Source organism: Cygnus olor, chromosome 10 (assembly GCF_009769625.2).
Source record: "Cygnus olor isolate bCygOlo1 chromosome 10, bCygOlo1.pri.v2, whole genome shotgun sequence".
In the NCBI taxonomy this organism is placed as follows: domain Eukaryota; kingdom Metazoa; phylum Chordata; class Aves; order Anseriformes; family Anatidae; genus Cygnus; species Cygnus olor.
The window spans coordinates 12,135,891-12,424,248 of NC_049178.1; the positions used below are offsets into that span (position 1 = coordinate 12,135,891).

Consider the following 288,358-nt stretch of genomic DNA (forward strand, 5'->3'; position numbering starts at 1 on the left):
AAATAATTATTGGGTTGGGCTTTTACTGCCATTTCATATGAGGGCTCAAAGTGCATGTTTCTGTTTATTTTAGAATGGGAGCCCTTACCCACTGTTTCTGCTGATGTATGCATATTTAGGAATATGTTTTAGGATTAGCAGTAAAGTTAACATGGGTATTTTCCCCAATTTTTTATAAGCTGTATGCTTGGCTTTTGTACTCTTAGGGGAGAAAATGAGGGTATTTTGCATTTCATCCGTGACTGCAGCAGCTGCCAGGGAGGCTCACTGAAGCAGTCGGTGAGAGGACGGTGTGAGAAGGCACTGTGTGCCTGGCTGCTGTGCTTGGACTGGAGGAGTAACGGTCTGGGCCTGTCTGTTTCTAGTTTCCCCCTGTGCATCAGCATCAGAGGGGTTTCCCTGCAAGATGAAAAGAGAGAAACTTCTTTTTTTTTTTTTAATAAAACCCCAAACACAGATCAGGAAGTGGTCATTCAGTGTGGCACAGATTGGAAGCAGGGGGTAGGGTGGAGACCCCAGAGCTGCAGAAGCATTTCTAGGCCTCTTCTAGGCAGAAGGGCTTTTGAAGTCACCTTGGGCTGTCCTCATCCCTGCTAAAGAGGAGCACTAAAATATCCTCATATTCACAGGGGTATTGGACCCGGCCCTGGAGAACAGCAGCAGAGGCAAACACGGCACACATTACAAATGATTGCATTTGAGACTCAGGCCCCGTGCAGCGTTACGGCAGGGATGAGTGTGGGTACGGGAGCTGTTTTCAACCTGTCCTGTTTTTCTCTTCAGCATGGATTAAGGATGCACCTTGCCTTCCCCAGAGGTGGAAGCTCCTGTCAGCTCATTGTCACCTCCTCAAAAAAGGGATTCATTTCCATTTGTGCGCATGGAAGCCCCACAAGCACACTTCTACTGGTAACCCCCACACTGACCACCCCCCTATGCAGCCTTTCTTCCCCAGCCCATTGCCGTTTTCTCAGCTGAAGTCCCCTGGGCCACGAAGACCAGGATTACGTGCAGGTCAGTCCTCAGTCTGCAGGAGCAGAGGGCTCGGCGGGCGGTGTCGTGATGCTCATTTCGCAATGTCTGCGCGCTCCGCATGCGAACCACCAGACCCTCGCAAGCAAACCAAGCCCGTTCTCAGACACAGTTGGCTCCCAGAGAAGGGATAATTTATAATGGTGACATTTCCAAGGTTTCTCTCTTTTCCTTCTCCCCCTTTCCTCTCCAAGTGCTCCCCCTCCTCCCAAATGGTAAAAATGGGCCAGACCATCCCAGCTTTTATAGGGGGAGGTTGTTTTTCTCATTTCTTTGCAGACTGCTGTCTCATCCTGAAACTGCACATTTGATGTGCTTTTATAATGAACTCATTTACACTGTGACAGATGTTTTTGATATGATAAGAAACGTGGCCCAGGGGCCAGTGGCGCTGTGGAGCCACTCATGTTTCTCACCTGAATTGCAAATGAGGTATCGCTTTCTTATCAGTTAAAAAACATGAGCAACTGCACGTATAAATAATATGCCACCAACTGCCAGCTGTTTGTGCCAATGACATTCTTCTGAAAAGAATAGATCCCCTCATCATCTGTTCTTTCCCGCTTGCAGAAAATCTGGAGCTCTTCTGCAAGTGCAGCAGAAGAGATTTGTCTTTTAGCTTCAGATACAGCAGTGAAAATGTCTCTAAAATAATTCTGTATTAGCAAAAATAACTTCCATATTTGACACAGGTAATAGCTGATTTTTTTTTTTTTGTGCTTCCTTGTCCTCTTTCTGCATATCTCTAGGCAAGAAAGAGTGCTGCTTTTTGTTTCTTAGGGATTCCTTTTTAAAGAATTCACAGTCTTTCAGTAGTTTCAGGGCTTCCATTCTGAATGCTGTGGAAGAGTGTTACTCTGTTTACAAATACACTTTTTTTTTTTTTAATTAATGTGAAAGATAACACTAAGTCACTTTTGTCTTGTCGACAGGTTGGGCTTTTTGCTTCCCTGAATTCAGGGTGAAGTTAAAATGCGCCTGGAATCTCGGACACGGAAGCAAGCAGGTCTGCTTGCTCAGTAATCTTTATTAGTAAGTTTTGCAGTGAACAGAACTTAAAAATACTGCAAGGTGAAATTGTTCGGGTAATTGATCAGCTTGATGTTTTATTTGAGTAAAGTTGAAAAACGCTTTTCAGCATTTTGCCAGCTACAGGCAGAGATGTATTTCTGTTGCAAATGACCTTCTGGGAGAGCTTGACTGCAGGGACATGATTCATTGGCAGCCTGCTGGTGACAGGCATGTTCCTATTGTTCTAAAACTCTGGTTTCACATTTCTCCTGTTAGATAAGCTGCAACCATTAACTACACAGTGAGCTACAAATAAAGTGTGATGTAAGAATTAAGCTTATTATCTGATTGGCAGCATGGGGCCACTCTTCCAGGTTAAGGGTTTGAAAAGATTTTTTTAACAAAACGATGCCTTTTCTTACAATTTGGAAAGCATTGTCCTCCCAAAAGATAAAATATGCTTTTGGAAGCTGCAGTGTATATATATAGTGTGAGCTATAAATAGTCTGGAGCTAGTTCTGCACAGTACCATGTGCAGAAATATTAAGGACAGATTCTGATCTTCAGGGCTACGCAGGAGGCTACTGAGAAACACCATGTTAACGCTGTGGCTTTTGAATTTAATTTGGTGTTCAGATTCATATCAAGATCAAAATCTGGTCAGGGATTTTAAGTGTGTTTTGAAGAACAAAGGAGTTTGGTGGCCTCTGCTTAAACTTAGTTTTAGTTGGAGATTACATATCAATTTCTAGAGCTATTATTTGGGTCAAATACCAATGCAAATGGATTCACTCTTAAATGAGGAATGGCTTGATTATCATGCTAGCTGAAAAATAGGTCTATCCACTCCCACTGTTCAGCTGCTGTAAATGGATGTATGTAAGGATTTAGAAATGGTTGCTATTCAGATCCTTATGAGGGTAAGAAGACTCAGCAATTGAATGATTTATGATAATGTTGATATTCACACAGGCTATTCATCTGGCAGGATAAAAGACCACAGTGGCTGATCGGTCTCTTTCCTTGGGCACAGGCTGGTTACAAGCTGATGCTGGAAACAAGCTCGCTGGCGGGAGTGTTATCTTCCCTGCTACAAAGGGGTGAGGGCCCAGAGGAGGGGGAGTGGAAAAATACCTGCTTGTATTAGCCTTGTGTTCTCCCTTCTGCTGTACAATCATAGTGGGACAAAGCATGGTAGTTCTACTGAGGGTATATGAGGCAGGGTCAATGCCACGGTATTAACCTTACTTAGCAAATTAGTGATAAACATAACAGATCTCGTTTCCACAGGAATTTTACAACAGCTTCTGGTCATGCATTACAATCTGCTGCCCTCCCTTGTATCCTCACATTTTGACAGGGAGGAGAAGGGCTGTTTGCACCACTTGTTTGTGCCCCTTAATTTCAGTGCAGTTTGGAGGCCTAATTCTGGGTACCTAAATCCTCCCTAACGTCAGGAGAGTAGGTGCACCTAGGAGAATGAAGCAGGCCATTTGTGCTATAAGGCCTGAGGTGGAGGAGATGATCCAAAGCTCCTGAGATTTGGTGGTACATGGCCAATGGCCCTGCTGAAGCATTTTGGGGTTCAGTTCTATGCATCTTGCCACGCAGGGGGTTGCAGGGTTCAGCGGAGTAGCTTATACCTGAAGGCATGCAGTTGACTCCCAAGGATGGTGTTTCCTGTAAGATTCACACCCCTTTTAAAGGGAACAAACACATCAGCCTTTCCAGTCACCTTTCCAGTCACTGCCAGAGCAGGCAGTTTATTTAACAAAGCTCTTAGTCACTCCTGGGGCAGGACTTGACTCCTAATTGCATTTAGTATCTGATATGCTGTCCCGACAGCTCTCAGGGGCTGTAGAAAAGGGGCAGAAGAGGCAAGAACAACTCATTTTGTACACTCATCACAGCTCATGAAGCACTGTAGAGGCATCCTGCAAACGGGCAGCACTGAGATGCATTGTGGTTGGGCCCATCGTTGGCACTGGGGATCAAAGCACACCTCAGAGTTGCCTTCAAGGTCCTCTAATTCATGCCTGACAAAAAGAAGGGACCTACATGGATCCAAAAATCACTTTGTCCCTCTAAAACTGCAATGCCCCCCTTTCCATCCTTGTCATGCATATGCAGGTAGGACTGCTGGGAACAGGGTGCTGCCTTTCCACAGGTACACTAACGCTTCCAGACCAGTGGCGTGTTATTAATTTCTGGTAATAAGCACAAGATCTGAAAGCAAACCAGTACAGCTCACTCAAATCCCATGCTGTGAGCTCCTTCCACAGCCACCAGGCATCAGCCAGGGGCAATGATAGTCCCTGTTGCTCTTTCCTGCAAGGTGACTGAGCCCATCCAGTCTGTGCCACCCTCTTGGCTTTCACTCTGGCTGTCTGTGCCTGTGGGACGTGGCCTTACCCCTGCCCATCTCTGTTGCCTCTTCTGCAGAGATGCATTTCTTGAAACAGTAGGAGCTGATCACATACAATCCCAGCACTTCCTTCCACTTGTAAATGTTTTACATGGTCAGTGGATTGAAACAAGTTGTTCAGGCTGTTCTGCTCCTTAGCTGTAGCCCTCAAGTTCGAGCTTACAGGTGAGCACCTTTCCCTACTCAGTGGTAGCTCTGGTGCTGACTGTGGAAACATCTCCCCCTGTCTTCAGTTTGTTCCAGGCAGAGAAGGGAGCTTCGGTGACAGACATAGCTCTGTTATTTATCTAGACATGCCTCAGTATTTTCCCAGAGACCTTATGAAATGAATCTCTGAATGATCAGTGGCATAAGCATGTGACTCCAAGTCACTGGACAGCAAACAATTTAAAAAAAGCACCCACTAAAGAAGCAAGTCTGAAAGATTATGTGGTATTAGAAAGCACTCAATTTAGAGAAGTGCCTAGCTCATGAGTAAATATCATGTCATAAGGCAATATTGCAGCATTCCTCAAGGGTAATGGACAGAAATAGATTCTGCCTTTGTTTGTGACAAATATTGATGATGCTGTGCTGAATGTTGGGATGCAGGTTCAAATACCCATGCCCTGTTTTCTTTTTTCCCTGGCTGCTTTACCCCATTATCAGTTGGCTATCTTGATTCATCCTCTTGTACACTTCTACTTTCGGGTTCCCTGGTCTTATTTTGACATTCATGCCTGTCAGCACCTTCACTGAAAATTGTCTCAATTCAGGCATCAGCATCCAAGTTTGCAGGATCATTGTCATTTCCCAGAGGTAGATAAAATGTTTCTATCTTTGAGACTGAAATCTTTGAGACTGAAAATTTGGTGTCTCAAAATTGATCTGCTACATTCATATAACTAAGTTTGTTTTGACAAATCCTGGAATAAGACTTGCTCTCATGTTGATATCTAGTAGCACTTGTTTACCATCTCTCTGTTTTCTGCTGAGCTGGTTTAGGGCATAATGTGCCACTGAAGGTCAAAAGGTAACAAACTGTGGTAAATTATTCCTTTTGTATCCTTCCTTTTTTTTTTTTTTTTTTAAAGAGTTCATTCCCACCTTTCAATGACTACATGTATTTTTCAGTTTTCACCAGTGGGATCTAGATCCTTTCTCTTTGGTGGGTACAAGATCCCATAGGAGACTCCTTGAACTTTGTTAACCATTCTTAATCAGAATTACAGCTTTTCAGTGAATTCTCTTTGATACTTTGCCAGATTCTCTCACCAGCTGTTTCCCTCCCACCACTGTACAACTTATACCACTATACAGCTTATAGTTTGTGGGCACAGATTCAGAACAGATATGAGTAAAATGAGCAAAGATGGTTATCTTTCCTGTAATAAATTGAACAGAATAGGTCCCTTTTATGGGACTTAGTGTCATTTTATATACAGTCCTTGGCATTGGGAGCCTTACCAAGAAATGCCAGCTCAATTCTCATTTCTTCGGAAGAGCAGTCAGAGTAGCCAGCAGAATTCACTTTTAGACTTCCTCTTCATTCCTTGCTTTGCTGCTGTTACATGATTGCACGGAAGATTTGTATGGTTTATAATTTTTTTCAAAAGCACTCTAATCTTTCCCATGCTGCTAAAATGAAATCCTGAATGTCTTTGGCAAGATGAAATCTACCACCTTCTAAAACTTCTATGTACTGTTTGGTTTCTTTGGACCAGTAGAAAGACCCCAAATATTAGCTGAATTGTCTTGTAAACTTTGAGAGAAGACCCTCTATTCTAAGCTAGGAGAGTCTTTCTCATAACAGTACAGGTTTTCCTTTATGCAGAGCGTTATTCACAAAGGTGCCTGTTTTATGACCATGAGGTAGAATTAGTATCTGCAGATTCAGGATCTGTCTGATGCTCCATCCTCTCTGGCAAAAAATAAAATTAAAAAAAATGGAAATTCCATCCCAGCTGAACTAAATCCAAATATATTTAATAAATAATAATAAAAAGGGCAAAACTAACCACAACCAGACAAATCTCACAAACCTGAAATCTCCTGTCTGTCTGAACCCTCCCTGGCTGAAATTGGATGAGTTTCTGGCAGAGACTTTCCAGAGTAGGCTCAGCTCTGCAGCAGTAATCACACCAGCTTCTTCAGCCTGATTCCTTTGACATCTCCGCTAGTTTTCCATTTCATAAACGCACAGAGGAAGCCAAACCTGACCTTGATGCGCTCTTATAAGCAGCATGTCAACAAAACAAAGGAAGAAAGAGAAAAACATTCCCAATTCAGTAGAGATCTGCAACCCTTCTGTGAAAGTGCTGTGCATTAGCAGAGGAGTGATGGTCTCATGCAAATCACTGCAGGCTCCAACAGGAACTTGCTGCTGTTGTGTTCTGGCTCTCAACAAGTTTAATCCTAACAAAGCAGGAGTTGGTTTTCATCGTTTGCTGACCTTCACTACTAGGCTGTGGGACTCTGCCCTCATATTTGAGGGAAAGAAGCCCTAATGTTGGCTTCAGTGGTTGTCTTTCATGATGAAACATTTTCAGCCCAATATCTTTTATTGGCAGCAACTGAAGTCAGATGCTTAAATCTTATATGGAGGCTGAATATTTGCAGGAAGGGGTTCTGTCCAACTGCCTCGTATATTCAGACGTGCTTGAGTGACCCCAAACATATTTCTCCTCTGTCTTCTCTACTGGTCTTCGGCAACTAGATCCCCCTCAGCTGCATGGACGGTGGTAGGTCCTTTCAGATGCTCATATTAACTGGTCCCCATTGGACGTGAGAGTTATTTTGTGTTTTTTCAAGGCAGGTATGAAGGCTAGCTGCTCCCAGGTGCTGTCGGTACTCTAGCTCCCACTTTACATTCCTCACATTCCATCCTGGTATGTCTAGGCAGATACCTCTTGGCTGTTTAAATTGAAAAATAGTAACATTGAAGTAAGTACACTGGGGTCAAACAGAAAGTCAAGCAACTGCTTTGAGCTTAGACTAAGAGAACCAAGTGAGAGATTCTACGGACAGCAAAGCAAAGGAACTGGCCTTTAATGCAGTAGTGCAGGAGCAGAATGAGCCCTACAGGGAGACAAATAGACTGAGCACAGACATGATGTGAAAATATGAGAAACAGCTAGTTGAAAAGTTCCCAATAATTTTAACCTCGAGGAATTCCGAAGCAGGATTAGCTGTAGTACATCCAAACTGCAAATGCTCTGAAAGTTTAGCATTTTTGGTAGTGTTTTAAAAATCCTTGTCTGCTTTGCCATTGTGTTTTCCCACCCTTTTACCAGTGAGCAAAGATGACAGAGCAGAGCTAGAAATCTGAACATTAAATTCTTCACTAACCACACATTCTCCATGACCATAAAGAGAGGCAAACTGATGTGAAGAGAAGAGGCCATTAGAGTTCATCCAATAGCATGCATTTGTGAGGCAGTCAGGAGACACGGTGTAGTAAATGAAACCATGTTACTGTATAAGGAAAGATTTGGGTATAGTAACCATTACATCCGAATGGTCATGACATGCAAGTATAGAAAACAAGGATCCTTCTAGACTTCGCAGAGAAGCAAAATCCCTGCTTCATCTAGGCATAGCTGAACTGTGCAGCCAAGTGCATTAATGCCACACCAGGTCAGTTGGGCTATAATTGTCTCTAACCAGAACAGTCAAAAGTTACAGAGTTCACTTTCTGCTGAGTGAGTGACACCCAGAAATTCTTTCCAGACTTACAAACAAGCAAAGAGACAAGTTTGAACCTGAACTTCAGTGTAATCACGCCACTCAGCAGCATAAACAAACATGGCATCGATTGGAAAATTATTCTTCAGGCGTCAGTTTTGACTGATCCAGATGAGAAGTTTCCAAAGTTAGGGTCGTGCCCCGTGGAGTGCTGATGGAAGAGAGGTCACAAGCCCGGAAATGAGGTTGCGAGCTGAAAAGCTTGGGAACCGCTGATCTAGACAGATGAATGGTCATGTCAAGGGGGTCCCTTAGAATATCCTTTTTCCTCTCTCCTGCTTCACAGGCAGTGACTGGAGTGAGTTTTAAATCTGACAAGACCGGCCTGTTCATAGCATGCTGCTGTATTTTTAAAAGTAGATCTCTGGAAATGAGTCCAAGATGACCAGGGAGATGGGAGCAAGGGAGGCTCTTGAGGGGAGGATGTGGGACAAAGAAGTGGAGTAGAGGCAGGTCTGTGGGAAACAGAATCTGCCAAGAAAATCAAGATTCAACAGTGTCAAGTAGAAGAGATGGAAGCTTTTTAAGGTTGTAAGAAAGATTGAGAGTCTAACTTGGAAGGTCAAATTCATCTCCTGAGAGGTTTGAGGGACATAGCTTTACTCCTCTGTGAGGAGTCTGGGCTGCTGAACTGTATTCCTTACTGTGAAAACAAACCTAATTTTTGGTGCAATTAATGTTTGCCTAGAATAAGGTACGTACAGCTGATGCATATACAGAAATAAGGTGGTACATCTTTGAGTCTCTGAATGGCCTTCTTTACTGTCCTTGTGTTTCAAAAACTACCAAAGCCAGGCCCTGAATTTATGTATGTTAAAAGAAAACCACTGTTACTGGGAACTTCTGCAGGCTACTTTATAATATTCATAGTATGAAAAAGGTGGAAAATATGAGTAGACCAGATAATTAGCATTGCTTATGCTACTAACTCTGTTTTGTCATTGTTAAACATTAAAAAAAAAAATACAGCTTTAGCAGTGTTTGGTAAAAGTCTGTGAACATTGAACATTGGTGATTCTTTGTGCCAGAAGCAGTAAGTGGTTGTTTGTGGTGTAGGTGCTCAGCCCAGGGACTCAGAGAACCACCCGGTGAGCATCGGTTTGCTGTCGAAACTCCAACATTGGAGTCTCAGCAGTCCGCGTCCTCTTGCAGCCATGCCTCTGAGGTTTGTGGGAACCTGCTGAACTCTCTCCTGAGCATCACAGAAAACAAACAGAGCACCTGCAAGTCATGTGGGCTTTTATAATACTGAATTAGCGTCAGTAGAAGAGGAGTGTCAGCACCATGCAATGGATATCTTGAACAATGTCTATAGCACCCTATTTGCTATCCAAGGGCATGGAGGAGGAAAGCAGTAGATTTGGGGCAATTAGGAGGGAGTATAGTGACAGTGCAGGTTCAAGTCAGGGACGTGAAATGGGCCTGGAGGTTAATAAGACAACGCAGGTCATCATCATAAAGCAAATATCAGGTCTGTGTGGTGCAATACCTAGCTGTGGCTACGTGCTAGGAACAATGCAGAGGTAAAGTCAGTAATGTTGTGTGGTATTTATTTAGTAGCATTTATGCTGAGAGGAGTTAATGGCCAGGGAGGTCTTTGCATCCAACTGCAGCGGGGGGGTTTCCTGCCTGCTGTGTTTCAGGCTCTAGGACGGAGCTGGTGGGTCCCATTCCAGCACTGATCACAGCGCTGTGAGCCAGCGCTGGAGGTACTAGGCCGCAGGGCAAGGCGGAGCCAAGTTGCCCGGTTATCCCAATTCCTGTTACAGGGACTAAAATATTGACCTGGAGCCATAGGTGCTGGAGAGAGAGAAAGACAGGAGAAGGTATTGTGTCCAAGACCCTGAGAGAAAGCAAAGGCAGGTCTTCTAGAGCCTTAACCCCACCGGTGGGGTGGGCTTAGGGATTTCCGAGCAAGGAAACTCTCTGCTGCTGATTGTTTCTAGCAAGATAAAGACTCCGTGAGCCTTTTTGGGACTAAACGAACTTATGCCAAGCCTGTACCTGTTTTGAACCACTAATCCTGTACAACGTCAAATAGCAGCTAATTGGTCAAGCGAGTGACGCCTAATCTTCAGGCCTCCGTGTCAAGGGCCATGGAAGCTTTGCTCTTGAAGGTACCTCATTTTTCAGGATGCTCCAGACTGAATTTGTAGGTAAGACCCAATTAAGACATATATGCATATCTCTCAAGTGCAGGAATAGTTTTACTGAAGCCATAGAGATCATTCATATATAAAGTTACAGGCGTGTTTCAGACATGACCAGATTGGTGCAGAACCAGCCCTTATCTCCTGTTCTGGTGATCCAGTCTGGACTGGTCTCTACAAGTTTCTCTTCAGAGTTTAAACCAAGCCTTTGGTTTGAGAAATGTGAGGTTTTATTTTCATAATTACCTTTAGTTTTGGAGCTGCCCTTGAGGCTATTTGGAATCCATTGAAACACGTTGAACTCTAAATCAGAGGTTTCTGTATTTCATGTCAAATGCACAAATGCCAAATATGAGATTTTTTGCCCCAGTTGTGTGGATGTTTAACTTCCAAAGCATAGTGTTTTCTTGTAAGAAACTGATAACTGGCATTTAATGCTGTACTCAGAATTTATCATTTCAGCTTGGCTGATTTTACATATGAAAGCATATGACTTTAGTTTCCCAAGTATTTCCCCATATACCTTTTCCAGTCTGCAAAATAACTTCTAGGGAAAATTATGCTATCCATAAACATCTCAAGATACGCGGCATCCTCTTTGCAGGGGAAGTTTTCTAGAGGACTGGCAGGAATTTTTGATTCTCATATACAGTTTAAATATTCCCATTCTTAATTTTTTCTATTACTGTAGATTATAGAGTTCATCTCTGTAGTGCCACCCTTAAAATAAACTGTTCACAGGTTCACATGTCATTTGTCGATAAATAACATAAGGGCTCATTCCTACCTTTCTAATGGAGCTCCTTGATACTGAAGGGAACTTTTCTTTGACAAAATATGTGTTCAGCCTATCCAAAATCTGTAAGTCTTTGGAATAAGTCCTTTACGTGAAATGTAATGCTCCCATGTGAAAGCCAGGTATGATAAAAATAAGAGATTAAAAAACATGGGAAAAAGAAAATAAACAGGAGGCTCTTCTTGCTGCAGGCTATTAGGGAGTATAGCTGTAGAAACAGACAGATGATTTCATCTAATGAAGCACCTTCGGAGTATGTGTTCTACCTGTAAACAGAAGACTTTTTTTTAATTTATTTCAGTATTAACAGGGCGTCTTCTAAGGAGCTGTGACCTTTAATCTCATTATGTATGGATTTGTGTATGTGAATGTGACATATGAATTTGTTACCAAGGTACTATTTGAAGCAAACATCCTAGGGCCTTCCAAGTTGGCAAGTTGATGCAAATTTCTGAGTCACCTCAGCTGAAAACATTATTTTTTATTTCTACAACATTTTGGGATGCAAAGGGAACATCAGCCATCTTATCTGACTGATGCTATCAGGTGCTTTCCGTTAAATTTCCTAATATATATCTTAGAGACAGCCAGACACACACATAAGTCTGGATATGAATGGCACTGAAATAAAGCAGGATTTATTCTAATTTATCAGAAAGGTGGAGCAGCTCAGCTAACTACAGCAATTGATCTATAGCAGGATAAGGTCTCAACAAGTTCTTTCAGGCTTCAATTAGTTTGCATCGTCTCATTCATTGCATTCCTGATCTCTCTTCCTTCCTCTTCTCTTATGTTGTCATCTATTCTTAGTTTATACAAGCACGTACTGCTGCATATAGACTTTTCTGCCACAGCTGGACCAGTGGTGGAACCAGGCAGACTCCTGGCAGATCCAAGCATGGACAGGAATCTCAACACAGAGACCATTTACAAAATGGTCTGGGTGGGGTCTAACATTATAGTTTCTCTTGAATTGTTTTTCCCTTATTTCTAATCCTATATAACAGTGACTATTAATTAACAATCTGTTAGCTATTTCTGAGAGTTATTCTGGAACATGGTCTTTAATAATAGGGAATTGAAAAACGGCAGGGGAGTGACTTCCAGCCCTGCATTCCTTCAAAGAATCCTTTAACAATGCACAGTATTTCTCGGTGCTGCACAATATCTATTTCTGAATTCCAGCTGCAGCTAAGGCTTTCTTTTTGTTCCTGGTGGAGTTGCCGGCATTGTTTCATCTAATGGGTGAGTATATTCCAAGAAGAAAAGACCCACAAAAGTGTGTTTAAAGTATTTTCACCTAATCTGAAGCACGATTTTTCAAGATCTTTCAGAGTGCCTGTAGCATAGACAGCTACACTATTAATGACACTTTACTAACAACATACCAGATCTCTGTAGCTCTAATATAATAAATGGATTGTAGATCCCACTCTCAGCACGGATATAATTAGCAGGATTTATTTCATTCTCCTTATAAAGACTGAGTCAGTTCCCCCATGCTCTGAGCACGCTGAAATTCTCAGAGAAAATGCAGCTGAATGCATTTATTATCACTGGAGTTAAGTAATTTTTTGTTGTTGATGACAATGTCATCATAAATAATGAAACTTAAGAAATTTCATACCTTCGTGCCAGTGCATCCAAGCTTTATAAAGGCTGTCAGTGGCCAAGAAGTGCATTTTTAAAATTTAGCATAAATTAAGGATTATTTACATGAACACCAGTTTTTATAGGCCAAAAATTTACCAAGAAGCACCTCACATATATTTTCAAGCAATCAGAAAGTGAAATTTTTGTACATGTTTACAAGAAGGGGAAACTGAACTTCAGGAAGTCACATGATTTCCAGTAAGAGCCCATATATAGACATGTAGATGATGAAAGCATTAAAAAAAACTTGCTGTTACCAGTCTCCTGGAGCTGACAGGTATTATCTCTGTGTAGCCATGCTCCCATATGTATGGCATAAGGCTCCTTCCCACCGTGTTCCAAGAATTTACATCACTAGATATTTCGGAGAATTCACAGTTCCAAACTGAATGTGCGGTGGGTGATACAGCTTCTCTGGAAGCTCACAATGACAGTGTCCAGCAGAAAGAATAGTACAACCCCTTGAGTACCTGACTGTCAATAGCTAAGTAAATAAATCCCAGGCAAATAATAGTGTACTAGAGGGAAGAATTTTTTCCGAATCAGAAAGCAGAAGCCAAAAAAGGAGGGGTCTACTGTTAGCTAATAACACATAGGTGGGCATTTTCTACCAACTCTTCCCAAATGACTACAAGCTCTGCTTTTTCCATCTCCCATAGAGAATGTTATGGTTAAGAAGAGAGATATTGAAGTGATGTGACACGACCATGTCATCGGATAAATAATGTAAAAATAAACTTCTTGTTAATTTTGCTTGCACGGGTTGAGGTCCTTGTTCACCTCCAATAAAACAAGCTAATTCCCCAGGCCTGGGGTATTCCTGGTGCCTCATCTGACTCTTCCAAGCTCTGAGTCAGATCTTTCTTTCCCGTCCTTGTTCCTCAGATGTGTGTGCTCTCTATCCCTCTGGATACCCGTGAATGCAGTATAGAAAATGTGTTTGCACAGCTCAGGGTAACTTATCCCTTTGCTGACTCCCTGGGCTATGGTTAAAGGAGAGTTCAGAAATTGGGAACAGAATCATTACATTAGATACAGTCCAAAAGCTTCATGTATTTTTCCTTCAGAGAAGGAAGCTGAGCTAAGTTGCAATAAAAGAAATTGTGGGATATTCGGAAGAGAGTAGATGGCATAAGGAGAAAGCAATGTGTTGCAAATGGGTAGATCCATCCCATGGGTACCATATGTTTTGAAATCCTTGCGGTTTGGATAGTGACCAGTTAGTTTCTTAGCCAGAGGCTGCCAGCTCCACCCCAGTGAGCAGGGAGTTCCTGCTGCCACAGAGTCCTAAAAGTACCTTAGCACCCTGGAAGCCCCTCTGTTGCTTATCAACATGGATAACAAACAAGGACCTCTGCAACAGGATGTTTGCAAAGAGAACTGGAGCTCACTGCTTGATGTCCATACCCTGCTTTTCTGCAGGCAGCTGCTTTGATATATTTCTGCATCATCAAACTCGACCAAAATTCATGTTTGAAGTGCAGATTTCCTCCAGACAAACCTTGTGCTGCTGAACTCTGTGGAGGAGGGAGCCTGGCCTGTGTAGAGGTGTCAGCACTGACTGCAGGATGCAGAATAGGATCTGAAATACAGGGGTCTGGAAGATAGAAACTTTGTGTGATGAGGCCTTTCTGTTCCTATAATTAAGATATTTGCACGGTTGAGCTCCTGCTTTCATAATACACCCCTGTGATGACTACCAAAACCACTCCTTCAGAGAAGGTCTGCAGCCAGTTATTCAGATAATGAAGAAGGGCGGGGAGAGGGAGGGGGAAGATTAGCCACAGTTAATAGAAAACATATGTCAGTAAGCCTGTGACTATTCAGTGTGTTCATCTTTTAAAATGTGGTAAGTGCATTTCCTTAGAGCACAGGGATAACCTTAGGCACCAGGAAACAGCTCGCAGTTGTGTTGTGAGATCCTGTGTCATAGCTGCAGTGCAGTCGAGGCTGTAAGGGGAAGGCCAGTGGGTTGATCCAGTACCCAGATAATCCATCTGTGGATAATCAACCACTGACTATGTTCAAGATGTGATTTTGCTCTTTTCTTCATTAAAGGATCTGTTGTCAACAGGCATAATTAAAAGTGCTGCCACATTGATGTTCTTGCATATTCTAATTCTGAACTGGACTAGGAGGCGGTCTTAAGATCAGTTAAGGTATATAATGTAACATAGTGTAGGTTTTTTTTTTTTTTTTAATATAAAATGCAAGGATAATGTTGACCGGGAAGTGGAGAGACTGTACAAAATTCTGTACAGTGCATGGAAATACAGCTCATAGTCATCTTTTGAAGATTACTCGACTTCAGTGGAAAACACTTAGCTTCCTATAACTAGAGGCACTACTCTGCTGCAACCAAATCTCACTTTTTGTATTGTCTCTATTATTCTTTCTAGAGAGAATATATAGAGAAGGAGAAAATACCCTATAGTGGCCCCTACATCTCAAGAGTCCTTAATGCTATGAGTCTTTCATGATAGGTAACTTTCTAAGAAGTGTTTCTGGAGGAGCTTCACAGTTCTCTTTACAACTGCATGTTGTCTTTAGGACTTTAGTCCACAAGTTGAAGTCTCTCACACTTGAAGATGCAGACCCTTCAAGAAGCACTCAGCAGTACCTTCAGGATCAGTTCCTTCCTGCCTGACACCAGTGGAAGTTTCACCCTTGATTTCAAAAGGCTCCTAATTAGGCCTGAGGACTGTGGTCCTTTCTTTCCTTCATCCCTTTGTACAGTTAATGCGCTTATACTTACGTAAGGTGTGCCAAGCCTGTGCGAGGGGGGATTCATGCCACACATGACAGGAGCTTTATCCCAAAGTGCTGACTTCCTAAGTTTAGATTTGGTATAATGAGAGCAAGTAATAAAGAAAACATATAACGGCAGTGAGATCAAGGGTTACTCTGGTTTAGTAGATGAATGTCCTGATGGCCACGCTGATTGGAGTGACTCACCAGCTGCAAGCTGGAAGGAAGAAGTGGGGCATCAGAAGGATGTGGCTGCGTGGAGACCTGGTGAGCAGAGATTAGGAGGACAGTTCATGCCCAGAGAATAGCTTGTCCACTGATTTCATTGTTTTAAGCATTTAAGGCAGACAGGGCTAATCACTAACAAAGATGCCCAAGGGAGTAATGTTGTATCAGCTATCTTCCTGAGAGTTTGACTGTTTTGGTTCTATTTATTCTAGACAAAAGAGCTTATTTGTGATGTTTCATCTTTAGTCTGAATGTCTCTAATTTGGACATCCATTTAATTTGGAAGGTTTCCACCCGACACCAGTGAGACTGATTAAAGTCATGACTTATAACCAAACGTCTTTCTCGCTCCATGTTGCTGACCGCAGCTTTGGTTATGAATTGTGAAAGAATGTTAAAATCCAGTGTATTTTTCTCTTTGTGGGCTCTGTTTATTTTTATTTTTAACATTTTGATTGGGCAATGAAAAATGTCAGTGATGCCAGTTGCAAGTCTTTAGGTACAAATTTGCCTTTCAGCCATTGCATGGGAGTGATTATTTGCTTTTAAAAACTGACATCTGGGGATTTTTAGTTCCTTAAGTCTCTGGAAAAATATGGCATTGCACAAAAGCCTGCAGTATGAAAGGTAGAAGCAGGGCCAATAAGAGGACAGCAACATTTTTTTCATGTCTCTAACTTCCAGAGAGCAGTAGCAACAAGCTGAGCAGAGGTTGAAAGAAGCAGCATTATTGCTGCTGTTTCCCCTTGAATTCCTTTCATCAGTCCGGTGACTACATGTGTCCTGATGACACATTTCTGGGTCACATGTCCCCGAAAGATGGGCTATATGGAGACGCATAGCATGGAAAGTATGCTAACTAGAGACTAGTTATGTTGACAGGTTCCACGTGTGACGTAAATTTCTATATTCCTCACATGGACTTTATTAATAGCACAGGACTGAGTCAGGGAGAGCCAGTTATTATTCTTTATGTAAATAAATCAACAGAAATAAATACTCTCTTGTTCCTTATCGTATTAAACCTGCAAATAGCTTATTACCCTACAAGGCAGCTTAGGCTAGCACACGAAACCACTGGGAAATGCAGAGCAAGTGCAAGTCAGCGCTGAGATTTCCCCAAGCCAGGCTGCGTGGCCATAGGAGAGGAGTGAAGGCACAAGGCTGCAGCTCACAGAGTCCAGAACTGGAGAAAGGAGACCCAGATAATTATTTTAAAAGTCAGTCTCAAGCGTAACCAAACTGAATTCTTGTTTTCTTTTTGGTCCAGTGGAAACTTTGCAATGGAAAAGTTAGATAGATTTTTTTTCCTTGGCTCTGTCATCAGAGATGTCACTGTTTTTCCCAGTCAACTTTCTCCAGTTTTTCCCAGACAACCTTTCTCAGTGGGATCTGGATTACCCTTTCTGCAGGATACTGCTCTGGTTAGGAGGTCGGAGGGAGAAAATTCCGTAAGTGTAGGGTGTTCTTACTCAGATTCTTCTCAGACTCATCAGCCACTTCCATGAGGGAGTAATTCTTTCTAGTAGCAGTAGCAAACTGTTGCCCTGGTGTATGAGTTAAATATAGCTGGAGGCACAAAGCAAAGCATTAGAGATTGCATATCCAGTCCTCTGTGTTCCCACTAACAGAAAAAACAGAAATGCATCTAGAGAGGCCCAATCCAAGTATTAGTATCTCCTTCCAAACACTGAATAAAAACACCTGGATGGAAAGGACTTTTATTAGTTGGGACTCTTCTATATTAATCACAACCAATTCATTTTATCTTCAGCAGCATGGAGAAGTATGGAAAAGTTGTTGCAGTTTGACAGAGAATGAAGGTGTTGCTCACCTGTGATGAGTATGAACTAAACTCAGAATTCTCAAATATTCAGAGCCTGGGCCATGCTCTGAGCTCACCTTTGATATATTTAAAAAAGGGATGCATTTTTACAGGTTCACTCTAAGAAAGAAAGATTTGTCATGTGTAAAATTCAGAATATTCATCTGTGCTCTTTCATTCATATGATGGAAATAAATTAGAAAAATGGTGTTTATGTATTGAGCAGGATATGGCAACAGGACTATTGCATTTATATCTGCACTGTCAGCAAGGAATTCATCATAAATGCATGAGGCTAATGTGGTTTTCAACCGTGCTTATGAGGATGATTTACCTCCTGTGCAATCAAAATAAAGACACATTAGTGGCTAGGAATATTTACAAAGTCTTCCAAGCTGACAAGTTTTAGTTGTAAGGGAGGAATGAATTTTAAATTCCACTGATTTCTTTTCCTCTATGTCTCAGTTAAACACTTCACAATAAATTCCTGAAAATTTTCCTGCTGCTGTTACTTGTAACAGTCCAGAAATTTCAGGGTATCCTTGAAGTGGCACAGTCTTCTCCAAGGCACTTTACATGGCTTAATTAGCACAGCTATTTCTTTCCCCATGCGTTCTCTGAGGGATTTCTTTATGCCAGATGCTTCCTAGGTATTGAGAATCAGAGCCAGAGGTCAACTGATGAGCTGCTGATTGCTCAGGCTGAATGTGATTTAATGCAACAGTTTGTATGAGCAGTTTGCAAAACCCCTCTGGGTAGCGTACGTGCAGGGGCGTTCTTGCACGCATGCATCCAAGTCTCTGTTCAGTGTCACAGATGTGCATTAAAGGACTTGGCGTGGCTGAAGGTCGTCATCACAAGACCTCTGCAGCTATCTTTATAACATTTTCTTCACTCTGCTGTAACAGGCAAGAAGCTTTAAAAGTGATAAAAATTAGCCTTTTTTTTTTTTTTCCTAAGCAGCAATGAAGGATGTCCCTAGTGTTTTCAACCAGCTTTATTGTCTTGAATCCCAAACCTCGGCTGTATAATTGTTACAGTTGGGCAGTGTAGCAAATGTTAATCATTTTAAGGCCTGGAGCCAGTTCATGTCTCGAAACCACTGGTTGAATGTTTTTTTGTCCTAAGTAGAACTAGTTCTGATTCTGGCTAGTGATATGTCATTAATATGAATCCTCTAAAATGTTTACCCATGAAAAGTGAGACTTAACCCTGAGATACCAGAAATCATTCAAACTAGACTAAAAATAAAAGTTCACATAGTTCAGAATATGCTAACATCTCTTACCAGATCTTTTCTGAACATAGCCATTATGTGAATGTCAGCTGCAGGACTGCATTTCGTGCTGGGATTTTCCACTTGGCCTTTATTCTTTACCAGTCTGATAATGGGATGAAAAGTGGACTTGAGGAATGTGGTTCAAAGGATTTGCACTATTGATCTTGTGTCCCAAGCCTGGCTATGTAATGCATAGTAAGGACTTCTGAAGATACCGTAAAATGGAGACAGCCCATGCAGGGCCATGAAACAAGATACAGAGCTTAAATGTGGGACAACTGTGGAGGAGGATGCAGGCAAAAGGCAGTTAAGGGGTGGAAGACAGTCAAAGGATGCTGTAAGAAACAACAACAGTCCTGACAACACTGCTATGGGCTTTCTTCCTCTGTCTGCCTGTGGTGGTCTTGCCAAGTTAAAATTTTTAAGGGGGGTTATTTCTGTCCCTGAAAAGATGGGGATGCCTTTTTAAAATCTGGATGACAATTCTGAACCCTAAAGGAGTAAGAAGTCACTCAAGTAAAAATAAATAAATAAATCTGTCTACATTGCTGCATCTTATTTTATGAGAAAGGACGGGAAGATGTAGATAGTATCTGAGTGCTACTGCAGTAACGTGCACTGAAATTCAGGATCATGTAGCTGAACATGTTTGGTCCATGTTTATTGCTGTGTTTGGTACAGACACTGAAATACAGAAGCTCTGTGAAGAACAGACACATCTTGGGTGCTGTTAGTTGGTGTATTTTACACTGCACCTAACAATGCAGTAAAACATTGTTACTGGCAAACATCATATTCAGAAAATGTCCCCTTTCAAAGAAACTTAATCTCTCTTACAGGGGTGCTGTAGACTACCCCTTTTTACCAAAGGAAACCTGATAGCCATGTGTTTCAATTTAGATTCAAGATACCACACAGTCTCTCCATCTGCCTGCATTGTCTGTTCACAGCAGCTTTCCCTTTATCAGATCCCACATATACATGCTGTAGGACCCCAAGAGTTGCAGTGCTTTTGAATCCTTTCTATTTAGTCTGCTTCCTAGCTGTGTTCTACACGTGTTCCTGTTGAGCTGCCTTGAACAGCTCATGGCACTTTCAGCTGCTGTGCATTTAGGGATTTCAAAGGCCTTCCTGGACCTAGTGAAGGAGAGAGACGTTTCGTGGCTTCTTCATCAGGTCAAACTCTGGAGGAAAAAGCAGGGAAGAACTTGTTCTACTGCCTTCATTGTATATATTGACAAATTGAGGTTTACACATGGCAACGTTTTGACCCAGTAATAAGGAAGTAACCTAGAAAATACCCAGGAAATTCTCCAAGTGCAATAAAATGATAAAGTTCAAGTCTGAGTCTTCATACTATGAGCTGTCTGCAGGACCTCCCCACACTTGTTGGGTGTACGCAGAGCTGGATTTGTCACTTAATGCTATTTGGAAAGATCAATTTTAAAAATAGCCCTTTGGGTGAGTTTATGAGAAAAGGCAATTGCTCCTGTGCCGGGAGTTTTGTTTCGGACGGGCTCTGGGTTGCTGTCTGACGTGGCGCGTGGCGTTACGTGCAGCACGGGTGAAAGGGGGTGCGGCTGCGGCCTGTGGTGCCTGGGCCCTGCCGTGGCTTGTCAGGAGGCTTGTTGCCATTCCTACCCGCTTCTTTCTGTGGTCTGTTTCTGACACAACACCAGCTGTAAGCAGTGGTTCTGTTATGTAATTCATTTAAGAGGGAAAACTCGCTCGTAAAGTTTATGGTCCCGCTCTCCCTGAGACAACACAAGCGATGGGGCCGGATGGCGGGGAGAAGGAAAATTTCCCCAGGCAAAGGGAATACTTATCTGCCGGAGCCTGCTATTGAAAAACGGATCTCTGCGCACATAAGCAGGAAAAAGACATTGAGGCTTATTTGTATTTCTGCCCCTGAGCACAAAGGGGCTAGAAAGCAGGCGTCTCCCACCGATTGCGTGTTCCTCCTGTTTGGAGATGTAATCGGAGTCCACATACTGTGCCACAGCCTTTCCTCAGATCCAGGGGTTGGGGCCGGGAAGGGTGTGCAGGGGTAGAGGACCTTCAGCATCGGGACAGGGGTAGAGCTGACCCCGGCAAAGCATCTCTCCCCCATCTGACGCGCAACTTGGTGCTAGCAGCAATGTTCCTGGGGGAGGGAAGAAAACAGAGTCACCCTGTTCACTCAATCCCAACCCACCAACTAGAGAAACAGGCTGTCTGTAAACAGTACAAATGAAACGGATGTTTCACTCTGCTACTGATAAGTTTATCAGCAAAGCCAACGTGCACTTCAGACCCCTAGGAAAATATAGAAGTTGAGGGTCCTCAGCTAACCCCCAGCTTACCACACCCTGGGTGTCAGTGTTTATGCTTTGGGACATGCAGTCATTGCTCCAGTCACAGTGACACCAAGGCTGGGACGTTGGCGCTATAACCACAAGGCCCAATCTTACCTGGGCTGTAGCTGTCATAAGTGCTATCACAGCATATGGAAAGGGACTGCAAAGGTGCTAGGGAAGATGAGAGCAGTTGCTGGTGGGGAGCACCATGGCAAGGCCGTGCTGGACTTGGGGTGTGATGTGAGGCAGCGACCTCTCCAGCTGGTATTGTCCGTGAATAGACCATTGTCCTTTGCAAGGAAGGAAAGAAAACCCTGCCTCATCTGCAGGGGCATGGAGCCAGTATTGCCTCACTCAGGGCTCAGCCTCCAGCTTGGAGGTCTCACAGATCCCAAATGCCTCACCCACACTGCCTCAAGCTCCTGCTCTAGCATCCTGTTACACACAGGGCGTTTTTACCAGCTGGATTTTGTTCCCTGCAAGTGAGTGGCTGGGAAGTAGGTGTGTTCCACAGAGCTTATAATAGAAAGCTTGCTTTGACCTCCATGATAGAGAGATTAGCACCATTCCAGAATGATATAGTACGTGTTTTTTTTTTAAGGGTCCAAAGGTAATTCCTGTTTACAGAACTACTATCTGCAGGACTGAAAGAGCCTCGTAGCATTCACGCTAGGGCAGCGGCTGTCAGGCCACGGAGATTCCTTCCCCATTGCTTCTTTTTCAGGTGGACTTTTGCCCTGCTGAGGGAGAACTTGAAACGCCCTATGGTTGGCTGAGCTGGGCTGTTGTGGTTGTGCAAAATCACACTGCTCGTCTCTGAGATGAGAGAATGAGGAAATTCTTACAATAACCCCTGCTCTCCACCATGTGCCATCTCCTCTAGCTTATGAGGATGCCAGTGTTACCAAAGCTCATTTGGAAACCGCACCAGAGCCTCTCTGAGGTGATTCTTCACGTCTTGGAATTTTTGAAGTTTCTTTTAGAAACTCTTCGGCTGAGATCCACATGAAGTTTGCTAATCCTTATGAAAAAAAAAAGTCATTGAGAGTAAAGTTCTATTTGCAACAATCTCTGACTTCCTTTGGTTATTCAGCTCTGCAGATGCGGTCTCAAATGCTTTGATCCACAGTGGTCCAGCCTGCTAATCCTGTTTGTATTCTCATGCCCAGCACTGTTACCATTATCAGTGTACAGACACCAAGAACTGGGCCTGTGGTTCTGCTCCCACCAAGCCTGCTTTTTCAAGTATGAAAGACCAAAAGCACACTGAACAAGGACCACATCAATCTGCTAATAGCATCAGCCTTTGCATTTTTAGTCTTTCTGGAAACCAGAAAGTACAAGATCTACCTTTCTGTGTAGATATATTCTTGCATCTATGAGGAGTCTCATGTAAGTCAGTCATCCGAACCTTGGTAAGCCTGTGGAAAGTCAGAAGTGGCATCACCCTGGAGTCCCCTGTCCAGCACATTTACTGGTGAGGTCCTAGAGAGAAAACATGCAAAGGTCATAAACTCAATGGAGTAAATTCATCATTTCACCAGTGGTTGGATTTACCCGACTCTGCTGTATTATTACTCGCCTTCCACACATTCCTCTGAATTTTATTCACTACTTCTTGACTGATACCCTATTGAAAATGTTTGTGTTTCTCCAAACAGAAACACCTGATCAGAGTTACATGCCTTTAGTGAAAAAGGTACATCATGATGTATGAAAATGTAAGTTTCTTTTTGGAAAAGTAGCCTTTAATAAACTCTTGTGTTTTCTTATATAGTTACATAGTCTGACACTCAATGGCCCGTGGTTGCCCCTCTACGTTGGCACATATTTAGCTCATTATTAGCTATTACCTTCTAGAAAGATATTCGCATTCATATATGAGAAGGTATATGACCATGGAAATCCAGCACCTAGTATATTAACAGCAGATAATAATTCTAACTAATTCTTAATTCCTAATGAATTTCCTTCAGCTCTCCCTGAAGGAAAGAGAGGGACACACTTAGCATACACAAAACTGTTTTATTTACTCCAGAAAGATCGTGAGATCATGCTGCTAGTTGATGAGACACCTTCCTTCCCCTCTTTACTTCTTGTTTTCTCTCTGTATCTAGGCCCTCTGATCTCGGAAATGATTTACATGTCCTTTGCAAACTACAACTATCCTTTTCTTTCTGTCATGCTCTTTTTTGCACAATCCTTCTGCTGCGCTTCGTCCTGTTGACTTCAACACTCTCCCACCAACGCACAAAACTGATGATGGTGCAAATCACCAGTGCTTTTGTTGGTACCTACAATAATACGATACAGCTGCTGTCTGCTGTCCTGGGATTTTCCAAGGGCTCCTGCAGCTGAGCAGGTTGCAGACTGATTGAGACATGTTTGGTGGTTCAGCCAGGTTTGCCACAAGGGGGGGTGAAGAACAGAAACCAGCTGTGGAAATTTACTGACTCTCTGAAGATCTCATGACTTCTTGCTAAATCTGAAAATTCCCAGTAAAACAAGACCAATTTTGTTTCTAAACCTCCTGTGCTGCCTTTCATCATTCTGTGATTACCTGAATATTGCACGGTCAGTGGCATTTTTTGTCAGTTATAGAAAACAGTCCATCATTTGCTGAAAGGGCAGAAGATAAGGGATTCATTGGTGAAAACACTAGTTGCTGATACAAAGAACTTCCACACAGATGGTGAATTAAATATATATATATTCAACAAATTAGCAAACAGTGTGCCAGCTTTTCTGAAATATATGCACATTAGGAGTATGAGTGGGAGCAAATAAGGTTGTGAAGAATCTTTCTGCAGCTTCTGTTTTCAAACAGTGATCTTGCAAAGAAGTCTTTCTCTTGCTTATTTTTCAAAGGTAAATATGTGTGAATCTCTTTAAATCATCTGAAGTGGATCATGGTTATGACTAAGAGATAAGGAGGGATTTGTCTGTCTGACAAACTTCCCCTCTGTTTTCAGAGAAGACTGGTATTTTCAGAAGCAGTGAAATACCGCTCAGTGCAAAAAGCAGGGCATATTGTAAATTGGAGATCTGCCAGCTCATGGGCTGAGCAAAAACTGTTGAAATGCAAGATGCTTCAAGGCTCCACTCTGTTTCCTGCACTAGAACAGCCCCTGGTGATGTCTCTAAGTAAAGGTTTCAGTCTCCAGTCCACAGGAGATCAATGTAATGCCTACTACAAAGTCAATAGGAATTTTCCATTAGTACAGTCAATTGTTCTTAGTCATCTTTATACTAGACCATATCATCTGCCCATCAGAATTAATCGTGTTTATTTAAAAAATTGAGGGAGGGAGAGTGGAAGAAGCCAGGAGCATTAAAACCAGAGAAAAATGCCTTGAGTCTGGCTTATGCCTCTGGGCGAGGCATAAAATGAATCTGAAATAATGTAATTTCTAAACAAGCCATGGCTAGAAGTAGAAACAGCAATGGTGGCAAGAGATGACCAACGCAGTCACTGGCACCACTGGAGGTGACACCCAGCAGAGCCACAAAGCTCATTCTGGGCATGGTGCAAGGCCCCGATACCGCCAGTAATGCTGTGCAGTCCCGTTTTGCTTTAATATTACTAATAAGGCTTCATAAAGAAAAGCAACTAGCTCACACAGCTGTACTGAAGACATGCAGACCAGGAGATCTGCCTACTTAGGACTGCTTTTAGACTTGGGGATGAGCGGGGAAAGCAGCTGTATGTATTCCATGTGGCACCTACTATAGTGAGGCCCTTTTTCTCAGCCTTTATTGAAATATCGACGTATTGGAATACCAAGTCAAATACTAAAAAAAAATTTGTAGCAATTTAAGGTGGAAGCAGAACATTTGCAGGTAGATAATTAACTAATTAGATAATGAAAATCTCTTGCTATGCATAGCCAAAAACTTTGTACAGTACAGCATTTAGGTCAAGATACAACGTATTGAAAATTGACATATTGAAATTTCTCTGGATCTGTCTAGGAAAGGGTAAAGATTATGATCCCAAAGACTCCAAGAAAAATTATTTAAAAAAATTAAGATCAGAAAATGAAACCCATAGAGAAAAGCAGACACACTGAAGGCAGCAAGACTGCAGCCCTGTACGTCATATAAAATGAATGCAATTCACCATGCTGAATTGTTCATGCTCAGACCATATATGTTCAGTTCTTGACAAAGTAATCTCTTTGCAAAGCTACATAATGCAGCAGAGTCAGCTATGAATGAGTTATAAACAAAGAAGCTATTCAGCTGTCAAAGCAATTTTCAGCTATATTAAAACAGAATAGGATGGGATGGATTCTGCAGAGCTCTCTGCTGCTTGCTGTCCCATGAAGGCAGTGGCATCGCATGTGTGTAAACCACGCAGGGAGAGGGAGTGCGTGCGTGCACGGGCGGCTGCCCACGCAAACACATGTACACACACGTGTGCAGGATAATCGCCTGTTGCCTTTCTGAGCTCACGTTATACATTGCAAAATGCTTATTTAAATTGCATTTTCACTCTGCACTTAGGGATGTCACCAAGTTCTGGCTGTGGCGATGATGTGCTTGGTTTCCATAGAAACCAATGTACTTTGGAGGGGGAAAAGCAGAAGGAGACTGAGAAAAGCAGAAAAATTGAGCAGAAAAATTGAGCAGAAAAAGGGAAGTGTGTGGTGTGAACAGATCATTTGGGTACTGGAGCTGCTAACAAAGTGACTTACCTTGTCAGCTGGGAGACGCCTTATTCGTGGGTATGTCACTTCAGAATATTCACAGCAATTCAAATTTATGCCAATTAAATGAACACCCCATCCTATCGCTCCATATATACTAACCACCATTAGGTGGACTGAATCTGGATTAGAGAGGCCAGGCTTCCAGTGTGATTTCTGCTGACACACGACTTTTGCTGTTTGCTCTGTCTCTGGTGTCATTAGCAGGTGTTTCCTATCTTCATCCCCAGACTGGGGAAGGAGGCAGGGCCTGGGAAACTACAGATTTCAACTAAGGTTCAATGAAATACCTGTCAAGTCTTCCATAAAAAAGCTGTGTATGATCTGTACCTCCCAAGGGGTAGGCGGGGCAGGGAGAGGCATGCTGGAGCTATTTTATCATTTTTTTCCTTCTTAAAACAGCCAACTTGCCATTGAATCATTTAATCACTAATTAAAAATCCTGGATAAAACAAGCTGTCTACAGCTTTCTGGCAAACATCCCACTGACTTTGGTAGGGCCAAGATTTTACCCTTTCCTTGACTGCAGAGCTTGTTTGTTGTCACTTCTTTTTCTTTAGCTGTTCTATGTGTTTTATGCCAGATTTTTTTCTCTTAGCTACTTAATTTCTTTTCTTTTTCTCAAATATTATCTCATTTTAGCTCCAGAAAATAGGGCTTTAACACGATCACCCCAACAAGTAGTCCATGACCAGGCTAGCTGTGTTTTGCCCACATCCTTTATGCTGTGGTCTAGGAGAGGACAAGGAGTATATGCGAGGGCAGTAAGAATTCCTGCAGCTATAGACTTCATCAAGCACCTCAGTGGTCAGGCACCTAGATTTGCAGGTTCTTGTTGCCAGAGCTATTTGCTGCTTCTGGGAGTCCCTCACCTGGTATCTGACCTGCTGGAAAAACAATGGACCGCTGCAGCCTGGAGCACCCAGCCATTTCATCTACCAGGGCTGAATGCTGGGAGGAGAAACAGTCTTATATATAAGAATGCTGTTAGTTACCAAGTGAAATTCCTGTTCTGTCTGTGAACATACTTTGGTACGTATTTTTCCTGTCTTACCTCTTTGTATTTACCAATCCTATTTTCTGTAATTTTGCTTTCAGAGCCTGCATTAGAAGAGACCTATTCCATTTCTGCCCGGAGCTGAATAACTCTAAGATGCACCCCTGCTGTCACCCCTGCTGGCTGCGTGCTTTAAGGTAGGGAGGTGCCAACAAACCCTGGTTCCAGGAGGCTTTCTGGCAGAGTCCAATTGAGTTTCTGCTGTGTTCTTCATGAGAAGCTACTGTTGGTCACACAGGGCTCATGTACAAGGGACTTGAGCCAATTCAAGTTGCCAGGACCTACTACTGCATTCTTCAAAGCTTAGGGCACCAGAGTACAAAAAGACAGCCAACACCCTAATCCCTTACCAACACATTGGGTGACAAAACCCACAGCAGTTACCTGTTATGTTGATGCGATTCAAGCCCATACTCGTCAATTTATCTTTATTCACCCAAATCCATATCTAACCCCCAGTGCTGACAGGTAAGAGTCTTGTTTGATGGCTCATCAGCAAATTATACAAGTAAAATAAAATTAAGTGAAGGAAGATACCACTTTGCTGATTAGTTCTTACCTTGGTTGTTTTCCTTAGCTCTGAATTTTGAATTTTACAAGTTATATGTTAAATGCTCTGATTCACTTTCTGGTACGCGGACAGAAAGAATCAGTTTGTAAAACGTGCTTTGGAGGTAATATAGAATTTTTTCCTCTGGGGAATCCATCAGTGTGGATGCTTACTATGTATTTATGAGACCCCTCGCAGATCTTTAGGGTAGGCTCTCAAAGGTTCATTCTCTTGGATTTCTTATTGTTAACATTTATTATTCTTTTAATGGAAAGCTCTTATAACTATGCAAAGGGCTTAGTTCAAACTTCAGGCAAGTCTCACATCACTTTATTTGCTACTGGGCTTCATGCAGGACTCAGCAAGATTTCATTCAGCCCTTTCTATAGTGTTGGTTGCAATGCTGGGGAGGTGGGGGCAAGCGGGGAAAATTGCTTTTGGCTTTAGTGTTCTGTATTAGTTAGTCAGTGTTGTGTTTTGCTTGTTCCAGAGGCTGGGTATTATCTATGATAGTATGTCATTCTGTGCAGCAATGCTGAGCACAAGAGAGACAGAGCATCTCTTACATGTGCTACCGCTGATTCACTGCATGTATTTCCTGTGAGAATACCTCAGTCACGTCAAAACTGCTCATTTACAGATAGCAACCAATATGTAAACACTAGATATCATGTGACAAGTTTGAAGGCCAGATCAAGAAGGTAATGTTCAAGGGTGATGTCTGCACAAAAAAATAAACTTCTGGAAGCCACTGTAACTTCATGCATGAGTGAGGAGGATTTGCATGACTGTAAGCTCAGGACTGGGTTTTTCCTGTTATTCAAGTACCAGGATGAACAAGAAAGGTTAAAAACAAAGCAAGCAAGCAAACAAACAAACAAACAAAAAATAATAAGTCTGTGCAACCTAAATGTACTGCTTATCATCGTGTCATACCAAAACAAAACTTGTAATGTGCTTTGCCTTGAACAAACAATGGGATTTTCCAGAGTTATCAGTGTAGTGTTGGTTTTCATCCTCTTCAGTATTGCTGTTTCCTTACTTACCTTCCCAGGCTTTGGAATTTTCATCCTAATTTTCCTCTTTTGCTTTTAATGAAATAGCAAACTTAGCTTTATTATCTCAGAGTATTCTCCCACACCAGAGGATTTAAAATTCCTAAATGAAAGTCAGCAGGAGATGATAGTTGATCTAATTTCCTTAGAAATTTTGTAGCTGAAGTATTAATAATAATAAGGCTTTGTTGCTGGAACCTTTGAATGCCAAGAGTCTGAAAGAGGTATCTGAACCAGCAGGTTCTGAGAATGTTTCCTAGATAGAAACCCAGGAGGAAGAAGAGGAGTAGGGGAACAAAAGCCATGTAATTGTATAACTGAGCATGTAATTTTCAGCAAAAGAATTTCTTTTTCAGTTTAGTTTTTTTTTTTTTTGATAAATTGTTTGTGTAGAAAGTGAAGTTTTTCAGTCTCTGTACTGTTCCAAATTTTAGGCTTTTGGTTTTCTTGATGTGGTTATTTTTTTTTGACATCACTTAGTGGTGATGAGTTTGTGTTCACGTCGTGTGATTGGATGGCTTGGTCATGCTTAATGACTTCAGCCTTATAAGCTACATTTGACTCAGAAAAGTATCGTTTGGTTGTTGGAAGGAGAGTCTGCCTCATTAATCAGTCAGTGAAATTTACTTCTCATCAAAAGGTTTTGTCATGGTAGGATTCAACAAGACTTAAATGGTACATGATACTTCTTCATATCTGCTTTACAGGGCTGAATCCCACACATAGCATGTCTTTTTTGAGTATGACATCTATGAGCAAATTTTCAGTCACACAGTGGTTCTCAAAAATAACTGAAATTGGATGCAAGGGAAGATCTGTCTGATGATGATCCAACATAGTCATAAATATTTTCTCATTTTTTCTTTAGTGTTTGTCAGCCCTCCCTACTTATACTCTGTTCTCTTTTATATCTTCTTGGCTTTGTGTTTTGGTTATGCCTGTTCTTGTTCTCAAAACTAATTTTTGAATTTATGGGAGATGGTCTTGAGTATTGATGAATCCATGTAAACTAATACAGACATACAAAGTGTTAGCTTTTTTTACAGGGGTTGTTTTCTCCTACTAAGTAAGAGAGAAGATCTGGATAGACTGGAGGTATGCTTTATGATCAGTCAATCTGTATAGTTGAGCCAAGCCACCTTATAGTATGCTTAATGCTGTGATGTGCCACTTGAGACTTGGCCTGAGTTCTTGCTGGATGATGGTTGCCTTTACATTATGATGGTGAGATGTTTCCCTACTCCTAATATAATCTGAGGTATATTCATTGATTTTTTTTGTTGTTGTTGTTGTTATTGAAAAGTTAGAGTTTTCCATAAAAAGTTAGAGTTTCCAGCCAGGTAGCTCCTTCTTCAAAATCTTTGTGCCATCTCCCACAGTATTACCTCACAAGTATCTGGCAGTTAGATTAAAATCAGGTTGCAGTACAGTTTGTTTTGTATGAACATTTGTAAGTCAGCTGTTTACAGGAGTTTCCCTGAACATACAAAACCTGTGAGTTACATATCATTTGTCATCAGGAGTTTGTTGTTGTTAAAGAATTGCCAGACAGAGCCTTGTTCTCTTTCCGTAATACTAAAATTAATCTTGGTTTTAATGGAATCCTGGTACAAAATGCATCCTTTTGCATTGGCAAATCAAGTGCTTGGCATCAGCAGTATTTACATTTACATTGTTTTTGAATTGCAGTGTGTGCTGGAAGGTAGAGTGAACTATTTCCTAGATGGCTAGATTATTTCTAAGAAAAGATGTATCCTGGTGCAGAAATTCAGAAACCTTCTGTTTCAGAGGAGGCTTCATGGTCAACACAATTACAGTGGGGTTTTACTAGATGTCCATGGCCCTTCTTGCATTGCCTTCACATAGGTTACACCTTGATTTCAGAGCTTTCCAATTTTCTATTGTACAAGCAGCTGCATGAGCAACCTTTCTTTGTGCTCCTGCTTTGACTTGTTAATACCATCCATGTTCTCAAGAGATTTGTTCTCTGTGGAAAAGTGACAGAAGTCACTTCTGGTTATCTTATCGCACTCACGATCTTAGCTCAAATCGCTAAATAAATACAAATAATGTTTATATATCATATTTCTTCATAAGTATATGTTGTTTCCACTCTTCTTATGTTCCTGGGGCTTGAGCAAGGGGAAATCAGAAAACACTGAGAGAATGTTAGGATACGTGGAAAAACATGCAGAGACCTTGATTCCAGGAAGGAGATACACACATACTGATAAACAATTCCTTATCTAAGAAATACTCAAGAAAGTGTTCCTTAAATAAGAGTGCTTCTCTGAAACTGAGCATTTGGTTGTGTGGTGGTTTTTCAGTATTTCAACACCCTGCTGATAGTGTTGTGAAATTCTTGCTGGGACTTAGCCAATTAACTGAATAAACTTTTACTTGCTTAATGATTTTATAACTCTTCTATAGGAGTTAAACTTGCCATTTTTTCATTTGATTTCTCTCCTGCATTTTGTGTAAGAATGCTATCTAATCTCACAGAAATTACAAGTCTTTGAGACTTAAATTCTTGTAAAGTTATTAAATACATCAATCAGAACACGTTTGGACACTTAACAAAGTTCCCATAATGTTTTTCTGTGATATTTTTCGTACTATTACAGATAACTACTGTTGTATTATTAAATACATTGAGTTTTCTTATATGCTGTAATTTTCCACTTCACTTCCCCTATATTTACATGTATTCATACACCTTCCAGTTAAGGTCGTCTTTCATTGCTCTGCAGTGTCACACTTCAGAGAAGAACGGAGACCTTCCAAATCTGAATCCCATAAACTGTCTGTAAAACAGTCCTTCTTTCTAACGTCCATAGAGCCCCTAGAATTCAACAGAAAGGTTATGATCAGAAGTATGATAATGTCACCAAAGACATCGAATTAATGTAATTCTTTGTAAAGGTCTTTGTAATTACAAAAGGATTGAATAGGAACAAAAAATATTCCCTACAAACTGCAGATTTTATCACTCTATGATTGTTGGTAGTATATTTCATATTTTCAAGCATTCAAGTAATGTATACAAAATTGGAAGCATGAGAAAAGGTATAGAAATCATATCTGGAGGCTACCTTAGCAGAGAGAGAATAGGAGAATTCTCATTCAGTGCAGGTAAAATAAATTTCTGTCCACGGGGCATAGGCATTGAGAGGAAAATAACTTATATGAAACCAAGGGCTGTAACAGCCTAATTTTGTTCTCTGGACCCAGGTAAATTTCATCCTAACACAATAAATAAATACATAATATAAAGTGCAATGCCATTTCCTGATTCATTATCTTGTTAGACTCCAAATAAACATATATCATGCTGGAATTGCAATAACACAGACTTAGTACATATAGAGGGAATTGCATCCAGCTACTAAATATGAAAAAAATGTACCAAAAGCAAATGATTTAGAGAAGAATGAAATTCTCCTTTAGACTCAGTGATGATCCTGTTACGTTCTCCTAGGGAAGATGGCCCTTCTCATCTGCAAACAGTTTTTACAATATTTTCTTTCTTAAGCAAAAAAATAAGAAAAAAATCTACTGGTGTGTATAAACAAATTTATGATATCTTACTACACACTATCATCATTCTCTAAGCTGAAAAGCAACAAATCAGAATGTTCAGCAAAATAATTTATATCACTCTGCAATAATATATAATCATATTACCTACATATGTATAGGTCATAGTATAAAGCTGTTTTCTCTGTTCTTTGTATTCTGCATCACCTAAAAATATTTCTTGAGGCTCAGAAGCTGCCTGGAACCCATATATGTCAAGTGTTGAGGAATGGGAGAAGGAATAACAACAGCAACAAACAATGTAATTATTGATACAATTATTGTTGCTGCTATTATTGTGAGTGTTTGCTGTAACATCCACTATGTGGCTGGTGATTTTTGGACACTTCAGTGCTTTCCCTTCTCTCCACAGAGTCCGTAATCCAAGGACAGAAGTTGGGGAAGAAAACATCAATAAGCAATTTATGGAAAACGTATCCCCAAATCAGCAAGCTCCTATATAGCAGTAGAAGCACACCCTTAGCAGGGTTTATATGGAGGGGACTTAGAAGATGAGCCATGGGTGGCTGGACAGGGTTTAGGGTTTGGACCATGGTGTGGTGGCCTTGGAGGTTGTGGACACCAGTGAAATACAAGGCTGGAGGCAGGCAGCTTGAAGTGTCTTAGGGCACGACTGTGCCAGCACAGAGCGCGTGAGGGCATGGAGCAAGCACCAGGGCTTTGAGGGTGGTGCTGGAGGCCAGAATTTGCTCCGTGCAGGTTGGGAGGCTGGTTGAGGAATTAAAAAATTTAGCATGGGAATTTCTTTGTGAGCCTTTGTCAGTAGAGAAATGCTCTGAGGAGACAGTAGTGGGACAACATTGGTGTAAATCCATCTGGTTGTATAGATTTCAGCGCTGCCCAGCTGAGAATTTGGCTAGCAGTTTACAAATCCCCTGTGTTTCGCACATTTGAGTACAAAGCAACTTTTCTTTCAGACTATAGTGTGATCGCGAGTCATTAGCCTCTGCTTGATGATGATCCAGCCACTTTGTCAAGGCACTGAAATAAAACTGTGTATCTCAGGTGACTTAGCTGTGCAACATGGAAAAACAAATACCCATGTCTCATGGACAGTGCCTTGCACATCCACAGGGAGATGTTTGGTGCCACAGCCTGAGCTTCTCCCCAGAAAGGGCAGATCTGTAAAACAGCTTCTCACTCAGCCTTCAATCCCATTTAAGTCCCCCAGATAGATTCAGGCGTATTGTGCTAATGGTGATTTTCACACTTGATGGCCACATCTAGAAAGAATGACTGTGACATCCGTGTTGAGTTACAGGAGGGCTCACACGCTGAAGATGAAGATAAGAAATAAACGGCCAATACCTCTTTAAGAATCCACAAGAGCAAAGCAATAAAAAAAAGAAATACAATAACTCCGATAATAGAAACATTATCTTATAGATTTCATACAAACTTTGCCTTAGGGAGGCCACCTGGTTTGTGCTTTACTGACACAGCTGTTTGGACTTTTTTTTCCTTTGCTACATAAAAACCAGAGGAATCTGAACAGCTGTTTGGGTTAATTTTTTTAATACCTTCAGTAAGTAAAAATAAGGGCAAGTGACATGAATAAGTGATGTGAGATTGCCCCCAAAGATGCTTTAAAAACTTTCCAGAATATTTCCTGAACCTCATCCACAGTGAATAAAGTTCTGTTGTCCAGAAGGAGCTGAGCCAGAAGGGGCATTTCCACTCGTGGCTGACCAGGTGTAGCATTACCTGTCCCGCATCTCTTCATGTAGCAAAGACCCACTTAGATTGGGGCAAATTGGCAAACTCAGCTATATTGGAATCAGCCCAAGGTAACCCCACTGACTTCACTGAAGTCACTTAGAATTTCCATAACTGAAACTAAAAAACAAAAACTAATTTTGCTTAAAACCATCCATAATTTGTTCCGTTGCCCTCCAGGGAAGTATTCCTCATTTTGAAGGGAGACAGTGAACAGAATTGGTCAGGATGCCTGGATAGATATCATTTCCCAAAGAAAAATGACATTTTTGCTATTTTCAAAACCACAGTGTTGCAGGGGGGAAGAGCTGGTGCCGATTAGTGCTGCCCTTCCTGACACAGAGCACACTAATAATGTCCCAGCAGGTCGAAAACGGGTCTGGTTTAAGTGGGTGATGGAATGAAGGAAGTAGGAGTCGCTTTGCTTTTTGTTGCCCAGTGCTTCACACACCTCTAGCGGCAACCCTCTTTGTTGCCAAGACAACCCTGAAGAAATACGAAATCCAGAACAATACCCTGTGCACGAGAAGCCTCGTATTCTTTAGTGCACACGTTCATTTTGAATGTCAAGAGAAACACTGCCCTCCAGATCATCCCAGGTAAGTCCAGGTAAAGGTATAGGTGATGTCTGTGAGATGATAATGACTTGCATTTATAGATTGTCTTTTGTCCTAACGGCTCCCAAAGCTTGAGGGGACAGCACTGAGAGCCTGATCAATGTTATTTCTGCGGTGCAGCATTACCTGCAGCTGCCCAGGCAGTACCAGGAGGGTTCCTGAGCGCTGCTGTGAAAATATGCCAGGGCTGGGGCACTGACTGCTCTCCCCAGCCTGTGCTGCATGTGGAGGTGTCTGCAGTGAGCAGTGAACACCAGGCTGTGATGACCTGCCTTTGCAGTGGTTTCTAAAGGTTTCTCAGGCAGCTGAATGCAAGTTAGTGCAGCCATAAAGGTCTTTTAATTTAATAATAGGGACTGGACCAAGCTGTGCTTGGTCTCCAGGTCAAAGGAAATATATGTGTGACTTAAGCCTCTTTACTTAAGGTCTTGGCTCAATGCTGGACAGTGGAAGGTCTAGAGCTTTGGGTTTTTTTAATGCTTATTTATTTAACCCCAATGAATGTAAATTGGATAAAGGTCCAAGAGGTCACAATAAACACCTCCATAGACTCTTAGGGTATCCTCTTGCAAAGACTAACCTCAGGAAATTTTCTGTTTCTAAGAGAAATGCTATGTACAGTTTGCAAATATAAGCCTCACTTTTCCAAAATATCTCCAGATCGTCTTTGAGCTTCCCATTTTATTCTGGAATACTGTTTTTGCCACATTTGAAGTTCGTTTTGACCTCCTCACTAGGAATGGCTGTGCTAGGAGGAATTAACCTCCAGTCAGTCAAAGCTCTTTGATAAATAGAGCAGCAGCAGTTGGAGCAGGGAGCACTGGATTCTGCATAGACAGAGACGCGGGGTTTTTAACTTGAGACTGGCACTAGGTTAGTCCTATAGGCTGAGCTCCAAAACTGTGCCACTCATGAACCATAGCACGGTAAATCAGGGTATCACTTCCAGAGCACGCTCCTGATCCAGGCTAAAACTCAGATGTAAATTAACATTTTAGGAGGAGAGGATCAAACTACCCAGTTCTGAAATGGGAGTGTTGCATACTCGACCGTCACGGTGAGGAGCTCCAAAGCAGAGCTGGTTCTGCTTTGCTGAGTCCATCAGTGTGCCCAGAGCTTCAGCTTTCCTTTATGTGATGGTCTCTCCCTGGCTGTGGGAGGAGTCCTGAAAATGAGACGTGGGGCTGTACTTCAGGCAACAACCCTGGAAGCAACAGTTCTGCTCTTGTTTGTCTGCGTGAAGTACAAACTCTACAACATACTGAGAACCATCTCACCTACATCCTACTGGAAGCCACATCCCGTTGGTTTCGGGTGAGGCATCCCTGAGCTCAGGCCACTGTCTGCTCCCGTTTTAACACCTTATAAACAAATTGAAAACTCCTTGCAGCTCAGGAACAAAGGAGGCATGTGAAAGAACTGCAGTTTCATAAACTGTTGAGTGGGAGTTGGAGCTATTATAGAACATCCCGTTCCAAAAGGAAACAAATGACAGTCTGACGCTGCCGGGGAATAGTGACGTATGTGGCCGTGGTGTGAGTCAGTCCATGCGAGATTCAGATACGGACCTAGGGGGAAAACATTTGTGGCAGCAGGACCAGTCACATGCTCATAGATGGAATTACCTCAGCTCATTTTTCATTTGGGTATTAATATATTTGCTGCACTTCTTGAGCAAAAGGCAAATAGCAGCACAGACAAAAAGGCACGTGTAGGGGCCGTTCTATCTGTCTCTTCTTGCAGCCTCCTGCTTCCCACCCACACTCCTGCACAGACAGATAATGTATCATGAGCCTTTTGGTATATCACTGTTTTGTTCAGTAAAATGGAATGTGTTGTTGTTGTTATTTGTATTCTCTGGAATCCCAGAGCATTCCCATTGCAAAGGCACAGGCCCATGAATGGAACAACTAAGTGAATTACTGGGGAAACATTTTGTTTATCTCCAAAGTGGTGTCTTGCTTTTTAATAACTTACAGCTCAGTTGAATGCTTGTGTTCATTTAAAAATGAAAACTGAAGCCTAAGGATCCTTTTAAGGCCCTAAAGGAGTCTGTAGAGCTAATTCTCTGGTATGTGGGGGATGTGTAACGATGCATAAATTGTGAAATGAATTGGCTGTTTACTGGAAAGTTACAGTGATCTCGTGGATAATGTTAGTTTGAGATAAGAACCCCTCAAGAAACTTTGAGGACAAGGAGGCTTTAGTAGTAATACTACCTTGAGGTGTTCCCATCCCTGACTTTTTTCCCATCATTTTGCTCTAGCACAGCCCTCTTCCAGTTGTGCTCAAATAGCTCTTCATGTGACTCTGCAGCAAACCATATCAGGAACTGATGGGAATTAAAAACCATGACAAAACACTCTGTAAAATAGGAAGGATCTTGTTTTCTTTCTCTCTCTCTCTTTTTTTCCCCGCCCCCCAATTCATTTCATTTAGCTCAGTTCCCTGATCAGCATGGCCCCAAGGAAACAACTGCACAGACCAACTGCTGAAAGGCCCAAATGTTTTGTGGCAGAGAGAGGGGAAACGCTGGCTGGGGCTGATGGTGGGAACTCCGTGACAGTGGTGCCACCAAAATCTGCAAATCGGTAAACCGTAGCGGGTGAAATGTTACTTCATTCAGCAGCAAAACAGAACAGCTGCTTTGTGTTTCCAGAAAGAACAAATAAGGGGGATGTTGTTTGGCCACAGATTGTGTCTTTGCCAGGGTTGGAGGACACAGTGGGGGAAGGATTTGGGTTCAGGCAAGTGAAGTCTCGTGGACAAAAAAGGCCTCAGAAAGCCATAGCAGCCATCAGGTATTTCCCAGCTCCGGTGCTGGAATCTCAAAAACGTATTTTACCTTTTCAAGAAGGTTCAGTCAAATCTAAAGCAGAACTGCAGGTTGGAGTTGTATTCTAACCCACAAACAGGATCAAAAAAGTGGGCCCAGATCAGCGTTTCAGAACAAAAGCAGAACTCTCCTCACAGGAACTGAGAACTTTGGTTTGTGCCTCTCTATCTGTAATTGCCTCATTGCCTGACTTATGTTTTAAAGCAATGTTAGACTGAGGGAGCTCACCCAGCATCCTTCAACACCAGACGTGGAGGAGGCTTTGTTGGTGTAGCTCGAAGCAAGTCCATGGGTGGGCAAACCACTCTGGGCCAGCTCTGATGTCCAGCAACCCTAGCAGAAGCAAATGGGTAAAAAAATGCCTCATTACAAATTTTGTCTGTAGCAAAGATCTGTCAGAGCAGGGTGGCTGCTTCTGCAGCTGAGGCCTGAAGCCTGTGCAGCTCATATCTCCCCGAAACGGCAAGCCCAGAGCCGGAGCAGGCTCCCCAGCTCATCATTATCTGCAGCATCCTTCCTTCCCCCTCCTCTGCCCTGGCATGGGCACCCTCCCCTCTTATCACTGAGGTGGCAATATTTTGTTTGCACAGCTGACAGCTCTTGAACTGCCTCTATGTGACCGTCAAGGTCACAAAGTCATTTGATCCCTTGACCGAAATACCTGTAGCAGCCTCTGGTCAGAGCTACACGATGCACTGCTGCCGGCATAGCTTGCGACGCTGAAGGGCTAGTTTTCTGGCGGCACTACAAAGCAGCTTTCTTGGAAAAGGGAATGGTTTGCCAGTATTGCAGAACGGTAATTTCATGCCCATAAAGAGCTCTTATTGTAGTCTTGAAATCCAGCCGCACCCTCTCTGTCCTGGCCTCAGGTGTCGTGCCAGCCCCACGGAAGGACGAGGTGTCAGCAGCGTGTGCCGGTGCCGCGGGCCGCCTGCCTCAGGCAGTGGGCAAGGTCTTCACATGCCTCAGCCCTGGGGAGGCCCGGAGAGGGGCTGCCTGCTAGCAGGTGTGAAAACCAGCCCCGCTGCGACTGCTCCTCCTGCAGCTCGCTTTCCATCAACTCCTCACCCTCCCTGCCGAGCGGTCCCGGCCCTCGTACCCGGCACAAAGCTCCAAACAACCCCCGGCGTGCTGGGCCCCGCCGAGGGGCTGATGTCACCATCCCACAACCCGCTGGCATGAGTCACGCCGGGCTGCCGCCGGGCGCGGGGGAACACAGAGGGCTCTTCATGGGCCCCAAGAAGGCAGGAGCCGCGTGGGAGGGCGTTGCTGCAGGAGGGGATGAGGCAAAGGTGCCGGAATGACCCTGGGTGCTGGGGGGTGGGGGGGTGGGGGGGCGTACCTTGGCCCCTGGCACCCAGGGTTGGAAGGAGGTCACCTCCTGTTTGGATTTCTTCCCTTGGGTTGTTTTGGACAATTCTGCACTTGTTTCAAGAAAGGATCGGGGTGGGGTAGGAATGGTTTTATTTTAGAGGAGTTCCCTGTGACTTGAGTTGCCTGAATTAGTCAGGAGCAGGGGAGAGTAGTACGTGTCCAGAAACGGTGCATAGGCAGGGAGCCCAGGCTCCCTGACAGCATGAACAGCCGTGGCTGAGGCACGTCGCAGCGTTAAGGCACCTTTCTGGGGTGTCCCACTGCCCCTAGCCTGTGGATGGCTGTTTTATGTCAGCGAAGTGTTGCAGCATTGATGGGCACCAGGGCGTTTTTAGCAAGGACAAGGTGACGCAAATTACATGAGTGAGCGCAAGTAGAGTCGAAGCTGCTGTCACCAGGGAAGGGAGGCATCTCCCAGTGCCTGCCAGCAGTGCTAAGATGGAGGGGCTTGGGGATGCTCAGGGTCTGCGTGTGGCACTGATACTGACTGCCTCCTGGGGAGGGGGCTCTCGGCACCGCTTCTCTGTCTGCAAAGTCCAGTTCCTAAAAGTGATGGCACCTGTGACTTGCTGACATGAATAGTAGTTTCTGAGCATTTCCAAAAACCTCTGAGCTTGCCTAAGAAAAAGCATCAAGTACTGATGATGATAGAGTGTATTATATCTAATTATATGAACCCTGGAATCAGCTATTTCCCCTTTCTTCCATCATTCTGATATAATTGGAAGCAGGAAGACACTCACAAAAGAAATACTGTTTCTGTGAGCCAATTCAACCCATTTTTGCAGATTTTTGCTGAAGGTTCAGAACCAGCAAATTGAAATAATCCTACAGACTTTGGCTTGCTTACATAAAGTCCTAACTGGCCACTGCAACTGATTTTTCTAAATGGTTCTTTTATGTCCGCAAGGAAACAAACAAAACCTCCAGATTTAAATATCACTGAACTGTAGGACTTTGGAAATCCAGATTCAGCTGTGGATCAGCTGTGGAGCATGAAGTTAAGATTTTATGTGAGCGCACATGCTGGGAATCGGGATGAATAGCAAACATGCAAATGCAGTATTTAATTAGGAGTCACATGGAATCAAAACAGACAGCTAGTTACATTAATAGAGAAGCAGACAGAAGCACTGAGCATGTTCTCCTATAGATGTGAGGTCACACTTGAATAAGTTGATATGGTTGTCAGGATTTTATGAAAATGCTCACAAATTGCTAAGTTTCATGAATTTTCTCATGACCAGAGGTCTACGCTGTGTTTACTATTTGCTATTCACTACTGTCACTCTCCGCTAATACAGGCAGGAAAACAACGTCAGGTGACTGGTGCGATCGAAAACCTAATGAATAGCCAGTGCTGAATAGTGGGAGCAAAGGGACAGTGAAAGCCTTAGAGTTAGAAAGTGATGGGCCATGATTTTTTGCGGATAACCACTGAAGTTTGAAAAATACCAGCTTCGGTTTTTGAATGATTTGCTAACTAAGATAGGGATGTGTGCTAAATTTGCAATTAATATTATTTTAAAGAATAGATCAAACAGCTCTAGCAGATTTCCTCTAACTGACAAGTTCCATTAAACAAGAAAGCTCATTCTTAGTAGGAGATTTTAATATAACACTGAGAACAGAGAACAAAACAATGAATGGAAACATATCAGCAGTCAATTTCCTGCGTATTCAAGCCTGCATTATACTTTGTTCTTTGCTACAGCCACAGCTCTGTAATTATCAAGCGTATTCATGGGACTTTTTCCTATTGACACTCAGCATGAGTGTGGCTGGAAAGAGATTAAGCTTTTGTGGCAGCCATTTGAATTTGTCTAACTAAAAACAACCTGCAAGGCTGTGGGGAACTGTGTGTCTCGGGGGATTTGTGATGGTCTGCAGAACCTATGGGTCACAGGTTCAAACCGTGCGCGTTGGTAGCGCTGGGCTTGTAGCTCCATAACGACTGCTCGTCTGCTGGCTGTGGGTGGTGCTTGCTGCCTGGCCTGGCACGGTCACGAAGCTAGGACCGATGATGGGGCAGATGCTTGAAGTTGTTTCTCTGTTGTATGACAGACGGACTTGTTGGGCAATGGACGGGATTGCTGGGCAAACCACTGCCCATCACCTTTTCCTTGGAAAAGGAGCTTTGTTGTGCCGGGACATCATCTAGCAGTTCCCATAGACAAAAGAGCTGCTTCTCAACTAACACAACAAGGTCACAGCAGGCCAGGTTATCCCTTACCATACAGTCAGTGGAGTTTTTTTTTTTGCTATTAACCATTGGCTTCGTGTTTTTCATGCGCCCTGTGGCTGGGAATCCCCTGCAGCAGGGGAAATGAGCTTTCTGAGAACTGGCCTCTGGACAGCTTTCCGTGCAGGCTTGCCTCTCCTCACAGGCAGTGCAGAAAGAAGGCGATGCGGAGTCGGGAGCAGGGCCTGGGGTCTGCTGGTGATGGCTGTGAGGAAGGCCTAGGGGTAGGCACGGAGCGATCCTGCAGCGCTGCAGGAGAGCAAGCTGGCAGCTGGGAGCACCTCCAGCCTGAGGATGTCCAGAAGGTTCACGTTTACTCAGGTAAACAGATTTCATGTGTGCTAACATGGCATTTTCTTTCCATAGCTGGACAGTGCTGTGCCCATGGACGGTGCTGTGCCCATGCACAGCTCCACCATGCAGGCAGGAGGCATTTCTGCCAGGCATTTCTGCATCTCTTTGCCATGCAGTGCAAGTATGGGTGGAAATTCAGCTGCTCATCATGCAGCGCCTGTTCATTCCTCAGAATTGAGCGCACACCATGTCTTTTTACACAGTTCTCTGTTTCTGTGTAAACAACCATTTTAGCCAAAGATGGAAAACCAAAATCCTGTTTACTTAGGCTCTCTCACAGTCCCAAAGAGCAGGAGCGTTAGTGTTGGTGTACTGGCCCCGCTCCAACTCAGGTAATTGCTGTGCATTCTGCCCTACTTACACACCCCCTGTAGTTTCAATTAGAGCAATTGTTTTCATTTTTCTTTCCTGCCCTGTCAAGTATTAATACAGTTGCTGTTAAGCTGCTCGTGTGGTCCCTTGCTTAGGTGTTGCGTTTCCATGGTAAAGGCAGGCATCCTTGTATGCACACCTGGACCAACCCCTCACTGGCAGAGCCTAATGTAATGCTGTAATGGAGCTGTGCTGATCTGCGCTACGTGAAGGTATGGCCTTCCTACACAGAAAGCCACATTCTTCTTTCTATGTAAATGTTCTATATGTACATGTATGATTTATTTATTTTTATTTTTCTACTCACTCTTCAGCTAGGTTTGCAAATAACCAGAGGTTCGTGGAGTCGTTTACACTTATGGTCATGGCGGTAGTGTGTAGAGAATACAGCATGCAACTCTCGTATGTGCTGCTCTCCAGCTGTTCAAGAAATGGATCTATAGGGATATCTGAGCTCTTTCACTTTTGGATGTAGTCCGGTAGAGTTCACAACGTGTGATGCTTTATGTTGTGAATTGCTGGAAAACGTATTCTCTGGAAAAAAAATCCAAGTTTACTAAGAGAATGAAGCACATGGAAGGATGCCTGAAAGCTATGCAGCTACAGGAGGTTACATGTTTGCAGCTTAAGCCACCTGGTGTATTGAGTATTAATGTTCAGAGTTGGGGTCTGCAGCACTCACTATGCTGTTTATCTTATCAAGAGAGCCTTCCTTTCATCTGGTAAAGAACTTGGCTTGAAATGGCATGTATTTGTGCTGATGGGCTATGTGACACACATTGGAGTGAGTTTTGCTGTCTGATTCTCCAGTCTGTCACGTGGCCCATCAGATGGGCATCACCATCACATGCACGTGCTGAATGGATTGATGTTTGGGTGCATGGAGCCTTGCGTAGCTCGTGGCTCTGGCTGCTCAGCTGCTTAAGGCAGTGGTAGCTGGAGTCATGGAGACCTTTTCAGGGACTTCTCTGAACAGTAGGCCCACATGCAGAAATACAAGTAGTCCGTCTGTGATTTTCTTCCTAAAATGAGCACACATTACACTTCCCTGTGCTCCTGTTGGACAGTTTTCTGAAAAGCACGAAATGCATTTGTGGCTCAGTTCTCAGCAACAAAAAGAAGCTGGGACCAGATTTTTTGGGGAATATCTGGTTAATTCACATAGAATGCCTACCCATATGTGTCTGGCACTGTATAAGACACTGTGATATACTACAGGGCCTCCCTCTGTCCCACATAAGCTCCATCCTCCTGTAGGTCTTGCACTTTACCTGCCAGCCACATGCAGGTGTCTCAGGTGGCCACAGTTATTTAAAATAGCTCTAGATGTCTGTATATAGACATGTCAAGCTCACCCACTGTTGAAGTGATTCAGCTGAACAAATACTGATAAAGTTCACCTTTAAAATGAGACGTTGGTAAACTGAAAGATCCTTTGTAAAATAAGTCGCATTTTCATTCCAGAGTAAAGCTAAGGCTGCACCCCCAGCAGTGATGGGAGACGGGCTGGCACCTTCGCTCACAGCTGAGTCTTCTCCTGGTTGGAGAAATCTTTGAATGGGACGGATGGATACCTGTGTCTGCCAGATGTGGTTGGCACATAGTGCAGGTGGTATCATGCTATAGGCAGCACTGAGGCAGATGTGTTTTAGATTGTTGTACATCCTGCCCTGGATGCTGTTCTCAAAGTGGTACAAGCTACAGTAATGCAATTCCCACTGACCCTCTTTATTAAGGTGGCCAGACATCTGGTCCAGCGTGACTTGCTGTGTGTATGGAAGTGGTACAAGCGGTCCCTGTATACCTCCTGGATCCATGGCAAGTGCAGATCAGCTAGCTCAGGGGTCAGAGACGAACCTGTGTCTCATTTTAGCTGAACTCCAAATTGTCTTGATTTCAGATAAGCCATCCTGACTTCACCTGTTCTCTCACAATACTTTTTTTTTCATAATAATGCCTTCTAATCCACATGGGGGAACATTTTGTCACTTTAACACCTTCCCCAGGTTTCTGAATTTCTAAAGTGAAGGTGGCACTGTAGGTTCAGAACAGCAGGCAGCGTGACCCCAGAGCTGACTGCTGCTCTCCCTTATGCAGTAGCTGTTTGCAGAGTCAGTGCAATTCTTTGTATACAATTCCCCCACACACACTTCATGCTAATCGAAAGGGTTCAGTTGTTTTTCCAAAGCAGTCTGTGTCAGCTGTCACACGCACACACACGCACACACGCACAAAAGCACCATCTTTTATACCCACAGCCATGAGTGGCAGGTCACAGGTTCCCTGCAGAAGTGACGGGGAAGGTAAACAGCTCAGAGTGCACTGTGTTTACCATTGCCATTCCACAGCACAGCAAAAGCTGTCCCCAGCCTTCCCTGCTCTCATGCAGCAAATCACATACTGCTTTGTAAATAGCAGTTAATAAAAACAAACCAAATGATCATTCCTTACTGGGCTTATATTACAGCCCGCCCAGGGCCTTTCCCTTGCTTGAAAGGCCTGTAGGAATTCACCCATTGTGAGCTAAATCAGGGGCGGTTTTAACTCTTGGGCTCGGTTTGAAAACAGATCAACTCTGAAGGAATACACCTTTAGCACTGTGCTACAAGAAAAGTTCCAGGGAGACCAACGCACAAAACACCCGAAGGTTTTATTTGTGCTCTTCTGTATGAAGGTAGTTATTATCCTACCAATTGTTTGTGTAGCCACTGTTTACACAAGCAAAAGATGGCACACAGGAGCACGCACCAGCAGTCTGTGTCTTCTGCTGTGGCCCCGCAGTGCTGAAAGCAAGGCTGGGGAGCCTGGGCCCCGCCTGGGTGCCTGGCGGTGGCTCACGCTGCGCTCAGAAGGGGTGAGACGGGCCACCTGCAATGGAGAAGAGCACTGGGAACATGCCGTATTGAAATGGCCGCCCCTGTGGCATCAGGGACCAGGTGAGGACGGCAGGCAGGCACCCTCCACGTGGCATCGCTGTCTCCCCAGCCGTGCCCGGAGGAGGGCCGTGTTTTGCTGCCTGACATTGGAGGCAGCTGCGGGCTCCCAGGGGCTTCTTCAGGCCACAGCCTGGGAGCAGTAAGAGCAGCAGCGCCCATCGCTGCCTGATGCTCTCGTCTCATGTTTGCAAAGGGTGTAATTGCTGTATCCCACCCAGCTTTTGTGCAGGCCTTAGAGTAGAGCAAGCAGATGGAAATCGGGTTTAAGCTACCCTCAACCTCCTTGAAATCACTCTTCAGAGAATTATTTACCAGGTAGTGGGTAATGTGCTCAGGACCATAACGAATTAAAAGATTGCTGACAGAGCCCTGACCCCAGCCGTGCACAGAGGGAAAAGGGACTGTTCTGAAATCAGTCTGATGGCTAACCAGTTGCCAAGGTAGAGGTTTTAACAGAATGGATGAGACCGTCCCTTCTTAACTCAAATCCTGCCGGCCACATTTCACACCATCTGGAGTTTGTGCAGAGCCTGGTTTGGGAAGCCAGCCAATAAAGAATTACAATAATCTAATCTTGCCACGATAAAAGTGTGAATAACCATTTCAGAGTCTGCCTGGAAAATTACCACAACCTGTCAATGCGCCTTAGGTGGTGGCGAGAGAGGATCTGATGACACACTGAGAAGCGCTTCTTAGAAGATAAACAGGAATTGGCTCGTACCAGCCACTGAACTGCAAACAGGCAGGTTTTCATCAGCCCAAACAAAAGGCAGAAGGAGAACATAATTGCTGGGCTTGGGAGAGGTAACAGCCCCCATCTATGCTGAGCCCCACAGACACCAAGGCACTCAGCACTTTTGGGGAGGGCCAGCTATGTTTTTGCAGCAATTGCTCTAGAGCCGCGGTACCAGTTAAGCCTCTGCAGCAGTCTCTGCTGGAAACCTTTGGTTTCACACTTTTAATTGTTCCTCAGATGGGATGAGAGTTGGTCTGGCCTCTGTTTTCCAGCCTTGTGGTGTTCCTAGTGGCAGATTTTTTCTCCTGTCATGAAAAAGGATTGCCACATCATTTTCCTCATATTGTTTGAATTTGGTGAAATGGATGATTTCACTGTGATAGCCACTAAAATTTTATATGACATCTTTGGGGACTCATTGACACCTGGGAGGTGAGACATTTGTTTTAGTGTTGTTTGTGGCTTGAACTAAATTTGATTCTTAGCATCACCTTAGAAAGAATCCTGCAACTCACTAATGTGAGCATGTGCTTCGCCACCTCTGAATCTCTCCTTGCACTGTGCTTTACCTTTGCTCAGTCTGGTACATCAGAGATGCTTTCTGTTTCCATCATGTCTCCTCTGTCAGTCTGGCTGCTATAGAAAATCAAGGATAACTGCGGAAACCTGTGTCAAACTGCCTGAATAAGAAACCTGCACTTCACAATGCTTACAGAAAAATTCTACCTCTTTTTCCAAGGGATCTTCCCAGAATAGACACCATTTGAGGCAAAAAGGAGTGACTCTCACTGACACACAGGAGCCTTTATACTGCTCTGCAGCACAGAAGAACGATGTTCTGAGACCCTTTTACACCAACCTACAGGTCAAAAAGTGGTCAGCAACCTGCCCAAACATCCAGTTATCAAAAGCTCCATCACTAAGAAAGTGTTTCATTTTCTTTGTAATTCCCCAGCAGCCCACAGCTGCTGCTGGATACTTACTGTAAAAGGGTCCCAAAGCAGGGCTCACCATTCGTCTCTGTTTAGGTTAAGGGTTTTTCCCTGTTGTTACTGGCATTGAGCTGCATGGATTTTTCCAAGGCAGGTTGCTCTGCACACATGGAGAAATGATGCAAGCTGTGGACTGACGGAGAGACTTAGACCCTCTAAGCACAGGAAAGGGACCATGTGGGGGTAAATCACTCAGTTCCAGCCCACATAACCAGAGGCCTGGTTTTTACTTTCTGCCTGAATTTGGTGTTTCAGTTGCCTGGAAACTGCTGTGGGGTGAGGTACAAGGACACTGATAGGAGTAAATTACTGACCTCAGTGATTTAAGAATTATTCTGCACCTCTCCCATTTTTACTTCCATTCCCATGGCCTATCAGAGCCGTCTTTTAGGCAGTAAGTTTGCTAGGGCAGGGACTCAACTTTTACAAACCTCACTGTCTGGTTCAAACCAGAACTAACTCCACTTTTTCTAGTTCAGATCAGCAGAATTACATCCCTAAATCACGGGGAATCGGGATGAGAATAGCCCCTGTAGCATGCACTCTCTGCAGTACCTCGCACAAAGACAAGAGTTATAAAATAATTCAGTTTCCCATAGTGTTTATCATCATCATGTACTGAAGGGCTAATCGTTTAAATCCATTTTAAAACATGGCCTTCAGAGGACACAGCCCCAGAATTACTGGCCAAGGCTCTTAAAAAATGTCATCGTTTGATACCCAAAAGCCCAGAGGCAAACTGCTTGGCTTCTTTATGTAAGAGTGAGCAGAGCAACCACCATCATTTAAATCACCCATCTTGGATTGCTCAGTGCATCAGAAAAGGGCAGTTTACGTGCATTGCCTGGAGATAGAAGATGAGCCGTGATGTGCCATTCAAAACCATTGGTCTGGCCTTTCTGGACTCAGCTGTAGGCAAGAGCTGGGGTGAAACATGTCGTGGGAAGGCAGATAACACAAACATGAAAGCAGCACAAAATATGAGAGCCTATAAATAGCAGGAAATAAAGAACAATACTGTGATAAAATCCATAAGACAATAAAGACCAATGTGGCAGAGACTGTTTCCCCCCCACCCTTCTCCAGAGTTTCTCTTATTTCCCAAAGCTGCACAGATCATCTGGCTGCTGTGTGGTGAACTCCCGTCGGTTAAGCACCATCTCAAGGGCTTGAAGCCTTACACAAAATATTTCAAAATGCTGTTTCTTTTTCTTTCTTGATGTCCTGCCATGGCTATTGTGGTATTTTAAACCATTCCCAACTCACCAGCTCGTCAGAGCAAGGAGAAAAGAGGGAAGAGGAAGGGAGAAAAAAAGTCTTATGGAGATTTAGAGTCATTAACAGCCTTTATAGGGTTTCAGACATTTTTGTGGTAATTCTTTGGAAAGGACATGTCCATGATGAGCTGGGGTTTATTTTGCCACTGGCATAAGAAGTGAGACTGTTTCCAAGAAAATGTTTGCTGTTTACCAAGAAGAGGGCAAACGTAACTAGAAAATGGCAATGGATGTGAACTAGGAACCTGGTTTAAAGTTAGGGTAATTACCAGCTCCTGACCTGGTCCTTTTGAACTGGATTGAGAACCAAACAAGTCTCTGGCATCTACTCTGTGGAGGTAATCTATGGCTGCGCAGTGGTCACTGCAAAGCTCCCTCCCTTCTCTGGCAGCAGCAACTGAGGGTGGTTAATTATCCTGAGAGATATCCATCACAGAGGAACATGTCCTGTCAGGAGGTAACTGCTCTGTGGGCCTAAAATGTCATGAGAACAGCTCACAATTACATGTCTTGCTGTTGTGGAGCGTAAACAGCTCTGGGGATGAGATTTTGCTGCGTATTTCTATAGGGCGCTCTGATTTCTGTATTAAATCTTCCAACGGTGTAGCACTACCTTATGTGGAAGGAGCTAGGGTGATTCATGGCAGTGGAGTATTGAGGCCTTGTAGGAAACAAGAGGATTATATTGGCCTCAGAGTTCATGTCAGAGCTGGGACTGGAGCTCAGGAGTTACTGGACAGGCCTCTAAATTGCTTTTGTTAGCTTAAAAGAGGGAGTTGGACTGAGGAAAACCTCCAAGAATATCCGCTTTAATGGCAAATCCACTCATTTTTTTTCATGACTGGTTATAAGATGCCTGCCTGCTAATGAACATGGCTTTTTGTGCTCAAATAATGGAGTTGCTCCCTCCTGGCCCACCCAATCCTCTTACGGGATCCCACGAAGGAGACACAAGGACAAGGTCAGGGGTGATGCAAGAAAGAAGTGTGTTATGAAGGTGAGTGAGATCACAGAGATCAGAAATGATCAGAAATGATCTCAGGTTCACAGAGATCAGAAATGACAGCAAGGTCTGAGCAGGTCTACCTGAAAGGTTGACTGACCATCACCGGGGCTATGGCATGCTTCATTGCGAGGCACGGCTAACAAATGGGGATCCGTGTCCCTCTATAGCTGGGGGCTGGATTCCTGCAGCCCTCCTGACACTGGAGGACAGGCAGGAAGGTGTCCACAGGAGTGTGTCCTGTGTTATGCTCTTCAGCTTTGTCCCCTCATTCTCTGTTACGTTGTTTTCAACTGTTTTGTGGAGGCAGACAGCCTTGGAGGATCTCCTTTCAATCCCATGGGCTGCTTCTTCCTCCCGAGGCAGTATTTTGATCCTAACTAATGTTTACAGTTTTCTCCTGTAGGGTAGTGGGGCAGATATTTCTGTTCCACTTCTTATTTTTGGGCAGATAAAATTTTGAGCAGGGAAATAAAGCTGATCATCTAATTCATGTCTTCTGACTCTGACTCAGTGCTTTAACTCATGACAAGCCTCTCTCCAGGACTACTGCAATGTTTGTAAGGGGTCCTGGTGTCTAGACATTTGACTTCATCTGATTTATGAAATTTTGCTTGTTCTGCCTTTCTTGATCATTAGCCCATAAAGCAGCTTGAGTGCTTTTCTGTATCCCACACTTCCTTCTGCCTTTTTTTTTTTTTTAATGTTTCCAGAAGGACTTGTTCCTTAGAACAGATGAACCACATACTGAGAAAATGAACAGGCCAGATTGTCTAGTGCTCAGCACCCACCATTGAGGACAGATTTTCCGGAGAGCTCAGTTTCCAAGAGGCATCTAAATAAGTGACAGATACTAAAAAGTGGAAATGTGCCCACTTATTTTGGTGCTCAACTAGTGCTAGAGCTGCTTCAAAAAACTTGCTCTCCTATGGCTGTTCCCCTTTCGCTTACCCTACAAGACTTCCAAATCCCCTTCTTATGTACCCTGTTTATGTCCTCCTTTCATGCTTACCCTCCTGGCATGCTGTATTCCAGAGGTCTGGGCTGTCCTCCTCCTGCTTGCTGCCATGTCCTTCTGCCATCATCAAAAGGTCAGCGTGTTCATACACTCACATGTCCTCCAAGGGGCCCTTCAGGGCTAATGCCCCCAAATGCAGAACATATGTGCAACATAAATTAATTGTTAAGACCAATGCTGATTGAAGTTTGGTAATTCAGCCTGCAGGATATAGCATATGTTTGAAGTGTATTGTCCAAGTTTAGATTTTGAACTCCCAAGGGCAGGGACCACTCCTTCTTCTATGTTTACATAGCATCAATAAGACCAACAGTGCTTGGGTCTGAAATACATTAACCTTAGCCAATGCATTGTTAAGTTTAATAATGACTAGTTAACATTAAAGCACAATGGATAAAATATATAGACAAAGACATATTTTGGCAGAGATTTTGTCCTGTTTTTGATGCCAGATTCCTACCCAAGTAAATTGTTCCTGGTCATCTGAATCATGGACATTGTCTTGGAAAATTCACCCTTCGTATTGCGCCATCCTGGTTTTCCCTTGCTCATCAATTGACACTAAGCCATGGACCAGTATTTAGGATAACTTAGCCAAAGTCCACCTAAGTGAGAAGTCTGGAATAAGAAGGCATCTAAATGAGATGCCAGACACTAAGCTCTGGGAATCACAGAGCCAGGGTGTAAATGGGCAAAGGAAAATAAAGATTTTGAATACAGGAACTTAATGTCATTTCTTATTATTTATCTCTTAATTTGTAGCCCCCAGAAACCACACTCAAAGGTTACTGTGTGCAGGCCCTCCAGCGGGAGGATAAGAGAACTATAGGAATAAATCCAGAGCCTATCTGAGCTGACAGGCTGTTTTTCAGTGCGAGTTATGCAACATGTTAGTACCTCTAGGTATAGGACCAGTGGGATTTAAACTTGTACAGCAGATGGTCCGTGCATCATTGCTGGAATGCGCCTGCTGACCCTAGGGCAGAGCCTGAATGGACTTCAAAAGAGAGACTGAGCATGCTTCAAAGTGTTATTGTTTAAATGTTCCACTAAATGGGGACTCCGGAACAACATATCTAGCAGAGGTCAGTCTGAAAAATGTCAACACACATAATGAGAAAACAGCATGTTTTGTGAGAAAGAATATTTCATAGGGGTATTCTGACTATTTTGAGTTGTAAAAACACTTTTATCATGTGTGTCAGCAGGTTGTCATAATCTAAGTGTCTTTCCTCGTGAGCTGGAAGCTGCATTTGCTTTTGTTGGAAAGAGCAAGGCTTGTACACGAAGGTTGTAAAACGCGTCAGAAAGTGGGGTTTGTAAACAGGCAGGTACGCTGGGAGAACCATCAGCAGAAGTTATGGCACAGGTGTGTTGCAATTCAGCATTGACTTAGCCTTGACAGCCTCCCTCCCACTCATTCCCAAGGCGAAGTTTGTAAGGACCCAGTGTTTGGTTTAAGAGCATGATCCTGTGTTTTATAATGGTGTACTGTACTCTGTTCTGTTCCTTCTAAAGCCTGTAATGCCCGCTCATAGCATATTCTTTCACTTCTGTAATCCACAAGTTTTGGCTTCTCTTAACTCTATTCAGTGGGAATTTTTGTAGGAAAAGGATTGGGCTCATGTTCAAATCAATAGGACTAATACCATGAAGGAAGATTTCTCACATGAGGCAAGCTTAACAAGATCAAGCCTTCAGTGAGAAACTCAAGATTTTGCCTTTGATTCCCTCGTTTGGCTGGACTGCGTTTTGGGCATTGTAAATAGCAATGGTCCAGTAGCTTTTGTTTGACAAAAGGCTTCTGTGTTGGCCACTGGCAATTCAACATGGGTGGCTGAAAAATAATTTCCTTTGCTGGAAGCTAACAGCAACAACCTGAACTTTCACAGCACCTTGTCCTGCTGGGGCATGCCTCTATCTTGATGGAGACATGTTACAATAACACGCAGATTAAAAGCTAACCCTCCCTGCAGACGTAATACTCGTCCAGTGCCAGGAAGAGCAAACAAGACCCGTGTTAAGTAAAGGGAATACTTGTTTGTTTCACATATCGATATTCAATGAGATCAGCTGACTTGGAGGCTGAGGTGAAAAGAATGCCACCAAGCAAGGTAAAAAACTAAACGGCTCTGGAAACATATAAGAAAGCAAGGTGTCCTTAAATCAAGAAGATAACTTGGGTCTGTTTGTAGAGTCTCTGTATCATGGTAACGTGTTGTAACTGACACAAAATGTGAATAGCAATCACTTTAAGTGGGTCAAAAATAGCATCCACACCCTCCCTGGAGCCCTGGTTGTTACGCTCAGTATCACTAGTCAGCTGTTAGCTGTGGGCCAGATTAAGAAAAACTGCAAGAACGTACCTAACCAAGTATGAATTCAGCAAAGCATTCAGGCTTATGCTTATCTTCAGTGTATGCTTAGCCTTAGCTAGTATAGAAACTCTTTGTTAAGTAAGACTTTCAGACCTGCAAAGAACTGGTAAAAAAAATCATTCAGAGTTTCACCTTCTTTATTCTGTTTGCTGAGCACTACAAATAGCTGATACCAACGTGTAAATTGTTGCAAGTATTCAGCAGTCGAAATTCAAAGTGTGTCAGTAAGTTAAAGGTAACCTGTTATCTCAGTGTTCCCAAAGCAGGGGAGTTGCACCACATTTCTGATTAACATAATTGGTTTTAGGAATCCTGGTTCCCTGGAAATATTGTCTAGATCACTCCAAAGCAGATGCATTCTGCAAACTGTCCAAACTTTAGCTTGTTAAACTGTTCATGGAGAATAAAAAGCATGAGTCAAGACAAAGTGAATTTGTTTAAAAATCTGGACAAAACTTTGCACAACAGGGAAATAAACTCAAGTAAACCAAAGGAAAAGATATTACATCCATTACTCAGTTCGCATTTTTTACTCGAGTATAATAGGACTATAAACATTTTCTGTCAACAGCTTACAAAGAAACTTGTTCTAAAAGTGATGCATGGTGAGAACTTGCATCTAAATTGGGTACATCTAAATTAGACTCTGAATACAGAACATTCCCAAAGGTAGCTTTTGGTTAGAGCTAGTCAAATAACACAGAAAAGAATTCATGAGTATTAAAAGAAAAAACACCCCCAAACCTCACAGGAGTCCTCCCCGCTTATGTTCATTGTGCAGGAGTATTTGGGGGACAGCAGGTTTATTTGGGAGGCTGCGGGGAAGTGGCCTGCAGTTCTTACAGAAAACACGTTACTTGGTATTCTCCTGTTGGCGTGCAAAATGTGGCCAAGTGTTTTGCTGAACAAGGAAGAACTTATAAATGCACTGGGTGAGGCCTACGACATTGCAGTTCTCGGCTTCAGTAGGTGGCAGAGATTCTTTAAATTCTCTTGCTCATTTACATTAAACAAACAAACAGAATTCCCAAACCACAAAGCCCACAAATTATGTATGTAGCTAGTCTATGTAATCACAAGTTCCCTTTATGGTTACTTTTATCTTCCCTCTCTCTCAAGCTTTCCTCTGCCTGTATTGCTGCTGGTCTTTATGAAGCCCCGCATTCTACAAACATTTATGCGCATGATTTACTTTATGCTTTTAAGCAGTTGCAGAGAGTTCAATAGGTGTTAAATAGATAATGAACTAGAACACAATAGAAGTGCATATCTGCACAGATCAGACTGAACCAAGTGAAGTTACAGCTGTACAAAAAGTTCAGCAGATGGGTAAGAGTTTGCAGGGCCTGAGTTCATATGATCTACCACAACTGGCATTGGTGCTTGTGCAGCAACTGGCACAACTGGGCTCCAAGTCTGACTGGGATCCCTGGATCCCCATCTTCTGTAAGTAATGAACTGCTATAATGGATACAATTAGGCACCAAACATCAAGTACCCAAAGTTCACGAAGACTTTAACACAAGGTTTTGTGAATAAATCTGCTGACGTTTGCATCTGTAGATTGTTCATTCAAACCCTGCCTGTTTTGGGAATGCTAAAAGATTCCCACCACCCATCAGCTGCTACCTGACCTCTTTAAAATAAACTTGTCTTAATGGACATGTGTCTGGATCACAAAAGAGACTATCAAATTTGGCGCCGTGCTGCAGTGGGGAAGCCAAGTGTGGGTGGTAGTGATTGCTCTCCATTCTTATTCAGATACCCTATCATCAGGTCAAGGTTGTGGCATGGTGATGTAAGGCAACAAGCCCTCCATCTCCACATGGCCTGTCCAGTGTCTAAATCATCATTATTCCAGACATCTGTTGCAAGCCCACCCTCATTATATGGGGATACACTTAATATCAAGTAAAGGTGAGTGACTGCAAGCATGTTGTCAAGGCTTTAAAGGATATTCCGCAGCTACAGCAGCATGCCAGGCTGAGAGGCACAGCCAGCAGCTGGCAAGGCATGTTTTATGTAGCTTTGTGAACACAGACTATGCAAATGTATTCAAAGGATGTTCCAGAGGCAAATTGGTTGCAGCTAAATTTGCCCTCATGCTTTTGAGTCTGCTTATTAAAGCCCTTAGCTTGAAAATTATCTGGAACTGATGAGTTGAGTTGGAGCTGGCTTAAGGATCTTTGCATATTAAGAAAACCACAACCCGATTTAAATGTGTGTACGTCTATGTGGCATGGAAATTCGGCTCTCAGTGCCTCCTCCTGCTACTCCCAAAATGAGGGTTTCACAGTGCTTAATCTGTAGAGAGCTCCTCTAGGGGGCTGGGGAACTGAATTTTTGAGCTAAGAAAGAGTGAAAAAAATGCATCTTTCATCATTGTTTTTGATTTTTGTACCTGCATTTCATTTTTCTTTTGGAGGCATTCCCTGGCAGTGACCTCACACCTTCCCTCACCTGTTACATATTCCATTACCAAAGGTGAATAATCAGGACAGATATGAAGAATGAGAGAACTATGTGCTTGCTTATTCAGATAATGAGTGTAAAGGATGAAATCACCTCAGTCCTGAATTAAAAACAACCACTTCAGGATCCTGTTATGGTGGCAAAAGATACTGGAAGAAGGAGGGGTGTGTCGTGTCAATGGCAGCGATACTTTTGCTTCCTTGGACTTTTTCCCCTTATAAGGGCACCTGGTGAAACCTTTCTTTCCCTCGAGTATTGACTTTACACTCCAAGAAAGAAAACTGTGGCTTGAGCAGTGGTTTAAGCCAGTTTGTCCCAGACGACTGGTGGAGCGGGCCTGCTCAGCCACAGGGCCTGTTCGCAGACTGACCGCACGTTTGCCTCATTTGCGGCCTGCCTCTGTCACCCCACGCCAGACATCAGCTTGTATCAGGCTTGCCCTTATGGCAGCTACACTGCCGCTGACCCCTGCATGGGTGTACAAAGGTGGGAAAAGGGTGGGCCGTTTCCTGCTCTTAAACAACTGTGCACTGTAAGCTCAGGGACAATTGAGCCTCTGGTGTTTATACTGTCTTTGTCTGGACAGACTGTAGGGACACAGTCCCAGTGAAGTCACTAGGAGATTTTCTTGCTGATTTTCATGGTACTGGCATTTCATCCTTGTGTATTTTAGGCATCCCCTTCTTGAAGCAGTATCTCAAGCCTCTCAAAACTGTATTGTGGTTATATTTGGCTTTATTTTTTATTACTTTTTTTTTTTCCTGAGGAAACATAAATTGGACAGTCTTATAAAATGTCCTCTTGGTGCCCTACGGAAGGTAAAAGTCACCTCCCTGTAACACATTAAGTGATCCCTTTGCATAGTCCACTCAAGTATCCTCAAAGAATTTGATACCAAGGATGTCCCAAGGGATTGGCCTCCCTTGCACGCCTCCAGGATCTGAGCTCTCAGCTCAATGCAAAGCTCAAAATATTGCTGAGACAGTCAGAGATGGCCAGTATCTTGCACTTCAACAGAGCCCAGCCATGTTTCGCACACACCAGCTATAATATAAGCAATTTGTGCCAAATCAGAGAATTTCTCTTTTTCAATCTCCAGCTTTTCTAATTGTGTTAAAATAATTGATCGCCAGCTGTTATGAAATACAGGAGGCTTCTTATTAAGTAACTTCTCAATAATCCTAAAGAAACAATTTGCCTCCACTGCCAGGGCACAGTTTGTGTGTCTTCAGAAACATCTTCATAAATAACACAAGACATTGAAAATGCCTTTCCAGGCCTGTACTCTAGAATACAGCTCATACTATAGTTGCACTGATATTCTGTCAACACGCTCACTGTTTATGGATTCCTCTTTGCCTTATTCCTGATGGTGTCTTAGATCTGCTAACACAGGAGAAGGTCCTGTGGAGGTGAGACCATCTTGTACTCAAGAGATACTGAGGGATAGACCTATCTGGATGTCTTGCTTGCCTTTGCATTCAATTTGTACATCATCCTGAGTCTGCTTGCAATTCTTCAGCCTGAAAAACATCCGGGAAAAGTGCTTAGGAAAAACTGCAGATTTAAAATAAAAACAAAAATAAGCCCTACCAAACAAACAAAAGCCTGTATTTGTCCATAGAGCTTAGTGACTAAAAGATGATGGTGTAGAAGGTTCCTGGGTTTATCCATCTTCAAACATCCTTTTCTTCCTCAATGACAATTATACTCCTGAGAAAGAGTCAGAACTGCTCAGATCTAGCCCTGGCATCTTTCAGTAGATAATTCCTAAAATAAAGAGGCTTTTCCAAGCCTGGTGGTTTCAGATGTTATGATCAATGTTTATTCATTTGTCCTCTCTTTCCATGGAACTGGCAATTGCTGCTATTTCTGTATCCAATACCACTGTTATGTCTGTTGCTCTAATCTAGCTACTTATATGGTCTCCACCATCGTAATGTTTGAGCACATCCCAAGAAATAAAAAAAGAAAAGAAGAAAAATCCTAGAACAATAACAAACTCTCTCTTTCTTCCTTCGTAGCCTGAATTTAAGTCATGAGTCTTCATACTTGCATGTGTGTGAGGAACTCACTGGGGAAAAGCTGAGTTGAAAAAATGGGTTCTACCTTCAGCTGTGAAAATAGTGTGGGAAAGGCTGGCACAGGAGGGGCCACGCTGGTGACCTGGGCTGCTACAGAAGCCTGCCAGTACTAGCTGTGCTTCCCCTAGTTTTTCCGCTCCTTGGCCCCTGGCTCAGTAGTGTTTTCCATGATTCCTGGAATTTGGCAAGTCATAAAAGTTATGAGGGGCAGAGGGTAGACGTGGGTTTTTCTTTTGACAGGGAAAACTATTATTTCTGCCTGGAGATGAGTTGCCCTGACCGGCTCTCGGTGGAGGTGTTCCTTCTGTTTATTCTGACCATGTTTGGATCAAGATCAGAGTTTCTGTGTGTCTCTTCTCCATGTTTGCTTGAGGATTGTTGTCTACTATTCCTGTGGCACTGAAATTACCCAAGATGAAATTTTCCTCAACTTCAGTCTGTTTTAGATAGCTTTCTCTCTAGAAGGTTGTGACTAGCTTTTAATGGGTTGTTGGGAGCCCGGTCTTATCTGCTCACCTATTACCCAGTTTCGGTGCTCTGGACTTGCAGATTATGGCAAGGAGGGGCTGCTGAGCCTTCAGGTCCATCAGCTTTGGGCCTGACCCGTGGGGAGGAAAGCAAATCCTTGTTCATTAGATGGGCTAGGTCTGTGGTGAAGATTTAAGAGTGATAAATCCTACCTGAATAAAAACAAGCTAAAGCTCTCGCCATGTGCTTTGGATCCAAGAGCAGCAAATGGAAGAATTACCAATGTATAAAAATACAAGTAAACACATGCCAACATTAATTGGAGGAACATGTCCTTCTCCCTGACCTTAGCCCATGTGACTGCACCTCTGCTGTAAGGGACGTGAACACTTGCTTTCCCCTCTGTAAGCAGTGGACAGAAACCTCATTTCCAGCTGTGGCATTAAACTGCACATGAGGAAGTGATTGAGTACATTCTTGACACACCTTTTTTAGACCTGGATCAATGAAAAGAAGTATCATTATGTCTCATATTTGGTCTGGAAACTAAGCAATTTGCATACTTGCAGGAATGAGGTACAGTCGTCTCCAAAGCTTTTGTTGGCAAAAGGACAGGCAGCTGTCAGCGCTTCAGTCTAGAAGTAGATGCAGCTCATTAGGACAGTTGGATATCATCAGATTAGCTGGGCTTGGAGATAGGGTGAGACAGGAAAACACATGACAAGAACTGGCACCTCAAACCCTCTCCCTCCAGAAATACTACCTCAAAACCAAGGAATGTTGTGGTTGATTGTAGCCAATATCAATAGAGTATATCCTAATTTATGGGCAGACTTGCCAAGTATTTCAGCATGGGTTTCAGTGCCCCGCGTACACATAAAAGTTATGGCATCGGTTCTGGATTAGTTACTGGGACTCTGGTAATGATGTTCCTGGCATAGCACTCCTTGCAAACACATACTTTGGAGGAGTTCCCACACATTTTTTTTATTGTCCACTAGAGCTGTGGTGGCAAGCTGTGTGAAATCTATCCAGAAAACTGGAAAAAAATCAAAACTAAAGGGGGAAAAAAAAATCAAACCCAGGCAAAGATGGCAAAGCCTTTCTGGTGTAGACCTAAAACAAGGTCAAAAATCAAAAGGATATGGGTTGACAGTATAAAAGTCACGAAGGAGGGAGTTTTAGTCTTTCGTTTCATGCCCTTAGACTTCCTGAAGTATTCTGTTCAGTTCTGGTACCAGAAATGCTTGCTGACTGGAAACAATTCAAAGGTGAATGGCAACAAAAGCAACAAAAACAACACAAAATACCTGAGTTGCAGCAGGGACCAATTTTGAAGAAAAATTAAATTGGTTTGGCTCATTGACAAAGGTAGCCAAGGTCCCCGACAGTACTCCATGTGTATTTGAAAAACATAAACAGCAGCAGGCAGATGAAGTGTTTGTCAGCGTGCATTGCCATGGTTTGGTTTTCTGTTCAAAACCTCTTTGTTCTAAGCACACTTCTCTTTTCAGAGCTTGCACTTCAGTTTTGCAACCCAAGCAGCAGGAATACCTTGTGTTTCTGCAGGACTTTTCATTACATGACCCCCAAATGATTAACAAAGTTGAATTAATGGAGCCTCAATTAAAAAAAATATATATATATATATATATACACACACTATATATACTATACATATATATACTGAAGTATGTAATGCATATATATTTCTTCCAAAATGCAGTCAGCTGTAGGGTTAAGTAAAAGAGGACCTGGATTCTCCCTCCAGTGGGTGAGAGTCTTCTCTCTTTATGTTACCACAGAGTTGCAGAGGATGTGGTATCCACACTCGGTTTATTTCGGGGGACACTGCAAGCAAAGGAAAGAAAGGTTCCCCAGACATCAAGAGTGCATGGCAACAAGCAGCACTCCAACTAGAAATCTTATCAAACTGGAACAGAGGGAGGAATAAAAAAGACAGAATTGCAATTTCTTTTCTTGAAGGGTATTTGGCTTGATCGTCCTAACTGCTGACTTCGTTCTTAACCACTGTGAGGATGTGCAGACAAGAGTTTGATGTTGTTTCTCAGCTGAGCAGCACCTCTGCTTACTCAGTACTGATTTAAGGTTGCTATCGCAACATTAAAACCACTTCCTGTAAAGTCTAGATGTGCTTTGTAGGCCTCCCAGGCCTACATAGTTAGCAGAAGTTATGAAACTTCATGGAGGAAATATAACGTGAAGTACTAAGTGGTGTGGAAATCATAAATGGGGATGTAACTTCAACAACTTCATAGTCAATACTAAGGGAAAATAGGAGTGTGATGGTTTTAGATTTTAAAAATCTCTTTATTTTTGAGACAACTTTTATTTTGTTAATAATCACTGCTGAAAGAGGAGAATGCTTGATAAAGAAAAGAAACAATTTTGTTTAAATTTGAATAACTCTGTTAAAAAACTATTTTTATGGACACTGAACCTGTGTGACATTGTTTTAAGCCTTATACTTGTACTCACCATTCACTTAGCTTTCGTTTGGCTGTCCCTGACAAAATCTCAGATGCCAGAACACATACAAAACCTGCTGGGTGATTTCCAAAATCTTCTGGTATTGGAAGTTTTTCTAATGATGAAATATTTTATTAATTATTTCTATTTTATCTGATTACTGAGTATTGTCACATGTATCCTGAGGGTTTTGCAGCAAGGAAGATCTATACTCCTTAAATTATAATTCCTGGGGTAAAGCTAAAATACATTGTAAAAATTATCATTCATTATTATTCAGACAATTCTCAGCTTCAAACATACCTTCCACGAGAGTTTAGTTGAGAACAAATGAGGAATTCACATCTGGGCTGTTTACTAATAAAATCCCCAACCATTTCTGTAAAGTCTGATTTACTACTCAGTTGTATTGGTGTGGTCCTGGGAAGGAGAATTCAAGATTTGACTAAGACTTCCTACTGAATTCTGTGAATCAGGGGTTGCTTTAGTAGTATTCCTGCTGAAAAACATTTGTGGTGCTTTTGATGTAGTTTTTGCTTCATTGCCTGATCCGTGTCCTTGGCTGTAAAAAATAATACAGCAATTTCTTCTGGTTTCCCATCATATTCTCAGAACAATTCAGATTTTAGTATTTGCCAAGAGAATCATGAAAACCTGGGCCAGGATTTTGTGGCCATGCTTCTGCAAGCAGTGGTAATGAAGTTATTCCTGGAGTATTGCATCCAGTTAAGCCATCACCTTGCTAGAAAGTATCAGCAAACTGAAAGAGAAAACGTCAGAGAGCTTCGGACTCAGCCATGATGAAAGATTAGAAGTCATCTGGCTTTTGAACCAAAAGACAATTGGTTGTTTGTGTGGAGGGTTTTTTTGGTGGATATTTTTGTTTGTTTGTTTGTTTTTGACATCAGCATAAGCACTAAGGTCAGCATGGACTTTTATACAGAAACATGTGAAAGATCTCATTCACTTTATAGCCATAGCTGAGTCAAGGGGAGTAGTTACACTACATTTATCCCAAAATCGGGATACAACATGGCCAAAAACGTGTATTTTGTAGCTAGATTTCAGTGAGGTCTGGGTCCCACACAAGCCAGTGCCTTAAACCACTTCTTGGCACCAATGTTTCCCTGGCACACTTTCTTGTGCAGCACACCAAAGGGGGGCAGCTGTCTTTCCCTGGTGCAACAAAAGTTGCATGAAGGTGTTGGGCTAACAGTATGACATCGGTGAAAAGAAATTGTGCTTCTGACTATTAAAACAGAAATTTCAGCAGTGTGACATACAGACTGGGAAGCAGATACTCACGACAGCTTCGCTGCTAACAGCTGGGCTACCTTTAAAATTAGATTGTGCAAAATTAGAGCATGTGCACTGTGCAGGAGCCCTGTACAGGCAGGGAAACAGCTGACCTGCCAGAGGCTGGAGGTCTGCAGAGAGCTCCACTGGTCCTATGCTTCTCTTCCATCTCTGATTTCTGCCCTGACGAAAGTTGGAGTGCGTTACTGTCCTGTCATGTGATTTGTTTTATAACCCAAAGGGGACAGCTGAGTTCCTTCTACAGCAACAATATTTTTTGTGATGCCAATGCCATGACCTTTATTCATGAAAAACAAAGTACAAATGGGGAAAGCAGGGTGGAGCTCCATCAGCAATGTGATGTAAACAGCTACAAAGATGTGGCTGTGCTCCTCCAAAGCCATTTCCCACCAGGTAAGAATCTGAGCAACAAGGATTGCAAACACAGCAGAGATCCTATCTGACATTTTGTTAAGCTAATTGCCTACACCTAAAAGCAAGGTCTAATAAAAATTGCCAAACTGAACTCTCGGTCTGATTAGACAACAACAACAACAATAGCTTCCAAAGGATTTAATGGAGACAAATTCCCATTCCAGGTACGTGCTGACATTTGAAAAATGCCAGCTTCTTTTCTAGCATTCAGGAAAGTAACAGGAACGATTCAGCAGGAGAAGAGCTCCCGTTTTGTTGTGGAAACACATTCTCCTCAGTACCCTTGAAATTTCATCCTGAGGCAAGTTTGAAATAATTCATGCTTTCGCTCTTACAAAAATATCTTCATGTTTGGAGCAAACAGCTGTGGTGCTGGTGGAGAACAGCAGAAATATGTCCAGGATTCAAACCTGCACCTTACTGGGAGAAACAGGAGCTTTGTCTCCCAGCCGGGAAGTGAAATTCAGCCAGCAAAATTTGCAAAGCTGCCAGAGCTGTGGATTGGTATGAATTCACCTTGCTGAGTTCTTGCTGAACTTAAGCCAGGTAGAGTGGGTGTGTGGCAGTGTCCGCTGCTCCAGTTGGAGATGGTGTCTGTCCCCTGAGCGCCGGCCTGCCAGCAGACGTCCCTCCATAAACGCCATCCCCCCTACATGGCTTGGCAGCACCTCCAGGGGAATTGGATGGAAAACCTCCCAGGGACCCACCACACCCTGTGCTGTGTGGCTCCACTCCGTGATTTATGGGGCTCTGTCATCAGGCAATCCCAGGGCCTCGCTGCTCCGGATGACGCCCGGTCACGCTACAACCCACCCTGGGCCGCACAGCTCCCCTGCCAGCTCCCCGGCTGCACCGCCGCCGTGCGCCGAGGGAGTCCCCAATCTGCCTCGGCTGCTCCGCTGGGATGGGCTCCCCGAGGAAATGTGGGAGGCCCGGGGGCAAGTTTCACACTTGCATCCATGAATTTAAGCAGCCCAACAGGCAAACGCGTGGGGGTAAAAGTAAGAAAATGTTAGGTCTCTGGCTGACACAGATAGTAAGGGAAAATTGCTCCATGCTACAGGCATCCTGTGACCGACTGAGCACAAAATATTAACTGTTTGTGGCCCATTTAGCAATCACCAAGTGATAAGATTGGGCTTCGGTACAAATTAGAGCTGATTAGCATTGGCCAAAGAGGTGCAAATCCGTGTTTCTAGTGCTTCTTGCTGAGCCCACTTCCCCCCCCCCCCCCCCAATCCTCCTCTGTACAAGCACCAGGATGGCTGTGGCGTGGGGGGACAGACAGCAGCCACGCTCTGCCACATTGCAGTGTGGGGCTGGTGTTGCCTGTTGAGCTGCAGCCAGTGCACGCTTTGCTTTCTGGTGTCATGGGACCAGTGAGTGGGCACCTGGCAGGGAAAACGCACCTGGCAGAGCATGCGGTGCTCGTGAGCTGCCAGGCTGCAGGCATCTCGGTGGGATCTCCCGTGTGGGTGGATCCCAGTGAGGCAAACACCCCCGTTGTCACTTGTGTGCTGTGTTTGATGTAACAGCTGCGGAGCTAAGTGGGGCAAAGGGGCTGGGGTGCACCCCACAAACCTGAGCCCAAGGTAACGGAGTCCTGCATCGCACCTGGAGACAGAGGGATGCCTCACAAGCTCATTTGGCATACGGCTTCACGCTAACACAGCCCTGTGATTACGTGCTACTCTGTGTAGATGGGAATTTTAAAGGAACTGTTAGCACATTTTATGAACTGCATCTGAGGTGAAGATCAGACTCTTTTTTTAAGGCACAGTAAGCAACTCACAACTTGCAGAAAGCACGGTGCTTCTAAAACCAGAAAGGAGCCCAATGCAAAGTGGAGGCTGCTCCCAAATCGTGGTTTGCGTCCCTCAGTCCTGTCAACTGTCCTCATTTCTGGCTGGGTTATACAGAGGAGAGACTTGGCAAGGATATGTGGGGCCTCCAAGGTGAAGGCTGGAACTACAAGGTGTGTATCCATGCATTGGCCAGGCAGGGTGTGAGGCTGATGCTGCATGGTTACTTGGGGAGTTTTTTTCTCCCTAGCGTTTCTGTTTGCTTGCTCTGGAGACGTGTGGGTCCCAGGGGAGCTCTGCCCCTCACCGCCAGCCCCTTCTCCCTAAGGCTCCATAGCAAAAGCTTGACAAAGGTCAGAGAACAAGTCCTGCTCGCTCCAGTTTCTCTTTCTCCTAACCGGGTCAGTCTTTCAGAAGGTGGGAAGGAAATGTCTCATAAATACCATTGTCAAGGCCACTTCTAGACAACGCGACACACCATTAGCATATAGGGACATGCAAGAAAACTCCCGAAAACTCTGCCTTTCCTAACAACAACGTGCTGTGAGTCACGCTGGCATTGAGCCAGGGCAGGAGCAATCTGCCCAGGAAGCAGCCAGGGAAACTTTCCGAAGCCCGTGTCTGCCCAGGTTGGGAGCTAGAGTCAGGTATCCTGGATGAGTAGCGCAGGGACGCCACAGTGAATATTGCTGAATTTATTTTAGGCAGTGAAGATTCTGGCTGAAAGATCACTTGAGAGCATGCCAAAGGCCCAGAAAAGGTAACTGCTTAGGAAGGCTCAAGGTCACCCAAGCCTGTGAGCCTCTGGCCCCTCCACAGTGACACTGCTGCCCTCCGCAGCAGCGTGCTGCCGCGGCGGTGAAAGCCGAGGCATCCTCCTTGGAGCACGCGAGCAATGCTTGAAGTGTTTGTGCCCAGGCTGGGCCAAAGGACGGCGGGCACGAGCGTGCCAGGAGCTGTCTGACACCATAAGTGGGTAGTACAGTGGATGCTGCTGCTTCGCTCTGCTGGTTAAAGGCAGAGCTCCCTAAGCCGGTTCTGCCTCCCCTGCCCCAGCCACCAGATGCAAGCAATTTGTTTTGCATTTGGACTGGTAGTCTGGAAAACCAAAGTGCTGTGTTTTTAAGTTTATATTACATGTTTGCTTTCCAGTTCTGTTAATTAAAATCATGTAACTGAACAAGCAGTTGCTGGATAGCTCGCAGGGTTTATTTTAAATTTTCTCTCTATTTTTTTCTGTTGATGCTCAAGCATTTGATGCTCTTTCTTTCTCTGCTTGCAGTGCATTAATTCACCTAGCTAGAAACTCTATCTGTCTGAACTGGTAAAAGTGTGCATTTGGGAATGGTTTTGTTTCTTACAGTATTTTCTGTTAGTGTTTGCCTACAGCAGCCAATGTAATTTGTTAGAATAAAGTAGGTACTTTAAAATCATTTTTTATACACTCTTTCATAAGTGTTTCACCATCACTTTGAGAGGGAAGGGAGCAGAGGGACCCATAAGCAAATAAAAAGAAATACCAGCTTGTATGAATATACTCCAGTGATCCCACTTCTTCCTCTTTGCTGAGTTTAATCCATCAGCTTGTCTGATCAGTCACGTAAGCAGAGGGCTCGGCTGCATCTGCGAGCTCACCACCAGGAATTTCAGGGCTACCCTCCACTGCAATGCCCGCTGTCACCTGGGATGTGGCCAGGCCAACCCTGCCCAGCACGGTGAGGGGCTCCAAGTGGGGATGGAAGTGGTTTTGCATGGCAGCCTCAGGCCCCGCTGACCTTTTACTGCTTTCGGTGTGTCTGCCACAACTTCTTCCCCATCTCCTAGCCTGCCACCTCCAGCTTCTGTATCGCCTCTGCAGCGTCACCATCCCGGCTCTGCAGGAACAGTCCTGCACACGAGGCCAAGGAAATCTCTGTGCAGGCAGAATATTTAGCCAGAGCATGATGAGCATGTTGTTAGCAGGGAAAGAGGCACGTTCACAATGTGCTGGGGCATTCGAAGGGACAGGGAGCTGAGCACACAGCTGCCGCACCGCTGGGGAAGCGGGGAGGGAAGGCAGCCCAGCACAGCCCTGCTGCACCAGGCAGGCACTGCAGGCCAAACAGGAGGAGGAAGAGGGAGGCAGCAGAGCCCAAAATGTTGATCAGCTCAATCACTGCAGCCCTGTTCTGTTACAAGGCAAAGAGCAGCATCTCCGAGCACACCTTGTGCTGCTGGTGTAGCGCTAATAGAGGGCTTTCTCCACTGGGGGAATGCTGCTTAAAGTGCCCAGACTCAAGGCTTCGCTCTCAGGACTAAAAACTTGAAGTGTGGACATGCCAACGTAAGCATGATTTACTTTGGTCTGCAGACAAAGCTCCAAGGAGCTCAGCAAAGCACCTGCATGCTTCTGTCATGCAAGAGTGAGTATCACCTTAACTCAGCAGTGCCTTTCTATGCAAATCGCTGCCCGTTCTGCATTGTGTGAAATACTGACTCCAGAATTAGATCCAACAAGATGACATTTTTTTTTGCAGCAAGTACATTCAGAGCCTTAGCCTTTTCAGGGCTTGTATCTAGGTTATTAATAGTATTGTTTGCCTTCTTTTGGAAAATTGAATTCATGTGATAAAGAGGAACTTTATATATCAAATTCTGATGCACAACTTCTGGTATGAGTGCTCTTGTAAAATGCAGAAGTGGAAAATGTAGGTTCTGTGGTAGAAAAATTTTCTTTTCTTTTCTTTTCTTTTCTTTTCTTTTCTTTTCTTTTCTTTTCTTTTCTCTTCTCTTCTCTTCTCTTCTCTACTCTACTCTACTCTACTCTACTCTATTTACTTTTTTTTTGCACATTTTATATGATTAATCCAGCAGAGAACAATGCCAACATTAAAAAAATCCATTACCTGTTGATCTTGTCCCATCAAATTAAGTGGCAAATTTAGGTAGGCATTGCAAGATTTGATAAGAGCTGTTATGCAGCAGTTAGTTCAGAAAAAAAATAAACAAAAGATAAAAAGACATAAGTGGTACATCTACTAGTATACATCTAGTACTAGGTAAGTAGATTAAAAAAGAATAATTTTCTGGGAAGTCCAATGACTGGATTTGCTTATGCTGCATTAAATGAAAAGATGAGCAAAAATTTGGATGTTGCACTGCACAAGTGCTACAGTGTTTTTCTCGGGGAACAGTCATCTACTGGAAAAGAATGGACAAACAGGACAAACAAATCTTTTGTTTCCTTAGTTGTGATCCTGTTTAAAAGTTACAAGACCTCAATTTTTAGCATATGGAATGCAGTTGTGAAAGAAAATGGGTTTCCTGAATTTTCGGTGATTGACTAAAATCCACACACGTACTGGTTATTTTAATTTAAGGAAAAAGGATTTTGTTTCTTTATCCTGTTACATAACACTGGATCTATTCTCCCTTGAACACACAAGTATGTTTATCATTAATCTTAAAGGGAAACAGTCATCCTTCAAAATCCTTTCTGAATTTTTATCTATTTTTTTAAAGTTAGATCCCAAATGACTGGTTATGAATTAAAGATGAAAGCACATTGTTTATTTGTTTTAATTAGATTACTTTAACCTCATTTTATGCATAGCTCTTTCACTGTCTTTCCCCAATGACAACAGCAAAGAAAAAAAACATTTTTGGCATGACTTAAAAAATACAAAACATACGGTTCATGCAGCATCCAGCAGGAGACAGAGTATCTGTTATTGCTTCTTAGCTCATTTTTATGAAACTGGCTGGCTTTTGGTTTGGAGACATTCTTTAATAATACCTATAGTTTTCATTCTATACTACATTCCTTTAAGGGATTTGAAATTGCTTAGGAGCTCTTGAAAATCCTAGCGTAAACCTTCGGTTATGTGAGAGCTTTTTATTTCCAGGTAGCTGACTGTCAGTTAACCTGAGACACTCAACTTCTTCCACAAACCCGTGTGAGTGCTTCAGTCCCAGGCTGTTTGGTTCCTCTGGGTCTGCCCCTCACTTCAGAATCAGCTCCTGTAAAGGAACAGGCATTTCTAAACTTGCCTGGAGCTCAGAAATGGCCCACTCTAGCCTCTGAGATGTGCAAAATGCCTCAAATTAATATGTAATTAGCTTGATGTAGGGAAACGATCAGCGGAAGCAATCCCATAATGGCTAGGCAGTTTGTAACATAAACAAAATAGGCCACCAGCAGTAGTATTAAAATCACATTTTTAATAGAATTTAAAGCCAATGGGGCTACTTTTCAAGAATTCCTGTGGTTTTTAGCTGTCTTTGGGTTTGACTGATAAACTGGGTGGATTGGCTCCATCACCGACAGGTTCACGTGATGAGAAATATACCAAAATCACAGGTCATGTTTTGATTTCTGTTTGGTATTTTATTTGTATATGATTTAAATGGATAAACTAACAAAAAATTAACTGTCCAGGCCATAATTTCATCTAAAATAAACACAGACTAAAACTACAGTAATTTAGTGGATTGCACGGATTAGTGAAATATCCTGGTACATAATAGCAATAGCAACAGTTCTGTTCCCTGATTTAGTAATGCTTAAAATCTGCAATCCAGAGTCACTGCATGATGTTTAAATCCCTCACAAAATCTGCCTCCTTTTTTCAGGCTCACAGTCCTTTCCCATACAGGGGAACCGCAAAGGTTGCCCCCATATAGCTTTATATACGAAATCTGTGTTTGGAGACTCGTTAATGCAGTCAGCTTATTCAGAGCATCTTTTTGCTATTCTTGCCTATGCCCTTCTTTACAGATAGTGCTCTGCACTTGCCCCTTAGATTTCTGCTGGACTTTGTGCCTAGAATAAATTTTGCTTTTTTATTTTAATACTTATATGCAAAATCTTCCCAATCCCTGCAAAACCAGCTCCTTGTTGTTGCCTTGCCTTGGTCCTGAATTGCGTTCCCTTTAGCAGGCACAGGTTGAGAAGAAACAAGTTTTTGTCCTGAAAAAGCAAGAAATATTAAACCCACTTTGATTTTAAAATGAAGGAGAGCTTGCTGATGAGCATATTTTTGATCCTGGTGTGATATCCCTCCCTCCAGCTGCCTCACCTGACAGAAATCTGCTCCACCTCTGCCGCAGACTTGTGTTAATATGCATCCATCTGCGAAATTAGGCACTCACATCACTGCCCCTTGAGACCTCCTTTGTAGGGTGCAGATCCAGCAAATCTCTTCTGACTTCCGTGCCTTCTCGGTAGATTTCCACACATAATAGCCAAGCTGGGGATTTGGCCCAGTGTCTTTTTTAAAACCTGTGACCCAGACATGGAGATTAAAGACGAGTTATGTTATTGGATTAAACAGATACAAGAGGCGCTCACGGTATCAGCACCCAGCACCTTAAAACTCCAGAAAGCAGATCAGCATGTGAATGGGGAATATAGGCTCCAGAAACAGGCAGAACACAAAGGAAGACTAACCTGTGCCTTGGCCAGGTGTGCAAAAACCTGCAGCTCTGGCTGATGTGCAAAGCAGTCACGGGAACATTATATTGTGGCTTTCTACAGTATCTTAATACCGGATATATTTTGGATCTGGTATACGAGTCATATGAACTACACCTACCTGTAACCACAGTGATTTTGGCCTACCTTACTTAAGTTTGGGTTAATGCTCTCATGGTGGGTTTTTAAGGGGTTAGGCTTGATTCCACTATTAATGGCACCACCACACATCGAAATCAACGGAACTGCAGAACTAAAATTAGTAACAGATTAAAGCCAGACCTACAGTAAAAGGATGGCAATTTAAGGCACCACTTATATTCTTAACATTATACACATGCTTATGCTTTGTAATTTGGGCTCTAACTTGTGATTTTGGTTACGTAAGAGCTGGAGGAGCCAGAGGCATTTGAGCTGCCGTATGCTGCTGCAGCTGAAGGCAGTGTTCCCCCAAATATTCATCAGGCTCATTCTCAGAAGTCGTGCTGTCTCACAATGAAACAGCAGGCAGCGATGCTCATATTTATGGCACAAAAGGACTAATTATTATTATTATTCCACTTAGTTCCAGGTACTGTTTACATGCTTCTGACTTCAAAACAGCTTTGGCTGTGGTTTTCTTCCCCCAAACATTTTTTTTTTCAAACGCAGAGAGCAACCATGTGCTGTGTGTGGCTGACTTTTCTTTTACAGAGCCTGGAACAACAGAACAAGAGAGAGCCAGAGACAGAAAATACAGGCTTTCATTCCTCTAGAGAACTTGAGCAAAATGTTCCGCTGCTGTCAGTGGTACAGCTGTGCTGGCAGGATCCTCAGCACGATGTGGCTCCAGCCACTACTTTCATTTCACTGATGTGACTGCCAGTTCCTGGTCGGCATCGAGGCATCCTCACCACAACTCAACAAGTGCCTGTGCCGGTGAGAAATGTTTTGCCTTGTTCCCTGGTGCAGCCACAGCCGCCTTGTGTTTGTGGTCCCTCGTGTAGCCTCACAAAATGCTAGCTGCCTTCAGCAAAGGATGCCTAGGAATCCAAAGCTGCAGTACACCAGAAACCTGAATCAGAAGGCGTAGGTGGCAGCATGCACTACATCGTGTAATTAGTTTAAACCAGTCTGTTTAGAGGACATAGCTCTTCGATTAGCTGCACGTATCAGATACCTGTATCTATTTTTTCAGATTAGGGACCTTTTGCAAATCAGCTTGGATACTGCACTGGAGTCAGGCAAAATGAGTGGCGTGCCTGTGGCACATGGTACCTGGCGTCCTGCACTGCCAGCAATGAGCGCTCAGAGGGGGTGCAGCTCTCTGTGCTTTTGCATGAGCCAGCCAAGGAAACAAGCCTTTTCTAGAGACCTCCCTGGAGGCCGCCCTGATGGAATTTGGCCCCTCGGCAGCCTGTGCGTAGGTGGTGGGTTTCACAGCCATGTCGCTCCATGACTGCCAGCCTAGTGTGTGGTGTGGGCAGGTAGGGTCTGGTGGCGGGGAAAGCCTTGGAGAGCAGGGCTGCGGGGAGTATGTGCTCCTCTGTGATCAAACCCTGCCGGTCCCAGCGTGCGCGGTGAGCACCCAGGGACTTCTGCAAAATGCTGACGGCCTCGGATCTCCTTTTTCCAGCTGCTCTGCCCCTGCAACAAAACGGTATTTCACAGTACAGCGTATCTCACCGAGTCTTCTGCAGGGGCTGGAGGAAAATGCCTAGCGAGCCTACACGCTGCTGAATCCCTGAATTAACAGAACTACGGGAGACGAGGGTAGGGGACACACACCCCAATCGTGTCCCCGTTCGCCGTCAGGAGCAAGGCACCGGCTTTCGGTGCAGCGAAAGCCGAGGCAGGACAAACCGCTGCCCTGCTCGCCCCCAGGCTCACTCCGTTGTGCTGCTGGGAGCCGAGCTGCCGGGGGCTGCGTTTTTGGGAGGCGTCGGCAGCCGAGAGCCGGGAGCCAGGCACCTGCCGGGCCACGCCGCTTGCTGCCGCCTCCAACCCGACCGAGAACCCCAAAACCTGGCGCAGCGACACCGGGACCGCTGTCCGAGCCCCCCCGCGCTTTATCCCGGGGTATGTGGTGGCCAAACCGGCAGCCGGGGAGCCGGGCGAAGGGCCGGCCAGCCCCGGTGACACCTCGGGCGGATGCTTTGTCTGCGAGAAGGGCGCTCTTTGTGCGGCAGCGAGCAGCCGAGCCGGGGGAAGCGGGGCGCGGGGCTGCGGGCGGCGCCCCCGGCCCGGGGCCGGCTCCGGGCGGCCCGGGGAGAAGCGGGGGGGCTCCGAGCCGACCCCCCCGGCTCGCTGCCCCGCTCCCCCAGCCTCCAAACCCCTCCCCGCGGCCGCCTGCCAGCCCGGGCTCCGCCGCCTGCTCTGCTGCATGGCCCCTCCTTCCCCCACACCCCTTCCTTTAGGCTCCCCCCCTCCCCAGCAAAGAAGAGGCCGTGCCGGTGTTTTTCCACTCAGCAGGATGGGTGATGCTCAAAGCTCCCTCATTAGACAACAGACACGAGAGGTCAGGAAGAAAGCGCTTATAAATCACCGGCGCCCCCCGCCCGGCGCTGCTAGTCGCGCCGCACCGTTCCGCCGCACGGCCGCAGGGGCGCAGCGGCGCGCAGGCTCCGCGCCCAGCGGACCGCAGGTACCGGCGCCTCCCGGGCGGGAGGGAGGGCGGTGGGGCCGGAGCCGAGCCGAGGGAACAAAGGGGAGCCGAGCCGTGCACAGCCGTGCCGAGCCGAGCCGAGCCGAGCCGAGCCGAGCCGGGCAGCGCCCAGCCTTTGTCCGCGCCTCCCCTGCCTCCCCGGGCGCGCGTTCCCTTCCCCCTCCATTTATTATTTGCTCCTTCCAGCTGTCTCCTCACCCGGCTTTTTTTTTTTTTTTTCTTCTCTCTTTTTTTTTTTTTTTTCCCTCCTCCCCCCCCCCACCTTACGTTAACTTTTTTTTCCGAGATAACAGTTCGCAGCCTGCAATTAACCACTTGCTGGCGGCCCTCCAGCACATCCGCGGAGCACGCTCCTCTCCTCTGCTCTCCTCCCCGCTTCCCGGCTATTTTTTGCCCGTTTGCTCTCGCCTTCCCTCCCCCTCCCGCCGTATTTTTTCTGGCTGCCTTGCGCTAACCTCAAGTGAAGAGGTTGGTACGGGCAGAGCTCCATCTGATGCTCATGGGCCTACCTGGTGGGTAATACAGCCACTGCGCTTCCTTTGCTTATTTATATTTTTTTTTCGTTGATCCTTGGCAAAGCTAAAATCAAAGTTGTGATGGGCTTTGGGGAAGGGACTGCCCGGGGCAGGTTGGGGAGCTCAGTGCGGTGCGGAGGGGTGAGAGTGCTGGGGGGACCGGGGTCAATATCTCACACGCTGGCTTTAAGGTCGTGAATGCCCATCTCCATCTGAGCTTGTACCAGGCAGCATGTGGGAGGACGTGTGAGGTTTCCATATAAGAACATGGGAGAATTTATTTCACACAGGCGAAGAAATGTGCAGAGTGTGTGTTATTTGTGAAACAGAAGGCGAGCTGTGTTTTCCTTAGGCAGCTCCGAGAGTGGCAAAACTTTGTATCTATAAATTGAAGAAGCTGATTTCTGCTGTTTAATAAGAGCTACGTTTAAAGGAAATCACTGATGAAAAAGTAGTGGGAGAAGATCCAGGGAAACACGAAGAAACACAACCCCACAAGTATTCCAGCACGGTTTGTGCCAAGGTGTAAAGATGGAGTTTTTGCTTAGTTCCCATTTTTTTAACCGTATTGGGAAAGGCATTAAGAAAATGTTCCAAGAGGAGCTAGTTACGTTGATAGTGCTATTTTGGTAACTGCAATATTTTTTTGCTTGCATGTCAAAATGTTTCGAGTTTTGGACGTGCAAAAAAGCAAGGCAGCCCCGTCCATGAGACATGTCAGTGTAATTCGGTGCTTGGATGACAGTTGCTACCGGTTTAGATTTTATGGGTTCGGGAGTAAAACGGTCCATTAAAACCTGCTGCTGTGGAATTTGGAGAGGAGAGGCTTTGGCGAAAAAAAATGGATGTTTTTGGTGGCTGGGTGTTTACTTCTAGGTTTGGATTTGGGCGAGCTGACTGCTTTTTGGCATTGTCTACCCTTGCATGAGTATTACGGAGAGATCGCCCTGAAGGCTGTCCCAGAAGTACGCTGCTGGGATTGCCCAGAGGATGGTTTTTTAAGGAAAAATGTGTAAGCAGCTGAGTAGCCAGCACCAGGACGGTGTCACTCACCCAGAGCAAGAAGTAATAAAATCGAGGCTGAAGCACAAGCGTGGCGGGAGGTTGTCTGTCTTGCCCTGGTTAGACCAACACTGGAAACTTTTATTTTCGGCACTTTCAGAGATAGCATCTTTGTATTTCCTCTTCAACTGTCTCTTCCTTTTCTCTGCTTTGCATTTGTTTTTTTTTGTTGCTGTTGTTTTTTTTTGTTTTTCTTTTCTCTTCATTTGCGTGCATCTCACCTTCTCTTTCCCTTCCCCTTCTCACCTCTCCCATGGTTTGCTATGCTTTGAGGCAGCACCCGCTGGAGGGCGACAGACACCTTTCCTCCCGGTGGGGTCCCCGTGTTGCCCCGCGTGTGGGCAGGGACCTAAGCCCACAGCCCAAGAGAGGAAAGGCCGCTTCTCGCTGTCATTTATTAACCTGCATTTTTTTATTGTGCGGTCCCAGGGTTATTTTCTATCACACCTCGCAAAAAGCAGGAGATTGCAGATGGCACTGTGATATTTGGAGGTACTGGGAAGGTGGTTGCGTGCTTGGCGGTGGTAGATCCATATCCTGGGTCTTTTTGTTTGTTTGGGGAGTTTGGGCTAGGGTCCGGTATAAATTTGGAATAATTCAAATGCTACTGATTTTCATTTCATTTTACTTTTCTGTAACTAAGAGCAAAATGTTGTTGGTAGTCACTAATACATAGCTTTTTTTTTTGGGGTGGGGAGGTGTTGCCTTGATGTTTCTTACATGGCAGAGGTGAAATGTTTGGGCTGTGGCAGGAGGCTTTGGTGCATTTGAAGTCCTGTGTGAAAAGAGGTGCAACAATGCTGGGGAAGATAGGAAGGCACTTTCGGTTGGTGTGCTCTTTCTGCACGGTGCTTCTGAAAGCCACTGTGCCTGAGCATAGCTCTATTTGTAAAACCTCAGGGATGAACTTGTCTTTCAGCTTATCGTTGCAAATATTTCAGTGAGTTTTCCCTTAAATCAATACTCTGCATAGCCAAGACTGAGCAACATCTTAGTGGCTTCCAGCCAAGTCCTGTTGGCTGGCTGTTTCCAAAGAGACTCTCAGGCACAAGCCTTTCAGTAGGTCTCCAGGGCAGTGATGCCCCCAGGATTTTCCTCAATGCACCTCAAGACTCACCAGCAAACCCCTGTTATTTTAATTTTATCCCTTCTAGCTTTTCCAGTGCCCCAGGGTTTGGATACAAACTGCCAGTTCCACCAGTAAGGGGAGTCTCTTTACACTGGTGCCTTACCCAGGCATTTAATCTCACTGGCAAATGACTGAAAAGATTACGCTGATTTGTTTCTTTTAAATTTAACCATATTACAATGCATAAAAATGGATGGGAAGCCATGGTAGTTAAAGCCTTTTGCAAGTGATGCTTGTTTGATTGGTCATACTAATAAACTGTAGATCGTTTAAGAAGTGCAGCTTTGAATAGATTAACTACTAGGATTAGTGCCTTTGACTTCTCATCACTAACTTCACTTATATGAAGGGGGGGGCTGCTTGCAAGACTGGTCCCTGGCATTTGGAAGAAAAGTGTGAGGATGAAAATTCAGTAATTTAACAATTGTTGAATTTCTCCCATAAATACATACTTACTCGAATCCTCAGCTGTTGTAGTGCCATGGATTTAATTGATTTGTGCTAGCGGAGTATCATGCCAAGGCATGTAAATTCTAGGCAATACTCTTTAAATTACTTACAGAGTAGCTAATATTGATATAAGATAATGTAGTAGAAATTAAATGAGGCTGCTGCTGTGCATTGTCCTTCCCCTTGTCTGCCACAGCCAGCCATTAGAAGGGCTGCTACCACACTGCCAGTCTGTGATTCTGAAACTGCAGTGGAGTCCTACAACATCTGCTGCATTTCTTTCAGTTGCTTTTATCTGGTGTGTCTACATTCACACAAACAAAAAACAGATTGGTACTAGCCCTAAACCCTGCCCCAAGAGCATCCACAAATCCCTCCAGCTCAGCTGGTGGAAGGGGAGCGTGAATTAAGTCCATGTTCTTGCCAGCCAGCTGCGGGTGGGCAGCAGCAGGCGGATGGCATGAGGCTGCATGAGGGTGGCTGGTAAAACCCATGTGCTGCTGGGCAGGCTCGTTCATTTTAGCAGTTACTGGATTTCCTGTTGTGGTTCTTTGTTGCCTAGAATGGTCACAGCCTCAAAGAACGCCTTCACTGCCATGGCTGCAGGACTTGGGTTTGAATGCAGCTGGTGCTAGAGGGCTGGGGTGGAAAAACGGTTACGCAGTGCCAAAGTGCAGCAGGAACACTCTGCTTTAGGGTGTTGGGGTAGGTAGGCTGCCCACAGGTAGGAGAGCAACCCATACGTAGAGCTACAGGGCTATCAGCAAGCTGGAACGTAGTTAAAAGTTCTTCCTTTTTTCTTCAGGTCACGTGGCATTTGCACTTTATTTCACTGCTGCAGTTTCCTTACTCTTGAAACAGATATAGGCTTTTTTTTTTCTGTTTTCACTGAATGAGAGAAGAAATAATCTGGTTTGCCATTGGTATTATCTTCAGCGTCTTGATGTTCTTCAAAACTATAAGCTCACAGATGAAATTCAGAAAACACTATGCACGATAATGTTAAAACATGCCTGACTTATTTTCCTGGACCCATTTTTTTTTCTTTAAAATATTTTTCTGCCTTTTCTTTTTCTTTTTTTTTCCAAACAGGAAGAGAATATCCACTCAGGAGAGACTCTTCTTCATGTAAGTGTTATTTATGCTTGTTTATGAAATTACAAAAGGGTTATAAAGATGATTAAAACGTTCCAATACTGAACATTTGCCATCTGTTCGTAGAAACCAAGTATAGAGCATGTAAAAATAGGCTGTAGTTATACAGTAATAATGCTCAGCAACTGTTATCTTAAATCTATCTATCTGCGCAGTTCTTCTGCACATAACACTGCAGAATTTAGAAACCATTGCAAAGCACTTTGCAGACATTTAAGCAGCATGCCTGTAAAGTTGGTCTGTAAATCCTGGAGGGACAGTATTAAAGTGGTTTGCCCACAGTAGAGGGGACCGATGGGTGAGGGCTCATTTTAGCATCCCAGAGTCCCTGCTCCCCAAACCCTGTGACAAGAACCAGCTTCTCCACCTTGGATTGTACAAAATCCAAGTTCTGTCTGTAGAGCCATTTGTTCGTGTGCACGTGTGCTAGAGCGTGCACGTATACATGTGGGTAAGAGAGAGCGTGTGTATGCCCATTTGGCCTCAAATAACACAGAGGTATTTCAGGCCTTTTCTACAACCTGTGGTGATACCCTTTAAAATTAAACTAAATGCCTCTCTCCGTTGGTGAATACTGTTGCAAATGTATTGTGAAAGCATTTGGCTCCAGACTGAACGCTTGGTCTGCATGAGCCCAGTACAGTATTCTTCATGGGACAAAGAAAGCTGCACGTTGTAAAAATCCAACATTTTTTTTCCACATCACCTACTGACATGGTTTGCTTGCAGATCTCTGATTTAAAAACTCTGAGTACTATAGTAAGCTCTGCTCTGATTAGGAAATAAATCTGATTAAATGTTTTAAGGGGCTGCATAGATGAAGATTCTCATTGCCTTAACGCAAACTTAGCTTAGCAAGGAAAATGACTGCATTGTTCCCAATGCAGGGCCTGCTTTGCATAACTCCGAAGCATGTACTGTGTCAAGTGGCATGGCAAGCCCACGAGCGCTCACGTCAGGCTGATTTCCCATAAATCAACATTTTTTTGGAAAAATAACATATATCTCTGAATTGCAGCACTCCATTATGCTTGCGTAGCAACTGCTGGTTAATGAGTAGCAAAACGCCGTGTGGTAACAAATGTTTTTTTGCTATTGTTGAGCTGGAATGTTAGTTCAGCTTCTAGATAGAAGTGGCTTGCGCAAGGTGCCCTGGTAAACCATGATTTCTGTGGCTTGTATGGTAGTTCTGTAGGCAACTGTGGTCTGCTGTTCCCCTGCCCTGTGCTTCCCTTCATTTTCCATGTCAACCGGGAGGTGGGGTTAGGTAAAGGCAGGGAATTGGCGGCCCTTTGAACCCAGCAAAGCTCAAGCGTGAGGCCCGTTGCCAGTCAAGCATCTGTGGCAAACACTCTTTATTCCTGTTGTGTTTCTAGCAGAAACGTTGTGAGACACTTTATTTAATAGCTTTAAACCGCAAGTGTTCTTTGGCTGGTTTTATGGATGTCATAGAGCAATCTTTCTGAAGAACAGACAGTAGTAAGAGAAAGAAAACCCCACAAAGGATTAAAGAGTTATCCTTTCCTGTAGCTGGAATCCTAGCTGAGACTAGTTCAGGACTTTGTAGCCTTGAGAAGGTACATCACCATTATTAAAAGGCAACAGAGAGGGAAAAAATCGAGAAGGCTTTTGATTATTACCATTTTCGTGATGAGTGTTTCATTCCAGTATGGGAAATTCAAAATGTGCTTCCCAGAGATTTTAAATGGGAAACGGTGAGGGGGAAAAAAAAAAAAAAAAAACTTTAAAAGAAGAAGCTCCCAAATAGAGAAGAACCCAAACAGATGAACCCTACAGAAGTGACTGTATGGTGTCTGGAAACCGCAGAATAAGCGTGCGGCCCAGTGCAGCACAGATCTGAAGAGTTTTCTCTGGAGATTTCACTATCACAAGCAAATAATCGGGAGCCTCCTAAGTCTGATACATGTGCTCCAAAACGAATGAATAATGAAAGGTTTGTGGTCCATAGGCCATTTGCGGTGCAGCCTTCCATCACCTGCTGTGGCTTTTCAACAGCTAACGGCGAGCTTTAAGCATCAGAGCCTCTCTCTTCTGGTTCTGTGCATGAAATATTACAACTTTGACTCGGTAACTCTACTTGTGCCTGTCTATGCATTGGCTCCCTTTGGCTTCTTCAGCTGTGTGGGTTTCCAAGAGTTAAGCTCCAGGGACGGGGCTAGCAAGGCTGTTGCGAGGTGACAGGATCCTGAGGCACCCAGGACAGGCACCCTGGTCTCTGCCCACTGAGGTGGCGAATGCTCGGCGGGGATTAACCTCTTGGGCCTGCACGTCAGCCTGGGCACTGTGACAGGAGGTGGCCGCTGTGAGAAAGGATTCTTTGTGACAATAACCAGCCTTATGTAGTTGTAATGATAAGAGAGGGACCATCTTATTGCAGTCACTTTGCGACAAATACTACCACAATTCATTACTTTCCATCAGTGCCTCATCCTATGGAGGAATCACCACTGCCCATCTACATTGAGGAGGGGACAGAAGTCCCGATTGGTGAGTGCAGTTGGGATGGGATATTTTTAAGGGGGGGTATATCGTACCTGGGTTTTATATTCCTCACATTTGTGTATACCCATTTGTCAATGAACATTCTAAGGCTTGTTGCAAATGTTTTTTTTTTTGTTTGTTTTTTATTTTAATTTCTTAATACAAGTGTATTTTAGAGCTCCTGAGAATTGATATATGCTGCTAGTGTTGGTTTTCAGCTAATCATGAAGCAAAGTATGTAATTTATGCAGCAACTTCCGTGCAGGATCTCTTACCGAAGGGCCATGAGTATCAGAAGAGGTAGTTCCCGGGTTCAGCCTTTGACCTCGGTGTTGAGATACTCAGAATATTCTGCCAGTTGGGTCAGCAGTTTTTGCCCTGCTGACACTGTCCTGCCTAGCAGCATGACACTGCATACACAGCTGAATAGCCAGGAGAGAGTTAAGGAGGTCTGCTGGTACCTGTGCTGCCCATCCCCAGCTCTGAGCTCTATTGCAGGTCTATTGTCACTGCATGGATCTATAGGTTTGGTTTTGTTCTTGTTTTATTTTGTGGTGTTGGTGTTTTGTTTTTGTTTTGTTTTAAATAGATAAGCAGTCTTTCAGATAACCCATAAAGAAAGAGACTAACAGATCAGTAAGTTTGTCTGTGGTGATCACTTTGGACTGTAGAAGGCTGTGACTGCATCATTTCCCAGAGCCACTTATTCAGCCTGCTCTTGGATGTATTCAGTAAGTGTGCCTTGGCTACCACCTGCAGAATCTGCACAGTTGAGCAGATGTGTCTCTTCAAATAACTTTTTCTTGCTATACATCCTGAATTTTTCCACCCCTAAATTTATGCAATTACTCCTTGTCCTACTATCTTCTGAGCTAGATTAAGTACCTGCCCCTACACATACCAACTTAGAGGTATTTATAGCTGGATCTCAGCCCAGGAGTTTTCTTATTTATAGACTATATTAATTTATCTCTCTCACTCTTTCCTTAGATCATTTTTATTGTCCTTATTTGTATTTCCTTTATTTTTTCTATCTTAGTAATCTCTGGAGACCCGAACAGCTCACACTGGTTGTTTTGACATGGCATTATGCTTTAGATTTCCATATCACCCCTTCACATGTACACATCCAAAAATATCTTGGCTTTTGACCCTTTTCCTGCATCACTCAGAAGCATCACACATAGAAACTGAATTATGTGGCTAGTCTTACCTGCAGTCACCTTTAGGTCTTTCTTGGGTTCACAGCTTTGCAACCAGCTGTTCTCAGGCAACATCACTGCTCTCCTGACATGTAGGGCTTTATACTTCTTAGCAATAAATCCTCATCCCATTGCATGCCACTTACCAGTATTACGTAGGACTGATTTAAGATAGTATGCCTACGTGATTTTAATGCCCCGGAATTTTATCATTTACAGAGAAGTTGTTGCTGTTTTGTCATATATAGAGCAAAGAAGTACTTACAATTTTGTATTTTGATACCTATTACACCTGTTTTCTGCATATTACCCCAGATCCCTTTCCCAGCTCCATCATTCCTGTTTGCATACTTTCCCCTAGTTTTCCTTCCTCTATAATTGTAATGTTAAAACTGACAGGTTTAGCTCTCTCCTTTTCTTCATGTTTTGCCTTTTCTTGTTACGTAGTTAGTATATTGTTGCTGTATTCCTTCTATGCATGGTACGATGTGGTCTGTCCCACATCTAAGATAATCTGTTCCTCACCTCCTCTAAGGCTGTAGTTAGCTGAACATCTGTTCCCCTTGTAGAACCATTACAGTTAAATTCTGTCCTGGACCCTGGTATTTTCATCTTGTCTGTCCCACTGCACTGAGGAAACCTTGACTGCTGAGATGGTGGTATCTGCACAAAGAAAAAAACTGTACGGTTGATGACAAAAGCAACCAACCAAAAAAAAACACAAAACCCACCAAATAACCAACCAAAAAAAAAACCAGCCCTGAGAGTGAAAAGGTTTTTAGAATATATTTTTTTAGTGCTGACATGAAGGAGGTTGGATCAAGCTCTGAAATGCAGAAGTAGCTGTGAAATGCCCAGATTGGGTTGGGAAGGGCATCTTGTTCATTTATTTTAAATAAACTTCTGGGCTGTCAACACAGCAAGTTGTAGTTGAGGGAGGATGGGTGGAAAAAGTAAATGATACAGAGATGAGAGGAAACCACAAGCTCTAAGTTTGGTATTTGAATGCCCAAAATGGGTCAGGGCTTTTATAACAGTTGGGTGCAGTATCAATCATCAAGCTGGGAGGTCAGCTGCAAAAATCTGGTCTGCGCCAGGGTCTCAGTGCTGGTCCTACTTTCCATTCAGCTTACCAGAGTGATCCAGATTGAGGTTATCTGCACCTGTATAGAGCAGAATAGGATCTAAACGAAATCCTTTCTGAATGTAGGCTGGAGAAGAATAACACACAGTGTAGTTGTTAAAACAATTCTGCACAACTGTCATTTACTTTTAAAATGTTGGGAAAACTTAGATCTTTTCCTCATCTAAAACACATTTTGGATGTGCTCTGGATGGTATATGGAGTGCACGCTATTCTGTCCCAAGCCTGACTGATAGTGGTAGATCGCTTTGTAGCTTCTGTATTTATGAAAAAAAAAAAGTGAAATCAGTAGGTTCTTTCAGAGTCTAAATTTAACAACCCTAATTATTTCAAGCAATTTAAAAAGGAACATAAATCTCACTTGTTTATTACAGCTGCTTCATGAAAACAGCAGCTACAAATAATAGCCTATAATGAAAATCTTGCTAACACTGTCATGAATTAACCAACAAAAGAACTGCTGTATGGGATCTGGCCAAAGGCAGCATTTCCTTCTCTGGAGGGAGGGGATTTGCATCGAGGAGAAGGTGGTTATTACCTAAATGCTGTTTTTATCTCCTTGGGTGAAATGAAGACATTGACATTTCTGCCTAGATGAATAAGACTTTTGATTGGAAAATGGTCTGAGCTCTACATACTTTCTATGTACTTTAGCACTTCCTCAAGTACATTCCTAGAGGAAGGTAGGTAAGCTAGATGGAAACAAACATGCTAATAAAAGATATTTATGAAGAGATAGAGAATATTTTCTGAGCAGTAGCAAGGGATCTACAGAATAACAATAAAAGAGCACAGTTCAGATGCTGGCAGACTGCTCAGACACCATTTCAACCGTCTTCCCCACAATTAAGCAGTTCAGGAGGTTCAAGGTGAAGAAATAGGCAGAGCAAGCCATTGTTCACCATCACTGGTCACGCTAAGGTCATGACTATATTCCCCAGTCACCATTTGGAACCTCTTGAGTTAAGCACTGAAGAAAACACCCCAGACCAGACGATCCAAAATTACATTTTATAAAACAAAAAAAGCAGGAACACAATATTTGTACTGGCAATCATTGTATTTTGGGCTGTACAGAACATCACTGAGGGAATAATTGCCTCCTCGGGGATCAGGGAGCAAGAGAGCTGTAGGTTGAGATGTTTGTTTATGTTACTCCTTCCAAGTCACATTTTGAGATGTTAATGTTGTTTAATACCGCCTGTCAAATTAGCTGCAAAGACATACAAATTCAGGATCTAATTCCCCACTGATTTACTCCAGCGCAGCTTTGTTGAGTCCAGCGGCATTGCTATTGCTGTATCCTTGTGTAAACAGGGTCAGAGCCAGACCCCCCAGTTCAGGAATCAGACCTGCTGACCTTGAAACCTGTGACAGTGCTGCTGTAGATCTAAGGCCCTGCGTAGGCAAAATCCCAGTGGTCTGCTGCTGGTCTTACTGCTCCACTTTTGCTAATGAATAGCACCGCCTTAGTGGACATATTTCAAACGTATACAAGTGTTACATAGAACTTGTCTATATAGGATTGTTTCCTCCATTGAATTGTCTCAGTGTGAAGGAAAAGTCCATTAGCACTCTGAAGCCATATTCTTTTGGTGGTACTCACAGGTCATGCTGTAGCCCAGGCTCATTTGAGTGGTCTTGATAAGGGAAGAAGAATTTTCTTGTAATTGCACACAGTTTTCTTCTGCTGCTGGTCAGTCCCTGCTTTTAAGCATCTCTGATGGCTCATTAATGGTAAAAACATTGTTGGATTTCCAGTCTACTCCTGCTTTTGGGCAGACTCACTGAAAGACAGATGTTTTGTTGCTTTTGTTTCCTCCCTTAGTAAGAGACTTAGAGCTGGCTTTTAAGCGGAGTAAGCATAGGAAGTACAACTTTCTCAGGCAGGGAGAGCATTCAACACCTTAAAGAGAACTACCTTTGTGTCCCTCTACCCTCTAGGAGGTTGCCTTCCAGTGTTAGGGAAGAGAACCATTTCTGTCATGCGCACTTCTGGGTTTGCTCTTTCATGGGGTGCTGGCACATGGAAAGCTTGATTTTTGCCAGGTACTGAGTGCCTTCTGCAAGGTATTGAGTGCCCTCCTATCCTTTGCAGCCAAAAAGGAATTGATTGCTATTGGCATCAGGCAAATCTGGACCGAGAAGACCACAGGTAGTATTTACCAGTTATTTATGTGCTTTTGCATGCCAGAGGTTGTCTGAATTGATTTCCCTAGAATACAAGAGACTTCAGGATTAATGGTACTTGGCCTGCTGCTAAAATCATTATTTTATTCTTTGAAAATAATAATAATAAGTAATAAGCATGACTTTTATTGCATTGCCATAGGGAAATTACCCTCACCCCCCATCCCCACCCCCCAAATCCCCAAATTAACTAGTCCAAGTAACTAGTAGCTCTTTAGAGCCATTGCAAATGTGCGAGTGATATACCCTGAATGAGCACCATACGCCAATTCCCATGGCACAGTGAGTCACAGGACACATTGTGGAAAGCAATAATTGCTTGGCATGCATCGTAACATTCATTAGGGTTTTTTGTTTGGTTTTCTTTAAGGAATATGTTTTTACTCTGACAATAAAATGAATGTTGTCTGATATGCTGACACCAGAGTTTGTTGCTTATTTTGTACTTAACCTGGAGCTTACCCACTTGTCACTCACCGCACACACCCTCTGCATCTGTTTCTTTCCAACTACTTGTATTGTATATATGCAGTATCAGAATAAGACTGAGCTTTCCATTCAGTATTGTCTTTTCACTTTGTGCTAATCCTCTTCTCCCCTTAAATCCTCATCTTCTTTCTTTGTCTGATAGGGTAATTCAGACTGGTTATAAGGAGAAAAAAAAAGTTCACCCTGAGAGGAGTGAAGCACTGGGACGGGTTGCTCAGAGATTGTACAGTCTCCACTCTTGGAGATTTCAAAGCTTGACCAAACAAGGCCATCAGCAAACCAGTTTGATTTTGATGTTGGCCCTGCTTTGAGCAAGAGTCTGTGCTATAGAAGTCCCCTCAACCTAAATTATTTTATGGTTCTGTTTAATGCCCAGTTCCTGTTCTGATTCAGCAAAGGCAATGTGTGTATCATTAACTTCTCGCTCCCTGTTGGAGTCCACTGTCACTCATCTCAGCATAGAACAGGAGTGACCTCATGAAGGTCAATGAAGCAACAGAAGTTTTACTCATGGAGGATCAAAATCAAATTGTAAATGGTAACTTCAGATGAGAGTAGTAGGTGAAATTTGTGTATCTCTGCATTTAGTTGTAATTTTTATCACCACCTTCAGGAATTGCACTTAAATCTTCGTTAGGTGCCAATTAAAGTTACCGGTTGAAGAGTTTCATACGTAATTATATCAGGATGATAGATATTTAAAAAGTAGAGATCACCTTTTTTCCTTTTCCGTTACAAATCCCTTTCTATAGCAGTGCAGCCTCAAGCAGTCTTGAAGAGAGCTCTGGGGTATTTAGGATTTAGCGAGTCACCAACTGGCCTCACTGTGCCGTTACGTGCCGCTCTCCTCGTGTGGCTGGAGCCACGTGAGGGACTTAATGCTGCACAAAGCATCTGCTTCTCAGCTGAACGCCTTCCCAGCCCCGCAGCTGTCTGCCAAAGAGCTGGGGATGCGCAGGGGGACGTTTGTGAGCTCTACAGGACAGCAAATTCTCATGTGTTGGTCCAGACACAAGCAAAAAATGCCTTTTGTCAGAATAATGTTATTTTAACAGTGCTTAAAGAAAGCAAAAGCATGCTGAGATTCATCATATCTGTTCTAGGGAATTTTCAACACTGATCTAGTTTCTACCTAAAAAATGTAAGAGACTGCCAGTTGGTAAGAAAAAGAAATATGGGAATAGTTTTATAAGGTTGCTCTTTCCATATAACTTAACCAGATAATTTGGTTTTCTCTGTATCTTTATCAGCAAGAAGTATGTTGCTTATGCAAACAACTTATTTCCCATCAGGCTCTGTCAAAAATAAAGCTGACAAATGGGGTTACCTTAGTGGATGGAAGAAAGACTGAATATGAGCAATCAAAAGCATTTTTTGTCCCTTGTTATGCAAGGCAGGATTTGGACGCCAAGATTTAACAGGACAGACTTGCTTTCATATACTTTTTCTTGTGATTGCTGCCTTCCCTCTTTTGTGACTACATCAATTCTCTCTCCCTGTACAGATCCTCCTTTAAATGATGTAGCGGGTTGCTCTTTCAAATGTGAAAAAGGTGTTGTGCCATGTAGAGGGACTATAGTAGCATAAGATACTGTTAGTTACTCAGTGGGGTTCGGGATTCTTTCACTTCCACTCTTCCTGCAGTACGCAAACTACAGATTGCAAGGCCAACTCAATAGACAGGATGATACTCACATGAGGAACATAAAGTGATACATGTGAGTGAATCACCTGAGTTTCTGCTTCTACAAAACTGTCAGAATTTCACATAGCTCTTACCTGGTTACAAAAATCTAGACAGGTAAACTGAAGGAAGTTCTCTTGCTTTCTATCATCAGTTTACATATGGAGTGTTTTTATGGCTCTCTCAGCTGTTCGTCACGTACCCATCATTTATGCTGGAACTGCAAACAGTTTTCCACCTGTCTATTTATAGCTGTTTTGCACATGAAAAAAAAAAAGTCATGAAAAACAATTGTAGTCATGTTGAAAACAGCTTCGGATATTAAAGGTTAACATGCCACATTCATATCTAGTTGTAAGCATATTCACTTACATGAAATTGCACTAAGAAAGTATTCATCCTCGATGGTTCGGCTTTATGAACTGTGTCTGAACTGGTAAACAGGAGTAGGGTAAGTTTACAGTAGTCAGGTTAGGACTATAAAAGCAACCTGCAATGAAAGCCATCAGCTGGTATTTGTTTGAAAAGATAAGAGAGAAAACTGCTCATGATGTTCATATAATGTCATGGTATATTTGGGGATGCTTACCTGCAAAAGCCAGCAGAAAAGCAAGTACCTGTAGCCCGCGGGAGTGGCACTGCTAGGAAGGTAGGACTGCAGATACTCATTTCATACTGGAGTCAGCCTTGCTCTTACGAAATTCCTTGCAGGGGCAGCAATGCCAGTGTGAATTCAGTGGGGCTTTTGTCCAAGTAGTGTGTGGGATCAGGATGTTGTTTGTGCTTGGTGTGGGCTCGGCACTTTGCAGCCCATGGTATGCAGAAGTGGTTTATACGTTCTTTTCCTTAGAGAAGCGGAGTATTTGTTCTGGTGCTGTCTGGTTTTCATATCTCTTGACATAAAAATGATCGCAGCTCTCTGTACTGGTGTCAAAGGGCATCTGTGGCTAAGCAGAGCTGAAAATACACCTCAGATTGGAATTCAGCCCGATCATGTGATGTTTCCAAGCATATTGGTTCAGTGATCAATACAAAAAGTCTTACTTCAAACTGAGACCTTCAAAATAGATGGGGAACGATCAAGAATTTGTGATTTTTGATGAAATCATGCCCAGTGAGAGGTTGAAAAGCCTATAGGAGCTAGTGATCTCCCTCCTGACATACCCTCCATGAGCACAGCCATGGTGTGGGGGCTGCTGGCTGCCTTCAGGGGACGGAGCTGTGGCTGGAGACCATGCCAAGGCTGTTCTGGGATTCCACAAAAAAAATGCCAGCATCGAGCCTTGCAAGCAAGCACCTGACACCAGCTGCACAAAAACAAATAAACACCACAATGTCTACACAGCTTTGCTTTTTTTTTTTTTTTTTGTGAAAGTCACCAGTTCACGGACCTGTTTTGCAAATTTGTGTTCACTCTGTGAGCTCGTTGATCAGCTTTGTCACTTCTGCTTTTAGCATATCCTCCACAGAAATCCCCCGCTCTCTTGTTTGGTCTGCTGTATCAGTAGTTTCAGATTCATTTCCTGTGTGAAACTTCATGTGCTTAAAGTTTCTGTTCCATTTTTTTTCCTTGAAGGGAAGAAAAACAACAACAATGAATTAAACCTTGGCGTGCTTAGGAAATCTCTTACAGCTGATGCTTGTGTGTGGTGGTGCTCAGGTTGGGCACCACAGCCACCTGAGTACCGCGGCTCCCCCTCAGCCTGTGCCAAAGTCTTCAGCTGTTTTTTTGTCACTGTCTCATGTTTTTCTGATAATTGCTGCCAGCACAGAAATCAAGACCGAAATCAAAAGTAGCTCACTCTTATCATAAAGTTTTAGAGCTCGTGGCTCTGTCCTCAGGGCTTTGTAACCTCATCAGGCTTTACAGGCCTGTGGTGGGCCTAGCACCATGGATCGCGTGCGTGTAATGGCTGTGTTCCTGCTACAAGCCGGTCCGCCATTTTCCACCCACAGCACTGTGTTGCACACAGCTCTTCCTTTCATTAATGTACTCTAGAAAAAAAGCTGAAAAATCAGGTATTGTGCAGATGGGGTACAGGAGCAAAGAAGAAGAAGGAGGTTTCTTCTCCCCCACTGATGGTGCTGGCATCTAGATTTGTGAGAACAAGGTGCTGTATGAGCTGTTTTAACAGCTGCTGCAGGTGGGATAGAGTTCTGCCCTTGGTTTTTGTTTAAATTGAGATGAATGGACAGAAACAATAAAAAAGCAGCTCTGTCTTTGTATTGACGTGTCCTAGGCAGATATGGCAACAGCCTGGTTACAAAGCAGATCAAAGCCTTTAGCGGGTTTGGAAAACTTGGCTTGTTTTTCCAAAAGCATGTACTCCTGTATATATGTCTGTTTTCTTCCTATTTAGAAAGTATACTGAAAAAGCACGGCAATCTTCAGAAGATTGCTTAAGAAAACTCACTGAACACTAGCATTGGTAAACTCAGTAAATTTAGGACTAAATTTAGTAATTAAAAAGAAAAAAAAAGAAAAAAGAACAGGTGAGGCTGGAATGATTTATTCCCAAGAAAAAAGAAAAAAAAAAACACTTTGAAATAATGAATTCATACAATTAATTTCTCATTTGCTTCATTCAATGGCTACTTTATTGTTTCTCTACCATGCACTGAGGCACGGCTCTGTTATCATAGCACAGAGAAGGCTCCCAGATATTAACATGCGCTGTAAGTGCCTTGCAGATGTGTCACAGAATCAATACATTATTAACCACATGCAAAAAATTCAATAGGCGCAGCACACAACACTCACTATTCAAGTTCATAAGTTTTGTGAGCTTTAAGATTTTTGTCTTTTTTTATAGCAGGATGTGAGATGTCTTTTCGTAGTTGCTGATGTGGTTCATTAGGGGCAGTAGAACTGGTTTAATTGACACCGAGACTGGAGAATTGCAGTCCACTGAGCAGCAGACCTTTAGAATCAAAAATAAGATACAAAAATGCTTGTTCCTTTAGTCAAAAGTTGGATAACTGCAAGATGCAAGCTGGTTGAAAAGGTGAGGATGTGCACAGCTCATTGAGTCACCTTTGACAATGCCCGTCTCACTTGGAAATCCATCACTTTGCCCCATCACTTGAATACACTCCTGCATTTTGTTAAGAGCCCTCTCTTAAAGATGAAGGCTTCGAGAGGTAGTATCATGCAGTGAATTAATGTTTTTTTCACTTTGACAACAGGATAGCTGGTAAAGCAGAGAGAGTACGCAGGGAAAGCAGCGGGGAGCTGGTGCTCCATTGCAGCCTACTGACAGTCAGGAGGCTGTTAGCTGGCACCCGGAGGCATTAAATTAGGTCAGCAGTTGGCTTCATGTGAACAAAACCAAGTGGTAACTGGATGTTCTCCCGCACGTAATTGCCAGTACGGTGTACCAGGGATGAGCACTTTCCATTCATTCTTTCTCCCTCTGCCAACCCTTGCTTTCTTCCTCTCTTTCTCTGTGGTCCTTTTTGCAAGAGTTGCCCTTGGGCTTTTGTCTGTAAGGGTGGGGCAGAGCAGGAGGACAGCAGCTTTCTGGTGCAGGACACTTGGTTTCTCACTTGGATACAGGAGACACCATGTCCACTGAAAAATTTCAGTAGGGTGGAGTTGTGACCAGTGTGATGCAGTGTGCCAGTCCTCTGCTTTGCTGCATCCCTATCTCTTCCTCGCTGACCTCTGTGGGGGACAGGGCTGCCCTGGGACCTCTCCCTGGAGAATCGGGCTCTGTTTTCCATCACTCTGAGGCTGGGAAGCGTCACCTTCACCTCAGCCCTACTGTTTAGGAACAGGATCGTGTTCCCACTGGAACCCACTGAGGTGTGACTACAGTGGATCATCATTCTCCTTTCCACCCCACACAACAGGAGGGGAGTTTTTAACTTCCTCCCATTGGGCACATCTCCTGGGCTGATTGTAACTGTTTTATTTTTTCAGATGAACAAGTATAACAAAATGAGCATCTAGAGTATTACATGACTGCAAATTTTCTGCTGCTGAAATCTGAGCAAAGATTCAGGATTTCATACCAGCTTTGAGCTGTAACATGGTACCTATCAGAGGCATTTGAAGAACCTGAGTGGAAACACCACAGAGAAAAAAGTATGTGGGAAAAAAAGATACCTTTTGTCCAGACCACAACTGATGAAAAAGAAATTGCATTAAGCCCTGGGCTTTCCTTTCAGAATAGACTGTAGCTTTATGAAGGAGTACATTTTCCTCCGAGAACATTTTTAGCAGCAGATTTTCCAGTCAATCTTAGAACACTAAAAAATGGTGAGAAGGGAGATGGCAAAAGTTGGAGAGAAAACTGAGAAAGAAGAAAGGACGAATGGATAGATGTTTAAATAAATACACACACCCAGGGAAAAAAAGGGGTCCATTAAATACAAAGAGAATGTGTTAGATGGGAGTTCAGGCATTGTTAAGAAGAGAGTTAGTATATGCCATAAAAGAAGGGATATTATTTTTCAGAAGACTTCGATATTTTGTTCGATGAAGCAGAAAGAACTGGGACATGAGTTAAGGACAAAAAAGGAAGTCAGGTGCTCTTTGGATACTGATGTGGCCTCAAGGGCTGCCAAACATAAGGGGTTTTTCTTCTGCAGATCAGAAAGACTTGCACTAAAGCCATAAGTTTGATCAAGGGGCTGTTTATTTTAATCATGTATTGATTGGCTTAACCGCACTGCTCCTTGAGGGAGGGAAAGCTGTCAACATAAAGAATTACAGCTTTCAAAGTTCCAAGTAATCCTAGGAAATGAGCCAAATACAATAAATGCAGTTTTGTTTGGGACCTGATCCTACTACTGTTGAAATCAATACCAGGTTTTCCATAGTTTTCAGTGAGAGTTGAAGCTGCTTTTTCGAAAAGCAATTCCTCTGATCCAGCAACTAGTGTAGCTGATTTTGAAATAGTCATGAATATGAATATGAAACTCAAAGAAAAAAAAAGAAAAAAAAAAAAAAGGCACCAACCAACAGATCTAGAAAATCTGTATTTTAAAGGGAGGTTGATTTTGTTTTGCAAGATATGAAAGAAAAAAAATGGCAGAAAAATAAAAGAGATGATAATTTTTAAAGAGGTAGTGAGCTTAAGCAGAGTTGGAAAAATTAATTACAATGTGATAAACAGATGTCCTTCAAAAGCCATTGCGACTTTGTGACAAAGCCAAGGAGAAAGCACTGAGAAGCTCAAGATACAGAGTCCTCCGCACAGGCTGAACTTAGTAGAAAAGGATCCTTGAAAGCAAAAGCAGTGGTGGTGCACATCATGGTGCAAGAATAGTCCAGAAAATCAGCAGTACAGATGCGCAGTCATTCCTCAGGCAGAATTCCCATTAAGGCCAGAGACACTCTGAGTATGTACTTTGCTTTTAGTTTTGTAATGGAAGAAGAAGCTATAAAACAAATGTTCAGTTACGATTCTAGTCACAAATTCAGTGTGTCCAATTCCTGGTCAAAGTTTACATGCAGTGACCAAAAAAGAAGTAGCTCCTTTTCTGTGGTTTATGATCTTCAGATACAAGACAGGACATGCATTTTAGCATGCACAAATATTTACATATGTCTATCTGTGTGTACAGGCAGACTTTGATTTCTGTGTATCCATCAGGGTTTGGAAAACCACTTTTTTAAGACTTGATTTTTAAAGATTATTGAGTGAGGTAACATTGAGTGAGGTAACATCTGCGATGAATTTGTCCCTGGGGCTCCTCCTGGAAGGTGTTACCCTACGTTGGTCTCCTGTCTCTGGCTATAAGAAGCCAGGAGTGGATCATAACTGTAATTCCAGAGCAGAAATTGAACAGTGTATTTTCAGATGTGTAATCCATGGGTTGTCTATCAAAAAAAAGTCAGCGGTTCAGCAGTAATGTGAGTTATGTCAGTCTGGACAACTGTCCGCACTGGTGGCCTTCCCCCATCTGCATCTCATCATCTCAGGCCTCTGCCCAGCGCCTCCCCCTTCCCCTACCCCTCAGTTTTTGCATGTTATGAAGGATTACATTTCAATGCCAGTGTTTTTTAAAGGGTATGGGTTATCTGAGGTGCAGGCTGTACGTGCACAGATACGATAGTTGTGTCACAGGAGATGACCCAAGCTGGGTTAGCTGTGAAACCTCTCTGCTTATGGCTAATCTTTTGGTATTTTCAGCTCCCCACCAGGGAATATCATGGAGGGCAGCAGGACAGTTTGGGTTGTCACAGGGGGTGCTCTGCGTGAGGAAATTCATGTGCCAGGCACACAGGACAGACACGTGGTTCTGCAGAAGGAGAGGAGCCCTTGTACCTCAAGCAGATGCTTGAGACACGCAATGAGGCCACGCTGGCTCCCTTGTTGTATTTTTCCACATTTTACCAGCATCAGTTTGACTATCAATAACTTCATCCTCAGTTAATTAGGGTTTGTACCAGGGTAAATGAGAGCAGATTCTGGGCCTGGCTCAATCCGGACCCTTTCTTCCCTTGCTTTTGGGTCAGGCTGTAGCTGTTCAGCTGCACTCAGCCTAGTAGCACGCTGCAAAGGGCAGGCTTGACTGCTGCTTTTTATTTATCCATATTAAGTTCATCAGATGAAGCCAGAGCTTCCTGGGGCCATCCGAAGCTTACCTGGAGAGGGTACTCTCACAGGCAGACGTGTCTCCTGGAGGCAGCCGTGTGTCTCCGGGAGGCAGACATGCGCCCCAGACTTGGATCACTTCTTTTGGACTATGTGGTTGTAAGAGCATTTTCTTACAATATATTTCCTTGGGGGAATCAGATGGACTTAGATCTCGGATACCATCCCCACTAAGTGATACAGTAAAAATAACCTATTATTCTCTGGTTCTGACCTGGGCGGTGACAACATATTGTTTCAGCATCTCTGTCAGACTATTTCCCTTAAGAGCCATTTTAACCTCACCCAGTGGGACATAACTAAAGGAAATGAAACTCCAACCCCATTAAGGAAAAAGACAATGCCTTTCACTAAACAAACTTGATTTTCTTGGCTTTTCTTTGCCAAGGAGAATCGCCCGTACCCCCCACCCTTGCAGCCTTTGTAGACAGTTCCTGTAATTGGGAACGTCTGGGTGGACACCAATGGTTGGCAGCAAAGGGGGATAAATCTGACATCCCTTGAACGTGACATGGGCTGGGACTGCAGTCCCAGGTGGCCGCTTAGCGTCAATTCCTATGGTACTGGTCGACGGTACGTGCCTGCCAGCCACAGCTGCCGGCCCTCGAAACACAATCAGGGGTTTAGCAAGACTAGATCGGAGATACACAGCAAAGCTGGGCTGTTACTAATTTTGTGCAGGTGTTAGATCGCTACTGTACTGTGGCCCACTATCTAGAGCTAGTGACTTGCAACAAAATCGTGTTGGTCCATCTCCTGGCACTCATCGGGTGAAGCACCGACCCCAGAAGCAAGTGTAGGCTTGAGGATGTGTCATTTGCATGCTAAGAGAGGGATCACGTTCTGTCTTCGCATGCCAGCTAAGCTTGGAACAAAATTTACATGCAGTAATTAGGTTTTCAAGCATATCCATTAATTTGGGGTGTCATAAGACAAATTAGAAATCCCTTTTTAAAATGCAGTCCCACGCTGTTACAAAGTAGGCGTCTGGTAAGGCACCAGCTCACACGTGGTGTGCAGGTAATTAGGACAAACCACAGGGTGATCGGCTTGTCCCAGGGAGAATTAGGGTACACAGAATGTGAAAAATTGCACATTCTGGGTAGCACAAAGTAACACCTGGGTCAAAGTCAATCTGCAGTGAAAAAGATTAGAGCCGGCAAAAAATAAAGAAAGAACTCTGTGTTGCAGGAGAAAAGTAGATTGCAAAAAATTGCAGTCCTGGAGCAGTTTTGGAGGCAGCTAATGTCTGTAGTTCCCCTTGGTTTTTTGATGTACAGGTTCTCCACGTACCCAGTGCTCTGTTTCGGGGTATTTCCAGTAGCAGTCCCCATGGGGAGCAGTTAAGCTCCTGTTTCAAACCTTAATCCTGCAGGGTTCTATAAATGTATGTATCTCTGCGCTCTGATAAGCAAGTTTATGGCTGTCCCAGCAGTTCACCAAATAAATGAAAAAACAGAGAGTGCCCTAAGCGCTAGATGTGAGTTGTGCCCTCTTTTGCACCCTTCCTTCCCCTGCTGATGAGTGTTTCGGTAACCCCTGTGAAGAACAACTTCCATGAGAGACCGTCCGAATGCCCTCCATTCCTGAGCCCAGAATAGCCTGTTGCCTGATGGTTATGACATTCTCCTGCAAGATGAAAGATAGGGATTTGAGCAGCACAAATAGCAAAAGAAAGTGAAATCAGGCCTTCCCCATGCCAAGTTAAGGTTGCATTGGGAGCAGGATGTCAGTCACCTTGTAGGCACCTCTTTAAAGAGAAGTACTTACACTTTTTTTTTTTTTTTTTTCTCCCACAAGCGATGGCTGTGGGAGAAAATGGATGGATGGTGCAGGGTGGTACCTGTCTGGGGCATGTAGTGAGATGCCAGTGGGAGGATAAAGCTGTTGCGAATACCTCCCAGAGGCACCTGCTTCAATCTCCATGCACACTACTAGAAGCACAAGTTAGCAGTTGTGGGTTAATTCCCCAAAGGAGGTAGGTACTTAAAGGCTCTTGCACAGCTGGCCTTACCACTTTCATTCAGTCACTACACTAGCTGGTCTCATACCATGTCTCTTAACAGCAGTTAGTAGGAGATGTTTCAGAGGAGTAAGTGTCCTGCCCCACACCCCTACAGTGGGTGATGGGGACCCACCACCCTCTGATTAACTTTCTTCTTCTGTGAGCTCTCTCTGCTGTTGACTGGGAGGTATTGCAGTTGCCTGTAACACCTCTGCGCAGTCAGCAGTGGCCCTTTTTTTTAAAAAAAAAAAAAGGTAGAAAGTCATAATGATTAGCACCGGGAAGATTAAAGTTCCTTCATGATCAGATCATGGCCTGATAGCAACTGCTGTCGCAGTAACTCCTTTGCAAAGGCCACGAATATATCAGGAGGGCAAATATCAAGCTTCTGTGGTTTGCCAAAATGTTAGCCTTCTGAATCTTTCCATGGTGGATGGAAAGATTTACGGGTACAGTGATGCATATCTATCTCAGAATCATGTTTGGATTAAAAACTTCCTGCAGAGCTAATGTCAACTCAGGTTTCAGGTCACTGCCACAAGCTAAATCAGGTTAGAGATCAAAAACAGCAAGGAGGTAGGAGGCTTGCAGCTATCAACTGGGATAATCTGAGGCATGATTTTTTATGACTGCACCCATAATGACATGTACAAGCAGGGAATGGCTGTGGTCTGGAATAAACTTGCTGGTTTGCCTGGATCTGGTGAAGATTTCACATGTTCTTCAGCATCAAAATACCATGCAAAAATACCTTGTCAGATCCAGCTGAAGTCACTTGAGTTATATGAGGAATTAATTAGCTTTATATGCCTGAGTTCTGCTTTAACATAAAGACTACTAGCTGTTCCTAAATTGTTTTCATTAGGCAATCCACATAAAAAGACACTTGTTAGATGTAATAATTCTAGCTGTTATTATTTTACACAGTCTATGTTTTTTGTACATTATATATAAAAATTATAAAGCAAGCTAAGGTTTAATATGGTTTGGGTTTTGCATCAGGTGACTCATGCTGCTGGATTTTTAATTAACTAAGGAGCAATTATTCATGGCAAACTGTTCAATTGCATAGGTGCAATAATTGAATCTAAAGGTTTATTTTTGTCCATTTATTGATGTCAAGGGAAAACAGTACAGTTATGAAAATGGAATAAACTGAAAAGATTCCTTCAGCTGCTGCAGGTTGATTAGGATAAATGACTTTCCATTCCAGTTTTTATGAATGTATAGTTTTCTGAAAGGTTTACAATACTACAGGGAAAGGAAATCGCAGGCAATAAATGATGCAGGATGGTTCATTGTTGTTGGGAAACAGACAAAAATGTTTTTATCTGAAAATGTGCAATGTACTGTTCTGCTGTATTTCACTTCAACTCTTGAGAAAGAATCAGGCGCAGTGATTTGTACCTTGTTACGGGCATGGAAACAGCCTGAGACATTTCCCTGTGTTGCAGACAGAATCTGTAATAGAGTCAAGGCTCAGTAAGCCCTCTCGCCGACACAGTGTGCAGTCTCAATGTACCTTTTGTCTGTGGCCAGCGGGTAGGCAGCAGCATCAAACCATTGCTGACCGCTGCATTGCACTGACAGCAAGGAGGTGACCACAGAGTCCAGTGGTGGTTTGTCTGCCCTGGTCAGCGAAGGCAGCATATGTATTTTCATATCTCAGTTTGATAAACAGCACTGTCTTTTATGGAACTGAGTTTTGTTAAATAGTTCTTGCAGTGTTAGAGAGCATTACCAGTAAAGACTGTTTAATAAACCCACCTTTTTTTTTTTTTTTTTTTTAAATGCAGAAAGCAGAAATATGGCAACAAAGGAAAAGCTTCAGTGTTTGAAAGATTTCCACAAGGACATCCTCAAACCTTCCCCTGGCAAGAGCCCAGGGACACGGCCTGAGGACGAGGCAGAAGGAAAGCCGCCCCAGCGGGAGAAGTGGGCGAGCAAGATTGACTTTCTGCTGTCCGTGGCTGGTGGATTTATTGGTTTAGGCAATGTCTGGCGGTTCCCGTATCTCTGCTACAAAAATGGCGGAGGTGAGTCTTTATTTCCTTCTCATACGTCAGTCTCTCTGCCACATACTTACTGTTTCCAGTGCCTTCATTCAGTTTTTTTAAAAAGTAATCACCTGTTTTCTGCCTTTTTCACCAGTATTTGGGAGAGATCATTTTATTACTTAATAGCTTCTGTTAAAACTTAGCTATGGAAAAACAACAACAGCAATTTAAAATTTTATACTACTGAACCTTTTATGTTCTTTTATTCTGGTATAATTGAGTCTAAGCTTTAACCAAAAGATACAGTATTATTATAGACCAGTAGCCCAAGTCATGCACTGCAAAACCGGAGTAACTCAAAGGGAGTTACTCTAAGTTAATAATAAGACAAAGCATCAAACAATGGTTTCTGTTGGATTTCAGAATAAGAGCATTCTGAGTCACATGAAATTGTTGTGTGCCTAACCCCATTGTTATTACAGATTTTCATCTTAAAAAGGTAAGACAATGCCCTTTCATTTGTGTTTATCCACTTCACTTAAAGTGTTTGAATATGAGAAAAAGTACCTCCAAATTAAGATTATTGAATACTGATATTAAAAGTAGCATATATGTGTCTTTGTTTCTGTATGTCTGTTAACACGTTTTTAAAGCTATCTTGTGTAGAGTCACTCACTTCGTCTCAATTTTGTACTATTATGTTTTCTCAACAGGTGCATTTCTTATACCTTATTTCATTTTCCTGTTTGGGGGAGGTCTTCCCGTGTTTTTCCTGGAGGTGGTGCTAGGACAGTATACCTCTGAAGGTGGAATTACATGCTGGGAAAAGATCTGCCCTATTTTCACTGGTTAGTACCTTTCATTGTCCCTTACTACTTAAAGACACCTCTGATAACAGCAGTGCAATGCCCCTTATATCTATTCATTCAGCTATTTGCTGTAGTAATTGAAAGTATGATATTGGTTCCTGGAAAGGTAGAAGTCAGAGAGTCTGAAGGACAAAGTGAGGTATTGATTTTGATGCTATCATCTTGTTAACTGGCAGAACTGCCAATAAGCAAGAAAGAAAATGCATATTATGCCTTAAAAAGGCAATTGCACATTTGGTTGATAGGTACTGGAGAATCTGTTGTTTTGGAAGGCTAGAGCCTTTTACATGCCCTTTTGAGAAAGCGTCTTCAAAATATTATTCTGGTCAGGAAATCAAAATACTTCTGTCATATGAAAGCTTATCACTGACGTCATCTGTTTATGACTGATATAACCAAAACCTGCACAGCATTTTGTGTAGGATTCAGGAACGGGACTTTCCTCATAACTGAGTTGGTCCTGGCAAACAGTTGTGTTTGTCTCCTGTTATTCAAGGGCCTTTGCCAGCAAATTAATTACTCAAAACTCACAGCAATTATGTGTATGCCACTCTGAAAGTTAACTAGAATGAAAAATCATGGACAGGTTAGCAAAATTACTGAGGATGCTGCCTTGTGTATAGATTACCCTCAACAGCCTGATAATACAGGCAAAACCACACGGAATAATTGCATTAAATAGTGGGACACTCTTCTTTTACAAATCCCATTTGGAAAGAGTGAGGATTTCTCACTGAAATGTCTCTAGCTCTGCCACTGTTGCTGTTACAGATTTCTCTCTCCCCTTACGTCACTCCAGGCAGCAGGAGGGGTTTTCTCCAGGGCTCACACTCCCACCTAATACTCAGAACGCTACTGAACTTGATGTAATTATGCTGCTTTAGCTCCATTTTCTCCCTACTCCTCCCACTTTCATGAAACCTTTTCTTTGGAGGAGGAAGAAAGAATGTTCCTTGTTTAAATAGCAATCTCTCAGGCATCTATAAAGAGAAATTGTCACTCTAATAATGTGACTAACTGTATACCCTGAATGAAATGCAGCTGCATAGAATAAATACCACTTGCTCTGGTTGTTTTCACCTGTCATAAAGATAATCTCTGGTGGTAATGACTCCTGTTACAGTAAGGTTTGAAACTGTAAAATATGAGGCAAGTAACCAGGTGCTAGGATAGCTATCAGAATAATGTTAAAGGGAACCTCATGGGCTTTTCACCCTCTTGAGAGTCTGCTCAATGTTTTTAAAGGAAAACTTCCCCCCCCCCTCCCCAATATTCCTAAGTAGCAAACTGCATAAACTTTTTTGGAGGTTAACATTCTATATACTAAAAGATTTTCAGAAAATGAGACTTTTCAGAGTCCTTTCATTTTGTATTAACAAAAATAATGACTGCTTCTGACTTAGCTCCATGTAGTATGGATCTACCAGTGGGGCTTAACTGCTAAGGCAGGAGAGATACAGTTGTGGTATTTAATTAAAGCCTTCACCGGAACAGCATTCCACCACCTCCCTAAATTGTATAGGACTCAGCCTTATCTGCCCGTGACCCTGCTTTTAAAAACAAACAGGGAACATTTTTTATCGTCAAATATTGATAGCAGAGTTAAACATTGATCTAATTAACCATAACAGCTACAAATATCATGCTTCCTTTGCACAAGTGAAATTGGGGCAGAAACAGCAGCTTTTATGTTGATAGCTCTGGAATTTTCCTTTTTAACACATTCAAGAGTTGTCCTTTTTTTCACATACACAGAGCCGAACCTGTCGATAAGCAGCCAAGCTGCCTCCAGGGAAGCTGCGTGGGGGGACAGTGCGTCGAGAGTGGGGTTGCCCAAGCAGGTACCCAAGGTGTGAGATGGTGTAGCTCCCAAATAAGCAAAGTGTGATGCCTTGACTTCCTTCTAATAAAGCCGGGTTAGCGTAAAGATGGGTAGACACCCTGCAGCCCTCCCCTTCATCTCAGCAAGCTGTAGCCTGAAGCTCAAACTTGAGCGCCAGTACTAGTCAAAGGCAGTGGCAGGTCTGTGCTTACGTGTGATGGAATTGAGTTCGGTATCCAACAGATATGTGGTAGAGTGAGATACAAGTCCACAACATGGCAGGAAACAGCAATGACACCAGATACTTGAAATCGCAAGGCATCCTAAGAAGGAGTGGCTGTCACGTCTGTGCATATTTCTTTTTTCTCCCCCTCTCCAGGAATTGGTTATGCTTCCATAGTGATTGTGTCCCTTCTGAATGTGTACTACATTGTGATCCTGGCCTGGGGACTCTACTACCTGTTCCAGTCATTCCAGAGTGTCCTGCCGTGGGCACACTGCCACCAGAAGTGGAACACGCCAACCTGCGTGGAAGACACTCTCAGGAAGAACAAAACACTCTGGATATCACTGAATGCCACTAACTTCACCTCTCCTGTCACAGAGTTCTGGGAGTAAGTACCCCTATCTTCACGGCACCTTTGGGGTGCTTTGGTGGCATGCCAAAGGTCATGCCTGAGATTTTGCAGAAGTCCCATAGGGAATGTTAGATAGGAGATGAAAATTGCTCCGGATGTCACTTGTTTCACCACCCTTTGTTATCAGTTCACATCCTGAGACAGGCAGGTAAGTCTTGGATTAGTGGAGGAAGTCATTAGAAGTGTAACTGCATTCAGCCTAGAGAGTACAGGGAGACCTAAAAGCCCGGTTCAGTTTCTGGTTTGGAGGAAATCTTGTTCCTTTCTATTTTTTTCCTGGGTTTCTCTAAATTCAGCAAGAGAATAGAAACAAATCACTTCAGATGCCCTGATAGTAGGGATTTACAATGGAAACAGTGACAAATCACCACTTCTGTGGCTTCCTCTCTCCCAGCTGTTGTCATTTGCAATGCACTTTGTGAAGCTGTAACATATCTCTTATCAGTTTGACAAAGATGCAAGGCATTGACCTCATCAATAAAACTGACAGAGGTGTTGAACATTGTCCTGTATTGTAGGTTTCTCAGGTCATCTTCGTTACATCATTTTTCTCTGCAGTCTCTGAGGAGATTCTATTTTACTAGATTGTCTGGATTTTGTCAGGGTTAAGCTTCTTATTTCCATTTATTTTTCAAGTTTAAAATTATATTGCACAACCTATTTCTGAACAGGCATAACCTCAAATCTCTGTGCGTTTATGTAGTTGTCAAAACATAGCAGGAGAGTAAGGCACCTGTAGGAGAACTTAAATCCAAAGGATCTACGTATAGCTTAGGAAGAAAATCTTTTTTATTTCTTGGCTTGCAGCAATGGTCAATTAAGTGTAGAATAAGTTTCTAACCAACCTGACTTCCAGCATGTTTAAAGTCCAGTGTGGTTCCCTGATCAACTTGTACCTACTTCTCTATTTTTAAAAAGCAGCTTCAGCCAATAGTTCCAGCAGGAATTATGTTCATGCCAAAGATATTTGGCATGTGTTAGGTTTAGAAAAAGTTATTATGAACTGGGCTAAAATTTGTATAACAAGAGCCAAAATACGATGTGCAGAAAGGTCTTGGATGAGCTGTTCGTCGAAATGCACTGGTGACCAGTGTGAGTGACAGGGTGCAGGTTGTAAGAGCAGTTGTTTTCACCATGCCACGAACACTGTGTTTCCACGCTGAGCGACTGATAATTTCTCAGGTGATTTCCTCCCTTGTAAGTATGGAGCGAGTTGGAAAAGATTTGGGTATTTTGGGGAACTTGAAGGCAATTTATGATAGAGGAGGAAGCAGTTCTCACTCCTTTGGACTCTCCCACAGTGACTCTGAGACTGAGGGCCTGAATCCAAATGAGATCTGCTTTGATAGGGTGTTTAAAGGTCTGGGTAACCACGCGGCAGGTACGTGGTGGAGGGCCTTGTGTCAGGGCAGCTTCTTTGTGGGTTGGGGAGCAAATTTGGTGTAGAGCTTTTAGCTAAGTTTCTTCTAAAATAAATCAAGTTTCTGTCCTCAAAACTCCTCTGCAAGCTGAGCCAAATCCTCCTGTGGGCACAGCCTAATGTGTGTAGTCAGACAGGAGGTGCCTGAGGCTGGAGGAGAAATCCTTGGTCCTTGCAACGCTTTCCCCTTCCCTCCATCTTCCATAAATTCGTGTCCCCTCACTGTTTCTTTAGCACAGTCAGAGCAAAGGTTGCTCAGCCATTAGCACTCGTGGAGGCAGCTCTCCTTGCACTTTGCAGCCACTTTAACTTTTGTCCTCAAATAGCAGTTTTAAACATCATGAACTTAACTCTTCCCTGGATTCGTGCCAGGCAGGAGTTTGGCTCCATACTACTACTAATACAGACATACTGTCCATAGCTCACTGTTTCATCATGACTGAACTGTCCTTAACAGACCAAGCTGCCATCAGGACTCATGGTACTTAGAGAAGTATTAAAAATAGCTGTTCTCTCTGCATAAACAACTATTGGTGTCTTAAAGTAAGGACAGAGATCATGCAGCAGTGCTGTAATTAAAGTAACGTAGATTTTACATGGCACAAGCATTTTTTCCCCAGCCATGCTACTATTCTTTATGGTCCTGAAATTAAAAATAATCTCAAGAACTTTATGAGTACTTTGCTGTCATAGACAATGCCAGCTGCCTGCTAGCCAGCTACCCGCATCAAAAGGACAGGTCAATAAATAGCCTTTAACTGAAGATATCCATCTGCTTTGTGGCACAATTAATTCCAATTTAATTCAGGGGGTTGAGTATTTGGTTTCTGAAACCCAATGCCATTTTTATTGTGGGAGATTTATGGAGTATCCTCATCACAACTGCTTTGTAAGGCTAACTCTGCAGAGATATAATTGACCACATTGATGCATTAAAACTCTTCGTGTTGAAAAACACGTGTCCTTCTCAGCCTGGCTGGACATATAGTACAGCCTGACATTTCAGTTCATTTGAATTAATGTTCTGTGCAAATCACATGCTTGCCTGAGCAGCAATAAAAGGGGGTTAAGCAAATCTGGCTTTGTATCAGGGACTTACCTCTTGGTATCACATGCTTCAGGTCTTATTTCTGAAGATTTCATTTTAAAGCCCCAAACCTTAAAGGCTTACACCCATATTAATACATAAAGGATAAGTGTTATGGGGTAATTATAGCTGAACAAAACCTCTGATTGTCTGGTGCTGGCCAAGTGTTTATAAATATTGGGTAATCAGCAGACTTTATTCATCCAAATCCCAAGAAAGACCATCACATGCTAATGGCATGTAATCCTGAACGGAGCAACACAAAAATTAAGCAAAATCTAGGGCAGCTGTCTCTGCCTTTGGGGCAAATTGAGAATTTTAAAAACCGTTTGATATTCTCCCTGCTTCGGCATTAGTTATTCTTGTCTGTCCAGCGTGAAAGGGTGCTTTGCTTTTCCCGGTATGAAAGGTCCTGTCTGCATTCACGTAATTAATGAGCTGGAATATCCTTCAAGGATTGCATAACTCTCCTCATTTTATTTTTGTTTATGTTCTAGAGCCAGTTACGGCTCCTATTACATTTCCATATTGCACATCACTAAAACATACTAGTGTATGAACAAGGTTCAAGAATTCATGGCTGCAACGAACTCGGCCCCAGCCTGTTGTCCCATTGATTATATATGACTGACAGTTAGTGACAGCATCATAACTATAAATTATAATTAGCAACAACTTCATGCATAAATGGCGTGAAGTTAGTTGAGCGAGCGTGGCTGAATCTAAGCAGCAGTAGGCTGGGTAACAAAACTGAAGAGCTATCGGCATAGACCAGATCCTTCTCCTTCCTGAACGTGAATTTTCAGGATGTCGCAAATCCAGGTTGAGCGCTTCTGCTGCAAAAAAATGTCGGTTTAGATTTCACGAAAAAAAATTAACTCTTGAGGCCCCACTGGTAAATCTGATTCCTTAAAGTATTTGGCTTCTGTAAGACAAGATAACCCAAGACAGAGAAAGCCAGCATGCCACACCACAGAGAAGCACCATAGCTGGCTCTCAGTGACCCACTGGGGTGCCCGCTGAGAAAGCTGGACAGGACTGCTGGCCATACTCTAGGTGAGACGACCTTTTGCTTTTAGTTTCCTAATAAAAAGCAACAAAGTCTTAGTTGAATGCATTCGTAGATATCCCTATTCCAAAATGTATTTGCAGTTAATTATTCATTGCTTCCTGAGAGCTAGCTCTCTAGGCTCCTTTTTACATTTGAATTTGAACTGCCCCTTAGATTGGAAAATGGCCATTTATTTTTTAAAAAGCCACAGAAGGTTACAGCTGAAGTTTGTCTTATAAATGTATTTTCTTCTTTTGTATACACACAGCAGGTTTTTCCCTGATTTCCTTAGGCTCAGGTGAACCAGGACTGCAACTTTATGCCAAATATTCATTACTGAGGGGTTTTTTGTAACTGTTGAATAGCTCCGCTGATTAGGGCAGACTTACCCTGTCTGGTGCCATTAGTCCTTTTCCATAACTAAGTGCACACACGTTCAGAGAGAATAAAGCATTTGGTGTGAGAACACATTCACACAGGTAATCTGAGTGAATTTGGCAAACAGAGACACAAAAACAGATGGATGAAGGTTTGAGTCCTATTAAACTGGTCAGTTCAGGTTTTTTTCCAAAAACTAATTGCAAATTTTACAACAGTGATTCCATTCACTATTATTTCCTCGGTAGCTGAAAAAAACAAAAAAAAAAAAACAAAAAAAAACACTTTAATTAATTCAGGGGAAAAACAAACCACAGTGTTTTGTCTTGTGCTGGATGCACATATGGAGCTGTGCAGACCACGCTTGTGGGCCTCATCCTGGTACAGTACTGCAGACTGCTGTGGTCTTTGGTGAAGGAGAATTGCAGATTTTAATAATTGTCTGAAAACAATATTTACTTAACAACGTTAGGTAGCAAGTTAATGTATCTAGTCGTGGGCCAAGGAATTTCTGTCATGATTGAGGTCAAGATTCTCCTTGACTGCAAAAACCTTGCAGAAAGACTTCAGATTTGAGTAGGTTTATTTTCAGAGGACTAAGTTTGTTCTTTCATATAAACAAATAAAATAAGTATCAGGTATGACAAGATCTGTCTGGTGTGTGAGGACAGTTTATGTTGCAGGAAAGTTAAAAAAAACAAAACAGTTTTAAATCAGACTTTAATGATGACCCATGGCAATGACCAAAAGAGAGAAGCCTTAACAAATTTTCCCCTTGGGAACACATAGCATTTAGATGCACTCTTGAGACCCATCTTACGAAAGGAATCACTTTGTATTTACTAACCTAAGTGACAGAATAGTTTACCAAATTCCTTGTGCTGGCTCAACAAGGCCCCAGTGGTGAGGGTGCTGAGTGCAGATGGGCAGCGTTTGTGTGCGGGGCCACAGGGCGGTGACAGGGTAACTGCTCCAGCTCCTGTGCTGCGAAGCTGCTCAGCTTCCCTATGCTACTTCTTCTCTGCCCTCCTTGTGGCAGTCACAGTAATGAACTGAAAAGAAGAAGAAACCTGGACACAGACTAATCACACATCTGTGGTGGAGCTGGGGTTTGTGGCGATGCTGGGGCAAGTTTGTCTCACATCTTTAAAGGTATAAATGCAAATGCAGCAGTGCTTTGAGTGTTCAGAGGGCTGGGATCTACCCACGTGTCTGCTGCCCCTTAGGGCACCGTCCCCTACTCTCAGACATCACAGTGAGGCTCAGCATTAACTCTGCTCATGCATCTCTCTCTTGTTTTGTTTTCTTTTGTATACTCAGGCGCAATGTACTGAGCTTGTCCTCAGGAATTGAAGATATTGGTATTATCAAGTGGGATCTAGCACTGTGTCTCCTCCTCGTCTGGGTGATATGCTTCTTCTGCATTTGGAAAGGAGTCAAATCCACTGGGAAAGTAAGTGCTTTTTACCTTTTTGTAATCATTCTAGTCAGCAGATGTCAGGAATACTAAGAGATGCTGTTCTTAAAGATATTCTTAATTTTCTTGCAAAAAATATGTATTTTTACTCTGATCACCTGTCTTTGGAAAGTCATTGCCAGTGCCCAGAATGCCTGTGAGTCAAGTAGCTGTTACTGGAATGGCATCAAGAAGCAGATCCTAGCATGTTTTGAGTACCACTTTGCCTCTCTGAGGACGAGCATCCCACTGGTGCATGTAATGATCTTGGAAAGGCTTAGGCTTACGATGTGTAGTGCTCTACACTCCGTGCTCGTGCTCTCACACCAGCCAAGTTCATTCTCAGCATAACAGGGTGGATGTTAACATAGCTGTGGTAGGGATGTTTAAGTCAGTGGAAGATGCTGGATGCATAGCATTTTTGAAATGCCACTCACTTACTGAAGAGTTCTGCGCAGACTTAGAAGACTAAACTTAGGTACTTGTTTAGAAACACTGTCCTTAACAGAGATCCTGGATATTTTTTTTTGATTTAGGTTTACCATGTGCTATTTAGAGTCATATTTTTCTCTAAAGGATAACAGTTAAATCATTCCTGAACCTCATCTTACACCAGTGCAAGAAACAAATTATAGCAAATCTTGGCGAGTCACTAAACAATTTCAAGCATGATGTTATCCCCTTGCATGCAGTAGTGCTTTTAAATCTAGTTTCATGAGAAAAGGCTTTCGAAGCCATTGCATATGTGCCTCTCTTAACTTTCAAACCTGTTGGTTGAGGCGGTGTTTCAGATAAATCTAGCAGAGATAGACAGGCCTCAAGATAGGAAGTTCTGCAGTTTCTGGTCAGCTAGGTAGAAGGGAGCGACTCTGTTAGCGTCCCAGCTGAGAGAAAGCCAGAGTGTGAACTCATCTTTTATTAGACGCCAGAGAAGTCAGGAGGAGAGAGCAAATGTGAACGCCTCAGCTGGAGAAAAAGCACCATTTAGCAGTTTTACCGTGTTACATGCTCCAGAATCAACCACAAAACTCTTTGGGAAACCAGTCCTCATTAGTTCCACTGTTGACTAAACTACTTGTTTTACTGTCATTTCTATCTTGCTTTCTGTGATTTTTATCATGGACCCTCATTAAAATCATGCTGGTGCCTTGTTCTGGATTCCCGCCAGTTCTGTCCCAAAGAAAAGCTCCCACACCTCTAAAGTATACGTTGACAAAAATGTTTGCTTCTCTGTTCCCGCTGATTGATGTGACCCGATGGGGTGGTGGTGTAAGTTGTATAGGAAAGGTGAATACAATAAATCTCCCACCAAAGCAGAGTGGAAGCACACGCTGCTGCAGTAGTTTTTGTGAGCCTGGTTTCTGCTCAGTAAAGGTTAAGGTGGCTCTGACAGATTTCCCAAGTTCCCCATGGCACATTTTTTTTCAGGTTGCTGTGAATGCAACAGGTTGAAAACAGGTCTGTTAAAATCAGTTAAAATTGTCTTTTTGTAAGGCAAGGTGGGCAGTAGGAGTTCACTGCCTCCTTTCCACAGGGTCTGAGCTCATAGGGTGTGGAGCCAAAGCCCAGCAAAACCATTGGAAAATCTCCAGTTGACTCCATTAACTTTGGGGTCAAACAAAAGTAAACTGTAAACTCTAGTGGAGGGCTTGAATTATTTGAGAAGTCTAGTTTACTTTAGTAGATCATTGTTTATAGCACTTCCCTGCTTTCGAGTGTGTTAATGGCTTTTTGGAGAGTGGGAAAAAAAAAAAAGTTTTTAAATCTCATAGTAGCATGTTGGAAAAATAAACACAAAATCATGAAGAAAAATAATAGTTGTGCTTATGCTTTGAATAATTTGCTTGATCTCAAAAAATTCCTCCAGAGTTACACAAGAATCCTTACCTGGAGGGCAAAGGCCACTTTGTAAATGCTGCGTACTCTTGTGAATACGTATGGGCTTATTTTTCTCGTAAGAAACTCTGATTTATCATAGGCTTGGATTATATTAAGAAATTAGAAGGCACAGAATACCCCCTTTTATCCATCAGCTTTTGGTGAAACTGGGCTGATGTGTAATGCATATTATTTCTGAGTGGAAAATATACAAAGATTTCAAAGGGACGATTAAAAAGGGCCTATATAAAAAGGTTACCTTTCACTTTACAGAATCAGTCTGGCTCCATGAATTATTATGGCAATGCAGGCTTTGAGTTCTCCTGGTTACTCTCAGAGGACACACTTAACAAGAAAAATGGTGCATCCCGGGAGCTTTGCTGTAGCTAAACAAATTCTGGAAAACAAAAATACATTTTAACTCAAGGCAGCAAACTGTAATTACCTGGGATGATCATCTGACTCCATGAGAAGAGTCCTTTCTTGGACTGTAGTGGATCTTGACTGTAACACAACAGTTATATAAAAAATGAGAGAAAGCACTGATGAGCAAAGAAAACAAGATGTTAGAGGTCAAAAAGTGTGAGTCTAAAGATAGAACTGTCCAAATGCAAACTAAATCAGCTCTCATGCTAGAGATTAAAGCAAAGGGCTCTTTCATCAAATGAATGAGAAGATAACAAGAAGAAAAGAAGCAGGCTGTTATTCAGAGAAAGTGGGAATAGAGGTTAAAGATAATGAAGACATATTCTCAAAACTGGATGAATAGATCCTTTGTTTACAATAATGATGTTGCTGAATAGGCAACAAGGGCAAGAATAAAGTTATGGGACTGGAAATTACCACTGTTGAGGCTGATGCCAACCTGAAGCACTTAATGTGTTCAAGCTGATGGAAAGGGAGATACAGGAGCATGGACCAAATTACCCTCATCTCTGAATGAAGTCCCTCATAAAATTGCCTGTAGGGGTGGTAGCAAGGCGGAGAGTTAGCAGCAGAGCGATGCAGCTGAAGAAAAAGAAAAGTAGTCCCCGTATTGATGACCCCCCATGCAGCAGAATTTCTGGCTGTCCCAGGGTGGGTGCTGGGGAAGTCTCAGCGCTGTTTGCAGATAGGCTTGCAAACCACTTTGCAGTTTTGAGGTTCAAATAAAGAATGAGGTGATGCTTCAGACACGTTCAGCCAGGGAGTCCCTTCAGCTTCACAGGCAAGGTGCACTTGCAATGTGGGGAGAACAAATAGGGTAAAGACAGAATTTCTAGTGAAAGTTGTGAGATATAAAATCCCAGAGAGGGTCAGGATGAATGAACGAACCTGCATTTTCTCCATGCCTAAAGCAATACACTGCGTTGGCTCAGTAGGAATCAAGGGAAAAACTGCAGGTGGGAGAAGCCATTAAATTCAGCATAGCTCCCAAGGCACAGAAACTCAGGTCAGGTCCCTTTTAGGCACGAGTGGGCTTTGAATTCCTGTCACTCGATCTCTTGATTCTGGAGGTGTAGCATTGACTGCCACAGACTAAACCTACAATTTCTTTGTATTGCCAGGTAGTGTACATTACTGCCACGTTCCCATTCGTCATGCTCCTTGTTCTGCTCATCCGTGGTGTGACCCTGCCTGGAGCTGCAGAAGGCATCAAGTTTTATCTTTATCCTGATATCTCACGGTTAGCTGACCCACAGGTACAGAACCAGGAGTGGGTAGCGGGATGATTTCCTGTACAAAGGGGGACGGTGGAGGGTGATGGTGGTGATGTAATGGCAATAAATTTTTTCCATTGTCTTTAGAGGTCCAAATATAGCATGAATATTAATGTTGGGTTATATTTTCCAGAGATCTGCTTGAGAAGGTCACTGTTATATGTGTTAATGCATCTTTTCACATGTATGTATGTGTGTGTATGCGTGTGTATTTTTTTTGTGTCAAAGGATTCTGAGGCTGTAGACTCTGTCCTGTTATACAATCTCAGCTTTCTTGTTGGTAAGGTAAGGGAGATGCATTTTTTAATGAGGATAGTCTTTAGTTTCAAAGGAGAGAAACGTGAGCTTCACAGATGGAACAACAAACAACAACTGTGAGTATCAGTGTCACTTAGTTCCCACTCCTCAGTAGGAGGAGATTGGGAAAGAAGTGAATGAAATAATAGAAAAATGACAACCCGTGCTAAGGTGGAAACAAATGCTTTTGGAGGGGCAGGAAATATAGTTTGCTTAGCCTTGGGTAGTGGGAGATGGGCTTACTCTTTCTTTATAGGCCATGATTAGGTAAAGATTCCTGTCTATTTTCACAGAGTGCAAATATGGGACATTTCAGCAGCCTAGCATCACTTTGGCCAATAGTGATATGTGAGAAATTAAAAAAAAAAAAAAAAGGAAGAAAACTAGGGATCCTTGAAAATAATGAAATGATGATCACAATGAGACAGAATAATGTCTTTTTTTGCTATTTCTTACTACTGAGTATTTGGTTAAAATAAAACTTCAATGGTAGCTAAATAACTGAAGTAGGAAAAGTGTAATTGAAAGAAACATTGTGGAAATCTTATTCTCATCTTGCCCTCTATACATGATACCCTCTTTATAGGAAACATTATATTTTATGAATGCATCACATCTTATGGGACTATCACTTTTACGATCTACTATTAGCCCTAAATCCATAGTATTAGCTGATAGTTTAAAGGAGATTTGTGTGAGCTGGCAGGCCCCTTCCCACAGTCTAGCAAAAGCATCATCTCCAAGGAGATACCAGTCAGGAAGGTGCTGGAAAGCAATGGTGGGAGGGAGGAGATAATGGTCTACAGTCTTGATTCTCGGTTATTCAGATTCCTTGGTGGTTTCTAATGATGTTAGCAAGCTTGCATTAACAGAAAGAAGTGTACAGATGGAATTCGGTGGATGCATTTTGCTGTCTTTCTATGTTTTTACTAAGCTAGAAGTTCATAGTGTAATGTTATTTCATTCTGTATATGTTTTTCTTAAATATAATCAGGAGAAAGAATCATGAGACCAAGGTCAGATACACATCTTATAAAGCGCATTGTATTTTGCTTGTTTTCCCCACACCCCTATGGCTTTTTATCTTGCATTTAAACAGTTACAAAAACAACCAGAAAGTTAAGAAAATAAACAAACTAAGTAGAAGAGTTTCTCAAGCTGTTCACATCCTCAGTTTAGTGACTGTCAGCTGATTCCAACTGAAATGAGTAAAAACAGAAATGAGCAATTTTATAAATACCTCCGTATTTCCTATTGCACTGAAACACAGTTATTGTTGCGCCAACAGGAAGGATCAGCTGAGTGACTAAGAAACTAGAAATACTAAGCATCTCTGGGGAGGGAATACAGGAACTGTTGAAGAATTGATGTTCTCGTGGGCTCTTGATGCTAACAATTCTCTTTTCCCTTTGAAAGCCAAATTTGCAAATGTGATGTTCTCTTTCCATCCCTCCCTGATCCTGTAGCTATCACCCTCAATGGAAGCAATTATTTCGCTGATATTGCGTAGTTTGAACTCTGTGTTTGTCTTGAGTGCTGGAGTGCAACGATGCTGTTAATAACAGTCTTTCTGTCTTTCCCTTTAGGTCTGGATAGATGCAGGGACACAAATCTTCTTCTCATATGCAATCTGCTTAGGAGCAATGACTTCCCTGGGGAGCTACAACAAGTACAAATACAACTGCTATAGGCAAGTTTCCATCCAAGGGGGTTTAGTGTTTTAGCTAAATGATGTAAATAAAGTAGGGACAATGGGTTAATTTTTTTTTAATTAACTTGCTCCATGACATATGTGTGACTTAGGGACTGTTTGCTGCTGGGATGCCTGAACAGTGGTACCAGTTTTGTGTCTGGCTTCGCAATTTTTTCCGTCCTGGGCTTCATGGCACAAGAGCAAGGGGTGAACATTGCTGATGTGGCAGAGTCAGGTACGATGGTATTGGTGGCAGTGGTGGTGGGCACTGCCGCCTAGCGTGTGAGCAAAGTTCTGCAGACTCAATCAGCTAACATCTAAGCAATAAAAACAGAACAAGATTTCCCATAATCTCCAGAAAAATAAGCACATTGTTGATTTGGGCTTTCATATAAAGCAGTGACGGTTAGCGGGGTTGTATTACTTACTCTCTCTTGATTAACAGGGTAGTGAACACATTTCATAGTGTGCTAATCCATTTGGGTTGAGATTAGAGTTATGATAACCACACCATTATCTAGGGTCCATTATCTATGACTTGAAAATTTATTCCGCCCTTCTTCTCACACTACCTTTATTTTCATTCAATGCAAATAGCCAGTATTTATGTATTTTTTATAGCTTAGTTTTGCTTACTCACAGCAGAGCGCTGCATTGGGAATATTATTTTGGCCTTTTGAAGGGACATACATGCATGTATTCCCAAGTCTCACTGAAAGGCAGAGGAGCTGGAGAACTCCTGGGCGCTGTGGACCATTTCATCCACAGTAACTCTAGCTGTTGCAGTCCTGCACTTGTCCTCTGTAGCTTCACGATGAGGTTTATATAATTGTGAGAAGTCCATTTTGAAACTGGATATACTCTTTTATTTTTCCCTTATTTCCGAAGTGTTCTTCCCATTAATGTTTAGCTATGCACATGCAGCTGAAGAAGGCTAAATCCTCATAGTATGTGAATGCATCTAAGACAGAATGGATGATATTTTTCTTCTGTGGATGTCTCGTCCACGAGGGCAGGTATTTTCACATAGAACAGGCAGGTTAGATCGGAATTACCACTCAAAAAAAAAGAATCAGGCCTCAACAGCTGTGAGGCAGTCTTAAAGCTAATGAGATTCAAATAATAATCATGTCATTTCAATGCACTTTTGGCAATTCTTTCTGATTTTTTGAGCAATTTTAATTCACCTGCATATTATTTCAAAGCTTTTCTCTGGGAACTTGCTCTTAAAAAGGAAAAGTCTATACATAACTTCTAATCATATGACTCCGGGAGTTAAGTCTTTAAGAAAAATATCTCACTTCACAAAAGCTAATGAAAAACCAATGACATTAGTGGCACCGCTGGATTCTTGGGTGGCTGCAATTGGCATACCTCTCGCAAGTGCAATTAGTTAACGCTCTTGGCCACAATGCTTATTTTGATCAGAAGTTGATTGCTTTGTTTGAAAACAGGATGCAAGGAATAACCTCATTGAATGAATCATAAATAGCCCCATTTTTTCATATCTAGGTGGATCAATTCCAACAGTAGCATTTTTAAGTATTTACACATCGTTTTTCTTTTTTTTTTCTGGTCAATATTTATTCTAATTTTGATTAATTACATCTCTGATAAACAGTCAGCTATGTTCCTGTTGCTTGGCATTTTTAAGAATTAAACAATTTTATAGTAACACTGCATTATTAAGTAGTGTTTAAATGCAAATTGACTAATGAACTTAGTGTTTACATAGCATTTTTTCATCAACAGCTCAAAAAGTATTTTTCAAAGGAGATTGATATCATAATCCCAGTTTTATAGCTGGGACAATGAGGGCACTGATTAGCTTCCACACTTAGCTTTCGGTTTCTTGCATATTTTGTTGTCAATTCCTTCAGATTTTCTAGTTTATTTCAGTTATGCCCTATTGCTAGTGGCCAGACTTTGCAACCATCTCAGCAGTTCAGTGGGTTGCCCATCATTGGCTGGTCTTTGGCTAAATCCTAAACTAGATTTTTACCTGACAGTAAGCATTACTCAAATTATCCAAACCACTTCCAATGGCCTTCCTCACTGCCTCCCTCAGCAGAGATCAAGTGTGGAGCCACTGCAGACCACTTGGTCCTGCTGGGACAGGTATCCAAGGACCCACGTGGGGCCGTGGAGAAAGCTCTCACTGCCACTGCTGCCCCATCCAGCAGCTGGAGCTGACTTCTCAGCACAAAGATACTGAGTAGGTGTTTGAGCCTCTTTTTTTGGCCTTTTCTTTTTGTTTTCTCATGAAACAAAGTCAGAACCACTCCCCTGGGTCAGAACAAAGGCAAGCAGAGGCACTGCTGCTTGGCCATAGCACTGAGGAGAGGACATTGTCCCCAGGACCAGTGCCTACTGCTTCCCTTTGTCTCTGCCCGCAGAGTTAAATCCCTCCTGATCTATGCATGACACCAGTTCTTCCCTTGTGTGCCCTCCTGCAAGCCAGGGGAACATCAATAAATTTGCTAGGAGAATCTCATGGCCACATTTTTTAACCTGTGCCAAATTCGGCCTTGTAATAATGTTCCCGGGCCACCCTCCAGTCAGCAAGGGTTGGCTCCCGCTGGCTTCTACTGGCTTTACTAGGCTTACACAAGAGTTAAATTAGATCCCATTTGAATTTCAAGTGAAATCAGACTTCTAATAAATAGCACTTGATTTTTTTCCAAAATACTTTTAAAGGGAGAAAGCAAAGCAGTGTAGAAACAAGAAAAGTCCAAGTGAGTCCAATTTAATCTGCACTGAATTTCTGTTTGACTGGAATATTTTACCACATGATCAGTGTTAAAACAGCACAAGATCTGCCTTTTTAAAAATCCCATTTGCAAACAAATTCGGATTAAGCAGGCCTGCCTACAGTGCCTTGGCCTTCCTGATACCCTGCCCAGCTTCTGCCTCTGGTTTTCAGCTCCTGGGGTGCATCCCCCACCGTGCCTAGGCAGTGAGTGGGATGGGATCGTGGCAGTCCTAATTGGCTTTTATCAGCAGCCACAAGCGTTCACTTTTGCAAAACATCCTTCAGAGCCACATAGTTTCAAATTAAATATGATTTTAAATTATTTCTGTTCATTCAAGGGGATGCCAGGAACATTTTCTTTCATATAGACTTTTTTCTCTTTATATTTCAACATTTAGTTTCAAAGGAAAGTCAAAGCTAGAATAGGGATTAGGAAGGACACTTGTTATTTGACAGTAGCACAGTGCAAGGATGCTTTCAGTGGCCAAAGCATAGAGAATTGCAGCAAGTTTTGAGGAGAGCAGTTTTACATCTGTCTCATCAACTGCACAGATGGCAAATGCCATCTGGTAGCAGTTCTCCCTGAGGGAGGCCCTACTGTACCCACTGAATCAGGGGGAAAAAGCAAACCCCTCACAAATTTGAGACATTCACCAATTTTTGGTATCTTCTGTCATATAAAATCTTAGTTGTGTTTCATTTTAAATAAAATTAGTTGCTCGATTGTTGGCTAATTTGTATTTATTTCTCTTCAAATATTTTCAGTGACTTAAAGTTTCTTTAGTTTGAAAAAAAATCATCTTTTTCTTACTTCTTTCTCTTGCTTCTTTTTCCATATTTCTTGCTGGAAAGGAAAAGTGGGAGGTAGGAAGAGCAGTATTAGAGATTTTTCTGTACAGATCACAGATGAGATTCCTGGACCTGCACTGCAGCAGTTAAAATAATTCCTTTTCCTGTTGAAAATTACTTGAATCCACTTCAAAATCCTGGAAAATGCCGATCTTCAAGGCTCCTTAAAACAAACAAATAGCTGAGCCAGGCATTCCCGGGTTTAATCTGAATTTAAATCTGCCCTCAAATTCACAAAATTTCTACGGCCACTTTGAGAGCCTGCCGTAAATGCCAGCTTGCCCGTGTTCCTGTCTCCCACTTGGAGAGGGCTCTTTCTCTCTTGCTAGAAGCTCTCAGAAGCGATAGCTGATAGCACTTGGCTCCAGGCACAGCACCTTTGCAGGTCAGCGTGCGAGAGCACTGCACGTATGCTCGGTGTGTGGGTATGAGTGAGAAGCCGTGTGGCCCATGGTGCAGAGAGGACCCAGTCTAGTGATGAGCACTCACACAAAAGCCTTTGGTTTTCAGAGCAGAAAAGCCAGGCTACGGGTCCCAGCCCACTGGTGGTCCCAGACTGTTGCAGTTGTGGCTGATGTTGGCCACACTCAGTGTCACTGCAGCAGGTTTAACTAGGCTAGCCAGATAGGGGCATACAATGTGCCAGTGTGGGGAAGAGATTTTACACACCAGCAATTCATAACAGCAGGAGGCTTTTTTTTTTCATTCAGGGACCACAGCTGATATAACTAGGACTAGTCTTCAGTGCAGCAGTGAGGGTTTGCAGAAGGAAAGGAGCTGTCTCCAGGAGTGCAAACCCCGCTGTAGAAAAGCCTTGCTGGGTTTGGAGTTTGCATCCAGAGAGAGGCAGTGGTTGCTTTAGTGAAGATCCCAGGGAATTTTTGGAGCAGAGTCCCTTCCTTGCATGCAAAAGGGCTTCATCATCACCATCTTCATCGTGACTGCGTGGGCTAGCAGTGGGATTCTGCCATTCCCCTGGGTCACCCCTTCTCCCCCTACCCCCAAAACCATCCTGTGTCCACGTGGGCAGGTGTAGGACCACCTCCATTACTGGCATGTTTGAGACAGATGTTAAAACTGGTGATCAGTTAGTAATGGCCTCAGGGGTTTGCCTGTGGTTTCGGCTGTAGTCATGCGTGCTTCGTTTTCAGATAAAAGAGCCAAACTGTTTCACTTCTGGTATTTCCAGCCGCGTTTGGATTTATCTGAACGGAACCAGGCATTCCTGCATTTGAGGGTGGCTACCTTTACCAAAGAGCTGGTATTTACTATTTCTCTTCCCTTCCCCTCCCCCTTTCCTATTTTCTCTTTCTCTAGGTCCAGGCCTGGCCTTCATTGCTTACCCCAAAGCTGTGTCCATGATGCCGCTGCCCACCTTTTGGGCAATCCTTTTTTTATTATGCTTCTGTTGCTTGGACTGGATAGCCAGGTTAGTCCAATGGGTAAGAGATGTGGAGTGGTCTTGGTGCTGCTGACTGGGCAAATCTGGTTAGAGAGACATGAATCCTAGAAGAGAATACCTCTAACTGCCTAAGAGGAATGAATTTGTGTTGCTCTTTGATGCCGGGGCTGCATTTCATGAATGTGTGACTTGACTGATAATCAGCACGATGTTGCTGAGCAAGTCTTTGTCATCAGAAGCTAATGGAATCCAAGAGACTAGGGCAGTTCTCCCTAACCTAAATACAAGTCTCAGTCTGGTCCCCCAATACCACCATTTTGGTGATGGTGCGGTACTTTCCTACTTTGGAGAAGGCCCTGGCTCAGAGGTGCCAAGGAGCTTGGGATCCTGCTGACTTTAACATCATCAGTGTGCATTCGGTGCCTCTGAATGGGACAGAAACCATCTCAGAAAGTTTCCAGCTGTACTAATTACATAGCACCCACTGCTATTAATCAGTGAATGTGAAAAAATAAGGAAGTTTAGTTCAAGAAGTTATGTTACTTTTCCCACTGGTTGCTTATAGGAATGTTGGACTAAATTTCACAAAAGAACCTGTAAATCATTTCTAGAAAGTCCACTTAAAAGGAAATGCATGTGGCAAAGGATTATGCAGTAACTACACATTCAAAACTGCTGAAGTTTTCAGGGCAACAGGCAGCTTTCTGCACTCAAATGGAAAATAGCTATGATTATAAGCACCCACTTGTTAAGAGTGAAGTTTTTATTTAGCCTAAATCCTTTCTTGTACGAAGAGAAATATATAAATGGATTTTTACTCAGTTGTTGTCTCTTACACTTTTGATACTCCATTTGCCCTAAATTGCTTTTTATGTCTTATCTTTGAACTCTGGTGAACAACTTCCAATCATTCCAAAGTGAATTTAAAAGTTCACAGTGTTGTGGTTCAACAAGTCTGTGCTTATGCAAATTGGAAGCTGTCTAGTAATTTTAAAAAGCTCAGTGCGTAGAATGATTAAAACTAACTGGAGCGCTTAATTTCTCTCCTCCACCCCTCTGTTTTTTTTTGGAGTGTAGTTGAGCAGGTTTCTGGAATGCTAGAGCAGGCTAAGATCAAATCAGCCCAAAGGGTTGCATTTAAAAGGAAAACCAGTTTTCAGAAGTCACAATAACAAGACAGGAGGCACCAGAGTCTGATGGAGTATTTGCTGGACAGTCTGTGTTTTCAAAAAGGTGTTTCAGCCCGTGGTCAAAGAGGGTAGAGTTGTTAAAGGGCACTTCTGGGCACTGTAAAAGCAATATAGATACAGGGTAAGAAAAAATTCTTGAAATAATGCTATTTCATAGACTGCCCATGGTAAACGGTTGTAAGATAATGGATCCACTTAGAGTGAAGATCATTTCTACAGAGGCAGCCTAGGTTCTCCATGGTATCCTCATGTCTTCAGTAAACTTAGTGCTTTTGTACCTTGCCAGATGGAAAGCAGAGAATAGCTGAGTGATCTTTTCTTCAGATTTGATTGTTGGGAGCTCAGCAGTCACTTTTTTCTCAGTGGGTTTTCAATAAACTTTGAACTTTTTTTTCAAATTTGGTTATTTGATTAGCTCAGGTTGTACACCTTACGTGTAATTTTCAAATGGCAAGTTAGCACAAATACAATTATCATGAAGCTAGTTAAAGTAAGATTTTAGTTAACCTATTAAGGGCTTCGTTTTTGTTATACTGATGCAAATAGTTTACCAAGCCTTTGTATGGGAACTGTATCAAGAGATCCCTTATTGTTGACAAAGTACCCCAGAACCTCAGCCAGAGGAACTCCGCTCACCGGTTCAGAAAAGACAAGTTCAGTCAAGAAGGGCTGCATCAAAGTCTGCTTTCCCTTGTCTGCATTTTTCTCTAGCTAACTCAAGAATAGAATTATATCCAGTTGTGGAATTAACCTAAATAGTACCTGCGAGGTTTTCTGGCACATCAAAAAAAGACTGAGAGGTACTCTCCTAGCTTGGGCAGCTTAGGCTTTTTGAGTGTTTTCTCTCTGCCTCTTTTCTAGCATACATCAAGTATTCATCTGGAACAGCTACAACATAAAAGCCACATAAGTGCCTTCCTGTCATCAAATTAAGTTCCTTTATCCTTGTGGCTTGAATTTACAAAGCCCCTTTAGTAGTTTACAAGGATGCTAGGAAATGAACATCAATTCTGAAAGCTTATTCAAAACTGAAAACTAGCCCCAGACTTTAACCTCTGGGTTACAAAGGAATAGCTTCTAATTCATTTATTCAGAGCAGCATTTTGCCACAGAGTACAGTTACAAATGCTGTGGAGCATTTGTTTAATTACGAGCTAGGATAAAATGCTTGGCGGATAATTTTCAATTCACATTTCTTTATTGTTTTCCCTTTAGTTTGTTGAAGTTGAAGGACAGATCACGTCATTAGTTGATCTGCACCCATCCTTCCTAAGGAAGGGTTACCGACGGGAAATCTTCATCGCTATAGTATGTTTCCTTAGCTATCTTCTGGGACTAACTATGGTGACTGAGGTAGGTAACAGCAATGCTGAAAATTGCCTTTTTTTTTAGCCATTTTTTAGACCTATTTTAGCTATGAATCAGACTGCACAGAATTAGCCACTCAGAGGAACTGTGCTCTTCAGATCTGCAGAGTATCTTTCATCCCTAGATCTGAAAGCATTTTGAAAGGGAGCTACATATCCTCCCCTTTTCAGTCTGAGGAACAGAGAAATGAATTCTCATTAATTTCATTCTGATCTAAGTACTAATCAACGTGAGTATGAATATTAACAACTGGTTCTAAATGATGAAACCATAGGGAAGCTTCAGTAAAGCAGATTAAGAATCCATCCAGTGCAGATTTTGTCTTAGCTACACAGATTTGAATCGAGTAAATATCCCTAGATTTATTCTGGTATAAATCAGACAGGAATATGTTCTAGTAGCTGCACTGTTGTGTTATTTTCAAAATAAAATTAAAGCAACATGTTAAAAACAACTGGAAGAGGATGACTGTAAGTATTGAAATAGCACCTTTAACAGAGGTGCCTAACAAACTTATTTTTTCAAGTAAAATGCAGGTATGCACAGTTCAATGTAGTGAGAGCAAACTGCCTAGCGGTATAGTGTAAATAAATAGAAAGATCCCAATGAAATAAGTTCTTCTACTCAGTTCGTAAATGAGGACCCTCCTGATAAGGTGACTGGCATTTTTAGTATTTTGGAGGTGCTAGTGTTAAAAGGCCTACTGTTTCTTTACGTCATTTGTTTCTATAAATGCCTATCCTAAAATACTTTTAAGAAGGAAAGACTTAAGTGTCTCAGTAGATTATACTAAATAGCTTAATTCTGTTTAATCGTCATCTTGTTTAGAATGTTTCCTATAGTAAACAAGCATATTCCCTGGGGAAGGTACTGCCAGGTATTTACCTTACCTACTTGCTTGATATTTCTGCTTGTTAGGCAGCAGTCACTAAAATATGCTCGTAGATTTTACTGAGAGCTGGGCCTGAAGTATTCAGGTCTTTTTCCCGATGGATCCTAATAAATTGTCTCTCTCTTTTACAGGGTGGCATGTATGTTTTTCAACTCTTTGACTACTATGCAGCTAGTGGTGTATGCCTTTTGTGGGTTGCATTCTTTGAATGTATTGCTGTAGCCTGGGTTTATGGTAAGTGGAGAACCCTTTCATCTGATACTTTTGGATGAGTTAGTGACAATTTTGCTAGCCAAACGTTTAATCATCAGCCATCCCTGAATCATCTTCCCAGCAGCAGAGACATGCCATTAATATAAATTTGCACTGACCACTTGGAGACAAAATTGCATCTGGGATGAAGCCAGCCTCCAGTGTTTTTCCACACAAAAATGAGTGTTTTTCTATTGCTAATTAATAAAAGCACAATTAAGCATTTGCATGTGTTAAATTTAGAGATGAGAGTTGAAAGTCTGGCCAGCCATGAAAATTTGTGCTTGTCTCAGAGAATTTCCTTTCAAAGCTGCAATGTCTGCAAGGGCCAAGCCAACGAAATAGAAAATACAAAAAGAAAGCTGACAGAAGAGTGTATTCTGTCCTGTTGTTTTTAGGTGATGCTGAGTACCAAAGTTTGACAGTAGTTTCCATTGCTGCCTGAGATGGTAGCTTAGGAATGATCAGAAAATGTTTGCTGTTTATCACTGGTCTTTTCCCTGATTCTACCTGTACTCCATCTTCTTAAAAAAGCAAAACAAACCAAGCCTTCATTTTACATCAGTCAAATTTCTGTTGAAGCAGGATTGTACCGTTTGCTATTGTGTCCTTCCTGTGATGATTCCCCTGGCAAGTTCAGTGAGACTTAGGGGAGAGAAGTGTGTGCATGACAGGGGAGCAGGAGGGATTAGCATTGGCTCCTGCATCTAAATAATGGGCTTCTGAAGGAAAAAATCTTGAATTTCACAGCCGTGGCAATGTAGGCAATATGTCTGACACCTTGTCTGCCTCTTTAATCCCCCTTGGGGTGCCTAGGAAGGCAGCTGTAATTCTGCAGTTCTTAGGTGTCTTTTATACTGTGATAACTATGCTCAATTCTCTACAGGCGCTGATAATATTTATGATGCCATTGAGGATAGATTGGATCACTAGACCTGGTCCCTGGATGAAGTGGAGCGGGATTGTGATCACACCAGTTCTTTGTGTGTGAGTAGTGACACAAGCTGTTTCACGTCTTCCATGTGGCAGCTTTGAGCCTCTTCTTAATGCTTCTCTTTAAGTGAAGGCTGTTCCATTCAGAGACCAATTTGCAAAGAGCTGACTGAAGGCTTGATATATTCTCGGATGTTAGCTGTTAATGTGACAGCTCTCTGCTGTGCTCACCACAATGTAGTTGTCTACATTTGAGTGGATTTTTCTTAAGATTGACAAAGTATTACATTTGTGACACAAAAAAACTCACTCCAAAGAGCAGTCTCTGATTTAAGTAATAGAACCACTAGGCCATTTTAACAAAAAGTCCTGAGGCAGGACTGCCCAGTCTGAGGCAGACACTCGCTGTGGAGTATTTCCTTTGCTGGAAAGGACATCCCAGTAAGCTCCTTGCAATGTACAGCAAGTGTTTGAGCTCCTGAAAAAAGGACACACAATGTACTGCAGCTGTTCAGCACCATCGTTTAACACCCTATTGTCAAGCAACGGTTTACTTACCAGCAGATGTTAGATGCTTTTTTAATAATTCAAATTGAAGAATAATGCCCCTATTGGTTTTTTAAAATACGTATTGTATCTGTCAGCTCTGTCTTTTGCTGCCCTGTCTTCCTTAGGGCCAGTGATAGCATCAGGGCCATGCTGCCTTTGAACATTTTCGAGCCTCACTTAATTTTCCTTTCTATCCACAGGGGTGTTATCTTTTCTTTGGCCAGTACAAGCCACTGACCTACAACAAGGTCTACAATACCCTGACTGGGCAATCGGGGGCTGGGTTCTTGCCCTTTCCTCCATGATCTGCATCCCTATGGTGATGGTCATCCGCATATACAGTCAGATGGGTCGCTCATTGAGGAAGAGAAACCAGCAGACCCTCCTTACACGTCAGAGAAAGCCTTGCATGTGGGAGAGTGAGTTCAGGGCTGAGTCACATTGGGGGGCTAGTGGGCTCTTTGCATTTGATTTCTCCAAGCAATTGTGGAAGATTTAACATAAACTGGGAAAAGAGAAGTAACATGAAGTAGCCCTCACCTCTCCTTACTGCAAAAGGTAGCTGCTTGTATAGAAAATAGGCCACAACATTCTGTCCTTCCTCACCAGCTGGATGTTAGACTATAACATAACCAAATATACAGCCTTTGTGCACGGCTGTCTGTGTAGTGGAGAACGGGAGCTTCAACTTGCTCTGTTTGACGCAAAATAAGCACAGAGCTTGGAAAACTGCCACCTTGTTCAGGTAGGGCAAAGTGGATGCCTCCCCTGCAGTGAATGCAAATAAGACTGTTAAAGATCACCTGTCCCTTTGGCAAATGGTAGGAACAGAGCAAACGCAGCCTTCTGGCCTCAGACAAACACCAGGTGATTTTACTTGCCTCACACTTCTGCAGCTTCCAGCTTGGTGAATTGTTGCCTCCATGTGCAGACAAGCACTCAGTCTGAGGTGCTTCCAAGTGCCAGGTCTCTCTTCTCCAGCCCACGGGGAAAAGGAAGCACCATCCCCATAATCACTGAGAAAACAGAGAGACTTGGATCCAACCCAGATGCCTAGGAGCTCACTGAATTTTAGGGAAATTTGGATCCACCTGTGAATTGTGTGGCTCTCAGGCATGGCCTTTGCTTTGGGGCACTGAATTAAAGTCAAACTCCTGACAGTGTGCTTCACATTCTAACTTTTTTTCCTCTTTTTTTTTAATTCCTAATAAGTCAAAGTGAAACACTGAATCTAGATTTTCCTGAGCTTTGGAAAACTTGGGTTCAGATTCAGACTAGTCAGTGCAGATTTTCTTGGGTTCAGCTTTACAGCCAATCTTCCTTTCATATTTCAGCACTGGTTCTCCTGGTTTGTTCTTCTTCCAGTGGAAAGTTTTTAGAGACTGTGCAAGCATGAAACGTAGCACTTCTCTTCTAAGGTTTCAGATTAGTTTTGTTTTTGCCTAATGAGACGGTCTTAAATGCTGCCCCGGGTATTCTTTGAGGAGAAAGTGGGACACTTTGGGTTAGAAAAAAAGAGAGAATAGAGTAAGAAAAGAACATTTCCCAGGGCACAAACACTTGAATTTGTTTTCCTCCAAGTGCTAATGGTCTTTTTCAGATGTGGCCAGAGCATTTTCATGAGTGTTTATTTTTCTGCCTACATTGTCACCATCTGTTGAGAGACAAGTCTAAAAGTAGCCAAAACACTTCTAAAAGACCATGTTAGGAAAGGGAAGAGAGTAAACACTGGTCAGATGCCATTTAGTTCTTTCTTTGTGAACTGAGATGTAGGAACAAAGTTGCCACTTGGCAATGAGCTGCTGGCCTAAAAGGCAGAGTTGTTTCTAAATGAGGAAGGAGAACAGACAAAACTTGAGCAGCAGCTGCAGCACTGAAAGCCCTAAGTGCTAGATAACGCCGTGAATGCCCTCTGTCTGACATGCCAAAACTCAAGCGTGGTGCTGCACAGCCCTGTTCCCCTCGCCCTTGCAGAGCCACATGGCACCTGCACATCTCCGGCAGCCACCAGCCCCATTCTTCAATTGCCATGTCCTCTGTTCTGCACAGGAGGCTCTGGGGACTGCTCGGTCTTTCAGCCTTTGCTTTTTTCCCTTTCTTTCAGAGGATAAAAGCAGTGGCTGCCCCCAAGGAAGTGAATCGGTGGTCCAAAGAAACAGAGAGTGGCACCCCCTTCTGCCCCAATGGAACTTCGAATGGCGGATTGATCAAGCCAACTCATATCATTGTGGAAACCATGATGTGAGCTCTCTCTGTGAGAGGATAAACCTGCTTTAACTGCCGTTTACTAACCATAGATTCTCATAGGACCAGGTTTACAGAGCTTTATATTTGCACTAGGATTTATTTTTATTTCTCACAGAGAAAGTTATTTTTTGTGTGTTTTTTTTTAATATTTTGTAAGGTAATCACAGCAGATGTCTCTCTGTAGAGGGAGAGCTTTCATATCAGACTAGACATATTACAGGAATTTACTATTATTGTTTTTTTTAAATATATATCTTTATCTCTAAATATTATACATCTTACCACTTGAATTGATTGTCTTGCCAGCAATATATTCAAGTCTCAGAAAGCAATTTTAGGTGCTGGTATGGTTGGGAGCAGGGTAACCTACAGAACACACAAAAGGCGCTCTGTTGAGAGAAAAAAAAAAAAAGACACTGTTTCAAGAGAATTTTCAAAGGTGTAGTATTTCCACCCTCTGGTTCAATTGTGGTAAACGACAGGCTTCAGGGTCACGTGAGGGAAAGGGTACAGTTATGTTTAGCACAGTCCCTGAACAAAGATACAGCCAGGCAGCTGGGGCAGAGAGTTTGAGAGGGAGGCAGAGAAGCTGGGTGTGAAAAGCCTTGCAGCCGTTCCTCCAAGCACGGTGCTGGGACCCTGTCACACAAGCAAGAGGAGGACTTCAGGAAGGTGTTTGCAGGACTTGTCATGGTTCACTTCTTTTTAGTGTTGTTTTTTTTTTTTTTAACTTAGGTGAAATGCCTGCTGTTTGTGCATGAGCGAGCAGGTTGAATACTTGCTCCTTTTTTTTTTCCAACAAAGCAGATTTTAGCTGAGGTTTCGCTGGTGTAAACTTGAATTCTGCAGCCTGCCCCTGAGCAGCATGGGCGAGTGCCGAGGCACTGAGCAGAGAAAAGCAGCACCTGTGGTTTTGGTGCTTCAGACGTTTGCTTGCTCATTTGTTTGCGTGTTAAATTGGACTTTGGTTTGGGGCAGAAAAATAAAATAAAAAATCCCTTGTGGACTCTGACTGTCCAAAGGTGGACGCAAACCAGGTCATCCCCAACACAAGGAACAAAACCGCTCACCTACACCTGGTGTAAGCAGTATTTATAACAGACACATTGTTAATAATAATAGTAATGAAGATAATAATATTGCTCAGCAAACAGGTGCTTTTCATCCACATATCTCAAAAATGCTTTGCCAAGTTTGGTAACCAGAATTCACTTTATTTATTTATTTCGGGGAGTTGGTTACTGGTGGGTGAACAGACAAAAGGACTGAGTCCCTTGTCCCACGTTACTAAAAAGCAGCAGTGGACCTAGGTTACCCAGTCTCCTTGCCCATCATTAGGTTAGACCATAAGGGTTGCAAACATATTTATGAGGCCTATGAATCTGTCTGCTGAATAATCTGCTTATGGGATATTTAGTTAAAGCAAAGGAAACATATAATACTGAAATGTTTTGTATTTATTTGGTCTGAAGGAACTGCGTACCATTCCAGGTTAGAGTAGGGAATAAAGAGAAACCACTATGAGGAGCGTGGGAATGGGGGTGCAGCAGGGTTGCTGGGTACAGCTTCATGTGGGCCAGGTGGATGCTTCCATGGGGAATTGCTCCATGAAGACTGGAGCATTTTGTCCAAAATGTGGATGACGGTTTTTTTTGTTCTTTTTTAAACTTGAGCAGGTTGTGCTGGGAACAGGTTCTCTGGCAAAAGTTATTTTCTTATTATGATGCCACAATTAAGCTATCCGAAGGTATCTAGAGGAAATGCTTGACGAAAGCAGAGCTTGTATATGCTTATTTTGCTGTCAGCTTAGTCTGTCAGGGCAGATTTTGGCATTTGAACAGGAGCATATCCAGTTCTTAACATTCCTACACAGTAGTTTTTTTTAATTTTTTCATGTCCCATGGACTAACTGGCCACAGCAGCACAAACACTTGTTGATTAACTCGTTGGCATTACTATAAAAACAGTGATTGAAAATTAAGAGATGGACCAAAAGCAAAAAATAGATATAAAAAAATCTTTCTAGTTTGAATTTGTACATATTTTTACATCACATGGCTGAGTTGCAGCAACAAAACCAGCCATGTCATGGTTTTTGTTTTCTTTTTCTGGTTGCTGTATTATGAGAGTTATAAACGAACCTTTTCCACAGCTGGAGATGGCAGACATCTAATTTCACCTGCTGGACCAGTGGCAATTGCCAGCCTAAGGCCCTGAGAATATCCCTGGAGGAATTCTATGAGCTGGAGGGATTCTGGCTGGAATTTGCCATCAAACGTGCAAAAAGTAAATTTGCATACAGCTGATTTTTTTTAAGCCTTTAACAATCAAAGGCAAGGAGATGGAATCAAAGATAACTCTCTTACTGGGTTTCAACTGGGACCCTTATTTTTGAGTTACAGTTAGTGTCTGCAACAAACAGGCATTCTTGCCTGGGTTAAGATGGGAGCAGCAGGTTGGGGGGGGGGGGGGGGGGGGGGGGGGGGGGGGGGGGGGGGGGGGGGGGGGGGGTGGGGGTGGGGGGGGCTAAATTAATGGTTGCTGTGAGTGCAGATGAAACACTGATGCTTAATTTATATATTATTTTCTTGATATGTTGTCATACGACTGTATTCGAGATTTGTTTGCACATCAGTTTCATAACATAGAGCTGAGACAAGCTTTAGTTAGGGAAAAAAATGATTTGGCTACATCAGAAATGTGTGTGGTGAAATGTGGGTGTTTAGCCATCTCCCGCCTTGTGGAGAGCATCTTGCATTAAAAACCAGAGGGCTAATACTACACCTTTAAAAGTACAACTACCAGAGACCAGAACCCAGCCCTATTTCGATATAAACTGTGCCATTCAAATCAGTCGCTTCCATGTACCAATGAAAAATGTCTTGCACGTACGCAACAACCTCATCGAAGCGTTCTTGATGTAAACTTCTCTGGCCCTGCTGTGCTCTTCAGCATGACTGCAAGGGAGGGCTGGGGCTCACAAAGAGCCAAGAAATATTTCTGGAAAATAGTTCCCTTCACCCCTTTTATTTCCCCTGCAAAAAGAATTATTTTGTTTTATCTGGGTTTGAGTTCCAATGAGCACATTTGCATTTTAAAGTGTTTTTTCCTGACATTTTTATCAGATTTCTGAACTTTTCTTCTTGATAAATCTGCATTTCAACATGATCTTCTGCCAAAATTATTAAAAACAATTTTTAAGAAAGTCTGTGTTTCCTACCTATTTGATTGCAAATACAACTGATTTCTTTTTCCTAATTTACTTTTAAACATTTGTGACTTATTTACCTGTTTTATGTAAATGAGGAACTCTGTATTAAATATCATGACTAGTCAGAGATGAACTGGTTTGGATCCAGGGAAAAGTTAGGGCAGTTTTTGGCATGAGATCTTCAGGACCAGATAGCTGAGTTTAAGATCACAGAAAAACAAACAAAAGCACACCTTTTCCTATTCATGCACCTTTGTATTAGTCGGTTCTTCTGGGATTGGAAACAGCAGATTTTCAGCAGTATTTATTCCAGCTGAGCTGAAATCAAGAGAAGTTCAAAAGGCAAAGGGGAAAATTAACCCCACAAGATTCTCTGACGTGTTTCATATCTTTCTCAGTTTTCCAAACTTTGTCAGGTCACCTGTGACTAGTTATGATCTCACTGAATGGGCATCTATTGTAAGGGACTTTACCAGTAGTCTGTATTTTGGTATTTAAACAGTATGATTTCATAAATAGAACTGGTTTTTATGGTTGTTGTTGTTATTGTCTCATTTTCCTTTTCATCTGTAGCTTCCTTTTCATCTGGTCCAACAGATCCACACCTTAGCAAAGCCCTCTATAAAGTGTGAGATAGGTCCACAATGGATTTGTTCTTGTGTTGTAAAAGAAAATATCAAAGCGTCGCAGCTGTATTTACCATCTAAAACAATGCTGGTGTTCAGCCTTCAGTAGCAGCGTAGCTCGGGAGTGGAGGGAGTTAGAAATGGTCTGCTGAAATAGGTCCTGGAGCAGCAGGACTGATTTTCACTGCACTTCCTGGGGAAGGAGGAAAGAGAAAAAGAAGGTGCAGCCTTATGGTTGCTGTAACGCACACAAAAAAACCCACACATCAGCAGAACCTTTTGTGCCACTGTCAGGATAGCAACTTCTGCAGCTATTTTACTCTACTGCACATCCTGCCTTCTCAACTGCAGATAGTCCTGGTTCCTCTTCCCTGCCTCGGCATTAGAACAGTTCAAGTAGATCTGAAGACACCTGGACATTTCCATTCAATAGGCCTTTTACAAGTCTCCTTCCAGGCTGCTTTCATTTGCTAAGGAGACTCAGTTTTGGTGAGGTTGTGCTTGTCACACTTGGGTTCAAAGCTCCCACTTCATATCAATGGCAGAACTTCATTGGTGGGAGAACAATTTGAATATTTTGAATACCTGTTTATTAGCTTCCACTCCTTGTGGTCACTGCAGGACCACGTGTGGCATAGTGTATAAAAATGTTAAATAAGCTGTGTATTGAATGGAGTGTACAGTTAGCTAAGCAGCTCGAGTATACTTGGAAAAAGATGACCCTGACATCATTTCCAGACGATTCAATGCAAGTTGCTCACTTTCAGTAAAAAAAAAATAAATCTGTGCTTACGCAGAGTAGTAGATGAAATCTTCCATCCTTATAAGCACGCACACAAGTGGGGACATGGCTTTCATTCCTAGGCTGCAAACTATGCATGTAAGTCTTTCAGAGCTGTTGTGGCTAAGCACTGAGAAGGTTTAGGCACCACTTTCCTACAAAGAGCCGACCTGCCAGGGCACCCAAATGGACTCCACTGAATTGGGGTACAAAATCATGGACCATGGACCCTCTGAGGAAGCCTTGAGGTCTGGGCTCAAAAGCTTTTCTGGCTCCTTGTAAGCACCTCATGGCTCCTTCTGTAGGAGGTCTGCTGTGCTGTGGCCTCAGGCAGCTGCCTTGGACTTGTTTCCTCCAAAATCATCATCCAAAGCTTTGTGGTTAGAATTAACATGTAGTTGTGTATTTGTATATTTGCATGAGCAAAGGTCAGGAACTGTTGGAACCTAGTAGCTCCTTTTATTTCTTGTAATCAAAGATAAGCTTAAGAAAGAAAGTATTCAGTTGATTTTGACCCCTGACACCTAAGAAACCAATAACCTAGTGCAAAAGAAGCCCCTCTGCCCCCAAACTCCATACTTCGGTCACAAAAAAAATTCTATTGGTATCAACAGTTAATTTGAGCTTACTGGAAAATTTTCTCAAGAAAGACTTCCAGCATAAGCTGCACTAGCCCTATCTGGAAAACTGCCAGTTCAAACCCTGCCCTTGCACCAGAGCAGGGCTCTTTTCTGCCACCCCACTCCCCCGCAAAAAATGTTCATGTTTGTACAATGATTCTCTGCTTTAAAAAATAAAATAATAATCTGAATGTTTGTTTCTATTCAAAAATAAGCAGAAAATCATTTTTGTGTGCTTTTTCCAAGTGCCAGTGATTTCAGTTTACCCACATCCTAAAAAGTAAGAGCTGAAAAACCTTCAGCCATGATTTGAGGAAAAAAAAAAAAAAAAAAAAAAGGAGAGAGAAGAGAGGGAAGAATTTTGCAGGTTGAAAACATTCAGAAAGCAAATCATTCCCCATCCCCAACAAAGGTAGAAAAGTTTGATTGCAGGATTTGCAACTGGAAAAGAGACTGACCTGCTGGTATTGCTGGGCTATTGAATGACAGCCCAGACACGTCCTTTTTTGTATTGCGCTTGCCCTAATTTGAAATAAACTGTAAAACTGTCAGGATGTATTGCTACACACTTTACACAGTTCTGGGCTTTAGGAGCAAAGCAAATTAAAAACAGCGTAAAAAGGGGCGAGTTTCTGATGGTTTTCCTGTATGTCAGCTCTGTGCTCACAGTGGCATGTGCCGCTTGCTTTCCCATGTGCAGCACAGGGAAAACATTGGCAGCCATATGCTAAGGAGCTCTCAGTGGCCTGAGCTGAGAAATCAGAAGAAAAAACGGGGAAAATATGTATAAAAAAAAAAAAGTGAAACTTGATTATGCTAAGGAGCTGTGCATGTGTGCTTTTGTGTGCGTGCATATACAGGGGAAGGCTTCGGGCCTGTAGCATAGTACGTGTTAGCATGATACATATTGGTTCTAAACCTCTTGCATCTGCTTCTGCAGTTGAGATGTTAAAAAGGTTTTATTTCTTTTTTCAATATTTAAAGGAAAAATTATAAAAATTATTAAAAAAAAAAAAAAAGAGAACAGTGGCAAAATCATGTTGAGAGGCTAAAAAAAAAAACACACCTGAGGGGGCACATTGAGTTAGTCACCTGCTCCTGTTCTGGAAGCCAGCGACGGTCTCTCAGCATTGCAGCATCCCAGTACTGTTCCGAAGTGCTCGTTGGTCAATAGGATGTTGTTTTTCTCCAGTGTAATGTTGTGATTGTTACCTGATACGTTGCCAGGGACTTCACATTGTGAGAGGTGGTCCATCTTGTTTGATGTGTTTGGCTAAAAACAGTGGTGGTTTTTTTATTATTTAAATGCCTAGCAACTGTGACTACAGTAACGTGATGAGTAGCACATAAAGTGAGGAGGAGACTTTGATGCTGTCCTCCTCAAAAAATGTCATCTGAACTTTTTTTAAAAAAATGAAAAATATTTTTAAAACATTTTAAAACATTTTTTTTGTGTTTCAAGATGGAATATTTGTATTAGAAAAATATCCTGGAGTGTAATTAAATCCTAAAAAACCCTATCCTTTGTGTATATGGTAAATGTTTGTATTTTGCAGTTTCTGTTTTGCTTTTTAGATAAATGAAATGTATATGGATATTTTTAAGTCATCTTTGCTTTTTTAGATGAGTTTGTAATCACCTTATAACAGAAAATAAAACTTTCCTTTATAAACCAGCCACACTCTCAGATGTTTTCAATACGTACCTCAGCTTGTCCTTTAAACCTGTTGGTTTTTTTTGTTTGTTTTTGTCATAAATATTCCACATATAGCTATGAGGAGAAAAAAAAATATGTGGGTGTGTTTTATGTACATAGTTATGAGTGTGTGTGTGTGTGTATATATATATATATATGTATATATATATATATATGTAGATATATACACGCACATATGTACATGCACCCACCCTTGGACCAGCTTTCTAAGCTGACTTCATGGCCCATTTTCTACTTGTTCCCCATAGGCGTACTTTAGCCTGTGTTCAAACTTGCACATTTGACTAGCTAAACCCAGCCCCATAGAGGCTGGCTGTTTATTCAGCGTTACCTTTGTCACGCAACCATTTATTTGGCTGACCATGTCAAAGGGTCAGTGCTATCCCCAAACCACTTTGTTGCCCACTCCATTGCCTTACGTCTTCACGGGCATTTTGGTTTCCCCACCCCAATGTGCCCACAGGGTGTGTGAAGATTCTCACAAAGCAGTGAGAAGGGAGCGAAATAGTGCCTGTTAGCTTTTTTATTTTTTTTTTATTTTTATTTCCTCCAGTGTTCTTCCTTTATTTTGCTGGCCACAAACCACCCCTGCAGCCACCAGGGCACAAGGAGATGACTGCAGCTCTGCTGCTGCTGCTGGGGAGCGCCAGACTTCGGGCCTTGGGCTGAGCAGCCTTACCTGGAGCATGACCTGCTGGGCATGTGTCATGGCACCGCTGCAAGATAGTCAGGAGGCTCAAAAGCAGCAGAAAAGGCCAATGGGAAGCATTCAAAAAAAAAAAAAAAAAGGATTTATTTATTTATTTTCCTGGTGTGTGGGACTTGTCATTTAAAGGGCTCTAACAGCTTGTTCAGTCAGGCAGCTGAAAGTTAAACCAGACAGGCCTTTCCATAAATCATGGTAAGGAAAAGAAAGAAAAAACAAATCACTTAGATGGGTACTATTTTTGAAAAGCAAAATTGCTCAGCGTTTGTGCACCAAGCCCTAACCACTGCTCCACTGAGGCTGCGGCCACTTCATGCCCTCATGGGGCAGTGCCATGCGCTCATCATGGGCTGAGGCTGGACCCTGGCCAACAGAATCCCCCCCAAACCAGGTTTCCCTGGTGCATTTTGAAGCAGAAGACTTTTTTGGTTGTTTTGAGGGGGACTGTTTATTTGTCTTAGGTTTTGGCTTGGTTTGTTTTTTTGGCTGGGTGAGATCTGAGGGCTTGGCCTGGGCCTTCTCCTCCCATCGGCAAAGCCTGCAATGCCTGGGCTGAGCAGCCTGATACCAGCACAGACAGCAACTTCAACGTGTCTCAGATATAAAATATAAAATAAAATAAAAACAAAAAACCCATGCAGCATCGCACACAACTGCTGAAGGGCTTCGTGTACCCGCCATGGGCTGCTGCGACCTGCCCAGGCCTGTGCCAGTTCCCTCATCCGAGGCCTGCAGGCTGCGGGTGATGGTGGCCGGCAGCACATACCAGGCGGGCAGCACCGCGCTGACCTTTTACCTGCTGGAGGCGGTGGTCGGGGCGCTGCAGCCCCGCAGGTCACGTTGCACAGGCGCTCGTTCAAGCCAACATCACCTTGGCGCCTGGCTTGGCACTGAGCGGCTTTGGCAAGGCCCCGGTGCCAAACATGTGAAGGGCCTTGCTCGGCAGCCCGCGCCCCAGGAGGGCAGCCAGAGATGACCGATAAGGCTTGTTTACGTGGCAATGATTCCCCAGCTCTAACCAGGAGCGTTTCCATGCTCGACCTCCAAAATTCCTGCACTACCCACTTGGTGATGAAAGGTTGCAAAACCCAGTGCACCCTTTCCTTGCCAGTGAGCAGCAGTTCCTGATGGCTTTATCTGGGAGCACCAGATCCTGAAGAGACAGCTCTGGACATGTCGAGTGTCCTTAATCCCTTTGTAAGAACAAAGGGAAGAAATCCTTACTGTAAGAACACAAGCAATCGTATTCTGCCTTTGTGACAGTCTTCTCTTAGGACACCAGGTTCCAGAGGTGGGATAATTTGGCTACCACAATGCAGCGCCCCAAGGCACCCCGCTGAGATTGCAGGAGCCAAGCGCCCATCAGGCCACCCTGCCAGCACAGCACAGCAGCCTCCAGTGATTTCTTAACCCATCCCCGCAGGTTGCCATAGCCTTGCAAATGCTGCCACGGCCACCACGTGCATTGCTGCACCAGTATCTTGTCCTGACGCAGCCAAGGTTTAGTCCAAGGAGGTTTCCAGTGTGGCCAAGTGAAGATGCAGTCATATTATAACCACGCGCATGGACATCTCCAGCTCTGAATGCAGAGACAGAAAATTGTCCCTATGTCCACAGGGAATGAAGTGACTGGCCCCAAGCCCTGGTGCTGGATGGTGATGAGTGGCAACCCCAAGCCCACACGAGGAGCCCTACAAGCAGTGCCCACCCCTTGCCCTTCCAGGTGTCTCCTAATATAGGGTCTTTGGCAAGTTAAAACAGGGCTGGAAGCAGAGTATTGCCCCACTTCTGTCCTCTAGCAGAAAGAGACAAGAACCAAAACTAATGCATTTCATTTGCTTTTATTTAATTAAAAAAAAAAAAAAAAGTCAAAGTCATTGCAATCCCATTTAAATACAGAGATTTACAAATAGGTCCAAAACAGGACTAAAATATTCTTTGAAATGCTGTACTTTTAAATATTGTGCTTTCATAGATACATAAGAAAATTAGCATATAAAAATACTTTACAAGGAATACACTCTAATATATGGATAAAAATACACATTTAAGTAATGCATTTCATCTTCATATCATTCAAAAGCATAGGAAGGGATACAAGGACCAAGTTTTTCTTCCTTTTTTAAAGCCTTTAATAAAAGTCTTCATTAAAAACCTATGAGAAGCCTCAGCGAGCTTCCACTGTTCAGATATTGCATATAAAAACACTTTCGGCTGCACTGTCAATGCTCCACAGTATCAATTATGGCACATTATCTAGTTGTGGCAGCAATGGTATGGGATATTGCATACTTGAAGAGAAAATGGCTACAACGACAAGTAGCTGGATGGGGCTGGACACATCTCAAAGAAACACCCCATACGTCGGGCTATTGCGCAGGGACGGAGTGGGGATGGATGCGGGGGTGAGTCCTGGCTCAGCAAAACAAAAAACATGCTGCGTACACCCCTACGGCACCCCGAACACAGCACCAGCATGAAGGTGGTGATGAAGGAACAAAAAGTGTGAGCAGGGAAGGGGGCAGTGGTCACTGGGGCTGTGGGTCCCCAACCACGCGAGCTCCTCATCTGCCATGCCTGAGCCTTCCCAGGGAGTGTGATGCCAGGATCACACCCGTGCCGGGACATTAACATCATCATAAAGTGCTAGTACATGAAACACAGAGCATCTGCCACAGGAGGAACTCGTGGGGCCGGGAGAGGAGGAAGAAGAGCCCACGGCCGCATTTTGACTCCGTCCTGGCAGGCAGATGAGGAAGCCGATGCAAATATCTCAGCTGTCTCCTCCCATGGGCTGGGGGCGCTCAGGAGGGAGGGACAACCCGGGGGGCACCATGCTTGTGAAGCCACGGAGAAGCCAGCGACAGGCAAAGGGAGCAGACCAAGGGCAAGCAGCCGAACCCACATGGGCACACACACTGCCAGCGCAGGTGGGGACACGGATGCACAATCTCCATCTAACAAAGAGCTTCTCATGCCACTGCCTGGCAAAAGACAACAAGGTTTTATTAATTCAAAACATCGGGGGGCAGCCCTGGGATGATTGCTTTTCTGCTATTTACTTGGCGGCACAGTTTGCAAGCAACAGATCTCTGTAACACCCATCTGAACAAGGTGGCCAGGGTTGTGGGTAGGTATTCAGGACCTCCAGCCTTGGGCACAGCACTGTGCTCTGTATAACTACTGCAGCACAGGTAACTGCATGGCTCATGGGAAGCGATGGTGAGAGGAGTTGCCTCATCGCAGGGCAGCGGGTGGTGTGGTGAGCCAGCCCTGGTGGGAGAGGGTGGAAGGGGCTGGCAGGAGGCAGCTGCAAATCCTGATTTTTGAACAAGAACCATACCCAGCCACCATCAAGCGCATTTTGAAATGTCTTTTAAACAGGGCCCTCCACAGCCCTGCTGTGGAGTGAAAGGGGCTGCGGAAATCGATTTATCAGGAGTGTTTAAAGGGTGGAGCTGGGTACAACAGAAAAAAGGCGTTTCAGTCTTGCTGTATGCGATTAACAGAACAAACAAGAAAAATAATAGCACCATGTGTGTTTGTAGGATGGCCAAGGCCTTCAGGGCGACAGCCTGGGCACAGGGGATGCCCAGCCGCGGGGGGGCGAGGGATGTTCCTTCCTCCCACCAGCAGCTCGTCCCATCGCATGCGCTGCCCACGGCCCGAGATGCACGTCCAGATCCAGCCTTCCCCAATTTTTGGCGGTCTACAGGCGACAGCTCACCGAAGACCCACCTCCCCACTTGCAGGTTATGGTACACACAGCGTTTACAAATACCAGTGCAAAAAACAGGAAAAACACCCCAAATACCACAACGGCTTGGCAGAGGCCCCCGGCGCTGGCCGCTCAGAGTGTTTGGACGCTCGCCTTGAGCTCGGCACCACGGGCTGCCTGTGCCGGCAGCTCTCCGTTCCCCTCCAGGGGAGCGTTGGCAGCCAGCGCCAAGGGGTTTCGGCTGATCACCAGGTCCAGCTTGTCTCCAGCCTCTGAGATCAGGGGGACGGCCAGACAGCAGTCAAAGTCTCTCGTTCGGATGCGGTTTACCTGCCGGGATGGATTTAGGATGTGCCATGGGGAGGAACAACAGAAACACCACGTTTGTTAGTCAGAAAACGCAAGGCTGGTGTTAAACCCACACCTGTGAACCACACAACGCCCGGGGGACTCTGAGTGAGGGGTCACAGCAGAGCTGAGCACAGGCCTCCCATCAAGCTGGGCACGTCCCTGCTTAGCTGAGAAAACACTCAATATCTGGTAGAGGAAGGGAAGAAAGTCTCAATCAGGCATAAATCCTGAGCCCTGGAGTCTAGGACTGTATTGTGACTATTAAACTCCACAGGGCTCAAAATCAATTCTCCAATTCAAGTCTGTGAGAGAAAGGTTGTGATTTTCCATGGATTTTTTTTTTGCCATCATGGCTTTTACTGGCTTTATATCTGTGATGTGGGGTATTCAGTGCCTAGAAGACAAACACAACACAGACTCTGAGGCTTCAGTCAACCATTTTCCACCAGCACTGTTCTTTCTGTCTCTTGCAGATCTTCAAGCACATTTCTAGGCTGGGTCACCTGCAAGAGCCACCCCAGCTCTCCCGCCTACAGCTACTGGAGCGCCTGGGCTTGGTGCCACGACAGCCCCAGGATGGAGGGGGCTGGCAAATGGCATGGGGAGGGGAGGCAGGGAAGGGAGAAAGGAATTTCCCACCCACCTTTGGAGTGAACATAACCCCTGAGGCCAGGCATTGCTTCCTTCTCTGGATAAGGGCTGGATGAGGCCATGCAACCTTTGCATCCAAAACCCTTTCCCAGGATTAATGCGTGCCCACGGAGCTGGGCTCTGTGATGGCAGCAGTGTCCCCTGCCCTATCTGGCATCCACACAGCTGAATCCAACACCGCTCCTTACAGAGAAATAAGTGACTAGCGACAGTCTCCAGACTGTGCACGGACGAGGAGAGAGAAGCCATGAGTTTGCTCTGCCTTTGCTCCATGCTGGCCAGGCGGCTCCAGAGCAAAAATGAAGTTAGTGCAATGCCATGCTCTGGCTAATCCATCTGGCTGAGGCAGAGGGTCCTTAGCAGGGAACTAGGTGTTTTGCCGGCCTTCAGAGCTGGAGCTTGCTTGCAGACACATCATCATGCCCAAAACCAGCAGCACTGTGGAGCATCCTCAGCAATGCATCTCTGCCACACGATGGCAAATCTTCTCACAGGTAGAAGCCATGCGGCACAGCGTATCAAAGGGGGGGGGTCTCAAAAGTCTCCACTCCGCTCTGTTTAGGATTTCGGGCACACCTCCCGGAGCACTTGGCACTCGCAAAGAGCGACACATCCAACATTCAACAGAAAGGCAGCCTAGAGCCTAATTAGCTTCTTGTTCATTCTTGCACCATCTTTTATTTGAAGCCGAGAAGGAATAATTGTATAGCAGCCAACTGGCTAGAGACCATAACAAGCTTAAACAAGGTTCCCCACAGCCCTGCCAGTTCTCCAGTTACCTGCTGTACATAATATATTGGCTCTGACTCTACTGCTAACAACCCCCGCCTAGAAATTAGTAAAACTAAACATCTTTCTGAGTGTTTCCAAATATGGTCACAATATCTGCATTTCCAAATGGTGGCAACTTTTCCAGCGGGGTTGCACTTTCTCAGTTGCTATTTGAGTTGCCCCAAAGCAAAACTTGTGATTTTTCATCCACATAAAGTTCCTTTCCAAGCTCCAAAACTCACCATGCTCTTCTTGTCCCTCTGGTAGGCAGATATGCCCAAGTTACATTTATTACAGACTGTGCTTCTGACCAGAGTTTTTATTCTGTTTCTGCATCGGTTGTTTCAGATCAAATATCTTTTGAATAAAAATATCCATGAAAAACAATTTGCTTGAAGGATGGTTTGTTCCTAGAAGGCTGTTAGTTGTCAAAGGCATGCACCGAACTTCATGAACACTGCTTAATTCCACAAGGGGAGATTCACTAGAATGCATGTTGGTCAACAAGTCTAGTTCATCCAAAATCACCCTCTTACATGATAGGAAAAGGACCGAGGGTGAGGAGGGAAAGCAACACAGCTTTTTGGTTGTTTTGGTTTTGAGCTGCCTGAGCTCAAAATGGCCAGTGCTGGGACAGGCTCTGTATGGAGATGCTCCCTGCGATAGGTGTAACTCTAGGGGAGCCAGCTTTGCTACCTCGTGATTTGTTACTGTAAGACACAGGTCTCAGTGAGAGCATGGTGGTAGGTGCTCACCTAGTTGGCTAACTATTACCTTTCATTAAAGTTAGTGCTGCCATGGGTGGGTCTCACTTCTCTCTTCCTCTCAGCCACTCATTCACTCCGTCCCAGCCTCCAGAACTGCATTTTGCATTTATTACCTGAAGCACTCTGTCATATGGCTTGAGGCCACACTGATCTGCTGGCCCATCCGGACGGACCATATTTACATAGACACCTTTTTCTAACAGGCCGTCCGACACACTGAATCCAAAGTCTTCGCTCTCTGCGTCTTTGTGGAGTGTCATCTGGAGGGGCAGAAACAGAAAGCACACATTTTAATGCTGCAGAGGCCAGAGGAGATGTTCAGGGTTGGCAGGACAGCAAGAGCACAGGCAACGTGTGTGGGCCTAGAGCAATTCTGCCATGTGTTTCCTGGGCAGATTTTAAGAAATCAGCTAATGCAGATTGAGCCTTACCAGTCACCACCAGCTTAGGTGGATGGCATGGACAAGTATTCTGGTGAGTGGCCACACAACAGGCCTTCCCCTTGGATGTGGAAGGAAACACAAGCTGTGTAATAGACTGAGTCGTTGTGTGTCACCCAGGGAGCAGGCTCAAACACAGAGAGTGTTACTGGTGGAGCGTTGCCTTTCCCAGCCCAGGCTACGCATGCATCCTGTGTGCACCCCGAACTAGCACATGAAAAATCGACGTGTTCACGGGGAATTTTCAATGTAGTGTGTCAAACGCGAAGGCAGCTCATTTTTAATAATGTCACTCAGCAAGAACATCTAATCTGCTTCATATTATTCACCAGTTCTCTTCAGAAGCTTCGTACCAGTACATGTTGACTTACTGAGGACAAGAACTGGATAAGCTCACCCCAATTCCCTTGATCACAGTCACAGATGAGGAGATGTGCACTACTAGAACTGTGTCTTGCCACAGGGCGATACTGGGAGCCAGGGACAACTGATTCCCCCCCACCATAACCCCTCTTTGCCTCCCATGAGCTGGGAACTCATTAGGCTCTGGCTCCACCATCATGCTATGGGCTAGGGAAGCCTCACAGCTGTGCAGTCCTTGGGAAGGACGGAGCCCAGGCTGACGCGCAGGAGCAGCCCACCTGGCCTCAAACTCATCTCCAAACACAACCAGCACCAGATGCTCCAGCAGAAAGAACAGCCACCCCCTTACATGCCTAATTACACAGCTCTCCTCCTTCAAGAATGAATAAGTTTTATTTAAAGGTGCATTTGCCATGCCCTGAAGGACAAGAGCAGATTAAACATGAAAAAGTTGTTTTTCCTAGCTACCCTAAGTGCAGGTTTCGCTCTAAAGTCACACTAGGAAAGAAAAAGGCAATCACATTTTTTGAAACCTCTCCAGATCCCTTCCCTACTTGCGTTCTGCATTAACAGCTTCCAGTTAATTACTCCTTCTAATTGCCATTGCCTTGTACCACACTTAAACTGGCAACATTTACCTGGGGACTGAATTCAAACAAGTATCCCATCAGTGAAGCCCTACCATGTGCACCCATTTAGGAAAGGCTGGGGGTGAAGAGGAAGGGGAGAGAAAATAAATTATTTCTCAGGAAAAAGTGGCCTACGGAGTGGTGTGTGCCACTGGAAAAGGGTCAGCAGGTCTCCATGGGGCCATACATGGAGCTCTCTCACCTGTATCTGTAGCACCAATTAATGAACCACAGAAAACAGGGACCTGGAAATCTCATAAAATAAGGACAAATAGCAAAGCACAGGTTTGAACCCCACCAAAGCATGGCAGCTAAGTCCCGTTACTCTCCTAAAGAGAGGCCTCTTCTTCTAATCTGAAAACCTCTGCTGCACACCTTGGTCAGGGGCAGCTTTGGCAGGGAACATTTACCAACAGTCCCTTTGAACAAAGGATGTTTTCTACAGGGTTGCAAAACACCAGCAGCTTTACCATCGAGGGGGGCCACAGCCAGACCAACCCTCGCTACACAGACCTTGTGAAACTCGAGGGGGGTAGGGGACATGATTTCCTGCATCTCCTTCTCCATCTTCTTCATGTCCAGGTTCCTCTCGTTCTTCTTGGCAGGGGAGCTGCTGCCCTCGGTCTGTCCGTCATCACGCCGGTGTTGGCTTTCCTCAATGGGCTCAGTCCCGATGGGTTGACAGAGTCCAGGAGCAGCTTGCTGCCCTCCAGGCCCAGGTTGTGTACGCTCCCCGTCATGATGGACGCCTGTAGGGCAAGGGCACAAAGTCACTCAGCTGAGCTGGCAGCAGGAAGGGACGGACCGCGTGGCAACAAAATTGGCAGAAAAGACAACAGGGGGGCACTCTGGTTCTTGTTAATCAGAAAGGTAACGACCAGGAAGCTCTTTCATTTGGCTGTAAGAGCCATTTTCAGATGGAAGAAGCATCTGTGGAGTATCTCCTATCCAGCTCCCCATGGCAGGGGGTCGGAACTAGATGGTCTTTAAGGTTCTTTCCAACCTGAACCATCCTATGATCTTTTTGATGTCCCCTTCTACACAAACAGGGACAGGCAGGCCTCATCTGGGGATCTTTTGGGATTCAAGATGGATGAACATCCTGATCTTGGGGCTCCCAGAGGGACTGGTGTCTGCCTGGATCTCCAGCCTACGTCGGTGTGCTGCAGCTCCCCGTCAGCATCGCCCCTGCTGGCGAGGCCCCAGGAAGGCCATACTTCGGACTCCACAGAGCCCAATTCAGCAAGAAATTAGAATTTTATCTGTCAGTAAATGGGAGCCTTCACTGAGTAAAACTGAGTTAAAATATGAAATTAAGTAGTATTTAAGCCTGGTCATCCTTGATAACATCCATTAAATGATGCCCCTAAGTAGATTCGACTCCATTTTGCAATGCTTTTCACTAATGAGATTACATTGATCAAAGCTAACGAAGGAGTCAAGAATCCAGTCTGCGGAACCTCAGCTGGCTCCAGGTCCCAGAGCCCACTTAAACGGCATAATGAAAGCCGTCATCATTTCAAAGTTCAGGCTCCAAGGGTCTGCAGCCCCATTAAATGTCAAAAGGTAGAAGAAAGAGAAGGAAAGGTAGGGAGCAGATAGCAAAATTCAGCAGTGCTAAATATGGCAAGCCAAAGAGCAATAGCTCCTGTGCACAGGGGAAATACCATCTAACTAAACCTCTAATCACAGCCCTCTGGCTCTTTGCTCCAAGCTGGAACAAAGGCAAATAAAGCAGATTCGGGTGGCAGTAATGAAAATGCCAGCACTACCCTTTTAGCTTGTGAATTTCCTAGCACTTGCCAGGTCCTCCTGAAAAAAATGACTTAATCACCTTGAGTTTGGACAAAACTCAAATACCTGCTACCCACTGGAAGGATGCTGAGTTACCACATACGTGGATTAACAAACGCTGTGTTGTGCAGCCAGCCAGGGTACATTCGTTCATTGACCTCAGGCAGCCTTGGACCTCCCGAGGACACCGTGCCACACCGACACCGGCACTGCAGGGCCAGGGAGCAGACCAGAAAGATTCCCACTCTTACTACTGACTTTGGTCAGGACTTCTTTTACCCGAGACCTTCAGGGTCCCAAACTAACATGTGATGTCTCTAGCAATTCAGCTACATTCTCACTGCCATTCTCACTGCCACCATCACCTGTGGGAAAGTTGGCTTGGGCAATTTTTGGTAAGAGCCCCAAGCTGCAGCAGAACTGCGGCAGCTCAGCACTTGACAGAGGCAAGAGAAATCCCAAATCTACCTTCCCTAACATTAGGGCATCCCTGTCATCCACCCCAAGTGTTCAAAGGGCATCAGGCAGGTATCTCACGAGTACCAGGCTCCTGAATTTTAGCTATCTTAGGGCTTCTTGCATGACTCTTGTTCTTCTTCAAATGTAGAACATGAAGGATCAGATTTATGGAGAGAGAGAAGAGAGACCTGACATCAAACCACAGAGCTCGGGAGTTGGGGCTTAGAAACCTGCAATACAGCAAGAGCCCAGAGAACACCGCACCTCCCACACCATGCCTCGTGGAGGACAGTCAAACAGACAAAGATGAACAGGTTACTGGTACATTGGATTCAGTAAAAGGTGAGCTGAAAGCCATCAGACTTCTGCTACAAACACCGCATTTCCCTTTGTCCCCAGAACTTTCCAAAACATTCTAAAAATGTGCTAAATTCACCAAATCCCTAGAGGTGTTCATCTTTTTGTAAAATTTCTTTGCATTTTTAAAAGCACTGCTGTAATTGCCAAAGCTCCAAACAGCATGACTCAAAAGCCCACACATCCCCGCACCACGGATCTCTGGAAAGTCATGGGCAGAAAGATTATTTTCGCTATCCTGGCATTTCACAGTAGCCAAACAAATCCCTTTTTTTTCACATTAAGATCAGCCATTACACAGAAGGGAAACATCTCTGCATCATTTCAGAGAGGTACTTTTCCTTAAGTAGCCACTAGCGGTTCAGAGAGGCTGATAGCAGCTGCCTCAGCTCATTTCTAAATAAATCCAGGTCCAGGAGATAATTGATCAAGGGGAGAAGTTACAGTTGGTGGGGGTTTTTCAGGTTTTGTTTTTTGGGTATTTAAGTCAGCCTTCTTAAACAGTTAAGACAACCAATAACATCGCTTCATGCTTCAGCACAACATATGTCATTGAGATTTCTCCCCCTCTTACAATTGCTAATGATGAAGCAGGAAGAAGAATTAGCAAGTCCCTTATCACTTGTGTTTTCACAGACAGACCAAACCAGGACTTTCTTTTTCCACCTCCAAATATTCAGAAGCTGACTTTTCTCTCTGAAGCCCAAGCAATATGCAGTTGTGCATAAAAGAGCAGACTGCAGAGAGACAATGGAGACCTACCCCATGGGATTTGGGGTTGTACCCCTCTGTAACGGGCATCCTCTGCTGGCTGAAGCAAGCACACAGACCTGAGATGCCCAGAGACCACCTCCAACCCAAAATCTGTGTTATGACGCTGGAGCAGCCAACACAGTCCAGCAGCTGGCATCTCTCCAGGCACCTCATCAGACCTTGCATGGGGACGCCATTCCTGCACGACGTGCCAGAGCAGCACCCACCACTTTTCAATCTCCTCCCTGCTCCTCCAGCCTTAGGGAACTACCTTGGCCACCGATCACACTTTTGGGCTGATGGAGGACACAACCTAGTGAGCCTTCCCCAGCCCTCTGTACCCAGAAAGCTGAGGGAGAGAGGAGCTCCCTGGGTCCTGTTCCTCCATGCAGGCTGTGGTGGGAGCCAGGGGGCCTGTGGCTGGGTCCTGCTGGGCAGGTTTAGTGCCCGCTGCTCTGCAGTCTCAGGGGAGGTTTTTATTTGCATCCCACAGCTCAGAAATGCAGGCTCCCCGACCTATAACCGGACACAATAACATGACCTACAAAGCATTTTGGATAAAGAAAAGAGAAAGTGGCTTGTGAAGAGAGGAAACACCTTTATTTGCAGGAAGCAATCACTTTCTCAGATTTTTCCAGAGGAAGGCTGGCTGAAAAGCTTCCAATTACCCATTTTACTGAAACAGTTTCCGGCAGAGCAACAGCTGAATGCAAAACGCATGTTGAGCCTGTCTGTATTTGGAGTAAGCCAAGGCTTCAGTCCCAATGGGCTTTTGGGGGCTCATTTTGCTTGGCCTCTAAGTGCATTTGACAGACACTATCTCCCCAAGTTGAAGGCTTACCGTTTGATAAGGAAGGTTTGCCAACAGTCACGTGCAGATTGTTGGCCAGCAACAGTTTGCAAAAAGAGCGTGGAGTTACTGGTGGGTAATTCCTCGGCTCAGGGGAAAAGTGCACGCAAGTAACTGTCTAATGAGATGTAGTTATCCATTAGCACAGCTCCTGAAATGGATTAAACTCGAACCCTTCCTCACACCACTGGCAGCACAGGGATGCTATGGGCGAATAACATGTCCGGGGAAACAGCTCAGCATTTAAGTCAAGAGCAAAATAGATCAGCAGCAAATTCAGAAAAGTGATTTACCTCAATCTCCCTCAAAAGTTCAGACTGGCCGCATGTTTCCAAATCCTCCAAAGCTTCTCCAAAAACACGCCAAAAACTATCCTCGTGAGTGGTCTCAAGGCCATTTTGGCGGTTGGGGTATCTGTTGTAACGTAGGAACCAAACATTGTCAGCACTCTTCTGCAGCGGGATGAAAGCCGCGAGGCTACAGCAAGTGTCTCACCAGTAAAAGCAGAGACTTGAAGAGTCTTCATATACAAAAGCAAACAATATGAACTTTCAGACAAGAGTCCGAATACGAGACCTCCATGCATTTACTAACGGGGCAAGTGTCCTTCAAAGGAAATTAAGTTGGTGTAGTAATGTCAAAGTTCAAAGGGTAAATTAAAAAGTGCCTGTAGGAAGATTGTAGGTTTAGGAAGACGTTTTGGTGAAATAGAGAAGTGAAAGAAAAAAGGATGCGTTATGGGTAAACCAGGAGCCTCAGAGACTGTTAGTACAAAGGCTGATGGGATAGAGCTCAGATCTGAGACACAGAACACCTGAGAAGAGAGAGAAAAACACAGAGGGTAACAGACATGGTGAGAAAATGATAAATACATTAGGTATCTATGAGAGTAATAATGCAAAGGTGTATATAAAAATGATTGCCCTAGGCTGGACAAGTAAACACATACTACAGCAAGCAATATCGACAGTGTCAGTGCATAACCCATTCAAACCGAGTTTCATTTGCTTGGGGATGACCAAGGAAGTGAGCTCTTACATTCAGGTCTCTCTGTGCTACATGAGTCATTGAACCCACAGCTGTGTACAGATTGTTACCAGTTCTGTCTACAACAGAGAACGAGGACAGTGATAACCTCTCAAGCTGGTGCAAACATGTGTTAATGTGAGCACTGCATGTGTCCCGCTGGGGAGTCAGCGATTTCCCACCCAGCGGTTTCGGTGTCTCTTATCTCTGACCACAAAGTCAGGTTCAATTCTTGGACTTCTAAAGCAAACAACAATTAAACATGCTGAGTCCTTCAAACAAACTAGAGAAGTAGGTGACACTCTTGTCCAGCCACTGCTTACTGAACGCCGGGCACTGTGAAACCTGGATCATCAGTGTTCAGGGTAACGGGAGCCTCTTAAAGGAAACTGTCTGTGGTGTTAAATCAAAATCACAATAAATCCACTAATGTATCATAGGGAGATACCCCAGGGGGGCAGTGACATTAGAACAGCCTTAATGCATCTTCCATGTATCTTATGCAGAGCTGCATGGACAAGGCTCCACCTCTGCAACATCTGGCAGGTCCCTGCATGGCACAGCGGGCATCAGTGCTAACAGGAGGGGACACTTACCCACCAGGGCCACTTAGCAAAGTCAAAACATTTTACTTGTCTACAAGTCAAAGAGAGCTTAGCTTCAATTAGACATGTAATAACTCCTTGGGATAGTACAGAACTCTTTTTCCAATCTGTATTAATAGCAAAGTCTTCAGCACTTGCTTTTCATCCAGTGGTTTAAATGGCAGTTTATTGCAGGCAGAACCTCAAACACACATACTTTTGTTCCTTGGTTGGGATCATGGCCTCCTGGAGAGTGGTTATCTGACACGGCTTATTTTATTTTAAATTAACCCCCTACCTTTCATCAGAATCAGCTTGTAAAGCAGCAGCCTTAACACCAGGCAGAGAGGTCAAAAAAACACCCAGCAAGACTTTATAAAACAAACCCAAATTTCCCCCATAAGGAATTTTCAATTCTTTCCCCTTACTCATTTCCTTCCTCTGCTCCCAGGTTTCCTAAGAGGCAAATGTCCCTTCCAGTTACAAGTTTCTTGCCTCTCAGATCAGCAATATAACAAACACGCCCAGGACTCGGATGAATCAGTACAGGTTCTCACACCACCAGGTCAGCAGGATTTTCCAGGCTAAAGGCAGCTGCAGTTAGAGACATTTTGTTTTTCTCCCTAATAATAAGGGCTCAGCAGCATGAACCGTTTCACTTGCACTTTGATATCAGGGCTCGGAGCCCTCATTAGGGACACGCGGGGCTTCGAGGGCTCAGATTTGCTAACTTCAGCTGCCAGCGGCCTCGCTGGGAAGGCCGAGAGATCAACGACCTCTGCGAGCCGGCTCTCGCTGAGAGGCAAAACAAGAACAAAGTCTCAGCCGCTGCCAGCCTTCCTGCCAGTTTGATCATCTTTAAATAGGTGGAAATGGCCATGAGATGTTCTAAGGGTTTTGTTTTGACAAACAAAAATTAAGGAAAAATAATTAAAAAAAAAAAAAAAGACCCGACAGTAACAACACGACACACACGACTATGGGGACTCTGGAGGATGTCGAGGGAAGGGTTAGTTATGAAGCGACGAGGCTTGGCTACCGTGTGTGGTTCAGTGAGGGACAGCCTCTGGCCAGGGCAGATCCAGCAGGGTTTTCACCCAAAGAGAGGGGCAGCTGCAGCCTCCTCCGTGTGCTTGGGTGGCCTTGCAGGATTTCTCCCACTCTGGCTGAGGTAGGGGATTAGCTCGACCATGCTCACTTGGCATGGTTTTGTTTGTGTGTTGGAAGGGCCGAGGTGTGATGGAAAGAGAGATCCAGCCACACCTTTGGGAGATTTTAACATGGACATGCAACCTCATACCGGTCCTACAAGAGCTTTGGTTGGTCTTTTTGGCTTTGTGGCACCAAGGTGCTGTGAAGCTGCATCCTCACTCATCGTGTCTGGCCAACACAACGGAGGACAGCCCTGGCCATGACTACTTATTACAACACCTAAATGATGAAAGTACTGCAGCCTTTCTATGGCAGGAGTAGGAGACATGGTAAGAACCTGTGGTCCATGCAGCTGAAACTGCCCTAACTCCAGATATAAATGTCACCTGGCCATGGCAGATGTGCCACAGAGCTATGCCCAAGGCAAGCTGGCAATGTGGCGGTGGTTTGACAGAGGAGACCAGCACCCCAGCACCCCACCCCACAGCTGCCTGATGCCAAGATGGGGGCATCAGTGGCCGTCCCCATCTCTGGCCGATTCAATCCATGACATTCAGTGTCCTTGCACCCTCACGTTTGCAGAAGGCCCCATCTGCCTCCTCCCTCCCCTCCGTACCTGCTGGGCTTGTCCCAGTCGTCTTCACTGAAGCTTCCATCCATGTAGGGGTAGTTTTTCCTGGGGTCCCCAGGAGGGGTGCTGCTCTTTTGCCTGCTGTGTCTCCATTCATGTGGATGAAGGGCAATGCCCGCAGCCTGAGGTATGTACGTACCTAGGGAAGGCAAGCAGCGGGGATAAAGAGGTTAAAACCTGGTTAGAAAACTGAAATGGAGTAAATCACACTGAGCCAGGACAGTTTCCTTCCCCAAAACCCAAACCTGAGGCCATCTGGATTACACTCCACTTCTAGTTCAGTCTTTCAAAAGGGGATATTCTTCACATCTCTTCTTGCTTTAACCAAACCAACTTCTCACGATTAAATGGACTGTTAATGTGAAACCAGACAAATTTTACTAAGTTTGCCCCCAAGGATTTTCCCATACTGCAAATCCCAGATGCAAATCCGACACTTGTCACAAGGTCTCCAAGTCTCACGAGGAGCTGCCTGGACAGAAACCTTCCAAAACAGAGCATTCCTCAGCAACGTCAGTGCCATCTGCAATGAAAATAAATCTCCCGAGTCCCCTGCCTACCTCCTCCTGCCCATTCAACATTTCAGAGAAATCCCCACAGCCCTTCCAAGAAACATCATGCACTTCCATCACACGCTGTGCCAAACGAACAGGAAGAGGTAACGGAGAAACACATAATTAAGGGAGACTTGACCTCCCAAACAGCTGAGAGCATTGGAAATACCCGAAGACATTGCCAACGGTTTCTTTGAAAATGCCAAGGCCTGTTATTTCACTTAGCTGAGTGTTTCCTCTGTGTGTTTTTAAAAGGTTAGGCTGCTCTGGAGAGAGCCCCAGAAAAGGGCCTGCCAACATTTTACAGCAGTCGGGAGCATTTGCTGTTTGCCAGAGCAGGAAAACAAGGTCCCTGGGTGCAGGTCCCTGCAGTCAGCAGGCAGGAGGCTGGGGCTGGGCACAGGGGGCCAGGGACCGCAGGGACATGTGTGTGGAGCTGTCACTTGGATGCCATCGCTTCCACCGCCTCCTTCCCGAGAGAAGGGCTGGATCCCTGGGATTCAGAGCCACCTGGTGGCATGTTCCCACCAGGCCCAGCACAGCTCCCTTGCTCAAATACTTGCCTGATTGGTTTCCTAAAGCTGTGGATGAAATTAAAACCCAGGAGGCTGCAAAGCCTCATCTGGGGGTTTCCATTTGGAGAGTAAACCCCAGACTCAGTGTTCCCCAGGACATCCTGCCTTCCCTACCCATCCCACAAGCAACCCTGAGTCTCCTTCTCACTGACCCTAGCATCCCTCTTCCCAGCCAGCACTAGCACACTGCCACACAGCAAAGTGCAGTTACTGGAAAGATGAGACAGCCCCTGAAGCAACGTTGTCAGCTACGGATGTGGGGTAACGGCATCAGCCCCACTCCTGGCAACTCTGTGTTCAATCACTTGCCCTCAGTTTACAGGTAAAAGCAATTGCTTTGCTAAATCCAGTGTCCGATTTGTGTTAACATCCAATTAGATGGAGAAGGATGGCAGCATTAGCAAGGCCAGGGGATTCCTTCTTAACAGAGCTTCCTGTCGCAAAGGCACTGCCAAATTAAGACTTCAGACCTAGGAGGATGCAGGCACGGTGGAGGTGAGATGCTGGCACAGTGCTATCCTTTCAGTTTTTCTAAGTCAGACTGCAGTAAGCACAGGCAGACACCTTGCTCAGTACACTGAAAGCACTTTGCAAGACCGCTCCTGGAGCACTCCTCCTTGTTTTCACATAATATTCAGGACAGCAGTCTTTTCACCAATTTCCTTTTGCGGAGTTGATTCAGGGTTTTGTTTTGTTTCAACACGGGCTAATAGTAACTTACATCACTAAATCTGAACTGGAATAACTATTTTCCAGTGCTTTCCTCCAAGTGAAAATCTATTCCCACGACTAGAGCATCCTCTATCCCAATTCCATATGTCCGCCAGAAACCACAGCTGAATAAACCTGGCCTCCAAGACACATGTTCATCTGATCACTCACTAGAGAGTTAGAGATCCTTTCTTGCAGTATTACCTTAATTATTTTGTTAAGTGAGTGCTTCTAGTCACAAGACGTTCTTGGGGATTTTAAAACATCCTGAAGAGGATTAATACATTCTACATGGCCTCTCTGGAGAATTAAAAGTGAGCTATGGGCCAAATATTTTTTAAGACATATGGACAGTAAATACTTCCCTGGATTACGTGAATTATGAAGTGTTATAACGGTTTTGAAAATGCTGTGAACAATACAATGCCATATAAGCCAGAAGAAACATGCCAATAAAAACCTAAAATATATATATATAACTCAGAGCACCACATGAACACATTTTAAAATACATTTTGTTCCTTGCTGAAAGCGAGAAGCTGTGCAAGTGCAGTCAGACCACAGTCTTTGGCTCATGTTTAGTCTCTAGACAGACTTGGATGATCAGTCTGTCTTCGCCTTGGGCCAGAGACCCGTGAGAAAAGACACCCTGTCTTACCTTGGCTTCCATACCCAGCATCAATGCCAGAGCCATCCCAGGACTCCATAGCACTGTCCACGCTAGGAATTGTGGTTGAGTATATCTCAGAGAGCTTGCTAGTTTTCTGGGAGTCTGTCAGTTCATCTTCAGGGTCACTCACTTCATTTATACTCCCAGACTTCTTGGGATAGGGTTCTGAAATCAGAATAAGCTGCTTTAGCAGGCACAAAGAACAAGCCTCAGGGAAAGGCTAAGGTAGACGTGGGAGCAAGCCCAGGTACAGTACGTGTCCTGAAGAACCTCTTCAGCTCTTCAAAAGTAACTGGGAAAGTCCTATGCATTACAGTTAAAAGCCATACTCTTATACCAAGCTGAAGGAAAAAGAAAAAAAAAAACCTCTGAGTTTTTAGCTCCTTCTATTCCAAGAAGCCTCCATTTTTCTAAGTTTCAGCAAGATTCCCATGACAACACAACCTGGTCCCAAACTACCACAGCTGAATTTGTAACGCTCCGTTCAAGACAGTACAACCTCGGATCAATTCAGGGTTGATCACCACCTCCCCAAGAGTCTCCCATGCAGTCTCAAGACAATGGTGGAACTCCTGGATCTGGTATTTTGAGGCTGAATTTCCCCTGATTAGTGATTGGAAAATTGAAAGCTGAATGCGGATGATGAAACTCAGGCCTTCCCTTTCATTATTTTAGTAATAATAGGCCTTTATTATCATTACGTCAAATTCCCTTTCAGGCAAAAGCTATACAAGGAATTCAGCTCAAGCATTCTTGTACTGAATATTTTAAAGTACTCATTGATTAGATATCCTGTTAGCCATCCACACCCTGGATCTCCAGCTTGCAGAACATTAGCTGGGATAAAGAGGCCCTTTGAAAGTCTGCATTTTGTCAATGAGGACAGATTATCTTACCAAACAAAGGCCAGTGTTCTAAAAGTCCCAATTTTCCGACCATTCAGAAGATTGCTCATCACGATTAACTCAAGATTACCTTGAAATTTCAATTACACCTGCTTCATTCTCAGAATGATTAACACGTCTCCAACTGGCACTTGCGCGTCAATTATTTCAGCAAGTGGCCGTGACAGTGCTAAGTGTCAGCAGGGGAAAAAAGAGTATTTCAGAGCAAGGATCAAGACACTTGGCTTCAGGAAGTGAGTCTGAGGTTTCTTGAAGAGGGATCAGTTCCCAAATTCTACTTCTGATTTGCTAGGTTGCCTCTTCCTGCCTAGTCTTCCTCTATAGCTGCATTGCTATACGTTTACCAAACTGCTTTGAGATCTACAGAAATGTTATGATTAAGAGTGATACTACTTTTCCAGAAGCAACACAGACATCCCACGGGCCACTTGCATCCCCCCCACCCCAAACCAGGTTCCCCAACTCACTTTCCATCTGTTTCTTGATCTTCAGAGTTACTGTCTCCCCCGCCATCTGCAGCAGGTGGATGGCTTCGCTCAGTGGTTTGCCCTTGAGGCTCACGTTATTAATTGCTAATATTCGGTCACCGACATGGATGGCTCCAGTTCTGAAGAGAAAGGGTGCTGTTAGAAAGCTCAGAGAGGCAAGCTGCCTCAGGCCATTTAATTCTCAGCACTTTAAACATGTCTCAAGCTCCCCTTGCTATGCTGTATACTCCTGACCATCACCTGTATATGTACATACATATATGCACACAAATGTATGCACACCTTGGGTCCCAGGCCCCTCAGTAGCTGGGACTTCAGGCCAACTTACATTTGAAACTCTTCAAAGCCATGAGGATTTATATGGTAAAAGCACAAGCACTTCCAGTGTGAGATACCTACAGGTCGTCACACACGGAACTGATGGGCATGTTTCACACCGATGGACAGAATTATGAGACAAAGCTAAATGAACAAACAAACAAAACCCCAGCCCAACACACAGACTGTGAATGCAAACATGAGCTGAGCCAGTTGTAAATCAGCTTACGATATCTTTTAAGTCTCCCCCATGCAGCTAGACCACTGTGCCACATCCCAGCACTGACTTTTGCTCTCGGATAAATAAATCCTTAGGTTCAGCAACAGCCAGGAATGAACTAACAAGTCACGGCAATTCTCCTCCTCCTCCATCCTTCCCCCGGCATCTGCCCACAAACATGGTCTCACTCTACCTCTCCCCGTGTTTGCTGCACTGCTCAGGGAAGAGCAGGCAGGGCAGGACATGCTCATTGCCAGATCTGGCAGCCAACACAGGACCTTTCGCTCGCTGCTGGCTGTGCTGTGCTCACCACACATGCACTCCAGCTCCCCAGTGCCAGCACACGAGAGCAGCAATCCTCTCCTCCAGCACCGCTACGAGGTTTAGCTAACAGGTACCTCACATGATCAAGGCAGCAGAAGATGCAAATCTGCATGGTCATATCTTTTTGCCCACGGCAATGTGCCTCTCTCCAAGCTTGTATCTAGTCCAAAGTGGACTGCTGCTCCTGCAGAAATGGGATTTGATATACTATCACAGGCAAAAGAGCTACTTGTCTTTCCCCCAGATGTGGAACTTTAGCAGGAATGCTGCTGTGAAACATCTACTGTATGTAAATGGAACCAGGAAACGTAGCCAAACAGCAGACAGAACTGATCAGCCTGCTGCTGCTGCTAAGATATTCCGACAGGTTGTCACGATGGTCCCGACCAGCCACTAGATGTCCGTCTTGTCCCATTCAAATCAGCCTTAAAAAGCCCTCAGGGAAAACTTGAGTATTCAAATAAATTATAGATTGCACTGCAACCAGAGTATGTCTTAAAAGTTTCATCCACGTAGTCAAAAAAAATCAAGCTTAACTGCTGACACTTTAAATGCGATCTTGTGCTGGCTACAGTGGCTTAGATTTTAGGTTCTCCTGCTGTAGCACTGAAGCAGGAACTGATCTTTCATGGGGGCACATCTCTTCCCCACCGTGACAGGCCAACCGACCACCTCAGAACAACACAACTGCTCTGCAGAAACCATGAGACTCCCTCAGCAGGGAAAACAGAGAAGCTGTTAAAGAGAGGTACCATTCAGCCAGGCGTTCCCTTCTGGGGAAAGTAAATCAAAGTACAGTCCCCCCAGCTGTCCATCTCCAGGCACTCCACTGGGGACAAGCACGCAGAAGCCAAACAGGAGTGTCAGAGAAAGCTATTTCTAGCAGACAACCCCTGTGCCTCTCCATCATCACCAGCAGGCCTTGATTCACCTCAAACAGCCTTAGGAGCTGCACGCTCCATGCCCCTTCTTGCCCGACCGACACTAGAAAAGCAGAATTGAGCAACAGGTAAGGTTAAAGGAGAAAACGGGGCTGCAAGCACTCTCCAGAAAGTGCTAGAGGAGAGGTGACTGCATGCACGTGGCAGGGATTTACCTGGGGCATGGGCAGTTCCAGCATCCCTTTTTCCCCTTGTAAACATGGTCTGGTGCTGAGCGCTCCTGGACAAAACCTTCTTGCAGCCACCCACATCTATTTGACCAGGTGGCATTAGAGGAGACTGCTGAGCCCTTAAAAGCACTTTAAAATGTCAGCGATTGCTGAAAATTGCTCCCAGAGAACCATTAAACCTCGACCAGAATTGAACAGTATTGGCCCTTTCCCCAGGAAGGAGGAAAACAAGTCCCATGGTCAAGGGTAAAGCCACAGGCACTGAAGAAGAGGAAACAGAGACTATGTGGGAGAGAGCCATCACTTGACACTAACCCAACAGCCTGAGCTGCCTCCGTACGGTCCTATAGGACGGGACACATACAAGGGGAAAAATGCTCAAGGTCAAGATAAAACCCAAGTCATCTGCATCTGAGGCTTTTCAGCTTAGACAGCCTGTCACCCGCTGTGACAGACGTGTGACAGCTCCTAGAGGACACCCTGCCTTCCCCAGCACCAAGCGAGCGTCTGCCGGAGCCGCAGTGCAGACCTTCGCCTGTGCCTCTACAGGTATGGCCCGGAGTGTCCCCCTTATCAGATGCCAGGACCCAGCCCACCCCACACTGTCGCTGCTGAAACATGTGCTTTGCTCCAGGAAAAGCCAGGCGCAGCTTTGGGTTTAACTCCTGACCTTCAGAAACCTGTCATGCCCTTCAGAGCACGGGTAAAAGGGTGCCTGTGGCACAGAGATGGGTAGTGTTGACAGGAAAGGGACAAACTATTATAAAACTAAGAACACCCCTCTTCCCTTGACAAGGTCAAGCCACTCCTTTCTGCTACTCCCAGGAGAAAAATGTGCACCATCTCAGCAGAAAAATATGCACGTTCCTGCAGGCAGGCTTCATCCCAGTGCTCCTCACCCTCCCTGAAAGAAGCCTGGAGAAATCCCCACACTGCGCTGTCCCCGCACTGTTCCTCTGTGCAGGCACTGTTATTCCTCAGCCTGCTACAGTGAACGTGCTGAATGGCTCTGTTGCTCTCCTCAAAAGGCTTTTCATTCCTTGCTGCGTGCCAGTTCCTGATCAAAATTCAATAGCACCGCAGCACTTGCCTGCACTACTTTTCTCCGCAGAGCAATCGCTGATGTGCATCCAAGTTCGAAGGAGGAACAGCCACAGCACTGCAAAGGGAACTGAGAGCAACAAGGGTACAAAACCATCTACTGATGCCTGACAGCATCTGGGTTTCCTGTCCTGAACTTCTCTTGCGCTGGGCTGCAGGTAGAGTGCAGGACTGCTATGCAGAAAAGCCTCGGATACTCCACTGCTGGCATTTTCTAGTGAAAAAAAGACTGAATCCTACAGAGTGGGCAGTGACACAAAATCCCCAAAGAGAAGAACCACTAATGACTGAGCTCATCCCTCTTCTTTGCTTCTTACTCGGTTTTCTGTACCAAAGGAAAGCAGTGGAAATGTGCAGCACTGTACGTGCTAAGAGCTCGAGGAATCCGCGGCAGAAAAACGCACTGAGCTGTGTTACTGTTCAGCTCAGAGGGAGCTTGGCCTTGAACCAGAAAGAAGCAAAAGGGCAGATCTGAAGTCAAACTTTGCCAAGGTCTAGCACTTCACACCTATTTGTTCAGAGGGTTTTTGCTGCCTGTTAGACAGCACAGGGTAAGGCAGCCCTGTGAGAAGCATGAGTCAGGGCTGCTGAAGTGATCTATTTACAAGTCACAGCTACTGTATAGACAGAATAATTAAGATACAGTGCATGACTCAGTTCCACCTTATATTCTCAGCAGTGTCCTGATCCTTTAAATCCCACGCATGCACGTATATTCAGACACAGGCACACACACACACACAGCCAACCTCGCCGGCTGCTGAAGGTAAATCTGCACCTACATTTATGCAGTATAAATGTCTGCCGCTCTCAGGCACACCAGCCCTGCACTGAGATACCTCCACATGTAACAGAACAAGCAACCAGCAAAGATGGTTGGAAGATCCCCAAAATCTGCGGTTTCTGTAGGACCCAGTGCTGCCATGGCCATAAACTGTGGTTTAGCAGCAGGTGAACCCTGGCCAGAAGGATACGGTGCTTTCCTGGGCAGGCTGGGCATTCCCCATGTAAAATGTAGCATGGGAAATCAGACTAGGATGTACCTCAGTGGAAGAGAGGCAGATAACCACATTTTCCCAGCTGCTGCATTCAACCAACGCACTGGATCTGACTCTGCCAGAAGTGCCCTGCTTTGAGCCTCTCTCATTGCCCTAATGGCACAGTCCTGACCTGCCCACATGTCCTGAACGTGGGTCTGAAAAGCCAGACCAGCAAGGCTGCCCCTGCTTCACAGTGCGTGGTACCTCCATAGCACCTTTCCTTTTTAGCAGACAAAATGGCTAAAACACTTAAGAAGAGTTGCAGAGATGGCTTTGTAAACTTCAAGACCCCTTCCCACATCAGTTCAACCCCTGTGCTCCCAAACCTCACCTTTCTGCCAGCCCTCTTTTTGTCAAGCCTGAAATGACGATGGGATCGAAAGGTTCCTCTGTCCCAGAGATGGTTATTCCCAAGGGCCCGCCGTATCGCTTCAGTTCCACTGTGTAGATAATAGCACCGGTTGTCTCCTGTTCATCTGGAAGAGAAAACGGGAACGCTGAGGTTTTTTCATTTGCCATATGAAAGAGGTCATAGGAAGGACTTGCAGCACTTAGAAGCAAAAGCCTTCAGCTATGCTCATACCGAACAGGATTTTAACCTTCCAGACTCCATTTAAGGGCAGAATAACAAAAACAGACTATAATCAATTGGAAAGTGGTGACCAGACAGGCAGAAGCCCTTATCTTTGTTGGTTTGCACTACCTATTGGGAAATGTCATTAAAGTGGACAGGCACCAGTTTGCATCAGGATTTCTGTACCAGAGTTATCTTCATCCTTTCTAATCTTCAATTTGACCAGGTCTTCACATTGCCTCAAAATCTGCACAGCATCCTCCATTGAGCAATTGTCGAGTCGGATGTTATCAATGGCTAACAGCTTGTCTCCCGGCTCCAAGGTGCCAGTTCTACGGGTAAAGAAGAAGAAAACTAAAGTACATTTGTATTTGCCTTTCAAATCCCGCAATGCATTCAGTTCTGCAGTGGTGATAACAATATTAGCTTTTTCCTCCCCTTTATCTTTTCTGGGAAACAAGCGTGAACAGAGTCTGGGGCAATTATAACTTCAAGAGAGGAAGTTTGTGTAAACGTGCATCAACCCAGAACAAGGCAGGAAGATTACTTTGCTGCTCTCACCTACTTAGATATACAGCCTGGGTAACCTACGGCACTCAGAACTGCCTGATGTTTAACTGACAAATATTCTACCTTTTCTGGAAACTCATGTACAAGCAGTCTTAGAAACCAGCCCTCCAGCAGCATTAAATCCCCCTGAAAGCCTTGCTATGAGGTGTTGGGATCAGAGGTGCAGTCAGCGAAGGCTGAGTTATTTGCACAGTTCTCCACCAGCACCCACAACTCATTCACTCCGCTCACCTGGGCCGGAGCTGAGACGCAGCAAACTGCCTGATGAGCCATTGCACCTTATGGTATAGAGATGTATACGTATGAAGCCCTTTAGCACATGGTCTTAGATACTAAACATTCATCTTCTAGAGGGTCTGCAGACCTCTGAATCTGCCCTGGCCATCTTCTCCATTAGCTCAACTCTATTTGCTTCAACAAAGACAGTTTTTATTCCAAACCCTACTGTGGTCTAAGAAAACCTCTCAGGCTGACATCTGCTTGAATGCTGGCAAAATCCAGACCCAAGTGCTACTACTGGGACATCTTTCTGCATCTCCTTACTGGACTGGATATTTTGCCTTGGGTTTAGCAGGCAGGAATTTCTGTACTCACCTATGCGCTACACTCCCCTTCTTGATGTCAGAGATGATCAAAGGCTCCCCAGGCTTTCTGCTCGCAGCTGTAAAAGAGACAAATGGGTACAACGCTCATTCTGCTACCCAGGAGGGGAGTGGTTAATGGGGAAAAGGAGCTAGGAGGAAAGGGAATTTATATTCCTTTGACAAAACGGTGCTTCACACTTGAACTCTGGAAGCCACAACAAGGGAAAAAAAAAAAAGGAAGCAAATCCCTGCAAACGTTTGTTGGTTGTCCTTTAAGGGGAGCCTGCGAGGTGTCCAGCAGCAGGAGGTGACACTGCCCAGCACTGCTGACACCCCCTGGGTATGGCAGGGGTCAGGCATTAGCACTGCTGTCTCGGGAGCACCTAGCTCAGAGCTGTGGCTAACACAAGCCCTTCTCTGGTCTTGAAGTAAAGCGGCCTGGGAAATTTTCCAGGTGGAAAATAACCCCAGAAAAATTGTTTTCCAGTTGTTTCAGCTCCCCAGACAACTTTGTTATACAACTGGGTAACTCAGGGCTGCTCTCAGCTCTGGAGCTGGGGGTGTCCAATCTTCCTCTCCCTCCCCAGCCTGAGAACTTTTTCAGCCCATGAGAGATGTGAGGATGCATCTCTGGGAGCATTTTTATTTTCAAATTTGCCATCAAGACCTGCTGCTGTCTTGAGAAACCCAAGAGAGATTTCTGACTTGACTCCCTCCTGACCTCCCTGCCATCTGCATGACGAACAGACACTGAGAGCATCCCCTCCACCCCGCATCAGCCCTCCTGCCTCGCTATGGGAATGGCATCATCTCATTTAAAGCTGACGGAGCTGCTGTGCAAAAACTGCGTGGGAAGGAAGAAACCCGAAGCATCTGAACGTATCGGGTGCAGGTCAGAGATTACAGCTTCGGAAAGGTGCCTGGCATCAACCACAGAGATCCACCTGCTGGAGAGTGCCCCACAAAGTCAGACATAAAGGAATAAGCCCTTTCTCTTACCAACATCTCTGCTCTGGCTTTTTCTGTTGTTTACATTCGTTTATGAGATTTAAAAACATACATACTTTGTCCATCACCTTTAAGGATACCCTCTCGCAGATATAACTGAAACTTCTGCACCAAACAGCACAAAAAGCCAGCCAATTTCAGCTGCAACACGGCCGACTATAGAAGTCGGGTCAGACAGTAAAGAGCAGACCGTGACTGATTTTATAACAGTCACAGCAATGCGACTGCTAGATGATACAGAGCCAGGAAGAATTATTTTCCCCATATCTTACTGGAGTGTGGTGCCAGGCAGGTTTGAGCTAGGAACTCACGCTCAGCTTGTGGCCGTGGGTCAAAGAGAAGCAGGGGGGCTGTGGAGGTTCACCAAGGTTGCCTGTACTCAACCTGTCCGTGGCACAGAGCAGTTACACCGACACGTGCTGGGCAGCTCAAGAGGTGGGAAGGAAGCATGGGGTGCAAAGGCTGATGTGGCAAAAATCAATGTAGAAACACCCACACTGGCTGAGAAGGGCACGCACCGTGGACAAACAGCCCAGGGGATGGAGATGTATGGCCCCCTTATCGCTACTGCTGTTCTCTCTCTGAACACAGGATGTGATTTTGCTGCCCAGAGGTGCACACGGTGCTGGTCCAAGTGGCAGTGATGGGAGACCCCGAGAGCTCACCCCTCCACCCCAGCCCAAAGGTGCCGAGCCCTGGCACGCAGCGCTGCGTGTTTAATCGCTGCCTAGCCTGGTTCTGTCAAAGCAATCCAGGTTAGCACAAATGCTTTTCACTGTGAGGCTTGTTTATTAGGTTCAAAGCAGAGGCGGCATGACAGAAGGGGGTTAGGGAGAGAGCCGCAGTCCTGGTGGAGGGCTGGGGGCAGCCACCTCTAAACCCAACCCAGGCACTGCTGGGACGATGTGTCTGGAGACTGCCAAGACTCAAAAGAGCAATGAGAGGGGGAGGAAGAACAACAAGGATAGAAAAGCAACATGCCTCAAGCTCTGCAGCACACATTTACCTCAGCACCTGCCTTACAGACCCTGCAACACCCTGGTCCTGGCAAGACCCCATCCTTCTGCAGCCCTGCAGTAGGTGTCAGCACCGAAGGCAGCACAACTCTTCCCATATCCAAAGGGAGTGCTTTGTCCATTAGGAAACAAAACAAATTTTAAGGAAAAATCACTGTGGGTTTTGGGGTGGTTGGTTTTGTTTTTTTTTTTGGAAGTCACATTTTCCAGACAGATTTTCTTGAGACCTCAGTTAAATGGAAGAGAGAGGAATGGCATATCCTTGTCCCTACCATCAGAGCATCCAAACTGTGCTTTAATACGTGGCAGCCCTCTCTTTTAAATAACCACTTAGTATGAAATTGAAAGACTGTATAAAACAGTCATTATTAGTCAGTACCTACAAGGCTGAAGGATAAGTTAAAGAGACTTAATGAATAATCATTCTCTCAAGAGGCATAAGATACAAAGTTAAGATAATGGAATTTCAAAGCACTGAGCATCACTTGCTGTTCAATTTAAAAACCAGTAGTTACAAACTCCAGTCACCTGCCTTTGGCATCCCAATGCCCTTCCTCATGCCCCAGTGCCCAGCTGGGATTTCTGCTTTCCACCCCTCAGCTGGGAGCAGGCTGGCTCCAGCCATGCTGGGACACACACTGCCAACAACCCCGGGCTGCTGGAGCAGGGTGACGACCTGCCCGTGCAGCAGCTGCCCTCTCTACATGTGAGAAAGCTGCAATTTCACCGAAGCTGTGACTCACTCTAGGGGCAGAGGCATTAGGTTTGTAGATTCCTGGTGAGATTCTGGATAAACAATTTCCAATTCACTTGCAATTAAAAAAAAAAATAAAACTCAAAACAAACAAACAAAAAAAACCCACCACTTTAAACTACATTATTATTTAGAGATATGGTGTTTGGAGTTAGGACATGTGCACAGGTGAGTAAAACCTCTTTATCCATTCATTTCTGCTGTCCATGTGGTTATTTCTCTTCAAAGAAATGGTAATTCTTGGTCTTGGTAATTCTGCTTGCTGGAGGAAGACGTGATTCGGACATCCAGCCTTGCCTCCAGGACTTGCTTTCCCATCCGTAAAGTGGAGACAGCAGCAAAGGCAGCTGAGGGAAGAGATGGACTGAGACAGAGGCAGAAGCTGGAGTACAGAAAGTCACACCTCCTCTTTGCAGGCACTCTGGTTGTAGCCTCCATCTGCCTTCTGGTGGAAGCATGCTCTTTTTCAGATGGATTTGTATTTTTGGTGGGTTTACCAGTACAGAAGATAGTTTAAATCTGCTCCAGTGACCCAGAGAAAGCTCCATAAATAAACAGTTGGTGAATGCAGAAGCGTAGGGTGGGGGAGAAACTCACCATGAAAACGCTGCCTGGCGGTGGTGACAGGGCAGTGATAAAAAGGTGAATTGATCAATACTGTTATTTACTTTTTATAAATTGCTTTCAGTCTCTCGCCACCTCTGCTGGGATTCTGGCTCACTCGGCATTTACTCTCTGATGGATGACAAGGCCAGAAACACATGTCCTTTCTGTGTTTTTAATAGAATGCATAGTGACTCGCATCGGTAAATTATTCCCCTCCAAGGAGCGCAAGCACATATCTCACACGCATCAGCGCTTCAAACAGTTATGAATGCCCTTCGTTATTGATCACGCTGAAGCAGCACTCTGCCAATGTGTAATTAAAGAACTTGTAATAATGCCATACAAACACATTTAAGAAAGCAAATGTTTATAAAGGGGGAAAAACAAACAAAATCAGAAACCCAATAATTTCAGGATAGCTACGGAATGAGAAGAGGAATATAAACAAATCAGAATCGATTACAAGGAGCAGCAGTGAAAACCCAGTCCCCAGAACCCAACTTTTTCCTTTTCCCGTCATTAGTTTTAGCAGCAGGTGCATAAATTATCAGCATCTCCAGCAGGATATTTACACTGCCGCAGATCTATTTCCTTTCAAAATCTCCAGGTAGCAAAGCCTGGGCAGAACATCTCACTTCGGTAACTGCATCACAGTGAATCAGCTGCAAATCTCTTCAGGTTGCAGTGTTAGCATGGGGTAAGACAGGGGACTCCAGGGACACGCTGCCGCTCACAGCCCTGCCAGGCTGGTGGCAGGTCCCAAGTTAATCCAGTGCCAGCAAAGCCAGGTTGGGTCAGCTCACAGATCCATCTTGTTGCTAGGACAGTGATTACCCTGCTTAAGAGACTTAATTGAAGTTATCTATCTATCCAAATTCTAGCTTTATCACCCCCAAGCAGATATAGTACCTACTCCTTATCTGCAGCACTTCACTGCAAGGGCACAGGAATTGATTTGTTAAGTTATATAAAGGTAATTTGATAAACATGCTATATAAAGCATTAATACATAGCTAAAATGAACAATAATTTCAATATCTATGCAGCAACAACACCCCTGCACCCTGCAGTGAATTTCGCAAGTAGCCCTTGGAAAAAATATTTGAGACAAACAAAAAAAAGGAAAACAGAAAAGCAATCTTTTCAACTATCATTCTCCAGAGGCTAATGGCAAATGAGCATCTTATTTTAAGAGGTCAGGTATTGAACATACAAGAAAACGTGACTTTTAGCTTCTTGCTGTTGGAGATTTTAATTTGTAGGAGATTTACAGAAAAATCTACAAAGGCATAACTACATCATTAGAACTGAATGCAACCAGGAAGATCAGAGCACTTATGCCATGCGTTCTGCTAAATGGAGACAAGCGGCTCAGGCTAACAAGAGCCAAATCTTCACATCATTGTGTCAAAAATCTCACTTTGCACTTCTTTGCATCCCCAACACTCAGAGCACCTCCGAGGTCTCCGCAAACAACTGAGCTTCGCCACCCACACATCCCTTTGAGCTGTGCAGAGGCAGAAAGGAGCGTGCACTTTGCTTTTCAGTAAGAGCAGCGGTTTTAAAAACAAACGCAGCTGTCTCGCTGTGACAGACACCAAGGCACTGGAGTTTGGAGAAAATGAGACTGATTTTGCTGGTTTCTTGTCCCTTTACCCCTGCATGAAGCACAAGGAAGCAGTGCACACAAGGCAGCTTTGCTGCTTTGCTCATTTTCATTTAGCAAAGGAATGAGACTGAAGTAAGGTTTAAGGGCACCAAGGTGGCACAGAAATACAAAGCAGAGTCAGTAAGAGATTCATCCCCTGGATTTCCTACTCATCCTTTGAGGAATGGAAAGAGAAATAATGCTACATGCAAATAGATGTGCACAGGCCACAACTGGGGTCTCGCTCAGCCCCAAGCCTTCTCTTCCTAGCAAACGCAGAGACCCTGAAGAAGACAAGAGCCCTCAGCAAGCACCTACCCCTGACCAGGAGCAAGCACAGTGCCTTTCAGCATGTTCCTGCCCTCTTCATACAGAAACCTCTTGGGTTTCCATCCGTTTTATGAGGTTTTCCAGCAGATTTATGGTTCCTCGGGCAGCCGGCTCCATTATATGAATTCTTTCAGTGCATCCATTAAGACTCCTGCTCGCCCCCACCTTTATTTAGCCCATCTCCCGATTAGCTCTGAGAGTCACAGCACAGTCAGAACGTGACCACTTTTATTTCTGTAGCACTTCTCCGATCAGGTTGTAACACTTTTTGCCCATGTAAGAAGGCAGTGTCAAACCTTCCTAGACAGAGGAATTGTCTGCATATGAGCCCACTGAAGCCAAGAGGTAAAACTCAATGAGAGCAACTCATCTTTCATCTACAGTGTGCCACAAAGTTTTAGATCAAACCCAAGTCTGTGGCCATGACAGTAAAGGTCTTGTACTGATTCCCCCAGGCTGTCATTTATTTAATCTGGCCCCGTTTCTGCTACTTTAAACAGTAGCTATATGCCTTTCCTTGTCAGAAGGAAGCTATAAAGCTCTTTCTAGATCTATACAAGCATTCAAATCAGGACTGGGAGGAACTGAGCAAAACAGAGAAGGGTTATTTTTACTTCTTATTTCTTGCTGCTTGCATCACACTCCTGCATGCACATCATGTCTCTGCAGGAGGTACTTACCATATGTCTGCTTGCTTTGGTTTTAATGTTTGAAACTGGTGTATTTATCTGCCTAGTCAGACACAGAGTGACAAAATGATGATATAATTCGCTAAGGGTCTTGTGGAAGTAGGCTTATGCGGACTGATATATGAAAACAGAATAAGGATGCAACTAGCATTTCATCCTTGCCACCACATTTTCAGGATATCTATCTTTTGCTCCATTTGTAAAGACAATTTGTGTTTTGACTCAGCGAAGGACTGAGGTATATCTTAAGTTTATGCATATGCACTGCTTAAACAATGGCCTGTAAACACATGCAACAATCAGAAAGATCGAATGTATTATATTATTTAAAAACTGCTTTGCAGCTGACAATGGGCATCTAACTATTTAAAACCCAGGGTTCAGTTTCTTTTTATTTAGCAATGATATCCCAAAAGTGTGTGAAATCAATTTTTTAAACACATTTCAAATGAAAACATTTTCAACATTAAAATACGTTTGAAGTGTAAATGCCCATCCAAAGCAGATCCCATTGCAGTGAGACTCCACAAATAAAAACTAATATTCTTGCTGGCAAACTCCAGGTTCATTTTGCTCTCCAGCCCCAGATCAAATCTAAGCTTTGAAGCTTAAAAGGAGTGAAATCCTGGCCACGTTCAAGCCAGCAGTTTGCTCCCAGATCCATCACCCCAGGTTTCTACCTGAGACGGCAATGCTAACGCAGCAGGCAAGGGACCCAGCGTGAACTGTGCCTCACTGGGCTGCTGCCCCATGCCCCTACTCTCCCACCAGTGAACAGCATTACAGACACCCCACTGCTTTTGGAAGGCACTTTGAAGTCTTCAAACAGTAATTGCTCGCAAGCCAAATGTTAGATGTTATGTTGCTGTTTCTCAGCAATATCCTCATGGCACAAATGGGGGAAGCTGGGAAGAGGGAGAAGAAATAACATGGGGCGCAAAGTCATCACCCTGCAGATGTTCAAGTCTCTCCTAAGACACACACCCCTTAGACCAAAGCACCTCCAATTAACTCACAAACTAATGCTGTAAATGACAAGAAGTAATTGCAAATAGCCTATCTGTTTTAATGAAACCTACTTTGAAAGTGTCCTTACTGACTCCATCCCCTAGACACAGCTGAGTCCACGCTTCTGAGGGCTGAGCCATAAGATCCCCTTACTGCAGTTTCACAAGCTGCTTTGTTCCATCTGAGATGTGGTGGCTGCCTCTGGGCATGGCCATCCTGAGATGATTCAACTCAAGTTACCCAGCAGTGGAAGAGGAATGAATGATGTGAGACCAGTTCACACTTGCATAAAGGAAAAGTTCACTGGTGCAAGGCATAAGACCACTCCAATATGCCAAAATTTTGGGATGGACCTGCCTATATCATCTCCTCACAGAGGCCCAAAGGTCTTTAAACGAAAAACAAGGTCCAGAACAGAGATGAAGAAAATTAATCAAGAGCAAGCAAAAGACAGAGAAGAAAGAAAAAGGTTGATGTCTCCTTCTCTTGGCACCCACCAAGTCCTGGCAGGCCGATCTCCCCTCCACAGCTGGGGTTAGTCAATGCAACCACTCCCTGTGTTGCAACAAACCCTGCCCAGCACCTGTCCCTAAAGTGACCCCCTGTTCCTCTGAGTCCCAACAGCTTCTTGCTCCTCTTCCTCCTCCTCCTCCTTCCTCTCCTGGCAGTTTCCCCTCTCTACCCTCTAGCTGCAAGTTCTCCTTGCACTTGTTCTCCTCCCTCCACCTCTCCCTGCAAGGCTCCCACCAGACCCAAGTAATTCCTTTTTAAAAGGAACATAACACAACTGTGAGCAAGGAAATAAAAATAATATTACTAATAACCTAACGTAATATTAGTCTGCATGCACACCAACTGCTCAGCTGCTCCTCAGGGATGCATCCTTTGCCCTGACCCTTCAGCGGCTGTTTTTTTCTGCAGTCTCTAGCTCTTGGAGGCAAGAACCACACATCCAATTTAATTGGGAATAAATCACAAGCACTGTGAGTGCTACCAGGGAACCCCACATAACCTTTTCTCTCTCTGCTGGGCCCCTCTGATGTGCCAGGTTGGAAAGCAGTGGCTCTTGCAACTGCTAGAGCAAGTCTGAGCAATACTTACAGCTGATTGTAATTCCAAGCTCCACACCTCTTTTCTTGGGCAATTTAACGTGGAAAGTGCCGCTGCTGGGTATGACAGACTCTATAAAGCCAAAAACAGACAAAAAGAAAACAGGAGAAAGGAGAGAGTTTTCAGCAGCATGGATGGTTTCTTTGAAACCAAGAAAAACAAGCCCATCAAACTCAGCTTTATTGGTTCAAATAAGGTTGTTCTCTGAGGCCCCAAGGACTTCAGGTTAAGATTTGGATTCTCATTAAAAATACATGCTCTGAACATCAAGTGAAATGCTCACATCACATTGTACTTCGGTTGAAGTTGAAGCAGCTTTGTCAATGTAAAAGAAAAAGACTTTTCTTCCAAATACAAAGGGCACTTTAGCTCCAGCCAATTGCTTCAGCTCCCTCCTTTCCTCAAGGCCATAGATTAATACAAATATTACACATATTAATCATCAAATGTTTAAAGAGCAGGTGGCTTCTTCATCTACTCACTAGGCTTACCTCAGCCAAGTGGTGAGAAGGCGGCATTTATGGAAGGATCAGAGGAAGGACCCTCTCTCTTAATGCACATTAGAGAACAACAAATAAATGGGAAAGACCCTTCTCACAGGGTCTTTTCAGTCTTGCCTGAGCTCTAGCAAAAACCTCATGTATTTTTGTGAACACACTCCATCCTACATGGTAGCAAAGGCACTGGCAGAGTCTGGCAGGTGATGAGGAGCAGCAAGTCCTTTGGCAACTTACCTGCAACATCAAATTCAATTTCCAGCACCACTTTGTTCGTGAGCGCAGCATCCCGCAAAAGCTGATTAGCTTCCTCCATAGTCCCATCCTCAGTCGCAATGCCGTTGATAGAAAGGACTCGGTCTCCTACTTGCAGCAGCCCACACCTGCAGTCCGTATTGGGAAAAGAGGGGAAAGGGACAAGGAGGCAGGGAAAAAGGAGGAAAGGAGGAAAAAAACAACCCCACACCCAGCCATGAGTTACTTTTGCCAGACAAATCTGTTAGAAGACACACAGAGTACCGACAGATCCTGCAGAAGTGGCCTCAAAGAGATGATAACTCATTCTGCAATGTGTGTCCCAGGGCCAGGAGCCCCTGGAAGGTCACAAGGCAGCAAACCCTTGTGGTTTGCTTAAGCTCAAACATACTTCACTCTCAAACAATATATATATATTTCTTTTATTTCCTGCAACTTCCAGGGAAAAAAAGAAACCCTTCCCCTCCTAAAAGTCAACACCATGGCCAAGACATGCGAGTGATGAATTGCAAGGACATGAGCCCTCCTACCCTATTTAATAGTATACATCTCTCTCCGTGTGCCTGCATCCACTGGAAACCAAACTAATGGCACTGAAAATTGCACAGAGTCCTCTGCTTAATACATGGCTAATACTGAAGCTACAATCCAAAGAACTCACTGAAATGTCTCAGCAAATTGGATAATCATTTATCCCTTGTAATTGCATTTCTGGAAGCCAAATGTACATTGATACTGTTTAACTGCCCTGAAAGGCCAATATTATTCTGATGTGATAGCCCGCCAATATAACCACAACTGGCACTTTGGGCTTTTTGGTTTAGACCCACTTTCTCAAAGAGCATAGATCTGCAGTTTTTTTCACTTTGGAAGTAGAATAATGACAGCAAGGCTATGTTGGAGATGTACTGCTACGGTATGGTTTGCCTCTTGAGGCTCTTCTGTATTTATAAGAAATGTTTGTTCACACATGAACCGCTACATTCACTATCCAATCTCTCTCTTTTTTTTTTTAATGTACTGTGACCCCAGCAAGACAATCCTGCACATTACCTCCAACAGCTAATCTGCACAAACCCACGGCTCTACAATGACAAGAGCGTAGTGTTCCACATCACTGGCCATGGGCAATAGGTTGCCCATCCTCCTTCTTCTCCACACTCTTCATCAGTTGCTTGCTATAACCACATCTGTTCAATTTCCCACTTGGCACCTGTCTGTAAGGCCATCCACTCGAGCAGAGCATGGGAAAGCACTCATCCATCACTAACATAAGCTACAGGGTGGTTTCCGAAATAGATTCAGGGTCTGAATGGTTATGGGAACAAGTCTAAGGTTCACCTCTACGTTTGGAGTTGTTTTACCATGAAGGCATCAGCTAGCCTGTTTTAAGCCTCCGTCAGACAATCTTTATTCCCCTGCTGTTTAACGATCAACCACATCCTTTGCCCTGACCTTTCTAGAAGCCAGCTTCCACTGATATTTCATGCAAGACAGCTTTTTTTTTCTCTCTGTTTTGTTTTTTTTTACTAATCCTTCCAGCCTCTCTTCATCACTCACACCTGAGTGAGTTGTAAGAACACGGTACTGTGGCTTCTGGGCACACAAAGGTAACATTAAAGGCAATGGGTACCGGTTGTATTGGTCACTTCCTAACAGCAGAAAAGTCCAAGAAAACACACACACATCCAAATTTCAGAAAAATGCACGAGCACGACAGTTTTTGTCTGTGGCCCATCAAAAGCTGAGATATGAGCAAGTTTGGAGACAGCCTAGGGAGGTTATTTCAGAGGTAGGAAGGGATTAAACTTACAGTATATTTGCTCTGGTGCCTGAGTTCATGTCATTCATGGAAAACAGCTGGCTATTTTAGGAGATGTAAATTCAGAAGTGTTTGTTCAAGGAGACTTGGATTAGGACAGACAACTCCATGCAGTATAAATGAATACACCCTTGTGAATACATTACATTGTTTAATTACAGTCCTTAACTGGACTTGTGGCTATATGCAGCTACATAACTACGTCTGGAAATATCAGCTTTTAAATCTGAAAATGGCAGGGAGTACAATAGGGAGGTCTCCTCCAGCACTGAGAGCTTTATAGCTATGGTCACTGTGCACCTTTTGGAAAGGAGGGATCAACACAGAGATCGCTTCAGCATTTTGAGGTACCACAAGGACACAACCTCTTTCAGTACTGCTGTTTCAGCCACAAGGACTAGCAGACCATGGGATTCTTTCACACAGCCAACATTTGCCACCTTTTCCAGAGTTGTCTCCTCACAAAACAACCATTTCCTGTGCTTCTTCATTCAGGGTAAATTTGCCGTGGTGTTGTACAGCCAATAGCTCTATTAGGTCGGAAGCATTTTATTTAATATTAGCCTCAGTTGATCATGGCAGTTTAAACCCCAGTCTTGCAGGTTTATAAAAGTTTGTGGAGTGAAGCCACAACCTCCTACCTCCAACCACAACGGTGAGGAGATCTGACATGCCTCGTTAACTCTTCAAAACAATTTCACCATTGGTTTCCAATTACCATGTGCCCTTGCAATGGGTACAGGGCCCTGGGAGACAAGGCTCCTGCACACCTCTCCTTGACTCTGCTATGGGATCCTGCATGAAGTTTTCAGAGGGCTTTCCCAAAGAGTGTATGCATCTCCAAGATGCACAGTCTAACATTAGAGCTCAGAAAGTACCTGGAGATCACAGGAGGAGAAGTGCTTAAAAATCAAAGAACAGGAGTTCCATCATCTCCTAGAATGAAAGACAGCCCTATGGGTGTGTTGGAGTCCATGACGGGAAGGTTTCCTTCGGGTTGCAGAGATTTGCATTTTATCATGACTCATTCCTTGGGCTTAAAGACAGCAGTGGAACAGTGGAGGTGTCTTGCTAGACACAGCAGTGAAAATTCAAGCCTTGGACTGAGTATGTGCTGAAGATCTCACTCATCATCAGCAGCATCTGTGCAGTCACTCCAACTGTGGAGCGAGCAGCAGCAGCTGTGACCACAGCCACACTGCTGGCTGCAGAAACCGTGTCATGTCCTTACACACCCCTGAGTCAACATGCATGGCTCAAATGCACACATCTGTGTGTGTACTTCGCTGGGTGGGTCACAGCCCCCAAACGATCAAAGCTGTGCTGACAGCATCACCCAGCTGCTGAACTTCCCTCTTGCAAACTCTTCATCCTCAAAAGCCAGAAACACGATGATCAAACAACTGTGTCTGAGCAGAGCTAGAAAACACGTAACACAGCAGGAAGCATTGATTTTGGATACCAGGATGGAGAAGGCATATACTCTCCCACTGCTGTCAATGACAGCTGAGGGAGGACAGACGAAAAAGCTTCTTGTTTCAAGGCAGCCAAGAAGGGACGTCAGGCTTCTTCCTATTAGACCCTCTCTGCTGATAACAGGGGCTGAACCACTGTCTCATTTTGAGCCTAAAGGCTTCATCTTGCATCCAGGAAACAAAACAAGGGGTGGGGTGGGAATGTCTGTTAGAGACTATTGTCTGTAAAACAAATCACAAGTCAGGGAGATGTCAGCTTTTGCTTGAAACTGCCTGTTGCAAGCTAAAACGAAGCAGATAATAAACGCAAGGCAAACAACTTCCCTGAAAAGAGGGTGACATTGTCCTCACCAGTACTGCTCAGATTTGCTAAACACCCGAGAGGCAGCTCCTCCAGGGCAGGACAGATGGGCAAAGCAATTGTGGATCATGTCCTGTGCACAGCAAATTGAGGTTCACAGGCTTTGCACAAGAGTGTGTGAACGTGCATGACAGATACAGGTGGCCCAGTCCCTCTACCCCTGCTGCTCACCCACTTTTGCAAAGGGCAACAACCACAGCCCAAAAAAGCAGAGTCCAGCAGCCTCAACTGAGAGCCTGACTTGGGAAAGGGGAGAAAAATGGCCCCAATGCCTTGAGCTGTGATTACAGCAGAACCTGTCAAGGCAGGGGAAAAGGTATCTAGCAAGGATGGAGCAAACAAGCTCTGTGGGACAGCAAGAAACAAAAAGTGAAATGAAAACACCAAACTGCCTTTTTCACCTCCCTGTAAACCCAGTACACTTACCACTTCAAGATAAGGAGCAAAAACAATGTTTCCCTGCCAGCTAGGAAGAGCAGCACAGTCTAGGAAAGGAAGAAATACACTGGAGAGATTTAATCCCCAAATCAAATCCACGCTGCAGACGCAGAGAGGATTGCTCCCTGCCACCAGAAAGCAGAGGGCGGCAGCCAAGAGAGTGCGAATCCTGCTGGGTGGGAGTGGCGAGGGAGAGCAGCGTGTGTGTGACATGTTAGAGCCAGGCAAGTCCACACCACCAGTCGTTGCTTTCGCTCCAGGCCTGGCAAGAGGATAAAGCAAGCCAGGCAGATTTCAGCACATCTCCCTCCTCCCGGGGGACAGCAGGCTTTGTTGCTGCCTGATTTATAAAAGGACTTTGGGGCTTTGCAGTGTGAGCCAAGTTCACCCTGGTAATATAGGATTAAAAAAGAGCAAAATGCCACCACTTTGCTTTTTTAACTTTGTTTGCAAACAAAGAAGCCAAAACATAAAAGGCTTTTGAAATCGCTCTTAACCTGCCTCGCTTGGGACAACACATTTTCCTATTCCAGTCCCTTGCACCAGTCCTCCCAGCCTGGCCTCACACACACCCCAGTGCCAGGCACTCGGGCTCCTCCCGGCCTCTGCATCGGCCACCTGGAGACACACAGAGAGACCGGACGGTACAGCAAGAGCTTGCATTTGCAAAAGGAAACACCAGTCCCATGCTGGGACTTGATCCATTCAGCAAGAGAAGCATCATTATAGGGCATCTGCTCTGTAGTGCGCAGGCACTTGAGCAGACTTTAAACCCAGCCAGCAAAGCTTTTGGAAGAAGTTTAACCAGAGCTCCCATGCTGAGGTTCGGCCACTGCAGAACTCATTGCTCTCCGTTTCCCCAGGGGTCACGCAGAGCGGTTAATGCTGCTCCTCCATTCTGCTCTTTTCCCAGAATTATCAAGCCGAAAGCAGAAGTGCTTAAATGCACCTCAACCAGCCCCTCAAACAGAGCCCTCCTCAGTGGTTCAAAACTTTTAGGTCAATTTATAGAGCTGGGCTCTGCTACAACAAAACCAGGCAAAAAACACTTTCTATTCTTTTGTATATGTTTTTCCCCTTACTGCAACCAGACAAAAGCTTTATCTTTCAATGAGAAAGAAAAGGAAAAAGAGTAAGAAAAAGAAATAAAAGGAATGGGAATGGCACTCTCACACAGACACATGCTCCCTTCCTCCTCCTCCCAGAACAGCCGTAGCCTGGTGCCAAGACGTTCACCTGGGATGCGAGGGAGGCCGCGGTCAGCCGACGAGTGCAGAAATGGCAGTGACAGTAAACCATGCCCAGTGAAGAATGGGAGATATTACAAGGATGATAGTAAATATCTAAATGAGCCTCTGAGGAGAGAAAACAAACCAAACCATGAAATGGTCAGCAGCAGCACCATCAGCATCCAAGGGCAAGGTCTCTAACCTCTCTGCCGGGCTGTCAGGCTCAATAAAACGGACGAGAGGTGGGGAGGACAGGGTTTCGGTAGCAAAGATGCCTCCCTGGAGCTGAAGTCCGAAGCCATTCAAAGGGTCTCCCCTGAGCACCACCTCCGTCGTCTCCGTGTGGACTATCTGCCCACCAGGACCCACCGTGCTGGAGGCCAGCGACACTGTGAGGAAGAGAGAGGCAGAAGGTCAGGGCAGCCAAGTCAACATCACAGACCTGGTTGTGGTGAGGATGGTGACCAAGGCTGAGGGAGGCTCTGGCAGTGCTGGGATCAGCTGTCCTACCCAGCTAAGAGTCAGCAAGGGCAGTAAGGACAGTAAGGAGAGCATGTGCACCCGTCCAACCCATCCCCAGCCCCTCACCACTCTTACGTGAGCTCTTGTGCTCCTTCTTCTTCTGCCTCCTCCTCAGCATGGTGGTGCGGGGGCTCATGGGGTGGGAGCTGCGAGGTAGCGTGTTGGAGTTCTGGCAGGGGAAGCCCTGCGCATTCATGGTGGGAGACGAGAAGTTGGCAGTCACCAGAGCTGGGGAAATACAGAGAGTGTTAAAGCGTACACAAAGAAATGCAGTGCTGGGTTCACCTAATAGATATTCACCCAGCTCCTAATAGTTTTGGACTAGTTCCTTCTTCCCAGGGCTCAAGTTGAGGCGAGCCCATGTCCTGGGCTTGCAGCTCCAGGAGAGCTATCAGAGAGGGCTTGGGCTCAAGATGGACATTGCTCTCTGGTGTGAAGAGACTCCAGTGACTGGCCATTGAGGCTACCAGGTGAAAAATGTGTCACTGATGCAGGGCAGCCAACAGCTGGTTGGCACAATGGCACTAATGAACCTTAAATACATAGGAAGAGAAACCAGAGCTTGAACTTGCTGAGCAACTGGGCTCCCCTGCTTACTTCCCAACACACAGCACAATGTTTCCTGCCTACCTCACTGCCCCAAGACCAGAAGCCTGGGGCTGAACAGAATCTGCTTCCTGCAAGAGATGTGTTTACAAACAGATTTTGAAGCAGACGGAGTCCTTCTACCATGCAGTGCAGCACTAGGGCTGAGCTGGATGCATTGGTGTACCACGTTCCTACATGTCACCAGGGCTGCCCTCCTTGTCTCACAGTAATTCAATTTTTCCCTTGCCCATATGAAAGCAGGGCACAGGGGTGTGGGATAAGGGGATGGGAGCACGGGTCTGCCCAGCACACCGCTCTCATTGCAGTTACCAGCTCAGTGCACACAGGGCAGCAGACACTGATTTTGCACCAAATACTGATTTTGCACCTCAGCATTGGGCCTGTGGCAAGAGACCCAGGTGCCCTTGGAGGAAGTAAGTGACACCCCAGGCCACAGAGTTGGAGAGGCACAGCACGAACACATGCAGGAACAGGGACAACACCGTGCTCTGGGGTTACATTTGCAGTAATCCTGTCCAGACGTCTGGTTCCAGGTGGGCGTCTTGCAGTGCCCGGGGTGGTGGGTGTGACAGTAGTTGACGCAGGGGTCCCAGCAGTGGTGGTGGTCGCTCTTCTGCACCTTGACTGATGTCACCCAGGGGAGCAGAAATCAGCACAGGCAGGGAGGAGAAGTGAGAGAAAGAAAAAGTAAGAAGCATAAGGCAGGAGATTGTAGGAAAGAGCCTCATACTGGCTCTGAACATGCCACAGTGCAACCGTGGCGTGTAAAGCACCAGCAGCAAAAACGCATCCCCGTGTAACCTCATGACACTTGACGCAAAGTGGCAGATATCCACCCTTTCCCCTTAAAAAACTCTGTGTCCTGAGCCAACGGCCTGACTAAGCTGTGCTGGCAGCACACAGATGTCACTACCATTTGCAGTCTGTTGTGCGACGTGCAGAAGCTGCCTCCAGCCACGAGTTTCCCACAGAGACCATCGGCATTATCTGACAGCACCAGGGAAACCTCCTTGTGCTGTTTCCCACCTTGCTGCCCTCCCAGGACAGCACTCGATGCCTTCTACACGTGCCTAGGAGTGCTCCGAGCACTTCTCTTGGCTTCAGCGTTTGGATGTTTAGTAGCTGCTCTTGGCTAGCAATCTGTCGCAGGGTGCACGTATGAAAAGGGCGGACTGCAGCTTACCAGAACAAAAGGGATTTTACACGCTGCTGCTTACAGGCAATTACACAGGGCCACCAACACAGGAAGAGATGCCAACGCTATGGCAAACAGCAAATTAAAACATGGCACCAATGTGGCAGACTCTATTCATGGCCACACAACAGCTTTAGCTGCAGTGTGGCATCCATCACCCAGAAATCCCTTGTCCCAGGAACTGCAGCTTTGCAACACCAGGTCCCAATGCCACAAATCCCCTCTGATGTGCCTCAAACACACCGCCAGGTACAGGTCCCTGTTCTCCTCTCACTGATGCTCCTTTTGCTCCTGGGCAGCACAGGGTAGATTCAATTGTCCTTGCCCAGCGGCAATGAGTTTTCTCTCCCAAACCCCTGCACCACGCTGTCTGGATCAATTTTCTTCTGTGGGGAATTGCTAGCTAATGAGCAAGATTGCAAGTGTCTCTTTTGTTCAGCTGAGCACGAACAGCATCCCACAGCAGAACATCGCAGCTCTTAACCTTGCAACTGCTGGCACTCTCCCAGCTGAGACCTCCTCCGGGCTCTGTGCTCTCCACACAGGTGGGAGCCTCGCTGGTGCTGGCACTGCCAGGGCTTTCTGAGCGTGCAAACCTGGGAGAGGGACTCAGCTTAGCCAGTGTGTCCACCCAGAGATCTCTTCTAAAGGTCATCTGTTAGCGTCTTTAACACTGGATATCCATTTTTCTTATCTGAATCCTTAAGGTCAAGTTTTCTGACCAACATACTTACTATTTCAAAGTCTTTGCTAAACATTTAGTGAGTTTAGCACCTACTCTATAAAGTTCTTAAAATGTCCACTTCCAGCTCTGGGGTTTCTATTTTGTGGATTCAAAAGGAAATTCAGAGTCAGCAGGCTTTGAAAAACAAAAATCAAAAGAGTAAGTGTGGCTGCATCTAGACAAAAACAGAGTTCCTAATAACATGAAATACTTTGAACATAAGTGACAGAGCTTATGGGTGTATATACAAAACCATTTAATCCATTTATAGTAATTAAACCTCTCCCATTTGTCTCTAAGTTCTTAGCCCATACTTGACACAACAGAAAAAGGTCTATGAAACTCAGATGTCAATGCAGTGGCGGAAGAAAAGAGGTTTTGGACAATAATGGGATAAAAACCTACAACAGCCTTCCCCAAGCCTTCTGCACATCATCGGTGCCTGAGGAAACCCACCCATCCCAGCACTGCTCGCAGGCACCATCCGCTCCCACTGATCTTGTGAGCACGGCGTAATCCTCCCACAAACTCTCCAAATGCCCCCAGAGCTGCAGAGAAAGCAAACTCTGTTTGACAAATCCTGTGCTTCAGCATTAAACTGCAAGGACCATATTTTTTTCATGGCAGCTGCAGCTTCAGATCTCTCTCCGCTTCCTCAGTAACCAGATTTTCATTGCACAAGAAGCCATATTTAGAAAACATCACAACAAGCCCCATGCAGGCACATGCTGGATGGACTCAGTAATGCAAGCGCCAAGCAGAGACATCTCTGCACTGTCTCGTCTCCTCAGCTGCTATCTCTGGGCTTCACTTTCCTGCCAATCATGACAGTTTGCTTTTGCATGGCCCGTTTTTCCTTACTGCCCTCATTTGTTTCCCTTAACTCAGAAAAAGCAGCCTGTGGAGTTGCCTTTCAGTTCCTGGAGCAGAAGGTAGAGTCTCTCCGAGGTCCTAATGCAGATCATCAGCTTTGGTGCGGTTCCTTGGCTCCCCACCATGGGCTGCACGATGATGTGGCTGGTTACACCCCTGAAGAGCACTGCTTCATGAGCTGCTCCTCTTGACCTAAGCACTCTCTTTCCTGTCCCCACCACCTCCCTTTCCCATCCCCATCGGCACTGGTGAAGGTTTAAGCCCAAGCACTGGCGCTCACCTCTGCCTCCTAACAGCCATGTTGATGAACAGCATCCTTTCCGTTTACCCCTCATGCGTTAAGAGTTTAACAAAAAGTGGGGACAATCATTAAACCCCTTATTTATTCATACTGGTGTGTTGCAATTATTCTCTCAAGTTTGCCTGCTGAATTTCTGCCACAGCAAACTGGTCTTATGCGTGGAGATATGGGTAAAAATGCCCTGAGCACACAGATCTGTCCTTCCACAGATCTTCCTCCTCCTGAGCTGCTGCTGAATGCATATATTCTGAAAGGAGATTAGGACCAGGGCACTAATGGAAGAAGGAGAATAGTTCATTTTAACAGCCATTGAAAAAAGATTATAGCTTTCCATTTTTTCTTGGGCACAAAGGTCAAGTCATCTGTCCCCTTTGTTAAATGGCTTTAATTCTGCACAAATTGGACTGGACGTGTAAGAGATTTATTTCTAGACATGGAGATGTTATTAGAGTTTATGTTTCACTGCATCACGTTAAAGAAGACAACACAGATAATTTCTTCTTTCACCAAACCTCCCTAGAAGAGAACAGAAAAACGAATTGGGCCTGGGGCTCCTGTGCACCAACATTATTAAAATGCACGTTCCTGAGAGAGAAGTGACTCAAAATGGTTGCAAAAGGGGCCGGTACTGAACCAGCTGAACCAGCTGAGTTACTAGAGGCCCAATGTAGACTGTAACTAAACTGCAGGCAGCAGTTGCAACAAATCTTACAGTGAGGCTGATTTCACAAATACACGTATATGAGAGCCTGACTCAGCGTCTCACATGAAGAAGAAACTAAAGGTGGGCAATAAGGATGCTCACAGGACAAATTCCTAACATTTGAAATTTACAGGTATTTACGGTTTGATGAGCAGGATTTTTTTTCTAGTACTTCTTTGGAGAGAGAAAAAAAGCAGCAGCCACTCTGGATGCCTCCACTGTGCCCCTGGCTGCTCAGACACAGCTGCCATTCAAACAGGCTGGGCCAGAAAATGAACACTTGTGCTTCAGCTTTATTTCCTACAGAAGTCCAGCGGAACCCTGCCTAGCTACTGACACATTCTTTACAAAGCCTTACCAGGCTCCGGCCGATGAAAGCTGAGCTTAGAAATACATTTGCCAGGACCAAAGTTGTCTTACTCCCTCTCCATTAAAGTCTCTTATCCAAAGTACTAACAAAGCAGCAGCACTGCAAAACCTTGGGATTCCCAACTCCAATTTTCCAATACAAGCACAGATGGTATCTTTTTTTTTCCTATTCACATCCTTGAGGAACGTCATCTAATCACGTGCATTTCATCAAAACACTGTTTTTTCCTTCCCAGATGTCTCTCTTTGGTGTCTGTTGTGAGCATCCAAAAGCAGTGAGAACCACAGCAGGGACTTCAAATGAGTTTCGAGGGCAACCAACAATGTTTGCCCAGAGGACATACCTGTTTCTGGAGGCTTCAAAGGCAGCCTGCTTTGGTGAACAGGTAGTATCTCCAACTTGACATTTTCTGAAGTGGCAGCTAAAAGCTGAGTTGCCTCTAATAAGGAGCAGTGCTCTGTGCTCGTGCCATCAATGGAGAGAATATGGTCACCAACATGCAACGCGCCACATCTGCAAAGGAAACAGCAAGAGAGGTAATTATACACACGGCCAAAATCCATGTCCTTATGGCTGGAAGCAGAAACATACAAAAGCCAGCTGTTTTGCTTCAAATTGTTTCTTTCCATATCTCACTTTTGACTTTCAACTTGAACATTAAGTTTAAGCATTGACAAAAACATCAACTTAGATGGTTCAAGTCTGGCTGCTGGTGTTTTGGGAAAGATCTTTCAAGTTTTTACTAGTGCACAGTCATAGCCACTCTGGATGGCTGGGTGTTCACCCAGTGGTGTGGTGGGTCCTACCAGCCAGCAGTTCAGCGATGTGACTACTAGGGTGACAAGCTGACTTGTACATCAGGAAAAGGCTCCAGCCAGAAATTTCCACAAGAGGTGCCTGCCGTTCCACAGCTCCAGGGCACTCAGACCCAAGGTTTTTAGAACAGAGCTCAGCTTTCACATGCACTGAATTACATTCGTTCCCAGTGAGGAGTGTCCACTGGTGTTAGGTCAGATATTTTTAGCATGCTTAGTGGTAAGAACATGCGGGCATGGCCAATTCAAGGAGAGGCAGAGAAGAATGGTATATAACTAACAAGATGACAAGAAAGCAGTGGAGAAAGGAAAAGGAGAAGTGGAGCAGCCAGTTCAGATCTTTACCTGTCCACCACACTGGCCGGCTTGATCTTATCAATGACAATGACCTGCTTGTTCCGATGCGTGGTTGTCGTCAGTGTGATTCCTAGAGTAGATCCTGGAGTCTTTGCTATTTCAACCAGTAGAGGACCCGAAGCATTTGCTACTGTATCTGCAAAACAAGAGAGTATCTCAAGACACCTCTACAGACTTTTCTTGTACTAAATGCAGAAGCAGACAAGAGATTGGCCAATTGTGCTGACCTGATGTGAGCATCAGCACATCTGTAGTTGGGACATCCTACACCCCAACAACTCTGCATCACATCTAGTTAACAAAGAAATCCTCCCAGTACCTAAAGAGGACCCACAGGAAAGCTGGGGAGGGACTCTTTGTCAGGGAGTGTAGTGATAGGACAAGGAGTAATGGTTTTAAACTACAAGGGCAGATTTGGGTTAGGTATTAGGAAAAAATTCTTTACTATGAGGGTGGTGAGGCACCAGAGAAGCTGTGGATGCCCCATCCCTGGAAGTGTTTAAGGCCAGGTTGATGGGGCTTTAAGCAACCTGGTCTGGTGGAAGGTGTCCCTGCCCATGGCAGGGTGGTTGGAATTAGATGATCTTTGGGGTCCCTTCCAACCAAAACCATTCTACAATTCTGTGATTCTATGATATTACAACAATTCACACATGGAAACGACTCTCCTGCCTCTCTTTTTTGGGTTAAATAACAAGAGAATGCGCAAAGTCTGTGCACCAGTCATATCAACGTAAAACAAAAGCACAAAAAAAATCAGAAGGACTTCACTGTTTAAGGTTCTTCCCAAACAAACCAAAAAAAGGCACAGAGAAATATGATTATGCTTTCTGAGGTATCCAGAAGTCTTGCATGCTGCTGACCACCAGCACAAGCCAGCAACTCCAGCATCAGCTCAGGAATATCGCTGCAGCTGCTTGTTTCAGTTCCACTAGTGTGGCTCTGGGAACAGAGACCCAAAGCTTCCTACCCGCATGCTTACAAAAGCCTTCTCTCCCCCATCAGACAATACAGGGGTAGCTCATGTTTAAACAATTCATTTCTGCAATAAGCTTAATGCATGCTGTAAGTGAGACTCTGAAACTCCTACGAAACTGCACCTGTTAGCATCTGCTTCAAAGGAAAGGCTGGCAGAGCCCTCAGAGAGCTTGATGCCTCCTCAGCCCTTAATTATTCATGGTGAGGCTTTCCTCTTCCAAAGCTATACTCCACTAAAAATGCTGATGCTACTCAGCTCCAATATTTGATGCATGGCCCATTCTTGTTCTTTGATAAATGGGAATATTGATGCAGATCTTGGGAGCTAAGCTGCAGGAAGGTCTTTCATGAGATTTGTCAAGATGCTAAGTCCCTGGAGACAGATTTTTCCCTTGTGTAGGGATCAGCCAGGGGATGTTCAGGCACTGATCTACTCACAGCACCCTTTTTCCTGGGGAAGGAAGGAGCAGGACCAAGCCACGTTTAAGATTATGCAAGGCTTCAAATAAAACACTGTTTATTCTCTGCTGAAAAGGACCATCGGAGAGACCTGCAGGCCCTGGCAAAAAGCACAGCCCCAGCTCAATCCAAGGTGCACAGAGCACCCAGGTAAAGCCTGCGGAAGGTGCACTTCAGCTTCATTAGCAAAGTAAGCACCAAGGGATGACGGATCTTCTCCAACAGCATCAGCTATACGATGGTTTCGCAGCCCATGAGTGTCCAGCACACATCTTCCAAAAAGGGATTTACTCACATGCATATATTCCTCTAGCCAAAGGGAAGGAGATAGTAAAAATGGCCACGGAAACAGCTTGCTGGGATGTTAGATCTCTGTTTCTTTGCAAGAAAAACACCTGCTCCTCTCGGTTTCACCAGTGTCCAAGCTTCTCGGCTTTGCCAAGTGTTTCCCAGAAAAGTCTCAGCACAGTGGCGAGAGGAAAGGGGCACGGGCACCTTCTGCCATGCCAGGACCCAGCTTTCAGTAACACTCCAGGAAATCACAGTCAGTCCTCCAGCCCACAGTCCTTCCTGCCCCTGTGCAGCACGGCCACCCTGCTGCCCCTTTAACTCCCATCTCCAGTGGCACAGACAAGGATTGTTCCAAATACATTTTATAGAGGCATTTGTTGAAGAAATACCAGCCAAGCCTCTATTAATTATTCCAGGGAAAGATTTGGCTCGAATCAAAGGTCAGGAGTCTGCAATTTAGCAATATTTGTGAGGCATGATTAACACGGGGCTATTACATCCAAGCCAATTTGAAAATAAATGCTGAGAGGACAGGGCAGGCCAGGCAGCAACCTTCCTGCAGGGAGGCAATCCCATTGCTGCTTTGGCACCACGAGGCGTGCCTGCTCCACCAGGCACATCCGCAACCTCCCCGTGCATTCATGGAAAAGGCACCTGCAGCTCTCCTGGGTTTCAGAGCACATCTCACCTTACTAAAGCAAGATCCCTTCTCGCAAGCCAAGGGTCTGAACAGTTCTTTGGAGGCTCAGCACTGATGAGGTGTTCAGCTCACACGTGCTCAGCGCATACCAAGGGCCAAATGTCACACCAGTGTAAAACAGTCATCACTGAGGCCAGCAACACTGAGCTGAATGCGGACACAGCAGCTCGCATCATTTCTCTAGGGCTTTGTTACCAAGGAACAGAAGACAAAACATACACGTATGCTGTTCTGCATGTCCGTGCTCACTGTCACGGAAGGGTTTGGCAAGCCATGATTTGTGCTGTTTTACAGATTGGGAAACTGAGGCACAACTTGTCCCAAAAGATGCTTTTTTAGTGGATAGCCAGAAAGCTTGTTCAATAGGAAACAGAAAGGGATCTCACTGCAATTCCCCTTTGTTGGATAAAGACACTACATCTCCTGACACTGAGGTGAAAGCACGAACACTATCTTCATCCACCTTCAGAAAAAAAATGTTTAGTAATCAAATAAACCCTTGTCCTCCACCTTTTCAAAGACATCTTCCTTTTAGGTGGCGCTGATTAAATGAATAGGGTAAATAAATTGGATAGCACCCTGTTAAAATTCAGTATCAGCAGCTCTGGCCCAAAGTCAGTCCCGGAAGCCCAGCTAACATCTGACCCCAAATCCTGCCTGCATCTTTCCTTCTAAACCCAAACTCCACCCGTTTCAAAACGCTCAGGGGCAAATTCAGTAGCCACCATGTCACTCACTGCAGACCTAATCAGCCCTAACCCTTTCCAACAAAACAGAAAGAGGAAAGCTGATCAAAACTTGCTCAAGTACAGCAAATCCCATTGCCCTGTCCACTTGGCTGACCCCAGGTCCCAAGAGGACACAAAGGGCTGTGCAAAACCTGCTCACACCCTACACTTGAGGAGTACTCATCCATCTCATGGTGGATACACGGGAGGCAGAGCCTGCTCCAGGCAATCAGACACCCCAGTGCTGAAGGTACAGGACAGCTGGTTTCCCCACCGGTTAAACGCTGGGGGTTGGCAGCTGTTTTCCTAGTGATCGTTCTCTCAAAAGCTTATTTTTAAGGAAATACTTAAAGAGAGGGAGGAGAGGACCCAGCAAATCTCTGCTCATTCATAATCTCTAGCAGAGAGCTTCCCCCTCCATGACTCAACCCTCACGGCTTGCAGCCCAGTGCCTTGTGTCATGGCACACACAGCTTATTTACAGAGTAACTATTCAAATGCCACCCGTTTCTGGCTGATCAGTTTATTGGTTGGATTTTTTGTGTGTGTTATTTTTACCCTTTTTTAAAAGGCCCACAAGATAGAGCGTCGCCACAGGAAAGCATCTGTTTATTGCAATGTTTATCTGGCATCAGCAAAAGGCAGAGACTTTCCCCATGCCCAAGGGAGGTGCGTGCCCAGTTTGCACTCCTTTTAAATGGAAATGGAAGATTAATTTAATTCCTTCAGTGGCCTTGAGAAATCTCAGCCAATTTGACTGAAAGCCTGCTGTAGCCCCGTCCTACACTGGCCTCCCTGGTGGAAGCCAGCAGCCAGGGGATGCTTGGCGGTGGTGGGAAGCAGCTGCCGCAGCCCTCACACCGAGAGCTCCACGCAGCTCATCCTCAGCACACAATTTGGGCTGGAAAACTGCACTGCTGGCTGGGGAATGCCATGATTCAACAACACTCCCCCGCAGCAGCCTTGGTCTCTCACCAAGGACAGATGTAGCAAAACAACTTTCCCTCCTCGAGGGTCAGCCCACACCACTACACTGGTGGCATCCCCAGCTCTTTTAATGAATCAAGCAAATGGCGTGGCCACATGCTCCCCAAGCCCCTTCAGCTAGAGCTAGTTTTCAAAATGGGAACATGGCTGCCAAGTGGAAAGCCTCACCCCAGCAGCATGTTTTAAAAGAGTGCCAGCAGAGCTGTTACTTTTCTCCCCAAATCACAGAGCACACCTTGGGAGGCGGTGGGCTAGGTGAGGGAGGGATGCCAAAAACCATTAGTACGACTAAGGGCTTGGTTGTCACTCCCTGGGCAGAGGATCTGTTTTACCGTGTGGTCTCTCCGTCTCATTTAACTGCAGGTCCCCAGCATCCTCACAGCCTCTCTTACCATGCACAGAACCAGGTACCATTTTCCCTCAGCTCTCCTCAACACTCAGGTCCCAGGCACATGCTGCACCCACCACAGCTAGCACATCTTGTTCATCTGTTCAGCTAAATGTGGTGCTCCCTTCAGGCTACTCGTGTCCCCACACTGCTTCCAGCACCTGCTTTTCCCTTCTCTCATCATCTTCCCTTGGTTGCTAAAGAGAATGTCTGTAATATTTGTGATTTGGGGATGATGCGCTCATCCTGCTGTAGTTATTAGCAGTTGCCTTGGCAAAACTGTCTGCAGAGATTGTTTTAAGCTACATGTTCTGCATCATCTTGCCTTTAAAGAAAGCATCCCCTTTATGGGGATGGGGAGAAGCAGTCTATGAAGAAATTAACTAAAGAGGGGCTGGTTTTATACCTTCTTGGGATGTACATAGTCATGGCCCACTGTATAGCAACACAAGAGGGAGAAGCACTGCACAGAACCTGACGTTGCTTGTTTTCAGCTTCAGGTGGGAGAGTTTCTCAAGAAGAAACACTGAACACTTTCATGACTATTTTTTGCTCCAAGTCAGGATCTAAAACAGTCAACTTTCTGTGACATTTGCAGCAGGACACCATACAAACAAGAAAACCCCCCAAAGTCCATTTCCCACACACCACTAAATGTTTGCTTCTGTTCAGACTGGAAAGCTCTGAGCAAAATTCCTCCCCAGCTCTGCCTGTCCCGCATGCCAGGCAGGACAGCCCTTATTGACCTCTGCGGAGCTACCACAATCAAAATCTTTAAAAAAGGTAGAAAACAGGGTTTGGGTAGTTTCTGTTTCCTGTAATTTTAAGAGTTTCCTCTTTTTCTTGAATGCCAGCCAACCTCTAAAGAGCAGCTGCTCCTGTAACATGGCAGGAGCCAGGCAGCAGGCAGGTAACTGCAGAGCCCTGAGGTTTTCCTTCCAGCTGTCCCAGCGGGGTGCGTGTCTGTGTGACACGCAGCTGCCCAGCTCCTGGCAGCCTCCCTCCCCAGGGGACACAGCTCACTATGACCATGCTTGTGGATTTTGTACTGAACGGAAGGGTAGTTTGCAGGAAGGAGACAGAAGGAAGCAGAAAGTCCTCAGGGGTTGCAGAAGGAGTTCGCTTATTCTGGAGCAACCCTCTTGCACGTTGCCTGGAACAAGTTCTGGTGTTCTCAGCTCTCTTTGCTTGGCAGTGGGGTGGCATTAAACTCTCTCAGCTACAGATCCTTCTGATTTCCTTCCTCACTGGTAATCAGAAAATAACCTGATCTGACTCCTATTTCTCACTGGATCCCAGGCTCAGACGTGCTGGACTGGTTTGCAAGATTTGCAGAAGAGACTCCAAACTAGTCCAGCTTGTGGCTCCTGTACAAGCAGAAGCCCCTCTGGAGACATATACGCAACATCAAAATCAAACGCACAGCTCAGTGAGCTTCCAGAGCCAGCCCAGCTTCAGACTCTGTAGTAACCTTAAACTCATTAACAACACTCCCTGCAGTAACAGCTGTGTGTCACAAAGGCAGCTCAAAATGACTTTACAGTAGCTAATAATAAATCCTTTCCCTGAGCTTGAAACTGAAAATCAAATGGAAAGGAAAAAAAAAAAAAAAAAAAACCACTCAAACTTGGTATCTACTGTGTAGATCATTTTTAGAAATACCCATCCTCTGCCCTCCAGTAAGTTCTGTCTTCTTTGGGGTCAATCAGTTGGACACTCCTCGTTTATTTCAGAAGCAGATCTGAACTGAAAGTTCTAAGGAAAGGAATAGCTCTAGAATTAAACAGGGTCAACATTCAGAACCAAAGCCACTGCCACTTCAAGTCAATGCCTGCTTGCAGCTCATTGCCCTGCACACATTTAATATTGGTATGTGCAATGCTGGCAGAGTACCAACATTCCAACCCCCTTCAACTCTGATTTCTCCTATGTCCTCTTTGTCTACATTAGAAATTCCTCTTTTTCCCCTTCTAAAATCAGTCAACACTCCCATCGAGACATGTCACTGGATAAGGACATTTCAAATACCTTCAACTAAGCTGCCTTTGAACTCTATCCCCTACGCCCACACTGGCAGCACAGTGCTCAGCAACTTTTGCTCTGAAACCAAGTATCCCAGTTGCTGCCCCCGGTCTCGCATACTTTCCAGGCTGTCAGAGAAAATGCCACCCCAGCCATTTTGGCCTTACCCATGATGGTCACATCATACTCTATCTGGAAGAGTGCCTCCTGGCTGCACTGCCGCAGGATATTGAGAGCATCAGCATGGGTCATGCTGTGCAGAGGAATCCCATCAACGCTCAGCAGCCTGTCCCCAATTTTCAAGGACCCTTCCCTGTAGGAACACAAAAGTTACTTTTTTTGCATTTATATATTTATATATGTGTATGTATTTATATATAAAGTCAATTACTTTGATCCTGTAAGAGTTGAACATTCCCTGGGACAATAGCTTGGGTTATTTATAGTCAGGCCCATCACATTAAATCAGCAGCCTGAGAATAGATAGGCTGCCTCCTGCTTTCGAATATAGCATCAGCTCTTCATCTGCACAGGGTTAATTAGGTGGCTGCCTCTGGAAGAGGAGTTTCTGGTGTTTCCATTCATAGGTCATCCTATGAACACCAGTTCCAATCTGCCTGCACACTACAGACCCCACACCACCTCTGTAGCACCACAGCACCACCAAGAGAGGCCTCAGGGTGACACCAGCAAGGAGGACAAGAAGGACACATGTCCAAAAATGTGGTGAAAGCTGCCAGTCTGTCTTGTGAAAGCAGATACTGGAGGAGCATTACCTGTCTGCTGGGCCACCTGGCCTCACATAAGTGAGCACCAGCGGTCTGGACTTGTGCCAGTCTTCATGGGCTCCCCCTGTAAGCAAACCGGGAAAGCCGTCAGTCATTGGAGGTTTTGAAGTCTGAATTAGAGTGCTGCGAAAGTAGAGACATTTATCACATAACAGCTGACACAGCTTGAAAGCAATGCAAAGAGTGCCCTAGATTAGGCAGCCGGCAGTCCTTGAAGGCTGCATGGGATGCTCTCCAGGGCACACTTTTGTTTCTCATCTGAGGTTTATGACATCCACTATCTTTCTTTTCTCTTCCTGCTTCCCATGTCACCTCTGCCAGTGCTTGTCCCCAAATCATTTCTCACCGAAGAAGCCACTAACCTCTTAGCACAAAGCCAAAGCTGTTGCCTTCCTTGTAGAGGGACACCTCGATGGTCTTGGGAATAATGCCAGCACTGCTCTCCGGCACTGAAGGAAGAGAGGAAAGCTTGGTTATCCCCAGACAAGTCTTTTCCATGCCACTCTACAAAGTAATAACAAATAACAGCATTAAAACAAAAGTCCAGCCCCTATCTCCATATTGTATTATGCCTGTTTGGAGGCAAAAAAAGTATGAGCCAGACACATGAACCTTCACTAGAGCCAACCACCATGTTTTGGGATGACTGGACCAGTTCAGCGTTGTACATCTCACCTCAAATTTGTCTTGGATAATACTCTGACATTCGAGTAGAACTCTCTCATTTATCAACCAGCTTTAATGTGTTCAGTATTACTGAAAAGTCAGAAGCTTCTGCTGCAGATGGAAACTTATTTAAAAAAAAAAAAAAAAAGAGCAGCAGCAGCAGTGTAAGGACAGCCACTGGCTGACCTTAAAGAAAATGAAAATCCCAAATCCTCAGCACAAAAGGTTGAGTTTTTTTTCCCTTTCCTCCCACATTTTGACTTTAAAAAAAGATTAAGTGAATCCTTTAAACTGATCCTAGGGGCAATTCAGTAATGTTATGTTAAATACACAGTACTGTTTAATGTACAAAAGTAAAGAGAAAAAGAAAGAAAACTGTAGCTGTCTCTTGCCGTCCCCTGTTATTTAATGATTTATTGAAGTACTGCTGTGAATATGAGACAATTTCCCAGTCTTCTCCATTCAGAATGGTGCATGGCATTTTAGCCTAGTCTGCTCCAAAAAGATCAATTCCTTATCTTCAAACCAGAGAAAAGACCAGGAGCTTGACTTCAGCCTGGCAAGCTGGAGCCAAAGGCACCCTGAGCACATCCATGCCAGCCTCTCCACTTGGCTCAGGAGGGGTTTTGGAAACCACTTTCCCCTCTGTCCTCATGAACCACACTGGTTCTCACTGCCAAGCTTCCCGAGGGCTTGCAACCTGCCTCAGTTAGGGTTAAACTAACCCAGAAGATGCACAGCTGAGGCACGGTACCCCCTCGCAGGCAGGCAGCCCTGGGGACAAGGCCAAATAAAGCCCCAAACCAGTCCCCCACACAGCTGCTTTGCTCCTGCACAGGCTGCTGACAGGGATGCAGCCTAGAAATACTTCAAGAGGGAAAAGCTTGGGACGCAGGAAGGCTCTCGGCAGACGAGTGATACATACCAAGAAAAGAGCATAACGCATCCACGAATGAGTTAGGAAACCGTCCGACTTCTGTCCTAAGCAACCAAGCATGAAGTTCTGCAGCAGCCTTTGGTAAGAGCAGTGGGAGCAGGGTAACCTAAGCTGGTATTAATGCAGGGCTCGCTTTATTCATGAAAGAGATGATCTGACACAGTGGCCTGAAAACTAGACTTAGACTTGCAAGATCTCTCCAAACCAGGAAATTACAAACTGGGGAGAAAAATTGAAAGCCACAAGCGCAAGCTATTGAATTGCACTATCCTTCTGGTTTTTGCCTGGGGAGAGAAAGAGGCGAGTGCACGCAGCAAGAGCAAACCCTCAGCACAGATAAAAGCACGCGAGCAACCAACAATGAACTGGAGCAAGGCAGTAATGGACAAGACCCTGTATTTCACAGTGCTTCTTTGTTTGGATTAGTCATAAACAACATCAATAATCTCATCTGAGAGAAGTCACTATTTCAGTGTGCTCTTCCTGCTCATTCAGAAATGGAGACATTTTGCGTCGCTGCTATTGATTGAGCCATGCGGTATTGGCACTGCTCCTTAGCTGCTAAGGACAGCTTATCAGATTCCTAATAGCCAGCCTCACAGCTAAGCAAAAAGGTTATTAAGAGTTGCCATCTCTACATGGAAAAACTGAACCATAGGGTTCTGTGGTTTGGATTATTTATTTATTTATTTTTATCAGGGCTGTATGCGAAAGCTAACTAACATTTCCAGCAAAACAGAGGGGGATGAAGAACAGAGATTCAAATAATTCAGACTTGTTTTTTACTTCTTAGGGCTTTATATGGTCATCTACATATTCAGTATCTTTCATGTAAAGGCAGCAGCTACGGCAAAGCTATGAAGTTTAAGATGGGTTGCTAGCTGGGGTAAAACATTTGGATTTCATTAGTTGTGCTTTTTCCTTTTTTATTTTTAGTTTTTCTATTTCTTCTGCCCAGTCATTCTCTGATTGACCCTCTGAGTAACTGAGTGAGTAATAACCAGGGAGATCATTTTCACAATGATGACCGTGATGAAAAACTGTACTGAGGTATTTGTTACAATCAGACCAAAGAAACCAGTGCAAAAGCACAGTCTCCCACATCAGGACACAAGACCTGTTTATGAGATCTGCACCTGCCGGCCTCTGCCAGGGGCCCCTTAGCTCGAAGGCAGATTGCTTCAGCTTCCCTTCTGAAAACACCTAATATTTCAAAGCATCTTGAGGAGTAAATGCACTTGCTGCAGTTCAGAAAAGAGGAGCTGGCAATATATGCTTAAAACTGAATAAAATCTCCCATAGCCACGCTCCAAAAGGGAAAAAGAAAAACACGCTGAAGTAGCATCAGGAGGCAGATTGGCCTGTGCTACCAAGTCACTCGGAGGCAAGACAGATCTAATCAGCCATCTCCTGCCGGTGTGCATGAACGGGCACCCACTGTGCTGGAAAAAGCACTCTGCTCTGACCGCATGCAGCTCTGCAACATCCACCGCGAGCAGATGAAGGCAGAACATCACAGTGCCCCCGGACATTGCCCTCGCCACGATGGCTCAAGCACGAGCAAGCCCATCTGCACCCCGGGACAAAACGTGGCCAAGAAAAGAGAGCAGCATCATCAGAGGCACCCACCGGCTGGCGGCAGCTCATACTCTACTTCTAGCACTACCCTTTCGCCCACGTTTTTCAGCAGGCTGATGATCTCGTCGTGCCGCAGCTTGGTCAGGTTAATGCCGTTCACCGACTTGATGTAATCCCCGACGTTCAGCTGGTCACTTCTGCGAAAAAGGAAAGAGAAAGCAGTGGTAGGACACAGCCTCTGTTACGCTTAGGCTGAGCGTGCCTGGTGAACCTTTGGTAACTGCAAGATTTTGTGAACAAGCCCGCAGCGTCGGGCTGATCTTAGCTGTCTGACTGCATGTGCCTGCTCTCAGAGAGAAATGCTAAAATCGAAGCCATCTCTTTCCCACTGGCAAGCGTTCAGATCTGTACATCCAGTAACAATCGCTGTATATGCGTTCACAACCTCTCTTTTTGTTGCTCAATTCCCGTTCGCATAGAGCAATCAGTCAAAGAGAAGCATACCAGGAGCTGTCTGAAATAAAAATCCAACAGGAGAAAAGAAAACATCCTGCCTTTTGCCTGTTTTCTACAAAATTGTTCAATTACCCTTTCCCTTTATCAGCTTCTTGGAGCCTTTCTTCTCCCGTTCCTTTTCTGAGCCAGTAATGTTACTTACACACTCAGTATTCAGAACAGATACAATATTAAACCACTTGGCTTGATCAAGATGTATTGTACCATGCAGCTCTCCTGACAAGGCTGCCTAATTTCACAGAATCCCAAATATCCCTACACAAAATTTCAGAGCATAATTGCACAGAGCATGGGAAATAACTCAAAATAGAAGACATTCGACTTACTGAAGCAACAACTTCGCGTTCTGAGACACATGAAAAAAAAAAAAGAAGCCGGGTGCCAATTATTTTAATTATAACCATATTCGTTCAGGAGGTAGAACATGCAACTACTCCCCTCCAGCTTTCCCATGCTCCCTGTGCCCCATCTCCGTTTCTCACCTTGCTGCCAGTCCTCCCGGCCTCAGATTGGAGACCCTTGGCTTTCCATCTTTGTCCGTGCCACCCGAAATGGTTAACCCAAGGGTGCTTCCTTCCTTCTTGATCAGCTCCACGATGGTGACCCCTCTGAACTCTTCTGAAAGATCAGGAATAAAGGCAAACCCTTCAGTGGAAGGCACATTCCTCCCAGACCCAAGGAGAGCCTTTTCCTACAGGTGGTGGGAGAGCAGACCTGCCATGATTTATACTGTTAGCAGGAAGAGAAAACTTTTCTTTGAATTGGAATTGTGAAAGAGAAGTGTGTCTGGCAGACCCACAGGAGTGGTGGGAAAGCATTTCATGCGGGTCTGGCAGGCAACACCAAGCAGGGCAAGGCAGGGGAGTGAGAGCTTGTGAGAAGATGAAAATATCGTGTTTCCCGGGTGCTGGGAGCCGGGCAGAGCCCCAGGGAGATTACCTCAGGAGCTATGTTTTATATGGACCAGGGTGGGTGTTTGGAGGGCTGCATGGCAGTCACAGTTCCCAGGCAGGAGGATGCTGTGGACCTGCAGCAGCTGCCTGGATGGACAGAATAGGGTGGATCTTAAATACTGTGATTTAAAAAACATCCTGAGATGTCAATGCAGTCGGGAGGTAAAGAGCATAACGTGGGGAGGGGTGGGATCCTGCCGTCAGCAGGGGAAGGAGCAGGAGGCACAAACTTCGCTCATTCACAGCAGTGTCTGCACGATCTGCATCTGGTCCGTGTCAAACTTTTTCCATACTAACCACCGCATGTCCATCTGCCATTGAAGCCATGAGACACACACAAACGTAACTGGTTTCACATGAACCACAAGCCCCAGTACGTATGGGCAGGGTCAGGTTTAGGGTGCCTGCTGCACCAGTAGCACTCCTCTATTTGCTGCAGGCAGCATATGTTTTACCTTCCTTTAGTCCAACACGACACTCTTGCTTGTCTAACACCTATGAATCAAGCCTGACGCGATGCCAGCTTTGGTCCCATTACAGCGCACCTCTGGGCTTTACAAAAGCAGTGTCCCTAAACTATTTGGACTTTTGGATTTGACGTGGAGGAGGGAAGCCAGCAGCAGCCCAAGGAGAGACCAAGAGCTCTGCTGACTTGGCGGAAGGCAGCTCCGTGTTAATCCACACGACGGCACTCGCACTCTGCTCAGAGGACGACTAGCCCCGGGACAAATGAGATGACTTTCATCCCTTGCCAGAGCCTCCTCTAAGAAGCTTTTGTAGAATTTGTCTACAACATGATCCATCCACCTCCGCTCTCTCTGGGTACTGAAAATCCTCCCAGTTTTACAGGAGAAAACCAGCCTCCCTCACACAGGGCAACCTTCTCCAAAGCCATGCAGGAGGAGGCGGTGATGGGCACTGGCAGCAAGTGGACAAAAGCAGTGCCATGGCTGTGGAACAAAACCCACGCTGCAAATGACCCATGAGATCATTCACACAGCAAGCCCCACAAGGCTTAAAGGAGGTGCTGTGCTTCGAGAGGGAACATTTGAAACCTCCTGCATGCTATGATTTCCAGAGCAAGGCAGGTTGTCTTAACACACTGACACAGCAGATCTGTGCTCGTGCAGGGCTTCCCTTCTCTGTCCTCTTCCACGGGGAGAAAACGTGTCGTTTGGCACCACAATGCCTCATCATTAGCACATTGCTCCTTGTGTAATGCCATCGTGACTCGAGAAATTGCACCTCACCACGTCCTGCCATGCACTACCTGTTTTGTGAAGTGCTTCCAAGAACAACCCGTGCACTTGATTAACACGAGTGAAGAACCTCTTTGCAATCTAGCACCAGTCTGGAAGGCATTCAGGCACTGCTGGGTCCCTATTTAACGTGGTAACGGCAGCTTGTTGCAAAACATAATGCATAAGGTCCATAATGCTCCTGCTCTTTAAGCTCAAACAGCTTTGACCCCTTGCCAACTCAGTAACTTAGTTCTCCACTCACCAGCCCAGGATCCCAGGGGTTGCCAGAAACTTTGTGGGGGCTCCCCACCATGCTGGAAGGAACGCCATCCGGCACTATCCTGCAAATTTCCTCTCAGCTACAGACGTGACTGATCAACACAGATGGTGCCGCGAGGGGAGATTATTAGCTCTTCAATGGGGTTTAATTTTGATCCTTGAAAAGTGTTTAAAATGAGAACTCCCAGAGTGCAATTACCCATTGTTGTGGGTTCAAGGAGAAACCACTGCTCTGGAAAAAGGCAGGTTCCTGAGATCAATCTATCAAGGTGAACAATAAGGGACATCAGCCAAAGCCTCCATAAATCTACTGCTGCTATCAGAGACACACACAAGATGTGAAAGTGAGCTGGTTAAGCTGGATCTGGTCCTTCAAGACATGGCCTTTAAGTGCCATATGGGAGTAATCTTGGATTTCTTCTATTGGCAATTACGCCTAGAGTTTGATGTTCAAATGACAAAAGGGCCCTGCTCCCTCCCCAGGCTCTGCAACACACAAAACCAAATCTGGGTTATTAATGGTCAGAAGACAAAATCAAGCCCCGTGCTTTATTAGGAAGGAGATGAGCTGCCAGACTCCCCCTGCCCTGCAAGCCTGATGTGGCAGCACTTCTTCCCTCTCTCCTTTGCCATTATTTTCCTCTTTGCAGGTGTCAGCTGAGGGCCGGAACCGATCCTCCCCCAGCTCGCTGTGACCACCATTAATGGCTCCACACTGGACCAACAGTTGCACCAGGACCATACCGCTCACTGAGACTGGCTACTGCCATCCATTTCTGCCCTCCAGCAAAAGCCTTGCTGTTAGATACACCAAAATGGGGGGGTTACTCTTTTGGGGTAAAGCCAGGTAAAGCGTAATGCATGCCCCAAAGTGTTGGAGGAGTGGGTCCCCTCCTTTACCTGGGATGCTTTGCCTCCTGGAGACCAGGGCTGCATCCATCCCACCGGAGTCCTTGCTCCCCTTCGAGTAAGGGCCATCATCTGAGGACAGAGCAAACACAGAAACTGAAATTAGTGTCAAAAGCAACAAACAACAGCAAAACCACAGCATTTCAAAAAGTTTGTCCTTGTTGACACTGGAATTAGGATCAGGACCCCATCACAGACTGTGGGTGAGAAAAATCACTGCCAGCCCCGGCTTCTCGCTGCGTCACAGGGGCTATCCAGCCTTTTAGGGATGGAGGGAAAGAAACAAGACAGCAGTGGTGCAATAACATTATCTGATTTATTCCTCTGGGAGCTAATCCATTAGGAGAGAACGAAATTTCCTTGCTCCTGTAATTATGTGGAACAGCTGAGGACAGAGAGAGCCGTGGCATTAGTCTCACAAGTTTTAAGCCTGTCATTATGCTTGTGAAGAAACTTATGGTCTCTGGAAATGGAGTTATACATCTGGACACTAACAGGGCACTAAATCACTATACTTGAACGAAATTGCCTATTCTTATAGATCCCATTATTTCAAAGTCACATTTTCCTGCTGCTGTTCCAGCCTCTGTACAGTACAGAGAGCACCTTCTCTTAAGAGACTTTAAAAAAAAAAAGAAGGAGGAGAAAATAGTGTGGAGGAGAAAATATGCAACTGTGTGGCATAATTTGAAATTTAAATGTAAAGTATTTAAATATCTCTGTATTCTCCTATTGGAAGACACCTATATTGCAGAGAGGGTATCTGCAGAGAAGAGAGCATGTTTCCACACATTTAATTGGCATATATCTAAAATGTCTGTTTTTCTGGCATTTCCTAAAAAGCTGGGGCTTTGTCAAGCAATAATTTCCAGTAACTATGCAGTATCAAATAACTCCCGTTCTCAGTGCCCGCATTCCTGGATTGCCCTTCCCAATTCTCCAGTTGCCGTGAAGGTTTAGAAGTTGTCCATGACAGCTTAAATACAGATTACCGAAAAACCCAGCCACATGCTCCTGTCCACAGCCCTCCAGTAACTCGTATTTCAGTTACAGAGGAGTTTTTGTCTCGCTGTGTACAAGGGGAATAACAGCTTCTGTTCAGTGGTCTGTCCACAGAGCAAGCAAAACTGACGTTCAGTTTGCTGGCAGCCCACTTTCCCCACAAACAGAAAAATGATGGTGTAAACTGAATCATGTGGGTTACGTTTAAACACCAAGAGATGGAGTTTACTCAAGGGCTTGAGCATTTTTAAAAGACAAAATGAAACATGTTTCCATATAAGGTAGTTTCCAAAAAGGCAAAACACACATATATATTTCAATTTTAATTCTTGACGCCCCAGCTGAAGTAACTTCACAAGTTGACAAAACTCAGTGAAATGTTTTGGCTGACCCAAACCTGTACTTTTAAGCATAAAAAGCTTAAGCTGAAAAATAAGCACCCGTCGGTTTTTCAACCCAAGTTTAGCAGCCCACAGAGGGATAACATGGATGTTCAGACCTTAGATTTTTCTCCCGTGTCAGTTTGAAGGCTTTTCCACCACCATTAAACTGAAGATTTCTAATAAAGCAAGAATTAGCACTTGGCACTAGACCATCAGCAAGCAGTGCCAAGTCCAAAGAACATTGAACCTTGGTACCCAAGGTTCCAGGGCCTCTGCAAAACAGGGGAAGAACAAGGCTCTGCCTTTCGAAAGGAGGATAAAACAACACTGCCCTGACCATGAAGATCTCTCAGCATGACTCAATGCTGACAGCAAAATCAGCAGCTATGGCTTGGCTATTACAGCAAGCACCGAGTCAAGGCACAGACTTCATATGGGTGCTGGTACAGCCTGGCATCAACGCTAGGAGCAGAAAGCCTGAAAATTAAATTTGCATTGTAATGGCAATGGCCTTTCGGGTGATGTGGAAGTCAGGGACAAGGTTAATCTGGGCTTAATGACTCTGGAAAGTTTAATTTACTCATGGCAGTTGGCTCTAGCATGCGAGTTTTTAAAAACAAAGCAAACCCAACTGCCATCTCCTCTTCTGTAGGTGTTCAGTAACAATAAAGATTCAGAGCTTTTACTCTTTACCTTTGTTGGCCATGTTCATCTTAATTTCTATCTCCAGCAGGTTTTCCTAATGTCCTGCCTTACCCTCTCTGTCATCCCATGCCTTGCACAACTGCAGAGTCAGAAAACCGGGATGGTTTGGGAGTACAGGGCAGACGTCCCCCAGAGGAGCACCAGGACACCGATCCCACTGCTGCCTGCCGACACCGCTCAGCCCAGCGGCTGTAACCTCCCTTCACCTCTCTCCCAAATGCAGGAGCATGTTAGAGGAGGAACCTCGAAACGGCAGCTCAGGATACCCAGCACGAGGTAAAATACCCTGCAAAATACCCTGGGACCCTCACCTTCCATGCGAGAGCGCTGCCCCGGGTAGAACACCCAAGGGAGCATCACTCTGCCACCGACTGGAACCCAGCACTCCCGAGGAGCCACGCAAGATGGTTCGGAGCCAGCTCCATAATCTGCTGGCAGAGGAAAGCAGTCAACCATCTGCTTCGCATAAACACACCGCCCTGGACTAGACAGCCACCGGCACTCCTCTGCGCTTCACTTCCCCATCGCAACCCCAATCCCTGTCGATACGAAACCCCGTTTTGCTGTCCCCCTCCCGGCCCCAGCAGCTGCTGGCAGGCAGACGTGGCTGCCATTTCAGCAAGCCAGCAGCTCGCCCGTGTGCCATCCGCTGCCCCTGGCAGCCCAGAGCTGGGACCCACGCTGCCGGCAATTCGCACTGAGCCCCCCACGTCCTCGGCCACCGGCTGGGCTGGCAAATAGTTAGCACCACAGCTCCCCTTCCTCTATCGCTTCTCCCTTCCAAATGCAGTTGATTATGCTAAAAATGTTTGTGTTTTTTTCACTCATTATCTGGCTAAAATGTTTGAAGAGGAGAGGAAGCTGCCACATGCCACCTGCCGAAGTGCGAATTGGCATTTGCTCGCATTAGCATCCCCGCTGCGCGGCTCTTTGTTCATTTGCAGCCCATTTCCTGCTCTGCCACTCAAGCTGGTATTAATGGGGACACTTTGGGGGGGATTACTTTGGGTTTTAAAATAAGGAATTCCTGCTCTTTTTGCTCTCTCCCTCTCATTTCCCCTGCCTAGCACAGCACCGACTCGGAGGGAAAGCAGCAGGCTCTCTGCTCAGCCGGCCCAAAGGCAGCGCCAACCAAAGCACTGAAAATTCATGAATCTCTCCAATCCCTAAAATCAGAAAATAATGTATTTTTTTTTAAGCCTCTGCAGATTCTTTTTACAAGCAATCCGTGCTGGAGCCATTAGAGGTGTATTTTTCAAGCTTCTTCTCACCCACCAAGCAGGCCAAGTTTTTTCCAAAGAAAATATTCTGTAATTAGTGTTTTCAAGCAGCGGTGTTGATGCCAGCCCTAGACCTTTCAGAAAAGCTCACCAAGTACATAAGACTCTCAATAAAACTGAGCGCACGATGCTTTCCATACATTGATGCCATAGGAGTCTGTCAATACAGGAAAGTTCCCCTAAATTCTTTTTCTACACACAGCCCTGAGCTTTCCTTCCCCGCAGCAAGTGTTGTAGAGTTGTAACGTACCTCATACAGTGCCAAAAAAAAAAAAAAAGAGGAGATAATCCCACCTCGTTCCCTCAAAACCAAACTTGACAGGTGAAGAAGAGAAGGAAAAACATCCCCTGGCTTTAGCTGAAGTTGCAGCTTTTCCTAGTTAAATTCCCAGTGAGATGTGAGCACAGGCACGAGGATCCTCTGTCATCAGCTAGGTCTTAAGCCAACCTCTGCAAAAAAAATAAGCTTTCTCGGAAAGAGCACTGATTTAGGAGTTCATTATCCCTGCCTGTGGGGGGAAAAAGGAAGGGTTTTTCATTTAGAAGAGTTATTAGTCTGTGTTATTAACACAGATCACTTCTTAATGAATATCGTCACTGGCTAAACAAGGCTCTGGGACAATTAGGCTTCCTGTCTGCAACTTGTTCAGATTCCTCGATCGTTTGAAGACAGTTCCCGCAGAGAAAGTGCATTAATCTTGTAGGAAGACCAAGAGGTAAAACCTCCCATTTGTTTAATGGAAAAAAGACAGTTGGAGACAGTTATTTCACCATAAGGTAATTGCACTCCTTGTTTAGAGAAATGAACACTAAAACAGCATTCAGAACCAAATGCTATTCATGCCAACGCAAGCCACTATTTTTTGCTAGAATAAAAGCCCAGGGCTGGAAGCAGGAACCCAAACAACCAAAACTAAGTGGGATTTGATCCATTTTGAGGAGTTATTTCTGCAAGTCAGAGGAGAAATTCACCTGCAGTCAGATAAGGAGCAGTGAGGGGCACGTGAGAGTGGGTCAGGTAGCTGCAGGGGGTCAGCCTCCTGCTGCAGCCTCCTGGCAGCTGCTCTCTAAGACACGGGATTTTAAAGTTATCTGAGTGCCTGAAGATGTAGACGTGCTTGAAAACCAGATTAGAATCATCTATCCATACCTTTAGGCACCTTTGGGTTTGGTTTTAAGGCTCTACGCAACCAAAGCTCCAGCACATCCCTTTTGGGGGACGTTGGGTTATTTCAACATCGCCGTGCAGGTGGGGATGGCTGCGTTTGGTCTGTGTCAGAGCAGCACGGCAGTGGCTGCCCGTCTCCCAAGTGTTTAGCCTTTACCACAAGAGACAAGCAGACAGAGAGAGGCAAGGGCATGAAAACAAAAAGCCCATTTTCAATGCTGTTACAAATAGGTTGCATGAAGCTAGTTAATTACAGAGTCCAACGCAGCCCAAGAGCTCCCACCATGCCTCTGCTTCAGCCAAGAGTCTGATTCCACAACAGATCCCACCCTCCTTGGAGGGTGGCTGGGATTTTCTTCTGCTCAATTAAGTCCAAAACTCCTTAGGCCCTTGGAAAAGTCGTACACGAGTTCACATAAACAGAACCCAAACAAATGTTAGAAAAAAAAAAAAAGGAAAAGAAAAAGAAAAAAAAAAAAAAAAAAACCTGCAAGGGATCTCCAGACTGCATTTCCTAGAATACTGCAAAAGTTGAACTAGAGTTCATGCTTCTGCCCTACATAAAACCAGCCCAAGCATCCAGCAACAAATATTCTCAATCCTTAGGCGAGGCAGCCCATGCTCCTGCAGTGTGCTTAAAAACAAGAAGAAAGAAGTCACTAAAGCTTTGGGATTCCGCAGCACAAATTCATTTTGATGACAATGACTGTTGTGCTGACTGCTTCCAAAAGACAAATAATAAATAAACGTAGCCTTTTAAAAGACACACTATTTTCTTCCCCTTTATTCTCCAGGATTTGGGAGTACACCAGCTGAAAAACCCAGTGCCCACCACAGCTCTCATTTTCACCTCCACCACAGAGCATCTGAAACACAGCTCTCCCCCGGGAGCTGCTCAAACCCAGGCTGGGGTTTGAAATGCTTCTTCCCTTCTCTGCACCAGGCAGATTACCCAAGAAGTCTCCCCTGATCGGTGAACTCAGACTGAAATAGACTGAGCTATATTGGGAGCAGCCCCTCCCTAATTTCATAAATCTACGTACCACCGCACCTGTGGCACAAATGGCAGGGGCTGCCTGTTGCTAAGAATTGCCTCGTAATTTTCCCTTCAGTGGCAATAAAGCCCCTTACAGCACGCATTCATGAGTTATGCGGAAGACAAATGAGGGCTTGGGGAAACGTTTCCTCTTTGACTTTTCTTACCACAAATTATCTGAGAGCACAGCCAAAGAGGACGGTAGCACCATATACAATACCCGTGCTTGCTGGAACAAAGTCCTCGCCCCAAATACGACAACTGACCTTCCTCCCATTTTCCCAGCTACTTCTGGTGGGGAAAAAAATAACAATGTCCCAAGAGTGTCACCAAAAGGCTACCAGTACCTGTGCCAGCTCCACTGCAATGACGCTTTGCTCCCTTCCCTGGGGTGGGAGCGTGCCCGCAAGCAGAGGCTGCTGTGGCATCTCCTCCTCCCACTTGTACAGCCTTTGCTCTTGCCATCAGAGCCAGGAGAACCTGCCCAAACTTTGAGGTTATTCCAGGAGGAAGCTGTAAGTCTGAATTCCCCCTCCCTGATACACACAGCACGAATTCCATCTCCCCACGCCCTCTGCGTCTCCCCTTCTTTTCTTCTGAAGGCTGCATTCAGTTATCTACCAGCCCTTCTAAGGCACGTCTAATTTCATAACCACCTGCTGCTTTATTCTCAGGAAACGGATCTGTAAAAGATACAATAGCCTATTGTTCAACAGAAACTCCGTGCTTTGTTCCTCTGTGTTTTTTTCTTTTTAATAAGAAACCAAAATTACTTTTAAAGGAACAATTTGTTTCAAGCAACCATTTTCAAGCAGAAATGATGTAGATAATTATTTGCATAGCAGTAGCCGTTATGAGACCAAGCTACGGGCCACAACATGCCTCTGCTACCAAGCAGGTTGGCTTCCAGGAGATATCAGAGCATGCTTCTTCCCCCTTGCAAGCCCTCAACATGCTCCTAACTCTGGTGGAAGAAGACTCCTGTGTCTCACAGAGAAGTGAGAACAGAATTTTAACATTTAGTCAATCAGGAGATCTAATTTGTGTGTGTGTGCACAAAGCCCATTTCAGCTGGCTCTGCAGTGAAGCCAGGCTTTGGAAAGATTTAATTCAACTTTCACAGGATATCAGATACCTCCCAAGGGCTGATCCAAGCCCCATCCGATAAGAACGAATGCTGGACCCAGCTTGCAATGCCAAGATGAAGCACTCCTCCTGCTTTCTTTAAATACACAGCATTCCATAAAAAAGCATAAAAAGGGAAGAAATGAGAAAGACGTGATTTAAGAACCTGCAGCCAACCTGCCATTACAGTCTTGTTTTCATATAGCAGAGACATTGCTACAGTGCATTGTCTGCCACCCGTTAGTGCTTTGGAAGCCATCTCAGAGCAACTTCATCGAATCAGCGTATCTGAAGGAGGGTGCAATAGAGGACCTGGAAGCAGCTGGTAATTTCCACTCGAGCTATACTGAAAGAAAGAGGAAAATACTTGAAAAATTGACCAGAAAATTTTTGTTAAACACATGTCCTTTTTCTTTTTATTTCTTTCTTTTTTTTTCTTGATATTCTATGAAAATTAACTTTGCAGGCTGTCTGTCCCTCCATCCATCTACTGTCCTTTTGCACCTTTGGAAGCCAGTGGCCAATATCCTTCAACATGTGGGGAGGGAGAGCAGCCTGAAAGAGGATTATAGTCCTGTAACTTTCATTACAACAGTGTTTTGAGTAGAAAAGTCCCAAAAAAGCAAAGCAAAGAGAGCTGCTGTGTAAATAGCTCTAGACCAGCCTCACCACCCACCTTCTTTTACGTGGTAAGGATAAGAATAAGGGATATTGGGTGCAGAACTGTTGAAAATTAGGGTTCATTTGTTCCTCTGCTCACAGAGGAGATTATATTGTTGTTCTGAAGTAGCCTGGGGTTTCTTTTCTTTCTCTAATTTAAAAATATCAAGGACAACTCTTTCCCCATTCTGGTGAGGATATGCTTCGTGCATTATTCAGGTTTACTAACAGCTCCTTGAGGACCACATAGGCTGGGTCCTTAGCAGAAACAGCTTTCCCCATACAAAACCAAAACATCTTCACCTTCATCCATCTCTTCCAAAACATCCTCAAAAAAGTCCATATGAAAAAGGGCCCTTTCAAAAAAGGTCCCTTTTCACCCAGAGAGCCCTCTTCACTTCCATTTTCTTAAGCACTCCCCAGCAAGATTTGCATTTCTAATGTAAAAGAACTGAAATAGAGGAAGGGAGAGAGAGACTTCCCAAAATCCCTCTCACCCTCCCAGGCAATTTTAAAGACAGCTTCATCACTTTATGTTTATGAACGAGGTGCTGGCAGGGGAAACTACGCACCTTCTTACCCCCTTGCAGGTCCCATCCACGCGTGCGTGCACATAATATGTGCAATAATTTTGTGCACGAGGGACAAGAATAGTGCAGAAACCAACTCAATGAGATTATTATTTCTCAATGGTTCCACTGCCTGAAATGATATTATTAAAGTTACATTTTCCAGTCAATTTTGCAATTTCTTTTGTTAAGCACTATAGACTGTACTGGGGAGAGCCCAACAATAAGCTAGGAAGATGAAATATTGCTGATCTCCTGATTGTGTTATCTGAAGAAACTACCTTTCAAAAGTAAAAAATTAAAGAGGAATAAGATACATTTTCAGACTGATCTTTTGTGAAAGTTATCCAAGTGAGCAATTGTAATAGGGTGAGAAATGACCAATAAAGTCTGAAGCCGTTCCCAAGGAAGAATGCCTCTCTAGACACAACTGGGTTTATTAATCTAGGCAGCAGGCAGCAGTAAATCCTAGCTGGCAAGGGAATACAATTCTCTCCATTAACTCCAAGCAAGCTTCCAAACTTTTTCTTGAATATGGAGATGGATAAGAAACGCAGCCGGCTGAATCCAGACCCTGGGGACTTCCCTTCTTTCAAGCAACAAATACCCTACTAAATGACTGTGGAGTGAAATCAAATAAAAAAGACAGCTCTATTGTGGCTTTTCAAGCAGACGAAATTAAATACTGTCAGTTTATTAGACCATACCACCCAAATAATTGGTGCCATCTAAACCTAGCGGCCACTACTGCCTGCTTGTTTAAAAGCCCTGGAGTTAGTCAAAAAGCAAAACCAGGCTTTGTTTTAATGAAAAACATCACACAGCTGCTTTCACTGCACAGGGTTTGGCACTAAGCTGCCTCCCAGCAGGAAAAGTTTGTCTAAAGGCACACGCAGGCAGGTAAGCTTTTCTTTTGAATACATCAATAGTTAAAATTTATAAATGTCCATAGGCAAAATGTTTTGTTTTCTGAGCAACAAAGACCTCTTCCTAAGGAAGAAAACCAAACCAACCAACCCTAAAACCTGGTCAGTCCAGATCTGGCTTACCTAACATCGGGAGTGCATGCAGGGAGGTGTAGGGAGGATATGGGGAGGCAGGATCCAGGTGCCACCAGCAGCGCTGAGCACAAAGCACCCTCGTGTCACGGCCCTGTTGTGAATATGTGGCGCAAGTCAACAGCATGGGAAGAGCAGGACGGGGGAGTCAGGAGTTCCACCTTTTGAAATGGAGATCAACTTGCTGCAGTGATGGCGATAAGAAATTCTTTGACCTGTTTTGCTTTTACAAGCTCCGTTTTGGTCCCTGTGATCTCTGCATTAAAAGCGGTACCTGTTGTCTTCCATCCTCCGAGGTCTCACCAAAGAACTGTCAAATCAAGAGGTTAACTTCCTGGTGGAAAGAAACTGCTTCTGGCTCATGAAGAAGCCTCATCCTGATTTGCACAAGAGAAGCATGCCCCAAAGTCTCCCAGGAAGGGAGGGAGGGAGCTTCAGGACCACAAAGTAGTGCTGCACTGAAGAGAAGAGGGAAAGGCAATCTGACCCCTGAGCCCAAGCATGGGGTAAGAGCACCTAAGTCCTTAATGGAGAGATAGAAGAGCCAGAAATTGGGAAGGAAAGCTGTAGAAATTCAGCCCAGATGCGGGAATGTGTGTGTGTGTCCTCCCTTTCCACCCCATGGAAAGAATTAACCTGCTGGACATTGTGTTACTGAGCATCTTACAACGGATGGGAAGCTTTCTATAAATCATTCGGCACCCCTCTGACAAGGGATTTGGAGCATGATTCACAGTAGTTGGGCTAAGCTCTTTGACCTGTACAATGCAGGAGCTGAGACTGGACTGTGAATGGCTCATTTGGACTGAAAAAAAAATGGTCTTAAAAAAAGAAAATAGAAGATGGCCATTTGGGCTGAGACTAGCTGAAAAGAGAAAACACAGTTCACTAAAAGGTCATTTTCATCCACAACTTTTATCCGTGATTCTGGCCAGCTCAGATCTTGAGATCCCATCCCCACCTGAAGAAGGAGGATACATCAGTGTTTCTCAAGCAGAGCCAAAAATCAGTGTGCGCCCTGGTTCCCTGTGCTACCTTTCCCTGCTCAGAGAGGAAAACCAGAATACCCCTCCCCAACAGATACACAGATGAGAAGGAAAGAGACAGCGTGAGCTTTGAAATAAAAAATGCCACTGGATATCCCTGAGCTTGTAAATTAGTCAGCTGAGACAAGAGCATTTTCCTCTGGGCTTTGCTACAGCTGGGTAACCTCTCCCAGTTTGGCAGGGATGTGGCCAATAGAAAATTCCTTGTAGCAGGCAGTAGACAGGGCAGAGGAAAACCCACAGGATTCTGAAGAGATTCTTAGATAATGATGAGTTGGGGAAAAACCCTTCTTACTAGGGAAAAAGCTCCTTCTGTGCTAAGCTCTGGGAGTAACTTCAGTTGGACATCAGCAGCCCCTGCACCAGCAAGATTTAACAAGGGGTGTGCAAGGGTAGCCCGGCAGGCTGGCTGCGAGGAAGGTCACCCTGCCCCTGTCCAGGCTGCCATCCTCTCTCTGCCCCCGGCTACAAGCCTGCGCTTGTGCAAGGGAAGGACCAGAAGAGGAAATGAAGAACCAGATCTTCGAGGCTTGCTGTGCCAGGTCAAGAGGTGGTGGAGACTGATGCAAGCGCATGCGTGGTTTGAATCAATCTCAGGGACAACAGCGAGCAGAAAACTCATGCAAATCACAAGAAAACAAAACAAAGCAAAACCAAAACAATTAAAAAAAAAACAACAAACAAGCAAATTAGGCAACAGAAGAGATGCACTTCGATGCGGTAACATCTAATAAAAGCTTGAGCAAGGGGTCTAGGGGTGAACTGAGAAAACAGATTTATATAAAACCTAAAGGATGCCATCAGCACTAGCATGAAAAAGTCAAATAACGATGAGAAGCAGGTATCAAAGCTGCCCATGACCTTATTTGCTACTGCCCTGATCTCACCGTCTCAGCAAGGCTATGGCTTCAAAAGGAGCAGCGAAAAATCAGAGCAGTCTGGTGAACCAGGACAACCCTGGTTCTTTTAGAGGACCCCAAAGACAGCCAGTACTGCTGGAAGATTGCATCTTAAGAGAAGACACACAATGCAGTAGGCTGCAAATCAGGTGCTTTATCCTGGATTTGCACTGCATTCTGATGCAAAGTGTTTAAAAACCGGTGGGAGTCAAGAAATCAGAAGCAGCAGGCAGCATTAACTGTTTTAAAGGAAAGATTTCCGGCATCCCGTTTAGACTCGTTTCCAGCTTATCCCTGAAGCTCTGCTAAACCTTACTAAGACTTAAGTCCCGTAAATGTGATTCTCCCCTCAGTGTTTAGCTAAGTAGCAATGTTTCAAAAAAAGTAAATACCAAGTCGTGGGAGTTGGATTATTCATTCATGTGGCAAAAGCCATTATATATGAATATATACAGATGTTCCCACTTCGTGACTGATCTAAACATATGTAGATTTCAGACCCTGACACACAAACCATCCATTATGCAATGGCCCATGTACACGCCTGGGCTGCTTTTATCTTCAGCTGTGTCAGGAGGCTTCACAGGAGCTGTGCGAGAGATGGAAGAAGCTTATAGTTAAAAGACTAAAGGAAGTTTAAGCAAGAGCCTTGCTTAAAATGAAAGGAGGGAAGGAGAAAGCGAGAAATCAAAGAGTCAGGGACTATCAGATTTAGCAGGACAACAAGATGAAATAAGGAAGTTTCAAAGCTCAAAGATATTTGATGTTGGAAATGGTGTGGTCTGACCCCATCAAGCCAGCTGTTAAAAAATTTACCTGAAATACCCATTAAATCTTGCTTCCAGCAAGCCCTGCTCTTGCTTTTGCCCCTCTTCTTGCTCCCCCTGGCTTGCCCTGGCTGACATCCCATCCTCCAAACAGGCGGATGTCCAGAGATCAGCACAGCACCACTGCGATGAAAGCGAGCATCCGCTTAGTATGAAAAATGGACAAGACCCCGCTCCAGCAGAGTTATTAATGCACTCCAGCTGTTTTATGTAGCTGCCTTCATCCAAACGGTTGTCTGCTTTCCAGTTGCTTCACATCGTACGGGTAACACAAAGCAGGGGGAGAACACAGTCTCAGCTATTGCCAGCACAGAAATTCCCAAAAGGCATGGAAAATCCTGGTGGAAATCAGAACACATTGCTGCAAGCTGGGCTCTGCCATCCTCTGAAAGGCTCACAAGAGACGCTCACTCTCGTGAGCACCTTTCTGAGCAAACAGGGACAGCCTCAGGATTTTCACGCTGAAATCCTGCTCTTTGCAGAATCTGAGCTGCACAGTCCTGTGCATTAATTTTCCCTTTGGGTTTTTTTGGATGCTTAAAATCCAAAATTGCCCCAGCCAAAGGGGCTGGAGGAGCACAGATCTGAGAAGATATCAGTAAGACGTATCTGAAAAGGCACAGCTGGAAGTTGTGCAGCTCACGGAGGGTAGGAAGTGGCAAGGAGATCAGGGAAAACGTAGGTGTAGCTAAAAAACCGCAGAGTATCGAGGAGAGAGAAGACTCATGTCAGGAGCACAGCCCATTAAGTGTAATGCTTCACATTATGCTTCCCAAATATGCACTTAATTTTGATTCAACAAGCCACTTGTGCTAATAAAAATTAAAACCAGCAGGTTCTGTCGAGTGTGTAATAGACGTGTGGCAGAGCAGTGTGCTCAGGTGTTCCTAAAATTAACTACAAGTACAAAACCCAACTACTTTCCAAACCCCAGGGAAGCCTGGGGACGCTGCATAAATCACCACCCATCACCAGTGCCAGCACAGCCCCTCACCACAGGGTCAGGCATCTCCCCTTCCCTCTGTGCTGACCTCCGGATGGGGCCTGGATGTCTCCAGGAGCAGATATTGGCAAGTGCTTGCCTCCTGCCACCGCCTGCTGGAACCAAAAGCAGCTGCCCAGCAGTGCAGTAACCATGCCCTGCACAAGGATCAGTGCCAGCGGGTCTGTACTGGTGTAAAACGGGTGCGAGAAGGCTGAGTGGGTGCGCAGGGAGACAAAAGATGGGCTCCGTGAACATTAGGCACAGCAGATCCATTTAATGATTAAACACACACGATTGTTTGCTTACAAAATGCAGTGGCACATAAATCTGCTAGGAGCTAATTGCCTATTATAGCTCATGGAACTGCTCGAGCTGGCTGCTGAATGATAAAGGGACTTTCAGACGGCAGAGAAAGCCACAGCCTGCAAAGAGCTTGGTTCCCCGGCCTCTGCAGGGCGAGCGCTCGTCCCCCTGCCAAGCCGTGGTGGACGGGAGGTCGGGGGCATTGAAGCACAAGGAGTAAGGGGGACTGCTCTGATTTCTTTTTTTGAAGTTGTTATTATTAATAAACAAGCTTCTCTCCCTCGTCCTATGTCTCTTTGCCAGCCTCACCAGCAGCTACCCGGGCCTGGAGCTGGGTGACGTTCACCTCCGCCCAGAGGCAGCAGCGAGGAGTGGGGAAACGCCAGGGAAAAGAGCCACGGGCGGCACAGCGAAGGCAGGCAAGGAAGCAACAGACCATGGGGCAAAACCTGGGTTTGGAGCAAAACCAGATGTGCCTTCTGGCTCAGAGCCCTTCTGCCTTCACCTTGATTTTAAGGTTTACAGGTGACCTTGGTCCAGATCTGTGCGTACCTAAGCAACTCCCCACCAGTTTCCCTGGATTTCAGGCATATCCCTGTGGCTCTGCCCCAGGACCACCACCTCGTCCACTCCTACCCCCACACACGCTTCATCCCCATGCTTGGCTTCGATGCGTGCTGCAGAGGAGTCAGCAGAGGATGGACCTGCAGGGAATCTGCCCTGAGCCCCCCTGCCCTCTGGGTTGCAGGGCCGAGGTACGGCTGCAGCACGAGCAGCACAGCGCGGCGTTTCATGGCAGGAAGGAACACGATCTGTTTACACAGCAGGCTATACGGGAAATGCATTATATTATTAAAAAAATAATCTAGCAAAATGTGTACATTCTTCTTCTGCCAAGAGTTTAATCCTACCCAAACAGCACTGCATTCCGCAAAGAAATTATCCCCTATAAATCACCAGGGCAGGAGCTGGCGACGTCCCTCAGATTTCGGGCTGACCCACCCACTGTGGATGTTACCCCGAACAGATCAGGCATCGCAGGGACAGTTGGAACGGAGGGGATCTCCACTGAGACCCAGTGGCGGAGCAAATTTATTGCTGGGACGGCTCCTCCGAGGCTGGCGGCGTGTCAGAGGGGACCGGACAGAGGTTTGACTCGCACCTTCATCATTTGCACGGTCAGGCGCACGGTTGCCCAAAGACAGAGGAGCAGGTCCAGGACCTAGCTCAGTTATTGGGCTGGGAAGAGCAGCTGACGGGAGCTGTGCCATCACACCTCGCCATGGCGAGAGGTCCCGCAGGGCAGGGGACGGTGCCTGCTGGAGCTGTCGGCTCGCAGAGCATCGAGAGGGCACGGAGGAGGGAGCAGGACCTGGGAGGGAAGAGTTATTTGAGAAATTGAGCAAGTTGGGTCACTCAGGAGCTGGGAACGCCACGGCACGTGACCCCCAAAACGGCAGCAGACGCAGGATCAGGGACCCACCTCCCTCCTTTGGGAAGGAGGAGGGTGCAACGAGGCAGGCTGACACACCAAATCCCATTTGCATCCACACGCCAGGGCAGCAAGGAGCCAGATCTCGCTCTTAATGGCACCAGTTCCTGTCTCCCAGCACAAAAGCATTCCGATTCTTTTTGCACGCCACCTTTGCTCTCCCCAGCATCGCCAGCTCTTAACTTATAGCTTCGTTAGGCTATACCAAGAGAGCGACCATTACATACCGAGATTGGAAGCTGGAGAGTAACTGGGAAGAAAACCACAACTCCTTCCACCTCTCTGACATGATTTCCTGAACTTGCACAGTAAGAAGCAGATCAGTCGAAGTATGACTAAGTGGGATCATCTCATACCCCAGCTATGCTAAACAACTTACAAGGCCATTTTGGGACTGCTATGCGGAGCAGTTTAACAATGATTTAACAAAAAAATATGATATTCCATCCTTTCATGGCTTCCAGGTGTTGGGACCAATTTACTTCACAGTAATTTTCATTTCTGGGCCTTTTTTCCCTCCTCCCCACAAAAACCTGCAGCTGCCAAACGATGCTGGCAACTCCAGCAGCTAGGAAACGAATTTCCCTGTGAAGCAAATTCTTCCAGGATGAATTGAATGAAGGCAGAGCTCATAATTGCACATTACTGAAAACATTTCTGATAAAAAACTGGGGAGATATTTTTATCCCCATCTCCAGTTGAAAATTGCTGGGAAAAGATACTTCTGAAAAGCCATCATCTCCGAGCATGTAATTATCAGATCCTTGAACAAAAACACATGGCCAAAGAAAAAAAAATACTTCCATTGAAATAAAAAATTGGAGACGGCGATTGTTGGGAATGGAAGGAGAGAAAATCGTGTAACATCCTGTGTGCTTCTGCATGTCTCTGAAGTTACCAGACTGATTTGAAAATGCACAGATTAATAAATTTGACAGCTGAGAACATCAAGCTCGGTTAGTAATTTCTCTTGTTACGAACAGAATAATAATACTGTTAAAAACCCCTCAGAAGCAGGCTGGCAGTCAGACTGTCACAGCAGCAGAATTCCCCGACTCCCACGTAAGCACGCTTGTCTCGAACCAGCACCCTGCCACCGCGAGCAGACAGCCGCACAATGACCCGGGGCTCCTGTCCCAGCGAGGCTTAAGACCATGCACACCCTGATGGGATTACTCACATGCTGAAAATTATGCGGTATCCGAACTGACAGCTGAAAAGAGCCTTAAATGTTCTTATGCCTGCTGGCATTCAATCGTCAATTGATGAACATCGCTAAATATTTATTTGTGCTCTACTTTCTCTCCTCCGGTTCTGCAGCAGCACCTCTTTCTGGTTGTTATTACTTCTTTGTTCCTTTTGTTTGCGACACCTACCCACGGTTAAACATCAAACACAGGCACCTTTCTCTCCAACCTGCCCGGTGCCTTCTTCTGATCCTCCACGTAAAACTGCACATCATCTACTTAAGAAAATCATATCACAAGCCATAGACATTGGCATCCACTAGCAAATAGGAATTTTAACAGTCCATTTTCAAAAGAAATCAAATCCTCCATGCCCTGGCACATACGAACACTTCAGCACTGTGGTTATCCTTGGCATATGTGGATTAAATAAGCGTAACAAACATCATAAAGGGTAATGAACCTGGACAGAAAGCCCAAAGCCAGACATAACGCAGCACATGGGGTCGGTCCCTTACTAGGGGTCACTCGAAGCCAGAGCGCACCTCTTCCAGCTGCAATGAGATTTCCTTCAGCAGGTTGGCAGGGAGGTAAGCGTGGACTCCAAGTCAGGGCTGGAGAGAAAAGCTCAAGAGCAGTTGCTGAGCTGACACTAAGGGCTGACATTTTTATTAGATCTGTCTGCCTTTTGCATTAAAAACATCCTTCTGCCTACAAGTGTGCACTAATGAGCTGTGCATGAGTACAATCTCTTAAGAGTGAAACCCCTGTGATCTCCATACACAGAAGGGAGGGAACTGAAAGAAAAAAATAGATAACTCATTTCTACAGGCCAGGAGAAGTTTTAGGACATCACTTTGTCTAGTGTGTTCCACAAAAAGCAATTTGGTGGAATGGCCCATCTCTAGAAAAGAGCAAGAACCCATTTTCACTGCACAGATCAGTTCATTTATATTTAACATAGTTTAAAAAAAAAACTTGAGAGAGCTAGCCACCGAAGTCCTAAAGCCATCAGCAGGTATTCTTAAGCCCCTGAGGAGGATGGGTAAGACATCACAAGACTGCAGAAGAGCAAAATGCAATGCTGAGCTCAAACAAAACAAAACAGAAGTAATATCAGCGTAGGGGGCAAGAGAATGACAAATCCATCCCCTTATCCTCAGTTCCCGGAATTGCCCATCTATGCGTGAGCTGCTAAAAGAGAACGGGGAGGACTAACTGCAAACCCGGATCTACCATAGAGAAGTCAACAAGAAGCCCACGCAACTTCTTTCTGTGGCAGAGCAACGTTTCTGGGTAGACAGAAAAGGCAAGTTGTTATACCTCAAGTTCAGAAATGCTTCTGACACCATTTCATGTGCTATTTTTATAGGCGTGTTTGGGAAGCAGGATACAGATGATTATGAAGTGTATGCAAAACTGATTGGGGAACCACACACTGAGAAAATTCATCAGTTGTGCACAATCAGAAGGGACGGATGTATTAAGTGAAGGTCTGTGGGGGTGCACTCCCACTCTGGTAAGGCTCCAGGTATTCATAAAATGACCTGGATGACTGCCGAGAGATTGCTCTTAGCAAGTTCACTGACAGGCACCAGTCACAAGAGATTGGAAGTAGGCTGGAAAACAAATTTTGAAACCAGAATGATTCATACATGTTTGAGAAAACAAACATACAACTCAACAGAGGTGCATGCAAGTTACCAGACCTGGGCAGGAATAACCAAATGAACAAAGGATGGGGGAAAACATCTAAGTGACAGTTCTGCAGGTGGACTCTTCAGATACTGTGGATCACAAACGAAACAAAATTCCACAGTGCCATGCCATATACCAGAAAAACAAGGACCCAGGTGGTATGCAGAGATGGGTATAGCCTACAAGATCTGTAAAATTCTCTTTTCATTTCACCCAGCCCTGATAAAAAGCCTCAGCTTGAATGCAGTACCCGGACTTTGACACCACTGTTCAAGAAAGATGTGGTCCAGCTGGAGTTCCTTCAGACTGAAGCAGGGCAGTGTGGTCAGACACGCAGAAGACCACAGCCTCTGAGAGTTAGGGAGGAAGGGGTTGTCTACCCTAAGGAGAAGAGAGGAGGGAGCTTTGAGAAGAGTGATGCACAGAGGGAAGGAGTAATCTGTCACCTGTGTTAGGAGAAGAAGCAGCGGCACCACAACTGCAGATAAGGCAGAAAAGAAAATTGCAGAAATGCAGAAAGCCTTTCCTTAGCATTTAGGTCTAGTGAAAGAATTTGAGCTGTCAGATTGTTTCCTGCATGGATCCATTCACACGCAAGGTGGATGGATGATAACATAGGCATGGCTACATAATAGTTCAGTGCAGAGGAAGGGCCCAGACAAACTCAGTGACTTTTCAAACCCTCTGTCCAGTTTTGGCTCAAGGAAATTAAGATCGCTGCGATTCGGCTCCAGACCCCAGGACGTCTGTCTTGGTACGTGCACACCAGCTTCCTTTTCTCGTAATCTTTCATTTTGCTGCCACTGAGGCAAAGCTGACAGGTGATGTAAGCAGCTTGATGAGCAGGAGTTTTATTAAATAGCACTATTGTGATAAATTCTTTAATAAGAAAGATAAAATCTTTCCTCCTAGAAGGTTTATAGATAAAGATTACCCCATCTTATTCTAGTGCCTCACATTAGTTCTCTGTCCCTTTCAGATATTGTTTCTCTGTTTCTCCCCCTGCCTATTTGGGAAGTTGGGAAGATCTAGGGCTATCGCAGAGAAAGCACAGCACTGAACAGGGGAGCTGATTCCCTGAAAATCACCAGGCGGAAGGAGGCAAAGACCTATTAACAAGTCATTTTTCGTGGTCATTCCCACCCTGTAAATTAAGGATGAAGCTTGCTGCTCAGGAAGAAGGCACGGGAAATTCTCACTGCTCTCCTTCCATCTCAATTACACTAAAAGCATAGCTTCTAACAGAAGGGAAAAAAAAACACTGAAGGGAAAAGCACAGAAGAACATACTGATCTACTGTCTTTCTTTCGTTTCCTATACAAACCAGGTTTTAAAATTAAAAAAACACTAAGTCACACCCAAACAGATACAGCTGAAATACAAGGGGTTTCTGAAATTGCCTGTGCTGCAGTCAGTTAACCATTTAACGTGGGCTGGTTTGTGCTGGGATCCTCAGCTGGTCACCTGCAGCAGCAGCAGGAAAAGATTCGGTGAGCTCTGTCACTGCCCACTCCTGCAGTGATCCTGCAGCAAGGACTCATTGAACATGAAGTTTACTAGAGCAAAACGCAGAGCATCTTCCCGGACTTCAGAAAGGCCATAAAGCACTTCGGGGAAGTGATTGCAAGAAGGATTTGATTGCCATGTCTCTGTTGGAAACACACTACTGCAGAGCCACACACAAGCTTACTCTAACCAGAAAAGTCACCCCACCTTTCCACGACCCCTTGCATTTTCTGACTCTTCCCCTCTGAGAGACAGACAAAAGATCTGTGTTACAAAAATGTCCCACCAGAGAACCTTTGAGTGGCTGGTGGAGAGCTAAGAAATCATGAGAACCCCAATAACGGTGGGCCTAGGAAGTCTGGAAGCACTCCTGAACAGTTGGATGCCTCTATCAAAAAATGCATCTGGTTTCTGATCTTGCCCATCACACCTAAAATGCTGAAATAAGTGATATGAAACCAGTCCACTTTATTGCTTCTGTCTCAGCTGATTTCCAGATGAGGAGAGGAGTCTCATGGAAAAGCCAGGAAAAAAAACACAACAGCATTGAGAACCCAGCTGAGTGACCAAGAGAGCCCATTAAGCCTCAGCAAAACCAGCCGCAATGCACAGTAATTGGTCCCCCTCAAAGCTTTTCTCTGTGCACTGAAATTGACTAAGAGAAGGAGGAAGGGCAGACACAAGACAAGGTGGTCACCCTTCCCTCCATCTCTCTTTGCTCTGTGGCAGGTGCAAAGGATGGCCTCACCTGCAGGATGCTGAGGAAACCAGCACCTACTGGCTGCTGAAAAGCATGGGCTTGGTCCTCAGGAGTGCCACCAGCTCAAGCTGTAAGGCTCTCAAGAAGGCTTCCTCACCAGCTCACTGACCGCACCATTGCCTTGTTGGTGGCAGAACTACACACAACATTGACCCAAGGTCCTACAAAAATGGTTTGGGGCTGAGAGCAAGAATATTTCTCATTCCATCACCCACCACCCAGACAACATCACAATTTGCAGCAACACAGCAACCACTGGAACTTGCATGAATGAAGCACCAGATGCCTCTGGTGACAAGGAACTGGACAAAAGATTCCACTCCATGGCTGGAGGCATCCAGGAGATTCCTCCAGTGCAGTCGGTGCCAGCCACCTCTGAGCTTGGGGCCCATTTTATGGCTCAGCCCCAAGAGTAATAGGAGCTCCTGCCAAGCTGTTTTTTGATCTTTCCACGAAACGGCTGCATTCCTGCCCTGTTAAATCACGTGCCTGGACTTCTGCTGCCTACCGGGGCTCATCGCCAGGGCTCAGGCAGCTTTGATACAAGCCCCGGCCCCCAGACAACTCATTGCCGTGCTGCTTCGGTGAGTGGATGCTGCATCTAGTCAACACCCATGGAATTAGGCAATACAGCCAGGCTAAGCTGCTTTGCACCTGGTTGACTTTACTTCTCAGATTTTGGGAAAAAGAATTCTAAAGTTAGGTTCATGCTTCAGGGCATCTAGCATTTGTACACCAAGGAGAGTACAAAGTCAGTCCTGCACTGCTTTAGGCAATGTAAAATGATTATAAAATGCCACTGTACTTCCAGCTCCAGTATCTTTGCTTGCAGAAGGGAAATGCTTGCATCAGAGCAGAAGAGCATGCTCCATGCAGTACATTTAGCTGCAACAAGCCGAGCTACAGCATGCAACGAAGTACCAGAACACTGCACCCAGCTGGAAATACCCAAGCCCGTCCATCTGGAGAGCCTGGGGCCAGGCTGTGGTGGCTGTGCCCTCTGCAGAGGTGCCTTTCTACACTTACATACCCACTCTTCTGCAGAGATGAAAGAGATTTTTTACACTCCACAGTAGCACGGTAACTCACTCCAGGTTTCTAAGACAGGGGTTAGCATCTTGTTGAAATGGCAGATTTCTGGCACAAGCTGAAATATCTGTTAGCATAGCAGCAGATGACACTGGAGGTAGGGGTGTCAGCAGTGATCCGGCCGTGTCAGCAGAGCCCCTCAGCCCTCTCCCCACCAGCAGCCCTCCATTCACCACAGCTGGATGCCCAGCCCACTCACACGCTGATCTCAAAAAACGGGAGAGCTACCTTTAGCTTTTCATAAAGAAAAAAATAAAGCCAGCTGCACGGGCTCCGCAGCATTGCCCTAAGAACAGACCTGGGGGCTGCCAGCTCCCAGCCCTGGGGGGGCGGCCTGGAGGGGGCTCTCAGGACAAATCCTTTCCGGAGAAGCAGGGACCTGTTTTCAAAATTCAAGCAATTCAGTCCCAGCTTGTATGCAAAGGTTTAGATTTGTGACACGCGCACACACCCCGCAGAAAGTAGCTCATGGAATTGTTAGCGATATTTAAGGTGGTTAAAGGAAATCAGAACAAACAAAAGTAAACTGTTGGAAGAGGAGAAAAATAAAATAACATATATATATATATATAGGTTCACTCACCAAAGTCTGACTGCAAGTCCTTTTTCAGCCCACACAGCATGCCTGCTGTCGCCTAGGAAGTCATCCAGCGCCCCGCAGCCGCCGCTCCCCGCCGCCCCCCGGCCCGGGAACCAAAGGAATTAAAAGAAAGAAACCGTCCTGGCCGCTCCAGTTTGCAGGCACCCAAAGCCGCTGCGATCCTTTAGAAAGAAACGTCTTTAGTGGGGCTCCCCGGTCCTATCGATAGGAAGATGAAGGCGGTGGAGCTAGAAATCCCGGCTCGGAGCGACCGGCCGCCGAGGCTCCAGTTGGAGAGGAGGCGACTGAGAGGGACGGGGGGCGGCAGGGGGGCGGCAGGAGGGCGACCCCTCACGGCTCCCCAGGACCCTTCACGGCTCCTCACGGCTCCCCACGACCCCTCACAGCCCCTCAAGGCCGGCGACCCCTCACGGTCCCTCACGGCCCCTCACGCCCGTGGCGGGGACGGCCCCCGGGGGAGCTGCCGGCCCGCCTCTGTCCTTCATGGGGATTTCAGGCAGCGGGAGAAGAAGAGCACAAGGGGGAAATCAGACGAAATGCAGGCAGCCGGTGTTGGGGGGGGCAACGCTGGGAGCCCCCGGGCTGCGGCAGCGGGGCTGAGCGCAAGGAGAGGCTGCGGCTGCCGCGCTGCCTGACACACTTTCCCCCACCCCCTCTCGGCAAGTGCTGGCAGAGCCTCCAGCACCTCTGAAGGCAATGTCAGGCTGCTGTCGGTGCCTGAGCTGCCTCCCCAAGCTGCAGCCTCGTGGCCTGCCTACAGCGGTTTAACTCTTTCTTAGGAACGGACACCGGCCAAAGGCACCCAAGGCCGCTGCTGGGGCTGGGGTCTGGGTGGCAGCGTGGTGGGACACGGGCCTGGCGCACCGGGTGCGATGCTTCATGCTTCACCCCAAGCAGTTCTTCTCCACCTGGTCCTGCACCGAGGCGGAGATAGGGAGCTGGACAGAAAGAAATTGCTGCAGTAAGCCAGTGCCTGCTGCTTTTGCTGCTGAAATTAAAAGTGAAGCAGGATGACCTGTGCTGACCTACAGGCCCTGTTCAGGCGTGCTGTGAGATATAACGCCTGTGTACCGACCAGCCCACGCCTCATGTCCAAAAGGCAGCTTTCACCGTAGTTGCTGGATCCCCTTGAGAACAAGTATCATCTACAGTGGCAGGAGTATATCCACAAATGGTGAAAAGGGAGCAAAGCTTGGGCTTTGTGAAGAGCCCATGCAAAGCTCAGCATGGGCTGAGGCACGGTGGCACAAAAGCTATCTACGGTTTTGTAGGAGGGTCCGGTTGTGTTTGGGACTGCTATGATGTTAGGTTAAAGTTGTCAAAGAGCTTACAAGTTTTGAGGAAAGCTCACGGACAGGCAGCAAGGTGAAGTCTTGTTTCCTTAGGAAACAAAATCGGGATAACCCAACAGGACCTGAACACATCCAGCAGAAAGTTTTGCAGACCTGGGAACACTAACTCTGGATGGCCCACGTGGAGGAGGGTAACTGGGTGCCAGCCTAATACCAGAGTTGTTGCTTGGATTGAAATGCAGCAACATCTTTATTTTGGACCAAACTCAGCTGTTTCATGCACAGACAACTTACACAAAAGCAATAAAATTACTAAGTAAGAAAAACCTACTTACAAAAGAGATATTTTGGTCCATAATTTGTTTTTAAGAAGTTGTTCAGTCTGACAATAGACTTAATTAGTAATTGAGCTGAAATTTGTAATTAGAAATCTTTTCACACAGCTATTAATGCTTTTGCTGCAAAGAAATCTCATCTTAAAGGAAAAAAAGAATCTCCAGTTGCACCACAAATACAAGAAGCTGCTGCTAATTTGGGAGCCGCACATTGCTTGGCATGCGATGAAATGGATGTCTCCAATAGGATGTTTTAAAGAAAAGCTAAAAACAGTCATTTATGTTCATGCCACCAAAAAGACCTTCCCAGAATATCTGCTGCATTGAGAAAGGGCACGAGGGGACAGGGCTACTACACAGTTGAAGCTGCTTGGTTTCGTGGGTGAGAACTGGACGGAGCTGCCCCACTCCTCTGCTGCCAAGGGAGGATGAAGAAGCATTTTGGCACTTCAGACCCAGAACTGCTTGTGGCATTTGCTGAGTTGGCTGGCAAGAGCACAGCCTGCCAGAGGCCTGGAGAGGGGAGGATAAAGATGTTTTACTCTATGGTTTCTGGCCAAAACCCATCAACATGATGCTTGCTTCATGTTTCAGGTGGCAGTATATTAAAACCAGTTGAAGTGAATAGCTTGAGTCTCTCATGGGAGGGAAAAGGGCACACCGTACAGACTGACAAAATTAGGCAGCCAGAAAAGACACATTATAACATCAAAATATATAGGTGTCATAAAAGAGTGTGAGGCATCAACCTAAATCATGGCTTGACAAACCTGAGTAACCATAAGTAGAGCTTTGACTTTTCATGAACAGTCTGTACATTCTCCTCTACCTCGTGTGCCCTGAACTAGCAGCTACCTAAAAATGCTCTTGCAATATCATCTACTAAACAAGACTCACCTAAAAATGATGGTTATTTACCCACACGCTGTGTCCACTGGAAATAGTGGATTTGGGGGGGTAGAGGGGTGTTAAAATAATAATAATTAAAAACACACACACAAAACTTTCTACAGGGGGAAAAACAAACTCAATTCTGTTTTCTTGGCATCTCCTGCTCTCCTATAAGCTGCCCAGGAGTAAAGAGGACACAGGGAATGCTTTCTCAGGCTCCTCTCCAGTATAAAAAGTGGAACTGGAGCAAAGAATGGGCTGCAGACAGTTCACGGCTGGAACAGCTTCCAGGTGGTCCCTACTGGAAATGTCCATCTGCACAGGCTCTTGAGGGGAACCTGCAACTAAAGAAGCAGTATCGGCCAATAAGCCATCAGCCTACAGAAGAGGGCAATTATTCTTAGTAACGGGCTGACCTTTGAGCAAAATGCATTTGTTCTAAGGAAGGAATAGCTACCTTTCCACATTACGCACACGTACCAGCACCTGGTTTATCATTTCTTGTACCTGACGCATAGTGCACTGCTCTTGGACTTAATATCTTTCCCCAGCGCAAACTTTCAAATCCTCGCAAAACCTCAGTGCGAGTGAAGCTGCAAATCTCACATGGTCTAAATTGGTTGGGATGACATTTGCAAAACACGCTTTTATGCAAACAAGACAGAGAGGACAGCAGAGGAAAGATCACAGGCTATTCAGAATATTAATTACTTAGTCTGCTGCTCAATGGATATTTGTTCCTGCAACTTAAACCATTACTTATTTAATCACTTCCAAAAGCATCTTTGTCAGAAGTCACAGGACTGTGGAACACTACAGCGAGATCCCGAAATGGATCATTTAGCACTGAGCCCAGGAGAACACAGAGAGGATCTTACATCACACCACATTAGGAATTCTCAGGAGACTCTCTGAAGACGGCTGAATGAACGTAATGAACAGTCAGCCACAGAAAAACGAGGAGGAAAAACACCCAACCACGCGCACTTACGGCACACAGAGAAATGCCGAAGTTCTAACCACATGTAAAAATCACATTAATAGCAACAGAAATTGTTTTGGGTTAGGGAAGGTTCAGAAAAGACTGATGCAGAGGCTTTCTATTTCTTGTAAATTCAGATCTTAAATTGAGATTTTTGCATTGCCATCTCCTTCTCCCCAGCTACTTCTTCCATTTAGGAATACATCCCTGCACATCAGGGGGCTGCCTGAGGCTGCACACCCCCCTGCCTGCTCATCTCCCCCTCAAGGCTTTTTTCTGGCACAGCAGACCCAGTGCTCCCAGATGGCTTTCCAGGAAAGCTGTTTTTTACTGGGAACTCCAACCCAGCTCTGCACAAAACCAGGAGGTCTGGGGAGCCTACACCCCTCCTTGACTGAAGTGGAGTTACAGCTGACGTGGAAGAGGAGGAGGAGGGACAAAAGGAAAGTTCATTACTCTCTTGGTGGAAGAGGTTTCACAGATGATTACCCAACTATCCACTGGCCCCACACTTGCTCCATATCATCCTCTCCAATTTTCCTTAGCTATGCTAGACAACTGCATGCCAGCCTGAGGCTTGCAGCAGGGCTTTGGTCTAAGCAGATGCCTTGTTTTTAGCACACAGACCCAAAATGCAACACACTTATTTACATATTTTTATGGGAAGGGGAGAATGGAGTTAAAAAAAAAATCTTTAAAGAAATCTCCTATTTAAACCATTTAATAATGAAACCAGAGGAAGAACTCTTTGATTATTCTTTCCTTTAAGTGCAAATTCCACCAGCCAGTCCTAAACATTAACTTATTACAGGTAATGAACACCGCAAGATAAATATACCCATCCGATAGGCAATTAGAGCTCTCGCTGCATGTACACACAGAGCACCAAGACCGAGAATGTTGCTAAAGGTACTTCCAAGGCCCTCATCCATCCCGCCCACCTCTAGAGCGCACTAAAACCGTCACCACACATTTTTCTGCTTAACCATTTCAGCAGACATCTGCATCTGTCATTGCCTGGCTGCACTGAGGGGAATTGGGGGAGAAGCTGGTGGTGAGTGCAGGATGCCTCCCGGAGCTCTGTAATGGGAAGAAGGAAGTGCTGTAGTGACCTTTCCAATTGACACTGCCAGTTTGGTGTTCCCCAATTACGAATCTTGCCTGTGCACCAGCATCTGTAACCGGACTGAAACGCGTGTTAAAGCAGCACACTTCTAGGTCAGGAAGTTCCAAAACGTAATTATTGGGTTTTCCAGTCTTAAAAACTGAAACTCTGCCCAATGACCAATGTCCTCAGGCAACCTCAGCAGATTTCCCTCCCTCCTAAGAGAGCAGGGGAATATTTCCTTCCATACTCCATGTAGATGCAAGTCCAGGCACTTGAATTTTTACTTGGTAAAATTACAAAGTGTTTTCTTAGGGGAAAACATCCCAGTCCTCAGTGAGTCTGTGCCTGGACTGATCATCTACCTCCAAATCAGTCTGTTCTTCTCCATTCGACCCCCAACATGAAGTATAACCTGCAATGGCTCAGCCCTTTCCTTTTGCAAGTATCCACAAGAAAACTGACTTACCTAGAAGATTTTCAGCCTAAAAGGAGGAGAGAAAACGTCTTTGAGTTAATGGGAGTCAAGAGCCCTTGCCAGAACCACACCCCCACCAAGGCATGGCCTCACACCACCCAAAGCATTTTCCAGACTTGTGGGTTTAACCTTAACGGCTAAGCTCTCTCCTCTGGGCAATTCCTCCTTACCCCCTCCTTTAGCTAACACTTCAGTTGGTGAGCTGAAGTTGTACAAGCAGGTCCAAAACGCAGTAAAAGAAGCTCAGACTTGTAATGCTCAGGCTGGGTGGGGAGCAGGCAGTGCTCTGAGCTCTGGGGAGCGACCGCATTTATGGGTCCTTCACATAAAGCCTTACTTCTTGTTTGGCAAAAGTGCTTCTTCTTTCCCCCACTTCTTTCTCCTTTAGCACTGTATATATGCCATGCAATCTTCTTCTTACATCACCGAGCATTAGAGGAAATCCCACCATTTACCCCAACCTGTGGATTTCTGGATTTGGGTAATCAGAATAGGAACACTTCAGGGCTGGAGACTTCAGTGCTGCTACGAGAAACAGTGGAAGACAAATAGGCTGCAGCAAAGTGCAAGATCCCCTATTCCTCAGCCAGCCCTAATGATGCCAAAGAGCTCGTTCAGGGACCTTGTTAGCAGAGGTCAGCCCAACAAAAGTGAATCTCAGCTTTCTGACATTTTTTAAGCCAAATGGAGATCAGCTGGAGAACACACAGCGGTAAGCAATGCAGCAGGAGGGTAACGATCCATCGGCAGCCACCAGCAAGGTGGGATTTTATGACCTGGCAGGGCTGCGGTGCTCCAAAAGCAGCACTGCTCTGGCAGCTGCACGCACAGCATCTGGAACTGGGTCTATCACTTTCCCCCAGCCAGAGCATCTCTCTCCACCTCTGTGGCTGTCCTGGACAGTAAAAGCACTTTTGCTGGGCAAAACACACACGTCCATATAGGAATGGTCCTAATTAGCTTTACTTTTCTTGTGCTTTTTTTTTTTCCTTCCAAATCTTTCATAGCAATGTAGCTACCAAATATAAAACAGCCTTGGGACACAAGTCAAATCCTCTTGAGCACACACTGAACCAGCTCAGCAGAGAACTGGGCGTGAATGGAGGAACCACACAGAAAGAGGGACCTAAAGCACTGTCATGTTGCAGAAGGAAACCAAAATGCTTAGCAGCTCCCACCTTCTGAGCTAGTAGTGATCAATGCTCCAGCATGATAGCAAGTTGTTTACAGCTACAAATCCAGAGGGAAAATAAGTGTCAAAGTTCTTCAGTGATGGGACTGGTTCTCAATTTTAAGGCCATTAAAACCATTCCAATTTGCAGTGAGTGCACAGTAGCTGCACTTGGCATCTCAGTATCAGCACCAGCGCTCACCTGGCAGGGCCTGTTCACGACTGCTCCTCTAAGGCAGAAATGCCGCTTCTTTTTCATATTTGGGTAATATTGCCAAAAACGAGAATAACAGCAGGCCTGTATTAGCAGCAGCCAGCATCCACCTTCCTTCCTCAGCCCAGTCAGGCAGTTTAGATTAAAAAAGCTCCATCACACAGACAATAATCATTAGAAGGAGAGGGGAAACATATCCCACTATGGACTTCTGTTCTCCCCTGTCCTCACTCCTCCCCAAAAACAGGACGCCAAGTCTTCTGTCCTTCCAGTAGCATTAATATGGGCCCTGGCACATCTCACCCCAAAGAAGAGATGCAGCACTATAGCCTAGCGCGGCCTGAAGGACAGGTCTTAACATTTAGTCATATCCAGCTCCACTCCTCTCTTGAGGGAAGGAAAACTTCTGCATCTTCCCTTAAGAGATTTATCTTGGCATCCATATTTTCAGACAACACTGCCAACGCAGATGGAAAAATAAGCAAGTGGGTCATCAGTCTTCGCAGTTGTCACCCGGTTTCTTTTCAATGAGTAGCAGTGTAACAATGCATTAACAATAAATGAAATGCCATGTTAACACTAATTTGCATAGTATGGAGCCACAGTATTTTGCTTCCCCTATTCTCCTTCCAAACTCTCCTGACCTGCATATGAATCAAGATGAAATTTAATTGCTGGGGCATTCAGCAGAATCACTGAATTCCTGCTTAATGAGGCTTCATTTGTACTCTGTAGCATCAGATACCTTCTCTCCAAGGTGCTGTGTTAACTAGTTCAGATGTAAAATATTTTTCAAGGCACATTTTCATATTCATTTTGATAGTCAAAGAAACAGCACGAAAAGCATCAACTGCAAAAAGACGATGTTAGTATCAGTAGCAAGATAAGGCTAGCAACATCCCAAGAGCACCAAGCCATATTCCTTACACACACACACAGAAAAACTACTAATGGCTTTTATATCTGCTGCTATGCACCACCTTACAGTATCTACGCTGAGCAACTCTTCTAGAAAAGACAAGGCAAATCTAGGTGGGACGTGGCCAAGGTCTGCCTGGGAGCCAGCCAACAACCAGGAACAACACCAACCATTTTGGTGACTCACAAAAAGCGCAGCCCACATCGCACCCAGAAGCCAGAGCCTCCGGGTGGCTCTGCATTCAGACAGCTCATTGAGCTTACCTCATTCAAAAGTCCTTGGCCATGGTCAGAGGGCTCATTTCCTCGTCAGATGCCTCAGCCTACGTAGCTGAACGGTCGCCCGAAAAAACAGCTTTCTTCTCTTTTTTTTTTTGCTTCTGTGTAGCACAGATACCAGCAGCAGCGCAGGCAGGGCTGCCTTGCAGTTGCTCATAGGGACCAAAGCTTCGAGCCCCCTGAATTGCAGCCGACCACATTTCCTTGCAGTAGGATGGGAAGCAGAACTGTGCACACAGTGCAACCGGGGTACCTGGCGTACTGCAGGCACCCGAGCTGGCCTTGCATGGGGTGTGCAGCACAGCCCAGGCTGAGCCATGCTTAGTGCTGTGCTCCTGCGTTAGCTGCAAACACGGGGAGAGCAATGACTGTGAGCAGAGATGACCCAAAAGTCCCTGCAGTGATGTGCAGCATCCCAACACGGGGTGAAAGCAGGCCAGGTTCCCTTGGGGCCGCAGGAAGGCTCCCAGCTCCAGCCAGGTGCCCCAGCAGCGATGCGGCTTGCAGCAGACACCTTTGGACAGAGTCGATGAGCGGCATGTTTTGGGGCACATCCATCTGCTGGTTTGGCTCCAGCACCAGCTTGTGAAGTTTTACCTCCCAAGATGGGACAAAGCGAACCCACACACAGCTGCAGGTAACCCCCAAGTGCTGGGACCAGTTATATATAATGAGGTATTTTGGCTTTGGAGCACGTGGAGCTCCCTGAGGGACTGCAAATTGTTTATTATTGCAGGCCTGCGAGATGGGATCGGCCTCCCTTCTCCCACCCAGACTCCACAGGAACAGTTACAGCACGTTGGTAGCAGGAGGTAAAGGTTTATCCTTTTTCTTACAAGTTACAGAAACCTATAAAAGTACTGCTTACAGCTCACCATCAGCATAGGTCCGAGCAACAACAGTGGATTTGTGCTGGTTGCAACAGGCAGAAGAGGGACCACAAAGTCAGTCTACCATTTGCATCATAAGGGGAAAGACTGGGGAACAGGGTATGGCGCAAGTCAGCCCTAATTATCCCAGGATAGCTAATGATAAAGGATGTAAATTGACAGAAATAAAACCACATGGTCAATAATAGTATTTTTTAAAAGCTGGAAATTTTAGCCCATTATCTTTCCAGCTGAAAAGCTTTAATTGAAAATGGCTAATCTTCCAGTGGGTTCAGGAAGGGTTTACAAGCTAATTGCTCTCTTTTCTTTAGGATTAACACTGCGTTCTGTGAATAGGGGTGGAGGGCAGCAGATGTGCAGCCTTTACTCCCTTTAATCCAAATGCCCCCACTGCCACAGATGCTCCCAACGCTGCGCAGTGGCATAATGGAATCGCTTTCTCGCACATAAAGTGGTTGTTCTGAAATGAAATTACAGCCATCTATTAGGAAGGGAACAATAAATTTCCTCCACCACACATCCCCATCGCGAAAGACAGAGCATTAGCCTATAAAATCCCTGATGGAAGTAAATCTTGCGGGAGAGAGGGCGGCTAACAGATGAATTTACCATTCTCCTTTCGTAACTGGTGGCTGGTGTCATTTGGACGTAGGCAGAAAAGACATTATATGGCAGAAATCGGCGCGTGCTTCCACAGACTTCTGGGTGGCCGGGGCCTGGCTGCTGCTCCCTAGGCATGGAGATTTACATCAGCTGGGGGGGAGAACAACTGCCTTCCATTGAAGCTGAGGGAGAGAGAAATTACAGACACAGACACAGATTTCTAGGTTGGAAGAGACCTCAATATCATCGAGTCCAACCTCCGACCTAACACTAAGCACTCCACTAAACCATATCGCTAAGCTCTACATCTAAACGTCTTTTAAAGACCTCCAGGGATGGTGACTCAACCACCTCCCTGGGCAGCCCGTTCCAATGCTTAATAACCCTTTCGGTAAAGAAGTACTTCCTAACATCCAACCTAAAACTCCCCTGTCGCAACTTTCGCCCATTCCCCCTCGTCCTGTCACCAGGCACGTGGGAGAACAGACCAATCCCCACCTCTCTACAGCCTCCTTTAAGGTAACTGTAGAGAGCAATAAGGTCTCCCCTGAGCCTCCTCTTCTCCAGGCTGAACAAGCCCAGCTCCCTCAGCCGCTCCTCGTAAGACTTGTTCTCCAGACCCCTCACCAGCTTGGTCACCCTTCTCTGGACTCGCTCGAGCACCTTGATGTCCTTCCTGTAGCGAGGGGCCCAAAACTGAACACAGTACTCGAGGTGCGGCCTCACCAGAGCCGAGTACAGGGGGACAATCACTTCCCTAGACCTGCTGGCCACACTGCTTCTTATACAGGCCAGGATGCTGTTGGCCTTCTTGGCCACCTGAGCACACTGCTGGCTCATATTCAGCCGACTATCAACCAATACTCCCAGGTCCTTCTCGGCCAGGCAGCTTTCCAACCACTCATCTCCCAGCCTGTAACTCTGCTTGGGGTTGTTGCGCACCAGGTGCAGGACCCGGCACTTGGCCTTGTTGAACTTCATACAGTTGACCTCAGCCCATCGCTCCAGCCTATCCAGATCCTCCTGCAGAGCCTTACTTTTGTTTTGTTGACCACAATGGCAGCTACAACCTACTGCTCCCACAGGCTGCAAGCAAAGTTGCTTGGTGACCTGAACTCCCTGGGGTAGGTGGGATTTGAGTTACGTGAGAAAAAGGGATTGTGTGATCTCTGGGAGAAATGCACAGGAGGAAGGAGGGAGAGGAGGACCCCTAATGGCGAAGGTAGAGTGACCCCTAATTCTCAGAAAGAGTAGGGAAGGAAAAATGGATTCAAAGACATCTGAAGATGAATTAAATCAGGTTGTGGCCATTCAGCTCCTGTTCATATAGGGCAAGGAGGACTGAGCTCTCCCTTGTGTGAAACCTGCACCCACCCTGCACAGAAAATGAGGCACACAATGCCTCCCTGGAAGATCCCAACTCCCCGTCCAAAAGGGATAACACCCCTGTCAGCAAAGCATTTTTCCTTTTCCCGTTATCAGATGGCAGGAAAGCCGCACCGTGCCTCCCAGCAGCGTGCCAGCCTGCCCCACCCCGACTGCGCCTCCGAAAAGCAACGGAGCACCTGGGGCCAAAAGCAACGGGGAGAAGGATGAAGCACCTGGTGTTTGAATTGGAAGGAAAGTAAAGCTGATGTCTTGCAACACAAAAGCTCAGCAGCACTGTCCAGAACCAGAGCAGCACCTTCCAGGAAGGCGCTACAGGAGGGACCCATCCCCACTGAGCCGAGTTGTCTCACAAACAGGAGAGCATCACCTGGGCTTCCTCTAGGATGGCCAGGAAAGACATCTCTCCCTAGAGAACAACTCATCTCAACTCCCTTGAATAAAGTTCCTAAGTTCAGCAATCTGTAAACTAGGGAGGAGATTCGTCTCTTGAGAGAACAGCAAATACGGCTCATTAATTGCTTCCCCTGTTCCTCCTCCTCCTCCTAAAACCTAGAATTTCCTGCTGACTCACCATCAAAGGGAACACCCCAAAACCCAGCAAGAAAGCCCTGCAAACACCACCCATACAACAGCGTATCAGTCAAACCCACAGCAGCAGAAGACACAAGAGCTGGTGGGTCAGATACCAGACACAGAAACATCAAAAGCTCGATAGCTTTAAAAATGCAATGTATATACAGTTCTGCTGAATATACACCTTTTCAAACCCTTACCTGGAACAGTCACTAAGCTGCTGTCCTAAATCCAGTCTTTTATTAGCTGGAGAAATTGAATATTTAGTATTCAAACAAAGACGAACTGTTGCCAGTCAAAGCACGATACTGCATTCAGCAGTGATCTCTATCTGTCATGCAGAATATTTCTCAACTGCAGGAGGAAACCTCTCCAGCAAGCAGACGGCACACACGCAGATGATGGACACATGACAGTATCAAACTCTAGATCAATGCTGAGATAGCAAAGGCCTGGGTTAGGAGGAGGTATTTGCAAAACTCCATTAACCCAGTGACCCAGTTTAAGCCAAAGATGCCTCCTCGTTTGTACCTTTTGATGACACACGAGAAGAGGCAGCAAGCACGCACTCCGCTACCTCGATAGCTGTTTGCACGCTGAAACACAGCAGTCACCTGTGGCAGCAAGGCATAAAAGTTAGCTGTTTATTCATTACTGCCATAAGGTTCAGAGTAATATTTAGAGTGGGGCTGTTCCCTCGATATGTTATTTCCCTGTGCTTTCCTGGACATTGTTTCTGCTGCTCGAGGGAACTGCTGCAGAAGTTCATGCTCCAGAGCTGCACCTCCTGCTCCAGCGGCGCGGTTCTGCGCCAGGGCCACTGGCAACAACGCCGAGAGCCCCCGCTGCAGCCCTTATTACTCTGCAGAGACAAATACCAGAACCCAGGCCAGAATCAACACTCTATGAATTACTGCCAAGAGGCTACATTTTGAAGCTGTACGCTTGGCAAAAAAGAAGGTTTGACTGCCCCCTTTTTTTTTTCTTTGGAAAAAAAAAGGAGGCACGGAGAGAAAATTATTTTCCAAGAGCTTTCGGAAGAGCTCTGAAGATGTAGTTTTGCTATCTCCCACCTTATACTAGCTGACATCCCTAACACACAGTAATAACCAGACCCGCTGCAGAACAGGAACTAGCATTACAAGTTTAAAAGAGCTCCCTAGAAAGTTTTTTGTAACTGAAATATTCTCTCCAATTACTTACAGAATGGTAATTTAAGAATATTTATTCTCTAAAATATATTGCGCTGTAAAGCCCTTTCACTCAGCTATTAATTCGTTGCTAAGAAGCAGCGCAGGGCTTAATAGGACGTGGAGGTTTGGGTGAAAATTATGGGCTTGCTCTCTCCATAGCTGTGAATTGATGCGTGTACATTGAAGGGCAGGGGGAGACAACAAGAAAGTAGGCTCGAGCGAAATGATCAGACAGAGCAGTAAGGCTTACAGGTGCTCTGAACCAACAAGAAGCCCCTGAGGTTGGTGAAGGGGACATTAATGCCTCCTTGGAAGATTTCAGGTGCACCCCGGCAGTAACCACACACCCCGGAGAGCATCATGTGGGAGGCAGGCAGCAGGCCGGGCATAACTGGATAACAATTACCTGGATTTTCTGTGATTTTCAGGGGTAATTAAGAATTGGACTCCTTTAGAAACAGTATTTGTCTGAAGCCCGCGGGCTTGTTTTTTTAGGCAGCGGTTGTGCCATTGCAAGGGATATTTGTGATCTGAATCGCAGCCACGTTAAATACACTACTAAATACACAAAGCGTAACATAGCCTCCGTTATCCCTGGAACAACTCGTTCCGCATGTGAAGTTCTTTGGCCAGGGGAAAAGGGGACTGAAGGAGGAGGAGGAGGGTGCAAGTGCTCTTCACAAGTCACTCCTGCTGCTGCCGCCCCAGTCCTCTCCCAGGGGCTCTCTCACCTCTCCCAGTGTTTCTGTGAAAGACCCCACACTGACAAAGGCCAAAATCCTCCCCTTGCTCCTGAGGCCTCTGACAACACAAGTATTTGGTGGGACCCCAAGGGCCGGGAAGGCTGGTGGGTGCCCAGGGGCCGGCCTGCTGCCCGTGGCCCCTATGGCAGGACGGACAGATGGACGGACAGACGGTTTGGCCGGGATTCACCTCTCTACAGAGGGCAACCCAAACACGCCAGCCGCCCTCGCTCCGTGGAAGAAGGCATTTGGCAGGATTTGACAGTTGAGTGAGAGAGCATAATTCCAGATGAAACAGGCCAGATTGGAGGATTTCTGCATAATTAGGAGCATAATGCTGTATAAGAGCCTCCTAAATACCTGCAGTTAACAGAGGGCAGCGTGCTCAGAGGAAGCCCATCTCTCATCATAAGGGACTAAAGCTGGCACTAAGTGGATGCAGATCTTCATTTTCCTTAATACCCGAGCAGCCCAACGGCAGTGCTAGACACAAGTCCTTCCCAGGACGTGCCAAGCCCTCAGCAGATCTCCTCGACCAGATGCCCTGGCTCGGAGGCATCCAATGTTCCCAGAGCAGCACCGCAGCTGTGCACGGACCCAGGCTCCGGGCAAGTTTCTATAGAAACAGGATGCAGATATAATTTAGGTGTTTACATGGCACAGCTGACTTCCTCAGCCATGCTTAAGCCACTGAGGCCGAGGAAAAGAGCCTGTAAAAATAAGGTGGGATTTCCTGCTGCTCGTCCTTGCTCCTCTACAAGGAGAAAACAATCCCCTTCCCTAGCAGGAACCCCAGGACAGGGGTCTAGCAGAAACCCCTAGTAGAAACCCCAGGGCCTGTGACTTTCTCAAGCCCTTCCCTCCACTGAGACGATATTGCCACCCATTCACTGTCACGGCTTCCCTCGGCACCCCTTTGCCTTCCTGAAAAAAAGAAAAAAAAGGATTCCCTAAGGGCTAAACTTTGGCTTTTTGCAGATGAGGAGTTTCACGTTGTCTGGTTTTGAAGCAGCAAAAGTTTCAAAGCCAGTTGCAGATGACAGCTCCTAAGGGACAGTGCCACCAAACTTTCCTGCCCCCTTCCTGGAAACGCTTGCTGGAAGGCAGCTGAAACTTTAAACGGAACAAAATAAAGAATGTTGAAAGGGGTGGGCAAGGAAGGGAAAGCATAGGGATCAAGGAGACAGCAGATTAATAGCCTGGCATTTATGGCAGTTTAATAATAGAGCTGTCAAAATAGGAGAGATTTACTAATTGCAGAGTCATTTGCTATGGATTCCCATCAAGCTGCCATTTAAATCGCTGTGTGGTTTTAAGATGCCTTTCGAAACAGGGGGAGTGGGGAGAAGAGACAACACCCACAGTACTTATGCAGCTAAATTTAGGACAGTATTGTGCTCTCGTGCAGATGAACAAGCAGACGAGGACAGCAAGGAGGGAGCCAGAGTTACCGCGAGCCCAGAGGAGCCGGAGGCAGGTGCGGGCCTGTGCCTGAGCCGCCCCACACAGTGAGCGGGGCTCACATCTGGAAACACGGCTCTGACCTCGAGCCAGGCCCTGGAAGCAGTGCATATTCAACCAGTGACCTGCTGGTACTTCCAGTCCCTCCCCAGGCTATAGCTCCGGTGTGTCTTCTTGCAGAATCAGTCAGCACCAGCTTTAGGAGCAAAGAGTCATGTTAAAACATTAATCTGAGAGTCCCGATCTCTGGGGGTTGTCAGCAGGGAGAGCTGAGCGGGTCCTTCTTCTAGCTGAGTTCAAAGTGAGCTGGAAGCTTGTCATTCGTATTTTCTCAGCACGCGAACCACGCATTATACAGCGCCTCAACCCGGCTTTGCAGCAGGAGCCTGGTGAGGGCACGAGGCAGGGAAGGAGCGCCCTGCGTGCCACCTCCACCCCGCAGCTCCTCCCCGTCACGTCCCCAGGGCCACCGGTGCCAGCCCAGCAGGGACTCACAGAGCTCCTGGACCCACGGCACTGGGGCTGTAGGAGAAGCGCACAGGGTGAGAAAGGTTTCTAACTAAATCCTTCAGGGACAGCTGGTACCCAGTGGAAATGCCTCATTCCAGATCAATCTGATGTTCCTCAGCCTTGACTAGAAAAGAAGAGGGGACAACTATCCATTGCACCACGGCTCTTGCTCCTGCAGAAGAGGCGGTAGCCTCTTCTGCAGGCACTTCTTCTGCACCGAGGTGCTGCAAGGGCTGCAGGGCACCCGCGGGGCAGCACGCAGGAGGCAGGGGAGATGTGCCACCTGGAGCCAGCCCAGCGCTGCCATCCCACCTAGCCAGCAGCCCCAGGGGAGGCCGTGCCTTCTGCATCATGTACGTTCTTACAGGTCAGCTGAGACGCTGGTGAAAAGGCCGTTTTAATCCTCTTTTTCATTAGGGAACAGGGAAGTTAGGTCAGGGCTTTGCCTTTGCAGATGATCAACAATTAGCAGCCCACACGAGTGCACAGTTGGGGTTTTCTAGGCATTGCAATTCCGCTGTCATTTAATAACCAGCAGTGACTCAGAGGCTGCTCGCCTCCCACGTGCTGTGGCCCAGAACTCTGGATCTTTTTCATCCCTTTTCAATCCAGTGGTACAGAAGATAAGAATCTATTAAATGAGGCTGCTTTAGCAGTGCATCTGCAGCCAATCTGACACACCAAGAGCATGATTTGGTCAGGTATTATGTTTGCGGCTGTTCCCAAGGCTGTTGTTCAAATGCATTTGCAAAGAGGATGCTGTATGTGAGACCCTTCCCATATCAGCGCTGAGGACAGGAGACAACACCAGGTCCCACCCAGCCTCAGCACCTTACTCTTGCTACAACTGCTTTTAAGTGGTTTTGGTCTACCAGGAACACATTTAGATATAGACGAGATGTGTTACATGGCATTTTCTTCTCAGAGGCACAATCAATCCCCGCTTTTAGTGGGGTAAGATAGCTGAAGCATAACTGATTGCATTTTAGGGGATGTTCTACCACGAGCGTGCTTAAATAGGATTCAGGTGTACTGAACATACACTACAAGATGAGTCTTCACTGAGGCAAATGTTGTGCTAGGGACAAGTTCAGGTCTAAGCAACTTCAGAAGAAGGACTTTGCATCTTAGACGAGGCTCCACAGTCATGTTAAGCCAAGCCAAGTCTGCCAATATGTATATTCCCCATTCATTCCCATCAAGAAGAAGGTAATGTTTACCCCCAGCTCCCTTGATAACCAAATACCTCCCAAGAGAAGTGTCTATTTCTCTTGGCAAGACACAGAAGGAAAAGGATTCCTTGGTCACCTCATGCATGGTACCTTGGGAAATCTCTCTTCAGAGACCACCAGAAGAAGTGAGCACCATTTGTTGTTGCTTCTGCACAGCATCCTGAGGAGCTACCCCAGTGTCCAGGGCTTGGGATCCTTCTCATACTGCTCCGGCTTGGAGTCCACAGCCAGTGTCCCCACCACCAGTCCCTCCTGCATTGCCAAAAGCCCCACTGCCGCCCACCAGTGATGGAGAAGACTGCCTGCTTGTTTCAGCAAGCACACACCGTCACCCCTGGCCCTGGCTGGCACTGCTGGGAGCTGGCTCTGCTCCAGGAGCTATTAAGGCAGGTGTGCATGCCTGTGCTAGCACGTCCTACCCTGAGAACCGTCTTTGTGTGGTACCAGACACCACCTCTGCACAGATTACAAAGCCCAAGGAGTTAGTCACCCTGTCAACAAACCCAAAACCAAACACAACTAACCAGAAATAAGCTTTTTTTGCCTGGGAAAATGCTGGGCTGAGGTAGGGCCGGAAGAGGATTAAAGCAGCGCTTGAATTAAACAAGTGAGAGGGTGAGGGTGGGTTAGGGGAAACCCGTTTCAAAGCAACTCCTAAGACTGATAGGAGAGGTATGGGGGAAATACAAAGGCTGACAAGAAAAATATAGAAAATGGCTGCACTCAGAGATGCACAGTCTGGGAGGCTCTGGCAGTTTACTTTTACTCTATTGTTTGGTTTTGGCCTGGATTCTCTCCCCTGACCCCTTTGTCTTACCCTCCTTGGATACAGAAGAAGCCTGTCCTGCCTGTGCCGCGAGCTGGTGGCCTTGGCTCCTCTGCCTGCTGCCCTTCACCATGCAGGGGACGGCTCTGTCTGCCCTTGAAGGCAAAGCAGAAATAGCCTCAGGCTATTTCAGATTTTTTATTTCAAATTATTTCATCACTCTGAAGAACTGGCTTCAACACCTAGGCCACGTTTGCAGCTTGGGTACCCAGCTCTGGGTTCGTCTCCAGCCCAGGAGTTGAGCAGCCATGTCTTGGGGACCTCAGTGCCTCATGTGTGGCCACCCACATGTATAAGCAGGTCTTGATCTGCTGGAATTAGAGTAGGAGTCTGTGCCATGCCAGGACACTCTGCAGGGAGCCAGAGCACCTCAGAGAGAGGCAAGAAGCCCATCACTCAGCAAGGAGTACTTCCAAAAAGCACCTGCACTGTGTTACACTTCAGCATCCAGACAGGTTCCCAGAGGCAGTGGCTGAACTCACCCAGGTAACTGCTTTCCCATGGAATTGAAAGAGATAATACGAGACTGTCTGCTCCCATTATCTAAACCTAACATTTGTTTAAAAGCCTCAAACCCTATGTCTGCATTACCTGGAAGCACCAGGAGCAACCATCAGCAGAAGACCAGGAGGCAGTCTCCCACCATGATCCCTCTGGCTCCTTCCATGCAATTCGACGATGGATACTTACAAAACATGCCAGTACCAGCAGCCTGCTGAGCATCTGCTAGGAAGACGTGTTCATTAGCAGTGACATCTCCACTATTTTAAATCCAAACAGGACCTGTGATCTGCATTTATGCCATTTACCATGTTTAGAGCAGACACTGCTTGAGAAGCCTACCCCCATGCATCATTATCAGCACTGCTCGAGCCACCGTTCAGCTGCTAATTAGAACTGAAACCACCAATTGATTGCTAACATCAATATTAATACGAAGCCGTTATTAATGCCACGGTGAGATGCCCACAAGTGCAGCACGGGTGCAGCCGACCTTTCAAAGCAACTGGAGAAGGGTCCCAAGCCACGTTCTGGCCTTATTTATATATTCCCCCAGGTAACAGTGGTGCTGAAGGCCAGGCTGAGGGCTGGAAGCAGCCCGGGCACTGCCACATCTCGGACTGCCCCCAGCACCAGGGGACAGGACGGCTCCTGCTGCCCCTCGGTGGTCTATGGGCTGGAGGAGCTCAGGAGCCATGAGCCAGCTCTGCTCTCTTACAGCCTGGCTTCAGACCTCTCCCCGCTCCGTATCCATCAGAAGGGAGCGGGGCTTTTCTCCCAAACGGTCCCAGCCTTTAGCAGATGCGATAAGCACCATTTATTTATTGAGCCCTCATTTCATCACCTATAAAATCCCATTTTCCCTTCCCGAAAGGGAGCAGCAGTTGTTTCAGAGACTGCCAGACCAGGACCTTAACGCACGGCAATTCTCCTGAGGCAGCAGGGCACAGAGCTCTGCTCTCCTGCAAGCTGGGCTTTGCCTGCAGTGCGTGGAGCTCCACCAGGGAGCAGCATGTACTTGCGATTGAGGGCTCTACAGCTCCTTTTAAAATGGCTAACGCAGGGCTGGGGGAGGAGAAGAGGGATGGAGAGGGATGCAGATTTAATATTTTCCTTCTCTCACACACACGGGGTCACAGCATCACCCTGCGAGACAGAGGGCGCTGCTGCAGCGCCCAGCAGATTGTTTCTTGTCCCTATGGGCTGACCTACAGAGCAAATAGCTGCTGGGCAATTAGAAACACAGACAGGAAACCCAGGGAGAATCAGGCTTCTGAGATGACTTCAGCCTGGTTGCACCGAGCTCTCCAAGAGTCTCAAGGCAGTTATTTAAGCCAGGAGGGCCTGGCTTGCCCATCACAATAATTGGTTCCTATTCCCAATGGGTCCAACACGAGCACAGGATAGCCCTTATCTTCCTTCTCAGCCTTTTGACAGGAACGGAGATCCTGGTTTGACATTTGTCCTTGCTGCTCCCCTCGTGCAAAGTCAGGGAGTCACAAAATTCATATCCTAACTTAAGTCTTATAAAGCCTAAATCAAGAAAAAAAATGCTATACGTCAGCCTCTGAAGTCAGGCCTTTTGGAAGACACAGAGCAGCCTGGAAAGGGATGGGGAAAGGGCTAAGACAGTTTGCACAAGAGCTTCCTGCACCATGTTATTGGTGATATTGGGATTAGGATTACACTGCAATACTTGCAGCTGAGCCTCACACCCAGGCCTGCCTGGCCAAATGCCCACTAGATCTCTATGCGTTCATTTTCTGGTGATGGACACACAAAATGCCCTCATGCAGTGGCAGCAGAAAAGCTTTACAGCTGGTTGGGACCGCAGCAGAAAGCATCGTGGTGGGCTTGTGCACGTGGATGTGTGCATGTGCATGGTGCAGCGGGGGTAAGAGAACAACACCGTGCAAAGCTTATTTATCATCAGGATAATGCTATCAAAAATATTTCGTTGTTATATGATGGGAAGTGAAAAATGACCATTACCTTGTAAAGGCCCTTGTAGCTCCAGATGAGCATGGAAAGGAGAATATAGAAGAAAGCTGCAACATGCCTGTCCGTGAGCTTGGGGACAGCCTACGAAATCCCCACCATAGGCTGCACAGGCTCAGGAATGTGGGAAAAACTGCTAACACATTTAAGCACTAGTAAAATACACACGCATACATACACATCACTCCCAACAGAAGTTTGGCACATACCGTCTCTGTCGCATTATGGCACCACCACATGTTACTATTTGGACAAAATGGTAAAGACTTGAGCGAGGGTTTTAAAGTTCTGCTGGGGATGAGGACAGTGGGGATGCCCTCGCCAATGTCAAGAGGATAGAGAGAGCAATATTTCTGACAAAAAAAAAAAAAAAAGGTCAGCACACACCCCTCACAACGTGGTATAGAAATTGTCAGGAAAAAAAAAACAAAAAAAAACAAACGACCAGAAGGGCCATCACCTCTGCAGGGATGGTTTCTAGCTGGGATATTTCCAGGGGCTAACCCATAGAAAAAGTGCTCTGATGGCTGCACAGTCCTACACTGTTCACACACACAAGCATCGAGTCTCGAGTCTCAGGTCTGTCAGATTCAATGAGTGGTGATTGATGTAGCCTTCTAAGCAATGGGTTTTGTCAGGAAAAAAAAAAAAGGAGGAAAGCTGTAACGCTGCCCAAACTACTGCAGTAGCTGACGTAGACTGGAGAGTCAGCGTCCTCAGTCCCCCTCCTCCCAAAGGCAGCCTCATACGAAGTCTTTCCTCTACATTTTCTGATTTCAACTATTGGAGTTAAAAAAAAAAAAAAAAACACAAACACACAGTAAAACCAACTAACTGTGCCATCTCACTCCATCAAAACCTCCCTCCCCCAGCAATCAATGGAAAGGCCGGCTGGCGCTCACAGGAGAGCCTTCCAGATCAAAGCACACAAAGACTGCTTCGACAGGCCTGCTTTCTGGAAGGCTTGTCTCTGTATCTCCCGATTAGCTCCAAGTCCAACACAGGTCAACAGCAGATGAAAGCCAGACGTTTAGCAAACACACCAAACTGCCACGAGTCTTCATTCCCAGCCTCTCACCCAGCCCTTACTGCGGCTGCCTCACGCCAAGCCTCTTTCACTTGCACCCCAAGAGCTGGGATCTCAACGGGTCAAAGGCAATGGTGCCAGCTCTGGTTGGGAATCCCTCACATTAGACATCCTGCATCCTTCCTCCTGTGGCACACAAGGTCAGCGAGTTGTACAAGGCACTTCAGCTCGTGTACAGAGGCTGTATGTTTATTATTTACGTGAACACACCCAGCAGCAGCTCACAGGATGGAGCACCAAGGGGACAAGTTGCTCTTGGCAGCCTTGTCACCTCCCTCTCTGGGGGACAGTGATGAACGCCATCGCAGCGCGATAGCTTAGCCCCTGTCCATCCCGAGCCAGCATTAACCCATGCCAACAGAGACGTTTTGAGTGCAGTGTCTGATGGTCCTTTTAATTATTCCCTACCAGCAACAGCTTAATGGGAAAATCGAATCAGATTTATCCTCCACCTACATTGGGTAACTCTGGCCTCAAAGCAGAAATGGGGGGGGTGAAAATCCATCAAGGAATCCCTTTATGGCTTGAAAAGGACACGACCCATGGAGATTTTCAAAATCAATTCTGCTTCTGAGGAGCCCCATAAAGGGGGGATTTCAATCAGAGGTCTGTGCCTCTTGCCTTCAGTTGTTCCTCCACGGAGGGATGTGTTTCCTTCGTGTCTCGCATCCACCCAGAAACCAGAAAGCCCCCCCTCTCCCAAGGGGCCCTGTGTGTCTCCAGAGCATCGCTCTCCTCCTCGATGGCGCTAGCTGCCAGCACTTTAACCCCTCTTAAGCAAAGACCAGGTCCACAGCCCAACAATTTCAGACCTCCACGGGCAATTTGCACGGGGAGCTGAGCTACTGAGTGACATGGGTGCAGGAAGGTCGGTGCTCATGTGGAACCCTGCAACCCCGCTGCGAGGAGCGAACCGCTGCAGATAGGAAGGAAGCAAGCACTGCTGGAGCCTGCTACAGGAGCAGGCACAAGGAGGTTATAATGTTCTGCCACAACGTTATTCAGGAGCTGTTCAGGACATCTAACGGCCACAGAAAAGCAGGAAGAAGCAATTAGCTGGATAACGTGCCTCTGCATACAGCTTGGGAGCAGAACAGCAAAGGGGGAGGTGGTGATTTTAAGATACAGAGGGAAGAAAATAATTTTTAAAAAGAACAAAAAAAGACACACACACAAAACGACTTTGGCCAGATTCCCTAGGAAGTACGTAGGCTCTTAAATCCCACACATTTCAAGAGAAGTAGAAAATTTGCTATCTTTAGGGGATCTAAATTTGGATGGGCTGTGGTGGGTTTCGTAAAGGCTATTTCTATCATACCACCACTCTAAATTTGGATTCCTTGTCTTTTTGGAGGTGTCTGGCGTTCCTAACAAGCATTAGGCAAAAGGCTTAGAAGACTACATGTAAATCTTCCGCTCAGGTTCAGCAACAAGATGTCTGTTAGAACAGCGATCCCAGCCTCTGAGCTCTTTGCAAACCCAAACTTCCCTGATACTGGCAAGGGACCATCTCCCGTCCCTGTCCCCATCCCTGTCCCTGTCCCTGGAGGAGGGGGCTGGCCGCAGCAGTCCTTGGGCTCCAGCTCGCTGCGCTTGAGCCAACTCCCCTGTCAGGAGGAGGGTATGAGCATGGAAAGCCTGCATAATTTAAGCAAGCTGTAAAACATCCAGATGAAGATTACTCAGTACATTAAAACATAATTATGGCAAGTCGTTCCTGAGTTAGGAAGTTAAAGCACAAGGATAATAATCGAAGATCTCCAGAAGAGAGCGGTCCGGTTTGGCTTCCAGCACAGAACGTGGATGCTGTCCATAAGAACAAGGGCAGAAAAAAGAAATGACAAAGGATAGAGGGACATTCAAACGTATCTAGCAAGGGGCAGCTCTTTCCAGTTATTTTGTTAAAACTTGTATACTTCATATCACCTTTAAGTGGGATTCTCAAGGGTGTTTTTGCTCAGCCTTAAGACCTACAGGAATCAAAGGCTCCAAGCAGAAGAGTCAACAAAAGCCAACGCACGCCACGGCGGACACTCAGCGTCGCACTGACTCACGCACAGGCTAAATACGAGGGGCAGTTTGTGACCTCAGTCCAGCAAGACACACGGTCCTGCTGTCCCAGGAAAAAACGAAAGTACAGTAATCTCATTACGTTTTAGGGATGATTCAAGACCTCACAACAGTCTCCAGCTCACCAGCGATGTGATGACCTCAGAAGAAGCCATCATGTGCCACCGTGCCCGTGGCACAGCGCCATCCCCAGCCCATGCCAAGGAGGCAGACCTGAGACTTAAATCCTTTGCTTGTAACAGGCAAACCCAAGGCTTGCCTACAGGAATAAGCCTCCAAAAGGAAACCAGCCTTTTTATTAAAAGCACGTAACTAGGAGAGAGAAAACCACCACCTCCTTTCTCCCTTCCTAGCCTGCCTGGACACCAAGGCGGCTGCGCGATCGCAGAAGTTTCTGTTCGGTTAGTGAAATAACTAGCTGCAGACCTCAAACAAGCATCTCACAACCCACCCCGGTCCCTTACAGGGAGCTTTAAAACCAAAGGGAAGAAAAAAAAAAAAAAAAAAAAGGAGCGAGAGAAAGGTTAATTAAGCCACAACACAAACGAAGCCTCCCATCAGGCGTACAATTACCTCGGAGTGCCCTCCACCGGAGGAAGGTCTGCAAGAAGTGCATGCTCTTTTTTCTCAGTCCCAGCGGAGGTGGCAGCATCACAAAAGCCAGGTCCGCTCCGCCGCTCGTTCACAACCTCTCGGGCATCGCTGACCTCCTTCCAGCCGAGGATCTCCTTCCCGCTGAGGATCTCCTTCCAGCCAGGGACCTCCTTCCAGCCCAGGATCTGCCTCCAGCCCTCAGCACTACCTGGCTCCGGCTGTAGGGCAGTGCCCCTGGTCCGTTCTGCTCATCACCAGTGTGGAGTCTGGGGCTTCTCTCTCGCGTTCCCTCTCCCTCTCCAAATAAGCAATTAGCATGAATAATTACAGCTCTGATGATAATACCCAGCCACCTTTGAGCAAGAGGGAAAGACTGTAATTAACTCTTTCTTAGGGATCAGAGGAGGCTGAAATAGCACAAGCCTAACTATCTTCTTCTGGGACACCTCCATTTTACACCCATTTATTTTAAGAGATCACTAGATACGCAAATTTACACGGAGGGCAGAATGATCCCCCATGGATATCCCCCATGATGTCCTTAGCTGGCAATGAGCCCCCCATCTGCCTGCAGAATTACCCCATGATGAATCCCTGGTCTCTGAGCACTTTGTAGCCGTTCCTCCCTGGGGAACACGCTGCGGTCATGTGTGGATCCCCCCATGTGCGACACAGAACTGTGCCGGCGGGGGGATGTCGCCACCAGCCCTGCGCAGGACTCAGGAGACCTGGAGCAGGCACCGATGCCCCCCCCCCCGCTACAGGATCCTGCCTTAAACCCAGTGTTACGGCGCTCCCACCCCAGAGCCCTCTTCCATCCCCAGCCCCCAAGACACAAAAATACATAAATAACGCAAGTGAGGACTCAAGATCAAATCGGATGCTCAGAGGGAAGCTGGAATGAGCAGGTTTAATGTGTCTTTGCACTGAACTGGCTTTGTCCCCTTCCCAGAGATGGCAGATGGGACAGACACACGGGCACGTCTTGCTGCCAGCCCCTTCCAAGAAGCCCCACCAGATGCACCACCCAAAAAAGGGGTTACGGTGAGCTCAGAGCCTAAGCCAAGGGACAGGGGTCCCCTGCAATCATTGCTCCGCTTTTCTAAAGACACTGAAAGGGGGGAGGGTGTGCTACGTGGCTGCTCCAACATGCTCTCTTCTCTTTATCAGAAATAGTGATTAATAGAGTTATTATCCGGTCCTGTCATGCTTTATTGCCATTGCAGTGGCTGGAGATGCTCTTAGGGTGCTGCAGCGTAACAGTCGGGTACGCTGCCCTCCGAACACTCCGGTCTCTTATTAAAAGAGCACAGGGTTTGTGAACGTCTCCTCTTGTACTCTATTGACCTGAAATGTTTAAGAGTGGAAAAGAATCGTGTGTTTATGAACCCCTTACCACTCGTCTTAGAAAACCCGCTGAAATTTTTTGTAAGTCTTCAAGCACTTCAGCATTAATTTTCATATTGCAATGACTCTACACAATAATTCTTTTATTTATGAAGTCAAGGTGCTCAGGGCACTGTACAATGTAACAAAGCAAATTAAAATGCAATAAAATATTTATTTAGATAATAATTTGAGAGATCTAACAATTTTGTAAGCAGGACTTGACCAAGATGTTGTACATAATGCGTATTTAAAATTTCCTCATTTCATATGCTCTTTTGTTGCAGAACTATCTTTTTTTGCTAATTCCTTGAAAAACGAGAGGGTAAACATTCTCATATACAGACTGAATCCCACGGATTATTACGTACATTAATTCCCCTGCAACATGAATTGTTCCATGGGCATTAACAGTATTAGGCAACAGTATTAGGTGAAGCTTGTATGTCAAGACCCAAATGGTAGCTATTAATAACTAATATGCCCAATACTGCTCAATGGTTATGATAACAAAGTCTTAAAATGCTGTTTTGCTGTGAAAAAACTACACCCATGGTACCTATACCAACTGTGTGGGCGAGTGTAAATGCAAGAGTGGGGTGCATTTGGAAAAGGCAAGCAACGATTTTGCACAGATTTGCACCAAAACGAAGCCACGGAGATCAAGCAAAACATCCCCAGTGGATCTGGCAGGGATGAGCCACCTGAAAAATTCCAGCTTATGGGGAAACTGCAGCACAGACAGCACTGGGTGAGTGAATCGGTCTGCAGGCAGGGCCTGAGCTTTAGAAACAAAGACCTGGGGCTCAGGACTGGAGCTCCACGGCTCTGCCACCTGGCTCAAAGTCAGAAGGATGCCGTTTGATCAACACTTAAGGTTACTGCTGAACAGCAAGTTGTGAGTGATGCAGCCCGTTGTAGTCTGCTCTACGCTCAGTACTGGCTGCCTTGGGGTATTATTTGCTAAAACTTCCAATGCTTTCAATTAACACGTAGCAAAACCATTAGTCACGATGTCTTCATGACATATAATTGCTCTCCCTGGCTCCTTTCCTCACCACCGTGAGTTTCTGTTTAATTTACAGACGCCAAGAAAACAGAAAGAAATCCAGCCTAAGACTTCACCGGCTTCCTAAGCATAAATTAATCAGCTTTTCCAACACCTCTGGTGGCGAGTTGGCACTTTGCTATTTCAAGGACCCGAAGGAGGGGTGACTCGTCCAGTGGCAGACAGAGTTGCAGGGGGGTACAGGAGGGACCCAGGCCCTTTGAGTCACATCTGTGGGGTCAAAGCATGAGCCCTGGCCCTGCTGTGTGGGGCTGCACCTCGGCACAGCCTCTGTGCAGCCCCCAGCTGTGCAGGGCACCCGCAGCAGGCACGAGATGAAAGGAGGAAGACACAAACATCAGGGGAACCGAGGAGACCATCTTTTAAAGAAAACACAGCTAATTCCTTGCTAATTATTCAGACCTCGGGCTTTGCCTTATCCAGCAGCGGAGGCTTCGTGCAGGAAGCGCAGCCGAGGATGCTCGGGGAGGGAGGAAGGACCTGCCAGCCCCCCAGCCCTGGCTGCATGTGGGGCAGGGGCCCTGCAGCCCTGCAGGACAGGTGATGGTTCGGGTGCTGGAAGCACTCAGCTCACCCCTTTGGAAATGGCCTCTGAGAGCAACACCCCAAAAACCAACGGGCTGAGGGAGCTGTGCCCGGGTGATTACAGAAACGTGAGCTGAAAGCTGTTCAAAGGCATCTGAAAGAGAAAGGGAAGAGGGCTGCCAAGCCTGACTCCTGAGATAAAGTCTCTGCGCTGACAAGTTCACCTCCGATTTGGCATTGTTGTGTCTGACGGCATCTGGAGCCAAAGCCGGTCCCATCTGATCCTCCCCACCACCCGCCTCGGAGCGAGTGGCCGCAGTGGCACGACGTGGTGCTTGGGACTGGCTGTCCCCACGTCCCCTCACTGCCACCATCCCGTACCTCAGCCAGGGGTGACAGCCACCCATGGGGACAGCCCTGTCCCTGCCAGGCCACCGCAGCGGGGCCAGCAGCACCGGCCGGGCTCTCCCCGTGCCGCAGCGCCGACCTCCTCGCTCTGCGCTTCGAGGAGCTCGCGGGGAAAAGTGTGAATCTCAGCAGAAATGGGGGTTGCGCTATTATACACCAGTACCGGGGGAGAGGATTAAATAATTAATCACAAAAGCAGCTGAATGTTAACAAGGCGAGCGGGATCAAACCGCATGCAAGATGCAAAGCCCGCCCCCAGCCCTCTTCGGGGTGCTGACAAGCCTCATTTTAATAACGCAGCTACTAGGGCTGAGAGGATGTGGCACAAATAGATGGATCCCAGCCCTCGCCGACTTGTGCTGGGGATCAGCCTGACATCTCCTTCGCCAGCAGGCAGGGCTGGGATCAGCTCAGAGCCGTGTTTCGCTGGGAGAGAGGAGTGTGCTGGGCTTTAGGTGGGCTTTGCAAGCCCAAGCACATAGGCATGGGGCTTCTGCATTTGTCACCCTGCTCTCTGAAGGCTCTAATGGAAGAGGGGACGTGTGTACGGAATGAGAAGAGCAAACAGATAGTGCTGGTTTGGTGCCACCCCTAAATCACAGAGCCTGACTGTGCAGTGTCCAGTGAACGGGAGCTGGCAGGGATAACAGCCTCAGGAAGAAAACACATGAACGTGTCTCTCCTGGATGTTCCACCAAGTCAGCCGTGCTGAGGAAAGAGATCTCAGTCATTCAAGTTTGTATTGTTCTGCACATGATTTATCTCCACGCAGGCCACAGACAAACCTCCCCAGCTCACCGCACACCAGACCCAGCCAGCCCAGCGTGGATGCTGCATCGCACCGCCTTGTTACGGAGCTCTTAAGTGCTAACATCTACATCACAGTCCCTTGACCTGTTTTTATCAGGCTTTTTCCATCCTATGGTGAGAAATAGTTGTGCCTACTAGGGTGAATAAGACCATTTAGACTCCATTGTTCCAATAGCTACAAAAAAACCCCACACCTCTAATAATTATATCTTCTGCTTTTACAGCATCATGGCTTCCAAAAGAGCTCTGCATATTTAAACTGATAGGAATAGCATCCCTCCGACGCTGCAATTTGAATTTGAAGGGACATAAGGACCCTGCTTAATGGCACACCGGAATATTTAAGATTTAAGGGTACCTGCCCACTCAGTGCAGTGCACCACACACAGGGATCCTCTCCAGGAGTTTGTTTTGGCTCTGGTATTTTTACCCTGTGAAGTCTGAATAGGCTAACTCCCATGCAGCTGAATGTGGGAGGATGATTCTGTAAGACCATGAGATTAGCTTTTCTAAAGCATCTACATGATTGTAGGGCAGCAGCCTCACACAAAGACCCATGTGCTGAAGTCTGTGTGATGTTTCTGAAAACCCCCTGTATAAAATGCAAAGCCCTCTCTCTTCCATCATTGACATTATCATCACAAAACTTGGTTAAATTAAGGAAAGTCGTAACCTAAAACAATGCTCACGCTATTGCATTTACAGTCTCCAAGCATTATTTTATAATACTAAGGGTACCTACACACCCATACCTTCTCCAATCCACTAAGCTTTAATTCTGTGTATTTTTTCAGAAAAAAAAACAGCAGACCATGAAATCACCTCCTCTGTCTGCCTCTCTTACCAAGACTGGAAGAGAGCAAAGTGAATCCTGGAGGCTTCCCCATCAAGGTATGAAAGCCACAAGACACCCACAGGGTCAAGATTTTCTTGGGACCAAAACACTGCAAACAGCAGGACGCTGCAGGATGTGCCTGCAGCCCCGACAGCCGGTATCATAGCACGGGTTGGGGCAGGGTCAGTAATTCAGCAATCCAGAACTTACTCAGGCGCTCGCTGGCTTCGGGAGGCTTTGCTGCAACACTTTAATGATACATGGGCTGAACATTCTGCATTTCTGTGCATAAAACCTCACTCAGCTGGAATGAGGTTGCGTCCCCTGTGGTACATCATTTACATTAAAATCCCCCCCCCGCTTCTCAGCATGACTTTCATGTCCCCCCACCATTTAAGATAGCAGAGGAATATATATGTGCGAGGATAGAAGGGAGGGGGTAACATCTTTTTTAAACATTCATTGAGCTGGAAGTGGGGAAGATGCCAGCATACGAAGGGTTCAACTGATGCGGAAATGCGGCTCTTTGAAAAGAAGGAATTGAACACCAAAACTGGTTCAGTGCAGCTAAATTAGTCCCCTAAGGGCCAGTGGTAACAGAAACCTTCAGTCCAAATAAGAACAAGTGAAATATTCACCAAACAGCATTTGATGCTTACGTGCAAGGGAAAAAAGGGGTGAAAATGTTGGAAAATGAAAATATCATGCTACCAAGCTCAAAAAGAAGAGACAAATAAAGTGGTTTTTGGGCGACTTCTCTAGGTGTTACGAGGTTCTGGTGACCCAGCATTGGTAACTCCAACATCCCCCAAGAACGTGGCTAAAACCTAAAGCCAGTGCTGGAGGTTGCCCCACGTCATGCCATCCCACTGGTCAGACTGGTCGTGCTGGGCTCCCTCCAGGCTCTGAGCCACTGAACCAAGTGACACCACCTCAGTCAGACACACAGACAAAGCCTGAACTTACGCAGCTAAAGCTCAGTTCTTAACTATTTTGCAAGAAAAATATATCAGAAATATGACAATCTTTTAAATTTAACCTGAGAGGGGTGATAGAGTTGATTTTTGTTGCTCAAATCCGTCTGTTTTGTCCAATTTCAATATTTCTTTGGTTTTTGTTCTTCCCAGAAAGAATTGTATAAATGCAGGTTCTCTAGTACCTGAATTTCTTGAGTCATTTTAATATCTATAATTATGATCATTGCTTGAAGACAAAACTGTAAGCAACAGCTGCTTCCAGGGCACAAAGGGAGTTCATCAGAAAATACAAGAATAGATTCAAAGAAAGAAAATGCATAAGAAATGAACTGCTCAGGGAAGCAGTGCTTGTTTTATGGGAGGAACACAGACACCGTATCGCTATTTAAATTCCTTGCCTTCTGAAAATGTCTCGTTTTTATGAACGTTCAGCTACGTATCATAGAAACAAAAAGGAGTCATTTCTTCCTGCTTTACCAATCTGGAATGAGTTCGTTGAAGAGAAAACTGCCAGTATCCCTGGGATATAAGAACATAGGTGTTGCTAATATACAGGGACAGCAGCTGAGAAGCTACCTAACTGGACAGTATTTTATTTTCCAGCTGGGATCACTGAAAAGAAAGTGGAAGAACCAATGCTCAGCCTTGGAGCCCTCGCTTGCAGGCAGAGGAAGAATTACTTGAAGGAAGACCTGTGTCGTTGGATTCCTATCTCTCTGAGCAGTTCTTGTTGCACTGGCAGCAGATCTGAGTGGGGAAGTATTTTTTTTGTCTTGCAAAAATCGAACTATTTTCTTGTGATACAGAGGTTATACATATCACAGCTGAAAACATAAAAGAACTGAGAGGTCAGTTCTAGCCCCAGGTCTAAATCAGGCACCAGGGATCTGAGCTGGGAGCTCTGGTTGTCTGAACGTCCTGACCACCCGGTCACTGCCTATGTCTCAGGAAAGCATCTTTCTCTTTAGTCTGACTGTGGTTAGAAAGCTCATACCGGACTAAAGATCTCATCAATCAATGGGTTCTGACTCTCCCTTTTAACTAAAAATCCTCCCAGTTGTGTCCATTTCTTGGACTGCTCACATGGGCTGCAATACGAGGCTGGTGAGGGGTCTGGAGAACAAGTCTTACGAGGAGCGCCTGAGGGAGCTGGGACTGTTCAGCCTGGAGAAGAGAAGACTCAGGGGCAACCTTATCACACTCTACAGGTACCTTAAAGGAGGCTGTTGCAAGGTGGGGGTTGGTCTATTCTCCCACGTGCCTGGTGACAGGATGAGGGGGAATGGGCTACAGTTACACCAGGGGAGGTTTAGGTTGGATATTAGGAAGAACTTCTTTACTGAAAGGGTTGTTAGGCATTGGAATGGGCTGCCCAGGGAAGTGGTTCAGTCACCATCCCTGGAGGTCTTTAAAAGACGTTTAGATGCAGAGCTTAGTGAGATGGTTTAGTGGAGGACTTGTTAGTGTTAGGTCAGAGGTTGGACTCGGTGATCTTGGAGGTCTCTTCCAACCTAGACGATTCTGTGATTCTGTGAATAGGCCTGGGAAAAAAATAAATAGAAAGATGGGGAGAAAGAGCCTGCCTTCCTCTCTGCCAGCCATAGCAGTTGTGCTCCTAATTTCCCAAAACTTCTTGAGATAGACAAACATATTTTAATCAAAACAAGACGTGGGCAGGCAGAAAGAAAAGAGTAAACAAGTTATCTGCAAAGCCTTTGACTGAAAAAGGATGATGCTTTCTCTGGGTGACATGCAGAGAAAAGACCACGTCTCCTCACAGAAAAAGCTGTGCCCCTGGTAACTTCATGTATAGGCTGAGGTACCTTGGTCAAACCCCATACACACAAATGTCTCAGCAAGTAGTGGCTTTTAATTGCTTTTACTCTCTTGCAACGTGTTTTGTGAAATGGATGCTGATCTACCAGAGGCAGCACAGCCACAGCAGTAGTACAGAGCGCACTGCTGCAAAATCCTGGACAAATGTCCAAAGCACTGGTTTTCTGCTCAGGCACGTTATCTGGGTGGAAGAAAGAAGTGTGAATGAGGAGAAAACATTATCTCATGGCTGTTCCTTTGCCGTTCAATGCACTCGGATGAGAAGGGACATACTGGTCACAAACACAGACAATTTATTTGAAAAGGCAGTTAGTTTCCTCTTGCTTTTGCATTTCCTGAAATAGATTGTAAAAAAGGGAATGCAGACAGATGTGCGGCAATTTCCTAAGAAGCACAATGCTTCCCTGTGCCTTCCCACTCTGTTATCAGCCCTGAATTACACATTGCTGTTGATTTCCATGGCTTTGTGTGATTAATCTGGCTATACTTCGTAAAGCAAAGAGAGCAAGAGGGAGAGTGAGAAAAGGAAATCACTCACGAAAAACTAGGTTACAATAACCCTCAGGGTCTGAGTGAAACCAAGAAGAGGAGAAAAGTTCAGCACTGGGCTGCAGCCTGGCAAGGACACAACCCTGGCTCCAGCACACAACACAGCATGTTTAGAAGCAAGTTTTATGAAGCCTTATTAAAAGAAAACAATGGAAACCAGGTGGTTTTTGGGGATGTAGACCTGAGGATAAAGATAACTTACCTCCCCTGCAGCCGGCAGGATGCAACTACCTCATACAACAGAGAAGAAAGTCGATGAAGGAGCCTGCCCTGATGTCATCCCAGCACACTCTGCAAGATGGGTCGCTCCTCCTGCCGGACACCACGAGCCCAGGTACCACAGCAGGGAGGGAGAGGAAAGCTGGAGAAGCACCTCTCGGCAGCAGCTAATTGCTGCAGGAGTGCAACTGCTATGCACCAAATTTGTTGGAAATAATTAGAAAATGCTGTAGGCTAATTTTAGCCTACAGCGAGAGCCAGTCTTGCTTAGCTTTGCTATTTGTATCTGCCACTCATAAAAGCATCTTTTTTTTTTTTTGGTCCAGATCACAAAAAAAATCAATTAAAATACAGCCCTCTGTACCTAGCTAACACGTAGCCTTGGTATAATCTCAGGACCCCACCAGAGCCAGAAAGATGAAACCGCACTTCACGTTATTGTTGTCTTCTTATTCTTCTGCCATGCACTGTTAAAATATTTTGTTAGTTAATAAAAGCACTTCATTTTATCCACCAGCACTCACAGTAACTCCACTGAAGGATGAAATGGAAACCTCGTTCCTTGCCAAGTATTTACATCGAGACAGGACAGGATGCCCAGATCTGCCAACAAGGACATGAAATGTCTCCTCCTCACATCAGTCTGCAGGTAACTAGAGCTCCTGCTTTTCTAGCACCTGGTTTTGAATATGAGAAAAAAAATATATTTTTGTAGGTGACTAGAGAAGAAAGAGGTGAAGAAAGAAAATTCATTTTTAGCGATGCGAGGTTCTAATTTTGTCTAGTTGCTTCCAACGTCGCACTGGAGGGCAGCTTGGTGGGCACCCTGACTTGGGAGGCTTTCACTGGGAGGGAGAACGGCACTAGGCAAAATTTACCGGGTGCCCATGTGTCGACTTGAGACTTCCAATTGTCAAGTTTGGGGAGATTTACACGATTAAAGCAGAAGTATCTCCTGCCACACTGAGGGACCAGAGCAACTGAGAAGCTAACAGAGGTAACAAACACCACCAATCTCCTTGACATGGCCCTTAGGCATTTGAGCAGACTGGCCCCCAGACAGACCTGCTGCATATGCCCCATCAACTCCAAAATAATTGCAGAGGTGTGATTTGGCACATCCTTGTGAGCATGCAACGTCAGATGCCTGTACAGGAGGGAAGCAGTGATACAGACAAAGAGCTCTGCAGGAGCAGGGGAATACAAGATGCAGGTGTTTCCTCACCTGTTTTAAGTGAGTGTTTTTTGCTGACTTAGAAGTAGGCAAAAGTCTCACAGTTGTATGTGAGGAACGGAGTCAGTAGCAAAGTAGCTCAATTACTAAACAAGGAGAAACACCTTTCTTTAGATCCATAGTTTGAACATCCAAACTCTCTCTAGTGACACGTCTACGATGGAGTGAGAGAAACCTCAGACAGTCTGTAAGCAGAAAAACACAGTTTCTGAAATAACACCTCTGCGTCCCTCTGCAGGGAGCCCACCAGCTGGAGCCGTGGCAGATGCTCCTGGCAGCATCAGCACGGCCTCTGCACCCTCCTTAAAAACGTCCTCCTGTCCAGCTCTACCTTAGTTTGCAAGGCTTCTGGTCGTGCACAGCACAGGAGCAAAAGCTGGTGGCGGAGCAGGAGTCAGGAAGCACATCCATGCTCCCAGTGCCTCCCCGTAGGACAGAGCAGCACCATGACATCTCCAGCGCCAACCTGCGGCGTCCCCTCGCTGATCCCATCCCAGGGCCATCTGCATTAGCCCTGCTGTGCCCTGGCACCCGCTCTGCCCTTCCTGGGCTTTTCCTGAGCAGAGCCACAGCTGGGGCAGCTGTTGCAGAGTAAGTAAATGTCCATAAAAACTCCCAGCGCCCACAAACTGTTAATCTCGATAACAGAAATGGAAGGCATAGGACTAAGGGTCCCCAAGTCCTGGTTCTAGGTTTAATAACCCTGATGGGGAAAAAAAAAAAAAAAAGAGAGAGACCAAAAAAAAAAAAAAAAAAGCATGGTTTTATAAGCAGAAAAGGATGAAGCTTTTGTTACCATTTTTGTCATGCAGCCACGCAGCAAACCCCGTATGTGTGGCTGTGAAAGGGCGGAGCGCTCGGCACATACTCTTCACCAGACCTTTGTGTGCTCAACATCCCCGCAAGCACTTGTTGACATCCAGTTTTAGGACACTTCGGGGTTGCTAAAAGACAAAGACTACTGAAAGGGGGAGTAAAAACTTGTGACTTTGGCAGTGGCAAAGCAAAGCTAGCAAGCACAGCCACCGACACAGCCTGGGACTTGCTGTCCTGCACAGAGGCTCTGCTGCAGGGATTCATTGCGTGCCTCTGGGCTGCAAGGGCACTTTTTCATCCAATTACCCCCCTAAGAGACCAATATCCGCCCTGCCACTGGAGCCAGAGAAAGATGAGGGATGAGCTGAGGCCGAAGGAGCCACACGGAGCTCAGAGCAGGTGACTGTCACCTGGGATGCTGCAACGCTCGGCGGAAAAATGGGCTTCATTAGGAGACATAAATAAAACATGCCTGATCATGAGTTACTCATGAGTTATGGAGAGGCTGAAGCGTAGCCACGCTGACAGAAGAGGAATCACAGCCTTCCCCAGCTCGGTGGCTTGGGCTCGGGGAGCTTTCCTGTGCTTACCACTGCCCGGCTTTCATTGCTGCACAACGAATGAGCCCATAAATATTCACCGCGGCAGCCTCTGAGATGTCTTCCACTGGGAAACATGCAGATGAGGATAAATCCCAGGAGGCAGCGACCATCCTGAAGAGCAGGTGGCCAAGCAACAGCTACAGCAGGGAGTACACTTTGGGTTTCTGAACCTACAGGCTCAACCTTTTCATCGTGGCTGCATTTTGGGCAGAAGTCTGCCTTCTTTGTGTGCTGTTTGCACATCTGCTAAATAAAAACTATGTTTTTTTCCACTGGTTACTGCAGGTCTGGAGGATGGACACAGCCATAATGATTCCTACCTGCTCCACGAATGGCTGCTCCGTAGGACTTCTCACTCAACACCTTGCTGTGCTCTGGACTTGGCACCACACCACGAACTGGAAACAGCATTTGCATGTTTGCTCATTTTCCACCCATCCGTCCCTTTTTTTTTCTGTTCCTTTTCAACAAGAGATCCCAATATTTCTTGGTTTTCAGCAGTAAGCAAATCTTGTGGTGACAGAAACCCAGCCACAGAAACGCTCCCTCTAGGAAGCACAGCCTGGATGCTTTATAGCACGGTACTGCTGCACAGCAAAAATGTGGAAATAAAACCTAAAATCCTCCTATGCTGAACAGGACACAGTAACTTCTGTCCAAAGGACAAGTCAGGATGCCCACAAGCACAAATATGGTGTCTTTGGAAATCTGGATCTCAGTATAAAAGCTGCTGTGCCAAACCCCCTGATTTTATTTCAAGTCTCACGTTGACAGTTTTTCTGAATACCCTCTTCTTATTTGTTCACGGGGTTTGGGGGTGGTTTTTCTTTGCTTACCTATCTTGCAGCTCCCATTCAAACACAAGAAAAGGAAGAACAATAAGAAAAGGAAGAACAAATAGTAAAAGGAAGAATTTAATCCAAACAGAAAAGAAAAAAGCTAGTAAACTTCCCTCATTGAAGCTTAAAAGGCTGAAAAATGCAGAAGTAAGTAAAAAGAAAGCAGAACATATATTTTCTTGTACAAATTTGGATGTTTGGCACGTTCCAAATGACAGCTTTTCACAAAGTAACTGCGAAATGACTTTTATTTCTCCAACATCATTCACACCATACACCAGGAGGAATTAGAGTGGGCAAAAATAAACACATGTTAAGCTCAAGCATCTCAAACCAAGCTTCTCCTTCCCCTGCAGCAATCAGGCCCAAGCCCCTCGGCGTGCGCTGCTGGCAGGGCAGGCGGCTCCCAGTCCCACCAGCTCAGCCGAAGGTTTTGGGAAGCAGAAGAAACAGTGAACGCATCTTTAAATTACTCTCATTTGCTGCTTTTCAGGCTGACACGTGTTATCTGGTTAATGATTTAGGATCTCCACCAGTTCCGTTTACTCATTTATAAAATACGGTTGATTTGCTGCAGTAACTGGGGACGATGAGGGAGCCAAAAACCACTCTCCAAAAAGACCCAATCTGAGCTGAATGCCAGGCATGGCCGTACAGAAACGGCAGCAGGATGCGTGGTGGTAACGCAGCTCTGGGGCAAACAACCCTTCTGACAGACATTTGTTTTGTGGCACCCATGGCATTTGCTAATGCCACTCGGCTTTTCCCAAAGGAAAATCCCACTAACACCAAGGAGAGTTTAATTCTTGTAGTGGACAAGTGGCTGTTTGTTCCCTGTGCGCTGTTGGGACCTTCTGCAGGGGATGAAGAGCCCCTGAAGGACTGCAGGGAAGTTTCATTTTGAGCAATTATGGATAGGAAATAAAGCAGAATTTGTTACTTGCTAGCACAACTCCCACCAGCTCCCATCCTTGCTTGCGCCCCAGTCGTGATGGGCTCACCCTGGCAGCACAGTGCCCAGGCATCATTTAGTTCTGCTCGAGCTTCTGGGCATGTTCTTTAAGCAGCTGTCCCAAAATACACACGACAAGTAACAACCTCACTCTCTGGCTGTTCATTTCAAAGCCCTAGTCCCAAAAGCCAGTTTCAGCTCAGCTTAATCCTTGATCAAAGCAGTACAATTTAGCATTGGATTAGTGATTCTCTTACTTAAATCTGCCACCAAGAAATGCAGGTGATCTAAGCCAATTCTAAATACTGCAACGAAAGCCACTAAAACTTCATCAGGTAGCGGAGGGATAATGCTTTTTTAGCCTTCGTTACAATGTCAGGCTACATTTCCACAGTGGTTTGCAGGCAGAAATGAACATGCTCCACTCATGGCTTGAGTCAGAGCAGTCAGAGCAGTCTTTCCTAACTTCCCTTGAAAGCTGCATACGAAAAACAAACAAAAAAAACCTCATGTTACAACACGATTGCCAATCACTTTAGGATGCTCGAGCAAAAAAGAGTGCCAGGGGAAAAGAACTGGTAAAACTAACAAGGCACCAGCTCTTCTCCTGGCACCCCACCACAGAAAAGGACCCCAGGGCTGCGTTTGATCCAATCCCTTCCAGGCAGCACTCTGGGAGGTGGGAATCCCGCCCGTGACAGCCTGTTTGAGTGGGAACATGAAACTCCTGCCCGTGCAGCGAGACGCCGACAAATCAGTCACTCTGCTCCAAACCAGGGAAGAGGAGAATCATCAGCGTACACTGCCCAAAGCGAATGATGCCAAATACAAATCCACACGCTTGAAATGAGCTGAGCTCTGCTCCCCGCAGCAGGGAGGGACCCCAGGGTGCACACACCCTTGGGAGCAGCAGGACACGCGACAGGCCCCTGCCGACGTCCACCGTCGTTCCCTTTGCAACCCCAAGCCACGTGCACGGCCATCCCCACGCTCGTGCTCTCAGGTCTGCCCCTCAGAGCTGCACCCCTGATCAGAGCAAACACTTTTTTGCCTGCTAGGCAAGTCACGCACAGGGCTTGCACGCCAGGCTGCAGTTCTGATCTGCCCCAGAAATGCGCACGCTGCGTTCGGGCCCTTCCCCTTCTGCCTAAGTTTTGTACCTGCCACTGTCCCGACAGAGCTCCCGTGTGTCAGCGTACAGATCCCTGTGCCAGCAACCGCGCGTGAGGCAAACAGCCACGCTTACAGCTTCAGTGAATCCTGAAATCGATCACATCCGAGTTACACCGAGCCTCTAAAGGCTGCTGTTCTTCAGCAGTCCCTACAAAGATGCTGGTCGTCCTCCTTCACACCCAAGGACTATGATCTGCTGCAGGAGTGCCCCGGAGCACTGTCGAGGGCTCACACCTGAAAGCCAAGCTCCCAGGGGCTGGAAATCGCTCTGCGCCCCACTGAAATGCAAACCTTTCCGAAACGAAAGGCAACACGAGGGGACGACACACCAGCCACGCAGCACCGTGCAAGCAGCAGCTCTGCAGCCGCAGCAGCCTCTGGCAGGGAGGCTCGCAGACGGGGTAGTGCTCACCAAACTGAGGGGGGCCGAGGGGTCAGAGTCCGGCACAGGAGACCTCTCTACTTCTCGCTGCATGCAAGGTTTGAGAAGAGAAACTCTGTCCTGCCTCAGGATGGCTTATGCTGAGATCTACTTAACATATTACTGCTTCTTACTTCCCAAATCGTCTTGAACTCAATTTTTGGGCACCACTCTGCCCCATTATCCACCCCGTTTTCTCATCCTTCCAACCCGCACCCTGCTGGAAGGAGCATGTGGGGACAGACACCAGGACTGACGGACAGTGCCGCGGGGTCCACAAGCACCCCAGTGCCTCCCCCAGGGAAGGATCAGCTCTACACGTGCACCTAAATCTGCTTTACTGTAGTAACAACCGTGGCAGATGGGTAGAATATAAATCCAAAGAGTCACCAGAAAACACCTCTGAAAAACACACGACATGCAAGAAAGTAAAATAATCCTATTTCCCCCCAGCCCCCGCCAACGCACACTGAGGGTGAGCAAGCAAACACAGACCGTGGAGTTTTTTTTCCTCCTGTCCAGCTAAGGGAAAGCAAGCATTGCAGTGGGTCCCCTCCGAGTCCCTTGTGCGGGCAGGAGCGAGCTCTCTGCTCTCACCGTACCTTTGTTCCTCCGTCTCACCACCCCGAGCCGGCACTTGAGCGAGACAGCGAACATCTTCCCCGACCGCAGCCGCCTGCACTCACTCACATGGCTCTGTGCAGCTTCTCCCCCCGCACCTCTGCCTGGCTGTGCGAGGGGCTGCCGGCTTTAAATTAATTTATGATTACTGTGAAATGGAGCCGTACTTTCTGTAGTTGCAAAGGGACTGAGAGGGATTTGGGGGGAGGATGGCACAGGCAGAGCTAAAGGGGGCACAGACCCTTTCCAACAAGACCTTGAGCGTGGGGCTGCTTTGTCTTGTTATCTTGTCTAGATCAATAAAATCACCAATTAATGTATATAAATCTATCTCCAGCTTCCTGCTGTTAAGGGCTGGAAATCTAGCACTACATTAACATATTAATTTGCGAAACAACTTTATTCCTTAATACGTACGGGTGCATGCTTGCTCTGCACCAGGAAGCTAATCCAGAGCTTACAGAGGACATAAAAGCCCTGACTGCTAAGGGACCAGTTCACCAGAAACCCAGCACCAGTGCACGTGCTGCTGGGCTACGTGCTGGCAACGGCCCCAACAGCACAAGTCCCGCTAAGGAAACTTTTCTGCAGAAGTTTTTGTGCCTGCAGCAACCCCAAACCAATGTCCCGCAGGCCTGAGGGCGAAGCCCCGGCCTGGGGGACACAGAGGCCACCTGGCGAACATCAGCTCCCCGAACAACGTGCCTGATGTATCCCGAGTGCCGCCTCCTGCCTGCAGAAGGGGACATGAAGAAACAAACCTGTGGATCACATGGTGCCAAGACAGTCCCCAGATTACCCCCTCTCAAATACGGGCAGCACAATAGGATGAAATACTTTTATAATACATCAGAGAGCGTAAGAAACCTTTCCAAGGAAGAGCTCTTTCAGATACAGACAGACCTAGCTGAGAAGATACAGCAGACGCAGAAGATACCTGTTCTTTTATTCAGCTCACTGTTCTGATACCAATTGCACTTTTCGCACGCTTTTCTCACTTTTCTCTTTTTTCTCTGTCACCAACAATCGGACTTCCAAATGAATAATTTTCCGGATTTTTGAATGTCTGAGAAAGAACACCAGCAGCAGTTTACCACTAAGACTTTACCAAGCACGGTCATATTCATTTGTCTTCTCAAGGCAGGGTAAATGCAGACTTGCATGGCCTGGCAATGCCTCAAGACGGTAAATTGCAGAGCCTCCATAGGTGCAATTTCCTCCTCGTCTAACAAAATCTAGGTGCCCTGGTTTCCACAAACCGCCCTCTCACCGCACAGTTCCCCACTTGCATCCCCGGGCCAGCGAGGCACTGGTGGTAAAGGCACTTTGCCTTTCTGTGGCAGCACATTTTAGGTCTGAACCACATGTGTTAGTGACTGGACAGCTGTATGCTCTGCCCCCAACACCCGCTTGCTCTCCTACCTCTGTTCTTAACACATTTCCCAAGTCCAAAGGCATTGTACAGAGAGACGAGGACTCCTCCTGCTCCCTTCGGGATGGAAGGGCTTCAGAAGGGTTCGTGGCGGCACATGAGGTCCTGCTGCCTTCCCTGCCCGGCCCTGCTCTTCCCTGCACTCTTCTGGGAGAAGGACGCTTGCCGAAGACTCTGCCCGACCTATGTGTTACTACTTCCTTTCATCTGACTCTTAGACACAAATTACGCCAGGAGTAGTACATACGCTTTGTATGGCCTTTTCCACCAAGCTGAGCCTCACCCAATGCTTTCTAGCAGCTGAAGAAGAAAATTATTCCTCGCCCTCTCTCTGGGGATTCAGACGACAGCAGAAGTGGTTTCCCATTGCTTCTTACCACAGCCAGAGTGAGCCAAAAGGTCCCTTCTGGGAACTCACGGGGAAACTCTGGGTTTACAGAAGAAATCCCCATTCCCAAACCAGTGCCTGAGGGTTAAAGGGTGCCCGTAATAGATGGACATTTGGGATTTACTGACACAACATCTCTGAGCACCTTGTCTAGCAAACATTTCTGCAATTTCTTTCTGTAGACCAACTGCTGCGGGCAACAAGACAGAGCATCTTTTTAGGAGTCCCTTTAGAGACATGACACAGAAAGTTTCACATCCAACACCTGATCTTAGCTGTGCTCTGCCACTGAGCCTTTGCACCTAATTACCAAGGTCACCATCCCACTTTTCAGGACACACACAATTTGGTAAATTCAAACTCAAGCAAGTCTGGAACCCAAAGGAAAGCATAACACGGGCTGACCCAGAAAGCTTTATGGCAAGCCGAGAGCTAAGAGGGAGCTGCTCGGAAGGCATGGCAGCGTTATGGCACAGCACAAACAGCAGTCCCAGAGGAGCTCACACTGAATTTCAAATCCAAGAATTCCAATTACAGACCCTCTAAACTCAATAAGCCTTCAGTGCTTCAGAAATCAATCTTTATGTAACAGCACAAGAGATTTTCTTCTCGACTCGATCTTGTTTTCTTTAAAATATAGAGTTGAAAGCATTGACAGGTGTGTACATATATATTAAGTATAGATCAATTTAGATGTAATGTGTATGTCTAAAGCCTCGTACAGAAGATGAACAGCCTGAGCACGTTCGCAGCGCACAAGAAGCACGCTGCTCTCAGTGCTCTCCCTGGGAGCATTGCTAAGCCAGGCACGTGGGGGTGATGACAGGGCCAGGCTGATCTCCCTGCCTCTGCCACAGGTGCAAGAAAAAGCTCAGTAATAAGATGCACATGAGATTTTCTCCCTCTTAAAGCAACCACCAGACTGGGGTCTAAAAGTGCTGGCTTCTTACCCCAAAACACCCCAACGCCCTACCCTGCCCCTTTCCCTCCCCGATCTCTGCTCCTCTCTGCAGACGTGGGTCCCTCTTTTCCTCCACCATCTCTTCGTGCAGAGAAGCCACCTGCACTGACCATTTCAGGCAAGCAGTGAAGGCTTAGCAAACGGACTTTAAGCCCTGCTGGGTTTATTGTACAGGCCTGGAAATAGGGTGCTACTGGATGATGCGCACCCACGCGGAGCCCCAGATGTTGTATTTCTTAGGCAGACTGAGAGCTATCCCCCAGCTCTCTGCCCACTGCTGCTTGCTCGTCTCAAGTTGCTTTTCCTTCTCTCACCTCTGCGAAGCAGATGTGTCTCCAATTAACTTTGCTGGAGCCGTAGCAGAGGAATTTATAAGGTTTGCCCAACTGAAATATCATTTTGAACCAGACTTCACCTTATTTAATGATGCCGAAATACCAGTCTACGAACAAGACGAGGTGAACTGTGCCATTCCTTCCTCTCCCTGGGGTCATTGCTGGAATTTAAGCACGTTCAGACATAAACCTGTATATTAAGATCTGGTTTGCCCTCCCCTGAGAGGCTCGGAGAACTTGGTTAGCTGGGGAATTACCTGCATGTCCCAAGGTCCCTCCATGGTCCCCAAACCATTTGGTTTCACCTCAGAGGAAATTCCAGTCGCAAACAGAAGGCAGCTGCTCCTCTTTGATACCGAAACAAGCACGCTTCCAGCTCGACCGCACATAAATCCCAGCCTCAGTTCAGCTAAGGAAATGGCTGTGGGGACACTGGTCATCAAAAGCACACAATAAAAGGAGTGAGAAATGCAGCAATTAAACTAAGAGGATAAAAAAGCATTTGTATAATGGGAAATCTATTAGCATTTATCAAGTCTGGTATTTGAAGTGGCTCTGCCAAGCCTTAGAATCCATTGCAAATAATGCAAGAGGATAATGAAAATAGATATACACTGAGCATCACAAAAAATAAAGCAAAATGCAGTGTGATTAATGAATATACAGTATTCAGAATGTATGTAGGCACTTCTCTGCTTATCTGGCAATTATTACCTCTTTTTTTTTATAATGGCAAATTGTGGAGGAACGGTAAAGACGAAAACAGTCTTCTCTTCATGTAAACATTTAAAAATATCTTTCAGAACAAAATTAAAAGCGCAGTACCTATTCTAAGTAGAGCTTACAATATATTAGTTCATTCCCTCCTTGAAGTTGCTATACAGCTTGGTTCCTTCCTCAGGAATAATAATGCAAAATCTTGTGTGTCTAATCCATATCCTGAAAATTACACACTGCACTAAAACATTTTAAAAGGCAGTATTTCTCTTGCAAACAGGTACATTTATGGATGAATGCATTAACATTACAAATACGGATAGCACTGCCATTGTGAATTTCTTCATGTTATTTTCATCTTCTCTTCACTAGCTTAAAGGATGTTCCAACCTTAGTTTTATTTCGATTCTGTATGACTACAGGTACTGTCAGTGGGAAGACCCATGAACCCGGGTTTTTGGGAAGAAACCTGAAGATTTCCATGGAAAGCAGCTTTTTTTTTTTTTTTTCTCCCTTTTCATTAGATATTTGCACAGTGTCTGCAAAAAGTAAAAACGGACATTCCCAGATACTGGGCTGACAGCCATTTTGTCATCACTATGGATCGGATGGGATTGAGCTGGTTCACCGGTGTACACCTGCCATTAAAAAAAGAAAGCAAAATAACGACAGTTCACTGCAGGTGGTTGTGCTCAATAAATAGCACACAAGCAATTCCTGATTGGACTAATTTCAGGTATTGCCAGAAAAAGGTAAGGCAACCTGCCTTCTTCTCATACAGCACTTTGTTAAAATCTTGCCCTTGGTACCCAGATTTTGTTGTATAGCTCTGTCTAGTAAAAACACGTCAAATGCTGCCCAACGACAGACTAAAGATATCTCACCCAACTACTCATTCAATAGGACACGTTAAGATAAGCCACTGCAATTACCAGACAGCAGATCTCCCCTAAGAGGCTGGGAGCTCTGTGGGAAGCAAACATCGTCTGAATGAAGCATTTGGAGACAAACAGTCTGCCTTCGATAAGCAAGCTGGGTCAATGCGGAGACACCGGATCCGATACAGCAATGTCCTGAACCAAACTCGGGACGAGGGGATCCATAAAATAAAAATCAGACATCCCATGGACTCCTGGAGATGACTGAGCCGTGTGCGGGCGATGAAGCAATCCTGCCTGCTGCAGGAACACCCCCAGCCCAGGTGGGAAGCAGCAGCACCAGGGTAGCCAGCAGCCACCTACATCCCCCGCAGAGCCACTGACCCCAAGCTCCCCACTTCTTGCTGCCTCTTAAATCAAATGTGCTGCTAACAAGTGCTGGGGGGCACACTGACAGCTCGCCAAAGCTGAACTCGCTTCTCCTCGTGGGCTGACACCGTCAGTACCAAAGATTTGGGTGAAGACACTGACACACTGACACCTGTACTGCTTTAACTGATGATCCTTAATAAATGGACCCAGTGACAGCATGAACGATGAATGGTTTCACTGAAACCACGCTTGATTAGTAGACAATTCCCAAAAGGAAATGGTCTAAATTACGCTTTACGAGTACATCCCCTGGTCCTAATTAGCGTGGCTGCAGCCTTCCCTGTGCGGTGCCACAGCCTCCAACGGAGCACCAACGGGGGGGACGTTTGACACGGTGCTATTAGGTTTAATTACCCTGACAATAACTTAAGAAAGTGACAGTCTGTCATGAAACGGATTTCAGCAAGGCAGACAAACAGGTTTCAGTCATTAACCTTCACCCCCCGGATTTCAAGTCTGCCTTATTTTCTGCATCCGCGGGTGACTTCTCTGACACATGCTCTGAACACCCCATGCAACTTTTTACAAATTCACCAGCCTCACAGCAGGACTCACTGTGAGAAATGACGCCGTTAACTCTCAGCTACGTGCAGTCATTTCCCTGAATTTGAACTTCTCCAGACCCTTGACCTCCACAGCATCAGCTGCAAGGAGCCAGCAAGGGGCTCTTCGGAGAAGTGTCCAGTTCTCAGCAGAGCATTTGCTGTGTGGATGCACCACGCTCCCAGTTTCAAAAGCAGCACTCGGGAACTTCACCTCCAACCCAAACCCCCGAGACACCAATGCTTTGTATCTAGGTTAAACTGAGACTAGAATTCAATGAGGATGATTTAAAGAGCAGTGAAGACCAGGGGTGAAAGCTACGTGCTGCTGCTGTCTTCCTAGTTGTCCTTTCCATAATTCACACCCCGGAATGGCAGGAAGGCTGAATGTGTACGATTTTACGGGCACTTTTCAGCAATTCAAGTGGGAGAACGGCATTTGGATTATGTCCCAAGGCTAAGAAGAAAGCTAATTTAAACATTTACATCTATGTTCCTTTTCTGAGCTTCTAACTTGAGCCCTATTAGTATTACCTAGACATCTCCTCCTACTATCATTAATTTATCGGCTGACAAGTTCTCAACAACCCACCTGTAAAAGCATTCTTATATCCTTCCCGAGCAGTGTTTCAGTGGTGATGCGCAGTTTTATCCGCATCCACAGCAAACCAAAAGCTCAGGTGCTTGCTGCTTGGTCCATCTTTTCTTTTTTCCTGCTTCCGCATAACACAGAGCGTAAGAGAAGCCAGGTACCTACTTGGAAATGCTACTGGTAAATAACAGCACCTATTCAACTGCAAGAAAAAATTGCATACATTTGGCAACAGATACAAATGGGGTTAGGAGAGTTGTATTGTCCCAGAGAGTGGCAAACAAAGCAGTACGGCCCATTTCCCATGGCAAGAAGCGTGGCCTTGCAGGTGGAACGCTGCTGCCAGGATTCAGCCAAAGACCATATTCTGTTTTTCCTGGAAATGTTGAAAACGTTCTTTAATAATTAAACGCTACAGTATGCTTGTTCATTCTGCATAACCACGGACAAGGCATCAGTCTTTCCAAGGAGACAGCTGAGTCTCCTGAAGCAAGAAATTAAAACAGCCTTATCTCCGTGTGCTGTACCGCCACTCGCTCTGACTGCCAATTTAGTCAGAAGAGCGAAAGCCTCTCGCAAGCGCTGGCTGCAGATGCCAGCGCAGACGGGGGTCACGCTGCCTCCATGTATGTGCTCCCACCAGCCTTCTCGCTGCATTTTACATCGCTGCCGTGCTAATGAAGCAATTAGTTAGTAACAGCTCGAGACAAGTTAGCATGCCAAAGGCCAGAAGTCGTTTCCCTTTTAAGCAGGTGCTCATTACCCGGTTTAAGTGCCAGCTGCACTTTTACTGTGAGAGCTGTTAAGAGAAAATACACAAATCTAACCGTTACTTACAGAGCATCATTGCTCTTCCTCACCCCAGAAAGGAGGCTAGGAAAGCTCTGCGACGTCTGCAACATGCAGCTGAGCTTTGAAATTAAACAGCAGCACTTTAGGCACCTTGTGCTGGGGAACTTAAAACGATCACGCAGAATCAGTACTGTTCCTGCGAGGAAATACACGTAGTGTGTTTGTGCCGGAAGACTTGCTGTTACTGGTATTTACCACCTAGTAAATAACTACTTTGTTTTTTAAGCAAAAGATTGGAAGTTCCAAGTTAAACTATTATTAATCAACGGCAGAGTGCTCAAGAGGTCATAAAGACCCATGAAATTGAAAGTTATTAGTATTATTAAACATCACTATATTATGGTTGCTTACTGAGACCCCGTCCGGGAGCTCATTTTGCCCACACCGTACCAATGGTCCTGTGTCACAGCAAGTGTGGTTTGAGCAGAGGAGACAGAGGCCAAAATTAAATTACATCCTAATTAAATGCATACATCCATTTCAAACCTCATCATTAACTTTTCCTCCTTTAAGCATTTTTCCATTCACGAAAGGCCTGATTCTCTTACCCTGTCTGACAGTAGGCGCAGGTCTGCCAACGCCTGTGGTTATCAGGCCCAGAGCCGCACAACTGCAGAGGTGACCCAGCGCTCACTCTTCCAAGAATTGACAGCACCCATAATTAACTAGAGACTTGTTTGGAAATACCTAAATTGCAGTAATTACCGTCATGATGGCGTAATTAAAAATGGATGAAATCTCACTGACAGGTGGTAGTTGGAAAAGCACTTACCATCACTTTCATACTTTCCACGGAGGGGGTTACTTTACTTTTGCCATCCGAGGGATATTTCAAGAACTCCAGCTCCCACCTCCACCGTCCACAGACCTCATTTATCATCCCTCCTGCTGAAGTCCCTTCCCACCCCAAACACCTTAGGTCTCCCTCACCCAGGGATTGCTACATTCATTTCTTTAATTAGCGATGTCAAACTCACTCCCAGCCCACTGCAACGGCCACAATTTCACTCTGCACATTATTTTATGTTGACCTCTAAAAACTGCCTCAAAGCCACATTTTATAGCCAGGGACCCTGAAGCTCTCACTCCCTGTTTGCATTTCCTTTTTAATGGATTGGTCCCATCAGTTTGCTCCAAGGTCAGCGTTGATGCACCACACAGGTGGGGCTTCAGACTGGTCAGAGGAAAGATGGGACTTGGAGATGTATAAAACTGTCCTACCTGAATTTACTTACTCATTTCTATTATTTAATGGCAAAATGCTGCCAAAGCAAGTGCTGCAGAGTGTTCTGAGAATCTGTCCTTCCCTAAGGAATCAGGTGTTCAGCCTCCAGGTTTACCTGTGCTTGTTTCATCCACAAAATAACTCGAGATCCAGCTGCAAAAAGGACAAAACTACCCAGCTTCAACAACTATGTGATAAGCAAGCAGGGTTTGGACACCATCTCTAACTACAGAAGCACTCACATACACACTCTTGAAGAAAAAAGCCATCTGTCCCATTATATATTTTCACTCTTAACCACTTCCTTGGCATTTTTCACAGGTGACCCTGAGCTGGAAGAAGCAGATTTAATCTGACTTCAGTCCTCTGAAAGCTCAAACCTGTTTCTGAGGCTGTGATTTAGCCTCTCCCTGAAACTTCGCATAATATGATAGGTGATCAAGAGGCACGCGGAAATTTATGGAAAGCTTAACGGTGTGGAAGTATATTTATCAGGGCAAGATTACTGAGATTTAAGGAATTCATCTACTTTTCTTTTTCTTTTTGCAAATATTAGCCTTCAGCAAAGACATGAAAACATTTGTCTTTATTCTAAAGAGGATATTATCAGCTAATTAATTTCTAGCACCAAACAGTCCAGATGAAGAAGGGTTTAATTGCTGAAAATGTTGAAACAGAGTATTTTCACAGCGAAAGATAGATTTAGTAACAATGGATTGACTCTGTTTGATCAAAAGCTTCCTCTGTACTCTTTGCTGGAAGTTAGACATCCCATAACCAGCCGGGAGCTTTGAATCTCCTGTGTATGCCAGCAACCCCTTTCCACAGCCAGTGCAGGACATGCAAGCCGGGTGCCCAGGAGGAGCTGTAAGTAATGCAGCCCCCTGACCCCTTCAGCAAACAGGGAGATGGGGGATGCTGGGGTTTTCAAAGGGCACGGGGCTGCACTCAGGAAATACAGCTTTCTCCTCCTGCCGGTCACCACAAGGGAAATCACTTAGAAAGGTTGAAAAAGGGCAAATCTTTTTAGCTCAATAGACTGGTTTATGTCCTACGACATAAGCATAACTGCTAATAATTGCTTCATTTACGGTATGCTGACTGCCGTCGGGCACAGGCGTAAAGACAATGATTAGGGTCTCCAGCCTGCTGCCTTCCTCGGGAGCCTTCGCCTCCAGCTACGTGCGTCCCTGCCTCAATGCTATTAACCCTGACTTCTTCAGAGCCCCACGTGAATTCCTGCTCCCAGCTTTTCCCCTTCCCACCAGCAACAATCCTGCTCCCATTAAGCAGAGCACGCCCTGGTGCCAAGTCCCAGGGCTGGGGCAGGACCCGCAGCAGGTCCAACATCGGCACAGCCAGGACCAGAGAGCTCTGCCAAAAGGATCTTTCTCCCCTCTCCCATCTCTGCCCCTTCCCCGATGTGCAGCCTGATCCAAATCACCTCCTGCATTCCCGTATAAACACGGCAAGCATTTACTTAGAGGTTCCACAAGACGCTATTTCAGCTACCAACACTTTTACCGAGCAACATCCTCACACTTGGGGGTACACAGAGCTCTGTGAACAGCTGCATTTGAAGAAGGGAAGCAGGGATGCACAAATCTCTTTTTCTAGCATCTGAATTTATTGCTGGAAACGAAACTATCAGCTTTGCAGTGATTTTCTGCTGTACAACGAGACCCATGAGATATAAACAGAGGAGACAACCCTGCAGGACCATAAATTGCCACAAACCAAACTGTCATCATGAAATGCATAAAAGCCATGTGAAAACAACCCCGCTGACAGGACACAGAGGGCCTTTTGGCAGCTGCTCTTCCGCTGGCATGAAGCACAGGTGCCTCTTCCAAGGCAGGCAAGGGAGAGATGCCTGTGCCTGGCCTCCACGTCATCAGGACAAGGGGCTGGGACATCCCTTGGCTTCGACCCACTGTGGCCAGAGCTCCAACCCCAAATCCTGAGGATGGGACGCTTTCCAAAGGCTATCAAGGTTTATCAGCCCCATAGGCACCTTCAGCACCCAGACCCTTTGGAGAGCCCAGCCGTGTAGTTTCGTACATGTTGGTATGGTCCCACAGCAGGACAGGGACCTGTGAAGATGTTTGCCTTCACCCCAAAGATCAAATGGGGCAGGACTGGCTTTGAGAGGAGCCCATCAGCAACCACCACAGCTCCTCATCTCCATTGCCTGCCAGGGCCGTGTCCCTGTGGGTCCTCACGTCCCTCCAAGCCCTAGTTCTGAACTTCAAAGCCACAAGAAATGCAGGAGCAATGCTGGGGAGCTCAGCCAGTGGCTTTATGAGGACGGCTCCATTTTAATTATGTGCCTGGGGGATTTCTGGTGGGAGGATGAAGCAGCTACGTCTGGCATCACTTAGCAATGGAAGGGTGGGATTTAACAGACGGATCTGAAAAGCTGAGCAATGTCCCTTTGTGTGTATTTATTTAACCTACAAGTTGAGTAACTCTCTATTTCGGAGGCAACTGATACTGGGTGGAACGTCAGAAGAATAAATGTACCTCAGCTTTTGGAGTGGCCAGAGCACAAATAAATAAATAGAAAATCTGCTCCAATATAGATTTTTATTCCCCATAGCAGTATGCTTTACTGGGACGCGGATTTATATCCAGAGCACTAGTCTGGTACAAAGCTATGATGGATGACATGCACACCTGGGTCCCCAACAGTTCCCCCTCCCATACCAAATTTCTGTCCCTGGTGAGGGTAACGCGAGACTTCCCAAACAGCCCCTTTGTTGAAGCTCCCTTTCTGCTCAGACACCACAAAGCCAGGCAACTCGGCGCTCGCTTTGAAATGGGGGGAACAAAACAAAGAAACCCCGAGAGCCTGTCCGTGGGGAAATCCAAGGAGCTACAAGGAGACAAAATGAGAGGCAAAGAGGAATCCTTATGAAAATGCATGAGATGTGCAAAACTGACAGGCCAATTAAACAAGCCTAAATACGATCAGAGATCATCCCAACGCCACTGCCATGTCCCATTGTTCTCCGCGCTCCCTTTGTTCCCTCCATCCCCCTTGCTCACCCCTCCGACCAGCAACAACCGCACGAGTTACAGGCTCCTTGCCTTTCAGCTCTGTGCACGCTATTTTCTTAGCACTCGTAGGCCAGCCGATGACATTTCTGCTTTCTGTGCACCGCTCCTGAAGAACGCACACGAGTGCCGAGAGCCTGCGGGGAGCGGGGGCTGGCTGATGCTTCTGTAAACACCGTGCTAATCTGTTTAAGATATTAGACTCCCATCTATGTGTTTTTAATAATAAAGGCAACATTTAGATGCTGCCAAGGTATCAGAGAGACAGCAGCAGACGCGGCAGAGCCACCTCTGCCATATAAACAATGGGAAATGCTCTCTTATCTTTCCATACCATTGGGCCTCCAGGCTGCAAAATAAATGATTGCATTCATTTACATTTTATTGTGGAGATATAACTGGCTGGAATAACTGCCGGCAGAGAACCTGACTGCAGGAATGCACTATTTTTCTCCCTGTTTGCCTTAACAGATTTTTTTTTTTCTGGCAATCCATCTCTATCACTGTTATCTAGGTGGCAGAAGAGGCATTAACCCACTGCCTGTCTTGCATTTAGGTAAAAAACAAAGCCATCAGCTCAGCTTCTTGCAAGGCCTCGCACTAACGAGCCATTAGAGAAGAGACTGTGAAGGTGGGTCTCTCCACCTGAATCGTATCCAGGCAGTAGAGCTGGGACATTCACTTCCCAAAACCCCTACAAATGACGTTCAGGAGAGGAGTCAGCCCACCTGGGACACCTTAGCCAGTCACCTCTACTTCCCTTACAGTCAACGGAGAGGAACAGGCTCTCTGGAGAATCACACATCCCTCGGGTTAGAGATGTCTATTTTGGGTCAAGAATCACTGATTCCTCTCCTTTCCCTGCTCAGCAGCATAGACACACAGCTCGGAGGAAGAGGCCTACCTCATACTGAGACGGACCCAAGCCACCCAACTGGTGTTGTCCATGCAGGTTGGCCATTAACTGTGGGTTCAAAAAATCAGTCACATTCTTTTGATAAACAAAAAAAGAACTAAAGCACACCTAATCCTTTCATGTCAGCACCCAAGCATTTAACAGCTGGTTAGAAGGATGTGGACTGAACATAAACCTCAACGCTGCTGCTCCCCGTCAGCAGGAGAGCTGCTGGGTGAGAAATTTCGCAGCTGACATCTGTCTGTTAAAAAGAGAAACTAAAATACACATGGGATTAAACATAGTAATAACTTAATTTAGGCCTAGCTAATGATTTCCACTGCTTTCTTGTTTTCTGACACTTACATATTTTCATTTTTTTTAATTTCCCTTCTCATCTGTTGATTGATTACAACTAAAGATGATGTGGAAAATGTCACGAGAAGTTTAAGCAAAAATAACTGCTAATAATAGTTCACTGGAAGAAACGGTGGCAAAAACACATCTCAGATTCTTGAACTATCTGATGAGGTTAGACAGGAGAAAGTCTGGGCAACTGGAAACAAAATGAGTAAATGAAATCTGATCAAATCAAATCCTTCTACAAGTGAAAACGACCCAGTCAAGGACGGATATCCTATTCTATCCTTGTATACCCTGCAAAAAGCAGGGAGACCTCAGAGAGACCAAAGGAGGAGACGACTTGATCCCATCGGGATAACGTGCGGCCCACTGGTGCAACCCTGAGCAAGTGCCCTTCTCCAGCCGTCAGCAAAGACACCCAGCTGCCTGGGATGCTGGCAGAACAGGGCTACCAGGCACTCCACGACAGGCTCCATTAAAGTAGCTCAAATAATTTCCGTGGATGAGAAAGGAAAAGAGCGAGCCTGTAAAATGTTCAAACGCTGCAACACCACTACAGCAAACAAACTATCAAATGTGACAATGAAAGAACAGTGACCTACATTAGGCGTGAGCGTAGCTTCGTCTTAAGGGTGGTTTCGTAAGCGCTCCGTATCCCTTTGATGCCAGCAGTGCAGAGCAAAGGCAGCAGAGCCTGATGACCAAAGGCACAGCCCTTTACATTTTCCCCTCCTGGGTCACAGCCACATGCAGGGAGTTCAGGCACGCTGGTGCCATGCCAGTGAATGCTGTAAATGCCCCTTTTCCAGGTTCTGGGCTCCTCTTGTTTGGCTTTTGTCCAGATAGGCTAAAACCAGAATCGTTTTCAGTGACACTGCAGCCAAAGCACAGTTTGCTTGGAAGATAAAGATGGATATAACAGGACCTGGGTCCAGACCAGCTTTGGCTGTAGCACACTTTTGCAGACACAAATGTCCCTCAGAGAAACAGCAACCCAAATGTGCCCATTCCCCACTGCTTTTTGATCGCACAAATATACAGAGCAAACATCCACGTTTACATCGAAGCGATATATATCAAACATAAATCTTGACAAGCTGAGTACTCTCCCTGCACTTTTAGGAACACCATCCCACTAGAGAGGACTCTTTGCTTTCTCCACTCCACAGCTGCACAAAGTGACACTGGTGCAGCCAAGGAAAGGTTTACAAAGGGGACCCAGCTGTCCCAGCTCCCTGCCCTTACCGCTTCTCCCACCAATATTTTTAAGCCCTCGAAAAGTGTGACAGCCACGGCTGGCTGTAGGAAGCTCTCCTGTCATGTAAGCAATGGATATTAAATACAGGCATGTTATCTCCAGACAAGCAGGAGCATTCCTGTTTCCTTACCACCAGTACAGAGGTGCAGGCGGCACAAACCACCCGGGGCACAGAGCTCCTGGCTTTCCCCTTCCTCCTCCACCCTCAGCTCCTCTCTCCATCTCCTCCTCCTCCTCGACGACTTCTTAATGATCTTCAAGACCTTGTTCACTTGATTCATTTGGCCGTGCAGCCACAGAGAGGGGCAGGGATTCCTCCTCTCCTGTGTCTCAGCAGCTCCGGCTCCTCGGGAAGGAGGGACAGCCAGAAAGCAGGCAGGTCACTGGGAGGCAAAAAGCGCTCGTGTGTGTGCGTGCCTCTGTGTCAAAGCTTCTTTCCGCCCAAAGAGAGTTTTGGGTGGCGACGGGAGGGGGGAAGGAGGGAGAAGGATTTCTTTTGCCTCTGTCCATTCAGAGCTCTTGCAGATGAGAGCAGGCATTTCTTCTCCCTGATGATTGGGAAAGCTCATAACTCACAGGGGCAACAGATCCTGTATGGGGTTTTCAATTTCTGGTTTTGACAATACATGCATTCTGGCAGATTTCAAATGCTCCTCAGGCAAGAGTCAGCATCAGCTCAGAAGCAGCAGTGACTCTTAAAGAAAAAAAGAATTCTGGCTTCGTTTCAAAGATTAGAAATAGCTAATGCAGACAGCAAATAGTAGCTGCATCTATGGGAAATGCTAAAAATCTGTATGCTCTGTAGGAGAGAAACGACCTTCCTGGTCTTCAATAATTACTCACATTTATCCAGCACCTTTCAGCAATCACTTTCTCACTGACGTCTTTGCAAAGAAGCTAGTAATTTCCCCAGTTTCCTGCAGACACAGAGGTGAAGCAGCTTCATTTTTGCACAACTTCTGAATACATCCCTGCAAATAGCCCTCTCTCTCTGCTTTGAAAGTTTAGTCTCTCTAAACGTCTGAAATAGTTTACAGTCTCTAAATATTTTAAATGACCCCCTGATGTTTTTAAACAGACTTTAATTGACAGTAACATGTGTGTCCATCCAGGAAGGAGGAAAGGAGGTCTCTGGGGGCAGCGACCGTCAGCTCAGGAGGAGCCCCTTCCAGGGGGGGCGGTGGGGTTAGCGGAACAGAGAGCCAACAGCCACGTGTGGGATGGACGTGGCTCTGCCAGACAGCAGGCCCAGGAGCCCGTTAATGTGCCTAAAGCTCCATTTAGAGCGATACAATTGAGAACAAACCCTGCAGTAGGCTAGTAATGGATGTACAAATTAAATTATCACGCACTTCATTTAAGGCATTATAAAAAGAGCTAACACTCCCGCCACAGATTAAGATGCAGCCCGTGCCCACCACCCCCACGGAAGGGCGGTGTGGGGCAGTGTGACCCCCTGCCAGGCCACCGCCACCCCCTTTGGGCCTCAACTCCTGCACCCACACACGGCCATGACAGAGCTGCTGAAGGGCAGGACCCAACAGCGAGCTTTGGTGGATGCCATCTTGTCAGCTCATTAGGGCACGGATTTTAATGAGACACGGCCCCAGACAAGCAGCGCTGTGCAAAATGCAGCACCCTAGGAAATCGTGCCACTCCCACATGTCCCAACAGGACAGAATTCTCCCTGCCTGCCAAGCAAGGAGCTCAGACCGCCCCGGTGGGGCTAGGCAGCCATGCTGCTTCCCTTCACCCCCAGCCACCGGCAGCACCCCAGGCCAGGCCCGCTCCTGGTAAGCACTGGTGTCTGCCACCTGCGATCCCCGTGCTCTCCACAAGCAGTAAGACTTTCACAAGTGCCCTGGGAGATGGGCAGGTCCTCATCCCAGCCTCGCACAAGGGACAGACCCTTTGCGATGCTTCCCAGGTGAGATATCAGTCTGGCAGCCGAGTCATGAAGGCAAGTGAGGACATCACACCGACAGCAGGGCAAGGGTAATACTCTGTGATTCCTGCTAACATTCGTGCCCTGAAGAGGCACCCATGGGTTCCCTCACCCATAGGGGACCCCAACTTTATCCACACAGGGCAGGGGCAGAGTTTACCCCCGGTGCTGCTCCCCTTTGCTCAGGCTCCCTTGCACAACCTTGGGCACAGCAGGAGGGGCGGCACAACAGCCCAGTGCTTCCACCCCCAGACCTCCCCCCTCCATCTCAGTCCCGCCTCAGCCTCACTCCATTTCCTCTCCTTCCTTTTGGCGGATGGCTGCAATCTTTCACGTATTCCTCATCAGTGAGATTTATGAGTACAATTCCATTTTATTTTGATGGTTAATACTAGCACTAATGCCGCTGTCATGTCTACATAATTAATAATGAGACTAATAATGCCAAACCAATCTAAGAGTTACTTTATTGGTCTTCAACGTCATTAGTTAGAGCTGACATAACCAATTCAAGTTGTTGTCTGTACTGAGCCACCATTACCACTTCTATAAAACCTGGATCGGGGGCTGTACAGAAGCCTGAACTCTCGGTAGAGTAAGCAGTGCTAGAGAGGGTCATCTGGGGGTGATTTCCTTCTGATGCTGTAATTAATATTTCAGAGAGCTGCAGCAATACAGGAAAGCAAGATGGCATTGAGCAACTTCAGGATTTTGCCGGGATGAGCTCTTGGGGACCGAGAAGACCTCAAAGCCACAGCTTGCACATGCCCCATGACTGCAGAAGCTGCTTGCACTCGGGCCAGTCCACATTTTCCTCCCTGCTGCAGCATTGTGCAGGACAAACGGAGAAGGAAAATTGTCTTAGACACAATGTCGCTGTCTACCTTACTGTACAAACACCTACAGAGCTGCTGCTCTCTGCAGCAGCAAGGTTGGTCCACATTATCAACACAGGGTCTGGCTGGACACTGCAGAAGGTGACAAGCCATCACAGACCACCTGGGTCCTGTAGGCCCTGATTTCATGACAGAGTAATCACGAGATCTCTTAATAACCTGTTATAGAAACATTTCTGCTTTATGGCCAGCCCAATAGCTAATCCTGTAGATTGTACTCCCACTACTTTCAAATTTTATTCTACAGTCAGGGCAGCAAGTTGTTCCCTTTTCATCTGAAGGCTGAAACCTCCGCCTCCAAATACTAAGGGTGATTTAAGGGGTGAAAATCCTTCAAAGCCACTCAGTACTGTCAGGATGGAAACACTTCGGTTTGCATTCAGGTAATACGGCGCTCTTTCACGTCCTATTCCCACTTCGCTTCACCCTCTGCTTCTCACAAACGAGCTGAAGCTGTTTGATTTGAGCCAAGATGTGGGTGGGATTTAGGAAAGTTCAATACTAACAGTTTAATTTCGATAAGTTAATCCAAACTATTTACTTTTCCCTCCTTTCCCAATCACAGCCCTAGAGTTGAAGTATAGCAGCCATTAAGCGTTTTCCAAAGCAAGCCACACAAGTTTCAAATTGGTCTCAATTTAGCAGTTTTATTTTTGTGCTAAATGATAGGGAACGGCATTAGCACAAGGGTCATTACGTGAGTCAGCAGCACGCAGCGGCTGCCTCTCGCCCAGCAAGAAGCAAGAACAGCCTCGTGCTCTGCTTCAGCCTGGGCAATCCTTCTCTCTCTAGGCTCCTGGTTAATCCTACCCAGGCAGCAAAGCCATCTTATTTGCCATGGAAGAGGCTGCTCCCCAGCCAGCAGCATCATTAGGTGTTTCTCAGCGTTGGAGCATCCTAGGTGATATCAAACAGGAAAGCAGACAGTGCTATTATCCTTTATTTTTATCAACCATAGGCACGTTGACTGTCTGCCACAAACCCAAGCGGGTGGTAGGCTTTCAGCAGGACGACCCTAAGGATTGAAGGATGCAGAAAGATATAGAAGGATATCCCCATCTGCCTCTGCCAGGCCCCCGAGTCACAGCTGCCAGCCACAAGTGTGCCCAAAGCTCCTAGCCTGTGTTTTACAGGCAGCCCCCAGGCAAACCTGTAGGCATCGTCCTCCGGAGGTAATGCTGGGAGGCAAGTTCCCCTGCCCAACAAGTCAACCTGGGTATCACCGACTGCTGTAGCTCTGTTCCCAACAAGCACACGCAACACGTGAGGCTGCTGGAGCACAGGGAGACACCACACACACACACCATGCCCTTGGGCAACACTGAGCAATCTCCTCCAAAGCAAGGGGACACAGCCTCCCCCAGGCACTACTTCCCGAGTAAGCCCTTGCCTGATCCTTCTCTACCACCATATATTCTGCTGGTTGCATAAGTCCAGGTTTCTGCTAGACACAGTGAGGCTAGAGACAGCACAGAATGCCATCTCGCTTGCTGCAGTTATTAATCACACCGTGCAGGACTGCAGTAGGCTTCATGTTATGAAGTTTTCAAATGTTTTAACACCGGTCTGGGGCACTGATCCTTCTGCAGGTTTCTACTGGCTCCCTGGCATTTAACTCCCTTCCCTGTGATATTTTCTCGCTGTTTCAAAGACCACGAGAACCTTTTGAGACAACAACCCCTTGGTGTCTTGGAACTGCTGCATTTCAAGAGAATCGGTTTGGGCTTTTGGCGCTATTACGAAATAAAAAACTTGACAGTAAATCTAAGGCAGCACAGAAAGCAGATCACGTTGGAGATCTGCCACCTGTGTGCCGCATCTTACCAGCCAGACTGCAGCTACAGAAGGGGAAGTTGGGGATATCAAAAACTTCGAGCAATGGAAGAGCACAGGCCTGGCAGAGCAGTTAAGGATTCGGGTAGCTACTTCCAGCCACTCACGCTAAGCTCATGCTTATTTCTAGGGAATGTGGTCGCAGAATTTAAATTGCCCCCCCAAAAAGGCTCAAACAGCTCTAAAAATTCTGAAAGCATCACATGCAGATTTGTGGCATGATGGGCCATGCCACACGATACCGAGCCAACCCCCTGCAGTCAGCAGGGCTCCTGCCTCACCCACCCAGCAGAAAACAGGGAGAGGAGCACATTCCCCCACCAATGCTCCCGAGAGACCAAACGCATTCAAGACTGCAAAGCACCCGGAGGTCACAGTGATCAGAGCTGCAATACAAGGAGCTAAGCTTATTTGGGAGGAAAAGCAATTTAATTTGCTCCTTTGAATTAAGGATTCCTGCAGCCAAAGCTCAACACTGATGAGAGCTGCAAGATAAAGGCTGTCCCCAAATTTCTTGCTGCCTTTCCCCTCTCCCACTAATTTCCACCAAGGATCTTGGCTTGTGTGCCAGAGCTTCCCTGCTGGCTTGTCACTCCCCATTAATCAGGGGGTCTCCTGACCCCTGAAGCTGCCATCCCCAGTGGGATTCAACCAGCTCACTGCTCCTGAACACCCCCACCTTCTTCATGTTCTCAAGAGACACTACTTGGAAATGAAGCCATGGGCTTATTGCAACTGTTCAGAAGCTCCGCTCTTCTTGTCTGGTACTAAGGGAAACAAAAGACTCTTTCAGAGATGGAACTGCAAAGCAAAACACAACCAGTGCTTCTGGTTGAAGAAGCTGAGTTACCTCACCAGCATCTTGGACAGATAAGAAGCAGAAGGAACAACATTTCTGGAGCAAATCTCCTCTTTCCTCTATTTCTTTCTGCAGTACCTACCCCAGGTCAAACTCAGTGTGATTTTGACTTGCTCTCAGTCGTCAACCTGCCTTTGCTTCCACGTGGAAGCCATGTGTCAGCAGGTTGGGTAAGGAAGGACATTTCCTACCATGCACTGTCAGTACAGATTATTTCATTCCCTTAAGCTCCTTGGGGGTGTAATTTGCAGATAGCCCACATAAAGCAGATGCCTGAGCCCTTAGGCTTGCAGAGGTAGGTATTCCTGAGCCCTGTCACCAGTGACGGTGAAGTTTAGCATATTCTCTCCAGACATTTAGGTTCACTCCCATAATCACCAGAGATATACCCAGGTGAAGTTGGCGCTCTTACTGAAAAAACAGTGCATGGCAGCCCTGAACAAATGACAGTTCTTGCCAAAGAATTTAATTACAGTAAAAGCTCCCTAGAGTTTATCAGGACTTGGTTTAAGCATTGAGGCTTCCTCTGTGCCCCCAGAGAAACGTTCACATTTCCATGCTGTCTCCTGGGCTTGTATTTTCCCAAAACATGCCAGCTCTGGCTGCTTGCAAGGGGCTGAAAGCCCAATATCAGCCCCTGGTGGATATAAAGAAAGAGGCAAAGAGAAGAGGGGGAATGGGAATGAGGAATTGGATGAGTACAGAGAGAAGGAACAGCAATAAAGGAGTTTTCTGATGAAATATATTCTGTTCCAAAGCACTTGCAGGTACTAAGAAAAGTCAATAGAAGCAGCTCCATTTTTATGGGCACCCAGCGGAGCCTTGCCTGTGTCCTGGCCATCCTGCCTGGCTCTGCTGCATTTCTCCAAGGTTTCCGAGTCCACAGAAGTCACAGCAAAGAGGCTGCTCAGAAACAAACTGGTTTCAGGGTCAGTCAGAGCAATCTCAAACAGGGAAGAGAGGGATAAGGAGGGATGGACCAGCTGTCTCATGGATCAGGCTGCACAGGGAGTCAGGATCCGATGGGTGCTGCAGGCTGAATCAGAAGGGTGTGCGATTGTGTCTCCACTTCTTATGCTGCGAGCACAAGGACATGTCACAGTGGCCAAGCTAACTGTGGGGCTAAAGAGCCTGCTCAGCCTTGTCTGACACTTACAAATTCATTCCTGGCCTAGAAGCACGGGGATCCATGGAGCCACAGAGGCTGCAAGCCCCCAGAACAGCAAATTGAGCCCAAAGTGAATTTTCTACCTCGTACCACCTGCTGCCGAGGAGCTGGAGTGAAGCTGACATGAATAATGCCACATTCAGCCAAAGTCCCACAGAAAGACTAGACAGCAACCTACTCTCCTGGAAACCCGTTTCTGTGTTTTCATGATGGATTCTGTGAAATTTTACTTCTTTGGAACATTTTTAAGTTCAGATGTGTTCTGATTCAGAATTCATTTTGTTCCCACAAACCTCAAAAGTGATTATGGAAATCAACCTCTCAGTGTTCTTCAACGCAAATAAACTTCTCTCCAAACTCTTCCTAAATGTCACTTATTTTCTTCACAAGTACCCGCAGCAGTGACCGTTGCAGAACAGGCAGCACTGCATCCATTTCAAGACAATCTGATGAACGCACTTGTCCTGACGAAGGAGAAAGCTTTCAACTTTTGAAAAAAAGAATAGAGCCTGTGGCAGTTTAGACTCATTATCACCAACAAACAGCCCCAAATGGCATATTTCAAGGTTTCTGTCTGACTCAGCTGTCAAAACCTGTCATCCTAATCAAGGCTTGTGAGAGCATTTACACATAGCGGAGCTTCATCCGAGTCTATGGTCCAGCTCTTGGTAATTAAGTAGAACCACTCACGATGTAAAAAACACCAGCATCATCTTATTTAAGGAAAGATGTGCAGGGTGAGTCAGACCTATGCATGGAAATACTGTTGCGAAAAACTTCATTCATTATAAATTGTTCTGCAAAAGGACGGGGAGAAGAAAGGGATAAGTGAACAGGGACAAAGAAATCTTAAATTTGAGCTGAACCCAGAAGTTAATTTAACAACTGGGAAAGTCTAAGGAAGAGAGTCTAAGGAAGAAATGGAAGAGACAAGAGGAACTGTATTTTAAATTGTTATTTTCTTTTTTGCATGCTTTGGAAAACAAATGCAGCATAATGACTTAATTGAAGGTGCTTTTTTCTTTCTTTCTTTCTGTTCTGAAGAAAAATATCTAAGATATTTTGAGCTTTTGGGCGGCCAAAAGACTTATTTAAACAGTTTCAGACCTACAACATTCTTCTACCATGGAAAGAGGAGGATGTTCTTGTATCTCTCCATTGCACAGGCTGCCAACACAAGCCAGGAAATGAGACAGGGCTCCTGTTCCCTTGTGGCAGGTGTGGCAAAACCAGCCCCAGCTGCCAAGCACGCTCACTTTTCCTTGGACACGACACCTCCATTTGCTATACCCCTCTCCGCAACAGAGCTGCACTGTGACAGGCTGTGGAGGGGCCTATTCAAACCATGTTTACTAAATGCTCATCAAAGAATTAAAAATATCTCTGTTATCCTCAGCTGAAAATTAACCTGTGGGTTGCAGTGAATGGCTGTGCTGTTATCAGCTGTGACCCCGGCTAACATCTGATGGACAGAGCCCTGGAAGGCACTGGCAGAAATCCCCGAGGCCCACACGCACCCCATCACACCATGGCACAACACGCCTGTGCTACCAGCAAGGCATTAATTCCTGGTGGAACAACAAGCCTGTCAAGTAATTGTGACAAAAAGCATTAATGGCCTTGCCTTTTCTCATGCCAAAGTGATCTTAATGCATATAACCACCGCGAGTGATCGACACAGCTATACACGAGCGAGAACCTCAGTCAAGTGAATATCGCTCTGCTGTTCCAGAACTTCTGACAGCATCCCATTATGTCAGATTGCATTGGGTAAGGTCATATAATCCATCAAAACTTGACTTAATGAGGCAATTAAAAACAAATGCATTTCATGGACAAACTCCTTCCTATGCAAACTCCTTCCCTGATTCCACTTGGCTTCACATTTTCTTATGTGAAGAGTTTTTTTTTTGGTCATTTTCTTATGGGTGAAGAGTTTGAGACGAACTAAAAGGAGTTGTTTATTTAACTTCCCTTCAAGCACGTGAAGTGGAAATCCGAAGGGGCTGATGTTAAAGTGATACTCTCCTCCCAACAACAGCTTAATAGCCACGTACCTGAGCGAGGATGATACAGTTCTGAACAGACGCACGCAAGGAACTGAAAGGCATTTTGACCTTTTGGGGGCAGGGGGAAGTAACAAGAGCAGGATGACAGCTGGGCATTGCAAAAGGGCTGAAATAAAGCAATAAACTTTATAAATAAATAAAGCATCACCACAGGCTGGTACTGTGAACCCACACAGTTTTCAGTCACTGCAGGGGGACTGCCCCGACCTGCAGCCACGGCGTGTCTGCAAAACCAGGGCTTTGCCATTTCTTCCAGTACAGACAGTGCAGGGCTCTCCTCGGTCTGAAGGATCCTCCTGCACTTGTAGAGGGGATAAAGCTGCAGGCTAGAGGCAGTTTGGCTACTTGGAGAAAGAGAGAGAACCTCTCCCCCTCACATAACAGCTCATATGAGTCAGTACCTCGGCAGGCAATTTATTTTTGCTGTAAAGCATGGGTTATTAGTCACTGCAAGAGACAAGACATCAAGCTGGTTGGGCTGACCACCTGGGATTCATTGTACTTTTTCACATTTAAAAAAAAAAGTTGATCTGGCTCAGGTGCCTCACTAGGACATGGCACACCCAAGTGCAAGCAGCCCCCGCTGTGGCGCCCTTCGGAGAAGCACGAGCAGCAGCACAACGGCTCAGCATGACATCCACCACACCACAAGCAATTGTTCAGGCAATTACCAAGGGAAGATTAATGTGGTGCTGAGATGCCTCCGGGTTTATCCATCGCTTCAGTGGGACACTGAAGCAGGGGAGCCTGCCAGGGCACACATTCCTCTTGCAGCTGCATTGGCCATTTCTGCACTGCCATATAATCGCCGGTGAGAGCTCATGTGCTGATTTTCCTAGGTCATGCACTGGTATCAGAGGTGACACCAACACACTGCTCTTCTGGGGATACTCGAGAGCAAAACTCATCAAGAGATCCCCAGCTCCTTCCTCATCTTCAGCAGCTTGAAAGCAGCAAACCTGGCACTTCCAGCAGCCAGAGCAACCCGGATACAGGCTGCAGAGTGAGCCCAGGGCACACGCACAGCGTGAATCCATATACAGCACTGACAACTCCACGCCAGCAGGTCCTATACATAGCTATAATGGACATCCACTCTGAAATATGAGTCAGGAGATTCTGTGCTGATACAGGCCTGGAACAAACCGTTTCCCCTTTTTTACAGCCGAGGCATCTTCTACTGTTTGCAGCTAGCACCGATCATTCCCCTTTCTGAACCTGAGGCCACTCAGGTGGCCACCAGGAGGTCAGCACAAGGGGTTGCTTTGGCAAAAAATGACCAGGGAGGAGGAGCACATTGTTTTATCCTAAACAAAGCACTTCAAGGTGGGGCAGTGATGGATTTATTAAGCCTGTGGAAAACACGGGAAGATTTGCACGAGGCAGGAGGAGCTGAGGCACCACGTACTCAGGCGGACGCATGCGAATTAGGCCAGGGCAGTTGCACACACAGCGTGCAGGGACTGCCAGCAGGACAAGCAGTGGAAGAAATGCATTGCTTTCACTGCGGTGAGTTGCTGGCTTCCTAGCAAAGCAGTTGCTGCATTTAATTTGCCCAAGAAAATGAAAACTACAGAACTTCAAATGAGCAAGAATCCCTGAGTCCTCAAATATCTTCACAGCTATTGAATTGGGTGACCTGAAAACTACCACTCGCTCAATGGAGAAATGGGATTTTTATAAATATGTGCATCAGCAAATGAATATTTAATGTTTTCTGTACATATCAGTGTTTGGGGCTTGCAATATTTAAGCAATAAAACTTGTCAGAGATTGTAGTAGCCATGAGATAATTACATCCCTGGGGTATTTTGATGCACAAAGAGCAGACAAGTGCTTGTGCTAGCTCAAGAGTGTGATTATGTCATGATTATAATACCATATGGAAATAGGTTATTGAGAATAATAAAAACAATCCCTACATGATGACCACTCCATAGCTTTCGCGGCTCAAAATGAGATAATACTTTGTTCTTTCACTATCAAAATAATAATTACAGCCCTGTACTAGCAACGTTGTCATCATGACTGACATGATATTTTCATCAGATGCTGCTTTCTGCAGCTAGCTGTACTATTTAACACACAAGAAATTCTCAGCCTAAAAGGTGTTTTCTTGTATTTGCCCCTGCATCTAGAGACAGTGGTGCTCCTAGTCGGAAGGCAGCCATTTCAGAAGTGCTCCTTTTAGTCCTTTCGGATATTACTGCATAAAAATAAACATCCCCTGTCAGCGAAATGCTAACATATGGGCTTTAGGAAGAATTCAGCCATGCTTAAATACTTTGATGAATCAAGACCTAAGACATTTCTTAGATACTGTAAGCCTAATTCTGCCCTCCTTTTATACCGGTGTCAATCTAGACTAACCTCATTCCCTTCAACACGCTTAAATCCAGACTGACATCAGCTCGGCCAGCCCAGCCTCCTGCTGCCAACGCAGCTCCCACTCACTCTTTCAAAGGCTTTCTTACTGCAAAACCCAGTTGGAATTTGTAGCTAGGGCAAGCATCTCCCTTGAAACTCCCAGTGTGGCAAAGTCCCCCCCCTTGCAGGCGTTGGGACTGACCAGGGCTGCACGTGGAAAATAGAAAATATTATTTGTGTGCAGATTTGCCAATGCCATGGATTATTGGGAAATATTCCACCTTTTTAGGACCACCATCTAAGCAAACCAGGAGGAGGCTTATTTTATGCAAGAGGAAAGCACCAGCACTGATGCCAAAGTTTTGCCCGTTTTCATGGTGGATCCGGAGGGAAGGGCCTGTACACGAGTGGCAACGCAGCCTCCGCTCCTCCTTTTGCTATCCCAGGTCTTTGCAGGAAAGTGATCGGCCGTCCGGTGCTGGAGCGGAGCAATACGACCAGCACCACTGCCATGCCACAAGCAGCAGGGAAGGCTGTTAAGAGGAAAAGAGCTGTGATTTCCCAGAGTGTTTCTCCCTACCCTTATAAATAAATGACTTATTGGCTGTTTGACCAGGAAATTGGTACTCCCCATCCCCTTCAGGGTGATTTTTGCCAACCCTCTGACGAGACATAAGTCACACCCTGAGCAGGGGAGGACAGATTTACGCAAGCTGTGCAGAAAAAAGCAAACAAACAAACCATTTACAGCTTCCTGTAGCAGCATAACAGATTGCAAGTAGCCAAAGAGAACAGCCAGTGTCACCCCTGAGATGATTTTGAGACTACAGTACTGTTTTTCAAAAGCAAGAGACTGGGACAAGCCATGCAAGAAGACGAGGCTGTAATCTCAATGGGTTTCCACCCAAATAAATAAAGCTAATGCAAAGGACCAGGCAGAATCTAGGAAATTTTGCAAATGGACAAAGACATACTGCTTTGTTCCTCTCAGGTTTGCCCTGCTCCTTTACCTTTGATTAAGCATCAATCTTCCAAGAGCATCTTGTGCAGAGAATAATAATTAAAAAAAAAAACAACTGCCACAACGCTGAACAGGAGCAATGCATTTTGTCCACAGCGTTAAGAAAGCACCACTGAAAAATAATCAATGCTACTGCAGAAAGGTGTTCTCTCTCTGAAAGCTGTTTTGTATGGGGAAGGCAAAAGAAGACCCTGTTTCTCAGAAAAAACGTAAAACCTTCCAATTCCCCCCTACATTTGCCATTTGCTGATGTTAAAGCAAACGAGTTGGGGGGCTAATCCTGCAAGATGCTGCGGCATACCAAGCATTGTGTGTTAAGACCTCGTGCCCCTAATTAATGATTAATTAGGACAGTGAAGTATTCTGCCCTCTCCAATGAAGTGAAGGGAGTCCAGATGAGATTCAGCTGAACAACTGATATGCTCAACGCACTGGAAAAACATGTCTTGTGTGGAGTGGGCTCAGATCAGAATTTAGCAAGGCACTACAGTGCCAGGACCCGGGGCATTTGATCCGTAGGCAGACACGCTGGCCCCGAGCAGCTCGGCGGCTGCCAGCAACCACTTCTCTGTGCTCAGAAAACCGTGTGGAAATACTGTCACTGCCTGCACCCCGTCCCTGGCCGCTCCAGACAGATTGCACAATAAAAAAAAAAAAAAAAAAAAGTAGAAAAAAAGAACTGAGTGCAAGAATATTAAAGCTATAAACTGCACGATGATAGCGTTATGAAGTGTGCATTGAAGAGTGTTTGTAGTACATTAATTCACCCTGAGTGCATAAAAATGAAGGTAGAGATTTTAATTATATGATACATACTATTTTTAACTCAGGGTCACTTCTCCCTTCCCTTCAGTGGTTTAATGATGATAACCGAACAGGCAGCCCTTCCACGTGCTGCTGAGACCACACTGTCACAGGTCTCAGCGCCCAACTCAACGCACCCCAATCAAAGCCTGCTCTGAGTACAAAGTCCCTTGTTCCTCCTCATAGGTATGTCTTTTGTACAGGATTAATCACTGCAGCATCGGAGTGCTTCACAAATATTAAGGAATTTATCTCCACAATCCCCCTCTGCTCTCCTGCACCAGGGTCCTGCTGCACACAGCAACAAATGGCCAGAGGAGAGGCTTCACTCCAGCGTCCTGCTCCAACTGGCAAAGAAAGAAATAAATGGGAGTGTTTAACCTTGCCCTTGCAGCCCTGGGAGGAAAAGCGTTCTTGTTCTGGTCAGCAGCTTATAAATCAGCAAAAAGCTGCTGCCCAGGGAATGGAGCAGGTTCAGAGACCAGGCGGCGCAGAGACCACACACTTTAAGAAACCTCGGCTCGGCGTGTGCGACTCACTACATCTTTTCCTCCAATGAAATATAGGCCAGCATGCTCCCCTTCCTCTCTTCCTCAAGAGGCACAAAACATTAATTCAATCACTTCATTAATTCAGACTTTACACATCAAAGTGAATTGCTCTGGGTTTGTTTCTGGATGGGACTGAAGCTGCTCCAAACACCAGAGCCCGGTGGGAGAGGACATCCAAGCCCCGGTGCGAGTGCGAACACCCACGCAGGCAGCGCCTGCTCAAAGATGGCAAAGGCTGCTCAGGTGCAGGTCAGCATCTTGAGGGTGCTGAGCAGCAGGGACATTAAAGAGAACCACCCACTAAAAAGAGAGCAACTACAAGTTTGTTTCATTCTCTTCTCCGTTTTATGGCTCACTTTTTTATAATGCCAAGTAATAACACGCTACAGGCTGCTCGTGCCCTGCCATACAATGAAGGAGTATCTGTGAGGTCCTGTAGATGTCCACCATGCTATCTAGCTTCCCACATCTGTGGAATTAGTGCTACAAATGCACACACACCGCTATCCCTTCCCCTTTGCAAGTCACGGCTCCCCACATGCTGGAAGATCCAAGGAAAAGCTTGACTGCTGCCGAGCTGGCCCTGTGGGATGGGGGAGACAAATGCAAATGAAAATATTAGGGAAGGCACGCAGGCAGATCTGGAAATCGGTGATATTCAAGCGCAGGAGATTCATTTATCACAGAAGGAATTTCAAATATGAAAAAATGCAGCTCATTCATCACACTTGTGTACCATCAGCAGGCTCCTTGGCCATGCGCTGCAGTGCTCTGCACTCGTAGGGAACAGGACTGCATGAGCTGTTTTCAGCAACCCCAGGACCACTTCTGTTTCCAAAAGGCCTCTTGAATTTTGTAGCTCTCCTTCCCCTGCTTTCTGTCATCTGGGATATGCAAAGCTTCTGTTGGCAACGTGGCACTCAGGCTCTCTGAGCACAAAGCCTTCCAATAGCTATAATCCAGCTCCTGGTAACCGCTCCAGCCTGCGACCAGATATCCAAATCCAGACCGTATATTCAAATCCTCACTTCTGTCCAGAATGCTGTGCCATTTGAGGAGGAAAGTGGGACCACTTCATAACCATATGTTGTCCCACCTAAAGATGAAACCCTCCTGAATTCATGATTAGACCAGCAGCAAAAAACAGTAGGGGAGAAAACAGAGGTACTCCCAGAACAGTCTCATGGACCGTGCACTTACCTGTGCCCTGGCCAGTTCAGTACAGTGAACTGAACCTGGATTTCACACACATAATACACAGCTCTTATGACAAGTTCTCAGCTTTTCAGCCTCCCCCTCCATCTTATTTTGACCAGGAATTTCACCCAGGATCAGAGAAACACTCCTGAGCAGCTCTCCTCCCAAGTTTTATCACATCACCACTGTGCACTCTGCAATTCACTCTCACTGAATATACTCAGTGGTAAAAATACAAGTGATATGGTGCAAAAATCCATTGGAAAGAAGAGCCGAGGGACAGAAAGCAGAAAGAAAACTGTAAAACACAAAAATGATCCCATTGAGGAAAGCTGACCATGAAACTGGAAATAAAAATAAGCTACAAAGACTATGTTGAAACGATCCCTTTCTTCCAAGCTCCCTCATATCAGGATTTCCCAACTTCTTGCAGGGAATAAGAAGCCCTAGGCTGGAGAGCTGAGCTGAGGCTTGAAAGATAGAGGGCATCTTACATGGCAAGGGAGGAATTAAAAAAAATAATAAATAAATAAATAAATAAAAGGAAGGAAGGAAGGAAGGAAGGAAGGAAGGGGAAAAAAAAAACTAGGTTGGAAAGAAGTAATTAAGCATTTCCCATCAAATCTGACATTTGGCATCTGCTCAGGTGTCTGCCTTGTTTCCACTTAATATGTACAGCATCGTGTGATTTTAGCCTTTAGCTAAATAACTCGCAGAGCCCAAGCTTGGCGATGAGGCGGGGCTGGGGGTAGGAGAGAGGAGTCAGACAGCAATTTACTCAGTTTACTTTAAAAAGCAATGCAGGGTGTCCAGCTGCATAGCCCCACGTGTCACACGTTGGTACCAGACAAGCAGTACAAACACAACTGAACTGGCCAAATAGCATGGCTACAAGTGAGAGCACCGGTGGGTGCTCTATGGCCCTGCTGAGGTTATTCTGCATACAAGGCTCAAAAGGGTCCTTCTGTTACAGGGGGTGGTTGTGCTCCTATGAACTAGAAAGACAAAAGGTGTTTTAGGTGCAAAAGCAGCAATACAGCCGTGTCACGACCTCCTAAGGTACTCGGATGAAGAATAGCTAGCAGTTAAACAAAAGATTGCAATTAAGGCTCTCGGCGTGAGGAATAGCGCTGAGCCCTTGGAAGTCACCTTCCCCAGCCGTTCCATAGGAGACACGTCCAGAGCAGAGCCCTGAGCCCAGGTGTAAATTGGCTGGCAGTCCCTATGCTCCTGATTTGTGTCACGGAGAAGCGGGACCGTGCAGCCCTTTCCCTCCTCAGCTATGCCCATGGCTCCTTTTGCTGCTTCTGCTGCCTGGGCACTGCCTGGGGGCAATGAGGCATCCTACAGCCTGCAACCCCCTTCCCGGGCAGCCGACACACAGGGTGCGTGTCCCCCAGCACAAGGAGACAGCTAATTAAAGCAGTGTGCCTTCATCTTCGCCTCCTTCCCTGCTCATGCTGACAGATTTCTGCCATCCATATTTATGACTCCAGTTATCCACGAACACACGGGACTGGCACTAAAGCATTTTCTTCTGTGGCCCACGACTACATAAAAGGGACCAGCCGAGCACCCAAGCTAGATCCAAGGCACAAGTGCCCAAAACAAAGATGCATCTCACAACAACAGTATTCACCAGTGACTACAATGTGAAGGAGAAAGGAATAAGCCATGATGAAAGGAAGAAGTGCAGGATTTGCTCTGAGGTGCTTGCTGCAGGCTAACTGACAACGTCTGCCCCGAGCCCTCCTGAAAGTGTCTTTCATCTGGGTTTCTGTTAAATGTGTGGCTCTATTTACATACATCCAACCGATTCAATCAAAATTGAACTTCAAATTAGTCCTCGAGGGAATCCTCGAAAACACTTTTTAGGCAGAAATGAATATTAGAAGGAAAACTGGGCTGGAGAACTCTCTCCCAGCAGCTCTAACAAGTATTACATAAATGGCATGCAACAAGACCTACCTTGGCTTTGGGCAGGAACGTAACTCAACACGCAGATCGCCAATTGCCAGAGAAGGAAAGGCGACGGCTTTGATTTCCCGGAGATCCACTGAGGTGACAAGTGGAAACGGCCACCTTCATTACTAGTGAGCGCTTTGTCCAGAGGGGTCCAGGCAAAACACCTCTCCTGGCTCTCAAGATAACTTTCTCTTGCTTCGCAGAGAGTTTCAGGACAGAAGTTTTGAAAGGCCACAGAAGTACTGAGAGGAGACCAGCCAGCGAGTTAAAACCCACCTCTTCCCTTCACCAAACTTTGCTCTTCCCAAGTAGCACCAGCCATCCCCAACCTTCTCAAAGCCAAAGTCATGGCATTTTCTCTCTGTCCGTGGGATGCTAAGTTACACAAGAGCCATCCTCCCTTGACTGCTCCTTTTTCTTCCTTTGAACACTGAACATCCTGCATTTACAACATCCTCTGAAAAGGAATTCTACAAGTTTACCACAGACCACTTCTTTTTTGTAGATTTTGTCCCATTACCCTCACAAAACACGTGCAGGTGGAGGTGGGATATTCTGAACTGGCCTTAAACAGGACTGGTTAGGAAACAGTAGTCAGAGTCAAGTAAAAGTCTGCAGTGTTGAAATTGTAAAGTAAAGCAACTGCATTTAATGAAGTACAACTGTTTCACTATTACCATTAAATAGTTATTACGTTTCTTTAAAATTTAGGCTGACACAAATCAGCTGACTCTGCTGCATAAAAACCATATCAGATGATGGAATTTGGGGACTGAAACCTTATAATGCAAAATTTCTGGTCATTAGGTAAATGGAAGCATATTGAACTCCTTAATCACTAAGAATAAGTGCAACAAAGCCAACAAATTGAAACAGATCTCATCAGTTGGATCCAAACAAAATACAATCAAATGAACCCAGTACATCTGTAATGACAGCTGCTATGGGGATCTAAGCAAATAATATTAGAATGGCAAAATGTTTGGAGCTACAGATCACTGAGAATTCCTGCTCCCTTTAACAGCCATTAAAAAAAATAAAGTGTTCTCAGAATTTCCTTACAGCATCTTCACCCCAATCTTAACCACATATTTGCTACCAAGTACTCCAGATAGAGCCACCCCTCTGCTTATTCCCACTCACACATACCTAGATCTTCTTGGTACTCTGCTTATGCCAATAGATATTCAAGCCATATTTTACTTTTTCCCTATATTACTTCAGATTTCAAAGGGAAACCAGCAACTTAGCAGGATCAGGGCAGGAATAAGGCCCTTCACTGCTGCATGGATGAGGCTGAATCACCCCCAGTACCTGCATTTCTCAGAACAGTATCTTTTCAAATCAGTACAAAGCAAATGTGTTGTTCCCTTCATTTTTCAGAAGTGTATCAGCTGCTGAAGTAGAATAGGAAGTACGTGCACAGCCCCACCGCAGCGCTGCAAGGGTGCATCAATGCAGAGCACTGCTCTCACGCCACAGAAGCACAGAGGAGCACTCACCTCATTAGTGCCAGAACCCGTGCGAGGCAGGCAACGGTTTTATTAATTTTCTATCTGTGCTCAAGGAAAAGCTGACAAAAGTCCGTCTACTGATCACAGCAGTGCCAGCGTAACTTCCCCAGCAGTACGGCACCAGCTTGACTTTGTAACTCTACACAAAGGGAAATTATGTTCCTCACGCTCCACTAGGACTGTCGATAAAAGCACTAGTGACTGTCCCAATCTACTTACAAGTGAGTTGAGATTGCCGGATAAGCTGCCAAGACACCACCACAATTTGACGGGAAGCAGTGAATTGTAGGTGAAGACACCAACCTCGGTATAACCACAAGAAACAGACTTGCCAGTGCCATCACTTGTTGGTCATTGGGAACCCAACGATAACACAGGGCTCAATGGCCAACAGGATGTATTTGGTCTGTAACAAAAAGAGGCTCTTGGGCCTAGAGTTCAATTATATAAGCATATTTGCTAAAAGAAGCATCGGTCCGTCACTTGTTCTCCTTTTGTGTTCACACTTTCTTCAGGTTCAGTTCTTCTGTTTCCATTATGGACCGATCTCCCCTCAACTTGCACCAGCAACCAAGGAAAAGACAATAGAAAAAATGTCAGGAAGAACTTCATACCCCATAACTGGGCATTCGCTGACGTGCCTTAAATCACTCTCCAAGCCATACTCCCCTCCATTAGCCAAAGAGAAATTCCAGAGAGACAAAGTACCCAAGCTGCTTATATGAGCAAGGGGTTGTGTGGTGTGAACGTCCCCCCACTGACAGATGCTCCAACAGGGTGGCAATTATGGCTGTATTTATCAGGAGTAGTGTGGGGTTTTCTGCTTTGTTTTGGCTTTTGCTTGTTTGTTTGCTATTCTAGCAGGGATTTGGAGTAATTAGTCTGTTCTCAGAATGTCTCTTTGGCTGCCATCGATCGTTATTCTTTTTAACAAGCCAGAGGCCAGATAGGTACCTTCTGCAGCAAGGGCCAAAACTAAGAATGAGATCAAGGCGCCTGCATCGCTGATTTAGGAGAAGGACCCCTAAAAGTCCTGTTACTTCTTACAACAGCTGGGTCCTCATGTCTGCCTCATTTCTGCAGCTACTGACCTGTTTAGGACTCCAATTAGGACCAGACCCAACCCGACTGTGCAACCTATATATAAGCCTTCTGTGTCATTCCAGAAACCTTGGTTTCAATCCACATAAACTGTGATTATGGGGGCCTGTCAGACACTGCTGCTTGTGTCTGATACCATCTGGTAAATCTACCCAGTGGTGTTGTTAAATCAGCTGGGGGATTGCACAGCACACTCACCTCAGTGATTTCTGGATGCAGCAGAGCAGAACGTGAGTCTTGCAGCTGGCCTGAAGGAAACTGGTGCATAATGTAGCTGGCAACTCTCTGCACTCAGCATCACCTCCCTCCCCTTCTTGGTGGCCTTTCCTTCTACCTGTAGGGCTTCTTGCTAACCACGCCCAGCCCACCAGCACACTGCCACATTGCTTTCCAGTCACTTCCAATCAGGAAAGGCTCCCGTGTTGAACTTTAAAAGGGGAACATGTTGCTAACTAGACATCCTCCCAAAGAAGCTTCCTTCATAACACATGTCCTTCCTCCTTTAAGTGGAAAGTTTCAAGCTGAAAATCCACCTCTTATCTCATTTGGTCTTTGCACTCTCTGCCTGTATCTCTGTAGGAATTTAATACCGAGCCTCAAGCGTTTCCTGATCATCTTGCTTGCAGGGTAAAGGATATCCTTGGCACATTAAGGTGAAGTGGCCAGACACTTCGGCTTACCTCTGTAATGGAAGTTATTCTTAGATTTCCAATGTACCGTTCACAAGACACGACGCTCCCTTGGACAGCCACTGCTCTGTTCCAGGCACCAACTCCTACGGAGCTGTCGTAGCATCCAGACAGATGCCATTGCACCAAGGACAAAGGACAACCAATCTAATCCTTATGTATTTATAGTGTGTTTCAAAAAAAATATTAAGGAATTTATTCGGCTCCTTGTTTCTAAAAAATCATAACTGGTCAGAGCAGCTTCTCAGAGATATACCAGCTGATCAGCCTGCCTCGGAAATACGGAGCCCTGGACACAGGGACATTTCAGTGCTCATCCTCAACACAGCTCCCCAGGTATTCAGTTCTCGGTGTTGATAATCAGTTATCTTCCAAACAATTCATGAGAAAATTAACTCTAAAGCATCCCACCCCCAAAAACTAGGTTCTTGTCTTAAACAATACACTGACCAGTGCTGCAGGGAAGCTTTAAACTGACTCAATTTCAAAACTAAGTCATTCCCCCGAAAACACACATCTTAGGCAATACAGAAAGCCTGCGTGAAGGTCTAAAGGAGACAGCAGTCATATTATTTTACTCAATCCCATTGCTGTCTGAACACAGCTCAGAGAACACAGCACCAGTCTCAACGTAACATGGCAGCGAGTAAGAAAGAGGATTGCTTCTGCTCTCTCTTTGGACAGCTTTATGGCTGTAGAGCTGTATACAAATACAGACAATTAGCAGTATCTTTTATTTTCAGGAGGCACAGGAATAAAAAAATAAAGGCATCTATATTTAGAGGGTCACTAACACCAACTTGGAAAGAAAGATTTCAAAAAAAAAAAAAAGATTACATTGGGGCATTATTTTTGACAGTTTCCCTTTACATTTGCTCTTTGTTGCTCTGTACAAATCTCTGGTACAAAGCCTCTCTGCTCTCCCATCCCCTTTTTCTGGCAGAACCCTATACCCAGCACGTGCACCACGATACCACTACCCTGCAGCCGGGTGGGCCCGTCACCATTTCATGTCTGGAAACCTTTTCTCGTTGAGGATGTCTACATTTCAGTTTAAGACTATGTTGTCAAATACATTAAATTCAGCTCTTGCGGGCAGCAACAAGAAAAGCAGCAACCTGCGTGCCTCAGTCCACGCACTCCTCCCTACATTACCCACCTGTGCCAAGACGGCTCCCCCTCCCCAGCACCCTGCTTCCTGGGGACAGAGCCCTCCTTGCCCACCCTGGAAGTCCCAATTCCTTCAGGTTTCAATCGCTGCTCTGGCCCCACAGATGACCCCCTGTTACTAGGAGAGTTACACACCACGGCTATCATTCCACCCTCTCCCATCGCTGCAATTACACTGCAGCTGTTATTCAGGCAGTTATATTCTTCTCCTCTGAGTAAAGTTACCCTACTGCTATTACATCAATATGGAGACCCTCTGACTTCTATATTATACTTATATTGTGGCTATTATTTGTATGTTTATGCTTTCCTGTGGGTATAGTTACCTGATACTATTATCTGTGTAGTTAGTTATATCTTCCTAAGGGTATACTTACTTCCCTGGCTGTATTTAAATCGTCTTCCACGGCTGTAGTTACATTGTCAGATTCACATAAATAGTGCAGTTATGCTGTACAGTCAGCGGGCAACGCTTGCAGTGCTGCTATTATTTATACAGCACTAGGATCCCACTGGTATAAATACCTCACTCACAGACTGAATTGCTTTGCTGCACGTATAAATAAGAGGTGGGAAGGTGGCTCTCCATTGTACAACGCCTACATCGGAGTAATGAGCAGTGCAGCGATGGCAGAGAGGAGCAAACTGGACCCTGTGCACACACCTCCACAAGGGGTATGTTGGCTTTAGAGCTCCACAACTGACTCAAAATGTCATTATCCAGACAGAAAATTCCTCATTTCGGTATCATAATTCTCCAGGTGAATTGCGGTGCCTGCCTAAAGGACTCGTACATCACGGCAAGGTCTGGATGCCAAGTCTCGTAAGGCAAAACACGAAACACGGGCCTAACTAGAACAACGAGGTGTGGTGTGACAGCCAGCCAACACCACCCACAGGGCAGTGGAAAAAGAAGCGGGGAACAGAAAACTAATTATTTGCTGCTGAAGGATGAGGAGTTTTACTGCTGCTGTGCTAACGCTTCGTTAACAAAAATGATTATGTCTGTGTAGCAAGTTAATACAGAACAGATCAAATCAAAGGTCCATCTAGCTCAGCATCCCTTCTGAGACATCAGCCGCACAACAGTGCACACGAAAATAATACCTCTAGGTACTGCCACAGGCAGAAAGCCATCAGCCCTTGCTCACCCTCACGATCTCATGATCCATCACACCTTCTTCGGGTCTCCCTCAGCCATCTGCAGTCTCAGCCGAATCCCCAGCCTCACCATCCTGTCCTGCCATCAGTCCCTCTCTACTTTCCCTCCAGTCCCAGTCATTCCAGCCCAGCGTATCCTCATTTATCCACCCGGATCAACATCTCCTCTGCGGGGCTATCAAGGTGGACATCTGGGGTGGGAGGACCGAGTCGGACTCCACCAGCAACCGCGATCCGATCATTTTCTGCAGGCATCAAACTCTTCTTGCCTACCACGGGAAAGATTATATTGAGCAACACCTGCTGCTCTGTCAGAAGCGGTTTCTGCTAATACGTATCACTGTCCTTTCTGAAAATGTTCAGATCCACGTGTGTCCTAGGAATTGGCAGAAGGGATTACTGTAGCAAGAGATTTGCAGAGTTTTTTTTGCAGAGATTTGATAGTTTGACAGGGAAGCTCCTGAAGGAAGCATCTCAGTGAAAAAACACAGGAGTTCAATGTGACGGGTTTTAAGAGTGATGCTTTAATATTCTGCCTAAAAATTACAGTTTGGGGATTGCATCCTTGGAGCAGAAGGGGCAATGGGCCCTCCACCGGTCTGTGAAAGCATTCACCATCCGTGGGGCACCAGTGAGGCGTATTTGCAATTCCTCCATGCAGGGCTTAAATACAATTCCTTCTTCAAATGGTGGTGGGAGAAAATCCCCCATCACTCATGTGTGAACAATGCAGGCACTAGTCAAACACTGATACTCTTTCTCCTAGCATCAGTGCGTCTTCCCACTGGGAGATCCCCGGGGACAGACACTACACGCTGTAGCAGGTGAGATGTTTCACCACGCAGGATTTTCCCCTTGTGACGCCTTCTGCCTACACGAGATTTTCTACCAGAGGTTCTCAGAGCAAAGCAACAAATCTCTATAAAATTAAATAATGAAACTGTAAAATTAAACCTTCATAAAACAGAGGGCCTCAACAAACCTTCATCAAATTACAAAGAAGCCATAAATTATGATATACTTTAAATATAAAGTAAGACATCAGCACAAGTGATTAGTCCAGGCTCATCAGGTTTAACTCACAATTCAGATGATTTTTAGCTCCAGTATTTAATTTTAAGTACTAAATGAGGATTTTACTGTTTTATCAGCAGAAGAGAAATGCCTGACTTTTAAAGGAACAGGTTTAGTCTTTGTCAGCCGCACCACACCCCCAAAATCTGACTGAGAAAGCCAAACTAAAAGAAAAAGCTGGACCAAAGTTCCATCCGCCGCCCCTCCCTTTTTCTTTTTTTTAAATGTTAAAACATTCCCCTCTCTTCAGAGCTATCAGCCCATGCAGAAGTTCTGGAAACACCACACAAAAATGTCTTTCACAGCCAACTGAACTGTGGCCACCAGGTACCGAGTCCTCAACTCTTTCAGTTCATAGCAGCTAAGGGCAGAAGGCACCATCTGATAACTGGTGACAGCCCTCGTCCAACCCAGCCCTTTACCTTTTGCCCAGTTATCTTTGTACTGAGCTCAGCAGTGCATAATTTGATGAAAAATAACTTCCAGGAAGGCATTCAGTTATGACTTGAAGGTAACCCCGCTGTATTCCTTACCTCTTTGGTCTCACCAGTTATTTAAAGTTACTCCTCCAAACATTTATCTCCCTCCTGCTTTGGATTCACCTGGCTCCATCTTCCAGCCATTAGTTCCCGTTATGCGTTTCTCTGCCAGATTCGAGAGCTTTTTAATGGTCAGTATTTTCCCATAGTAGAAGTATTTATTTATATACTGTAACTAAGCCACTGCAAAATCATTCTGATACTTGAACGGGTACCCAACCATCTAGATGCTATTCTGTCCTTGATAATAAAGTTTGAAGCTCAGCTGTTGCGAGGGATAGAAAATAAATAAAAAATAAATGGTCTTTTCCTGTACATTGGCCGCAGGCTAAGCTACTGGCCAATGTAACCCGTCTAAAACCAGGAACAGAAAATCTCTCCGTTTGTCTTACATGTTCATGACAAATGGCCAATGAGAGATTTATCTATAGATGAAGGAGGAGCTAGAAAGCCCTGAATCCTTCACACAAAGTGACCTTCTCTTCTTTCACAGAGGCAGATATGACATTCTCTTGTCCCAGCAGAAGACCCATCAGATTAATACCCTTGAATACAAACTGAACGGTGCCTGAACGTGTTAGATTGTACCCATCTTGCAAACCAGATTCCCTCATTTGGGATGGGAGGTGATAAATCCTCTGTCATACGCAAAGGTTGAGCGTGGC

The 288,358-nt window shown here is 45.5% G+C and overlaps 2 protein-coding genes and 3 long non-coding RNA genes across 5 annotated transcripts; 1 reads left to right on the forward strand and 4 right to left on the reverse strand.

Moving 5' to 3' along the window:
* Positions 1 to 20,133: 20,133 nt before the first annotated feature.
* LOC121075309 lies at positions 20,134 to 25,973 on the reverse strand. The gene is made up of 4 exons (XR_005822893.1): positions 25,904 to 25,973; positions 22,618 to 22,691; positions 22,112 to 22,227; positions 20,134 to 21,013 (listed from the first exon to the last, which is right to left on the reverse strand). It is a non-coding gene; the product is annotated as an uncharacterized LOC121075309 (long non-coding RNA).
* Positions 25,974 to 41,140: 15,167 nt separating this feature from the next.
* Positions 41,141 to 123,008, forward strand: SLC6A6 (solute carrier family 6 member 6). The gene is given in 20 exon segments (XM_040568415.1): positions 41,141 to 41,280; positions 75,417 to 75,452; positions 77,922 to 77,987; positions 82,426 to 82,482; positions 95,097 to 95,336; positions 96,011 to 96,145; positions 98,368 to 98,602; positions 103,883 to 104,015; positions 107,444 to 107,578; positions 109,480 to 109,583; positions 109,697 to 109,821; positions 114,505 to 114,573; positions 114,576 to 114,616; positions 116,995 to 117,132; positions 118,171 to 118,273; positions 119,178 to 119,221; positions 119,223 to 119,282; positions 119,974 to 120,025; positions 120,028 to 120,124; positions 121,865 to 123,008. Coding segments are annotated over 18 exon segments (1,977 nt in total). The 5' UTR covers positions 41,141 to 41,280; positions 75,417 to 75,452; positions 77,922 to 77,932; the 3' UTR covers positions 122,019 to 123,008.
* On the reverse strand, positions 78,109 to 95,069 carry LOC121075312. The gene is made up of 2 exons (XR_005822894.1): positions 85,063 to 95,069; positions 78,109 to 84,942 (listed from the first exon to the last, which is right to left on the reverse strand). It is a non-coding gene; the product is annotated as an uncharacterized LOC121075312 (long non-coding RNA).
* Positions 123,009 to 131,512: 8,504 nt separating the features above from the next.
* GRIP2 (glutamate receptor interacting protein 2) lies at positions 131,513 to 234,953 on the reverse strand. Its single transcript, XM_040568428.1, is given in 25 exon segments — positions 131,513 to 133,729; positions 136,053 to 136,199; positions 137,885 to 138,009; positions 138,012 to 138,120; positions 141,878 to 141,998; positions 144,963 to 145,116; positions 147,476 to 147,652; positions 148,860 to 148,999; positions 153,326 to 153,470; positions 153,755 to 153,900; positions 154,733 to 154,799; positions 162,883 to 162,963; positions 163,626 to 163,771; positions 169,171 to 169,357; positions 169,566 to 169,718; positions 170,598 to 170,723; positions 174,609 to 174,778; positions 175,426 to 175,573; positions 182,158 to 182,303; positions 182,767 to 182,842; positions 183,141 to 183,227; positions 186,011 to 186,156; positions 186,958 to 187,093; positions 189,849 to 189,929; positions 234,551 to 234,953. Coding segments are annotated over 25 exon segments (3,291 nt in total). The 5' UTR covers positions 234,630 to 234,953; the 3' UTR covers positions 131,513 to 133,531.
* LOC121075321 lies at positions 220,067 to 222,155 on the reverse strand. Its single transcript, XR_005822901.1, has 3 exons — positions 221,996 to 222,155; positions 220,401 to 220,576; positions 220,067 to 220,251 (listed from the first exon to the last, which is right to left on the reverse strand). It is a non-coding gene; the product is annotated as an uncharacterized LOC121075321 (long non-coding RNA).
* Positions 234,954 to 288,358: the final 53,405 nt, after the last annotated feature.